Source organism: Oncorhynchus keta, chromosome 15, assembly GCF_023373465.1.
Source record: "Oncorhynchus keta strain PuntledgeMale-10-30-2019 chromosome 15, Oket_V2, whole genome shotgun sequence".
Lineage (NCBI taxonomy): Eukaryota > Metazoa > Chordata > Actinopteri > Salmoniformes > Salmonidae > Oncorhynchus > Oncorhynchus keta.
This window is the reverse complement of record NC_068435.1, coordinates 18,034,986-18,321,467: the sequence shown is the minus strand read 5'-3', so window position 1 is coordinate 18,321,467 and position 286,482 is coordinate 18,034,986. Positions and strand designations below refer to the sequence as shown.

General features: G+C 42.7%; 15 protein-coding genes, 2 long non-coding RNA genes and 4 other non-coding genes across 42 annotated transcripts; 15 read left to right on the top strand and 6 right to left on the bottom strand.

Moving 5' to 3' along the window:
* The first annotated feature begins 61,776 nt into the window (after positions 1-61,776).
* On the top strand, positions 61,777-65,560 carry cryz (crystallin, zeta (quinone reductase)). Of its 2 annotated transcripts, none has more exons than XM_035787871.2 (9): positions 61,777-61,943; positions 62,225-62,335; positions 62,530-62,682; positions 62,940-63,103; positions 63,450-63,501; positions 63,688-63,837; positions 64,114-64,215; positions 64,324-64,419; positions 65,090-65,560. In XM_035787871.2, the coding sequence occupies exons 1-9, from the start codon at positions 61,941-61,943 to the stop codon at positions 65,249-65,251; spliced, it is 993 nt and encodes a 330-aa protein (XP_035643764.1). In that variant the 5' UTR covers positions 61,777-61,940; the 3' UTR covers positions 65,252-65,560. The 2 variants fall into 2 exon arrangements, with proteins under 2 accessions (XP_035643764.1, XP_035643763.1); XM_035787870.2 differs by having other exon boundaries at positions 63,649-63,837.
* Positions 65,561-68,578: 3,018 nt separating this feature from the next.
* Positions 68,579-75,821, top strand: LOC118394567 (uncharacterized). Its single transcript, XM_035787860.2, has 6 exons — positions 68,579-68,710; positions 68,938-69,057; positions 69,273-69,901; positions 70,153-70,345; positions 70,578-71,063; positions 71,200-75,821. Exons 1-6 carry the CDS (start codon positions 68,704-68,706, stop codon positions 74,154-74,156), a joined length of 4,392 nt encoding a protein of 1,463 aa, XP_035643753.2. The 5' UTR covers positions 68,579-68,703; the 3' UTR covers positions 74,157-75,821.
* A 3,492-nt stretch (positions 75,822-79,313) lies between these two features.
* Positions 79,314-82,914, top strand: fam151a (family with sequence similarity 151 member A). Of its 3 annotated transcripts, none has more exons than XM_052463539.1 (8): positions 79,314-79,597; positions 79,881-80,030; positions 80,202-80,351; positions 80,559-80,721; positions 81,050-81,274; positions 81,402-81,541; positions 81,875-82,009; positions 82,188-82,914. In XM_052463539.1, the coding sequence occupies exons 1-8, from the start codon at positions 79,429-79,431 to the stop codon at positions 82,832-82,834; spliced, it is 1,779 nt and encodes a 592-aa protein (XP_052319499.1). In that variant the 5' UTR covers positions 79,314-79,428; the 3' UTR covers positions 82,835-82,914. The 3 variants fall into 3 exon arrangements, with proteins under 3 accessions (XP_052319499.1, XP_035643755.1, XP_052319500.1); XM_035787862.2 differs by having other exon boundaries at positions 79,448-79,594; positions 79,882-80,030; XM_052463540.1 differs by having other exon boundaries at positions 79,457-79,594; positions 79,801-80,030.
* Positions 82,915-82,917: 3 nt separating this feature from the next.
* On the bottom strand, positions 82,918-95,858 carry LOC118394569 (acyl-coenzyme A thioesterase 11-like). Of its 6 annotated transcripts, none has more exons than XM_035787863.2 (16): positions 95,710-95,858; positions 90,560-90,754; positions 89,633-89,702; positions 89,349-89,409; positions 89,114-89,215; positions 88,776-88,911; positions 86,674-86,827; positions 85,982-86,101; positions 85,602-85,740; positions 85,383-85,438; positions 85,203-85,269; positions 84,755-84,838; positions 84,431-84,564; positions 84,097-84,261; positions 83,852-83,978; positions 82,918-83,715 (listed from the first exon to the last, which is right to left on the bottom strand). In XM_035787863.2, exons 2-16 carry the CDS (start codon positions 90,723-90,725, stop codon positions 83,533-83,535), a joined length of 1,764 nt encoding a protein of 587 aa, XP_035643756.1. In that variant the 5' UTR covers positions 90,726-90,754; positions 95,710-95,858; the 3' UTR covers positions 82,918-83,532. The 6 variants fall into 6 exon arrangements, with proteins under 6 accessions (XP_035643756.1, XP_035643759.1, XP_035643758.1 ...); XM_035787866.2 differs by having other exon boundaries at positions 85,659-85,740; XM_035787865.2 differs by having other exon boundaries at positions 85,982-86,047.
* An 88-nt stretch (positions 95,859-95,946) lies between these two features.
* On the bottom strand, positions 95,947-102,072 carry mrpl37 (mitochondrial ribosomal protein L37). Its single transcript, XM_035787869.2, has 7 exons — positions 101,550-102,072; positions 101,190-101,373; positions 100,875-100,990; positions 100,381-100,566; positions 100,100-100,254; positions 96,561-96,764; positions 95,947-96,352 (listed from the first exon to the last, which is right to left on the bottom strand). Exons 1-7 carry the CDS (start codon positions 101,929-101,931, stop codon positions 96,275-96,277), a joined length of 1,305 nt encoding a protein of 434 aa, XP_035643762.1. The 5' UTR covers positions 101,932-102,072; the 3' UTR covers positions 95,947-96,274.
* A 3,101-nt stretch (positions 102,073-105,173) lies between these two features.
* LOC118394561 (piggyBac transposable element-derived protein 4-like) lies at positions 105,174-109,904 on the bottom strand. 3 transcript variants are annotated; one of them, XM_035787851.2, is made up of 5 exons: positions 109,822-109,904; positions 109,021-109,117; positions 108,748-108,882; positions 108,007-108,441; positions 105,174-107,793 (listed from the first exon to the last, which is right to left on the bottom strand). In XM_035787851.2, the coding sequence occupies exons 2-5, from the start codon at positions 109,092-109,094 to the stop codon at positions 105,741-105,743; spliced, it is 2,697 nt and encodes an 898-aa protein (XP_035643744.2). In that variant the 5' UTR covers positions 109,095-109,117; positions 109,822-109,904; the 3' UTR covers positions 105,174-105,740. The 3 variants fall into 3 exon arrangements, with proteins under 3 accessions (XP_035643744.2, XP_035643745.2, XP_035643746.2); XM_035787852.2 differs by lacking the exon at positions 109,822-109,904 and adding an exon at positions 109,533-109,791; XM_035787853.2 differs by lacking the exon at positions 109,822-109,904 and adding an exon at positions 109,636-109,791.
* A 429-nt stretch (positions 109,905-110,333) lies between these two features.
* Positions 110,334-110,413, top strand: LOC118395260 (small nucleolar RNA SNORD74). Its single transcript, XR_004827924.1, has one exon. It is a non-coding gene; the product is annotated as a small nucleolar RNA SNORD74 (small nucleolar RNA).
* Positions 110,414-110,584: 171 nt separating this feature from the next.
* LOC118395265 (small nucleolar RNA SNORD75) lies at positions 110,585-110,655 on the top strand. Its single transcript, XR_004827929.1, has one exon. It is a non-coding gene; the product is annotated as a small nucleolar RNA SNORD75 (small nucleolar RNA).
* Positions 110,656-111,045: 390 nt separating this feature from the next.
* Positions 111,046-111,129, top strand: LOC118395262 (small nucleolar RNA snR60/Z15/Z230/Z193/J17). The gene has a single exon (XR_004827926.1). It is a non-coding gene; the product is annotated as a small nucleolar RNA snR60/Z15/Z230/Z193/J17 (small nucleolar RNA).
* A 169-nt stretch (positions 111,130-111,298) lies between these two features.
* LOC118395261 (small nucleolar RNA snR60/Z15/Z230/Z193/J17) lies at positions 111,299-111,383 on the top strand. Its single transcript, XR_004827925.1, has one exon. It is a non-coding gene; the product is annotated as a small nucleolar RNA snR60/Z15/Z230/Z193/J17 (small nucleolar RNA).
* A 1,330-nt stretch (positions 111,384-112,713) lies between these two features.
* Positions 112,714-117,039, top strand: LOC118394564 (calreticulin-like). Its single transcript, XM_035787858.2, has 9 exons — positions 112,714-113,005; positions 113,362-113,463; positions 113,792-113,995; positions 114,147-114,241; positions 114,325-114,534; positions 114,783-114,896; positions 115,062-115,205; positions 115,418-115,510; positions 115,873-117,039. The coding sequence occupies exons 1-9, from the start codon at positions 112,918-112,920 to the stop codon at positions 116,083-116,085; spliced, it is 1,263 nt and encodes a 420-aa protein (XP_035643751.1). The 5' UTR covers positions 112,714-112,917; the 3' UTR covers positions 116,086-117,039.
* Positions 117,040-117,157: 118 nt separating this feature from the next.
* On the top strand, positions 117,158-133,602 carry LOC118394562 (uncharacterized). The gene is made up of 10 exons (XM_035787855.2): positions 117,158-117,535; positions 118,975-119,032; positions 126,191-126,352; positions 126,719-126,916; positions 128,289-128,480; positions 128,578-128,667; positions 129,153-129,288; positions 129,570-129,617; positions 129,725-131,340; positions 131,825-133,602. Exons 1-10 carry the CDS (start codon positions 117,474-117,476, stop codon positions 131,882-131,884), a joined length of 2,622 nt encoding a protein of 873 aa, XP_035643748.1. The 5' UTR covers positions 117,158-117,473; the 3' UTR covers positions 131,885-133,602.
* A 633-nt stretch (positions 133,603-134,235) lies between these two features.
* Positions 134,236-153,098, bottom strand: LOC118394560 (histone deacetylase complex subunit SAP130-like). Of its 2 annotated transcripts, none has more exons than XM_052463537.1 (19): positions 152,956-153,098; positions 151,628-151,755; positions 151,212-151,483; positions 150,957-151,129; positions 150,703-150,833; positions 150,280-150,523; positions 149,756-149,994; positions 149,053-149,148; positions 148,663-148,801; positions 148,252-148,370; positions 147,587-147,865; positions 142,362-142,536; positions 142,156-142,230; positions 140,870-141,189; positions 140,452-140,676; positions 140,100-140,225; positions 136,414-136,517; positions 135,962-136,075; positions 134,236-135,594 (listed from the first exon to the last, which is right to left on the bottom strand). In XM_052463537.1, the coding sequence occupies exons 2-19, from the start codon at positions 151,734-151,736 to the stop codon at positions 135,436-135,438; spliced, it is 3,099 nt and encodes a 1,032-aa protein (XP_052319497.1). In that variant the 5' UTR covers positions 151,737-151,755; positions 152,956-153,098; the 3' UTR covers positions 134,236-135,435. The 2 variants fall into 2 exon arrangements, with proteins under 2 accessions (XP_052319497.1, XP_035643743.1); XM_035787850.2 differs by having other exon boundaries at positions 150,703-150,817; positions 150,956-151,129; positions 152,956-153,097.
* LOC127907615 (uncharacterized) lies at positions 136,524-140,000 on the top strand. The gene is made up of 2 exons (XR_008065159.1): positions 136,524-138,373; positions 138,491-140,000. It is a non-coding gene; the product is annotated as an uncharacterized LOC127907615 (long non-coding RNA).
* A 248-nt stretch (positions 153,099-153,346) lies between the features above and the next one.
* LOC118394563 (ATP-binding cassette sub-family D member 3-like) lies at positions 153,347-174,415 on the top strand. 2 transcript variants are annotated; one of them, XM_035787857.2, is made up of 22 exons: positions 153,347-153,602; positions 154,217-154,253; positions 156,529-156,624; positions 156,788-156,876; positions 166,567-166,636; positions 167,077-167,174; positions 168,087-168,210; positions 168,423-168,479; positions 168,702-168,844; positions 168,969-169,038; positions 169,503-169,572; positions 169,712-169,809; positions 169,895-169,986; positions 170,758-170,852; positions 171,007-171,079; positions 171,184-171,247; positions 171,402-171,479; positions 171,577-171,732; positions 172,182-172,301; positions 172,574-172,678; positions 173,139-173,195; positions 173,360-174,415. In XM_035787857.2, exons 1-22 carry the CDS (start codon positions 153,493-153,495, stop codon positions 173,435-173,437), a joined length of 1,980 nt encoding a protein of 659 aa, XP_035643750.1. In that variant the 5' UTR covers positions 153,347-153,492; the 3' UTR covers positions 173,438-174,415. The 2 variants fall into 2 exon arrangements, with proteins under 2 accessions (XP_035643750.1, XP_035643749.1); XM_035787856.2 differs by having other exon boundaries at positions 173,295-174,415.
* A 620-nt stretch (positions 174,416-175,035) lies between these two features.
* LOC118394566 (tissue factor-like) lies at positions 175,036-177,976 on the bottom strand. Its single transcript, XM_035787859.2, has 6 exons — positions 177,708-177,976; positions 177,020-177,134; positions 176,622-176,815; positions 176,229-176,410; positions 175,921-176,089; positions 175,036-175,690 (listed from the first exon to the last, which is right to left on the bottom strand). The coding sequence occupies exons 1-6, from the start codon at positions 177,778-177,780 to the stop codon at positions 175,539-175,541; spliced, it is 885 nt and encodes a 294-aa protein (XP_035643752.1). The 5' UTR covers positions 177,781-177,976; the 3' UTR covers positions 175,036-175,538.
* A 13,919-nt stretch (positions 177,977-191,895) lies between these two features.
* On the top strand, positions 191,896-198,693 carry LOC127907707 (uncharacterized). The gene is made up of 3 exons (XR_008065461.1): positions 191,896-192,019; positions 195,786-195,919; positions 197,756-198,693. It is a non-coding gene; the product is annotated as an uncharacterized LOC127907707 (long non-coding RNA).
* Positions 198,694-206,692: 7,999 nt separating this feature from the next.
* LOC118395194 (calponin-3-like) lies at positions 206,693-238,493 on the bottom strand. The gene is made up of 7 exons (XM_052463536.1): positions 238,227-238,493; positions 218,663-218,784; positions 218,124-218,190; positions 217,851-217,988; positions 217,411-217,527; positions 212,238-212,384; positions 206,693-211,753 (listed from the first exon to the last, which is right to left on the bottom strand). The coding sequence occupies exons 1-7, from the start codon at positions 238,281-238,283 to the stop codon at positions 211,364-211,366; spliced, it is 1,038 nt and encodes a 345-aa protein (XP_052319496.1). The 5' UTR covers positions 238,284-238,493; the 3' UTR covers positions 206,693-211,363.
* A 4,476-nt stretch (positions 238,494-242,969) lies between these two features.
* LOC118394558 (TLC domain-containing protein 4-B-like) lies at positions 242,970-255,033 on the top strand. Of its 6 annotated transcripts, none has more exons than XM_035787843.2 (7): positions 242,970-243,124; positions 250,289-250,455; positions 250,706-250,795; positions 250,900-250,958; positions 251,062-251,156; positions 252,993-253,066; positions 253,983-255,033. In XM_035787843.2, exons 2-7 carry the CDS (start codon positions 250,301-250,303, stop codon positions 254,296-254,298), a joined length of 789 nt encoding a protein of 262 aa, XP_035643736.1. In that variant the 5' UTR covers positions 242,970-243,124; positions 250,289-250,300; the 3' UTR covers positions 254,299-255,033. The 6 variants fall into 6 exon arrangements, with proteins under 6 accessions (XP_035643736.1, XP_035643737.1, XP_035643739.1 ...); XM_035787844.2 differs by lacking the exon at positions 242,970-243,124 and adding an exon at positions 247,698-247,904; XM_035787846.2 differs by lacking the exon at positions 242,970-243,124 and adding an exon at positions 248,021-248,041.
* Positions 255,034-258,675: 3,642 nt separating this feature from the next.
* On the top strand, positions 258,676-264,530 carry LOC118394557 (holocytochrome c-type synthase-like). Of its 2 annotated transcripts, none has more exons than XM_035787841.2 (7): positions 258,676-258,835; positions 260,346-260,497; positions 260,665-260,864; positions 261,195-261,343; positions 261,484-261,603; positions 262,059-262,145; positions 263,698-264,530. In XM_035787841.2, the coding sequence occupies exons 2-7, from the start codon at positions 260,389-260,391 to the stop codon at positions 263,894-263,896; spliced, it is 864 nt and encodes a 287-aa protein (XP_035643734.1). In that variant the 5' UTR covers positions 258,676-258,835; positions 260,346-260,388; the 3' UTR covers positions 263,897-264,530. The 2 variants fall into 2 exon arrangements, with proteins under 2 accessions (XP_035643734.1, XP_035643733.1); XM_035787840.2 differs by lacking the exon at positions 258,676-258,835 and adding an exon at positions 259,364-259,736.
* A 621-nt stretch (positions 264,531-265,151) lies between these two features.
* rwdd3 (RWD domain containing 3) lies at positions 265,152-273,489 on the top strand. Of its 4 annotated transcripts, none has more exons than XM_035787837.2 (4): positions 265,152-266,797; positions 268,633-269,096; positions 272,284-272,396; positions 272,581-273,489. In XM_035787837.2, exons 1-4 carry the CDS (start codon positions 266,713-266,715, stop codon positions 272,690-272,692), a joined length of 774 nt encoding a protein of 257 aa, XP_035643730.1. In that variant the 5' UTR covers positions 265,152-266,712; the 3' UTR covers positions 272,693-273,489. The 4 variants fall into 4 exon arrangements, with proteins under 4 accessions (XP_035643730.1, XP_035643729.1, XP_035643732.1 ...); XM_035787836.2 differs by having other exon boundaries at positions 268,630-269,096; XM_035787839.2 differs by having other exon boundaries at positions 265,153-266,797; positions 268,630-268,925.
* Positions 273,490-286,482: the final 12,993 nt, after the last annotated feature.

Below are 286,482 nucleotides of genomic sequence, written 5' to 3'. Positions count from 1 at the left end.
TTTGTGCCGCGCAAAAAAAAACATATGAACTCGGAACTGCAAAAACTTGACTTTACTTCAGTGAGTTCAAGACAACTGGGTAGTCCGGAATAAACAAGCTCTGACTGGGAAAATACGTTTTCAACGGTCATCCAACTTGCAATTGGCCCATGTTTTGAATTCTGTCACTGTACATTTCAAAGGTGCTAAACAAATAGTTATATTGACTAACGTTATGCCCGTCCAAGCTCGCTCATTAATGTCTTAATCGAAATGACGGATTGCCTCTTATCCACTTGTCATCCCGTTATGCCATAGTTTGTACATCTCAATTGTCATTAAAAAAAACATTTGTTTTAGCAAGTCAGCCATATCAGCTATGTTTTTAAAAGGCAGCAAATTAGTCTGAATGAACTGTTTTGCTGCCAGACAAGGCTCCGCTGATAGCCAAGTGTAGCTGTGGTAAGGATTCACTCCATGGTGCTCAAAAGAAAGCTAGTTGGGACAGCTTTATGTGTAGGCACTAACAGTGGGCAGCATTTGTCACCGTTATAGTGCAATTAATGTATTGTTTAGTGTCGTGGCTTTTCTGGCATGCATCCCACTTTAGAATTTTTTTGCCCCACCAAGATTTACATGCTAACATCGCCACTGCACACACAGCATCAAATAATGTAAAAGAATAAGCATCCCATTAACTCCAGCAGGCCCCATGAAATCATATACAAAAGCACAACCATTTAATTTCCTAAATTAAATTAACAAACCAGCTATTACTTCCCATTGTAAATATATTTTCACTTTCATCACACTAACCCGTGATATAAAGTTAAATGCAAAAATGGTTCACAGTCATTATTTTCAAAGAGAAAGCTAACAGCAAGTGAGCTGCAACAAAAAAGTGCCACTCACCAGATGATGATCATTTGTAAACAAAGTTTAAAATACATTTGAAAGTTAATCTTTAAAAGTGTGATGCTAACAAATTAGCAACAACATCCACCTTGAAGTTGATAACAGCTGCTGCAGCCACTGTCACACTACTACATCACATGCTGGCTAATGTTACTAGCGTTAGCATGGGGAAACTACTGCTTGCACCACTGACTTGTTTCTCTTGCTCGCTCAGTAGTCTAGGCCGAGACATGTCACTTGGAAAAAAAAAACGGTCCCACCCATTGCAAGTCAAAATGTGATTAGTTCATTCCACTGTCCAGAATTCTGCTCTAATACAGTTGAATGTCAGAGGCCTTCTGTCCAGCTTCTGAAGGCCTAGAAAATGGCTGGCTGAGCTAGCTAGATTTTTCTACCAAGAGAGCACCAAAGAAAATCCAGATTTGATATTTTTTTCAATTCAGTATTAACCCTTCTCTTTCCAGCACAAACTGAAGAGATGAAATCAGAATATCATAAAAATTATTGTAAAAATGTCAATTAAACGTATTTTTATATATACATACACACACAGTGGGGAGAACAAGTATTTGATAACCTGCAAAATCGGCAGTGTTTTCTTACAAAGCATGTAGGTCTGTCATTTTTATCATAGGTACACTTCAACTGTGAGAGACGGAATCTAAAACAAAAATCCAGAAAATCACATTGTATGATTTTTAAGTAATTCATTTGCATTTTATTGCATGACATAAGTATTTGATACATCAGAAAAGCAGAACTTAATATCTGGTACAGAAAGCTTTGTTTGTTCCCTGTAGTTCTTGACCAGGTTTTCACACACTAGAGCAGGGATTTTGGCCCACTCCTCCATACAGACCTTCTCCAGATCCTTCAGGTTTCGGGGCTGTCGCTGGGCAATACGGACTTTCAGCTTCCTCCAAAGATTTTCTATTGGGTTCAGGTCTGGAGACTGGCTAGGCCACTCCAGGACCTTGAGATGCTTCTTACAGAGCCACTCCTTAGTTACCCTGGCTGTGTGTTTCGGGTCGTTGTCATGCTGGAAGACCCAGCCACGACCCATCTTCAATGCTCTTACTGAGGGAAGGAAATTGTTGGCCAAGATCTCGCGATACATGGCCCCATCCATCCTCCCCTCAATACGGTGCAGTCGTCATGTCCCCTTTGCAGAAAAGCATCCCCAAATAATGATGTTTCCACCTCCATGCTTCACGGTTGGGATGGTATTCTTGGGGTTGTACTCATCCTTCTTCTTCCTCCAAATACGGGGAGTGGAGTTTAGACCAAAAAGCTTTATTTTTATCTCATCAGACGACATGACCTTCTCCCATTCCTCCTCTGGATCATCCAGATGGTCATTGGCAAAGTTCAGACGGGACATGCGCTGGCTTGAGCAGGGGGACCTTGCGTGCGCTGCAGGATTTTAATCCATGATGGCGTAGTGTGTTACGAATGGTTTTCTTTGAGACTGTGGTCCCAGCTATCTTCAGGTCATTGACCAGGTCCTGCCGTGTAGTTCTGGGCTGATCCCTCACCTTGCTCATGATCATTGATGCCCCACGAGGTGAGATCTTGCTTGGAGCCCCAGACCGAGGGTGATTGACCGTCATCTTGAACTTCTTCCGTTTTCGAATAATTGCGCCAACTGTTGTTGCCTTCTCACCAAGCTGCTTGCCCATTGTCCTGTAGCCCATCCCAGCCTTGTGCAGGTCTACAATTTTATATTTTTTATTGTCCTTACAGAGCTCTCTGGTCTTGGCCATTGTGGAGAGGTTGGAGTCTGTTTGATTGAGTGTGTGGACAGGTGTCTTTTATACAGGTAACGAGTTCAAACAGGTGCAGTTAATACAGGTAATGAGTGGAGAACAGGAGGGCTTCGTAAAGAAAAACTAACAGGTCTGTGAGAGCCGGAATTCTTACTGGTTGGTAGGTGATCAAATACTTATGTCATGCAATAAAATGCAAATTAATTTCTTAAAAATCAGACAATGTGAAGTGTACCTATGATAAAAATTACAGACCTCTACATGCTTTGTAAGTAGGAAAACCTGCAAAATCGGCAGTGTATCAAATACTTGTTCTCCCCACTGTATATATATATATTTTTTTAGAAATCCATAAAGGCCCTCTCGGTTCCCCAATGCACTATGGAAAGACTGACTGACGGGTTTCTGAAGATCCATAAGTAATGGAGCCCTGATGTTGTAGAAACCAATGGCCTTGGTTTGCTCATGTTCTGTAAATATAGTTTGAAGAGTATAATCTTTTTTTATATATGTATGAACTAATCCAGCATTTTATTGTGAAATCATTTGTGTCCTCTTAGCTTAAACAAAGATTTGCTCGGCTTCACCAAGACAAAAAGCATTGAAGAGGCCTGGGGGCAAAGGAACCAGATCTTACAGATCCAGTAATAGATTCACCGTCTTCTTCTCCTATACCCCCCCAACACCCAACCTCTCCCCCTGGTCCGACTCCTGCCATGGCGTTGCCCCTGCACACTGGGCCTCTAATTATTTCATGATGTAGCAGGAAATCCTGCAGGGGCTACATAAACACCGGGCGGGGGGGGGTCGATGACTCCCGCTATGCCCTTTTCCTCTCTCCCCATCAGAGGAGGGTGACATCTTGTCCCCTCTTCCTGCCCTCAGCAACCTTCAGGACCTGGGATCTGTGTCCTCCTCAAGTCCCCATGGACCGCCTTGTCTGGAGCGTCACACTTCATACTCCAAACGGACACACACATGCATACGCGCACTTGGCACACGCACACACACACACACTTTCCTTCTGAGCCCAGGTCAGAGGCTGAACTAGATTCCGTACCCCCTCCTCTACCCCCCTTTACAAAACCAACATTCTTCGCTGCTGGTGAGCTGAAGTGGGGGATGTGGAGGGTTTGGAGGGTCGAGTTGCGTGTGTTGAACCAAAGGTGCCGTTGTGCATAAATTAAAATAAGGTGAAATTCTTGCCAGGGAGTCGTCTTGCACTTCGCCAGACAGAGGAGGCCCCATCTACTTCCCCTCACACCCCTGGACTGGTCTCGTGTGGGGCAGCGTATTTAGGTTACTGGCTCTTGATAATTATCAATTTGTTTGAACTGGGATTTTGAAGTGTCCCACACATGCCTATCTCAGGTATCCCCATTGAAAACATTATCTTGCAATTCCTGGGTCGGGGGAGGGGGAGGAGAAGAGAGGCTGTCATGCAGAATACTTTGTGAATAACAGTCCCCATGAACATTATTTAAGGATCAATTTTCTTCCAAAATGACATACCCAAATCTAACTGCTTGTAGCTGAGGACCAGAAGCAAGGATATGCATATTCTTGATACCATTTGAAAGGAAACACTTTGAAGTTTGTGTAAATGTGAAATTAATGTAGGAGAATATAAGACATTAGATCTTGTAAAATATTTTTAAAAATCATCATCTTTGAAATGCAAGAGAAAGGCCATAATGTACTGTTCCAGGTTAGGCACAATTTAGATTTTGGCCACTAGATGCCAGCAGTTTATGCACAACGTTTTAGACTGATTCAATGAACCATTGAATTTCTGTTCAAAATGTTGTATCAATACCTCCCAAATGTGCCTAATTATTTTATTAATACATGTTTAAGTTCATAACTGTGCACTCTACTCAAACAATAGCACGGTATTCGTTCACTGTAATAGCTACTGTAAATTGGACCGTGCAGGGGGACACCAATCCCATAGAGGTTTTAATGGCTATGATTGTTGAAAAATTAGGATGGATCAACAACATTTAGTTACTCCACAATTACTCACCTAAGTCAAAAGAAGAAAACCTGTACAGAATAAAAAATATTCCAATACCTGGCACTGCCTTGCTAGGACACGTGATCACCCTCCTGAAGTGTCTTTACCAGTCAGTGCCACGTGAAAACCTTGCTATAGAACACCAGCTGTCAAACAAGGAAATAGTTCCAATCGTTTTTCCAAAATTCTTTTTCCCATAGTGGAGTTTATACTGACCAAAATATGAACGCAACATGAAACAATTTAAAAGATTTTAACGAGTTACAGTTCATATAAGGAAATTAGTCAATTGAAATGAATTAATTAGGCCCTAATCTATGGATTTCACATGACTGGGAATACAGATATGCATCTGTTTGTCACAAATACCTTTTAAAAAAGGTAGGGGCATGGATCAGAAAACCAGTCAGTTTCTGGTTTGACCACCATTTGCCTCATACAGCGTGACACATCTCCTTTGCATAGAGTTGATCAGGCTGTTGATTGTGGCCTGTGGAATGTTGTCCCACTCCTCTTCAATGGTTGTGCAAAGTTGCTGGATATTGGTGGGAACTGGAACACACTGTCGTACACATCGATCCAGAGCATCCCAATCGTGCTCAATGGGGGACATGTCTGGTGAGTATGCAGGCCATGGAAGAACTTGGACATTGTTAGCTTCCAGGAATTATGTACAGATCCTTGCGACATGGGGCGGATAAATGGCACGACAATGGGCCTCAGAATCTCGTCACGGTATATCTGTGCATTCAAATTGCCATCGATAAAATGCAATTGTGTTCGTTGTCCATAGGTTATGCCTGCCCATACCATAACCCCACCGCCACCATGGGTAACTCTGTTCACAACGTTGACATCAGAAAACCGCTCAACCATATGACGCCATACACATGGTCAACGGTTGTGAGGCCAATTGGACGTACTGCCAAAACAATGTTTGAGTCTGCTTATAGTAGAGACATTTCCATTCATTAATCTGGTAACAACTCTGGTGGACTTTCCTGCATTCATTATGCCAATTGCCTGCTCCCTCAAAGCTTGAGACATCTGTGGCATTGTGTTGTGTGACAAAACTGCACATTTTAGAGTGGCCTTTTATTGTCCCCAGTAAAGGTGCCCCTGTGTAATGATCATGCTGGTGAGGGTAGGCAACAACATCTCCACCCCGCTGATCCTCAACACTGGGGCCCCACAAGGGTGCGTTCTGAGCCCTCTCCTGTACTCCCTGTTCACCCACGACTGCGTGGCCACGCACGTCTCCAACTCAATCATCAAGTTTGCGGACGACACAACAGTGGTAGGCTTGATTACCAACAACAACGAGACGGCCTACAGGGAGGAGGTGAGGGCCCTCGGAGTGTGTTGTCAGGAAAATAACCTCACACTCAACGTCAACAAAACTAAGGAGATGATTGTGGACTTCAGGATACAGCAGAGGGAACACCCCTCTATCCACATCGATGGAACAGTAGTGGAGAGGGTAGTAAGTTTTAAGTTCCTCGGCAAACACATCACAGACAAGCTGAATTGGTCCACTCACACAGACAGTATGTGCCTCTTCAACCTCAGGAGGCTGAAGAAATTCGGCTTGTCACCAAAAGCACTCACAAACTTCTACAGATGCACAATCGAGAGCATCCTGGCGGGCTGTATCATCGCCTAGTACGGCAACTGCTCCGCCCACAACAGTAAGGCTCTCCAGAGGGTAGTGAGATCTGCACATCGCATCACCGGGGGCAAACTACCTGCCCTCCAGGACACCTACACCACCCGATGTTACAGGAAGGCCATAAAGATCATCAAGGACAACAACCACCCGAGCCACTGCCTGTTCACCCCGCTATCATCCAGAAGGTCGAGGTCAGTACAGGTACATCAAAGCTGGGACCGAGAGACTGAAAAACAGCTTCTATCTCAAGGCCATCAGACTGTTAAACAGCCACCACTAACATTGAGTGGCTGCTGCCAACACACTGACACAACTCCAGCCACTTTAATAATGGGAATTGATGGGAAATGATGTAAAATATAACTAGCCACTTTAAACAATGCTACCTAATATAATGTTACATACCCTACATTATTCATCTCATATGCATACGTATATACTGTACTCTATATCATCGACTGCATCCTTATGTAATACATGTATCACTAGCCACTTTAACTATGCCACTTTGTTTACATACGCATCTCATATGTATATACTGCACTCAATACCATCTACTGTATCTTGCCTATGCTGCTCTGTACCATCACTCATTCATATATCTTTATGTACATATTCTTTATCCCCTTACACTGTGTATAAGACAGTAGTTTTGGAATTGTTAGTTAGATTACTTGTTGGTTATTACTGCATTGTCGGAACTAGAAGCACAAGCATTTCGCTACACTCGCATTAACATCTGCTAACCATGTGTATGTGACAAATAACATTTGATTTGATTTGATGCTGTTGAATCAGCTTCTAGATGTTGCACACCTGTCAGGTGGATGGATTATCTTGGCAAAGGAGAAATGCTCACTAACAGGGATGTAACCAAATTAGTGCACACAATTTGAGAGAAATACGCTTTTTAAGCATATGGAAATTTTCTGGGATCTTTTATTTCAGCTAATGAAACATGGGACCAACACTTTACACTGTGTTTATGTTTTTGCTCAGTGTAGAAAGGCTGTGTTTTGTGTAGGCTTACCCTGGTGTGACTTTTTGATAACCTTGTAAATCTCTCTAGGACAAGGTGACTTTTATTATGACTCATACTGTGGTACTCTAGTTGCTAGTGCAAGTGGGGACACTTTAAGCTGAGGAGTAAGTTTCACACATCCCCATGTGCAACAAAAGCATCATGTTTGCAATAAGGCAATATACTTGTAATAGATTGGTCTATTATCATGGTAATCTGTCTAGATACGATTATCACTTGATTGGTTAAAGTTGATACGTTGATTAATATATAGTACCAGTCAAAAGTTTGGACACACCTACTCATTCAAGGGTTTTTCCTTTATTTTTACTATTTTCCACATTGTAGAATAATAGTGAAGACATCAAAACTATGAAATAACACATATGGAATCATGTAGTATCCAAAAAAAAGTGTTAAACGAATCAAAATATATTTTAGATTCTTCAAAGTAGCCACCCTTTGCCTTGATGACAGCTTTGCACACTCTTAGTATTCTCTCAACCAGCTTCACCTGGAATGCTTTTCCAACAGTCTTGAAGGATTGCCCACATATGCTGAGCACTTGTTGGCTTTGTTTCCTTCACTCTGAGGTCCAACTCATCCCAAACCATCTCAATTGGGTTGAGGTCGGTGGATTGTGGAGGCCAGGTCGTCTGATGCAGCACTCCATCACTCTCCTTGGTCGAATACCCCTTACACAGCCCGGAGGTGTGTTGGGTCAATGTCCTGTTGAAAACAAATGATAGTCCCGCTAAGCACAAACCAGATGGGATGGCGTATCGCTGCAGAATGCTATGGTTGTCTTGTTGGTTAAGTGTGCCTTGAATTCGAAATAAATCACAGACAGTGTTACCAGCAAAGCACCCCCACACCATCACAAGTCCTCCTCCATGCTTCACGGTGGACCCACACATGCGGAGATCATCCGTTCACCTACTCTGCATTTCACAGACACGGCGGTTGGAACCAAAAATCGTCAATTTGGACTCATCAGACCAAAGGACAGTCTTCTTCTTATTGGTGTCCTTTGGAAGTGGTTTCTTTGCAGCAATTCGACCATGAAGGCCTGATTCACGCAGTCTCCTCTGAACAGTTGATGTTGAGATGTGTCTGTTACTTGAACTCTGTGAAACATTTATTTCGGCTGCAATCTGAAGTGCAGTTAACTCTTATGAACTTATCCTCTGCAGCAGAGGTAACTCTGCTTTCCTGTGGCAGTCTTCATGAGAGCCAGTTTCATCATAGCGCTTGATGGTTTTTACGACTGCACTTGAAGAAACTTTCAAAGTTCTTCAAATTTTCCAGATTGACTGACCTTCATGTCTTAAAGTAATGATGGACTGTTATTTCTCTTTGCTTATTTGAGCTGTTCTTGCCATAATATGGACCTGGTCTTTTACCAAATAGGGCTATCTTCTGTATACCACCCCTACCTTGTCACAACACAACTGAGTGGCTCAAACATATAAAGAAGGAAAGAACTTCCACAAATTAACTTTTAACAAGGCACACCTGTTAATTGAAATATATTCCAGGTCACTACCTCATGAAGATGGTTGAGAGAATGCCAAGAGTGTGCAAAGCTGTCATCAAGACAAAGGGTGGCTATTTTGAAGAATATCAAATATAAAAATATATATATTTTGATTTGTTTAACACTTTTTTGGTTACTACATGATTCCATGTGTGTTATTTCATAATAGTGAAGACATAAAACTATTCTACAATGTAGAAAATAGTAAAAATAAAGAAATACCTTTGAATGAGTAGGTGTGTCCAAGCTCTTGACTGTTACTATATATATATACAAAAGTATGTGGACACACCTTAAAATTAATGGTTCTGCTATTTCAGCCACACCTGTTTCTGACAGGTGTTTAAATGAAACACACCATGCAATCTCCATAGACAAACATTGACAGTAGAGTGGCCTTACTGAAGAACACAGACTTTCAATGTGGCACCATTATAGGATGCCATCCCACCAAGTCAGTTCGTCAAATTTCTGCCCTGCTAGAGCTGCCCCAGTTACCTGTAAGTGCTGTTATTGTGAAGTGGAAACGTCTCGGATCAAAAACGTCTCACAGAACGGAACCGCAGAGTGCTGTCTCTCCTCGGTTGAAACACTCACTACCAAGTTCCAAACTGCCTCTGGAAGCAAGGTCAGCACAAGAACTCTTCGTCAGGAGCTTCATGAAATGGGTTTCCATGGCCAAACAGCCACACACAAGCCTAAGATGATCATGCACAATGCCAAGCGTCGGCTGGAGTGGTGTAGAGCTCGCCATCATTGGAGTAGATGAAACGTGTTCTCTGACAGACGAATCTGGGTTTGGCAGATGCCAGGTGAATGCTACTTGCCCCAATGCATAGTGCCATCTGTAAAGTTTGGTGGAGGAGGAATAATGGTCTGGGGCTGTTTTCATGGTTCGGGCTAGGCCCCTTAGTTCCAGTGAATGGAAATCTTAACACTACAGCATACAAGGACATTCTAGACGATTCTGTGCTTCCAACTTTATGGCAACAGTTTGGGGAAGGCCCTTTCCTGTTTCAGCAAGCCCATGCCCCAGTTCCCAAAGCAAGGTCCATACAGAAATAGTTTGTTGAGATCGGTGTGTAATAACCTGACTGGCCTGCACAGAGCCCTGATCTCAACCCCAACAAACACCTTTGGGATGAGTTGGAACTCCAACTGCAAGCTAGGCCTAATTGCCCAACATCATCTAACATCAGTGCCCAACCTCACTAATGCTCTTGAGGCTGAATGTAAGCAAGTCCCCACAGCAACGTTCCAACATCTAGTGGAAAGCCTTTCCAGAAGAGTGGAGGAGAGTTATAAGAGCACAGGACGGATGCCCATGATTTTGCAATTAAATATTAGACAAGCTGTCCACATACTTTTGGTCATGTAGTGTGGAACCTAAAGTCAACAAACGGAGCTTCTCTCTCCTGTCCAGTTATTAGTAGTTATTCTATAAGTTATAAAACCTAAAATACGACAATGGATTCAAATGAACAAATGTGTGGATTGTAAATGGAGCAGCCGTGCAACTGATATTTCACGGCCGGAGGCAGGAGAGCTAGCTACCACTGAGGATATTAGCTCAGATAACAGTAGCGACGAAGGAATGGCTACTTTGCAAGTCGGACATGTAGAGGCTGACACGGGAACAGGACTCTCACAGGTCTTGCGGGTCCCGCAGGATTCTGACAGGAATGGGAGTGAAGTTCTAGAGTCAAATTCGGGACATGATCAACAGTCTACAGGAATAAGCATTACAGGAATAGTTATAAAAACTGGGGAGCAAATATGTCATGTGTGGAGAATTTCATTAAAACAACAACAGTGTAAGCTAGGCCTAATATAGTTCCCTTAATAAAAATAAATAAAAACTTGGGCTCACTTGCGCCTCTTTCCAGTTGTTGCCAGTCACTAGGCTACTTCAGATGCCAACCTACCTCAGTAGGCTAAATGTTGAAGCTGTCAAGGAATTGCAATGTCTTGTTGCAGCCAAGGACCCATCACTAACATTAACATTAGAGCAAAGGAAAGAGCGGTGTTTTAGCTAAAATAGATGGAGTTGTCTTTGACAAGGAAGGAACTTGTAAATAAATGCTGTGGTTTAATCAAAAAGGCTACCAACCGAAGAGCCAACCTGAAGCAGCAAAGCTGCTCTACTCCTAACAACTTTACCTTCAAGACCAATGTTTTGTGTATTTAACTAAGCCTGTGCCTGAGGTGAAGAGTGAAATAAAAATTGATTGACCTATGAAGTACTGCCACTCAGGTTTTATTTTATTTTTCATGTTCATGTTGTAAATGTTCGTATGTGCGCAGTGCTCAGATTTATGCAGGAGCTGTGCTGAGCAGACCATCCTGCTGTGGTTTCTGTCTTCATCCTCCAGCGGCAACCTCTAGTGAACTAGTACTGTAACGTGGGCGCTGGGAGTCGGGAACCAAGTTCAGGCATCATTTAATAAACAAATGAACAAAACAAGAAACACAAACAGCAAGGAAACCGACTCAGAAACAATGACGCCTGGGGAAGGAAGGGAGTGACATATATAGGGCAGGTAATCAAGGACGTGATGGAGTCCTGTTGAGTCTGATGATGCGCAGGTGTGCGCCATAACGAGCAGCCTGGTGACCTAGAAGCCGGAGAGGGAGCACAAGTGACAAGTACAAATAATTGCGGGAGGATTTTGAAAGTTATCTTGAGCGTTTGAAGCTATGGATGTTTACAAATTATATTAAAGCCAACAAAATGGTCAGTGTGTTTCTGTGATTGATGCTGAAACAGATGGATTATTAAAGAATCTGATCATACCTGATACACTAAGTACGTTGCCCTATGGGGAACTGAAACTAGTGTTGCGAGCTCACTACAAACCAAAACCACTGGTGATTTTAGGGAAAGCAAAAGTGGCTCAATCAGTAAATGCAGTGAATAAAAATGCTCAAAGATTTACCAGGAGTGTAAAAAGGACAATTCAACAGCAGCAATGACAATTGAGAGAAAAAGAATCCAAGGCAAAAAAAGGCAAAAGAATGCTGGTCAGCAACCATGCATGTAGGAACCGCAGAGCAGGACAGACACAGCATGTTGATACTGCTGAGAGCAATGACAAGAGTAATGACGATGATTCAGAGTTGTTTGGGTGTATATAATTAACACTAATTCCAATGGGAAAAAGGGCATTACAGTGAATGTCAAAGAAAACGCAGTTACAGCTGACTGCCTCCTCAGGTGAAAAAATCCCTTTGGGCATGTTAAAGTGCCAGTGCAGTACAGGAAATAAAGAGACTTTGCCGTTGATAATTATTAAAGGAGACAGACCTGCACTGATGGGCCATAACTGGCAAGAGGAAATACAGTTGAACATCTTTTAATTGGAAAGGGCTGTGACAGACACAGACTGACAGTCAAAGCTGTACTACAGCGCCATCAGGTAGTGTTTTCGGAAGGGACACATTTCATCAAAGATTTCCAAGCAAAGATCAGAACACGTGCTGACGCTCATCCCATTTTCCAGAAGGCAAGACCAGTGCCATACGCATTGAACAAGCAGTGGACAAAGAGTTGGATATGCTGGAGGAGACAAAGATCAACGCCAGAGTCGAAAGGAGTGACTGGGCGCGCCAATAGTCATCGTTCCAAGGAGTGACAAATCCATTGGGTATGTGGCACTTGTAAGGTCACCATTAACCAGAGCGTGGAAGAGGAGACTTACCCCTTACCAAACACGGGGGACCTGTTCACTACACTAGCTGGAGGAACATCATTCAGCAAATTGGATCTCTCGCACACCTACCAGCAGTTCCAGTTGGACACAGTTTCTGAGAAATATCTGACAATCAACACTCACTGTGGGTTGTACAGGTATCATCACCTCAGCTATAGTGTCTCAAGTGCTCCTTCAATCTGTCAGTCGGTCATGGACCAGATCCTACAAGGAATCGAACATGTCACCCGTTTCCTGGATGACATCCTCATCACGGCTGGTTCTAAGGAGGAACATCTGAAAAAGCTGTATGAAGTGCTCAAACGTCTGAAGAAGTACGGGGTACGAGTGAAACTCAAAGTGCACACTTTTACAAAACACCTTGGAGTACTTGGGTCATCAGATTGACAAGGAAGGACTGCATCACACAGACGGAAAAGTTGCACCCATCATAAAACACCCAAGCCAACCAACGTAACAGAACTTTAGTCGTTCCTAGGCCTGCTATTATTATTATATAAACTATTATGGCAGATTCCTATCAAACCTGTCAACCTTGCTCCAGCCGTTGCACAACCTGTTGAGTAGAAGGTTGTAGTTGTACTGCCGCATGCGACGCAGCATTTGAGAAAAGCAAACAGCTGTTTCTACAGAGTAATGTCCTGGTGCACTGCGACACCCAACGACCCGAGACTTGCCTGCAACGCATCAACATATGTTGTGGGCGGCATGGTCTCCCACATCATGGACAATGGAGAAGAAAAACCCATTGCATTTGCTTCATGGATGCTACCAGACGCAGAAAATAATTACACCCAGATTGAAGAAGACTCAAGAAGTTCAAGAAATACCTATAAGGACAAAGTTCACATTAATCACAAATCACAAGCCTTTGCTGGCTATCTTGGGACCCAATGGGTGGCCAAGTCACGTGACAGATGAAGACACGAGTTGTCTGAAGATCAAAGCTGTGCACTCTGGGGTTTGCAAGTGATCATACCCCCATCACACAGATAGAGACTGTTGCAGGACTTTTACCATGAACATCCTGGCATCTGTCGGATGAAGGCCTTAGCCCGTAGCTATATCTGGTGGCCAGGATTGGACAGTGACATAGAGAAGAAAGTGCAGAGTTGTCAAATCTGCCAAGCAGTACAGAAGATGCCAGTTGTCTCACCACCTCATGTTTGGAGATACCCCAAAAGGGTGTGGCAGAGAATTCACATCGACTTCGCTGTAAAGGACAAGAAGTACTTTTTAGTGATTGACAGTCATTCAAAGGGGTTGGAAGTTTTTCACATGACATCATCAAACGTCATTGAATAGTTACAAAGCCTGTTCACAGCCTACGGATTGTGCAAAGAAATCGTCTCTGATAATGGACTCCAGTTGGTCTATTCCGATTTCAAAATGAGTGGTCAACCCCAGAGGACATCCCCGATATCCCACGGACAGCTCTGGTCCTGACTGCTCACCAACGTTCCCAGAAAGCAACCTCAGCCCAAGTCAAGTTGCACAGCCAGCACTTGAAAGGTACCAAATCCAGCTCCAGTAAACTCAAGGAGTGCCATCACTTAGACTGCGGAGCTTACAGTGCATTCAGAAACCTTCACTTTTCCACATTTTGTTGCATTACACCTTATTTTGAAATGTATGAAAATAAATAATTGAATCAATCTACAAACAATGCTCCACAATAACAAAGCAAAAACAGTTAAAAATATATATATATTTTGGCAAAAACAGAAATACCTTATTTACAGAAGTTCAGACCCTTTGCTATTAGACTCGAAATTGAGCTCAGGTGCATCCTGTTTCCATTTATCATGCTTGAGATGTTTCTACAACTTGATTGGTGTTCCCTTGTGGTGATTGATTGGACATGACTTGGAAAGTTCCACACCTGTCTATTTAAGGTCCCACAGTTGATAGTGCATGTCAGAGTAAAAACCAAGCCATGAGGTTGAAGGAATTGTCCGCAGAGCTCCGAGACAGGATTGTGTTGAGGAACAGATCTGGGGAAGGGTACCAAAAAATTCTGCAGCATTGAAGGTCCAAGAACATAGTGGCCTCCATCATTTTTAAATGAAAGAAGTTTGGAACCTTGGAGCCTTGGTCAGGGAGGTAAACAAGAACCCGATGGTCACTCTGACAGAGCTCCAGAGTTCCTCTGTGGAGATAGGGAACCTTCCAGAAGGACAAACATCTCTGCAGCACTCCAATAATCAGGTCTTTATGGTAGAGTGGCCAGACGGAAGCCACTCCTCAGTAAAAGGCACATGACAGCCCACTTGAAGTTTGCCAAAAGGCACCTAAAGGACTCTCAGACCAACAGGAACAAGATTCTCTTGTCTGATGAAACAAGGATAGAACTATTTGGCCTGAAAGCCAAGCGTCACATCTTGAGGAAACCAGATTCCGCTCATCACCTGGCCAATACCATCCATACGGTGAAGCATGGTGGTGGCAGCATTATGCTGTGGGGATGTTTTTCAGTGGCAGGGACAGAGAGATCCTTGATAAAAACCTGCCAGAGTGCTCGGGACCTCAGACTGGGCTGAAGGCTCACCTTCCAACAGGACAACGACCCTAAGCACACAACCAAGTCAACACAGTAGTGGCTTCTGACAAGTCTCTCAATGTCCTTGAGTGGACCAGCCAGAGCCTGAACTTGAACCAGATCGAACATCTCTGGAGAGACCTGAAAATAGGTGTATAGCAACGCTCCCCATCCAACCTGACGGAGCTTGAGAGGATCTGCAGAGAAGAATGGGAGAAACTCCCCAAATACAGGTGTGCCAAGCTTGTAGTGTCATACCCAAGAAGACTCGAGGCTGTAATCGCTGCCAAAGGTGCTTCAACAAAGTACTGAATAGTTATGTAAATATGATATTTCAGTTTTTTATTTGTAATACATTTACAAGCATTTCAAAAAACCTGTTTTTGCTTTGTCATTATTGGGCTTTGTGTGTAGATTGATGAGGGGAAAAAACTATTTAATACATTTTAGAATAAGGTTTTAAAGTAACAAAATGTGGAAAAAGTGTAATAGATTTGTCTATTAACATGGTAATATGCTTAGATACAATTATCACTTACCTGATTGGTTAATCATGTGACCTACTAACTTTGATAAGTTGATAGAACGTGCTGCCTCAAACATGCCCCTGTGTTGTACTACAATGTTTTGGATTAGTAAAGTTACTACATGGAGCTCCCCTCTCCTGTCCAGTTATTAGTAGTTATTCTATAGATTATAAAACCTAAAATACTATAATAGTAAAACTGCAAAACATTTGGCAAAGAAATGTACTTTATGTCCTGAATACAAAGCGTTATGTCACTGAATACCACTCTTCATATTTTCAAGCATAGTGGTGGTTGCATCATGTTATGGCAAGGACTAGGGAGTTTTTTAGGATAAAAACAAATGGAATAGTGCTAAGCACAGGCAAAATCCGAGAGGAAAACCTGGTCCAGTCTGCATTCCAAGAGACACTGGGAAACAAATTCACCTTTCAGCAGGAAAATAACCTAAAACACAAGGCCAAATATACACTGGAGTTGCTTACCAAGATGACATTGAATGTTCCTGAGTGGCCTAGTTACAGTTTTGACTTAAATTGACTTGAAAATCTATTGCAAGACTTGAAAATGGCTGAAGAATTGTTTTAATAATGATGTGCAAATATTTTACAATCCAGGTGTGCAAAGCTCTTAGAGACTTACCCAAAAAGACTCACAGCTGTAATTTCTGCCAAAGGTGATTCTAACATGTATTGACTACTTATGTAAATGAGATATTTAATTTGCATAAACAAATGTGCATAAATAAATGAAGGGTGTTGAATAATTTCTGAAGCCACTGTAAGTCTTCACATTGCAGTGACTTTGATATAGCCAAAGTTCACAGTTCAACGCGCATGCACATGTGATTCTGTTGATTACTCCGAACTGTGAGAAATATTTATTTTAGTATGAAAAAACTTTCATCTCATTTATCATGAGCTGCCATCTGTCTAAACAGTTTTGGGGAAGGGTGGCATGTCTGGACATGAGCACAGGAGCTGGCTCCCAGCAGAATGTTGGTTGATTGTCAGAAAGGGATCGTTTCTCTCCAGGACTCTCCTCAGATTCAATGAGGCAGAGTGTTAAAATAGATTAATTTATTTTTCAAAAGTTGTGATGTCACCAGATAGTCCAAAACTCTATCCCACCAAAAACCACTTTCAAACCGCTCTAACACGAAAATGGCATTGCAATAATTTATCACAATTTCACAGTATTATTCCAACCTAGTGTGGAAATAAAATCAACAAAAAAAGAAACGTCCCTTTCTCAGGACCCTGTTTTTCAAGGATAATTTGTAAAAATCCAAATAACTTCACAGATCTTCATTGTAAAGGGTTTAAACACTATTTCCCAAGCTTGTTCAATTAAGCCTAAACTATTAATGAATATGCACCTGTGGAACGGTCGTTAAGATACTAACAGCTTACAGGCGGTAGGCAATTAAGGTCACAGTTATGAAAACTTAGGACACTAGAAGCCTTTCTACTGACTCTGAAAAACAGCTAAATAAAGATGCCCAGGGTCCCGGCTCATCTGCGTGAACGTGCCTTAGGCATGCTGCAAGGAGGCATGAGGACTGCAGATGTGGCCAGGGCAATAAATTGCAATGTCCGTACCGTGAAACGCCTAAGACAGAGCTACAGGGAGACAGGACGGACAGCTGATCGTCCTCGCAGTGGCAGACCACGTGTAACAACACCTGCACAGGATCGGTACATCTGAACATCACACCTGTGGGACAGGTACAGGATGGCAACAACAACTGCCCGAGTTACACCAGGAACGCACAATCCCTCCATCAGTGCTCAGACTGTCCGCAATAGGCTGAGAGAGGCTGGATTGAGGGTTTGTAGGCCTGTTGTAAGGCAGGTCCTCACCAGACATCACCGGCAACAACGTCGCCTATGGGCACAAACCCACCGTCACTGGACCAGACAGGACTGGCAAAAAGTGCTCTTCACTGACGAGTCGCGGTTTTGTCTCACCAGGGTGGAGGATCCGTCATGGTCTGGGGCGGTTTGTCACAGCATCATCGGACTGAGCTTGTTGTCACTGCAGGCAATCTGAACGTTGTGCATTACAGGGAAGACATCCTCCTCCCTCATGTGGTACCCTTCCTGCAGGCTCATCCTGACATGACCCTCCAGCATGACAATGCCACCAGCCACACTGCTCGTTCTGTGTGTGATTTCCTGCAAGACAGGAATGTCAGTGTTCTGCCATGTCCAGCGAAGAGTCCGGATCTCAATCTCATTGAGCACGTCTGGGATCGGAGGGTGACGGCTAGGGCCATTCCCCCCCAGAAATATCTGGGAACTTGCAGGTGCCTTGGTGGAAGAGTGGGGTAACATCTCACAGTAAGAACAGGCAAATCTGGTGCAGTCCATGAGGAGATGCACTGCAGTACTTAATGCAGCTGGTGGCCACACCAGATACTGACTGTTACTTTTGATTTTGAACCCCCTTTGTTCAGGGACACATTATTAAATTTCTGTTAGTCACATGTCTGTGGAACTGGTTCAGTTTATGTCTCAGTTGTTGAATCTTCTTATGTTCATACAAATATTTACAAATGTTAAGTTTGCTGAAAATAAACGCAGTTGACAGTGAGAGGACGTTTCTTTTCTTTCTGAGTTTATATATCAAACACAGAAATATCATGTTTTTGACCTCACTGGGCCTTGAAGTATTATTGCTGCAAATTAATTAAAGTAAACCAAACTGTTGTTCATGAATTACTTACACAGCTTTCTGCAGATGGCAGGTTCACTGAATAGAAATCAGAGAAAACAACTAATCCACAAATTGACTATGAAGTGACGAATTGTAACATTGACAGGTTTAACATGCACCAGTTTTATTTACTGTTGTCATGGTATAGCAATGCACTTCTTATTGAAAAGCAGAGAGGGGACCGAGTTACAATTTTGCAAGTCCTAAGCAAGTCTCAAGATTCGAGTCTCGAATCAAGTCCCAAGTAATAATGGGCAAGTCTCAAGTAAAGCCCACAGCTCAACTAACAAGTCCCTAATTTTGCGTTTCCAGTCCTCAAGTCAATGGTTAAATGTGTTATGCCAATTTCAGAGGTGGCACCACAGAGTTTTTCCTAATCTTGTAATCTAACTGTGATTAATTAATAGTCGTATTTACATGGGCAATGATGGGAGTGGGACCAGATTTATATTTCAGCAGACACTCTTATCCAGAGCAATTTACAGGAGCAATTAGGCTTAGCTGCCTTGCTCAATCAATCAAATGTATTTATAAAACCCTTTTTACATCAGCTGATGTCACAAAGAGCAATACAGAAACCCAGCCTAAAACAGCAAGCAATGCAGAAAGGCACAGAGAGATTTTCCACCTAGTCAGCTCAGAGAGTTGAACCATTGACCTTTCAGTTACTGGCCCAATGCTCTTAACCACTGGGCTACCAGCCCCCTAGATATACAGCTATTTTCTAAACAGGTCACATAAAGACATTCTGTAAAAACTCCTGGCCCTAGGGAGGAAACCCTGTCAAACTGCAGCAACCTTATACTTGTCAATATTAATTTAAATTTTAAGACTAGACTTTCCTTTACACAGTCACAATTGGACAATATAACTCACAAGGCTGAGCTTGCTTTGTGCAGGTTTGCATCATATAGGCCTATGCAACCCCAATTAAAAAGCAATTCACACAGTCTATTTATGTAATCCGTATCGTGTTGTCGGATTAATTTCAGTTAATAATATGATTGAAAAGGTCAAGGTAGCTCAGGTACTCAGCCAGATGCAGTTTAAATATAGCCTAAACCAAATTTGATCACGTTCATATTTTCTCCAAACACAAATAAATGGGTAATAAATAGGCTACATAACATTACCACTTCATTTACCCTGGCCAGAGGACAAGTGGGGACAGGGCGTTATCAGTTGCCTAGTTGATCAGACTGAGAAATCGTCTTGTTTTCTTCCCAAACAGTTTAGTGTATGCTGCTGCAATATTTTTGTGAAGAGTTCTTGCTTGTGTATATCGGGAGTGATGTGTTATCAAGTTTGCTAAATGAATACCGCAGGACAGTGGAGCAGTGCACACTTTGCTAGATGACGTGCTTTGCGCCCTGCCTGCTCAACCTGTGATTTCCGTGAATCTGATTGGTCAAGAAACAGAACAGAACGCAAAGAACCTGCAGCACTCCGATATGAAGCACATATAGGCTTACATAGTGTGCGAGATGAAAAACAAGTCTTTCGAGTTATACAGCACAAGTCCAAGTTAAGTCACAAGTCATAGATACTCAAGTCGAAGTCAAGTGGCAAGTACTTTTTCTTTTTGCCAAGTCAAAATTTGAGACTCGAATAGTACTCCAGTCCAAGTCACGTGACTCGATTCCACATCTCTGTTGAAAAGACTCAAACCAGGACTAGGTTTTCTTCCCTCTGAAAAGACTCTGTGCAGTGGAGTGGGTCAAAAACATATTTTCTAACCCCTCATGACAACACAGGGTAACCTCTGACCTAGCCTCCTATCCTGTTCATCCATACACCTTCAGAGTCAACAGCAGCGTAGACAAACACAAACACCCTGGATATCTGTGTGTTCGTATTAATGGGTGTATCTGTCAATGTGTGTGCCTGAGAGTTTTCAGATATAGTCAAGAGGGTCTTTAAGTTCACCATATAAAACAATTGCAGATAGACTCAAACAACTAACACGCACATACCTGAAAGTACAAGCACAAACCCTGTACTTTAATCATATTAAATAGGCTACTCCATATGCATTTGATCAGATTGGTCAATGTGAGTAATGATATGAGTTGTCTGGGCAATTGTAAAAACAGTCGACACAAAGACTTCCAAGTTGTGTTTAACTGACATTGTCCCCACTCCCGTTGATTGACGCTTTTGTTCAAGAAGCCAAACACCCAAAACATTATTTGTGAGTAACCCAGAGGTTTACCCGATTATCTCAGTTTGTTTAGACCATTTGCCAGGCCTGAAATAGCCTGTCACTTAGCACCTGCTATTTACCAATTTCCTTCAATAGCGTGCGGGCAAACATTACTCCCTAGCTGCCGGGACAGACCAACGTAAAACAGGACAAAAATACAAAAACAAGATTTTATTGGCGTTACTCCATTTCAGAAATCAGAGGAAGCAGAATGACATGTCAAAGAGAGTCAGAGAGAGATGGGGGGAGTGAGAAAGAGACAGAGAATGAATGGACAAGAAAGACAAATTGACCTCCCTTCAAAGACATTCCTCTCTCACTGTTATGAGTTTATGAGTGATGAGGACTTAAGAGGAAAGCAGTTTAAGATATGATATGATAAACAAACAGTAACAGTGCATGAGCTTAAAAGATTACCGTGGGCACAATGGAAAGCATAACAAAGTTCTTAGGATGTGCCTTTTGAGCTTTTCGTTTCTCGTAAGACAAGTGCATTAGTCAATAAAATGACAGAAAGCACTTTGAAGCTACCCCTTAAAAATCAACACTTACATTTGCTTGCAAGAGTAAATCCTGCTTTTGATGGATTATTAAGAGTGTAATTGAACACAGATTTGTAAATACATATTTTTGGTTGTGTTAGAATTCTTTACTGGATCAATGTTAGTCCTTCTTAGTGAAGCACAGTCGGCATACACAATCATGCACAATTACAGGAGCTATTGGGAAGCAGTCGCCATACACAATCATGCACAATTACAGGAGCTATTGGGAAACACAGTCGCCATACACAATCATGCACAATTACAGGAGCTATTGGGAAGCACAGTCGCCATACACAATCATGCACAATTACAGGAGCTATTGGGAAGCACAGTCGCCATACACAATCATGCACAATTACAGGAGCTATTGGGAAACACAGTCGCCATACACAATCATGCACAATTACAGGAGCTATTGGGAAACACAGTCGCCATACACAATCATGCACAATTACAGGAGCTATTGGGAAGCACAGTCGCCATACACAATCATGCACAATTACAGGAGCTATTGGGAAGCACAGTCGCCATACACAATCATGCACAATTACAGGAGCTATTGGGAAACACAGTCGCCATACACAATCATGCACAATTACAGTAGCTATTGGGAAACACAGTCGCCATACACAATCATGCACAATTACAGTAGCTATTGGGAAACACAGTCGCCATACACAATCATGCACAATTACAGTAGCTATTGGGAAACACAGTCGCCATACACAATCATGCACAATTACAGTAGCTATTGGGAAACATAGTCGCCAAACACAATCATGTACAATTACTGTAGCTATTGGGAAGCACAGTCGCCATACACAATCATGCACAATTACAGTAGCTATTGGGAAACACAGTCGCCATACACAATCATGCACAATTACAGGAGCTATTGGGAAACACAGTCGCCATACACAATCATGCACAATTACAGTAGCTATTGGGAAACACAGTCGCCATACACAATCATGCACAATTACAGTAGCTATTGGGAAACACAGTCGCCATACACAATCATGCACAATTACAGTAGCTATTGGGAAACACAGTCGCCATACACAATCATGCACAATTACAGTAGCTATTGGGAAGCACAGTCGGCATACACAATCATGCACAATTACATTAGCTATTGGGAAGCACAGTCGCCATACACAATCATGCACAATTACAGTAGCTATTGGGAAGCACAGTCGCCATACACAATCATGCACAATTACAGTAGCTATTGGGAAGCACAGTCGCCATACACAATCATGCACAATTACAGTAGCTATTGGGAAGCACAGTCGCCTTACACAATCATGCACAACTACAGTAGCTATTGGGAAGCACAGTCGCCATACACAATCATGCACAATTACAGTAGCTATTGGGAAACACAGTCGGCATACACAATCATGCACAATTACAGTAGCTATTGGGAAGCACAGTCGCCATACACAATCATGCACAACTACAGTAGCTATTGGGAAGCACAGTCGCCATACACAATCATGCACAATTACAGTAGCTATTGGGAAGCACAGTCGCCATACACAATCATGCACAACTACAGTAGCTATTGGGAAGCACAGTCGCCATACACAATCATGTACAATTACAGTAGCTATTGGGACGCACAGTCGCCATACACAATCATCTACAATTACAGTAGCTATTGGGAAGCACAGTCGCCATACACAATCATGTACAATTACAGTAGCTATTGGGAAGCACAGTCGCCATACACAATCATGTACAATTACAGTAGCTATTGGGATGCAGTCGCCATACACAATCATGCACAATTACAGTAGCTATTGGGAAGCACAGTCGGCATACACAATCATGTACAATTACAGTAGCTATTGGGAAGCACAGTCACCATACATAATCATGCACAATTACAGGAGCTATTGGGAAGCAGTCGCCATACATAATCATGCACAATTACAGGAGCTATTGGGAAGCAGTCGCCATACACAATCATCCACAATTACAGTAGCTATTGGGAAGCACAGTCGCCATACACAATCATGTACAATTACAGTAGCTATTGGGAAGCACAGTCGCCATACATAATCATGCACAATTACAGGAGCTATTGGGAAGCAGTCGCCATACACAATCATGCACAATTACAGTAGCTATTGGGAAACACAGTCGCCATACACAATCATGCACAATTACAGTAGCTATTGGGAAACACAGTCGCCATACACAATCATGCACAATTACAGTAGCTATTGGGAAACACAGTCGCCATACACAATCATGCACAATTACAGTAGCTATTGGGAAACACAGTCGCCATACACAATCATGTACAATTACAGTAGCTATTGGGAAGCACAGTCGCCATACATAATCATGCACAATTACAGGAGCTATTGGGAAGTAGTCGCCATACACAATCATGCACAATTACTGTAGCTATTGGGAAACACAGTCGCCATACACAATCATGCACAACTACAGTAGCTATTGGGAAGCACAGTCGCCATACACAATCATGTACAATTACTGTAGCTATTGGGAAGCACAGTCGCCATACACAATCATGCACAATTACAGTAGCTATTGGGAAGCACAGTCGCCATACACAATCATGCACAACTACAGTAGCTATTGGGAAGCACAGTCGCCATACACAATCATGCACAAATACAGTAGCTATTGGGAAGCACAGTCGCCATACACAATCATGCACAATTACAGTAGCTATTGGGAAGCACAGTCGCCATACACAATCATGCACAACTACAGTAGCTATTGGGAAGCACAGTCGCCATACACAATCATGTACAATTACAGTAGCTATTGGGAAGCACAGTCGCCATACACAATCATGCACAATTACAGTAGCTATTGGGAAGCACAGTCGCCATACACAATCATGCACAACTACAGTAGCTATTGGGAAGCACAGTCGCCATACACAATCATGCACAACTACAGTAGCTATTGGGAAGCACAGTCGCCATACACAATCATGTACAATTACAGGAGCTATTGGGAAGCAGTCGCCATACACAATCATGCACAATTACAGTAGCTATTGGGAAACACAGTCGCCATACACAATCATGCACAATTACAGTAGCTATTGGGAAACACAGTCGCCATACACAATCATGCACAATTACAGTAGCTATTGGGAAACACAGTCGCCATACACAATCATGCACAATTACAGTAGCTATTGGGAAGCACAGTCGGCATACACAATCATACACAACTATAGTAGCTACTGAAAGGTGATCTTTGTTGAACTTTCACTGTTAGGATTTTTTTTTAAACACAGGTCTGTCCTATGAGGTATTTTTTTTACGCATAGGAGCAGACACACACACACACACACACACACAACACCCCTCTATCACCAGCTGAGCCAAGGCAGGGATCTAAGTGTTGTCTGAGCAGTATGTCATCACACAACTCTCTGGAGAGCTCCTAAAGGTCTCCAAACAGTGGCATCTTCCTCACTGAGACTCACTTTATGTCAGTAACAGTGACTATTCCAAGACCTGTGGTAACATGAAGCCATGAAGCATTTTCCATCTGGTTTAGTCTGGGGCCTCCTGGCAGTTAGAAGATATAAAAAGCCTAGCGTGCCTGGCTCTCTTTCTGCCTCGTTCTGCCCCATGGAGATGAATGGCTGCTATCAGTGGATCCATCTGGCAACATGGCACTCCGCTCCCCATGCTTTCATCCCCACTCACAGGCCTGACAGCCACAGCCACCCAGCTTGCCAACAACAAGGACCTGCCAATCAGATCTTCCCCTGCTGCAATAACACTACTCTCTAGGCCAATCACATCGCGGGCCCTGTGGGAAACAACATGGAACTGTAGCATCCGTGCAGTTATACAGTGCTGTAGCGATGTTTGGTTGTATCAGTAATGGTGATGCTGGGTGGACTGTAGGTGGAGTAAATGGGTGGTGTGCTGTAGATGTACTGTGTGGGGCCTCATAGTTGTAGGTAGCTTACCACTGTAGCTACATAGGTATTTCAATTCCATCTTTATTTATCCATATTGTATTCTCATTGAGCTAAAAATCTATTTTGCTAAAGAGAATAGGTATGTTCCCCTTTGTTGCCTACTGTACTGTACTAGCCTATATTGTGTAACACACCCATTCACTTAGCAGAAAACAGGCATATACAGTATGACCACTTGGATCTAGAGGTCTGTAGAAACCTGCAAGGTCTGTTAATTTGGATAATCTGATTAGTCTCCTCACCACAAAACAATGGTCACATCACTCATTGAAATCAAAGCTGTTAGTTGATTGAGTACACATTAAAAGTACATGACTTACTTATGTGTGCAATAAAGTGCATCCACCACAACTCCTCCTTCCCTCGAAATAATTGGGCATGATGACTTCACAATGTTTTGCTTTCATCAATATAATAATCTACAGTGTCTACAGTGTATTATTTGGTGAATAGTCTAGTCTACATGAAAAGCAACATCAGAGACTCTGTGTCTGTAAGGTCGGAATGACGGAAGGCCTAAACAGGTTTAAATAAACATCTTCATGTTCACAGAGCTCCGGCATGCTGTTTAGCCTTGGTGAGTTGGTGTGTTGCTTTTGGAAGGATGACTGACTGACTTTCTTCAGCAATTAAGGATTTAAGCCAAGACGATTTAAACGTGTAGAAAAATGGGTGGATTTTGATAAGCCAGGTCGAAATAAAGTCAATTATTGTATTGATGTTGGTTAGTATTCTTACTTCCTTTATAAATCAGATGAGTCCGCAACTTCAAATACAGTTTGTGTTATTTATTTTCCCCCATAATTGAATTGAAAGAAAAGTAGTATTTTTAAATTAGGATATTTTTTACATTTTTGATGGAATACCTTTATTCTGAATGAATTTCTTAAGATATTCAAATTATTTCTGCCTGCTTTCACTAATTAGGGCTGTTTTTGGGTGAGCATTATGTAACAAGTTGTAAATATTCCAAACCGGGAACGCTAACCCAATCTCTGACTTCATATTGCAATGTTCTATCTACCCCCTTGATAGCTCTGATCAATTCAAGAGTTGTTGATAATGGCCAACCTGCTGTTGATTTAGTTTTCTACATCTATCTCTCTACTTCCCATGTAATTGCTTCCTTTAGGCATTTCTAAATGAAGGCAAATGGAGACGAAGTCAGCTCAGCTGCTCTACTCTCTTCACCTCTATGCATGTACCCTCACCAAACCTCCATCCCCTCATCATTCCATTCCTCCTTCTCTACCACCCCCTCTCCTCTATGTATCCCCTCAACCCTCCTCTCTTCCTTCTCCCTCTCTTTAACCACTTCAGAGGGCTCCAGGAAATGACAGGGGATCTGAATAATTACTGCTGGCCCACCGGCAAACAGGGAAAACAGCACCCTTCAAGAGAGGAGTGGGGTGCAGAGGGGTAGAGGTGAGTGGGTGAGGTCTGGAGGAGAAGGTAAATTGACTAGGGCCCTGATAGAGACAGAAGTCCAAAGCTTATAATTTGACCACACAGGAACAGGTAGGGAAGAACAACTGGAATGGTAGTCAGTAACAGGCCACTTGCAAAGATCCATGCAGGAGCCTGGCCAACATTAGAAACTTGCAGATGTCAAGATACAAAACGGCTGATATGTCTATTCTCATTTAAATATATACCATTCTAGTAAACTTTGTGTATTTCCTAATATTATTATACTTTACTGTACCACCACGCCAGAGGTCACTGTACTAAATGGGAGCAATTTAGGTAACTAATAGTCTGGAGTGGACAGCATGTCCTTATTCAGGGCACTAAGATGGGCCACCCTCAACCCAAATGAGTTCCAAAGCCCAGGAAAAGGCCAATTCATCCTGATGATGTCATTTCCACTAGTCACCAGCGACTTGCATGTGTCGGCCGGCTGAATAGAAAGTATCCGTCATTCACCGGCTGATTAATGAACTCCAGATGTGCCCGTCCTCCGATGTCAGGGCTCCCCACCCCCTCGCTTTGTTGTGATAATGATACAGTACCCAGAGCACAACTGTTCATTTTATTTTCCGTCCATTTTCTCCAGGAGTGTAGCCGTGCAAGTCAGGGAGCCTAGGTTTGGGCTGCCTCCCGACAGCTGAGATGAAAGCAATGTCGAGGTATTCTACTTTCTCTGTTCAGTTTAATTCATTCATTCATTCATACCATTAAATCTAGAATCGGCTTCCAATTTCACAACAAAGCCTCCTTCACTCATGCTGCCAAACATACCCCCGTAAAACTGACTATCCTACCGATCCTTGATTTCACAGTGCCATCCGTTTTGTCACCAAAGTCCCATATACTACCCACCACTGCGACTTGTATGCTCTCGTTGGCTGTCCCTCGCTTCATATCCGTCGCCAAACCCACTGGCTCCAGGTCATCTATAAGTTGTTGCTAGGTAAATCCCCGCCTTATCTCAGCTCACTGGTCACCATATCAGCACCCACCCGCAGCACGCTCTCCAGCAGATATATTTCACTGGTCACACCCATAGCCAATTCCTCCTTCTGCTGCCTTTCCTTCCAGTTCTCTGCTGCCAATGACTGGAAAGAACTGCAAAAATCACTGAAGCTGGAGACTCATATCTCCCTCACTAGCTTTAAGCACCAGCTGTCAGAGCAACTAACAGATCACTGCACCTGTAAATAGCCCATCCAACTACCTCATCACCATATTGTTATTTATTTTGCTCCTTTGCACCCCAGTACCACTACTTGCACACTCATCTTCTGCACATCCATCACTCCAGTGTTTAATGCTATACTGTAATAATTTTGCCAATTTTGCCACCCCCTTATCCTACCTCATTTGCACACACTGTATATAGACTTTATTGTATTATTGACTGTATGTTTGTTTATTCCATGTATAACTCTGTGTTGTTGTTGTTTGTGTCACACTGCTATGCTTTATCTTGGCCAGGTCGCAGTTGTAAATGAGAACTTGTTTTCAACTAGCCTACCTGGTTGAACTTTAGGATGTTGAAAAATATCTGACCCTGGTATCAGTGGTTAGTGGCAACTTCTTCTACCTACTCAGTCCCCTTTAGACAGAGCCACCCTCCTCGCGGCATGCCTTGAGTTGTCACCTGACCCAATCAGGAAGTGTCTCTCTCGTTTGATCCTGACAGCTATGATTTTCATGAATTGCCTACACGAGTGGCCCGTGGTGGTCCCTCCACCTCACGACTTACAGTAGAGCTACCAGAAGCCGTTTACAATTACAACCATGTCTGAGGTAGTGTGTGTGGCACAGGAGGTTGGTGGCACCTTAATTGGGGAGGACGGGCTTGTGGTAATGACTGAAGCGGAATAAGTGGAATGGTATCAAATACATAAAACACATGGTTTCCATGTTTGTTTGTTTGTTTTTTAACCTTTATTTAACTAGGATTGGAGTAGGGACATCTGATACTAGCTTTGTGGTTAAGGGCGACTACTACTGTACATCTAGCAAGTCAAACCCTGAACCTCACCCTAACCTTGACCCTCTGAAGCGCTGTAATTTACCTAGCAGACTGAAGTCCACTCCGTGGTGAAGGAAGCTTCTGATGACTCCACCAACGGAGTGGAGCAGAGACCAGGCTTTGTGGAATCTAGTTCCGACTACATCGATTCATCCAAGGTCAATACTTAAAAAAAGAAAGTATTACGAAATGCCTACCTTGTACCTATGTTTGTCCTCTGTAGTTGCATGCCTTTGTTTGCTTAAATCCATACTTTTTCTATAAATGTAAATCAAATACAACCATCAACTGTTTGCTTATTACTGTTGCTCTAAGAAGGCAGCTCAGCACAAATGTGCATGTGCCAATTGAATCTTAACAAGGAAACATGGTTGTATTTGATTAACATTTATTGAAAAAGTATGGATTTAAGCAAACAAAGAAAGGCACGCAACTACAGAGGACAAACATAGGTACAAGGTAGGCATTTCATGATATTGACCTTGGGTGAATCGGTGTCGTCGGAGCTAGATTCCACAAAGCCTGGTCTCTGCTCCACTCCATTGGTGGAGTCATCAGAAACTGGAGTTTATTCCGCTAAAATTTACCCAGAACTAAAATGTGTGCTAACATTAGTCTTTTCCTGTTTAAACATAGCATGGCAGCATCATTGAGTGCTTCCACTATGCTTCCACCATTTTAAAGTAGTCAACTGGGTGGGGATTCCTATGGGTTGTAGCCTCAATGGCGCTGCCCATGCTGTCATAGACCTTATAATGACACAGATATAATGATTTCTCTATCTCTCTCTATATGCCACTCTGATGAACCCTCATATATATGGGATATAGCAATCTCTCTTAGCCCAGATAGGCCATATATGAAGATACAGTCACTAGTTACAGCCACAGTCATAAACCCTGCCTATTTCTAAAAATGTATCTTCTTAAAATCTGATTTTAAACCTAACCTTAACCCTATAAAAAATATATGCTTTTTGATCTTAATATAAGGGTAGGGTAGGGTTAGACATAATGGGTAGGGTAGGGTTAGGCATAATGGGTAAGGTAGGGTTAGACATAATGGGTAGGGTAGAGTTAGACATAATGGGTAAGGTAGGGTTAGACATAATGGGTAAGGTAGGGTTAGACATAATGGGTAGGGTAGGGTTAGACATAATGGGTAGGGTTAGGCACAATGGGTAGGGTTAGGCATAATGGGTAGGATACGGTTAGGCATAATGGGTAGGGTAGGGTTAGACATAATGGGTAGGGTAGGTTTAGGCATAATGGGTAGGGTAGGGTTAGGCATAATGGGTAGGGTAGGGTTAGGCATAATGGGTAGGGTAGGGTTAGGCATAATGGGTAGGGTAGGGTTAGACATAATGGGTATGGTAAGACATAATGGGTAGGGTAGGGTTAGACATAATGGGTAAGGTAGGGTTAGACATAATGGGTAAGGTAGGGTTAGACATAATGGGTAGGGTTAGGCATAATGGGTAGGGTTAGGCATAATGGGCAGGGTTAGGCATAATGGGTAGGGTTAGGCATAATGGGTAGGGTAGGGTTAGGTATAATGGGTAGGGTAGGGTTAGGCATAATGGGTAGGGTAGGGTTAGACATAATGGGTAGGGTAGGGTTAGGCATAATGGGTAGGGTAGGGTTAGGCATAATGGGTAGGGTAGGGTTAGACATAATGGGTAGGGTAGGGTTAGGCATAATTGGTAGGGTAGGGTTAGGCATAATGGGTAGGATATGGTTAGGCGTAATGGGTAGGGTAGGGTTAGGCATAATGGGTAGGTTAGGGTTAGACATAATGGGTAGGGTAGGGTTAGACATAATGGGTAGGGTAGGGTTAGACATAATGGGTAAGGTAGGGTTAGACATAATGGGTAAGGTAGGGTTAGACATAATGGGTAGGGTTAGACATAATGGGTAGGGTAGGGTTAGACATAATGGGTAGGGTAGGGTTAGGCATAATGGGTAGGGTAGGGTTAGGCATAATAGGTAGGGTAGGGTTAGGCATAATAGGTAGGGTAGGGTTAGGCATAATGGGTAGGGTAGGGTTAGGCATAATAGGTAGGGTAGGGTTAGAAATAATGGGTATGGTAAGACATAATGGGTAGGGTAGGGTTAGACATAATGGGTAAGGTAGTGTTAGACATAATGGGTAAGGTAGGGTTAGACATAATGGGTAGGGTTAGGCATAATGGGCAGGGTTAGGCATAATGGGTAGGGTTAGGCATAATGGGTAGGGTAGGGTTAGGTATAATGGGTAGGGTAGGGTTAGGCATAATGGGTAGGGTAGGGTTAGACATAATGGGTAGGGTAGGGTTAGACATAATGGGTAAGGTAGGGTTAGACATAATGGGTAAGGTAGGGTTAGACATAATGGGTAAGGTAGGGTTAGACATAATGGGTAGGGTTAGGCATAATGGGTAGGGTTAGGCATAATGGGCAGGGTTAGGCATAATGGGTAGGGTTAGGCATAATGGGTAGGGTAGGGTTAGGCATAATGGGTAGGGTAGGGTTTGGCATAATGGGTAGGGTAGGGTTAGGCATAATGGGTAGGGTAGGGTTAGACATAATGGGTAGGTTAGGGTTAGACATAATGGGTAGGGTAGGGTTAGACATAATGGGTAAGGTAGGGTTAGACATAATGGGTAAGGTAGGGTTAGACATAATGGGTAGGTAGGGTTAGACATAATGGGTAGGGTAGGGTTAGACATAATGGGTAGGGTAGGGTTAGACATAATGGGTAGGGTTAGACATAATGGGTAGGGTAGGGTTAGACATAATGGGTAGGGTAGGGTTAGGCATAATGGGTAGGGTTAGACATAATGGGTAGGGTAGGGTTAGACATAATGGGTAGGGTAGGGTTAGACATAATGGGTAGGGTAGGGTTAGACATAATGGGTAGGGTAGGGTTAGACATAATGGGTAGGGTAGGGTTAGGCATAATGGGTAAGGTAGGGTTGGACATAATGGGTAAGGTAGGGTTAGACATAATGGGTAAGGTAGGGTTAGGCATAATGGGTAGCGTAGGGTTAGGCATAATGGGTAGGGTAGGGTAAGACATAATGGGTAGGGTAGGGTTAGACATAATGGGTAGCGTAGGGTTAGGCATAATGGGTAGGGTAGGGTTAGACATAATGGGTAGGGTAGGGTTAGACATAATGGGTAGGGTTAGACAGAATGGGTAGGGTTAGGCATAATGGGTAGGGTAGGGTTAGGCATAATGGGTAGGTTAGGGTTAGACATAATGGGTAGGGTAGGGTTAGACATAATGGGTAGGGTAGGGTTAGACATAATGGGTAAGGTAGGGTTAGACATAATGGGTAAGGTAGGTTAGACATAATGGGTAGGATTAGACATAGTGGGTAGGGTTAGACATAATGGGTAGGGTAGGGTTAGGCATAATGGGTAGGATTAGACATAATGGGTAGGGTAGGGTTAGACATAATGGGTAGGGTAGGGTTAGACATAATGGGTAGGGTAGGATTAGGCATAATGGGTAGGGTAGGGTTAGGCATAATGGGTAAGGTAGGGTTAGGCATAATGGGTAGGGTAGGGTTGGACATAATGGGTAAGGTAGGGTTAGACATAATGGGTAAGGTAGGGTTAGACATAATGGGTAAGGTAGGGTTAGACATAATGGGTAAGGTAGGGTTAGGCACAAAGGGTAGGATTAGGCATAATGGGTAGGATACGGTTAGGCATAATGGGTAGGGTAGGGTTAGACATAATGGGTAGGGTAGGTTTAGACATAATGGGTAGGGTAGGGTTAGGCATAATGGGTAGGGTAGGGTTAGGCATAATGGGTAGGGTAGGGTTAGACATAATGGGTATGGTAAGACATAATGGGTAGGGTAGGGTTAGACATAATGGGTAAGGTAGGGTTAGACATAATGGGTAGGTAGGGTTAGACATAATGGGTAGGGTTAGGCATAATGGGTAGGGTTAGGCATAATGGGCAGGGTTAGGCATAATGGGTAGGGTTAGGCATAATGGGTAGGGTAGGGTTAGGTATAATGGGTAGGGTAGGGTTAGGCATAATGGGTAGGGTAGGGTTAGACATAATGGGTAGGGTAGGGTTAGGCATAATGGGTAGGGTAGGGTTAGACATAATGGGTAGGGTAGGGTTAGACATAATGGGTAGGGTTAGGCATAAGGGTTAGGGTTAGGCATAATGGGTAGGATATGGTTAGGCATAATGGGTAGGGTAGGGTTAGGCATAATGGGTAGGGTAGGGTTAGACATAAAGTAGGGTAGGGTTAGACATAATGGGGCGTAGGGTTAGGCATAATTGGTAGGGTAGGGTTAGACATAATGGGTAGGGTAGGGTTAGACATAATGGGTAGGGTAGGGTTAGGCATAATGGGTAGCGTAGGGTTAGGCATAATGGGTAGGGTAGGGTAAGACATAATGGGTAGGGTTAGACATAATGGGTAGCGTAGGGTTAGGCATAATGGGTAGGGTAGGGTTAGACATAATGGGTAGGGTAGGGTTAGACATAATGGGTAGGGTTAGACATAATGGGTAGGGTTAGACATAATGGGTAGGGTTAGGCATAATGGGTAGGGTAGGGTTAGGCATAATGGGTAGGGTTAGACATAATGGGTAGGGTAGGGTTAGACATAATGGGTAGGGTAGGGTTAGGCATAATGGGTAGGGTAGGGTTAGGCATAATAGGTAGGGTAGGGTTAGGCATAATAGGTAGGGTAGGGTTAGGCATAATAGGTAGGGTAGGGTTAGGCATAATAGGTAGGGTAGGGTTAGAAATAATGGGTATGGTAAGACATAATGGGTAGGGTAGGGTTAGACATAATGGGTAAGGTAGTGTTAGACATAATGGGTAAGGTAGGGTTAGACATAATGGGTAGGGTTAGGCATAATGGGCAGGGTTAGGCATAATGGGTAGGGTTAGGCATAATGGGTAGGGTAGGGTTAGGCATAATGGGTAGGGTAGGGTTAGGCATAATGGGTAGGGTAGGGTTAGACATAATGGGTAGGGTAGGGTTAGACATAATGGGTAAGGTAGGGTTAGACATAATGGGTAAGGTAGGGTTAGACATAATGGGTAAGGTAGGGTTAGACATAATGGGTAGGGTTAGGCATAATGGGTAGGGTTAGGCATAATGGGTAGGGTTAGGCATAATGGGTAGGGTTAGGCATAATGGGTAGGGTAGGGTTAGGCATAATGGGTAGGGTAGGGTTAGGCATAATGGGTAGGGTAGGGTTAGGCATAATGGGTAGGGTTAGGGTTAGACATAATGGGTAGGGTAGGGTTAGACATAATGGGTAGGGTAGGGTTAGACATAATGGGTAAGGTAGGGTTAGACATAATGGGTAAGGTAGGGTTAGACATAATGGGTAGGGTAGGGTTAGACATAATGGATAGGGTAGGGTTAGACATAATGGGTAGGGTAGGGTTAGACATAATGGGTAGGGTTAGACATAATGGGTAGGGTAGGGTTAGACATAATGGGTAGGGTAGGGTTAGGCATAATGGGTAGGGTTAGACATAATGGGTAGGGTAGGGTTAGACATAATGGGTAGGGTAGGGTTAGACATAATGGGTAGGGTAGGGTTAGACATAATGGGTAGGGTAGGGTTAGACATAATGGGTAGGGTAGGGTTAGGCATAATGGGTAGGGTAGGGTTAGACATAATGGGTAGGGTAGGGTTAGACATAATGGGTAGGGTAGGGTTAGGCATAATGGGTAGCGTAGGGTTAGGCATAATGGGTAGGGTAGGGTAAGACATAATGGGTAGGGTAGGGTTAGACATAATGGGTAGGGTAGGGTTAGGCATAATGGGTAGGGTAGGGTTAGACATAATGGGTAGGGTAGGGTTAGACATAAAGGGTTAGACATAATGGGTAGGGTAGGGTTAGACATAATGGGTAAGGTAGGGTTAGACATAATGGGTAGGGTAGGGTTAGACATAATGGGTAGGGTAGGGTTAGACATAATGGGTAGGGTAGGGTTAGACATAATGGGTAGGGTAGGGTTAGACATAATGGGTAGGGTAGGGTTAGACATAATGGGTAGGGTAGGGTTAGGCATAATGGGTAGGGTTAGACATAATGGGTAGGGTAGGGTTAGACATAATGGGTAGGGTAGGGTTAGACATAATGGGTAGGGTAGGGTTAGACATAATGGGTAGGGTAGGGTTAGGCATAATGGGTAAGGTAGGGTTGGACATAATGGGTAAGGTAGGGTTAGACATAATGGGTAAGGTAGGGTTAGACATAATGGGTAGGGTAGGGTTAGGCATAATGGGTAGGGTAGGGTAGACATAATGAGTAGGGTAGGGTTAGACATAATGGGTAGCGTAGGGTTAGGCATAATGGGTAGGGTAGGGTTAGACATAATGGGTAGGGTAGGGTTAGACATAATGGGTAGGGTAGGGTTAGACATAATGGGTAGGGTAGGGTTAGACATAATGGGTAGGGTTAGACATAAAGGGTAGGGTTAGGCATAATGGGTAGGGTAGGGTTAGGCATAATGGGTAGGGTAGGGTTAGACATAATGGGTAGGGTAGGGTTAGACATAATGGGTAAGGTAGGGTTAGACATAATGGGTAAGGTAGGGTTAGACATAATGGGTAGGGTTAGACATAATGGGTAGGGTTAGACATAATGGGTAGGGTAGGGTTAGGCATAATGGGTAGGATTAGACATAATGGGTAGGGTAGGGTTAGACATAATGGGTAGGGTAGGGTTAGACATAATGGGTAGGGTAGGGTTAGGCATAATGGGTAGGGTAGGGTTAGGCATAATGGGTAAGGTAGGGTTGGACATAATGGGTAAGGTAGGGTTGGACATAATGGGTAAGGTAGGGTTAGACATAATGGGTAAGGTAGGGTTAGACATAATGGGTAAGGTAGGGTTAGACATAATGGGTAAGGTAGGGTTAGACATAATGGGTAGGGTTAGGCATAATGGGTAGGATAGGGTTAGGCATAATGGGTAGGGTAGGGTTAGACATAATGGGTAGGGTAGGGTTAGACATAATGGGTAGGGTAGGGTTAGGCATAATGGGTAGGGTAGGGTTAGGCATAATGGGTAGGGTAGGGTTAGACATAATGGGTATGGTAAGACATAATGGGTAGGGTAGGGTTAGACATAATGGGTAAGGTAGGGTTAGACATAATGGGTAGGGTTAGGCATAATGGGTAGGGTTAGGCATAATGGGTAGGGTAGGGTTAGGCATAATGGGTAGGGTTAGGCATAATGGGTAGGGTAGGGTTAGGACATAATGGGTAGGGTAGGGTTAGGCATAATGGGTAGGGTAGGGTTAGACATAATGGGTAGGGTAGGGTTAGGCATAATGGGTAGGGTAGGGTTAGACATAATGGGTAGGGTAGGGTTAGACATAATGGGTAGGGTTAGGCATAATGGTAGGGTAGGGTTAGGCATAATGGGTAGGATATGGTTAGGGACATAATGGGTAGGGTAGGGTTAGGCATAATGGGTAGGGTAGGGTTAGACATAATGAGTAGGGTAGGGTTAGACATAATGGGTAGCGTAGGGTTAGGCATAATTGGTAGGGTAGGGTTAGACATAATGGGTAGGGTAGGGTTAGACATAATGGGTAGGGTAGGGTTAGGCATAATGGGTAGCGTAGGGTTAGGCATAATGGGTAGGGTAGGGTAAGACATAATGAGTAGGGTAGGGTTAGACATAATGGGTAGCGTAGACATAAGGGTTAGGCATAATGGGTAGGGTAGGGTTAGACATAATGGGTAGGGTAGGGTTAGACATAATGGGTAGGGTTAGACATAATGGGTAGGGTTAGACATAATGGGGGTAGGGTTAGGCATAATGGGTAGGGTAGGGTTAGGCATAATGGGTAGGTTAGGGTTAGACATAATGGGTAGGGTAGGGTTAGACATAATGGGTAGGGTAGGGTTAGGCATAATGGGTAGGGTAGGGTTAGGCATAATAGGTAGGGTAGGGTTAGGCATAATAGGTAGGGTAGGGTTAGGCATAATAGGTAGGGTAGGGTTAGGCATAATAGGGGTAGGGTTAGAAATAATGGGTATGGTAAGACATAATGGGTAGGGTAGGGTTAGACATAATGGGTAAGGTAGTGTTAGACATAATGGGTAAGGTAGGGTTAGACATAATAGGGTTAGGCATAATGGGCAGGGTTAGGCATAATGGGTAGGGTTAGGCATAATGGGTAGGGTAGGGTTAGGTATAATGGGTAGGGTAGGGTTAGGCATAATGGGTAGGGTAGGGTTAGACATAATGGGTAGGGTAGGGTTAGACATAATGGGTAAGGTAGGGTTAGACATAATGGGTAAGGTAGGGTTAGACATAATGGGTAAGGTAGGGTTAGACATAATGGGTAGGGTTAGGCATAATGGGTAGGGTTAGGCATAATGGGCAGGGTTAGGCATAATGGGTAGGGTTAGGCATAATGGGTAGGGTAGGGTTAGGCATAATGGGTAGGGTAGGGTTTGGCATAATGGGTAGGGTAGGGTTAGGCATAATGGGTAGGTTAGGGTTAGACATAATGGGTAGGGTAGGGTTAGACATAATGGGTAGGGTAGGGTTAGACATAATGGGTAAGGTAGGGTTAGACATAATGGGTAGGGTAGGGTTAGACATAATGGGTAGGGGTAGGGTTAGACATAATGGATAGGGTAGGGTTAGACATAATGGGTAGGGTAGGGTTAGACATAATGGGTAGGGTTAGACATAATGGGTAGGGTAGGGTTAGACATAATGGGTAGGGTAGGGGTAGACATAATGGGTAGGGTAGGGTTAGACATAATGGGTAGGGTAGGGTTAGACATAATGGGTAGGGTAGGGTTAGACATAATGGGTAAGGTAGGGTTGGACATAATGGGTAAGGTAGGGTTAGACATAATGGGTAAGGTAGGGTTAGACATAATGGGTAGGGTAGGGTTAGGCATAATGGGTAGCGTAGGGTTAGGCATAATGGGTAGGGTAGGGTAAGACATAATGAGTAGGGTAGGGTTAGACATAATGGGTAGCGTAGGGTTAGGCATAATGGGTAGGGTAGGGTTAGACATAATGGGTAGGGTAGGGTTAGACATAATGGGTAGGGTTAGACATAATGGGTAGGGGACATAATGGGTAGGGTTAGGCATAATGGGTAGGGTAGGGTTAGGCATAATGGGTAGGTTAGGGTTAGACATAATGGGTAGGGTAGGGTTAGACATAATGGGTAGGGTAGGGTTAGACATAATGGGTAAGGTAGGGTTAGACATAATGGGTAAGGTAGGGTTAGACATAATGGGTAGGGTTAGACATAATGGGTAGGGTTAGACATAATGGGTAGGGTAGGGTTAGGCATAATGGGTAGGATTAGACATAATGGGTAGAGGAGGGTTAGACATAATGGGTAGGGTAGGGTTAGACATAATGGGTAGGGTAGGGTTAGACATAATGGGTAGGGTAGGGTTAGGCATAATGGGTAGGGTAGGGTTGGACATAATGGGTAAGGTAGGGTTAGACATAATGGGTAAGGTAGGGTTAGACATAATGGGTAAGGTAGGGTTAGACATAATGGGTAAGGTAGGGTTAGACATAATGGGTAAGGTAGGGTTAGGCACAAAGGGTAGGATTAGGCATAATGGGTAGGATACGGTTAGGCATAATGGGTAGGGTAGGGTTAGACATAATGGGTAGGGTAGGTTTAGACATAATGGGTAGGGTAGGGTTAGGCATAATGGGTAGGGTAGGGTTAGGCATAATGGGTAGGGTAGGGTTAGACATAATGGGTATGGTAAGACATAATGGGTAGGGTAGGGTTAGACATAATGGGTAAGGTAGGGTTAGACATAATGGGTAAGGTAGGGTTAGACATAATGGGTAGGGTTAGGCATAATGGGTAGGGTTAGGCATAATGGGCAGGGTTAGGCATAATGGGTAGGGTTAGGCATAATGGGTAGGGTTAGGTATAATGGGTAGGGTGGGGTTAGGCATAATGGGTAGGGTAGGGTTAGACATAATGGGTAGGGTTAGGCATAATTGGTAGGGTAGGGTTAGGCATAATGGGTAGGATATGGTTAGGCGTAATGGGTAGGGTAGGGTTAGGCATAATGGGTAGGGTAGGGTTAGACATAATGAGTAGGGTAGGGATAGACATAATGGGTAGAGTAGGGTTAGACATAATGGGTAGGGTAGGGTTAGACATAATGGGTAGGGTAGGGTTAGACATAATGGGTAGGGTAGGGTTAGGCATAATGGGTAGCGTAGGGTTAGGCATAATGGGTAGGGTAGGGTAAGACATAATGAGTAGGGTAGGGTTAGACATAATGGGTAGCGTAGGGTTAGGCATAATGGGTAGGGTAGGGTTAGACATAATGGGTAGGGTAGGGTTAGACATAATGGGTAGGGTAGGGTTAGACATAATGGGTAGGGTTAGACATAATGGGTAGGGTTAGGCATAATGGGTAGGGTAGGGTTAGGCATAATGGGTAGGTTAGGGTTAGACATAATGGGTAGGGTAGGGTTAGACATAATGGGTAGGGTAGGGTTAGACATAATGGGTAAGGTAGGGTTAGACATAATGGGTAGGGTTAGACATAATGGGTAGGGTTAGACATAATGGGTAGGGTAGGGTTAGGCATAATGGGTAGGATTAGACATAATGGGTAGAGGAGGGTTAGACATAATGGGTAGGGTTAGACATAATGGGTAGGGTAGGGTTAGACATAATGGGTAAGGTAGGGTTAGACATAATGGGTAGGGTAGGGTTAGGCATAATGGGTAGGATTAGACATAATGGGTAGGGTAGGGTTAGACATAATGGGTAGGGTAGGGTTAGACATAATGGGTAGGGTAGGGTTAGACATAATGGGTAGGGTAGGGTTAGGCATAATGGGTAGGGTTAGGCATAATGGGTAAGGTAGGGTTGGACATAATGGGTAAGGTAGGGTTAGACATAATGGGTAAGGTAGGGTTAGACATAATGGGTAAGGTAGGGTTAGACATAATGGGTAAGGTAGGGTTAGACATAATGGGTAAGGTAGGGTTAGGCACAATGGGTAGGGTTAGGCATAATGGGTAGGATACGGTTAGTCATAATGGGTAGGGTAGGGTTAGACATAATGGGAAGGGTAGGGTTAGGCATAATGGGTAGGTTAGGGTTAGGCATAATGGGTAGGGTAGGGTTAGACATAATAGGTAGGGTAGGGTTAGACATAATGGGTTAGACATAATGGGTAGGGTAGGGTTAGACATAAGGGTAGGGTTAGACATAATGGGTAGGGTAGGGTTAGACATAATGGGTAGGGTTAGGCATAATGGGTAGGGTTAGGCATAATGGGTTAGGCATAATGGGTAGGGTTAGGCATAATGGGTAGGGTAGGGTTAGACATAATGGGTAGGGTAGGGTTAGGCATAATGGGTAGGGTAGGGTTAGACATAATGGGTAGGGTAGGGTTAGGCATAATGGGTAGGGTAGGGTTAGACATAATGGGTAGGGTTAGGCATAATGGGTAGGTTAGGGTTAGACATAATGGGTAGGGTAGGGTTAGACATAATGGGTAGGGTAGGGTTAGACATAATGGGTAGGTAGGGTTAGACATAATGGGTGGGTAGGGTTAGACATAATGGGTAGGGTAGGGTTAGACAATGGGTAGGGTTAGACATAATATAACATAATAATATAATGGGTAGGTTTGGACATAATGGGTAGGGTAGGGTTAGGCATAATGGGTAGGAGGGTTGGACATAATGGGTAAGGTAGGGTTAGACATAATGGGTAGGGTAGGGTTAGACATAATGGGTAAGGTAGGGTTAGACATAATGGGTAAGGTAGGGTTAGACATAATGGGTAGGGTTAGACATAATGGGTAGGGTAGGGTTAGGCATAATGGGTAGGATTAGACATAATGGGTAGGGTAGGGTTAGACATAATGGGTAGGGTAGGGTTAGACATAATGGGTAGGGTAGGGTTAGACATAATGGGTAGGGTAGGGTTAGGCATAATGGGTAGGGTAGGGTTAGGCATAATGGGTAAGGTAGGGTTAGACATAATGGGTAAGGTAGGGTTGGACATAATGGGTAAGGTAGGGTTAGACATAATGGGTAAGGTAGGGTTAGACATAATGGGTAAGGTAGGGTTAGACATAATGGGTAAGGTAGGGTTAGGCACAATGGGTAGGGTTAGGCATAATGGGTAGGGTAGGGTTAGACATAATGGGTAGCGTAGGGTTAGGCATAATGGGTAGGGTAGGGTTAGACATAATGAGTAGGGTAGGGTAGGACATAATGGGTAGGGTAGGGTTAGACATAATGGGTAGCGTAGGGTTAGGCATAATGGGTAGGGTAGGGTAAGACATAATGGGTAAGGTAGGGTTGGACATAATGGGTAGGGTAGGGTTAGACATAATGGGTAGGGTTAGACATAATGGGTAGGGTTAGACATAATGGGTAGGGTAGGGTTAGAAATAATGGGTAGGATAGGGTTAGGCATAATGGGTAAGGTAGGGTTAGACATAATGGGTAAGGTAGGGTTAGACATAATGGGTAGGGTAGGGTTAGACATAATGGATAGGGTAGGGTTAGACATAATGGGTAGGGTTAGACATAATGGGTAGGGTTAGACATAATGGGTAGGGTTAGACATAATGGGTAGGGTAGGGTTAGACATAATGGGTAGGATTAGACATAATGGGTAGGGTTAGACATAATGGGTAGGGTAGGGTTAGACATAATGGGTAGGGTAGGGTTAGACATAATGGGTAGGGTAGGGTTAGGCATAATGGGTAGGGTAGGGTTAGGCATAATGGGTAGGGTAGGGTTGGACATAATGGGTAAGGTAGGGTTAGACATAATGGGTAAGGTAGGGTTAGACATAATGGGTAAGGTAGGGTTAGACATAATGGGTAAGGTAGGGTTAGGCACAAAGGGTAGGATTAGGCATAATGGGTAGGATACGGTTAGGCATAATGGGTAGGGTAGGGTTAGACATAATGGGTAGGGTAGGTTTAGACATAATGGGTAGGGTTAGGCATAATGGGTAAGGTAGGGTTAGACATAATGGGTAGGGTTAGGCATAATGGGTAGGGTAGGGTTAGACATAATGGGTATGGTAAGACATAATGGGTAGGGTAGGGTTAGACATAATGGGTAAGGTAGGGTTAGACATAATGGGTAAGGTAGGGTTAGACATAATGGGTAGGGTTAGGCATAATGGGTAGGGTTAGGCATAATGGGCAGGGTTAGGCATAATGGGTAGGGTTAGGCATAATGGGTAGGGTAGGGTTAGGTATAATGCGTAGGTTAGGGTTAGGCATAATGGGTAGGGTAGGGTTAGACATAATGGGTAGGGTAGGGTTAGGCATAATGGGTAGGGTAGGGTTAGGCATAATGGGTAGGGTAGGGTTAGACATAATGGGTAGGGTTAGGCATAATTGGTAGGGTAGGGTTAGGCATAATGGGTAGGATATGGTTAGGCGTAATGGGTAGGGTAGGGTTAGGCATAATGGGTAGGGTAGGGTTAGACATAATGAGTAGGGTAGGGTTAGACATAATGGGTAGCGTAGGGTTAGGCATAATGGGTAGGGTAGGGTTAGACATAATGGGTAGGGTAGGGTTAGACATAATGGGTAGGGTAGGGTTAGACATAATGAGTAGGGTAGGGTTAGGCATAATGGGTAGGGTAGGGTTAGACATAATGGGTAGGGTAGGGTTAGGCATAATGGGTAGGGTAGGGTTAGGCATAATGGGTAGGGTAGGGTTAGACATAATGGGTAGGGTAGGGTTAGACATAATGGGTAGGGTAGGGTTAGACATAATGGGTAGGGTAGGGTTAGACATAATGGGTAAGGTAGGGTTAGACATAATGGGTAGGGTAGGGTTAGACATAATGGGTAAGGTAGGGTTAGACATAATGGGTAGGGTAGGGTTAGACATAATGGGTGGGTAGGGTTAGGCACAATGGGTAGGGTTAGGCATAATGGGTAGGATACGGTTAGACATAATGGGTAGGGTAGGGTTAGACATAATGGGTAGGGTAGGGTTAGACATAATGGGTAGCGTAGGGTTAGGCATAATGGGTAGCGTAGGGTTAGACGTAATGGGTAGGGTAGGGTTAGGCATAATGGGTAGGGTAGGGTTAGACATAATGGGTAGGGTAGGGTTAGACATAATGGGTAGGGTTAGGCTTAATGGGTAGGGTAGGGTTAGGCATAATGGGTAGGGTAGGGTTAGGCATAATGGGTAGGGTAGGGTTAGGCATAATGGGTAGGGTAGGGTTAGGCATAATGGGTAGGGTAGGGTTAGACATAATGGGTAGCGTAGGGTTAGGCATAATGGGTAGGGTAGGGTTAGACATAATGGGTAGGGTAGGGTTAGACATAATGGGTAGGGTAGGGTTAGACATAATGAGTAGGGTAGGGTTAGGCATAATGGGTAGGGTAGGGTTAGACATAATGGGTAGGGTAGGGTTAGGCATAATGGGTAGGGTAGGGTTAGGCATAATGGGTAGGGTAGGGTTAGACATAATGGGTAGGGTAGGGTTAGACATAATGGGTAGGGTAGGGTTAGACATAATGGGTAGGGTAGGGTTAGACATAATGGGTAGGGTAGGGTTAGACATAATGGGTAAGGTAGGGTTAGACATAATGGGTAAGGTAGGGTTAGACATAATGGGTAGGGTAGGGTTAGACACATAATAAGGTAGGGTTAGGCACAATGGGTAGGGTTAGGCATAATGGGTAGGATAGGGTTAGACATAATGGGTAGGGTAGGGTTAGACATAATGGGTAGGGTAGGGTTAGACATAATGGGTAGGGTAGGGTTAGGCATAATGGGTAGGGTAGGGTTAGGCATAATGGGTAGGGTAGGGTTAGGCATAATGGGTAGGGTAGGGTTAGACATAATGGGTATGGTAAGACATAATGGGTAGGGTAGGGTTAGACATAATGGGTAAGGTAGGGTTAGACATAATGGGTAAGGTAGGGTTAGACATAATGGGTAGGGTTAGGCATAATGGGTAGGGTTAGGCATAATGGGCAGGGTTAGGCATAATGGGTAGGGTTAGGCATAATGGGTAGGGTAGGGTTAGGCATAATGGGTAGGTTAGGGTTAGGCATAATGGGTAGGTAGGGTTAGGCATAATGGGTAGGGTAGGGTTAGACATAATGGGTAGGGTAGGGTTAGGCATAATGGGTAGGGTAGGGTTAGACATAATGGGTAGGGTTAGGCATAATGGGTAGGGTAGGGTTAGGCATAATGGGTAGGGTAGGGTTAGACATAATGAGTAGGGTAGGGTTAGACATAATGGGTAGGGTAGGGTTAGGCATAATGGGTAGGGTAGGGTTAGGCATAATGGGTAGGGTAGGGTTAGACATAATGGGTAGGGTAGGGTTAGACATAATGGGTAGGGTAGGGTTAGGCATAATGGGTAGGGTAGGGTTAGACATAATGGGTAGGGTAGGGTTAGGCATAATGGGTAGCGTAGGGTTAGGCATAATGGGTAGGGTAGGGTTAGACATAATGAGTAGGGTAGGGTTAGACATAATGGGTAGGGTAGGGTTAGACATAATGGGTAGGGTAGGGTTAGACATAATGGGTAGGGTAGGGTTAGACATAATGAGTAGGGTAGGGTTAGACATAATGGGTAGGGTAGGGTTAGGCATAATGGGTAGGGTTAGGGTGGTAGGGTTAGGCATAATGGGTAGGGTAGGGTTAGGCATAATGGGCAGGGTAGGCATAATGGGTAGGGTAGGGTTATACATAATGGGTAGGGTAGGGTTAGACATAATGGGTAGGGTAGGGTTAGACATAAAGTAGGGTAGGGTTAGGCATAATGGGTAGGGTAGGGTTAGGCATAATGGGTAGGCGTATGGTTAGGCATAATGGGTAGCGTAGGGTTAGGCATAAATAGGGTTAGTAATGGGTAGGGTTAGACATAATGGGTAGGGTAGGGTTAGACATAATGGGTAGGGTAGGGTTAGGCATAATGGGTAGGGTAGGGTTAGACATAATGGGTAGGGTAGGGTTAGACATAATGGGTAGGGTAGGGTTAGGCATAATGGGTAGGGTAGGGTTAGACATAATGGGTAGGGTAGGGTTAGGCATAATGGGTAGGGTAGGGTTAGACATAATGGGTAGGGTAGGGTTAGACATAATGGGTAGGGTAGGGTTAGACATAATGGGTAGGGTAGGGTTAGACATAATGGGTAGGCATAATGGGTAGGGTTAGGCATAATGGGTAGGGTAGGGTTAGGCATAATGGGTAGGGTAGGGTTAGGCATAATGGGTAGGGTAGGGTTAGGCATAATGGGTAGGGTAGGGTTAGGCATAATGGGTAGGGTAGGGTTAGACAATGGGTAAGGTAGGGTTAGACATAATGGGTAAGGTAGGGTTAGACATAATGGGTGGGTAGGGTTAGACATAATGGGTAAGGTAGGGTTAGACATAATTGGTAGGGTTAGGCATAATGGGTAGGGTAGGGTAGGGTTAGGCATAATGGGTAGGGTAGGCATAATGGGTAGGGTAGGGTTAGACATAATGGGTAGGGTAGGGTTAGACATAATGAGTAGGGTAGGGTTAGACATAATGGTAGGGTAGGGTTAGACATAATGGGTAGCGTAGGGTTAGGCATAATGGGTAGCGTAGGGTTAGACATAATGGGTAGGGTTAGACATAATGGGTAGGGTAGGGTTAGACATAATGGGTAGGGTAGGGTTAGGCATAATGAGTAGGGTAGGGTTAGACATAATGGGTAGCGTAGGGTTAGACATAATGGGTAGGGTAGGATTAGGCATAATGGGTAGGGTTAGGCATAATGGGTAGGGTAGGGTTAGACATAATGGGTAGGGTAGGGTTAGACATAATGGGTAGGGTAGGGTTAGGCATAATGGGTAGGGTAGGGTTAGACATAATGGGTAGGGTAGGGTTAGGCATAATGGGTAGGGTAGGGTTAGACATAATGGGTAGGGTAGGGTTAGACATAATGGGTAGGGTAGGGTTAGACATAATGGGTAGGGTTAGGCTTAATGGGTAGGGTAGGGTTAGGCATAATGGGTAGGGTTAGGCATAATGAGTAGGGTAGGGTTAGGCATAATGGGTAGGGTAGGGTTAGACATAATGGGTAGGGTAGGGTTAGGCATAATGGGTAGCGTAGGGTTAGGCATAATGGGTAGGGTAGGGTTAGCATAATGGTAGGGTAGGGTTAGACATAATGGGTAGGGTAGGGTTAGACATAATGGGTAGGGTAGGGTTAGACATAATGGGTAGGGTAGGGTTAGACATAATGGGTAAGGTAGGGTTAGACATAATGGGTAAGGTAGGGTTAGACATAATGGGTAGGGTAGGGTTAGACATAATGGGTAAGGTAGGGTTAGGCACAATGGGTAGGTTTGGCATAATGGGTAGGATACGGTTAGGCATAATGGGTAGGGTAGGGTTAGACATAATGGGTAGGGTAGGTTTAGACATAATGGGTAGGGTAGGGTTAGGCATAATGGGTAGGGTAGGGTTAGGCATAATGGGTAGGGTAGGGTTAGGCATAATAGGTAGGGTAGGGTTAGACATAATGGGTGGGTAAGACATAATGGGTAGGGTAGGGTTAGACATAATGGGTAAGGTAGGGTTAGACATAATGGGTAGGTAGGGTTAGACATAATGGGTAGGGTTAGGCATAATGGGTAGGGTTAGGCATAATGGGCAGGGTTAGGCATAATGGGTAGGGTTAGGCATAATGGGTAGGGTAGGGTTAGGCATAATGGGTAGGGTAGGGTTAGACATAATGGGTAGGGTAGGGTTAGGCATAATGGGTAGGGTAGGGTTAGGCATAATGGGTAGGGTAGGGTTAGACATAATGGGTAGGGTAGGGTTAGACATAATGGGTAGGGTTAGGCATAATGGGTAGGGTAGGGTTAGGCATAATGGGTAGGGTAGGGTTAGACATAATGGGTAGGGTAGGGTTAGACATAATGGGTAGGGTAGGGTTAGGCATAATGGGTAGGGTAGGGTTAGACATAATGGGTAGGGTAGGGTTAGACATAATGGGTAGGGTAGGGTTAGACATAATGAGTAGGGTAGGGTTAGACATAATGGGTAGGGTAGGGTTAGACATAATGGGTAGCGTAGGGTTAGGCATAATGGGTAGGGTAGGGTTAGACATAATGGGTAGGGTAGGGTTAGACATAATGGGTAGGGTAGGGTTAGACATAATGGGTAAGGTAGGGTTAGACATAATGGGTAGGGTAGGGTTAGGCATAATAGACATAAAGGTAGGGTTAGGCATAATGGGTAGGGTAGGGTTAGGCATAATGGGTAGGGTAGGGTTAGGCATAATGGGTAGGGTAGGGTAGGGTTAGGCATAATGGGTAGGGTAGGGTTAGACATAATGGGTAGGGTAGGGTTAGACATAATGGGTAGGGTAGGGTTAGACATAATGGGTAGGGTAGGGTTAGACATAATGGGTAGGGTAGGGTTAGACATAATGGGTAGGGTAGGGTTAGACATAAATGGGTAGCGTAGGGTTAGGCATAATGGGTAGCGTAGGGTTAGGCGTAATGGGTAGGGTTAGACATAATGGGTAGGGTAGGGTTAGACATAATGGGTAGGGTAGGGTTAGGCATAATGAGTAGGATAGGGTTAGACATAATGGGTAGCGTAGGGTTAGACATAATGGGTAGGGTAGGATTAGGCATAATGGGTAGGGTAGGGTTAGGCATAATGGGTAGGGTAGGGTTAGACATAATGGGTAGGGTAGGGTTAGACATAATGAGTAGGGTAGGGTTAGACATAATGGGTAGCGTAGGGTTAGGCATAATGGGTAGCGTAGGGTTAGACGTAATGGGTAGGGTTAGGCATAATGGGTAGGGTAGGGTTAGACATAATGGGTAGGGTAGGGTTAGACATAATGAGTAGGGTAGGGTTAGACATAATGGGTAGGGTTAGACATAATGGGTAGGGTAGGGTTAGACATAATGGGTAGGGTTAGGCTTAATGGGTAGGGAGGGTTAGGCATAATGGGTAGGGTAGGGTTAGGCATAATGGGTAGGGTAGGGTTAGGCATAATGGGTAGGGTAGGGTTAGACATAATGGGTAAGGTAGGGTTAGACATAATGGGTAAGGTAGGGTTAGACATAATGGGTAAGGTAGGGTTAGACATAATTGGTAGGGTTAGGCATAATGGGTAGGGTTAGGCATAATGGGTAGGGTAGGGTTAGGCATAATGGGTAGGGTAGGCATAATGGGTTAGGGTTATACATAATGGGTAGGGTAGGGTTAGACATAATGGGTAGGGTAGGGTTAGACATAATGGGTAGGGTAGGGTTAGGCATAATGGGTAGGGTAGGGTTAGGCATAATGGGTAGCGTATGGTTAGGCATAATGGGTAGCGTAGGGTTAGGCATAATGGGTAGCGTAGGGTTAGACGTAATGGGTAGGGTTAGACATAATGGGTAGGGTAGGGTTAGACATAATGGGTAGGGTAGGGTTAGGCATAATGAGTAGGGTAGGGTTAGACATAATGGGTAGCGTAGGGTTAGACATAATGGGTAGGGTAGGATTAGGCATAATGGGTAGGGTAGGGTTAGGCATAATGGGTAGGGTAGGGTTAGACATAATGGGTAGGGTAGGGTTAGACATAATGAGTAGGGTAGGGTTAGACATAATGGGTAGCGTAGGGTTAGGCATAATGGGTAGCGTAGGGTTAGACGTAATGGGTAGGGTAGGGTTAGGCATAATGGGTAGGGTAGGGTTAGACATAATGGGTAGGGTAGGGTTAGACATAATGAGTAGGGTAGGGTTAGACATAATGGGTAGGGTAGGGTTAGACATAATGGGTAGGGTAGGGTTAGACATAATGGGTAGGGTTAGGCATAATGGGTAGGGTAGGGTTAGGCATAATGGGTAGGGTAGGGTTAGGCATAATGGGTAGGGTAGGGTTAGGCATAATGGGTAGGGTAGGGTTAGACATAATGGGTAAGGTAGGGTTAGACATAATGGGTAAGGTAGGGTTAGACATAATGGGTAGGGTTAGGCATAATGGGTAGGGTTAGACATAATTGGTAGGGTTAGGCATAATGGGTAGGGTAGGGTAGGGTTAGGCATAATGGGTAGGGTAGGCATAATGGGTAGGGTAGGGTTAGACATAATGGGTAGGGTAGGGTTAGACATAATGAGTAGGGTAGGGTTAGACATAATGAGTAGGGTAGGGTTAGACATAATGGGTAGCGTAGGGTTAGGCATAATGGGTAGCGTAGGGTTAGACGTAATGGGTAGGGTTAGACATAATGGGTAGGGTAGGGTTAGACATAATGGGTAGGGTAGGGTTAGGCATAATGGGTAGGGTAGGGTTAGACATAATGGGTAGGGTAGGGTTAGACATAATGGGTAGGGTAGGGTTAGGCATAATGGGTAGGGTTAGGCATAATGGGTAGGGTAGGGTTAGACATAATGGGTAGGGTAGGGTTAGGCATAATGGGTAAGGTAGGGTTAGGCATAATGGGTAAGGTAGGGTTAGACATAATGGGTAGGGTAGGGTTAGGCATAATGGGTAGGGTAGGGTTAGACATAATGGGTAGGGTAGGGTTAGACATAATGGGGGTAGGGTTAGGCATAATGGGTAGGGTTAGGCTTAATGGGTAGGATAGGGTTAGGCATAATGGGTAGGGTTAGGCATAATGGGTAGGGTAGGGTTAGGCATAATGGGTAGGGTAGGGTTAGACATAATGGGTAGGGTAGGGTTAGGCATAATGGGTAGCGTAGGGTTAGGCATAATGGGTAGGGTAGGGTTAGACATAATGGGTAGGGTAGGGTTAGACATAATGGGTAGGGTAGGGTTAGACATAATGGGTAGGGTAGGGTTAGACATAATGGGTAGGGTAGGGTTAGACATAATGGGTAAGGTAGGGTTAGACATAATGGGTAAGGTAGGGTTAGACATAATGGGTAGGGTAGGGTTAGACATAATGGGTAAGGTAGGGTTAGGCATAATGGGTAGGGTTAGGCATAATGGGTAGGGTAGGGTTAGGCATAATGGGTAGGGTAGGGTTAGACATAATGGGTAGGGTAGGGTTAGACATAATGGGTAGGGTAGGGTTAGGCATAATGGGTAGGGTAGGGTTAGGCATAATGGGTAGGGTAGGGTTAGGCATAATAGGTAGGGTAGGGTTAGACATAATGGGTATGGTAAGACATAATGGGTAGGGTAGGGTTAGACATAATGGGTAAGGTAGGGTTAGACATAATGGGTAGGGTAGGGTTAGGCATAATGGGTAGGGTTAGGCATAATGGGTAGGGTTAGGCATAATGGGCAGGGTTAGGCATAATGGGTAGGGTTAGGCATAATGGGTAGGGTTGGGTTAGGTAGAATGGGTAGGGTAGGGTTAGGCATAATGGGTAGGGTAGGGTTAGACATAATGGGTAGGGTAGGGTTAGTAGGGTAGGGTTAGGCATAATGGGTAGGGTAGGGTTAGACATAATGGGCAGGGTAGGGTTAGGCATAATGGGTAGGGTAGGGTTAGGCATAATGGGTAGGGTAGGGTTAGACATAATGAGTAGGGTAGGGTTAGACATAATGGGTAGCGTAGGGTTAGGCATAATTGGTAGGGTAGGGTTAGACATAATGGGTAGGGTAGGGTTAGACATAATGGGTAGGGTAGGGTTAGACATAATGAGTAGGGTAGGGTTAGGCATAATGGGTAGGGTAGGGTTAGGCATAATGGGTAGGGTAGGGTTAGGCATAATGGGTAGAGTAGGGTTAGACATAATGGGTAGGGTAGGGTTAGACATAATGGGTAGGGTAGGGTTAGACATAATGGGTAGGGTAGGGTTAGACATAATGGGTGGGTAGGGTTAGACATAATGGGTAAGGTAGGGTTAGACATAATGGGTAGGGTAGGGTTAGGCATAATGGGTAGGGTAGGGTTAGGCATAATGGGTAGGTTAGGCATAATGGGTAGGGTAGGGTTAGACATAATGGGTAGGGTAGGGTTAGACATAATGAGTAGGGTAGGGTTAGACATAATGAGTAGGGTAGGGTTAGGCATAATGGGTAGGGTAGGGTTAGGCATAATGGGTAGCGTAGGGTTAGGCATAATGGGTAGCGTAGGGTTAGACGTAATGGGTAGGGTTAGACATAATGGGTAGGGTAGGGTTAGACATAATGGGTAGGGTAGGGTTAGGCATAATGAGTAGGGTAGGGTTAGACATAATGGGTAGCGTAGGGTTAGACATAATGGGTAGGGTAGGATTAGGCATAATGGGTAGGGTAGGGTTAGGCATAATGGGTAGGGTAGGGTTAGACATAATGGGTAGGGTAGGGTTAGACATAATGAGTAGGGTAGGGTTAGACATAATGGGTAGCGTAGGGTTAGGCATAATGGGTAGCGTAGGGTTAGACGTAATGGGTAGGGTTAGGCATAATGGGTAGGGTAGGGTTAGACATAATGGGTAGGGTAGGGTTAGACATAATGAGTAGGGTAGGGTTAGGCATAATGGGTAGGGTAGGGTTAGACATAATGGGTAGGGTAGGGTTAGACATAATGGGTAGGGTTAGGCTTAATGGGTAGGGTAGGGTTAGGCATAATGGGTAGGGTAGGGTTAGGCATAATGGGTAGGGTAGGGTTAGGCATAATGGGTAGGGTAGGGTTAGACATAATGGGTAAGGTAGGGTTAGACATAATGGGTAAGGTAGGGTTAGACATAATGGGTAAGGTAGGGTTAGACATAATTGGTAGGGTTAGGCATAATGGGTAGGGTAGGGTTAGGCATAATGGGTAGGGTAGGCATAATGGGTAGGGTAGGGTTAGACATAATGGGTAGGGTAGGGTTAGACATAATGAGTAGGGTAGGGTTAGACATAATGAGTAGGGTAGGGTTAGACATAATGGGTAGCGTAGGGTTAGGCATAATGGGTAGCGTAGGGTTAGGCGTAATGGGTAGGGTTAGACATAATGGGTAGGGTAGGGTTAGACATAATGGGTAGGGTAGGGTTAGGCATAATGAGTAGGGTAGGGTTAGACATAATGGGTAGCGTAGGGTTAGACATAATGGGTAGGGTAGGATTAGGCACAATGGGTAGGGTTAGGCATAATGGGTAGGGTAGGGTTAGACATAATGGGTAGGGTAGGGTTAGACATAATGGGTAGCGTAGGGTTAGGCATAATGGGTAGCGTAGGGTTAGACGTAATGGGTAGGGAAGGGTTAGGCATAATGGGTAGGGTAGGGTTAGACATAATGGGTAGGGTAGGGTTAGACATAATGGGTAGGGTTAGGCATAATGGGTAGGGTAGGGTTAGGCATAATGGGTAGGGTAGGGTTAGACATAATGGGTAGCGTAGGGTTAGGCATAATGGGTAGGGTAGGGTTAGACGTAATGGGTAGGGTTAGGCATAATGGGTAGGGTAGGGTTAGGCATAATTGGTAGGGTAGGGTTAGACATAATGGGTAGGGTAGGGTTAGACATAATGGGTAGGGTAGGGTTAGACATAATGGGTAGGGTAGGGTTAGACATAATGGGTAGGGTAGGGTTAGACATAATGGGTAGGGTAGGGTTAGACATAATGGGTAGGGTAGGGTTAGGCATAATGGGTAGGGTAGGGTTAGACATAATGGGTAGGGTAGGGTTAGGCATAATGGGTAGGGTAGGGTTAGGCATAATGGGTAGGGTAGGGTTAGACATAATGGGTAGGGTAGGGTTAGGCATAATGGGTAGGGTAGGGTTAGGCATAATGGGTAGGGTAGGGTTAGACATAATGGGTAGGGTAGGGTTAGACATAATGGGTAGGGTAGGGTTAGACATAATGGGTAGGGTAGGGTTAGGCATAATGGGTAGGGTAGGGTTAGACATAATGGGTAGGGTAGGGTTAGACATAATGGGTAGGGTAGGGTTAGGCATAATGGGTAGGGTAGGGTTAGACATAATGGGTAGGTAGGGTTAGACATAATGGGTAGGGTAGGGTTAGACATAATGGGTAGGGTAGGGTTAGACATAATGGGTAGGGTTAGACATAATGGGTAGGGTAGGGTTAGACATAATGGGTAGGGGGTTAGACATAATGGGTAGGGTAGGGTTAGACATAATGGGTAGGGTTAGACATAATGGGTAGGGTAGGGTTAGACATAATGGGTAGGGTTAGACATAATGGGTAGGGTAGGGTTAGACATAATAGGGTTAGACATAATGGGTAGGGTAGGGTTAGACATAATGGGTAGGGTAGGGTTAGACATAATGGGTAGGGTAGGGTTAGGCATAATGGGTAGGGTAGGGTTAGGCATAATGGGTAGGTAGGGTTAGGCATAATGGGTAAGGTAGGGTTAGACATAATGGGGGTAGGGTTAGACATAATGGGTAGGGTAGGGTTAGACATAATGGGTAGGGTAGGGTTAGGCATAATGGGTAGCGTAGGGTTAGGCATAATGGGTAGGGTAGGGTTAGACATAATGGGTAGGGTAGGGTTAGGCATAATGGGTAGGGTAGGGTTAGACATAAGGTTATTATGTCTCACCCTACCCTTAAATTATGATCAAAAAGCACATTTTTGTTTTCATATATTTTTATGATATAGACAATTTTGACTTTATGGCTGTGGTAACTAGTGACAACCGTGTTGAGGCTGATACAAGAGATGGTGGCCAAACAATCTCCCCCAAAGAGGTTGACAACACACACACACACTCACTCACTCAAACACCACCCTCATCCTTTAGAGATAAGACTTGATGTGCCGTTCCCAAAACATAAAACGATGCAAATCCTTCACTTTTTTAGGTTGTTTGTTAAAATGGTTCTGGAGGCTGGGGAAGCAAAACACATTCACATCTCTACACAAACAGAACCAACTCATTTTTACATTACAAGCTGACCTCATAATGTTCCAGTGTTGACCTTTGATGAGATCCAGTCTTGATGCCAAGCCTAATGTAGAAGTACCACTGATGACTGACTATCAGCTGCTCGACTCTCTTGACCCTTACCTGTGTGACTAATATTTACTTATGTCAATCTGCTCCATTCAAAAATCTTATACATTTGACATAAAAACATTCACCTGTGGTATGGAAATGAGAGCAATTCGGGTGTGTGCATGGAAGGAACCAATTCTCTGCTCTACTCCACTTTAGGGGGCCCTAAGCGAGATTTGGTAGGGGGGCCCCTCTACCTCGCGGCAAAACGTTTTAGTTGACGGTGGAGAGAAATGTTTTGTTTTAAAGTTAATTTCCAGCAATTCTGCACATTTTGCCATGGGTGGAGAGATCTTTTTGCAGTTTTATAACAAATGTCATGCAATTCTACTCATTTTGCCATGGGGTGGAGCAATATTTGCAATTCTACACATTTACACATGACTTATGCCATGTTAATATGATATCTGAGTGAGAATGACGAACAAAATCAATGGGGGCCCACTGGAAGTTAGGGTCCCTGGGCATGTCCCCTACGTGTCTGGTCGGTATTCGGCCATGATTACTACAAGTTTAGATTGCTGTCTAGGCTAACTGCCAATTAAAAAAATGTTAGCTGACATGACTAATGGAGTGACTGTCTGTGACTGACATAAGAGAAAAACAAATATATATTTTAATTTTAAATTGGGTGGAGAACTCCCTACCGGCCGGGGCCCTAAGCGACCTATTATGTTGTTTATGCCTAGCGCCAGCCCTGGAAGGAACAAAGATAATTCTATATGCCCTTTGAAGTACCAGGCAATTTTCTCTCTTTTCTATGACGGCCAATTTCTGTCAGACAAAGGGGGAGGAGATTTTCCAACTAAGGTCAGATTGACAGTAAGAGCAGTAATTACTTGGTGACTGAGGAGCAGACTCCGCTATCCAATCAGCCACTGAAGGGACGTCCAGCAATCCAACCACCCAGCGTAGAGACACACTACCAATCCTAATCTCTCACAACGAGCCACCCTGGACCTACAAGGTTCTATCAGTAAAGGGTGCATGCTGAATAATGATGCATGCAGGTGTCTACAATTTCCCTCTCGGTTAAAATCAATTACAGGTTATTTGTCTTATCCACCTTGAGGTCTGTGGCCAGCCAAGTGTTTATACTGCAGCATGCAGATTAAAAGGCGCTCTAGCCTCCTCTTGAGGCCAAATCCAAACATGGAAGCTGCAGTGTGACCCATATCATACAGCTCTCTGCAGATTAGCAAAACACCCTCTAACATGTTAGTCATTTAGCAGATGCTCTTATCCAAGAGCAATTAGGGTTAAGTGCCTTGCTCAAGGGCACATCAACAGATTTTTCACCTAGTTGGCTCAGGGATTCGAACCAGGAACCTTTCGGTTATTAGCCCCACACTAGGCTATCTGCTGCCCCAAGCATGTTATCCACATTTTCTGAAACACTACCAAGGAAAATGTATTCAGACAGGTGGGCTATTAAGTTAGGCAGGGGGGAGAACACCAAAATAATAGTAGGTGAAACACTGAACCGTAACTGGCCTTTGGCATCAAAATGTTCTATTGAAATGTCTGTGTAACACTAGGGGAAACCCTGAAGTGAAGCTAGGCCTCCTGGTGGTTCAAAGCAGAGCCGGTGCTGTTCCTCCTGGTTAATGAGGCGGGTCTCCCTAATGAAGCATGCAAGAACCAAACGGGCCTGTACAGAACCTGACTGAATGGGTTCTGATCCGCAGGAAATGGGATCTTAACCGCATGCCATATCCCCATCAGAGCCACTGTCAGAGATGAAAAAAGTGCTTGGTGGTCCATTGATATATTTCCCCATAGTACTAATGAGTACTAACATCTCTCTCTTCACAGGCAAAGAGACCATCAGAGAGCAGCTGACTGTACTCAAATACAAAGCACGCATACATACACACATGGATGTACGTATGTGTGTGTGTTCTCCTGCACGCTTTGAGACAATAAGGTGGGTGGTCTAAGCTAAAACAGATGAGGGAGATGCACTGGAGGCAAAAGCAAAACACACAGGTGCCAGTTATCAAAAATGAAAGGGGTGGATTAATTAGTGAGATTAGATTTATAGTGAATTTATATCAAGGAAAAATAAGCCTTTGTCTTATGGCTGTTTGTGACTGACCTTGTCATAGACTTTCACTGTGGTTGGTAATGGACCTTTAAACTTCCTTCTGCTTTAGTCCAAGAATAACACCATAGTTGTATACACTCCACTCTTTGCTCTGTCTAGACTATAGAACAGAGGCATTCAACTCTTAAAGACAATTCATGGTTGATCCGAAAATGTGGTTGGAGGGAGTGAAGCAATTGCAGAGGCCAAATTGAGCTCCGTACTGCATAGCCGTGCACCTCCCACATTTTGTAACAATGCGGCAGGCTCCGTATATCTCCGCATTGACATGATTGGTTGACAGTAGGTGGGGGCGGGAGGTCCTGTGCAAACACAAACTCACTTGCTTGACAATAGCTCTTCTCAACAGCTCTGTGCTGCTCCACGAAGCACAACAAGTATGAATGCCCTGACTTCTGCAGAGTCCGTATCAGAGGAGAAATCTGAATACAAACGACGGAGGAAAAGACGACAGACACCTGCAAAGACAACAGAGACATTAATCCAGTTGAGCTAAAGGACATTGGACATTTGTTGGGCTTTGAGGTTCAGCTGGTTGCAAAGCAGACTGTTGGTACTCATAGAACCTGTTGATGAATGAAAAGCTTTTACTATAGAGAATTGTAGGCTTGAGTTGAGTCAAGTAAAATGTTTATGTCACATGCACAAGTACAGTGAAATGCCTTTCTTGCTAACTCAAAACCCAACAATTCAATAATCAATAACAATGTAATACTACAAAAAACACAAGAAATAAGAAATATTAAGAATACAATAAGTAAGCAAGCATACTATACAGTGCATTCGGTAAAGTATTCAGACCCCTTGACATTTTCCACATTTTGTTACGTTACAGCCTTATTCTAAAATGGATTCAATGTTTTTTCCCCCTAATCAATTGACACACAATACTCAATAAGACAAAGCAAAAACAAGTTGACATTTTTTCTAATCTATTTAAAAAAAAATATATATATATATATATCACAATTTACATAAGTATTCAGACCCTTTACTCAGTACTTTCAGCTTTGGCACCGATTATAGCCTCGAATCTTCTTTGGTATGACGCTACAAGCTTGGCATACCTGTATTTGGGGAGTTTCTCCCATTATTCTCTGTAGATCCTCTCAAGCTCTGTCAGGTTGGATGGGGCCATTCTACGCTGTACAGCTATTTTCAGGTCTCTCCAGAGATGTTCGATTGGGTTCGAGTCCGGGCTCTGGCTGGGCCACTCAAGGACATTCAGAAACTTGTCCCGATGCCACTCCTGCATTGTCTTGGCTGTGTGCTTAGGGCCGTTGTCCTGTTGCAAGGTGAACCATCACCCCAGTCTGAAGTCCTGAGTGCTCTGGAGCAGGTTTTCACCAAGGATCTCGCTGTACTTTGCTCCATTCATCTTCCCCTCGATCCTGACTAGACTCCCAGTCCCTGCTGCTGAAAACATCCCCACAGCATGATGCTGCCACCACCATGCTTCACCGTAGGGATGGTGCCAAGTTTCCTCCAGACGTAACGCTTGGCATTCAGGCAAAAGAGGTTTTCATCTTGGTTACATCAGACGAGAGAATCTTGTTACTCTAAGCGGGCTGTCATGTGCCTTTTACTGAGGAGTGGCTTGCGTCTGGCCACTCTACCATAAAGGCCTGATTGGTGGAGTGCTGCAGAGATGGTTGTCCTTCTGAAAGGTTCTCCCATTTCCACAGAGGAACTCTGGAGAAACATCTCAAGGATGATCAATAGAAACAAGATGCACATGCGCTCAATTTTGAGTCTTATACCAAAGGGTCTGAACACTTACATACATAACATGTTTCTGTATGTGCATATTATGTGTGAGTGAGCAGATGATGGAGTGAGTGCATCTGTGAGTGTGTGAGTATGCAGACAGTACAAAAATAAAAAGTCAATAAAGATACAAGGTTAACTCTGTGTAGCTATTTTGTTAGCTATTTATCAGTCTTATTGCTTGGGGATAGAAGCTGTTCAAGAGGCTGTTGCTGTCAGACATGCACCGGTACCGCTTGCCGTGCGTTAGCAGAGAGTCTGAGAACATTGAGGCCTGAGAAGATTTCAATTCCAATCAATTCAGAGCACTTTTTGTAAATCAAGTCATGAACTTAACTTTGATCACATTTTTAGACATTGATATATGGCTAGTTGCTGTAGCTGGTAATGGGCAATTGACCTCTATTCGTTTAAGATTTTCCTCCATTTTCCGATTGGCTATTTCCATCAGAAAATGCATGTAGTCCTCCACCAGCACAGAGAGAAAGAGGAAGAGAGGCCGAACGCCGCGGAAAATTTGTCTCCCTCCAACAGGTGGCGATTGTTCATTGTTTCGCCAACCAAGCAGAACTTTTGTATGGAGGTCAATGAGAGATTGTCAAATTTGGTCAACACAAAGATTAATAGCTTACTTGCTAAGTGAGGTTTGTTTGATTGAATAGAAGTTTCGTAATGCTTAAGTTGTTACTGATATAAGTACGACACGTGACATCCTGGCAAATTTGAGGAAAAAAAACAGTTGTCCCGAGGTGGCTATGCATATTCATGGTTGAGACTATTAGCATAAAATACAGGCGGTTGACGTCAATAACCCTAATCATATATTTAAAAAAGGATTACAATAATGAGATGTAATAATAATAATAATCCACCAATCCAAAGAAAGGATAAGCGGAGCTAGAGAGCACGCTGTGCCACTTTGTGGACAACAACTCCCACTGTTATGGCGGAGAGACATGTATCTTGTCAGTATATCCATAATCTTTGACCAGGACCTGACCTTTGTGGCTCAGTTGAACCTCCAGACCATGGGTACTTTGGACTGCGTAGAGAGATATCACATTGAGAATGCACTCTGAATTAAACACAGAACGTCCACGGTTACACAAGCATATCAGTAAAGCACTTCATACAGAAGAATGAATACATGAAAAACAAACTAAATTACAAACCAATATGATATGTCCCTTCTTGCTGACAGTTAATCCAGAGTTTCTAAAGCCAGAATTTATTGCCCAAGTGTACTGTAAAATAAACATCAGCAGGGTAGCCTAGTGGTTAGAGCATTGGACTATTAACCGAAAGGTTGCAAGTTCGAATCCCCGAGCTGACAAGGTACAAATCTGTCGTTCTGCCCTGAACAGGCAGTTAACCCACTGTTCCTAGGCCATCATTGAAAATAAGAATATTTTCTTAACTGACTTGCCTAGTTAAATAAAGGTTAAAAAAAAAAATATATTAACAATCACAGCAGTGTTTTTCTGGCAGCAAATGAAGGTCAATCCAAATGTCATGGTACAGTAGTTTCAATATAAGCAAGGATACAAAGGCAACTGTGACATGTTGTAAACTAGTCTGGAGAGTTTGATATGTTCAATGAGAACTAGAGCAGGAGGGTTATCTGACTTACCAGAAACTGGGCTTCATCAAGCTGTCTGCATTAGACATGAAGCTCAATAAGCTCAAACTTCAGGCTTTAGTGTCTGAAATAATGCAAAAGCTAGCAAAAAGCACACCCCATTGGGTGGGTATAATTTGTGGAAGTTTCAACGGGAATCGTTCCAACAACTTCGTAGAGGTTGTTTCGTAACAAGGTTGCCAACAAACAATGCATCCAAAGATGTATAGCGGCAGAATAAAATACCGGGTAGGGAGTGCAATATTTCATTACGTTTTTCACTCACCACGTTTATTCAAAAACATGTCTGTGCTCACTCTGGTAGCCTATGGACAAACATTAAGAATAGAGTTGATGCCTATTCAGCAGCTAGGTGAATTGATCATGCTACTTTGTATGCGTTGTTTGTTGGCAACCTTGTACTTCACTAAATTTTTGTTACAGATTCCTGTTGGAACGTTCCACAAATTATACCCACCCTGTGAGATCAAATCAAATCAAATGTTATTTGTCACATACACATGGTTAGCAGATGTTAATGCAAGTGTAGCGAAATGCTTGTGCTTCTAGTTCCGACAATGCAGTAATAACCAACAAGTAATCTAACTAACAATTCCAAAACTACTGTCTTATACACAGTGTAAGGGGATAAAGAATATGTACATAAATATATATGAATGAGTGATGGTACAGAGCAGCATAGGCAAGATACAGTAGATGGTATCGAGTACAGTATATACATATGAGATGAGTATGTAAACAAAGTGGCATAGTTGTGGCTAGTGATACATGTATTACATAAGGATGCAGTAGATGATATAGAGTACAGTATATACGTATACATGAGATGAATAATGTAGGGTATGTAAACATTATATTAGGTAGCATTGTTTAAAGTGGCTAGTGATATATTTTACATCATTTCCCATCAATTCCCATTATTAAAGTGGCTGGAGTTGAGTCAGTGTGTTGGCAGCAGCCACTCAATGTTAGTGGTGGCTGTTTAACAGTCTGATGGCCTTGAGATAGAAGCTGTTTTTCAGTCTCTCGGTCCCAGCTTTGATGCACCTGTACTGACCTCGCCTTCTGGATGATAGCGGGGTGAACAGGCAGTGGCTCGGGTGGTTGTTGTCCTTGATGATCTTTATGGCCTTCCTGTAACATCGGGTGGTGTAGGTGTCCTGGAGGGCAGGTAGTTTGCCCCCGGTGTTGCGTTGTGCAGACCTCACTATCCTCTGGAGAGCCTTACGGTTGTGGGCGGAGCAGTTGCTGTACCAGGCGGTGATACAGCCCGCCAGGATGCTCTCGATTGTGCATCTGTAGAAGTTTGTGAGTGCTTTTGGTGACAAGCCGAATTTCTTCAGCCTCCTGAGGTTGAAGAGGCGCTGCTGCGCCTTCTTCACAATGCTGTCTGTGTGAGTGGACCAATTCAGTTTGTCTGTGAGATGTCCCTTCTTGATAAAAATATATTTATTTAGACATAGTTTTTTGGATTGGATACGTGTATTTTCCATCTCAGCTAACTGATTGAGAGTATATTACTCCGTACAGTCTATAATGTACATCGTAAACTAATGCCAGCTAGCATGCTTGACTAATGTTTCTTCTGCTATACTATTTAATGTGCATCCCGCCACCTACTATGCGGGATGGAAACAAGATTCCCCAAAAACTGAACCTCAAAAAAAAATTCTCAAGAGGAATCAGGGGGTGGGTCTTCCACCTCTTGCAAGTTCTCAGATGTAAAAAAAAAAAAAATATTAACTTAAATCCCACAAACTTCTCTGCCGCAGCCACAATAATGTCCAGTTTCGTAGACTTCTTTGAAACTTGTGCAGTCCATTTTAAAACTGTGGCAATGAACAGAACAAAATCCACACAGGTTATCTTTTGTCTGGCAGCAAACATTTACTACAGGCTGTGGTGTATCCACTACCATATTTTCACTAGCTTCACTTGTTTTCTCAATTATTTTAAGGAGATTCAATTGACCAATACATTTTTCCACCTCCACTCCATGAACTCAGGATAATAATCCCCACCACAATTGGAACACTGTCCGTCCTTCTACACACCATTCTTCAGTATACGCTGTTCGTCTGCACTTCACTTGAAACATGACCAAATCCTTTACAAGTCTTACAGCGGTCTGGAAACTATAGCTCTTACAGCGTATCTTACATAACCAAGCTTCACATGCATAGGTATTTCCTCTTTATCAAAAAACAACAGGACTTCCAGACTTTCTTATTTTGCGCCATTCACCCAGCGGGTCAGGCGCTTTTTACATCATCACATCACAATCAGAACACGATCAAAACTATTGGGAACTATTTCACGCTGGGGAGTTTTACATGACACCGGGCAACAACCACACCAGGAATTTTGAACATGAACATCCATCGTCACCCCTGAGATGACTCCTTTTACGGGTGCTCTACTCCAAAATTCAAAAGTTCTGTTGTCCGGATTATTTTGAGGCCCACCGCAATCTTCCTCTGCTCATCAGAAATATAATGAATCAAGATAAAACCACTCCTGGTAACTCTCACAGACTCCACTTTCCAAGCGCATACCGTACAATTTTCGACACTTCAAATGGGTTTCCCACACATGCATCCCAAGAAGATCCGATTCCTTATAATTCACACGTAACCTTCACTGGAATCTTGGACCATTTCATGTTTGTTCCTGTTTCGATACTACTATCCGTCGCCAAATTTGCCCGACGCGCTGCTTGATTCGAACCCAACATTCACTTCCGCCATCTCCCCACTTCCTGCTTAATGTTTAGAATGAAGCGCAATACGTATCAAACGAGAAAATAGTTTTACGGTGGCGGAGAGTGTCAAATTCTGATGTTTATAATGTCATGCTGTCGCCACCGTGCGGATAGTTATTTTGAGACAGAAACCACTGACAGCTTCCTTGCATAAATGGTGAGTCCGTTTCGACTTTTATTGCCTTGATATGAAGTTTATGCTAGTTGTATTTTAGAAGCATTATAGTATTTGTACTCAAATGTCCTGCTGAAGTGATAAGTTAGCTAGGTAACCAGACAGTGCAGTGGCTCGTTTGGTAACGTTAGCTAAATTCGCTAATGCCACTGCACTGTTCAAAGTCCACAAGCCACTCGTGTGTCTACTAACGTTACTACTTGCCAGCTAATGTAAGCTGCATGTAAAGGTTTTAGTTAGTTAGCTACTCTATTTGTGTGCAGATGGCAACAACACCCAAGTTAATGAGAGCCATTCGAGTGAGTGAGTTTGGAGGACCTTCCGTTTTGAAACTCTGCCCCAACATACCTGTGCCAAATCCAGGTCAGAAACAGGTAAAAATCATAAAATTATTCAAAAACGTTAGTAACTTACTATTGCAAACTGGAAAGTGCAAAGGACAATGGATACCTTTTACATATATTGTATTGCACTTCTACCTGTAGCTGTTTTCTAAGTTGTATTATGTTACTTAATTATAGTTCTGCAGAAGGTTCTCTATGTATGAAACCGCCTGTGTGTTATCCAGGTGCTAATCCATGTGCATGCGTGTGGAGTGAACCCCGTGGAGACCTACATCCGCTCTGGGACCTACGGCAGGAAGCCCAGCCTGCCCTACACTCCAGGGACTGATGTGTCAGGGGTCGTGGAAGCTGTCGGAGACAGAGTCCAACTCTTACAGGTGCTGATCTTACTGTACCATCCATCCCTAGGCTACCAGTAACATTATGATCACTGATGGTATTTAGTAACTATTCGCATGTGGCATGTGTAGTTTGTGAGAAAGTAATTGCTTACTAACATTTTGCTTTGAACACTCCTTGATTATATAGACTGAAATACTATGAGTAGTCATTCTGTGAATGTATTCATATTGAGTTTGTGTATGACTATACCATTAGTTGCTGGAGTGGAAGTCTGGTCTATTTTACCTTTCAGGCTGGTGACCGTGTGTTCACCACCGCCACAGAGACAGGAGGGTATGCTGAATACACTGTCGTGTCTGAGGACTGTGTCCACCGCCTGCCAGACCCCTTAGACTACAAACAGGGAGCTGCCATTGGGATCCCCTACTGCACCGCATACAGAGCTCTCTTCCATAAGTAAGAGACCAGCATTTTTTTGTTTTGTTTAAGGAGAACGGAATTCTGAAAAGATTATTTTTATGACAAGATGGGCGCAGAAGCAGGGAGACAGGGTATAAGTACATAGGGCTCACCGGTCCTACACCAATGTTTTGGTTGAGTTCTTTGGATTTGACATGGTTAGACAGACTCCGCATCACAATCGATATGATGTTCAATTAAGTTGAGATTCACCGACTCTCCTGCAAAAGAAGACTTATTATAATCTGTATGTCTATTATTTACTAATAAAGTCTTTGATTGTGGGGTGTGTACAGTATAATGAGTGTTTGAGTCTTATTCTCCATTGTGTCTTCTGCTCCAGAGCACATGCTAAAGCAGGCGAGACAGTACTCATCCATGGAGCCAGCGGTGGGGTAAGATCAATGCTCTCTTCTGTTTAATGTCTGAGCTATAGTTATTTTCCCCCATTTTCATTTAATAAAGATCTAATTAATCCAAATTGTTTTTATTGCACTGCTTAATGACAAGTATTATTGGGGGGTTGATTTACTAGGGCCCAGTGTTTGTGGCCTTTTCCTTGGTGGTGTGTATCTTTTCAGGTGGGGGTGGCAGCGTGTCAGATGGCCAGAGCCTTGGGTCTGAGGGTCCTGGGGACAGCAGGAACCGCAGAAGGACTGGAGCTGGTCCTGAGGAATGGAGCTCACCAGGCCTTCAACCACAAAGAGGAAGGATACACTAGCAAAATCATGGTAGGTGGGAAGGAGTCATAGTTGCGGTCTCCATAGACCTGAATACATTTTAAGGACATTTTGTGTATGACTCTCAGTGGGTGACTGCTATTATGTTCTACTTTGACACCGATTAGCTGCTAAACCAGGGGGGGGTAAAATAAAACACTTGTTATTACAGATAAAACATATTCAAATTTCTAACATGTTAGCCTAGGATAAGTTAAGATCTGGGGTGACGCTTTTGTAAACACAGGTTGTCTTAATGAGTTATGTCTGGGCAATTGTTTTTTACAGGATGCTACCAAGGGGCAAGGGGTAAATGTGATTGTGGAGATGCTGTCTAATGTGAATCTCAGCAATGACCTGCAGATGCTGGCCTACGGGGGGAGAGTGACGGTCGGTATATGTCACGTTAGCATGTGTCATTTATTTTAGACTTTTAGAGCCACTGTTTTGAATATGTATTGGTTCATTCTTACTCAGTTTTCCTCTTTTGTTGTTTAGGTTGTTGGCAGTAGAGGCCCCATTGAAATCAACCCTCGAGACACCATGGCCAAAGAGTCCAGCATCATTGGTGTTGCCTTACCCTGCGCTACTGTTGTAAGAGTCTAGATTCCTAGTATAATATGTAGGTTCAGGCAGTGGTCGTTCTATAAATCATACATTCTGTAGTGTAAATTATACTCTACCCTTCAAAAGTTTGGGATCACTTAGAAATGTTCTTGTTTTTGAAAGAAAAGCACTTTTTTTTGTCCATTTGAAATAACATCAAATTGATCAGAAATACATTGTAGACATTAATGTTGTAAATGACTATTGTAGCTGGAAAGGGCAGATTTTTAATGGAATATCTACATAGGCGTACAGAGGCCCATTATCAGCAACCATCACTCCTGTGTTCCAATGGCACGTTGTGTTAGCTAATCCAAGTTTATCATTTTAAAAGGCTAATTGATCATCAGAAAACCCTTTTGCAATTATGTTAGCACAGCTGAAAACTGTTGTGCTGATTTAAAGAAGCAATAAAACTGGCCTTCCTTAGACTAGTTTAGTATGTGGAGCATTAGCACTTGTGGGCTCGATTACAGGCTCAAAATGGCCAGAAACAAAGGACTTTCTTCTGAAACTCGTCAGTCTATTCTTGTTCTGAGAAATGAAGGTTCTTCTTTTAATTAATGGACAAAAATTCATTTTTTTTCTTCAAAAACAAGGACATTTCTAAGTGACCCCAAATTTTTGAACGTTAGTGTATCTTCTGTTGTCTCTACAGGAAGAGAAAGCTGAGTGTGCTGCGGCCCTGTTTGCAGGGATGGATGCTGGTTGGCTGAAGCCTGCTGTTGGAAAACAGTACACCCTGGACATGGCCTCCCAGGCCCATATTGACATCATAGACTGCCCTGGGGCTTCTGGGAAGGTGGTACTGACCATGTGAATGGAACAGCTGTAAGATTACTGTGAAATGTTACTGATTTACATTGGGATGAAATTCTGATTACTTTACATGTGTTTCATGCATATGGGATTAAAATTGCTGAAAATCTTGCCACAGACAAAGATTGTGTGGCTCACTTTCGGTGATCTTCGTGATTAATCATGTGCATTTCTAAACCAAGTTGTTGTCATTTCAATGCATTGGGTCAACAATATTTTGTTGTTGTTGTGAAATAACTAATTGAATGCCATTTTTGTAAAATATTACAAAGGGAATGCCTCCTTTTCCAGATTAAATAATAGCTTTGAAGTGTGCAGTCTTTTACCTCTGTTAAGCACAAGTTAAGTCAGGAGTGAGTGTGACATCATCCCATCCGGTGCCATCTCAGGTAACAGCCCTGCGAACTGAGCATGCTCAGAGAAGCACAGGTAACCTTACCCAGCCTCTCCAATACGAACACAGACAGTTGACTGTGAAACAGTAGAAGTGACTACCGTAACCTAGGCTGGTCAACATCGAAATGTTGAAGCACAATGAGTGCTTATGATGTTATATTGGACTGGTTGTAGAGGTAATGTATTCACCTGTAATAGATTCGCAGCTGATATGTGGATGGTCATTGATGGTGTATGGTTGGATTCTCTGGTCCATTTAGGCCTGCAGGTAAGACTTTATCTGGATAATGTTTATTCTATCCACAGTTGAAGTCGGAAGTTTACATACACTTAGGTTGGAGTCATTAACTTCTTTTTCAACCACTCCACAAATTTCTTGATAACAAACTATAGTTTTGGCAAATCGGTCAGGACATCTACTTTCTGCATGACACAAGTGCATGACACTGTCTTTCTCCAACAATTGTTTACAGACAGATTATTTCACTTATAATTTACTGTATCACAATTCAAGTGGGTCAAAAGTTTACATACACTAAGTTGACTGTGCCTTAAACAGCTTGGAAAATTCCAGAAAATGTTGTCATGGCTTTAGAAGCTTCTGATAGACTGACTGACATCATTTGAGTCAATTGGAGGTGTACTTGTGCATGTATTTCAAGGCCTACCTTCAAACTCAGTGCCTCTTTGCTTGACATGGGAAAATCAAAAGAAATCAGCCAAGACCTCAGAAAAAAAATGGTTGACCTCCGCAAGTCTGGTTCATCCTTGGGAGCAATTTCCAAACGCCTGAAGGTACCACGTTCATCTGTACTAACAATAGTACGCAAGTATAAACACCATGGGACCACTCAGCCATCATACCGCTCAGGAAGGAAACGCGTTCTGCCTCCTAGAGATGAACATAATTTGGTGAGAAAAGTGCAAATCAATCCCAGGACAACAGCAAAGGACCTTGTGAAGATGCTGGAGGAAACGGGTACAAGAGTATCTATATTCACAATAAAACAAGTCCTAAATTGACATAACCTGAAAGGCCACTCAGCAAGGAAGAAGCCACTGCTCCAAAACCGGCATAAAAAAGCTAGACTACGGTTTGCAACTGCACATGGGGACAAATATCATGCTTTTTGCAGAAATGTCCTCTTGTCTGATTAAACAAAAATAGAACTGTTTGGCCATAATGACCATCATCACCATCCCAACAGTGAAGCACGGGAGTGGCAGCATCATGTTGTGGGGGTGCTTTGCTGCAGGAGGGACTGTTGCACTTCACAAAATAGATGGCATCATGAGGAGAGAAAATGATGTGGATATATTGAAGCAACATCTCAAGACATCAGTCAGGAAGTTTAAGCTTGGTCGCAAATGGGTCTTCCAAATGAACAATGACCCCAAGCATACTTCCAAAGTTGTGGCAAAATGGCTTAAGGACAACAAAGTCAAGGTATTGGAGTGGCCATCACAAAGCTCTGACCTCAACCCTAAAGAAAATTTGTGGGCAGAACTGAAAAAGCGTGTGTGAGCAAGGAGGCCTACAAACCTGACTCAGTTACACCAGTTCTGTCAGGAGGAATGGGCCAAAGTTCACTCAACCGTATTGTGGGAAGCTTGTGGATGAGTACCCAAAACATTTGACCCATGTTAAACAATTTAAAGGCAATGCCACCAAATACTAATTGAGGGTATGTAAACTTCTGACCCACTGGGAATATGATGAAATAAATAAAAGCTTAAATAAATCATTCTCTCTACTGTTATTCTGACATTTCACATTCTTAAAATTAAGTGGTGATCCTAACTGACCTAAGACACATTTTTATTAGGATTAATTAGGATTAAATGTCAGGAATTGTGAAAACCTGAGCTTAAATGTATTTGGCTAAGGTGTATGTAAACTTCTGACTTCAACTGTATGACTCAGATAAAAACTCATAGGTAACATGGGTGAACTGAAAAGACTCCAGGGGGTCATCATGCATGTTTCATTGATCTCCAATTGTTACCATTACTTTCCACCCAGTTTGTTTGGTCTCCTAGCAACACAAGCTAAATGAGCAAAATACTAAGGCGATGTCCTTTACAAAATAGCCTCCAACACTCTACTCAGCAAATTGGATGCAGTCTATTACAGTGCCATCTGTTTTGTCACCAAAGCCCCATATACTACCCACCACTGCGAACTGTATGCTCTCGTTGGCTGGCCCTCGCTTCATATTTGTCGTCAAACCCACTGGCTTCAGGTCATCTATAAGTCTTTACTAGGTAAAGCCCCGTCTTATCTCAGCTCACTGGTCACCATAGCAGCACCCACCCGTAGCATGCGCTCCAGCAGGTATATCTCACTGGTCACCCCCAAAGCCAATTCGTACTTTGGCTGCCTTTCCTTCCAGTTCTCTGCTGCCAATGACTGGAACGAACTGCAAAAATCACTGAAGCTGGAGACCCATCTCTCCCTCACTATATTTAAGCACCAGCTGTCAGAGCAGCTCACTGATCACCGCACCTGCACATAGCCCATCTGTAAATAGCCCATCCAACTACCTCATCTCACATACTGTTATTTATTTAATTTATTTTGCTCCTTTGCACCCCAGTATCTCTACTTGCACATTCATCTTCTGCACATCTATCACTACAGTGTTTAATTGCTATATTGAAATTAATTTGCCACTATGGCCTATTTATTGCCTTACCTCCCTTATCCTACCTCATTTGCACACAATGTATATAGACTTTTTATATTGTATTATTGACTGTATGTTTGTTTATTCCATGTGTAACTGTGTTGTTGTATGTGTCGCACTGCTTTGCTTTATCTTGGCCAGGTCGCATTTGTTCTCAACTAGCCTACCTGGTTAAATAAAGGTGAAAATAAAAAAAAATGTTACTGAGCTGAATGTGTTTTTATTTATTTTTTAAGTAAAAAAATGAGACTATGGTTTTTATATCTGTAGGAGCAGTATGACCAGACATGAGTTGAGACAAGATGATGAAGCCCTGAGACCACTTACATGGGAGAGGCAACACACCATGCAGCCTGGCCAGTAACAAACCATGAGAAGTATGTCTACCGTAACATTTCAACACCGATTTGTCAATATTCAACACATGAAAGGTATATTCTCTCTACACATGCTTTTCAGGTATTGGATTAATGCTTCACAATATAGGTCTATTGAATGTGTGAACAGCTAAGATATTAAATATACTGACACGAAATGTTGATATACTGTACCATTCCCCTCCCAAGCTAACCAGCTGTGTGTGTGTCCCCTTGGTGAAACCCAGGTGTTCTCCTGATGCTGATGCTGTCAATCACACATACCCAGGTCCTCTCCTCATGTCCTGCCTCCTGTGTGGTGTGTTCTAAAGATACTGTCATCTGTTACAAGCTCTCCAACATCCTAGGTAAGAAGGAGCATTGACTGCCGAGTTGAGATTAAGAAATATCATCCTCTACTAATGATCTATGATAGCATTAATTTGAACAAGATTTGTTGGAATGTCTTGTTCCACACTAGCCTATGGCTATCATAAAGACACTGACTCTTTGTGCCAACACCCATCGGTGTATTAAAGCAGTAATGATTGACAACCAGATTTGTGTTTTCTTCCACCTCTAGAGGCCCCTGAGACCACCAAGGCCCTGATGCTGACCGACGGCACCATCGTGTCCGTGGACCGCCACTTCCTGTCTGACATGTCCAGCATGACCGTGCTGTCCCTCAGCCACAACGCCATCACCACCATCACCCACGACGCCTTCCAGAACCTCACCGTCCTCCACACCCTCCTCCTGGACCACAACCACCTCTCCAGCCAGGCCCTGGGGAAGGACACTTTTTCCTGGCTGCCCAGGTTGGAGATCCTCAAGCTTGGGAACAACGCCCTCGGGGATGTCAACGGCTCCTGGTTCCATGCCACCGGGGCCCTGCGGACGCTGCAGCTGGAAGGGAACCGCCTCTCCAGGCTGGACGCCACCACCTTTGCCTTGGCAGACCTCCAGGGGCTGGAGACCTTGGATCTGTCCGATAATCTGATCACCTATCTGGGGAAGGATAGCTTCCAGGGCCTGCTGGGGCTGCGTAGTCTGGATCTGTCCAGGAATCAGCTCCGGAGCGCCCCGCCAGAGGTGTTTTCGTACCTATCGTGGATGTCTAGTCTGAACCTGGAACTAAACTGGTGGAATTGTACATGTGAGCTGAGGAAGCTGGCGTCTTTCCTCACCAGCTATATGGAGGCTCCGGATAAGGTTATCTTCTGTTGCTCGTTTGAGCTTTTTTTCTTGTTTTCTTTTTATACTTTTATTTATTGTATTCCTTTTTTTACCAATATGTTTTATTATTTTGAATTCGGGCTAACACATTTTGGCTGCCTGCAAGTATTATAAGAAAGGTGCTTTATGGTATATGGTATATAAACTATATAGTATAAAATGTGCTATGTAGATGTGTGTTGTTATCATTGTAACAATATGATTACTATAATAACATTCTTGTTCAGGTACTGTTCAACGGGCGTAGGATGGTGTGTGTGAGTGCTGACAACCCGGCAGTGAAGACGGTGCTGGAGCTGACAGAGGCCATCTGTGTTCCAACAAATCAGAACATCACAGTGCAGGTTGAGGCTAAGAACGCCATCTCCTCTCAGCGTTATACCAGAGACCTGGCTCTGGCTGCAGCCTTCTGCTTTGCTGGTCAGTACCTCAGAAACTAGATCCTCCATGGCCACTTTCTAGCCACACGTAACTTTTCTCTACTCAAATAGTGGTAAATATATGACATTGTACAGGACAATGTGACTTCTGTATCATGGAACTCCGTAAAGTGTATCAACAATTAAAGTAAAGAGTGTTTTTATAATTTTATCCCCATACATAAAGCTTAGGTCAGTCGGCTGTAACACATAACTATGCTAATAACGTACAGGTGGCGTTGGACTCACCCTAGCTGTGGTGTACATTGTTTACTGCAAACTGGGGATGAACAAGAGCCTGAAGGTCTGGAGAGACAGGACTGGAGCTGAGGAGGATGAGAATGGGAGGACAGCTCCCACCCAAACAGTCACCCAGTGGGATCTGAGCAGGGAGAATGAGGCCCTACGTATGGCTCAAATGGGACTGGAAACCAAGCTGATCATTCCCAATAGCCACCTTCAGCCTTGGGACAGGGAGAGAGCCATGTTTGACCTGAGAATAGGCAAAGATGGTGGCCATTTTACATGCCCCCATTGTGGCCCTGCAGTCAGTGGGTCTGCAATGGAACAGGGGGTAGGAGAAGGACACTTGGGGGCAGCCCTGCACATGGTCAAACAAGGAGGCCAGCCCAACAAGATGGAGAGTCTGGCCATAACAGAGGAGAGCGATGAGAGGAAGAGACATGTGCCCCAACAAGCACTGATATCAAAGACAGAAGGTGAGCATGTTTTGAATCAATATTTCACTGCATAGACTGATTAGGATTATATCAGTGATGAGACTATAGGCAGACACACACACACACACACACACACTGCAGATGTCTAACTCTCTTTCCCTGTTGTCATTCACAGATCTAAGCGGTCAAAGGTCATTGGTCGGGCCACCACAGGGTCAGAGCAACCATATTCTTAGTCAGGAGGAGTTACTCTATCACCAGCAGAGTTTAAATATAAAAAGCCATGATGGTTCTAATGGCAACAACCAGCTATTGGGTGGCAGGAGTTACTATTCACCTGCACATGGAAACATGCCTACACATAAAAGTCTAAAAGATGAGATGGTAAGACCTGGAAATCACATAGGCCTTGACAACAGACTGTCAAAAATGGACTTCCAATCAGAGCATGGTAGAACTGTACCTGACTGTCAATACCAAACCGTCAGCTGTGTGAACTGTTACAGAACCTATGAGTATGGACAGCCAGGGGAGAAAGTCAGAGATGTATTGTATGACATCAGTGCAAGAGAATCTGCTGGTTATGATGGTTCTCCCAACCACAACCCACTTACAAGGCTAAACACCCGAAGGAGCATGAACTGCAACCAGTCTAATATGGATATCTATGCAAAGCATGCAAGCAAGCAGAGGAGTGTGACTTTTGACTTGGAAAGATCTGGAGTGCATGTCGTTGATGTACAAAGGATGAACCATGACAGGGAAGATAAACATGACAGGATTAAAAGTTCTAGGAAAGTGGAAAATGGTGATAAACAGATCCTGAGCTATGAAAGCATTGGACGATCTGTGAGGAGTAATGGTCTTAAAAGAGAGGATCTCTCCAAAAGGCATAAACGTAAAGCCCAGTCAGATGGTTTACTAAAAGTGAAGCTCAACCTTAACCCTCTTAAGAAAAGCAAGGTCCATCCAAGGAAAAACAGCCGCAAGAGACTAGAACAGGGCGATAGAGAAAGAACTGACTCCAAGAACCGAAAACAACTGCAAATGACGGGTAAAGATGCCAAAGGCAAAAGGCACAACCAGGAAGAGTCTAAAGAAAAAACAGACAAATCCAATAAAGTAAACTCTTTACACAAAAACAAAGACAATCAGTCATCCAAAAATAAATCTACCACCAGCAAGTCTAAAGAAACTGATGATAATGAAGATCAAGAGGAAGAAGATCCAGTGCCACAGGAAAACAATGCATCCTCCAAGCAAAAAAAGACAAACTCAAAATCAAAACATCAGGAGGACTCGAATAGTGACCATTCCAAGAAGAGTAGAGCTGATCCAGATCAGAAAACCGACGTCACACAAAATAAAACTGGAGGAGAAACAGAGGTCTCTGGTGGAGCACCTATACCAAGTAATGTGAGTTCTTACCAGTCATACATCAACGGAGCGGGTGGGAGTTCAGTCAATGGGCAACAGGTGGAAGAATACCGAAATGGACAGGACCAAGCATCGATCCCTGAGGTGCCCCAACACCCCGGTTACCTAGGCGATGGAGTGAGTCTTCAGAGGACATTGAGTAGCCCACAACTGTCAGCAGCAAAGCCACTCAAAGGAATGGAAAGGACTTCCAGTGACAGTAACCTTGCTGTCCAGGGAGGAAACTCTATACTATTACAAAACACTGTTGCACCAAACACCATTTATGGTGGCAACTCACAGGCTCAAAGTCTGAGTAGACAAGGCAGTTTAGGTCCGCCATCTTTACTGACTAACATCCCACCCACATCCCCACTATATACAGACAATGCAAGGAGCTCACCCGTAAATCCACTGATTCAGCTGTTGTCACAGTCAGTTCGAGGCAACTCCAACCAAGGGGCCATGATTGGCTCTCAGCCAGCCCAGTTTCCAGTACCCCAAAGAGTGAGAGATCTCACTCTGCTTGACCAGGGTCCTGGATCACTAAATGGACAGAATATCTCTCAGCTTGCCCAGGATCCTGGATCCCTAAATGGGCAGAATATCTCTCAGCTTGCCCAGGATCCTGGATCCCTAAATGGGCAGAATATCTCTCAGCTTGCCCAGGATCCTGGATCACTAAATGGGCAGAATATGTCTCAGCTTGCTCAGGGTCCTGGATCACTAAACGGGCAAAATATCGCTCAGCTTGCCCAGGATCCTGGATCACTAAATGGGCAGAATATCTCTCAGCTTGCCCAGGATCCTGGATCACTAAATGGGCAGAATATGTCTCAGCTTGCTCAGGGTCCTGGATCACTAAATGGGCAGAATATCTCTCAGCTTGCCCAGGATCCTGGATCACTAAATGGGCAGAATATGTCTCAGCTTGCTCAGGATCCTGGATCACTAAATGGGCAAAATATCTCTCAGCTTGCCCAGGATCCTGGATCACTAAATTGGCAGAATATGTCTCAGCTTGCCCAGGATCCTGGATCACTAAATGGGCAGAATATCTCTCAGCTTGCCCAGGATCCTGGATCACTAAATGGGCAGAATATGTCTCAGCTTGCCCAGGATCCTGGATCACTAAATGGGCAGAATATCTCTCAGCTTGCCCAGGATCCTGGATCACTAAATGGGCAGAATATGTCTCAGCTTGCTCAGGATCCTGGATCACTAAATGGGCAAAATATCTCTCTGCTTGCCCAGGATCCTGGATCACTAAATTGGCAGAATATGTCTCAGCTTGCTCAGGATCCTGGATCACTAAATGGGCAGAATATGTCCCAGCTTGCTCAGGGTCCTGGATCACTAAACGGGCAAAATATCGCTCAGCTTGCCCAGGATCCTGGATCACTAAATGGGCAGAATATCTCTCAGCTTGCCCAGGATCCTGGATCACTAAATGGGCAGAATATCTCTCAGCTTGCCCAGGGTCCTGGATCACTAAATGGGCAAAATATCTCTCAGCTTGATCAGGGTTCTAGTTCAGGTCCAGGCTCACTAAATGTAGAGAGTCTCTCCAACAACAACAGTATGAACCCCGCAGTTGCCCCTGTTCTACAGGAGTACCTGTCCTCAGCAGAAGGCTCACCCAGAAGGATTAGACTGGTGCTGCCTGAGAGAACCACTAACAGATCGCCAACTGCTCTGGAGAGGAAAATCCGTTAATAAGTGGATTTGAATTGTCCAATTGGGTTTTCTTATGGACTCAAAAAAGGATGACTCAAAAATAACACTTAATCTTAATGCTCAAGTGAACTTAAAATGATCCTGTCTATGTCAGTCCTAAGCATCTCTCTTCATAACGTACATGGAACTCAACCTGTCTTCCTATTGTTAATACCTGACTCAAAGCGTTCTCAACTATTTCATGTTTGTCAAGTGTGTGGCTTGGTAGGTGACTTACTTGTATTTTTATAAAGTCAATTTAGCACAGGTTTGGGTTACAGTTGGCGCAGGGTAGACACGTGGCAGTATGGGTTTAGTTTGAAACCCCGACTGACCCCTAATTGCACTCCATTGGGTTTAGGCTTACACAAGTTGACACTTCATTACAAGGCTCTGCATTAGAGCAATGGGCTCTAATTTCAGGTAAACTATGAATGAGTAGAACAATGTGGTGAAGTTTATGGAATACACATTCTAAATGTTGACCTAGTAACCTCTCAGCCTTGGTTGTGTGTAAATAATGAAAAAAGCAGTCTGCTGTTTTTACCAGCTTGCACCTGAGCCTAAAACTGTAACGAGAAGAGTCACTTACACCATTGTTTACTTGGCCCACTAATAAGGCCTAGATTCAATCAGATCAACCGTTAACCGGCGATATACAACACCCGAAGCCCGCATAACTGATGTCGTGGGGGAAACGCTCTTTTCACTGCACTTCGATACCGAAGTGAGTTTTTCGTAGCAGTTTAGGAAGATTAATGTAGGAGGTTAAGATATATTTTGTCGGAGGAGTAACTGTGTTGGAGCTGTCAAATCGGTGAGCAGCTGCACTTGATCATTGTCACGAAGCTACACCCATTCCACTCGCGTTAGAAGTTCAGAACGAGAACGTGTATTTATGGTTGATTTTGCAAATACAGGCACTTTTGGATGTTAAATGTTTTTGAAAATGAAACCAATTGAAACGGATTTGTATCTATCTGAATATTTTCTTCACTCTGTCTGGAAACTAGATCAAATAGTGTCTGAGACCACACTATTCAATGTCATTACCAACATGCCATAAAATGTGCTATTTTAGTTGAAAAGGAAATTGCAGTAATTGTTCCTAAGGTATTTCTATAACATTTTTTAAAAAGTGTCAGTTTTTAAACTATTTTTGAAGTTTTCTTAATTATATACATTCGTCATTGTCATGTCTAAATGTCCATAAATGCCTTAATGATACTCACATGTATTCACTACATCAAAATCAGAATGTTTGACATAATTTCTAAAATAATCTTAAGAACAAGCATATAAGGTTCACTTTTGGGAAAAATCATCAATATCAATTGTAATTTAATACACCTTTTCCTCAAAAATATGTACCGTGATGGTAATGACTTAGTATTGTGGTAATGACAGAGTGTGATGGAAATGACATTTCATATAAAACAACTGATTTTAAAAAATTACCATTAAACATTTTAATATCACAGTTGTACATGTTTAATTTGATTGAAGACATAGAACACACCATTCAAAACCTCAAAACACAAAGGTTACTTACCTCAAGAAGTTAAAGCATCTTTTAGAAAACAAATTGTCATTCAATGCAATACGCAGAAATACATGTACAAGGTTGGAAACACTGGTTGACATTAAACAAATGATTGTTCACTGGCTGCAGCCTATTAATTCAGACTCATGAGACAGGTGTATGCTCACTCAAGATTAGGTTTAGCCCTCAATGCTCTCTATTGCTTAACGAGATAGCAAATTTCCTCCCAGACTGCGCCATCAAGCATCATATGCCATTTTGTCACTGGATGAGGCTGAGGGACAAGCCCAAGAACATTCTCTGGTTGGTACCATACAATGTCCTCTCGCATTGGCCAAAAGATTTGGTTGTTTCCCACACAACTCATCGTCTTGACTAGAGCACAGCTCTCTGCATCAACATCTTGTATAATACCAGGATAAGGGTCTTCATCATATTTCACAACATACCACATTCCAATCAGTCCCTCATGTACAGTTGAACTCGGAAGTTTACATACACCTTAGCCAAATACATTTAAACTCAGTTTTTCACAATTCCTGACATTTAATCCTAGTAAAAATTCACTGTCTTAGGTCAGTTGGGATCACCACTTTATTTTAAGAATGTGAAATGTTAGAATAATAGTAGAGATAATGATTTATTCCCAGTGGGTCAGAAGTGTACATATACACTCAATTAGTATTTGGTAGCATTGCCTTTATTTTTTATCTTGAGTCAAACGTTTAGGGTAGCCTTCCACAAGCTTCCCACGATAAATTGGGTGAATTTTGGCCCATTCCTCCTGACACAGTGGTGTAACTGAGTCAGGTTTGTAGGCCTCCTTGCTCTCGAACACGCTTTTTCAGTTCTGACCACAACATTTCTATGGGATTGAGGTCAGGGCTTTGTGATGGCCACTCCAATACCTTGACTTTGTCCTTAAGCTATTTTGCCACAACTTTGGAAGTATGCTTGGGGTCATTGTTCATTTGGAAGACCCATTTGCGACCAAGCTTTAACTTCCTGACTGATGTCTTGAGATGTTGCTTCAATATATCCACATCATTTTCCCACCTCATGATGCCATCTATTTTGTGAAGTGCGCCAGTTCCTCCTGCAGCAAAGCATCCCCACAACATGATGCTGCCACCCCCGTGCTTCACGGTTGGGATGGTGTTCTTTGGCTTGCAAGGAGCCCCCTTTTTCCTCCAAACATAACGATGGTCATTATGGCCAAAAAGTTCTATTTTTTATAATACTTATTTTCCGCCATAATTTGCAAATAAATTCAGTAAAAATCCTATAATGTGATTTTCTGTATTTTGTTTTCCTTCTCATTTTGTCTGTCATAGTTGAAGTGTACCTATGATGAAAATTACAGGCCTCTCTCATCTTTTTAAGTGGGAGAACTTGCACAATTGGTGGCTGACTAAATACTTTTTTGCCCCACTGTACATCAATGTTGTTGTCTATCCGGAACATAGCCCAGTCCATGTGATTGCTTCAATCTTGAAGCGTGGAATCCGATTGGTCAGACCAGCGTTGAACAGACCCGAGCTTGGGCATTTCCTGTTTTAGTTTCTGTCTATAGGCTGGGAGCAACAAAATGGAGTCGTGGTCAGATTTGCCAAAAGGAGGGCGGGGGAGGGCTTTGTATGCATTGCGGAAGTTAGAGTACCAATGATCTAGAGTGCTGCCAGCTCGAGTCGCGCATTCGATATGCTGATAAAATTTAGGGAGCCTTGTTTTCAGATTAGCTTTGTTAAAATCCCCAGCTACGATAAATGCAGCCTCAGGATATATGCTTTCTAGTTTACATAGAGTCCAGTGAAGTTCTTTCAGGGCCGTCGAGGTATCTGCTTGGGGGAGGGGATATACACGGCTGTGATTACAATCAAAGAGAATTCTCTTGGTAGATAATGTGGTTGGCATTTGATTGTAAGGAATTCTAGGTCAGGTGAACAAAAGGACTTGAGTTCCTGTATGTTGTTATGATCACACACGTCTCGTTAATCATAAGGTATACACCCCCACCCTTCTTCTTACCAGAGAGATGTTTGTTTCTGTCGGCACGATGCGTGAAGAAAGTCGGTGGCTGTACCGACTCTGACAACATATCCCGAGTGAGCCATTTTTCTGTGAAACAGAGAATGTTACAATCTCTGATGTCTCTCTGGAAGGCAACCCGTACTCGAATTTCATCTACCTTTTTGTCAAGAGACTGGACATTGGCGAGTAGTATACTCGGGAGCGGTGAGCAATGTGTCCATCTACGGAGCCTGACCAGAAGACCGCTCCGTCTGCCCCTTCTGTGGTGCTGTTGTTTTGGGTCACCTACTGGGATCAGATCCATTGTCCTGGGTGATGGTCCGAACAGATGATCCGCTTCGGGAAAGTCATATTCCTGGTTGTAATGTTGGTAAGTTGACCTTGCTCTTATATCCAATTGTTCTTCCCAGCTGTATGTAATAATACTTCAGATTTCCTGAGGTAACAAGGTAAGAAATAATACATAAAAAAACAAAATACTGCATAGTTTCCTAAGAATGTGAAGCAAGGCGACCATCTCTGTCGGCAACATCTTGCACCAATTATCAAGACTTTTTAAAGTTTAATACGTACCAGAATGTCAAAAGTGTGGGTGTAAGAAAGGACGAAAACTGCTCAAAACAGTGAAATCCAGACATCAAATGCTTTATGAAATAAATGTAAAAAAAGTTTAAGGTTATTTTAGTCTCTACTATGTGGATGTTTGCTAAAGCGGATCTGATTGAATAGAGGCATAACTCTGTAAACTTCTGTGTTATTTAACCATACCAAACTTAACATATCATTCTAATTTAAGATTTGCGTTTAATATGATAATCTAGTCTATGAGACCATGCTGGTTTAGCATGGTCAAAATACCCACTGGGCACAGACGTCTATTCCACGTCTATTCCACTTTGGTTCAACGTAATTTTGTTTGAATTACATGGATACAACGTTGATTCAACCAGTGTGTGCCCAGTGGGTATGCTGTTGGTGCAGTATGGAACTGTCTGTCCTTCACAGGATTCAGCAGTGAAGCACTGGGTCATGTTCATTAGGCACCAAATGGAAGAAAATTGATTAAAACAGAGAGGGATTACCTTGACTAGTCCAGTTAGAAACGTACATTTTTGTCTTACGTTGCAAAATATTTTAAAGTTTTCTGTTGCATGCCATAATAAACACAACCCTGTTGTCTGGACAATAACAATGTTGTTCTGATTAACTGATAATGTGACATTAGAATACGATGTGCTGGACAATCAACTCCATATCACACCTGTAGTTATCAATAAATACCTTCAGATAAAAGTCTATAAATAATTAATCCATCAGTTTGAGAATGTATTTGGTTATAAATCATTAGGCCACCACACGTTTATCTTCTAAGTTCATCCTTGACCCTTGAAAAAACAATAGGCTAGTTATCTCGGAATCCAAGGGTAGAGCGTCATAAGAATGAGATGAGAGAGGTGAGATAATGCCCTGTATTCTCTTTATCTGCTCTGTGAAATCACTGTGATCTCTGGTCCATAGATAACACTCATTGGCTGGACTGTGTAGGAAAGTAGATAACACACACGTTCACTCATTATAAAACACTACACTTTCTCTCACTCAACAACAGTCCAACAGTCCTTGTCTGCCTGTCTGCACTGAATCTGACTGCACTTGTCACAGCTTTGAGATCTCATTGAGGAGGAAAAGACAGAGAAAATGTATGAAGAAGGAAAGAAGAAAGAGGAAGAAGAGAATGAAGACCTGAGGAGATATTGTCGATACTTTACTAAAGAACAGTTGATCATGCTGTGTGTCTGTATTGCTCTGCTTGTGCTACTTCTGGTCATCGTCATCACCTCTGTTCTCCTGACTAAAAATGGAGGTAAATAAATAAAATAAAAAATATAAATCAACAGTTATTTACTTACTGATCCCAGAATACAAATGAATCAGCATAATAATCCATTTAAATATATAATCTGTTGATCTTAACACTTTCAATATTTTTAAAAATAATGTTGAAATGGCGTTTTTATCTACTGTAACCCATGTTACGCCTTGCTTGTATCTTGATCACTATAACTGCAGTTTCCATATCGATAAGGGCTACAGGTTACGATAGCTAATCATCTGTGACGAGAAGATAACTGTTCCTGTGCCTACTGGTAGGGCATCTGAAACGATCCTGCCGTTCCCTACTGATGGAGACATGCTGGACTTCCTCATCCAAACTGGAGACATCAGGGAGAGAGACGCGCTGTACGCCACCTGGTATCACCGTGCCAACAACAAGTCAGAGATGAACATAGCACTGCAAAGTAATTTTAAAAGGATTTGCAGTAGCATTCACTTAGGACACACCGTAGCAAAACATTTCCCAATGGAAAATGAAAAAGAGTGTTTCTTATTGGACACATTCAGGCTGTTTCAGTCCGTTTGAATCCGTTTGGTGGCTCGTGAACACAACCCTGTTCTGTCCCCCTCTCTAGGTTCTATCATGGTTTTGGAGGCTGATGTGACTGTGCAGGGATACGCTACGGTCAACGTGACCACCATCCCCATCATGGCTCATCCTCCTGCTGTCTACAGTGACAACACTCTGGACCAGTGGCTGGATGCCGTGCTCCAGTCAAAGAAAGGTATCAAGCCTAGCAATACGACTTCAGATATCAATTCAACTCTAAATATCAGTCAGAGCCTCGTGAAACAGTTTCTTCTGGTCCTTTAGTACCAATCTATAAAGTCAATAAATTATCCAAAAGGATCTAAGCTATGCATAATCACATGAAACCTGATGTACTTTCATATTACGTACAAAATGTCTGTAATACAACTGACTCCTTCAGGCATAAAGCTGGACTTCAAATGCATCCAGGCGGTGACTCCCTCTCTGGGCATCCTGAGCATGAAGAACCAGACTAAAGGCATCAACCGGCCGGTGTGGCTGAACGCTGACATCCTCCCTGGGCCAAACGTCCCAGCCTTCTGGCCTGTCATCGACGGACCTGAGTGAGTAGCAAGGAAAGAGCAAATCGTATTAGCCAAATCTCAGACCTGCATGTTTTGATTTATGCTTCAGCAAACTCATTTTACAATACAGATCTCGTACCAGCAGGATGGATTGCCAAGTGCAATTTAGTTTCAACCTTTTCTTTCACAATAATCATGAGCAGATAGATTTTTCTTATTCAATTTAAGATACCAGTAGATTTTTCTTATTCAAGTTAAGATACCAGTGCTTTATTGCATGTCACTGTCTGATTTGGAGATCTAACAGGATCTCAGAGTTTGAATCAGTCTCATACTAATTATACCCAACTTTCCTGTCTCCATGCAGGTTCTTGGCAATGATCCAGCAGAGTTTTCCAGACGTGACCATCTCTCCTGGATGGGCAGTTCTGTATCTGCCCATGTTCCCAAACGTCACCTACACACAGGCCATGGTGGAGGACATGTACGCCATCATCAAAAATGTTCCTCAGACAGTCACCTTCCCCGTCCACGCGCTCATGGCCAAGAACGGATGGCCTCACATCAGCTGGTTACTCAGCCAGTCACCAAAGTAAGTAGAACAGCTCCTATACAGTAATTGATCTAGTCATGACTTTTATATCTTCCTATCACACTGATGAAGGTTACACTTGTCTGAATGGTGGACAATGAGATAAGCTGTCTGTCCCTGTGTACAGGTCCAGTCTGACTCTGTGGCAGAGCCAGGAAAAGAACCCCAGTGTGAATGACCTGCTGTTCGTCAGAGACAACACCAACCCTAAGCGAGTCTACTATGACATCTATGAACCTGTCCTGTCCCAGTTTAAAGAAGCTGCCAGTAAGTTAAACCCTGTGAAACTCTCCTCTGGGACCCCCAGATGTTTCAGAATTTTGTTGTAGCTCTAAACTAGTTAACCCGATTCAGGATTAGTTGACATGTTGTGCTAGCTCTGGAATAGATCAAACACATGGAGCAGCTGGGGGTCCCTGAGGAGAGTCATACGAATCATTATCATTAGCTTATTCATTATTAGTATTACCATTCTACATTCGTCTTGAAAATGTATTTCAAAATCATTTTCAACAACAACTAGTAAAAAACAAATGGTATTTCCAACCAGTCCATCCTGATATTAATGTAAACAGGACTGAGTTGTTTGTGTGATTGTAGAGCAAAGAGATCGGCAGAGGAGGTTCTACCCTGGAGGAGACCTGATTGACTATTTCCAGCCAAAATATAGAGATGGCTTGTACATCCAGTGGAACACAGTCACAGACAGAGCCTCACTGCTTTCTCTGCTGTCAGGTAGGAGTGATGATGATGATGAAGGGTGCGGGTGTAACCAAAATGGCAACCTTAGAGAATTGCAATTATAGGTTTTATACAGATATTTTTGTTTTTTGTTCAGTGACATTCATACTGTCTAGAGTTGAATATTGAATAAAGCGGTCAAATCTCCTGATGGATTCATAATCTGTTGCAGACAATGCCAGTGGCATGCTCATCATTCCAGTAGGATCTGGTTCCGCCCAGCCTGGGGTCCCAGTGGTGGAGGGCTCCCGTCCAGAGTTCCTTCTCCAGGACTCCCTGAACCTGGTTCTGGCCTCTCCAAAACCCTTTGGTATCTATTTAAGGATCCAGTCCCAGAGCCAGCTGGAACCCTCTCTCCACCTGCTCAGCTCAGCCTACCACAGCGACCTCCTGTACCGCCCCGTCTGGGTCAACATGGCTCTGTCCCATGGAGCCTTCCAGACCCAGGGCTACATCTCTGGGAGGGAGTTCCTCCACACAGTCAACCAGGTGTTCCCCTATGTGACCCTGGCCCCCAGCTGGCCTCTTGAAGTCCTGAGGGAGGGGTATAACAGGGCCATGGTGGATGACATGGAGGTTTTACTGAAGGAGGCGTGGCAGGCTGTGTCCCTGCAGGTGAGGGCAGAGCCACTGGGGAGATCTGTGGAGGGACAGAGAAGGATTCGGGAGGTGCAGTCAAGGTACTCACTTACGGTGGAGACCGGGATAGAAAGTGGGATTGATGAGGAGGCAGGACCACAGGCAATCATGGCCAACCTCTCTGGGAGCAAAGACAGAAGCTTGTTTTTTATAACTGAGAACTACTGGTCTAAGATGTGAAGACCTCTTAAATGACAGTTTGCTACATTTTCATATAATCTTTTGTTGTATTATAGTAAATAAAAACCAATGAAAAACAACCATTCAATTGAATTGTAATATTTATTGTAAAATTGTTAGCAATAATTTTGTACAATCATCTTTGTAGTTTCAATTGTTTTTTTTTATATATAAATAACTTTAATGCCTGTAGTTTAAAGATATGATATTCTTATCTTATGTGTAACTTGGCTGAAACATTTGAATGCCTCATCATAAAAAACATCATAAAACACATCTGACATCAAATGCAGTGTTACTTTCTGTATTCTGAAAATACAGAGCTCTTCTCAATAAAAAAAACATCTCGTTAGTATTCATTCTCTGGAAAACTTAAAATACAATTTACATCTCATATCATTTTCACATGTTATAATTGGAGATGCAAAACATTGTTTAAAAACCATCAGCGCCCCAAAAATGTTTGCTGTAGATGCTCCTCTTTCATTAGCCTGGTCCCAGATATATTTTACGGTCATTGTCAATGGCCATAGGAGTTGGCAAGACAGCACAAACAGATTTATGAACAGGCTCCTTACATTATTCAGTCTAATAAAAGAAGACTTGAACTTCATCAGATCATCTAATGGCAGTCTGTTAAATCCATCAGCACAATACTCATTGAAGGTGAGGGGGTCAGGTGTGGTGAGGATAGGGGGTTACAGTAGTGTACTATTCAGTATGGGGGAGGGTGGTTGGTCTTTGGGGTTAGGGTTGTCCCTGTTGTCCTGGAGGAAGGTACTACAGGTGCAGAAGGTGCCGTAGAAGCTGGAGGAGAGCCCGGCGATGTCTGTGGAGATGTAGGGCAGGACCTCGGGAGACGCCTGGTTGAAGTAGGAGATCTAGGAGTGCCAAACAGGATAGGAGTTGTCCTCATCATTAAAGTTGCCATCGGTCATGGTCATTTTACCAGTGGTAATTCAAGAGACTGCAAACACATTGGGCAAACAATTTGTTACTGGTTTCACACTTTCTTACCTTGGATACAGTGTTGGAGACCTCCATGATGCTGAAGCCGGCACACAGCACCTCCCCTCTGTTGTAGCCCTCTGTAGGAGGGTGTGTGGGTAGAGTGACCGAACGCAGAGCAATAACATAAGGGTCCCTTGAAGATAAAAAAATATCTTTCTATCACATTGTCTCTCTATTTGTCTGGTCTGGTCTGGTCTGGCCTGCCTGCCTGCCCGTCAGTCAGTCTGCCCGCCTGTCAGTCTGCCACTCACCCGCTGTCACACGGTGGTCTCCTGGAGGCAAGGAGAATGAAGTCCTGGACCATCCCTCCCTGATTGGCTGAAGAGCTGCAACTGACCCCACCCCGGCATATGGAGGGAGTCACCACGCGGTACAGAAAGTCATCATCGTCCACCCTACGAATCAGCTCACACCTCCTACACAGGGAAAGTCATGAAATCAGGAGAAGCCAGTGACACAGACTATGCAGTGCGGGAGGCTGCTCTGTATACTCTTGAGGCATTATACGCCATTTAGAGGGTCCTGTGTTTGTGTGTGTGTCTGTCTGTCTGTCTGTCTGTGCATACAGATTCCCAAGATACCCACTCGTAGTTTGGATCCCACTCCACTCTCTTGCTGAGGTCAGAGAGCACCATGAAGGACCTCTCAGCCGGGACCTCTGCCTCAAACTCAATCTTAAAACTCAACACCTGCTTCTGCTCCAGGGTGTACAGGCTCACCTGTGGGCCAGAGGGGGATTACATAAGCCATGATTAGTCATGAATTTAACATGAGCCCAGAGTATTTCCTAGTTTGGCACTGTGATCGAGAAAAACTCTGGTCCCTCGAGGCCATAGCATGTGTCCCACAGTGGCTCCCTATCCATTATGCCTTGTGGATGGCCTAAATAAAAGTCTCAACCCAGCTCACCTTGTTTTTCTCAGAGTTTAACACCCAGTTGTTTCTGGTAGCCAGCATCTTCAAAGCAGACACGTTGTTGTAGCTCAGGTACACCTGCAGCCATTCAAAATGCATTCAAAGTTATTGTTCCCATTTGACACTTGTTCAGCTTCAAACACAGTAAGCACAATGTGTTCATTGGGAGAGTTACATGACATAGCGTGAGTGCTAAAGTGCTATGTGCTATCACCTGGCGATACATTTTATAATTGATTTCAAGGCCCAAGTGATTGGACAGTCCATAAAATGTATGACCTTTGGTCTTACTCGTGACTAAGATGTGCTAATCATTCTAGATCAATCTTGGATCTTAATCAACATTTCAACTCTAACCTATGTACTATTCTAAACTGTTTCAACTGCTATGTAGAGTGAGAACCAGAGGGTGTATTCAGTACTGTCTCTCTGCGTCCTTTACCTGGTTGCTGAGGTCCCACGGTACAGATAAGGGCACCTCGGTCTGCTTGCAGGATATTATGTACTTCCTGAATTGACACACAGAAATCTGTTACAATATTCTATTGTGTGCACCACACACTTTGCTGGCTACATTGCAGTCACAATTAAAGTTACTCAGAGGAAGTATCCTTCTCTTCACCTGTCAAGTCGTATTTTCTTTCTTGCAATGGCTTCCTGATACCGTCTCCTTCCCTCCTGTCAGTGAAAGAGGTTTAATAAGACAGGAGGACCATACTGTGAAATAGGCTCCTTAGGTAGTTACAGTTCATTAACTGCTAATAAAAATCCAAATAGGAATGTATATAATTTTAAAAATCTAATTTCACTCAAATTTGAATGAGAACTGGTTGACTCTGACCAGGGGTTCAGGTTGTATTTTTGGCAACGTGCAGGGCTTGCCATCCCTGTCGCAGACCTCAAAGATCATGAAGGCGCTGTTGATGTGCCTCAGAGGCTCCTCCCCCTGATAGGCCTCTGCACACACGCCCACCTCCATGCTGCGACATCACAGGGACACATGACCATCTCAGGTCAACTCAACATTCCAATGTAAGTTAATGACTGAAATTTGAATTATCCAAGATGAATCAAACAATTACTCAAAAAATCAATCAATAATGTGAGCACAAGTTCTCCCGATCCTTATCACCATTGATTTGAAAGACTCAAATACAGAAAACTGTCACAGTGAAACCAATTTATAGCCTTGCTTTATAAAGTATATGATTTAAAGCTCACCTGTTCTTGAATGCGTTGTTTACGATGGCTTTGAGGACCAGCCGGTCGCCCACTTGTGAGGGACCCCTGAAATGGAACATGTCAATGCTCCGCAAGGTGGGGTGGGCATTACACAGACGACTGGAGAGGAGGAGGAGGGAGGGGGAGGAAGAGGAGGAGTGAGAAGAGGGAGCAGAGGAATGAGAGGAGGAGGAAGATGAGGTGAAGGATGAAGACGAAGATGTTACAATACGGTGTAATTACATTCTTATCACACTCTGCTTGTGTGGTGTTTTCTGTTCTTGTTTAACAGTGCGTGTGTGTCAAATCTAATTTTATTTGTCACATGCGCCGAATACAACAAGTGTAGACCTTAGCGTGAAATGCTTACTTACAAGCTTTATTTTTTTAAAAATATTTACTAAATAAACTAAAGTTAAAGAAGTAACATGAAAATGACATAACAATAACAAGGCTATATACAGCGGGTACTGGTACAGAGTCAATATGCGGGGGTACAGGTTAGTCAAGGTCATTTGTAAAGTGACTAAGCATAGATAATAAACGGAGTAGCAGCAGTGTAAAAACAGAGGGGGGCGGGGGGATTTTGGGTCAATGTAAATAGTCCGTTTGGGGTGGCCCGGTAGTCCGGGTGGCCATTTGATTTATTGTTCAGCAGTGTGTGTGTGTGTGTGTGTGTGTGTGGGAGGTACCTAGCAGCGATAGTAGCCACGTTCTCCATCCAGGCCATGATCTGTCCTCCGAACGTGTTGACCTGGTGGTTGGCATGAGGAGGGAGAACCAACTCTACACTCTCTACCTGCGTCCTCTCGGCTGGCACTGCCTTCTCAGCCTCCTGGACCTCCACTAACACACACACATAAACACACAGGTTAATACAGCACCTGTCAGCACACAAACTCAACATTACTTACAGTGCATTTGGAAATTATTCAGACCCCTTGACCTTTTCCACATTTTGTTACGTTACAGCCTTATTCTAAACTGTGTATTTTCCTCTCATCAATCTACACACAATACCCCATAATGACAAAGCAAAACAGGTTTTTAGAAATGTTTGCAAATGTATAAAAAATGGATAACTGAAATATCAGACTTACATAAGTACTCAGACCCTTTACTCAGTACTTTGTTGAAGTACCTTTGGCAGTGATTACAGCCTCAAGTCTTCTTGGGTATGACGCTACAAGCTTGGCACACCTGTATTTGCAGAACCTCTCAAGCTTTGTCAGGTTGGAGAGTGTCGCTGCACAGATATTTTCAGGTCTCTCCAGAGATGTTCGATTGGGTTCAAGTCCAGGCTCTAGCTGGGCCACACACCAAGGACATTCAGAAACTTGTCCCGAAACCACTTCTACATTGTCTTGGCTGTGTGCTTAGGGTCGTTGTCCTGTTGGAAGGTGAACCTTGGCCCCAGTCTGAGGTCCTGAGCGCTCTGGAGCAGGTTTTCATCAAGGATCTCTCTGTACTTGCTCTGTTCATCTTTGTCTTAATCCTGACGAGTCTCCCAGTCCCTGCCGCTGAAAAACATCCCCCCAGCATGATTCTGCCACCACCATGCTTCACTGTAGGGATGGTGCCAGGTTTCCTCGAGATGTGACACTTGGCATTTAGGCCAAAGAGTTCAATCTGGGTTTCATCAGACCAGAGAATCTTGTTTTTCATGGTCTAAGAGGCTTTAGGTGCCTTTTAGAAAACTCCAAGCAGGCGGTCATGCGCTGTTTACTGAGGAGTGTCTTCCGTCTGGCCACTCTACCATAAAGACCTGATTGCTGGTGTGGTGCATAGATGGTTGTCCTTCTGGAAGGTTCAACTATCTCCTCAGAGGAACTTTGGAACTCTGTCAGAGTGACCATTGGATTCTTGGTCACCTCCTTGACCATGGTCCTTCTCCCCCGATTGCTCAGTTTGGCCGGGCAGCCAGCTCTAGGAAGTGTATTGGTGGTTCCAAACTTCTTCCATTTAAGAATGATGAAGGCCACTGTGTTCTTGGGGACCTTCAATGCTGCAGAAATGTTTTGGTACCCTTCCACAGATCTGTGCCTCGACACAATCTTGTCTCGGAGCTCTACTGACAATTCCTTCAACCTCATTGCTTGTTTTTTGCTCTGACATGCACTGTCAACTGTGGGACCTTATATTGACAGGTGTGTGCCTTTCCAAATCATGTCCAATCAATTTAATTTACCACAGGTCAACTCCAATCAAGTTGTAGAAACATCAAGGATGATCAATGGAAACAAGATGCACCTGAGCTCCATTTCGAGTCTTATAGCAAAGGGTCTGAATACTTATGTACATTTTATCTTTATTTAACGAGGCAAGTCAGTTAAGAACATATTCTTATTTACAATGATGGCCTACCCCGGCCAACCCTAACCTGGACGACGCTGGGCCAATTGTATGCCGCTCTATGGGACTCCCAATCACGGCCGGTTGTGATACAGTCTGGAATCGAACTAGGGTCTGTAGTGACACCTCTAACACTGATATATAGTGCCTAAGACCGCTGCGCCACTCAGGAGCAAATAAGCTACTTCTGTTTTTTTTGTTTTATAAAATTGCAAAAAATTCTAAAAACCTGTTTTCGCTTTGTCATTATGGGGTATAGTGTATAGATAAAAACACATTAATTTTGTCATCTTTAGAACAAGGCTGTAACCTAACAAATTGTGGAAAAAGTCAAAGGGTCTGATTACTTTCCGAATTCACTGTGGCATAAAGTGTCATACACCATTACAGTTCCAATAGTGATAATAGTCCTCTTGCAGAGGTCATTGCCACGGCGACTGACCTTGTTGAAAGGCCCTGTTGGTGAGCAGGTCCTTCATGATGTCAGCGTGGACCAGCCTCATCCTCCTCCTCTCAGCTGCTAGGCTGTGCTCAACCTGCTCCGCCTGAGTACGGGGGACCAACGGACGCAGCTGTACCTGTGGAGTGAACACACGCGCACACACGCGCACACACACAAATGCACGCACGCACACAAATGCATGCACACACACACACCAGGTTATTATAGAGAGCATTCGCACACAGTCAACTCAACATTACTCATCATCAACTCTTACACACCATCTGTATCCTTTCATCAACGTTCTTCCACACACTATGTCCCCAATCAAATCTCACCTTTCCTCCCGTAGTGCGCTGGGTGACAAACGTGGCAAATGCCTGACACACCCTCCAGTGGCTATCGCTGAACAGGTCCTCACAGTTCACCACGATGCCAACCTTGAGACACACACAAAGCATCATAAAGGATAAAAATCACAGGAATTCAACTATTTGTCCAGACGGAAATCCATCCGTTAGGATAAAACTCTAGGTTTTATTAAGGTGTTATAGGGTTTGAACATGGCCTGACCTCCATGCTGGTGTTGAAAGCTCGGTTGACTTTGGCCTTGATGTTGACCACCTGTCCAACCCTGAAAAACACACACACCCATTTCCACTAGTGTATTATGTCAACCACACTAGGCATGGTAAAAACAACAAATCCAGAATCTAAGCTGTGGCTCCAGTTCTTTACTGTATGTCTAATGTGTAACGGTATACCACACGGACCAAGGCTTCTTGTCAAAGAACAAAGTCCAGAACGACTTTGATGACTTATAATAAGGAAGGTGAATCAACAACACAGACACTTACCCAATAGTGTGTTCAAAGTGGATGTCATCGACCGAGGCGGTGACACAAGGACACCCAGCATGCCTTTCAGCTGTTGTGAGTAAGAACACAGTGACTTGTCACTTTCTGTCGTCTAGAGGGTGTATGTACATAGCTACTTCAATTAGCTCGTACCCCTGCATACCAACTTGGTACTGGTATTCCCTCTATATAGCCATGTTATTTTTACTCGTTATTGTTATTTTTTACTCACTGTGTATTGATTCCTCGTGTTACTATTTTATTTTTTTAAAATAATAGTTTTACCCCCTTTTTCTCCCCGTGATATTACGATCTTGTCTCATTGCTGCATCTCCCCAATGGGCTCGGGAGAGGTGAAGGTTGAGCCATGAGTCCAACAAAACATGACCCGCAAACCGCGCTTCTTAACACCCGCTCACTTAACCCGGAAGCCAGCCGCACCAATGTGTCGGAGAAAATTCTGCCTGACCTGACACTGAGTCTGCCTGCAGCTTACGGACTCGGCCCTGTATTACCAACCTCTGCCTGCCCTTGACCTGTCATTTGCCTGTCCCCGGTTTTGTAAATAAACTTCTGTGGTTTGAACTGTCTGCATCTGGGTCTTATCCTTAGCTCTGATAGAAACACTGTTCAATTGACAACCAAAGTCAGCCTTCAGGTACCCGGCTCGCTACTGCTCAACATTACAACACACTTAGCCTTGTGTGTGAAGTGTGTTGGTTCTAGTGAGTGTAAGAGTCAGTGTCGCAAAATATTAGTGTTACATTGTGTTTATGTTTCATAGTGAAAAACTATGCCATCTCCGTTCTTACTGAACATGATGCGGGTGTGTATGAGATATTGTTCAATCCAAAACTGGATCAATAGGCCATTCCCACAGGCCCATTGTGAGTGAGAACACAGAAACAGACAGACAGACACACACACCTGAAAGACAGGCTGTAGAGTCCATCCATTTGAGCAGCTGACCCACACTGAGCTCCTGCCGGTGGTTGGCATGGCAGGGCATCACTATCTGGCTCTTCTTTACCTCTGTAAGGTTCCTGAACACCTCCTCCCCCTCCTCTGCCAACTCATCCTGGGGTCTGCTCATCTTAGGGTCTCAGATCTTATGTCTCCTCTCTAGGAAAGGTAATATAACGTTGGTCAATGAAAATGCATTTCATTTGAGTGACCAACATGTTATCCATGCAAAATTCGGCTATAGAATAATAATGTTTTAGGAAGAATACAGAGCAATAGCAAAGAAAACTCTGTGGCAGTAGTCCTTGCCTGCCCCATGACATACCCAACCTCAAATCTACACAGGAGATGTGACAGATTATTGCACAGTGATTGCAGTGATAGGAGCTTCCCCTAACAGCCGACTAAATAGCAATGCTAGTTCATTCCATTTTACAGCTTAAAGTACCGTCGTATAACGTTAAGCAGCATATTTTCATATCAAGACTAAGTGTATAGCTAAACTATCTGAGCTACCAGCATAAATGGGCATAGCTAAGTACCTCACCTCTACGATGATTCCACGTACGGAGTCCGAGGCACCATGCAGTCAATACCGAAAACATTTCCATTCTAAAACCCTTACTGTGTACCTATGTTTGTCCTCTGTAGATGCGTGCCTTTCTTTGTTTGCTAAAATACCTACTTTTTAATAAAATGTTAATCAAATACAACCGCCGACTGTTTCACCTTGTTAAGATTCAATTGGCACATTCGCGATGAGTTGCCATCTTAGAGTAACAGTAATGAGGAAACAATCGGTGGTTTTATTTGATTCATGTTTTATTAAAATGTATGGATTTCAGTAATCCAAGAAAGGCAAACAACAGAGGACAAACATAGGCTTAAGAATTGACAGATTCTTGTCTGCGCTCAAATAATTATTGTGGATTTGAGGTACTTGGCTAGAATGGAAGTTCACTCGGGGTGCCAGTTTGCTACCTACAGAGAATAGTTCACTCCAAAGTACCAGTCTGGTCAAATAGGCTAGATGTAACATAGTAAAGTAAACTAAAATCTGGGACACTCAAATTAGTATGGTATACTATTATTACAAAAGTATGTGGACACCTTCAAATTAGTGGATTTGGCTATTTCAGCCAGACCCGTTGCTGACAGATATAAGATCGAGCACACAGTAATGCAATCTCCATAGACAAACAATGGCAGTAGAATGGCCTTACTGAAGAGCTCCGTAAGTTTCAACGTGGCATTATTGCCACCTTTCCAACAAGTCGGTCTGTCAAATTTCTGCCCTGCTAGAGCTGCCCCGGTCAACTGTAAGTGCTGTTATTGTGAAGTAGAAAAGTCCAGGTGCAAAAGCAGCTCAGCCGCAAAGTGGTGGGCCACACAAGCTCACAAAACGGGACCGCCGAGTGCTGAAGCATGTAGTGCGCAAAAATTGTCTGTCCTCGGTTGCAACACTCACTACTGAGTTCCAAACTGCCTGTGGAAGCAAAGTCAGCACAAGAACTGTTCTTCGGGAGCTTCATGAAATGGGTCTCCATGGCCGAGCACCCGCACACAAGCCTAAGATCACAAGGCACAATACCAAGCGTCGGCTGAAGTGGTGTAAAGCTTGCCATTATTGGACTCTGGAGCAGTGGAAATACGTTCTCTGGAGTGAAGAATCACGCTTCACCATCTGGAGACGAATCTGGGTTTTGAGGATGCCAGAAGAATGCTACCAGCCCCAATACATAGTACAAACTGCAAAGTTTGGTGGAGGAAGATAAATGGTCTGGGGCTGTTTTTCATGGTTCGGGCTAGGCCCTTTGTTTCCAGTGAAGAGAAATCTTAAGGAAACAGCATACAATGTCATTCTAGATGATTTTGTGCTTCCAAATTTGTGGCAACCGTTTGGGGAAGGCCCTTTCCTGTTCAGCATGAGAATGCCCCTGTGCACAAAGCGAGGTCCATGCAGAAATGATTTGTCGAGATTGGTGAGGAAGAACTTGACTGGCCTGCACAGAGCCCTGACCTCAACCCCATCAAACAACTTTGGGATGAATTGGAACACCAACTGCGAGCCAGGCCTAATCGGCCCAACCTCACTGATGCGCTTGTGGCTGAATGAAAGCGAGTCCCCGCAGCAATGTTCCAACTTCCAACATCTAGTGGAAAGCCTGGAGGCTGTTATAGCAACAAAGGGGGGAACCAACTCCATATTAATGCCCATGATTTTGGAATGAGATGTTCGACGAGCAGGTGTCCACATACTTTTGGTAGTGTATGTTGCATTCGCTATGGTGACAGAAGACATAGGTTTACTTGAAAGGAGAAAGTGAAAGTAGGGTGGATGGGTTTTGTGTACAATTCGAACATCTAGCAACCCAAAGGTTGTGTGTTTGAATCTCATCACTGAAATCTTTCGCTAATTATAAACGTTGCAACTCCTTACTACGTTTTAGCTACTTGCAACTACTTAGTCTTAGGATGTTAGCTAACCCTTCCCTTTACTCTCTACTGCCCATCTTTTCCCTCAGGCAGCAAATACACTTTTTGGCCCTCACATCCCCCCATATTACTATTTTCAAATTCCTACACATGAAAATATATGATGACATGTCTGTAAACAATCCAATGAGGTGCAGAAGTTGGTATGATGCTTCAATTGGGGCAGTAGCCTTCGCAGAGCGATGTAAGCACATGGTCTGAGCAAAAGGTCAGATACATTTCATTATTTTGCATATTTAAATAGAGATAACGTGGCAATAAAAAAATATGTACTTGTGTAGGAACCTCTAAAGAACCATATTTGATGGGTTTTTTTGTTTCCTCAGTGCAACGTTGTGCAGTTTGGATAACTTTTAGGACAAAATCATGCTCAATGAAAGATGTAAAATTATGTAAAATAATGGCCGTAGTCAATGTTTTTGCCAAAATATCCACTGACATTCACAGGCAATAGACACAGGGACTTTCTATAGGTGAAAGTAGTCTAATGGAGCATACTCTCTGATAGCGAGGACAATGACCCCTTTAGGACACTGACAGCGACGAAGAATGGACCCCAGAATCAGGTGTGGCGTACAGCAGGTCAGCCACCAGGGGGAGACTCGTCAAGGCCTGGTGACAGACGGAGTGTACATCAGGAGGCGATGGCTCCATCTGCTGGACCTGCCAGGTCTCGACGGTCTCTCCGGTCAGGACTAATTGGGGCTGATTGGGAGCTGGTGAGTAACCAAGGGCTGATTGCTCACCAGCTGTGCAAGGCCCATAAAGCTACCAGAAGGGCAGCACATAAGGGGGAAGAAAAATCTGTCATTCTACCCCTGAACAAGGCTGTTAACCCCCTGGTCCTAGGGTGTCATTGTAAATAAGAATTTGTTCTTAACTGACTTGCCTAGAAAAATAAATAAAAAAAACTTAACCCCTAACCTAGCTAACATTAGCGTTTCCCTGGTCATTCCTACCATGCCGTGTCTTTTGGTCCTCAAGTTTTTCAGGAAAAGTATATATGTACCAGTCAGTAGTTTGGACACACCTACTCATTCAAGGGTTTTTCTTTATTGTTACTATTTTCTACATTGTAATTTAAATGCATTCCAGGTGACTACCTCATTAAGCTGGTTGAGAGAATTCCAAGAGTGTGCAAAGCTTTCAAGGTAAAGGGTGGCTACTTAGAATCTCAAATACAATATATATTTTTATTTGTTGAACATGATTTTGGTTACTACATGATTCAATATGTGTTATTTCATAGCTTTGATGTCTTCACTATTCTACAATGTAGAATAATCTATGGATTTCATGTGACTGGGAATACAGATGTGCATCTGTTTGTCACAGATACTTTCAAAAATAGGTTGGGATGTGGATCAGAAAACCAGTCAGTATCTGGTGTAACCACCATTTGTCTCATGCAGCACAACCCATCTCCTTCGCATTGAGTTGATCAGGTTGTTGATTCGTTGTCCGTAGTTTATGCCTGCTCATGCCATAACCCCACCCCCACCACCACCACGGGGCATTCTGTTCACAACGCTGACATCAACAAACCGCTCGCACACACAACATTATACACGCTGTCTATCGTCTGCCCGATACAGTTAAAACCGTGATTAATCCGCGAAGAGCACACTTCTCCAGCGTGCCAGTGGCAAGCGATGGTGAGCATTTGTCCACTGAAGTCGGTTACGACGCCTAACTGCAGTCAGGTCAAGACCCTGGTGCGGACGACGAGCATGCAGATGAGCTTTCCTGAGACCGTTTATGCAGAAATTATTCAATTGTGCAAACCCAGTTTCATCAGTTGTCCGGGTGGCTGGTCTCAGTCAATCCCACAGGTGAAGAAGCCAGATGTGGAGGTTATGGGCTGGCGTAGTTACAAGTGGTCTGCAGTTGCGAGGACAAACTGATAAAACTTTTTTTTTTAAAACAACATTCAAGGCTTATGGTAGGAAATTAACATTCAATTATCTGGCAACAGCTCTTGTGGACATTCCTGCAGACAGCTGTGGTATTGTGTTGTGTATCATAACGGCACATTAAAGAGTGGCCTTTTATTGTCCCCAGCACAAGGTGCACCTGTGAAATGTTTACAAACAAATTTGTGCAGAACATTTTAGAGTAATACGCCTTGTGTGTGTATGGAAAGTTTCTGGGATCTTTTATTTCAGCCCATGAAACATGCGACCAACACTTTGCATGTTGCGTTGCCATTTTTGTTCAGTATATTTAATAGCTAATATTTTTCATAAGTTGATGAATAGCAGCCGGGGAAATGGTAAAAACGCCGACACACACTAAAAACAAAATTCATAAAATTCACTTCGACATCCATATATTTGCGTTTTTATAGTAAAGGACACCTAACTTGATATGTAAAGCCTTTTGGCATCCTCATTTTACACTAAATAAGGTGATATTTCCTGGGGGCACCGGGCGATAGGAATGACCCAGGCATCTAGCTAATGTTAGCCACAACAAATTGGAAATCGTAACATATCATACGAAATGCCTGGACATCCACAAATTCATATCATACCAGACCAAACGTAACAAATCAACAAAATGGCAACAAAGCAGCGAGGACACAAAGAACGGTCTGGTGCTTTTGTCGATGAACTTACCTCAAAGTTATAACACGCACAGGAATATCGCATTGGGCTTTTTAGATTGTGCACTCTACCTATGTACAGTGTAGACTATCTCGGGCGCGTTTCAGCTTGTTATGACAGCGTGGTAGGACAAGGTGCAGCATGAAATGGCTACTGCTGCCAACACCACCTCCCACCCAAACCACATTTTAAGGTGGAAGGGATAATTTCAACAGCACATTTCATTGTATGACATGCAATCCACCTTAATTGTGTGACACCTGTATCCATTTAATCAATTCTGGAAACAAATTAAGCATCTCAAAATTATGAGTTTGTCATAATGACATACATAGCTACATTTCCACATAGCTATTTTGGTCATTTTCTTAAGCAATAAGAGATATGGATCACAATCCTCTTCTACAGAGGATTGTGATCCAAAACTGAGCCGAGGGTAGAGAAACGCAATGAAACTTGACTCTGATGAGCTAGAGTATCTAGGGTCACTTTTCAGATATTACAGTAATGCCAGTAGAAAAGGGAAGGTTATGAATAGTGGAACATTGTTGTTTTTGTGCCGTTTAATGTAGCTAGTTCACACAGCTCCATGCAGATAGAGGGACAGGAACTTCTGGAAGGTTTCAGGCTTGTACCCAGATAGACCTGGTGGAATCTGCAGGGGGAAAACAGAAAGAACAAAACCTGGTCATATTGATGTTTGAAATACCATTTGTATAGAATCTAAGCTACTAAGTCAAATGGATTCCCTGTTACTATCCATTTCAGATGTGGGACCCAATAAGGGTGTACAGTGTATTTTTTAACTGTTTGATTATATAACTTTTGAAAAGAGACAAAGAAAGAAACAAAGTATTTCTTACCTGCACCACCCTCTTCTTGATGAGGGGGCGGACCTTGGCGAAGTCGTACAGCAGCTGGTCATTCTCCACCCACACCTGGTTCTTGACCCCCTCGTCAGCCTGCAGGTCTGTGGTGTTGAGCTGGAACACCACATACTGGAACATCCGGCCGTTGGTGGCCACCGACTGGACCACTATGGGCTGCTCCAGCACCCCAGGCTTAGTCTGAAGGGAGGGGGAAGAGAGGTTGAACAACAGTGCTGAGCATTTGGTTTTGGTTCAATTATATTTTCATATTTATTTTATGCACTATGCATTATGTGGGATGAATGCTGTAACACAGAATAAAACAATTAATACAATTTTCACGATGGTAGTGACTGCCCATTACTGCTTTGAATTGTATTGGTCACATACACATGGTTAGCAGATCTTAATGCAAGTGTATCAAAATACTTGTGCTTCTAGTTCCAACAGTGCAGTAATATCTAACAAGTAATCTAACAATTCCCCAACAACTACCTAATACACACAAATCTAAAGGAGTGAATGAGAATATGTACATATAAATATATGGATGAGCGATGGCCGAGCGGCATAGGCAAGGTGCAATAGATGGTATAAAATACAGTATATTCATATGATATGAGTAACGGAAGATATGTAAGCATTATTAAAGTGGCATTGTTTAAAGTGAATAGTGATCCATTTATTAAAGTGGCCAGTGATTGGGTCGAAATGTAGGCAGCAGCCTCTCTGAATTAGTGATTGCTGTTTAACAGTCTGATGGCATTGAGATAGAAGCTGTTTTCAATCTCTTCGGTCCCAGCTTTGATGCACCTGTACTGACCCTGCCTTCTGGATGGTAGCGGTGTGAACAGGCAGTGGTTGGGTGGTTGTTGTCCTTGATGATCTTTTTGGCCTTCCTGGTGCTGTAGGTGTCATGGAGGGCAGGTAGTTTGTCCCCGGTGATGCATTGTTCAGACTGCACCACCCTCTGGAGAGCTTTGCGGTTGAGGGCGCTGCAGTTGCCGTACCAGGCTGTGATACAGCCCGACAGGATGCTCTTGATTGTGCATATGTAAAAGTTTGTTGGGGTTTTGGGTGACAAGCTAAATTTATTCAGCCTCCTGAGGTTGAAGGGGTGCTGTTGCATCTTCTTCACCACACTGTCTGTGTGGGTGGACCATTTCAGTTAGTCTGTGATGTGTATGCCGAGGAACTTAACTTTCCACCTCCTCCACTGCTGTCCCTTCGATGTGGATAGGGGGGTGCTCCCTCTGCTGTTTCCTGAAGTCCACGATCATCTCCTTTGTTATGTTGATGTTGAGTGAGAGGTTGTTTTCCTGACACCTCACCTCCTCCCTCTAGGTTTTCTCATCGTTGTTGGTAATCCCACTACTGTTGTGTCGTCTGCAAACTTGATGATTGAGTTGGAGGTGTGCATGGGCACGCAGTCGTGGGTGAACAGGGAGTACAGGAGGGGGCTTAGCACGCACCCTTGTGGGGCCCCAGTGTTAAGGATCAGCGAAGTGGAGATGTTGCTTCCTACCTTCACCACCTGGGGGCAACCCTTCAGAAAGTCCAGGACCCAATATTGCACAGGGCGGGGTTGAGACCCAGGGCCTCCAGCTTGATGATGAGCTTGGAGGGTAGTATGGTGTTGAATGCTGAGCTGTAGTCAATTAACAGCATTCTTACATAGGTCTTGTCCAGATGGGATAGGGCAGTGTGCTGGCGATTGCATTGTCTGTGGACCTGTTGGGGCGGTATGCAAACTGAAGTTGGTCTAGGTGATATGATCCTTGACTAGTCTCTCAAATCACTTCATGATGACAGAAGTGAGTGCTACAGGGCGGTAGTCATTCAGTTCAGTTATCTTGCCTTCTTGGGTACAGGAACAATGGTGGCCATCTTGAAGCATGTGGGGACAACAGACTGGGATAGGGAGAGATTGAATATGTCCGTAAACACACCAGCCAGCTGGTCTGCGCTTGCTCTGAGGACGCGGCTAGGGATGCCGTCTGGGCCAGCAGCCTTGCGAGGGTTAACAACTTTAAATGTTTTACTCACGTCGGCCACTGAGGAGAGGGCGCAGTCTTTGTTAGCGAGCTGCGGCGGTGGCACTGTATTATCCTCAATGTAGGCAAATAAAGTGTATAGTTTGTCTGGAAAAGTGACGTCGGTATCTGTGATGTGGCTGGTTTACTTTTTGTAGTTGTGATTTCCATAATTTATTCACATTACTTTAATAACATATTTCAGTTCTGTATATTTGTTTTATTTGATGATTTTATTATTTCATTCCAAGTCATCATCTCTATAGAACTGCTGCCTACTGTGTCCTCTTTGACATATGACTATTTTGTAGTTGTTCATAGTAAATAAGGCATACTTATATGACTCCTGAATACCAAATATCAATCATTTCGATAATATATTTTCAGGTAGAGATGCCTCACGAAGCAACAGCTGCTCTCTAGATCACCTTACGATCATGCATTCTTCGGTCTCTTCTGTAGTAAGTGTAAAAGAAACAGACCGGACAAGAAGATGTGCAATGAATTATGGTCATTGTCGCTAAACTGTGAAAAATACTGGCCTGTTGGAAAACCCCTACTACATTGCACAGTTAATCTCTAGAGAAACTGTGCAATGTGCGCATTGAGCTAACAGAAAAAAACAGAATGAAATGGATTTCAAATAACTGAACAGACATCAGTCAACTGGTTGTTAAAACGGAGAAGAAAAAAATGACAGAAATGTAGGTTAATCGCTCCAGACTAGACACGTGACCCACATACACAATCAGTGGCGGGAGAAATCGGTGGAGGGTGTGTTCATTGTTGCAGCTTAATTTCAATGAAAGTCACGTTTGCAATCATATTGTGTGGAACAATGCATGGGAACTCTGTCAGGGTGGAATAGTCCATTATTATGAACCAGTCCGTGGGTGATTAATGGCACTTGTTTCTACTAGTATAAGAAAAACTAGAATTGTATTAATATTGATATGAAATATATGCATGGAAATAAATTATTGATCTTTTATGAATAATTTTTCATCTGTATGGATTCATAAACTTTTTTGGGGGCCTTTTTTGTCAAAAATGTGGCTGGCCTCATTAACCTGGGCACAGTACCCAGGCAAAAACCTCATCCCTCCCCATTTCCTTCGCAACTTTAAAGATTCGCGCAGATTTTGCTGCTGCTGAACCAACCTGCTAAAGCAAGAGACAATGAGAGCGATGAGCTGAGCAGCCCACGACAGCGGGTTGTTTGTCTCGGGTTGGGGGGCCTCGAGCAGAGCATGGGGGGGAGGGGGCTTGCTGATGTGAGGCCTGTTGCAATTGCCTCTTTTGCCAAATTGTAAGTCCGCCACTGTAAGCAACCATCAGTTCATTATGCCAAGCAGAAATCCTGATCAAATCTCTTTCCGATTCAATCACTTTTTATCATTTCTGTTACAAATGTGTAACTACTACCCCTGTGTAATAAAGTATTGGACATTATACCATTATGTAATTAATTTACGTGTAAGGTTTACAAACAGCCTTTACCCCGTGGAGTGTGTGAGCACGAGCCAGGGCGTTCCCGAAGGCAAACATGATCATCTTAGCACGGAGCTGCTCAGGAAGGAGAGTGACAGGGGTGTCTCCTGCCTCCAGGAGGAAGAGGGTGTGGGCATGAGGGTAAGGGTAGTCCTCCTTGAAGCCTGAAGGAACAGAGGTTTTATTGTGAGTTCATTCCTGACCTGAATTCAACATTTCCATTGTTCTACATACAAATTGTATGGATCTGTAGCTGTAATGACTGGTTGATTGACAAACAGTAGTATTGCCTGTATGGTTCTGCTCCTCGTAGACCTGGACACTCTGCAGGTCGATGGTGGGAGAGATTGGGTAGAACGTCTCCAGGACATGGTCGGCCGTGCTCTGGACCTCCTCTTTCCCAGCAAGCACTGGGAGAGGGGCCATGCTGTTGAGCAGCAACCCATTCTGCCCTCGCACCTGGAACAAGTCTTCACCTGGAGGACAGGTGGCCAGGAAGAGTTGAGATAAAACAGCTAAGCTTTTAGTCAATGGTGTGTAGTAGTAGCCTATGTACTGTGGCTATCCTGTCTATCTCACAGATATTAAATAATGGGCCCTGGACACGTTACCTACTAGTGGGGCTTAGAGGTCGATTTTGGACTGGGTACAACTTGATGAGGAGATGGGCAATAGTGTTATTTCAGTAACACTAAAACAACAAATACATTCAAAGTCCAGTATAATACTGTATTTACCACTATTGCATAATGCTAATGAATGACGTCAGGGGTCACGGGCCTACCTCTGCTCCATGTGGCAGCCAGACTGTATTTCTCCGCCAGGATCCTCCTGCCAAGCCCAGGATGACTGACCTGCAGGCTCCCACACAGGTGGATCAGGCTCCTCAGCAAAGCCACGCTAGAGAGACAAAGGACAGAAGAGAGATGCCACATGTCAGCACAGAGACAGTGGATTTAATGTTCAGAGACCCAAGCTGGCCCAGCCATGTACTTTATGATTCTGATGGGAATGAAAACCTGTGACACCAGACAAAGACAATTATGGATCATGGACTAGTTTGTTTGCGTTCATCTGAGTAGTGGTAGACTAGACTCACCAGAAATGGTCTCTGGACGGTCGTTCCTCTGTGGTGTCCCAGAAGCGAGCATGCCTGATGGCATTCTGAACTCGATCATCCTGGTTTTCAATCTGATTGGCTTCATTCTCAGCCAATGACAGAACCTGGTCCGGAAGTCCATTTGTCAGCTTGGATTTAGTGAGCCACAGTGCTTGCCTGACCCCTGTAATACATATAAAAGAGAATACACACAATTGATTCATTAGATTTATTGATTTCTATATTTTGGCCTCCAATTGACATTTAGTGGCATCTCTTTTGTTGACTGATATCTTCCATTTGTCTAACACAGGATCAGTAATAGGAGCCAACAGTTTATAGAACTTTAATATAAAATACCTTCAAGTGCGTTTGTCCTTTGGTTAAATATGAAGCAAGACTTCTCTTTATGGAGTGGCATTTCTTCCTCTTTCGGCGCATAATAATGAGAGGGGTCGTTCCAGTCTCGCACCCAGGTAGGGAAAGAGGGCTTTGCCAACCCAGGGACATAGTGCATTCTATCGCCATAGGTAATGCGCTCGAGTCCGGGTATGTCCACCTTGACTCGCGGCTTTTTTCTCGGCGGTACCTTCGCACATAAACTGCAGGTGACATTGAAATATCGATGCCCGTGGACACTGCTCCCTCCATGTGTCGAGCTGATTCTTACTTCTTTCCAAAGCGTCGTTTTTGCAAGCAAAGGAGCTGCGGCCTTTAAAAGTTGTGCAGTTTCTTTAAACATGTTGCTAAGTATTATTTATCTTTATAAAGTAATAATTATCTACAGCATCTTCTCGTTACACGTATCACCGTAGGGCGCCGCCATCTTTTTCACCAGCACTGAGGTTCAAAGCAATTGGTAAACGAGCAGTGTGGTATACTACCGCCTCCAGCAGGATGGGAGTGGAACCCACATGCAAAATAGGCCTTGTCCAATTCTACTTTAACAATACTTGGTGGAAGAAAAATGCATTTTGACAGGTGAGAAATAGTGTATTCGTTTATCTGTCAATCATATAAAATATGTGAATACTTTGATGAGAAGTATGGCCTTTTCATATTTTGGGATGGAAATAGAGAACTTCATTTGATCTAAGTCTGGTGACATTGTACTGTCGGAAGTTTCACATTTGATAAATGTAATTCCAGTCATGATGTCAAACACAATCAGAGTCATGTATGTTCATGTTCTTTAATTGAGATAACAAAAATTAAGATTATTTTTTATTTAACCTTTAGGTTAAGTTTGTATTATTTAAATAGATGGGCAAGGCTCAACCTAGTTTTTATGCTTTTTACAGACACACAATATCAGGAAATCAGGAAAAAATTGCTGCTTCAGAACCATCTGTAACTTTTCAGACAAAAGTAACACTGACATCACAAAAAGATAAACACAACATGCCACAAATTCAATGATGTTACTGAGTTACAGTTCATATAAGGAAATAAGTACATTTAAATAAATGAATTAGGCCCTAATCTATGGATTTCACGACTGAGCAGGCCGACCCACTTGGAAGCAGGGCCTACCCACTGGGGAGCCAGGCCTACCCACTGGGGAGCCAGGCCCACCCACTGGGGAGCCAGGCCCACCCACTGGGGAGCCAGGCCTAGCCAATCAGAATGAATTTTTCCCTACAAAAGGGCTTTATTGCAGACAGAAATACTCCTCAGTTTCATCAGCTGTCCAGGTAGCTGGTCTCTGACGATCCCGCAGTTGAAGAAGCTGAATGTGGAGGTCCTGGGCTGGTGTGGTTACACGTGGTCTGTGGTTGTGAGGCCGGTTGGACGTACTGCCAATTCTCTAAAATGACGTTGGAGGTGGCTTATGGTAGAGAAATGAGAGTTCAATTATCTGGCAACAGCTCGTGGACATTCCTGCAGTCAGCATGTCAATTGCACACTACCTCAAAACTTGAGACATCTCTGGCATTGTGTTGTGTGACAAAACTGCAGACTTTAGAGTGGCCTTTTATTGTCCCCTTACAAGGTGCACCTGTGTAATGATCATGCTGTTTAATCAGCTACTTGATATGCCACAGCTGTCAGGTGGATGGATTATCTTGGCATGGGAAAAATGCTCACTAACATGGATGTAAACAAATTTGTGCACACAATTTGAGAGAAATACGTTTTTTGTGTATATGGAACATGTATGTGATCTTTTATTTCAGGTAATAAAACACGGGACCAACACTTTACATGTTGTGTTTATATTTTTGTTCAGTATAGTTCCGATTATGACAATGGAATGAATGATGGAATGACATAAATAAGGAGAACCCAATAAGAGTCTTCTTCAGATTGTTCACCTCCATACTGTACATCCCTGTTTTGTGCCAACAAGAGGTGGGAGGCAGAGATGACCAGGAGGGAACAGAAGGCGATGAAGGAGAGACAGTGATATAGAGAATTTTAGTGTACAAGGTAAGAACACAAAGGCAGACAATAATGAAAGAAAAAGAGGACAAAAAACATGGGGGAACACAAATATGGAGTGTGCAGCGGGACAAAAAAAGGGTCCAGAGAAAGTGGGTGCCTGCTGTCCCTGTTCCTGTGCCAAATGGTGGGGCCATCGAGTGCAAGTCCAGGCCAAAACCAGACCTGACACCTGAATATGGACTCGAGCCTAAGGCTGACCCAGCACCAAGGCACAGGGCTGACAAGGAAAACATAGAGCTGCTTGACATTGAGAATGAAGAGTGTGAGGATGAACAGTTGCCTCACAGGGGCAACAATAAGATTATGTCTTCCTCAAATTTGGAGGAAGCTCAGCATACGTTTCAGAAGAAGGCTGAGGAGGCCAGGCATAGGGTCCAGACCAGGGCCAGGGAAAGTGATTGGCTGGGGGAACGAAAAAGTAAAAGTGAGAAATGAGAGAAAGATCGCAAGAACATACTGGAGGGAGGAGACTCAAAGTGATCAGTTCTACATTAACGGTGGAGTGATTTGCAGCCTTGCCCAGCGAGAGAAACAGAACTGGGCAAAACTGCTGAAAGGTGAGAAAGCAAGATGTAGGCCGGAAAGACGCTGGCAAGAGTGGGAGGAGATAGCCAGGAAGAAGAATACGCTGAAGAGAACCGAGAGAAATGGGCTGTGGTACAAGTTGGAGAACAAACACAGCAGCCAGGGGAGTAATGAGGACAACTCGCTGCCTGAAGAAGCATCTGAGGCTGAAGCTGATGAAAGCTGCAATATGTAACTTTTTGGGCGACCTGTCCAAATTCACATAGAAATGTGAGTTATAAATCTGTCATTCTCATTTAAAGCAAGTCTAAAAAGCAGTAGATCTGTTCTGTGTTATTTCTATGCTTCCATTTAAGTTTTGTTTTTGTGTCTTTTTCTTTCGGTTTTGTACACCAGCTTCAAACAGCTGAACATAATTATTGGTTATGGAAAATATATTTCATTGTGGTTTAGATTGTACAATGATTCTCTACACTATACTTGTTTTTTTTTGTCAATTAAACTTAAATTAGGTGAACTATTACAATTTTAGCAACCAGGAAATGCCAGAACAATTTCTGAATAGTACAACTTTAACATACTGGCCCTGCTGCTGCCGAACTCAGCAGGAGGGACAGATACAAATGTCTCTGGTACAGTTATGAAAACAGGAAACAGACTCCAAGGAGGCGAGGAGCAAGAGAGCGATAATCATTTGGATCAATACAAGAGTCAAAGAAAATTATCCCAGGAGAACTGTGAGAAGTCCAGCTCCAGAATGGTCATGTGAAAGTTCTCTCTAAATAAATATTTGGAAGCCAATCATAATATTTGTGTCCCAATTGAATCAATTATATACTGTTCCTATATCAGATTCTGTTAATCGATCAGATACTATTCCCCCCTAATATGGTACATTATTGGAGACATAAGATAATATGTCAAAACAAGACACCTAAAAAAAGAAACATAGTTGCGTACATTTCAAAATGTAATTTAATGAAACAATTATATCAAATGGAAAGAATACAGAGGGAATGTTATAGATGTTTTTATTTATTAACCCAAACAGTGGTACCCAAAGCAGGCAAGCTGAGATGTTCCCAAAGTGGCAATTCCAAAGCATAAAGATGAACAACAAATCCAGAATGATCTGAAACAATTTCCAAAATGATCAATAAAAAAAAGTTGATAATTCTCTAATGGACAGCAAAATGTCTTCCAATGTTTTTTTGTTCAGCAATTCCTGATATGTGATATAGAAATCATTGTTGAGCTTTTGGCAGTTATAGCAAGCCATGTGTTTACCGCACAAATCTATTGGCAACCATAAGCAAACATTTGTGGTGAACACATACATTTGAATAAAAAAAATAGTTTTGTCATCACATACACCGGATAGGTGCAGTGGGGCAAATTAGGGTACAGTGTCTTGCTCAAAGGCACGTCGACAGATTTTTCACCTTGTCGGATCAGGTATTCAAACCAGCGACCTTTCGGTTACTGGCCCAATGTGTGACAATATATAGGCGCAACAATTCCCTATACATCCCACAAATTCAGAAATCCTGTAGGCCTAACCCCTGGAACGAAAATAAACTGTTAACTTGAATCTTGCTTGTCATTGTCTTTTTTCACATGCCATATTCTGAAGCAGTTCCTATCTGGTATTATGCAGAGTGCCACCTTGCAGGACTCGCACTGCCAAATGGTCTTGTGCTTACACAAATGGCACTGCCTCCTTCCCTCAGAAGCTTTATTACACAATGCAACAGTGATGGGATCTTTTGTGGGCACAGGACAGCACAATAAACCAACTTCTACCTCTTCCTCTTCTTCACCCTGCTTTTCATCCTGTTTTTCACCCTGCTTTTCATCCTGTTTTTCACCCTGCTTTTCATCCTGTTTTTCACCATGCTTTTCAACCTGCATTTCCACTCGCTGTTCGCTCGGTTGTTCCTTCTGCTCCTCATCCCTCTCCTCCTGAACATCCCCTTTCAGTGCAATGTCAGCAAGCTGCGAACACAGCTTCTCCCTGAACTGTTTTTGGGCCATGGGCTTTGTGTTCTTAGTCACAGCCATGTCCTTGTGCATGAGCCAGCTGTTCACCACAGCAACATCTACAAAGTGATAGAAGAAGGTCTTGTACCACTTCATTGTTTTCTGGGCCACACTGTAGCATTTGATAAGGGAATCAGACAGGTCCACACCCCCCATATACTTGTTGTAGGACTTGATCGGCGCTGGGGCGGGTACAGGCTCTGTTGTCCAGGTGCCATCCTCTAACCTCTTGCGTCGTTGCACCTGCTCCTTTGCAAAGGCTTTATGGATGGTGGTACACATGATGACTGGTCGTGCGTCCATCCACTTGGTAAAGAGCAGCTCCCCGTCACGAAGCCAGCGGATGGTCCCTCTCTTTGCTCTGGGTGGCATACTGTTCTCTTGAACACCAGCGAGGCCCACACGGTTTTCAAGTATGGTTCCACAAGCTCCTAATTTGTTCGTGTACAGGTCACGGAAGAGAGTTGTGCTGGTGAAATAATTATCAACGTAAATGTGGTACCCAGTGCCCAAGTGAGGGATATTCAACAGGTCAATGACAGCGTCATAGCTCTCCCCTTTGCCTGAAGCAGATGGGTTTTTGCTCATAAAGACTTTGAAGTCGCACGTGTAGCCATTTCTTGAATCTGCTAAAACATACAGCTTGAATCCATACCTGTAGGACTTGGATTTAATGTATTGTCTGAGGCTGTGGCGGGCCTTGGAGTGCACCATGCGCTCATCAATGGAAAGGTTCTGGAATGGGTGGTAGAAGGCTCTGCATGCATCCAAAATCTGAACTTTTAGAGGTTTGATTCTCATGAGCCGATCATAGTCCGCAGTCCCCTTCTTCTTGTCGTTTTCCTCATCCTCTGCTGGGTCACTCATGTGCAGTGAATAGGTGATTGCCCGAAATCTTGTCATAGTCATGACTGTACGGCAAAAAGGAATACCATACAACCTGTTCGGGACCCAGTAGTCTGATACAGTGTGCACATTCAGCAGACCCATATAGATTACAATGCTGAGGTATTTGTACATTTCCTCCACAGATACAGGTTTCCATGGTTCTTTGATTCCATGTTCTTGTCTTCTCTTGGCATTCTTGTTGGTGTTTGAGCAGAGAGTATCAACAACGTCATTACTGAAGAAGAGCTGGAAGAGCTCTAGAACAGTGTAGTTCTTTGAAGTGTCTAGCTGGGGTCCAGGAGTCCTAGCTGGTTCGAAGGGGAACAGTTTAGGCTCTTGGTCTGGTTCATCCTCAGTCTTCCACCTCCTTTCTGACCCAATGATAAGAGGTGTGGCTGCATGAGTGTTCCTTCTGGATTTGGCAGGGCTGGATAACCAGAGGGTAGAGGATGGAGGCCCGGCCTTCTTTTGCCCCTTTTTCTGTGTTCCTTTAGGGCTGGAGATGGTTTTTCTCTTTTTTGAAGCTCTGGTCTCTATGGCTTCTGTCTCAAAGGAAAAGGTGTCTTCATCCTCCTCACTGGACTCTGAAGCCTCAGTGGAGAGAGGGGAGGACCCCCTTACTCTGGGCTGTGAAGAGTCTGTCCCATTGGACGGGGAATCATTCCCGTCTACCGTCTCTGAATGTTCTGTCCAACCGTCTTCATCTCTGGAACGTATCAAAGACAAAAAAGGATAAGAGAGAGCAAAATCTGTTAATTGTGACATCCCTAGTACATGAAAATATATAATAGTCAAGGAACAAATTTATGTGTGAGAAAATAATAATGATACCATCATTTGAAGGCATAATATCACATGTAGTGGTCAAGAGATGGCATTTTATGAGACAAGTTATAATACTGGAACTGATTCAACTCACTGGTCCAAAAGTTGATCCAACTCTTCTTTGAAATCGGAATCTATTAAAGAGGAAGACGAGGGAAACCTTACTCTGGACTGTAAAGAGACTGTCGCTTTGGGAGGAGAGTCATCCCTCCCTCTAGTCTCTATAACTGCTGTTCCATTGGACAGGGAGTCATCCCTCCCTCTAGTCTCTATAACTGCTGTCCTACAGGGAGGAGAATCACTGCCCACTCTAAGCTCTATAACTTCTGTTCCATTGGCCAGGGAGTCTTCCCTCCCTCTAGTCTCTGTAACTGCTGTCCTACAGGGAGGAGAATCACTGCCCACTCTAAGCTCTATAACTTCTGTTCCATTGGCCAGGGAGTCTTCCCTCCCTCTAGTCTCTGTAACTGCTGTTCCATTGCAGTCTACTGTCTCTGAAGGTTCTGTCCAACAGTCTTTATTTTCCTCTCTGAAAACAAATCAATGAAAAAATGTAGTCAGGGTGAAGCTAAATCAGTTTATTGTGACATCTCGAGCACAAGTGAATAGCCCTTCATCTTCAATAGTCAAGAAATACAATTCTGTGATTTAAAAAAAAATCATATATAATATCACATGCTTACTGTGGATGAGTGGGCCAACACAAACACATAATTCAAGGTGTATGCTGCATTCCATAAGATTTTACAGCTCGCTATATGATATGTATCAGTACTGTAGTTGTCAAGGAATGACTTTTGAGAGAAGTCGAAATAGTGAAACTTATTGTACTTACGGGTCTAAAAGTCTATCCATCTCATCTTCGAAATATGATATGTTGCTGTCACATTCATAGTTTTCATCCCAGTCATTCTCTTGTACTTCCCCTCCATCCTCGTCAGTGCTGTTTTCTCGTTGCCTTTTATCCCCCCTGTATGGCATTTTAATCAAATATTCAATCAAGGGTGAGAAGATCATGCCCAATTTGTTGAACAGTGATGAGTGACATGGTAATGATTTTGAAGAGCACTAGACAATATCTATAACGCATTCATTAGCACACACTAACCTCTTGTTGTTGCATCCAAAGAGAGAGTGTCTGGCCTGACTAATTGTGTCCGGCACTTCCTCCTGCTCCATCATTACCCACTGGCTATCTCCACAGCCTGAAACCACATACACACCAGGGGGTAAGTTCAGATCATTGAGTTATCCAGCTAACAATACCATTTCGGTTGGTACTGAAATCGGTTGGCACTGAAACTTTCTCCAACATATATAGATTTGTTATAACTTTAGCTATATTTCTGAGTTCATAAATACACATGATTTGAAATGGTTGTCTGACAATAGACTACACACTCCTAATATTAGGCTTTTTAGGGATTTAGGAAACAGCTATTCAAAACAAGCTATTGTTTATCTGTGAGCTAGCTGGCTTGGCTATGATTTTCATTTGTGGCCGTGGTTAGGGTTATCAGGTCTGTCAAGCTATGCCCCCACAGTGGGACCCCATGCAGATTTCTAACCAGCTACCCCACCTAGCTAGCTAACACATTTACTGTCTGTTTACTTAGCTACCTGGTTAGTGCTGAGGGCTTGCAACCATGTATTTCGTTTCTCCACGTTTAGGTGGCTAGCTGTGTTTAAGTATAATTATTGCATTACATGGTAGACGCCATACCAGAAGCACCATAAAGGTTATCTGATGGAACGAAACACTAGCGAGTGGAATGGCGGGTGACAAGCTTTTAAAAAATGGTTTAAGTCCATCCTGGGATCTTTGGAACGTCCCTACTCTAACCTTAACTCCTGCCCTTACCCTAACCATAACCATAACCCTTGCCTAAACCCTAACGTTAACCCGTACCTTAATGTCAGAGTTGGTACGTCCCAAGGACCCAGAATAGCATTCAACAAAGCATAAACAACAAAGCGCACGACGTCATGTAAATGTGACGCCAATTTTACCCACAAGCCAGCGGGGCCACAGTACAAATACCAACGTCACCCCTTCTGAAATTCTTTTCCGCGCTGAACTCAGCAGTCGAAATGTTGAGGTCCTATTTGTGTGCCTCAAAAAAGGGTAACTATTCGATAATGTTTTTACAATATAGTTTAACTTGAAGTCAGTAACTATATACAGGTATCAAATATAAACGTTAACATTTTACTTGGTGGCCAGCTTTGGTATTAATATTTGACTTTCGTGTAATGCTAAGTCAAGGTGCATGCCTGGCCTGCCATGTGTGCAAGAACTTGATAACACTAACTACTATAGCTTGGCTACATCTTTCACACAACAGCCGACTTTAATTTTTACTTTACTTCAGAATCAACACATTTTAAATATATAGTAAGTAAATTGTCTGGAATTTAATCCGTGTCTGATGTGATGAAGAACATGTTGGTAGGGACATCTGAGACCTCTGAGGAAACGCCAACTTTACTGACAAGACATGGATTGGATTTGAATTCTTCATTCCACTAAGACTTTGCCTGTGATATCTAACCGTCCCTCAATTTTCAGGTTATGAAGTACAACACGCGTGATCCTGGATGACTAATGTATCTGCCTAAAGGTTTACAATCAGGTATGGCACACTGATGATACCTCATTGTAATTCATATTTAGCCTGTGATGAATATTTGAATAAGAGTAGTGGACAGAAGTGATTTCTGACACATTTTCAAACTGATGGCTATCTATTAAGCTGTGATTGACATTTTATGACCTGACAAATTTAATAGTGAATGTTTTTCTTTTAGCTAACTTCTTGCTGACCCTGAGAAACCATGAGATTGCTCAATCCTGGTATGTTTTCATGGAAACCCTTAGCTAGTAAATATCCATAACAGCTATGCTGTTGATTAAAGTATCATTGGGAATCTGAGACTGGAGGATCTTCGATCATGAAATGGTCTGCTGATATAATTTTCTAAAATGCCACCACTCTGAAACAATCTTGATCAAATTGTTTCAGGTTTGCCTCCAGTGGGAATGCCATGGTCTGAACTTCCAGCCATAATGATCAAGGAACCATTGATGGTGAGTCCTGTTTACTTTGGCTGCAAGCATCATTTTCAACCATTGCTGATACAATGATGACTGCATAGTTCAGCAGATTAACCATGACGAACTATCAGCATTGTCTTTCGCTCCTATCTGATGTATCCACTGTTAAATAAGATTAGGGTTAGTTTTGCTCTGATTCCATTTTATGAATCAATTTTATTTGTTCCTCAGGTGGTATGCCTGAAGTTGGGGTCACATGGGTGGAACCTTTAGTGACTCCTAACAGTTGCTGGTAAGTAGTGTTTACTGCAGCTGGAACACTCAACTGTTGCTGATACAAATGATGACAGCATAGTTCAGCAGATTAACCATGAAGAACTATCAGCATTGTCTTTCGCTCCTATCTGATGTATTGGCTATTAGATTAGCTTTTAAATGTGGCTTCCTGCCCATCCTGACAAATTCTCTATTTCAGGCATGGGGAGATGGGAATGTGACTGATCCTGGTTCTCGATGTAAAAATCGTGACGAGATGAACTAAAAGTAAGCACTTGCACAACCTTGTCTTTAAATTTCATCAGCCAGTGATGAAAAGATTCTGCCATGATTACACTTATACTCCAACCGGTCCATTTATTTCTGAGGGTTTAATGGTGTGAATATATCTGTTTTTGGTGTGCTGCTCCTGAACCCTTTGCTTATTCCCATTCCAGGTTCTAAGTGGGTGTTGGAAGACTAGGTGAATATGCAGTAAATTCCCTCGCCATGTGAGAATCAACTGAATGGGTATGTTATTTTACACGTGCAGAAAGTATTTTTCATTATCTGCCACTGGCTTACTGATTCAGTTTCTTAACCTTTGCACAAGGGGTATATTTCAGTGGGCTCAATGTGTTGGTTTGCAATCTTTCCTAAAATATTCATAACTTTACTGTGCTCATTTCAAGATCAGCTTGAAATGGACACAGTAATTGACTGCAACCAAAAACCCATGTTAGGTTTAGCTTGCTTGATGGACCTGTCAATATAGGTGTATCAATGTTAGCTGGCTAATGTTAACTTGCTGATCCTGCTTTGTAGTATGCCCCTCTGGTCTGTATGAGTCATAGTTATATTGTGGGGTTAACAAATGATGATTCAATTCTTGAACTCTCTCCCTGAGATCTTGATGACAAGAAAGAATACTGATCTCCCCAATGATTCCTAGTGTTTTAGCCTACCAGTGATTATTTGGTTCACTTGTGTTTTTTTTTTTCCCTCCAGTGTTTGGTCAGGGGGGTGTGCAGTGCAGGAACTGTCATTTACCACTGACCTACAGTTGTCCTGAAGAAAGCAGTGCATCACCTACTTGAATTTATAATTTAAACATTTGTTTGGAGACGTGTTTAAAAAAAATATAAATTAAAAAAAGCTTCATTAAACTGTACATGTGTTCTAATTTTAGCTTGGTAAATAAAACCAGTAAGTGTAACTTCATTGTCCTGAAACAATAAAGGGATTTGTACATGATCTGTGCCATTTTTGTATATTTGCTACATTAACGATTAGCTGTGGGTTTTCTTTTTCACCTTTATTTAACCAGGTAGGCAAGTTGAGAACAAGTTCTCATTTACAATTGCGACCTGGCCAAGATAAAGCAAAGCAGTTCGACACAATGCCAGAGTTACACATGGAGTAAAACAAACACTGTATAAACAAGTCTGACTCGAAGATGGTTCCTCTATATTAATGGTGGGTGCGGTTTGATGCTACCAATTTGAGGTTCTGGCAAATTTGTGTTGCTGGTTTCTTGAATACAATATGGTACATTAGCTGTACCTCAGCTTCCCTGTCAACCAATGAAAATCGGACATTTGTTCAGTGTGGACTGATTGGTCAGGCGGACAGGGAGTGGGGAAACTGCGTTTAGCAGGGTGGTCAACTATCATTTCAAATTTAGAAAGCCACGTCATGCGAGGGTCGATGCTATTCAGTGCACTGATTGCACTAGCCACTGCCGAACCATCGCTGTATTTTAAAGAGCAGTTTGAAGATGGGGGTGAGTTCCATTAATTTCGGCTAGGCTGCCGTTATTGCCAGATTCAACTGGAAATGTCCAACTAGCCTAGCTAGTTTACAGCTAACTATTAGTGAGCTAATCTAACCATGATGGAACGACAATAGCTAGCCATGCTTCGTTAGATGCAATAATGAATGTTTAGTTTGCTTTTTAGCCACACCGAGTCGCTTACAACAATGATGGCTGGCACGTTTGCCATCTAATTAAATGTATCTACCTAGCCAACGGGTGACGCTAGCCTAGTGCTTGAATAAACCTTTAACGTTAGCTAAATTAGTATTCACCTATGCCAATGTTGTGGCCCTTCTAGTATTTGATTCTGTTTTTGCTGTCAGATTCTTGGACTACCCGGTGGGTTGAATCCAGCCATAGGTCTGACTACGGGGAATTTGTCCTGACACCTGGGAAATTCTACGGAGATCCAGAGAAAGACAAAGGTAGCTATCGTGTCATGAACCTGAGGCTTCATGCAGTTTTAAAGTCTGCACGCTAAAGATAAGCTTGTCCAATATGATTCCTCTGACGGTAAGACCATGTGATAAAATATTTGTATTCAACTTTTAATCCAGAGAAAGTCAGTTAAGAACAAATTCTTATTTTACAATGACTGCCTACACCTCATTTGGTCAGTCAGTTTCGTGACCCCACCATTGTTCTGAGAATTTCTTAATCTGTCTCTTACACAGTTCTGCTTTTCCTCTCGACTGTGGAGCAGGAGGCAACTCCGAATTTGAAACAGTCTAAAACATATCTTATTCCCCTCAGGTCTCCAGACCAGCCAGGATGCCCGCTTCTACTCTTCTTCTGCTCGATTTGAGCCCTTCAGCAACCAGGGCAAGACCCTGGTGATCCAGTTCACTGTGAAGCACGAGCAGAACATCGACTGTGGGGGAGGCTACATCAAACTATTCCCCGCTGACCTTGACCAGGCAGACATGCATGGAGACTCCAAATACAACATCATGTTTGGTAAAGTCCATTACCAATGAGATAATGATGGTACTAGCAAAATGATTGATAACCACTTAGTTTCACCGTACCCTCATTCAACATTTAGATAAATTGTTTAGGTTGTATATTTAATTTGTACAGCTAACCATAATGGTTTTCCCATATCCAGGTCCAGACATCTGTGGCCCAGGAACCAAGAAAGTTCATGTCATTATCAACTACAAGGGCAAGAATCATCTCATCAACAAGGACGTCAGGTGCAAGGTAAAGCATATGTCACAAATTCGCTTTTTTGGACATGACGTCCAGATTGGGTGGATCAAATCAATCTTTTTTTTGTTTTCCAGGATGATGAGTACACTCATCTGTACACTCTGATCCTGAACCCTGACAACACGTACGAGGTGAAGATTGACAACAAGAAAGTGGAGTCTGGAAGTCTGGAGGAGGACTGGGATATTCTGCCTCCTAAGAAGGTCAAGGACCCAGAGGCTGTGAAGCCAGACGACTGGGATGAGAGGGAGAGGGTGGAGGACCCCGAGGATAAGAAACCAGAGGTGGGTAGATAACTTTAGACACCTTTTCTGTCTCGAGACCCATGGCTGTTTCTGCATTCAACAATGCTAACAAGCCACATTATTGTATTGGCAGGACAATGGCAGAAACTGACTGGCCGACCAGGAATCTAACCAGCTACTCTTGATGCAAAAGCAATCCCTTCTGTCAATCTTTTATGAGTAGAATGTCTTTCATGATTTTCACTTTGTTAATGTGGGGTTAATGATTCAATGTTGTCATTTGTCAGGACTGGGATAGGCCAGAGAACATTGCTGACCCTGACGCTAAGAAGCCTGAGGATTGGGACAATGAGATGGACGGTGAATGGGAGCCACCCATGGTCTCCAACCCTGACTATAAGGCAAGCAGTCAGACACATAACTGGGGCTAAGGTATTTCCTGGCCCTATACACATGACAGAACCACATTTTGTTTTTTGATTGAGACATCGATTATGACCGTAGTTTTCTCTATTGCCACTTCAGTCATATGAACAGCTGTTTAATTGATTTGTTTGCCTTCTCAGGGCGAATGGAAACCCCGCAAGATCGACAACCCTGACTACAAGGGCAAATGGGTGCATCCTGAGATTGACAATCCAGAATACAGCGCAGACTCTGAAATATACAGATTCGACAGCATCGGCGTCATTGGCCTGGACCTGTGGCAGGTACTGTGGAGGACCTTATTCAGTTGTTTCAATACCTTAATTATTGACACATAATGCTAAAGAGTGGAATCTAATTGAAAGGTATTCTGTTTGTGATTATTTAAAAAGGCTATATTTTTCCTTGTTAATTGAAAAGAGAAAATGCATCCCTGAAATAATATTTTTGCCCAGAAGTATTTGGAGTAATTCAGACATGTTCATTGCTGTCACAGGTAAAATCTGGGACCATCTTCGATAACTTCCTGATCACAGACGACGCTACGCTGGCAGAAGAGGTTGGCAATGAGACCTGGGGTCAGACTAAGGTCAGTGGTACTCACCTCTCAGGTTCAAACTTTAATACATACCCACTGGGCACAGACGTCAATTCAACGTCTATTCCACATTGGTTCAACATTATTTCATTAAAATTACGTGGAAACAAAGTTGATTCATGCAGTGTGCCCAGTGGGTATTCACACTGGTGTCTCTTGAGTCGCATTCCCCTAACCCCAATTTGTTATCTGACAATTTGTTACAGGATTATTTGTCTGAATAAATTCACTAGTTTGGTTTCAGATCCTTATGAAGACATATTTGCAACGTTGCCTAACAGCACACTACAAACTGTAAAAATGCTAATTCCTGTGGTTTGTTAAAATGGCTGTCTCTGTTTCATGTTTTGTAGGATCCAGAGAAAAAGATGAAGGTGTCCCAGGAGGAACAGGAGAGGAATAAACTAGAGGCGGAAGAGATGGGGAGGAAAGAGCAGACAAAAGACGAGCCTGAAGACGAGGAGGAAGAAGAGAAGGAGGAAGAGTTAGAGGACCATGAAGAAGAAGAAGAGACTGGAGCAGAGGAAGAAGAGGAGGAAACAGACTCTATAAAGGATGAACTTTAGAGGACTGACTTTCTCATTGGGGTGAATCTTCCGTTGAGCCTGGGGAGGGATTATGCATCATTTCGCTTTACCATCCAGTCAGTCAGGCCTCAAAGTAATGTTGAGAGAAGGGGCGGTGAAGAAGTCATTTAGATTTTACTGCAAAATCTGTGACATTTTTTATTTTATGTTTTTTATTTAACTTATTAGATTTTGACTCACTGGTTTACCGCCTTATTAATTAAGGCAGTAAACCAGTGTGTCAAAACTAACCTATTTCTTGTAAGTATGCATTTAATTGTCTGTTGCTTCACAGATGAAGTCTAATTAATTGAAGCTTGTGTGTTTTTGTTTTCTTAATTCACATTGAGTGAATATGTACTCCATGTAAATCCTACTCAACCTTGACATGCATAGCGATAGTTTCCCATTCATTCAATGTCCATTTGCTAACTAAATGCAGTCACATACTGACATACTATTAGGTAGAAGTAGCATCTATAACCTCACCAAGGCCAAATTCATTCACCAACCTCTAATTCCATTGACATTCAGCCATGAACTACTGTAGCCAAGTCAGACGTTTACTCCATTGTGAGTTTTCACTGTTGTATTTTGTCTTGCACAGTAGCCTCATACTTCCTAATGTAGCCTATTGCATTTGTTCCCCCTTATTGTTTTTGTAGATATTTGTAACCTTATTTGGGAAATTATGACGATTACAGATATTGTTGTGCAAAAATACTGTACACTAGTAAAAAAAAAAAAAAAAAAAGAGGGTTGTTTGGATTTTACATGTGTAAAGTGTTCCCTTTGTTACAAATCATCATCATAGCCTATATAATACACTATTTAGGCTACAGGCAATTAGAAGCCAAGCAAATTAAGTAGCACCATATGCTTCCAGACATTTTTCTACAGACCAGAATTAATGACAAACATTGACAGCCTTTCATAAAATCTCCTAAGAAAGTTTTTTTTCCTGTGTTGGGAGTTATTGCCTTGCTATTTATAGGATAATGAGAAAGGCACACAGTTTAATTTATTCTATTGCATCCACTGTCACTACAAAGTGCATATTTGTATCACCAACATTCAGCGAAAATCAATTATGTTTGTACGGCGCCTCTGAACTCATCCAGTCTCAAGGGTTGACTCCCCCACGTGATGAAACAGCAGCTACTGTACCTCTCAATGATGGAGTCTGAAGAGGCAAGGATAAATGGTCAAATGTAGGAGCAGCGCCAGTTTACTTGAAAACAGAGTCGACCACGGTTATTTCAAGGTAGATAACCGAACTAGCCAAACCTAATCGGATAATCGCTTTAGGATCCCACCTTGTGCACTGGACCGCAGCCTAGATCTAGTCGGGTACCTGGGGATGCGATGGGAGAGCGAGTACCGCAGAGATGATGCGTTTTGTACTGGATTGCTTGCGGACGCCAAGGCAACGGGCACCCTGCAGTGAGAGGTTGGTAACGATAATGGATTAGGAAATGCTTAGTTAACGAAAATGTCCTTGTAGGCCTACATACATTGACCCATCATCCACAATAGAGTGAGTTCGTGTTCATTTCTGACCCATCTATGCAATTTCAGTAATATAATTTTTGAAGGGATGCTTTTTTATGAATGGCCAGTAAGAGGCAATAAAGCAGCGAGTGTTTCACCTCTTCTCAATGTACAGTAGCTGGTCAATGCATGCAATTCACGGACGTACACCAGCAATAACATGTATTTTAGACAGACAGACAGCAATTGGTTAATTTAAAATTGACTGGAATTAAGGAAATTCTAAAATGGAATTCTTGACCATCACAAAAATATTAATAGGATGCACATTTATAGTAGGCTAATGGATAGCCTTTTAACTGCACATTGTATTCTTTTTTGGAAACCTGCCATTTATGATGATCTTTTATATAAGCCTACTGTATACTATATTAAAGAAAAGTTGCAGTGTAGAATTTGCATTGGGCCAAATGTTTAAACTCTTTCAAAGAACTGTATTGTATTGAACTGAAAAATTGTTGAGAGTCATCAGGTGAGCCAATAGTGTTGCATTAACACTGCAGTCCTATTTATATTACAGTCATTCTCAAACAAGGCTATTTTACTACAGCCCTCTGAGCCCTGAGATGTTCACCTGGTAGTTAGGCTTCAAATTCAAAAGTCACAGCACATAGGCATGGCCCATACTGCAGCTTGGAGAAAACAGTCATTGGCATAGAGAGACAGCGGGGTTAAGTGTAACACAGCACTGTGATATGAACTCTGCAATGACAGATACATTCGGTGTCATGGAAATGGTTAAGGAACAGCATGTCCTTGAGGAATGGCACATTCCCATTATTTCTTATGATTGTTAACCTTTCACGGTGCTAAATCAGGTATGGTAGGAGGAGAATTACGGTGTGAGAAGAGGAGGAAGAGGTAGTTCATTCTCCTGTCAAGGATGGGCAAGCTTTTTATGTCTTCCCTGGAAATACGACTGCACCTCTCTTTCATGTCCTCTCCTTCTTCTCTCATCCTTCTCATCCCTCCCTCCCTCTCTGACTTTACACGCAACCCCTTTGCACATGCTCAGTTGGTATATTCTCACTCTCTCTCCCCTTCTCCCTCCCTCTTTTGCTTCTTGGTGACACACACACACGCATGCACGCATGCACGCACGCACGCACGCACGCACGTACGCACGCACGCACGCACGCACACACACACACACGTGTTCACGGACAGCCTGCCTCTGGTTCCATATGCTATGTCTGTTTGACTGACATACTAAAGAGAATGGATGGAGTGGCGATGGAGGATGGGGAAGAGGGAAGGGGGAGGTGGAGATGGAGGAAAGGGAGGATGGTTAGGTGCAGCCCCCGTCAAACATTCCTGTCTTCTCTGCCGGTCCCCCAGGGACCAGGACTTTGTGGAACAGGACCAGGGTGTCATTCAGAAGACTGGAGAAATCAAAGTAAGGCTGCACGTTTCTTATATTGTCATCTGTGTGTGTGTGTGTGTGTGTGTGTGTGTGTGTGTGTGTGTGTGTGTGTGTGTGTGTGTGTGTGTGTGTGTGTGTGTGTGTGTGTGTGTGTGTGTGTGTGTGTGTGTGTGTGTGTGTGTGTGTGTTTGAATGTGTATGTGTGTGTGTGTGTGAAAGTGCATGTGCATTTGAATGTGTGTGTGTTCGTGTGCGTTTGAATGTGTGTCTGTGTGTGATGCGTGCGTGTGAAGGTGTGTGCATGAGTCTGTGCATGTGCTCTCATGTTTCACTGCATAAGTTGTATGTGATATGTGCGAGCCTGATTATATTCTCCTGGAATGATCAAGACACCTCCCACTGGACACAGATATCAGTTCAACGTCTAATTTTGATTTACATTTGATTGAGTTGTCAACTAACGTGAATTCAATGTGAAATGAACAACAAATGTCACCATGTCATTGGATTTAGGTTAAAATAACAAAATGCCCTTATGTTGATGACACTGTAAATTCAGTTAGTTTCCCATGTTGATTCAACGTCATCACTTAGATTGTTTGGGTTGAAATGACGTGGAAACAACGTTGATTCAACACGTTTTTGCCCAAGGGGATGGCTTTACAAATGGCACCACACATTTTATTAGTAATTTTTTATTTAACTTGCCAAGTCATTTAAGAACAAATTCTTATTTACAATGACGCCCTACCAAATCAAATTAAATCAAATATTATTGGTCACATACACATGGTTAGCAGATGTTAATGCGAATTTAGCGTAATGCTTGTGCTTCTAGTTCCGACAGTGCAGTAATGTCTCACAAGTAATCAAACAATTTCCTAACAACTACCTAGTACACACAAATCTAAAGGGGTGAATGGGAATATGTACATATAAATATATGGATGAGTGATGTCCGAACGACATAGGCAAGGTGCAAAAGATCTGAGCATTCCGGCGATGAACCATGGTCCGGTTCCTCCGACAACGATCCATGGTCCGGTTCCTCCGACAACGATCCATGGTCCGGTTCCTCCGACAACGATCCATGGTCCGGTTCCAAAGAAGCGGAGGGATCAGTGTAGGGAGCGGGGACTGTGTCCAGAACCGGAGCCGCCACCGAGGGTAGATGCCCACCCGGACCCTCCTCTATAGGTTCAAGTTTGCGGCCGGGAGTCCGCACCTGTGTGTGTGGGGGGGGTGCTGTCACTTAGATATCTCTGTTTTTCTATATATTTTGGTTAGGTCAGGGTGTGACTAGGGTGGGTACCCTGGGTTTTTGTATGTCTAGGGTTTTTTGTATGTCTAGGGGTTTTGTATGTCTATGTTGGCCTGATATTGTATGGCCCTTTTTGCCACTTTCCGGTGTGGGATCTTGTCTACAAGTAGGAACAGGGCTCCGGGCAGCCGAGCGGAAATGGAGGAAAACTCGCCTCCCTGCGGACCTGGCATCCTTTCACTCCCTCCTCTCTACATTTTCCTCCTCTGTCTCTGCTGCTAAAGCCACTTTCTACCATTCTAAATTCCAAGCATCTGCCTCTAACCCTAGGAAGCTCTTTGCCACCTTCTCCTCCCTCCTGAATCCTCCCCCCTCCTCCCTCTCTGCAGATGACTTCGTCAACCATTTTGAAAAGAAGGTCGATGACATCCGATCCTCGTTTGCTAAGTCAAACGACACCGCTGGTTCTGCTCACACTGCCCTACCCTATGCTCTGACCTCTTTCTCCCCTCTCTCTCCAGATGAAATCTCGCGTCTTGTGACGGCCGGCCGCCCAACAACCTGTCCGCTTGACCCTATCCCCTCCTCTCTTCTCCAGACCATTTCCGGAGACCTTCTCCCTTACCTCACCTCGCTCATCAACTCATCCCTGACCGCTGGCTACGTCCCTCCCGTCTTCAAGAGAGCGAGAGTTGCACCCCTTCTGAAAAAACCTACACTCGATCCCTCCGATGTCAACAACTACAGACCAGTATCCCTTCTCTCTTTTCTCTCCAAAACTCTTGAGCGTGCCGTCCTTGGCCAGCTCTACCGCTATCTCTCTCAGAATGACCTTCTTGATCCAAATCAGTCAGGTTTCAAGACTAGTCATTCAACTGAGACTGCTCTTCTCTGTATCACGGAGGCGCTCCGCACTGCTAAAGCTAACTCTCTCTCCTCTGCTCTCATCCTTCTAGACCTATCGGCTGCCTTCGATACTGTGAACCATCAGATCCTCCTCTCCACCCTCTCCGAGTTGGGCATCTCCGGCGCAGCCCACGCTTGGATTGCGTCCTACCTGACAGGTCGCTCCTACCAGGTGGCGTGGCGAGAATCTGTCTCCTCACCACGCGCTCTCACCACTGGTGTCCCCAGGGCTCTGTTCTAGGCCCTCTCTTATTCTCGCTATACACCAAGTCACTTGGCTCTGTCATAACCTCACATGGTCTCTCCTATCATTGCTATGCAGACGACACACAATTAATCTTCTCCTTTCCCCCTTCTGATGACCAGGTGGCGAATCGCATCTCTGCATGTCTGGCAGACATATCAGTGTGGATGACGGATCACCACCTCAAGCTGAACCTCAGCAAGACGGAGCTCCTCTTCCTCCCGGGGAAGGACTGCCCGTTCCATGATCTCGCCATCACGGTTGACAACTCCATTGTGTCCTCCTCCCAGAGCGCTAAGAACCTTGGCGTGATCCTGGACAACACCCTGACGTTCTCAACTAACATCAAGGCGGTGTCCCGTTCCTGTAGGTTCATGCTCTACAACATCCGCAGAGTACGACCCTGCCTCACACAGGAAGCGGCGCAGGTCCTAATCCAGGCACTTGTCATCTCCCGTCTTGACTACTGCAACTCGCTGTTGGCTGGGCTCCCTGCCTGTGCCATTAAACCCCTACAACTCATCCAGAACGCCGCAGCCCGTCTGGTGTTCAACCTTCCCAAGTTCTCTCACGTCACCCCGCTCCTCCGCTCTCTCCACTGGCTTCCAGTTGAAGCTCGCATCCGCTACAAGACCATGGTGCTCGCCTACGGAGCTGTGAGGGGAACGGCACCTCAGTACCTCCAGGCCCTGATCAGGCCCTACACCCAAACAAGGGCACTGCGTTCATCCACCTCTGGCCTGCTCGCCTCCCTACCACTGAGGAAGTACAGTTCCCGCTCAGCCCAGTCAAAACTGTTCGCTGCTCTGGCCCCCCAATGGTGGAACAAACTCCCTCACGACGCCAGGACAGCGGAGTCAATCACCACCTTCCGGAGACACCTGAAACCCCACCTCTTCAAGGAATACCTAGGATAGGGTAAGTAAGGGTAAGTAATCCTTCTCACTCCCCCCCAACAAGATTTAGATGCAAGTGGCTGTTCCACTGGTTGTCATAGGTGTTTGCACCAATTTGTAAGTCGCTCTGGATAAGAGCGTCTGCTAAATGACTTAAATGTAAATGTAAATGTAGGTGCCTGTGTGCACACTTGTAGCTTCAAGGTTTGTTTGGTTGTTGTTTTGTTGAGTTTCAGTTCCTTAAAAATATGTGGAACTCTTCACGCTGCGCCTTGGTCTCACTCATACAACAATCGTGACAGTGCAGAGATTAAAGTGCAGGTATTTGTATTCCTTCGGGAAATCAGTAGCCTTTAATGAGCAGATTCCATTTTCCTTTACGCATTTCTTATTGCCAGTTTTTAGAGAAGGCTATCTCTGTATTTCAGAGCCAAATGCATACACAGTACTATCAGGCCATTAGAACAGAGATCATATCTACTGGTGTTCTTCAGCATCATAGGAAAGACCATTATGTTAACCACTATACACTTTGAACGCTTTCAGTGCACCGCTGCCTGCTGGGATGACATTGTGATGTATGATATTTTATTTTTGTAACCCAGCAATAACCTGGTATGGAGCTCTATATCCCCCAGCAACAGCATATCTCTAATTTCCGAGAGGTGGCCCAGATATGATCTCACCAAAAACTGATTTCCTATCTCTCTAGTGGTATTATTAAAAAAGATTATTGTTGCAGATGTCTATGCTACTGTGCCCGTATTAAAAAAGGAGTGCTTAACTAGGATTAGGTCATTTCTGAATATAGTCCCTGATCCACTGGGTTTTCTCCTGTCAAATAGCTGCAATCTATTTGGTGTTTTTGGTATTTATTAGGATCCCCATTAGCTGTTGCAAAGCATCAGCTATTCTTCCTGGCGTCCATATGAAACATGACATAATAAATATTACAGAACATTATTCGTCAAGGACTGAAATACATACACTTAAAACGTCACACATAGTCTACATATCAGTACATGCACACAATATCTAGGTATAATACATAGTGCAATGAAAATTACAATATATATAAATGACTACAGACCCGTAGCACTCACGTCTGTAGACATGAAATGATTTGAAAGGCTGGTCATGGCTCACATCAACACCATTATCCCAGAAACCCTAGACCCACTACAACTTGCATACCGCACCAACAGATCCACAGATGATGTAATCTCTATTGCAGTCCACACTGCCCTTTCACACCTGGACAAAAGGACCACCTATGTGAGAATGCTATTCATTGACTACAGCTCAGCGTTCAACACCATAGTCCTGCCATCCAGGCGGTGCCAGAGGAAGGCCCTAAAAATGGTCAAAGACTCCAGCCACCCTAGTCATAGACTGTTCTTTCTGCTATCACATGGCAAGCGGTACCGGAGCACCAAGTCTAGGTCCAAGAGGCTCCTATATAGTTTCTACCCCCAAGCCATAAGACTCCTTAACAGCTAATCAAATGTCTATAGCCAGATTATTTGCATTGCCTCCCCCTCCCCTGATGCGCCGCTGCTACTCTCTGCTATTATCATCTATGCATAGTCACTTTAATAACTCTACCTACATATACATATTACCTCGACACCGGCGCCCCCACACATTGACGTTGACTCTGTACCGGTACCCCCTGTATATAGCCCCGCTATTGTTATTTACTGCTGCTCTTTAATTATTTGTTATTCTTATCTCTTACTTTTTTTTTGATTTTCTTAAAACTGCATTGTTGGATATGGGCTTGTAAAGTAACTATTTCACTGTTGTATTGGCGCATGTGATAAATAAAATTGGATTCGATTTGAAAATAGCTCTGTCTCTTCACAGTTCTCTTTGTGCAGTAAGGTGTTGTTTTATCTGTTTTTTTAAACTGGTTTTATTGCTGCCTTGAGTTACCTGGGGTGGCAGAGTGAGCAGTAGTCCAGGTGCGACAAAACTAGTGCCTGTAGGACCTGTCTGGTCAACTGAGATGTCAAGAAGGCAGAGCAATGCCCTATAATGGACAGACCTCTTCCCATTTTAGCAACCATTGAGTCTTTATGTTTTGACCATGAAAGCTTGCTAACTAAGCTTACACCCAGCAGTTTAGTCTCTTCAACTTGCTCAATAGCTACATTATTCAATAATAGATCTAAATGTTTAGCATTGAGCGAGTGATTTGTCCCCAAAATAATGCTTTTAGTTTCTGAAATATTTAGCACCAGCCTATTGCTAGTTACCCATTCTAAAACTGACTGGAGCTCTATGTTAAGTGAATCCGTTTTTTTTTTAACTGTTGCAGCCGACATGTATACTGTTGAGTCATCAGTGTACATAGACACAGGCTTTATTCAAGGTCAGTGGAAGGTCATTTGTAAAACAGAAAACAATAACGGCCCTAGCCGGCTGCCCTGTGGTACACCACACACAACTGAATTAGCATGAGAGAGACTTCCATTAACAAAAACACTGTTCTATTAGATAGGTAACTCTCAATCCATAATAAGGCAGAGGATGCAAATCCATAACACCTACGTTTTTTCAGAAATAGGTTATGATCAATGACATCAAAAGCTGCACTGAAGTCTAACAAAACAGCTCACACAATCTTCTTACTATCAATTTCTTTCAGCCAATCATCAGTCAGCTGTGTCAGTGTTGAGTGCCCTTCCCTATAAGCATGCTGAAAGTCTGTTGTTAATTTGTTGTTTGTAAAATAACTTTGTATTTGTTCAAACACCATTTTTTTCCAAACGTCACAGTGCAGAATTAACTGCTTCTACATGCATACATGGTAGTAAATGCATGATAGATGCATCGTAGCATTGTGAAGGTTACTCAAGTTAATTAACTTCCCCTCAACTCTTAGGGCCTTGAGCAGAAGGGCTGAAATCCTTTCCAGACATTAGCCAACTGTCAGGATGAGCTGTGCATATTGTGCCTGAGTGAAGCAGCTCTCTAGTGGCATATACAGTACAGGTCTAAGTCACTACAGTGAGATTTTCTCTCAGCTCTACTTCTTTCAGTAGTTATAAATATACTACATAGCTCTTTAGTCTTTAGTCTGAAAATAGAACCCTCAAAGTGTGACACGCCAGAGGTTGAAGTGTTGATAGTGCCTGTGAATATAAAGTGATTTATCTGTGTTAGTACAGCACATTGTCATTCATAACACCTCTTATTCTAGTGTATTGAGAAGCTCATTATCAGAATACTCATGCGTGTAGAGCCCTTGATAATTTTTAGTAAAGTCTGAAGTGCCTCTCTCTCTCTCTTTCTCGCACTACCCTCCTCTCCTTCCGACTGCCCTTGCCCTTTCTATTTCTGCTCACCTCCCTTTTCTTGGCAGTTTTCCCTCCCGCCGGTTTATTTTCTAGTCATTCCTCTTTTTAGAATGGAGATCACGTTTGATACTGCTTTGTAAAATTAATGGAAAAGGATCGCCTCAAGTAAGCTTTATTTCTGCAGTGAAAGGGACTTTGCATAGTTATCTGTCTCTAGCCTCTATTTCCTCAGCTTTTCAGTAACTACTGATATCTTCTCTCTCTCTCTCTCTCTCTCTCTCTCTCTCTCTCTCTCTCTCTCTCTCTCTCTATCTCTCTCCCTGTCTCTCTTTCTCCCCTCCCTCCTTTCTCTGTCTTTGCTGCCTACTCCATCTATCCCTTTTTTTTAACTCTCCTTCTCTCTTTTTCTCTCTCTCCATTCCCTCTCTACATGTCATTCCGTTCTTTCCATCCCTCCATTCTCTCACTACTTCAACTCTCCCTGCTGTCCCTCCATCACTCTCTCCTACTCTTCATCCCTCCACTCCATCCATACTTCCATCCATCCCTCCCTACACCTGCCTGTGTGTTCCACCCCACCAGGACCTGCAGGATGCAGTGCAGCAGGAAGTCATTGAGCTGCAGGAGCAGCGGGGCGACCGCCAGGAGCTGGAGGAAACCCTGGAGAAGCTGGAGCAGCACAGGGTGGAACTGGAGGAGCAACTCAAACTGACCAGGCTGGAGTGCGTCCAGGAGAGCCAGCAGGTCAGACACACACAGAGATGACAGCTGCTATGACTACTGTTACTGAATAAAACATAAGAAATAACTATTTTTATGCATGATGATCATTTCTATCAGTGAATGTTTTTTGCATGTTTTGTCATTTGTATGCAGTCATCTATGCTGTGATGGTGAGTCACTGAACAATAAAGACATTTACCAACTATAGACAGACTTGGTTGGTTTATGGTCAGTTCAGACCTCTTCTCCAATCTTCAAATGAATAAAGATTTGATTCATGCAAATGATTCTTGCTACCCTTCACGGCTCCGAAGTTAGGTCCCTCTGACTCTGCTGTCTACTCCTGCTCTCCTCCTTTGTCCCCTGTCCCTACTCTTCCCAATACAGATCCTGTCCTTGCAGGCGGAGGAGGTGGCCAGGGAGACAAAGGTGGAGGAGTATGAGCGGGAGCTGGCCAGGGCCAGGAGGAAACTCAAACAGCTGAAGATGGAGGTCAGAAAGGCCCAGGGGAAGGTGGAGGAGGCGGGTGAGCGCACCATTCCTCTGGAGGAGTCCATCAGCCAATCATACGAGGAGATTTTACAGGTGGGTATGTCTTTATATGTCCCACTCTGGTTATGAACTCAATGAATTGTTCTTCAAAATGATTGCTATAGAAGCACTTGATTGATGACAGCCTTCCGACAGGCTGGTCTTTCATGTATCCAGTCAATAATCCAGTCTTGCAGTTTTGAAAAGGGACAGTGGTCACATAAGACAGCATACATGCCCTGGGCTATGGTCACAAGGGAGAGAATTCAAGAGAGCATTCAAGGTTGAAAAGCCCATTAAGCGAATTGGACCAAAGCCTCAGATTTTTCCTGCCACTGTGTCTCCTGCTGTACTCCACACATGGCAGCTGGAAGCCTGATAGCAGTAGCTAATAAGATAGTCTCGCTTGCCAGGCTTCTAGGGTTCTCCTAGAATGCCAAGATGCAGAGCGAATATGAGACTATGGTATCACAGGAGGCTGGTGAGGGGAGGATGGCCCATAATAAATAATGGAATGGAATGAATGGAATGGTTTCAAACACATGGAAGCTATGTGTTTGATGTCTTTGATACAATTCCATTTATTCCGTTCCAGCCATTACTATGAGCCCGTCCTCCCAACCGCCTGTGTAATCAGGCTATATGCGTGTGATAGACTGGGGTTCAAGGTCTCCTGCGACTGTGTTACCCAGGTCTCCTGCGACTGTGTTAGCGCGCTGAGCAAAGCTTCAGGTCTCAGGCAAAGGTTCTCATTACAGGAGCAAGGTTCCAAACCACCCCAGTTACATGACACTACTAATATAAAATGGTTCAGTCAGACCAGCAGGTGGTCGTGGTGATTCTGTGTCATTTCAGTCCCCTGCTGACAGGTGATTCATGTGTAGCCTTCATCATGCCTCCAGTGTATTGATCTATGTTGTCTTGGCAGCTGCACCATGCAGACAAGCTCAAAACCCCCTGTGGAACTGGAAGGTGAAGAGGCTGGTCACATTGATCCATTATGTGTGCCATTAATCCTCCATGTTGATATTTGCTCCTTTTAATCATACTGCGACTTTAGAGAAAAGCCTTCAAGTTGTAAAAGCCTTCAAATTGTAGTAGACCAATATTTAATATCAGCTGGATTTATTTTGTTTGCTGATGATGTACCAGAGATCATCTTTAAACAGATAACTGTCTGGTTGGTTCAGAGATTTAAAAAGGTCTGTGTTACTGGATAGACAAGCATAGTGTCTTTCAACAGCTGTGTGTCTGGCACTTAGGGCCAACCACTTACTTACTTGGCCTTCCCCAAGCCAAGTGGAGCATAAAGCTTCCCTCCATCTCTTCCCGTTCCGGGCAAAGCTAACACATATATAGACTTCTCTGAGATGTATCATATGTATTCGACGAATAGTGGCTTTCGTTGATGTCTGCTGTGGATTAGGAGGAGCAGACGTTCAGTACACTGAGGAGTGAGCGGACGGGAGATGCAACACTGCCAGACCACCAGCAAGTGGAGTCAAACGACACATCTCCCAGCAGCCTCAGGACAGAGGACGGAACTCTGGATGTACCCGATGTACCAGCCAGGTCATGGGGCAGGAGCCAATCACTGCCTGTCTACGCTGAAATCCTGGTATGTGTCATACAATTGGGTTTAAATCCCACATGATGTCCATCATAACCATACAATTTGGGATAGCCTGAATTTTGGCTATTCTCTCTTCTCACAGGCAAACCTTGGGTGCGCAGCTCGCGCTAAGGACGGATTGTCTTATACACAAGAAGAGGAGGAGGAGACACCTGTACCAAGCACACCAAAGGTATGGCTACCAACTCAGTAAAGTTTTGTAAACCAATAATCTATTGGAGAGACTGGCAAATTACTAAATTAATCTTTCACTGCACTGGGCTGTATCAGGGTCACACAGAGTGTTTCTTGGTAGTCTTAAACAAATCTACTTTGAAACGAAAGTCTACACCTCACATACATGTTATGGGCTTAAAAGAGAAGACACCTGTACTATGTCAGATATAGAGTTGAAATGTATTACATTTTGAGTTTGCATCACAACAGTACACTTTATATACATCACAGAGGACTGAACTACAACAACACTGTTTGACATAAAAACACCAGATTTTTTAAAATAATGTTTATTAATTACGAAATTATGAAAAATATGAATAACATTCCACCCATGAGGCCACTAGGTCATTTAACTGCAGGAAAGCACTATAGTGTATGCTGGATGTATGAAGAAAACTTCCTTCATCTGTGAGAAAGGTTTATCCTATACCTCTTTAGCAGATAGATTTTAAGGGAGAAGAGGAAGAGAAAGTGGAGGAAGAGAAAATTTCCCAGACACGATCCACCAGTAGCATAGCAGTCGAAGATCTAGACTTCTACCACCCCGACCCCTTCATTCACTGTGAATCTGAACGTGAGCATCTGTTCTCTCTTCCATATGCTTTGACAATGATCATGGTACAGCTAAAGATGATGTTGATGATGATGATGATGATGATGATGATGATGATGATGATGATGATGATGATGATGATGATGATGATATTGGGGGTGGTGGTAGTGATTATGACAACAGTGATTATGATAATGAAGCTGATGGTGGTGGTGATGATGATGGTTGTTGTAGTGATACTGAAGATGATGATGCTTGTGATGATAATGATGACGATGATGGTGATAATTTTTTATTTGCAGATGACCTTTTCAAAGATGACGACTTCTTTGCCAATACAGATAAATCTGGTGAGTGACATTCATATATAAAACTTTGACAATATGATTGATTGATGATGATATGCTACAGCATTATCCAGACCTCTAATTCTGTTGTGACTGATCCTTTCTCCTAGATGATGACCCGTTCAAAGGCACGGACCCCTTTGCTGCAGACATCCTCTTTCCAGAGGGGACAGAGGAGCCATATCCATCCACTGACCCTTTCCCAGACACCCCTGCCTGCCTGGAACCTGGATTTAACGAGGACACAGACAACAGCCTCTCCTGCCCTGAAAACAAAGCCTCTACCGGCACCCAGTGCTTTGAGTCCGAGTTCCCCGACGAGGATGAATCTAGTGACATAGAAATAAGTTACAGCAGGGAGGATCTGGACACTGTTCACACGGACACTGTTGAACTCTCCTTCGTTGAGCCCAAAACCTTGATCATGACCGAACGCTTGGGTTTCAAGCCCATCTACACAGCTCAAACCTGTTCTTTGGACACTGAATTAGATGACGCAGATGAACCCGGCTTAGCTTTGGGACGCCAACCCTTCAGTGAATCATCCCGGGCCAACACCTGGGCTGCCGGGCCCAATTTATCCACCGAATCGGACCCTAATGGATACGAGTTTAATATCAACGCAGTATCCCCACCTTCCGACATAGAAGAGATTGACATCACTCTTGGATCTATACAGGTTGGCTTTGACGTTGTGTGTGACTCTTTGGAACTCAGCTACCCTGTTGGGATTCAGGCCTGTGACTCAGAACCTGCCGGAACAGGTGGATGCGACCTTCCTGAACCCAGCCCTCCTGTGCCCATCCGCCCGGTCCGTCCACCTAGACGCCTCAAAGGGTCAGCTGTCCTTGTAGAAGAGCCATACACTCCCAAAGCTGAACGCTGTGATCCAGGTCCTTCCAACCGCTCAGCTGATTCAGAGCTGGACAGTGCTATCGGGATGGACCCTCTTATCAGCTCAGCTGAACACAACAGTAAATTCAGCTTCAGCAACAGTCTCGAGCTGAACTATGAACCCAGTAGTCAAACTTCGTACAACTATGGATTCAAACTCAGCCCTGAACACCACAGTGAAGAGATTCTGGATCCTTTTGGCACTGAACTCAGCGATGAAGAGGCCGACAACCAAGCCTCATTTGATCTGTATGAATTTGAGCCTACCGTTCAACCTGAGACCCAAGACAAGTTCGACCCTTACGAGTTTGGACAAAAGCCTCATGCCACCAACCAAGACACATTTGACCCCTATGGTTTCAAACTCGTAAGTTTTGAGACTGACAACCAAGCTATTGTCGACTTACACAGCGGTGATGGTAACAACCTTAAAGACAACAATAACAGAACCAAACGGGACCCCTTTAGCTTTGATTTCAGTAACGCAGCATCAATGGACCATTATAGTTCAGACCCCAGTAATACTGCAACAATGGACCTCCTAGGTCTGGAACTCAGCAGAGCCAACAGTGTTGCTGAGTCAGACTGTAACAATCCTACAGTGTCTGACCCATTAGGAACAGTACAAACCATGGCAACTGAAAGCAACCTGTTAGACCTGGACCTTGTGTTTGGAAGCAGTAGTTATGGAAACCCTGAGGTCGCCCCTGAGCTCGACCCCTGTGAGCCTAGACAGGGAAACCCTGCTGGTCCAGACAACTTTGCGTTCAGAGCGAGAGACACCGCCCACTCCGAGTCTGTAGACATCATTTCTGACTGGATGACTGTTAAGGTCAGTGTCTCTGTTATTTGATACTCTGGGGACGTGTACTGGATGTGTGAGTGTGTTTGCTGTATGGTTGTGCATGTGGTGTACTGTAAGCAGGTGTGTGTAGCTGTGCGTTCGTGTAGAAGAAAGGCATGTGTGTGTGTGTGTGTGTGTGTGTGTGTGTGTGTGTGTGTGTGTGTGTGTGTGTGTGTGTGTGTGTGTGTGTGTGTGTGTGTGTGTGTGTGTGTGTGTGTGTGTGTTTCTTTGTGCATGTCAAATCAAATCAAATTACATTTGTTACATGCGCCGAATACAACAGTCGACCTCATAGTGAAATGTTTACTTACAAGCCCTTAACCAACAACACAGATTTTTAAAAAAATGTTAAAAAATAAAAAAAAATAATAATAAAGGTAACAAATAATTTAAGAATCGGAACTTGCATGTGTGCATATTTGACTGTTTACGATCCAGAGACAGTAACTTCATTTGTATTCTTGCCTCACAGACCAACTCCAGGGAGTCTTTCGGCCCAGTCAACTCCCGCACACACAGCCTGGACAAATGAACCATTCCCTGGGAAGAAGTCACCAGTCTGGCCATGAGTCTACTGCAGTACAGCCCAACAATGAGGAAGTAGATGGAAAGATAGCAGGTGAAGGAAGGAATGAGAGAAAGGAGTCGCTTTTCTCCAACCTGGCATGATTCACCTTGACTCCTAGTCAAGGGTTGCAACATTGCATTGATTTAAAAGGGATTGATATGTTCATTGAAAATCATAATTTGATCATTCTAATTTATGAGTTATTAATTGGTGATGGTTGTTTTGCAGCTGTAAGGCGTTGGTTCATTCTATACCCTGTTATAGGTGCAATATAGTATTTCATCTTGGTCAAGATATAGGTAGAGGTGAGAACATACATTTCCATATCCCGAAGAACCTCAAGTTTTAATAGCATGAAAACGAAAGGATTTATTATCCTGTTTATCTTGAAACTCTTTAACCATCCATCCTTTATCAGAAATATATGAGATGCCAAGGGATAGGGTAAAGGGTGGAGTGAATCATTTGGAATTGAGCTTTCTGGAAATACAACCAATCATTTTTGATGGAGGTGAGCAAACCAGGTTGGTAGAATGCAGGGTATGAGCTTCTTTATGTTCATGCTTTATGAGTCAACTGTAAATAAATCATTGAATAGGTTTTAAGTAAAGCCAACTGTGGCCAATACAAATGGTTAAAATCAAATCAAATGTTATTTGTCACACACATATTTAGCAGATGTTATTGCCGGTGTAGCGAAATGCTTGTGTTCCTAGCTCCAACAGTACAGTAGTATGTAACATAAATATATGAAACATAAATATTTAAAACCCCTTGGACCTTGCACGCCCGATTTTCCCTCCTGGTTAGCTATTTAATATTCTACCTACCAATGTGACATGGCGTGAGCCATACCTTAAACAAATGTGTGTCTATGTATATACATGTAAATCCGTATGTACTTTCTCAGACGCCCTTGGGCCAGTAATACATAGATAAATGTAGGGAACTAAAAAGTGAGTGAGTATCTGATCTTACAACCATACTTATAATAAAGGGGCTCTACTCATTCAGATCCGCTTTAGCCAACATCCACATAGTGGTTGTTTTGGCGGTGTCTGAGGTAGAACTGTGTTAGAGCTGTGAGATCCACAAGCAGCTCCTGGCATTATACCTAAAGCGGACATTGCCATTGGCTGCACAGAGTCGCATTAAGATTAATTCCATGCAGCCTTGTTTACAAGTAACAAACACTAGAACGTGAGATGTAATCTACACCTCGATTAGGCTGGTAGAAATCCTAATTTTGTTTAATGATTTTGAGCATCATTATTTATAGATATACACTTCCTTGTTCTGAACGTCTAACTCGAGTGGGACAATGATCAAGAGCAGCTGCTCACCGATTTGACAGCAGTTACTCCTTCGACACCGCCAAAACATCAACTGTGTGGGTGTCGGCTATCGCCGATTAACGCTTGATCTGATTGAATCTTGGCCTTAACCTTTCGTCCAGTTTGCAAATATCTATCGTTACAAAATGGATTCCCATTTTTGCATACTGGTACTGCCAATATAACACGCCATATTATTTGTACAAACTGTCTTTATTGCAGTGATGGGGAATTGCAAAAGAAACCCAAACAGAAAGAATCTAGGCCCAACTGCATGTAACACATTCATTATCAGCTACAATGCACAGTAAAACAAATTAAAAATACACAAGCAATCCTGCCTGGTCAAATAAAAATGAAGTGCATATAATCAACGAAAAACAAAATCGACTTTTTTTTTACCCATAAAACATTAAAAGATTGTAGATACGTTGTGTGCGTATGCACAATATAGGCCTATGTAGATAATTTCACCTCGTTTCACACCATTTTTAATCCAGATTTTATACTCGAAACATGATTTAGTTGATACTACACAGCATCAACAAGATGGCGTTTAAAAAAAAGCACACAGAAGAACCTTCCTGCCACTGATAATTGTGTTCAGAAGCTAGATGACCTTGATGTAATCAACTACCATACCCCCCAATTGTGTCGGCAGTGCAGATAATGGCATCGCTTTTGATGAGTGGGTTTAATAATATATTCACAGTTCATATTGCCCTTACGAAAAAAGATAGCAATTTTGAAACTGGAGTCTGTTATTTTGGAGCAATAATTGCAGCATACTGCAGCTATACTGCACTCTATACGCAATCTCTTTTCTTAACCGTGGTTTGAAAAACATATCCATTCCCCGTTTATTTGTGTTCTTCAGCAAATAACTCTATAACGAGACACTCATTGACTGTCCAGCAATATATTTTTTGCATGCTTAGATACTTAGAATTAGAACAGCAATAGACACGTAGTGACCATGAGGACAACAGATCGACTTGACTTTAATGTAGACTCATGGAGTCAACCACCAGAGGCAACATACTGCATGATTGAGACTTAAAATGTGCCATGCTATATAAAAACGGCAGCGCTTTCAAAATGGGGACCTAAAACTAAGAAGCTTTAACTCTGACAAATGAGGCACCTAAAAATAAAAAAGCACAAGTCTTATATTGTTCCACATAATGTGATGGAAATGTACTCTGCCATTTCTTCATTTGAATGTCAGACTGCCAAGAATAATACTGTTGCAGTTTTAATATCTTTCCGTTTACCCACAAACCAAAATAAGACTCGTTCAACATTCCAAGAATTAAGCCCCAGAAAGTGATTTTGTCCCGAAAAGAGTTTGATTGGGTTTACAGTGTCGTCAGCTACTGATAGCACAAGACAAAAAAGGCATCCCTTCAACATTTTACTCCCAAATAGAGTAACATTCAGTGAAAGTTCTAAAAGACATTACAGTTGCACGTTCTTTTACATTCTGTATTTACTAGAGAATTCATTTAGCCTGGGTCAAATACTTAAGATGTGCTCGATTTAGTTAACCAGACAGCTAACTCCAAGCACACAAGTATTTGACACATATTTGTCCCAAGATCTGTTGAATACTGTGATACACAACACTTTACTTGGACCGTAGAGTGACATTTCCAATGACTGAACTTGGTAGCATACTTGTGATTTTTCAGGAGTGAAGGATAAATACACTGTACTGTTTTACACATTTATTACGCAATAAGTACTCGATGATAGTTTAATAAACTCATATTGATCACACAATGTTCCAAGGTATCAATTGAACAGACACTGCATCCCCTCTTGACCATCATTCAACCATCAAAATCATAATTCTGCCAGCCATCCAATCAACAACTGAGAACATACCAACTTCCTGATATGGGCTTAATACTTGTACATTCCTGTCCATTGACAAGCTCCTCCCTTGGACGTAGCGGAACCGTGTTTGTTCCTAATATGTTCCTTCTGCCGACCACTTGGTTCTCAGTTCTAGGTGAAACGTGGTCGGACGGTTGCACACAGCTAACGAGTAACCCCAGACGCCATACTGACTCAAATCTACCAGTGGTCTATGGTCATATCAGTGAGGGGTGTAGACTAGAGCCGTCTTTAGATAGAAAAGGGTACAGGGGTCAGCCTAGGCTTGGTCCCCCTTCTGTTCTAGGCCTTGTCCTTGCGCTTCAGCTTGTTGACTTTCTTCACTCCGCCGTTCTTGTTGATTAACTTCATGACTTTCTCCTTGTGGTCCAGCACCTTCATCATGGCATCTCTAGCTTCAGTGATCTGGTCCATCACCAGCTTACAGCGCTGCATGTTACCCTGGGGGGAGAGACAATTCAAGATGGCTGACTGACATTCATAACAAAGGCCCAGGTAGATTTTCCCTTGAGCCCTCAGAAATTATATACACCTGCCTGTGGAATTTATTAAACAACAGACCAAATACTGCTATAGAGCAGCATGCCTCACTTTAATATGAGTGTAGTAGCAGTGTTTACGGGAATAGTAAGTTCTTAGATATTGTGATTAAACGTGTGCTCAGGAAAACCTGTTTGGTTTGTAGGCTATAACTAAGGGCTAGAGTTTTTCCTGGTCAAGTCGCCAGGTCTGGGAAAACTCTGGGCCTCCCCATGAGCAGCAGACGTGCATGGATTTCCTTTGTGTTGTTGCGTGTATGACCTCTGACCTGTATGAGCTCGTTGATACGGTGCATGTCATCATCCGACCCGGCCTTCTTCTTTGGGATCAGGCCCTCTTGGAGGGTAGTGAGGCGGCTGTACACGTCATGCTCCAGATTAGTCTGGGGATAGAGAGGGGATACAATAGAGAGACCAATACAACATGATTGACGTCACAAATGACTGCTATTCAGGAGGACAATTACTGTATCTTGTTCTAAGAAAATATGGGTATAGAACCACTTCATTGTCTTCCGACAGCTACGTCAAGCAATGTGAAGTGTTGCCATGAAGCACCATCAGCGCAGATGGCCATGGTGCTAAATGACGTGAGACAGTGAGATCCACTTGGATAACTTTAAGAGTCACCCCTTTTCACACCAACTTCATAACTCTAAGGATCTCTTTTTGTTGTGCTTAAAATCCAGCTAACTGCACATAAAAGGGAAGTGTTTCTCACCAGCTGCATGAGCTGTGCAGCACACAGGTGCATCTTCCAGCCCTGTGCTCTGCACACCACCCCCTTCTGATTGGCTACATCCTGCAGGGTGCCCTTCTTCTCCTCTGAAACCATGACAACACACCATTAAGCCATGTTATAATATAATACTACCTTCAACAACACACCATTAACCCAATGAGCTACATACGTCCGTGGTGTACCATTGCATTTATCCATTTCTTCTGCATCCGTAGATACCAACCATTAGTATGTGAGATTAATTGAGGCTGAGCTAGTGGTGTTTGAGACACCCCCGAATAGTTTGTAGCTCAAACTATTAAAAGCGGTTTATGAAAAGACTCATGAACATGTGACATGTTTTGCTCTATGATGCCCACAAGCCACAGAAGAGTCAGTCATTAGAAGGTAAGGTGTAGGAAATCACAGAAAATGTGTCAATAATACTGTAATAAGCTCACAGTTGCTGTCACAAACTCCAAACAGTTGTCACTGACTAGTGGACATTCATTTCCCAATGAGGAAACTATTTATGTACTTACAGCATTCGTATAAATACATTTTTGAAACAGGTTTTTACTTTGGCAGACCTTATTTTTGTTATTGACATTTGTGAATAAAATTCATGAATGCAACTATTTGTCAAATTGTTTTGTGTTCTACTTACAGCCCTGGTTACCCTGAAAATAGTAAAAACACTTCATTGTGAGGCTATATATAAAAGGGCTGGACAGCCACATAAATGAAGGTCAGATAAGTCTGACAGGGTTATAATAATACAGTAACACCTTCAACACAAGAGGTCGACCGATTATGATTTTTCAACGCCGATAACGATTATTGGAGGACCAAAAAAAGCTGATGGCGATTAAATGGGCTTTTTATTTATTTTTGATATATATGAAATAATGACAACTACAACAATACTGAATGAACAATTAACACTTCTTTTAACTTAATATAATACATAAATGAAATCTATTTAGTCTCAAGTAAATAATGAAACATGCCTAATTTGGTTTAAATAAGGCAAAAACACAGTGTTGAAGAAAGCAAAAAATATTCCCAGTAAAGAAATATTAGGTTGCAGTTATTATAGGAATTATGACGCGTTGACTATTTCTCTCTATACCATTTGTATTTCATATACCTGACTATTGGATGTTCTAATAGGCACTTTTGTATTGCCAGCCTAATCTCAGGAGTTGATAGGCTTGAAGTCATAAACAGAGCTGTGCTTCAAGCATTGCTAAGAGCTGCTGGCAAACGCAGGAAAGTGCTGTTTGAATGAATGCTTACGAGCCTGCTGCTGCCTACCACCGCTCAGTCAGACTGCTCTATCAAATCATAGACATAATTATAATAAACACAGAAATTACGAGCCTTTGGTCATTAATGTGGTCAAATCCGGAAACTATCATTTCAAACATTTTATCGAACGGGTAGCAACCCTAATTCTAAATATTGCTGTTACATTGCACAACCTTCAATGTTATGTACAATTCTGGCAAATTAGTTTGCAACGAGCCAGGCGGCCCAAACTGTTGAATATACCCGAACTCTGCGTGCAATGAACGCAAGAGAAGTGACACAATTTCCCTAGTTAATATTGCCTGCTAACATTAATTTCTTTTAACTAAATATGCAGGTTTAAAAATATATATACTTCTGTGTATTGATTTTAAGAAAGGCATTGATGTTTATGGTTAGGTACATTCGTGCAATGATTTTGCTTTTGTTAAATCATTACCCGCTTGGCGAAGTAGGCTGTGATTCGATGATGAATTAACAGGCACTGCATTGATTATATGCAACGCATGACAAGCTAGTTAAACTAGTAATATCATCAACTATGTGTAGTTAACTAGTGATTATGCGAAGATTGTTTTTTTTTTTTTACAAGATAAGTTTAATGCTAGCTAGCAACTTACCGTGGCTCCTTGCTGCACTTGCGTAACAGGTGGTCAGCCTGCCACACAGTCTCCTCGTGGAGTAACGGGTGGTCAGCCTGCCACACAGTCTCCTCGTGGAGTAACAGGTGGTCAGCCTGCCACCCAGTCTCCTCGTGGAGTAACAGGTGGTCAGCCTGCCACCCAGTCTCCTCGTGGAATGCCATAATGTAATCAGCCATAATTGGTGTCCAAAAATGCAGATTTAACGATTGTTATGAAAACTTCAAATCGGCCATGTAGATTAAATCGGTCGACCTCTAGTGAACACACCATTAAGCCATTTTACAATATGATACAGGGTTTTTCCTGTATCAGAAGGGGCTTAGGTGGCGGGCGTTAGCGCGGCAACATTGCTTAGAACATTTTAGAGGTCCCCATCTTGGCGGTGTAGAGAAACTGTTGCATTTAAGCCAATTTCCTGCAATTCTACAAATTATTGCTGTTTTAAAGCTAGTTTGTTGTAATTCTATATTATAAACAGAAAAATAATACAGTAATACACACCATTAAGATATTTAATTATAATTAGGGTCAGGAGTTTTTCCTGGGTAGGAAAATCTCTAGACATAAAATATTTGTGCTTTGAAAGTCACTGGTCAATTGCTAGCAAGCCATGCTGGAGACTACTAAAACAGAACAGTGGAATTAACTGGTGTTTTCCCCCAACTAGCGTTACTAATGAAAAGGTCTAACAATGTGACGACAACAAATGACATTAGCTTTCATAGCATACTAATAAATCCTTTCCGTTTTGCTTCACAGTGCACATAGCACAATAGAAAGAAGTCCTCTTGGTGTGTGTGTGTGTTCTAAATGTTTTCATATGTGTGCACTCTGGAGAGAATAATAACCTTGTGTGTGATGTTGTAATAATTGTTGTGTCATTTAGATTGTCAAAACAAAACAATGAATAAACAATTCAAAGTCAAAAAGCCTCCAGAGCATTACTGGCATTTTTGTCCACGAGAAGCGCATTTCAGTCAGTCCCACGAGAAGCGCATTTCAGTCAGTCCCACGAGAAGCGCATTTCAGTCAGTCCCACGAGAAACGCATTTCAGTCAGTCCCACGAGAATACGCATTTCAGTCAGTCCCACGAGAATACGCATTTCAGTCAGTCCCACGAGAATACGCATTTCAGTCAGTCCCACGAGAATACGCATTTCAGTCAGTCCCACGAGAAACGCATTTCAGTCAGTCCCACGAGAAACGCATTTCAGTCAGTCCCACGAGAAACGCATTTCAGTCAGTCCCACGAGAAACGCATTTCAGTCAGTCCCACGAGAATACGCATTTCAGTCAGTCCCACGAGAATACGCATTTCAGTCAGTCCCACGAGAAACGCATTTCAGTCAGTCCCACGAGAATACGCATTTCAGTCAGTCCCACGAGAATACGCATTTCAGTCAGTCCCACGAGAATACGCATTTCAGTCAGTCCCACGAGAATACGAATTTCAGTCAGTCCCACGAGAAACGCATTTCAGTCAGTCCCACGAGAATACGCATTTCAGTCAGTCCCACGAGAATACGCATTTCAGTCAGTCCCACGAGAATACGCATTTCAGTCAGTCCCACGAGAAACGCATTTCAGTCAGTCCCACGAGAAACGCATTTCAGTCAGTCCCACGAGAAACGCATTACCACAACAAGCTCTTAGAACCCAGAATGTATGAACATTCTTTAGAAATACAGTTATCATTGAACGTTATCAACAATAAAAGACGTTGGTCTAACCTTTGACCCGAATGTCACTGTATCTCTGGAAGTGGTGGTAGGCAGCCTTCCAGGGGTTCCTGTAGTGGCGGAGGAGGGTGACCGGGGGGCGAGCACGGGTGGGGACATAACGAACACCCTCCTCATCTGCAGGGCAGAGAAACACAGTGGTCACTCACAGGGTTAATATGGCTGTTCTTTTACAAATCTTGTCCTTATAGACTAGTGAATCTTCAGAAAAAATGCACAACAGGAATAGACTATAAGGAGAATGCAATAAACATCATGTAAGACTGCAGTTAACTTGAGCCCGTTTCCAAGTTACTGAGGCTAGACACACACACACACACACACAAAAGGGATGTTCCCTTACCTATGTACTCCTTGGGGGGCGACTTGCGTTTCTCGGGCCTCATGCTGTGTGGTCTGGCCAGGACCTTCTCCTCGTCTGTGCTGTTGGTCTCCATCATCTCGCTCTCCTCCGTGGAGATGACATGCTGCTGCTTCCGGGGCTTCTTCCTGGGTGAGGCCCCGAGGATCACGTCCCCACCAGGCATCATGGACAACATGGGGGCACCGCAATGGGGCATAGGGGGACCTGGAGGGAGATGAGGGGCAAGGACCGTATTCACAAAGTGTCTGAGACTAGGAATAATGATCCAGGATCAGCCCCCCCTCTTATTCATTCTGATTTAAAAAGGTAAAAGCATCGTACACCATATGAGCAATAGAAGGACATCAATAAAACAAAAAGTGTTAAAAGATAAATGAATATTTCAATTCAAATGTACCTGCTTTGGAGGTATCCATAGGATCCACTTCCTGCTTTATCTTGAGCTCAGGGAGGGTGGAGCTTATTCCACATGCCGCTGTGCTATTGGCCGCTGCCTGTGTAGGCGGAACCACCACGTTGGCCATAGACGAGATTGGTGGAGTAATGGCGGACATGGCGGGGCCAGGCTGGGAGTGAGGGGGTGCAGACACTGAAAGGAGGGTCTGGATTGGCTGAGAGGGCTGCTGCTCATTGATCTGATGGATGGGCAGCGCTTCCATGGAGGACGACGTCAACGGGGAAGCCAGGGACACGTGGAGATCAGCCTTGTGCTTCATACTGGGTGAACAGGGAAGATATCAACAACAAAATAATTTTAAATGTCATTTTTAACTACAAGATGGAGTTGAAGGATACTAGCATGTGTAATCAGCATCTACTGAGGATACTGGTGCGTGTAATCAGCATCTACAGAGGATACCGGTGCGTGTAATCAGCATCTACTGAGGATACCAGCGCGTGTAATCAGCATCTACTGAGGATACCAGTGTGTGTAATCAGCATCTACTGAGGATACCAGCGCGTGTAATCAGCATCCAGAGGATACCGGTGTGTGTAATCAGCATCTACTGAGGATACCAGCGCATGTAATCAGCATCCAGAGGATACCAGCGCGTGTAATCAGCATCTACTGAGGATACCAGTGCGTGTAATCAGCATCTACTGAGGATACCAGCGCGTGTAATCAGCATCTACTGAGGATACCAGCGCGTGTAATCAGCATCTACTGAGGATACCAGCGCATGTAATCAGCATCTACTGAGGATACCAGCGCGTGTAATCAGCATCTACTGAGGATACCAGTGCGTGTAATCAGCATCTACTGAGGATACCAGCGCATGTAATCAGCATCTACTGAGGATACCAGTGCGTGTAATCAGCATCTACTGAGGATACCAGCGCGTGTAATCAGCATCCAGAGGATACCGGTGCGTGTAATCAGCATCCAGAGGATACCAGCGCGTGTAATCAGCATCTACTGAGGATACCAGCGCGTGTAATCAGCATCTACTGAGGATACCAGCGCGTGTAATCAGCATCTACTGAGGATACCAGCGCATGTAATCAGCATCTACTGAGGATACCAGCGCGTGTAATCAGCATTACTGAGGATACCAGTGCGTGTAATCAGCATCTACTGAGGATACCAGCGCGTGTAATCAGCATCTACTGAGGATACCAGCATGTGTAATCAGCATCTACTGTGATCAGGGCCTACTAACAAGGTGCTGTGCTAAGTCCTACCCTGATGCAGGCCTGATGCCTCCATCTATCCTGGGGCTGGTGGCCTCTGGGATCAGGTTCTTCCTCACAGCAGACCTTTATAGGGCAAACAGAAATGGGTTAGTGCTGGGCTGGAACAAAAACATGCACACCCCGTAGCTCGCCAGGACCACTGCTCTAGTAAGTTGTAGCATCCAGAGGAAAACAGAGGGGTGTTCTAAACTCACCCTTCATTGGCAGGCTTCTTGCGCAGGATGCTAGGCCGGGGGGAGGACAGCAGGGTGGGGGCACCAGGCCCAGTGTTCTGGGGGTGTGTCTGCCCAACGCAGGTGGGAGGCTGGCTGCTGCCGAACGTCTGGCCAATGGGGTTGGCTACCAGAGTGGAGCCGTCTGCTAACACAACTAAGAATAAAGAACAATGTTACTGTATTTTTTCCAACTAAATTAATTTGAACTAATAAATTAATATAATGAGAACTTAAGAGAGTGGAGGAAATCTGTAGAATGATATATGTATTATATTCATAATATGTAAATCTCAGACCCGACAATTCTGGACTTGTCTCTATGCTGTTGTGAGTTTGTTGCTACTTGGCTATCTGTCAACTTTTTGGTTTTTACTTTTAATACATTTACCAATGTTACGTTCCCCAGTTTCTGTGTTGTGGGTTTGTGTGTGTGTGTGTATTTCAAGAAATGGCTTCCTGTATTCCAAAAGCAGCTGATTGGTTGGCCCAATTGCAGATTGGAGCTCTGACCCCTCCCTCTCGTCATCAAGGCATACAGCTGTCTGCAATTACAACTCCTTCTCCAGCTGGATAAAAGCCTGTGTTCTTTTGTCAGGTGGAGAAACCTTCTTTGTATGTCCTGTGTTGGTCTGTATAAGTTGTTGAATGTATTTTGTAGCCTCTCCTGCAGCTGTATGTGTATGCCATAGGACTTAGTACTTTGGTTTATTTGTTCAAAGTATTGGTGAATTATTCTGTTTCATTTGTTCTCGGGGGGAGCGAAGCACACATCGGGAGGGAGTGTTTAGGCAAGAGGCCTGCGGGCATACATAACCTGTAGTATTGAATCTGTCTATGCACACCAGGTAAGACCTGGGAGGACCACCACCTGTATTTTGGTGCTAAAGGTTAGGTAAGCTGTGGGAAGGCAGCTAAGGTAGGAGAGAGGACTAACTTTTACTTTCTTTGCTTCCGTCCAGACCCTTTTCCCCACCTTACCGTGTATAAGGAAGAATAAATTCCCTGCAAACTGTATTTCTCTGCCTCTGTCGTCCTTCCCCGCACCTACAATCACAAACCTTTTTCACTTCACGGGAGGTTGAGTTGTGGCAGGATGTTGTGTTCCCTCCGCCAAGAGATATGTGTAATAACCAACATCTTCATTTTATCACTCCAGATACTTTTTATCTGGACATGGTTCTACAGAACCTCCACCAGCCGAAAAAGCAACGTTAACACTATGCCATCTAATTGCAGTCGCTGTACTCATCATACAGGAGAACTATCAAAACTTACTGGTGAAGATAGCTGGGTTGCAAGCGCAACTTCAGATGCAATCGTTAGGCAAGGATGAAACAGCGTCTGTGCCACCAGTAAGTACAGCTAGTACTGTAGTATAAATTCCCCGCAGCCGGACAATTCTCTCAAGGCTTCTGGAAAGAAATGCTGTCGGCATGCTCAACCAGTGGCGCTCATTCAGCCGTTTGAACATTTCTAACGTGTTCTCCCCATTAAGCAACGAGTCGAAGTCAGAGGCCGAGCCTTCTCAGGCCTCTCCTTCACCCGTTACGGGGTATGGCCTGCCGAAGTCTCCCACCATTAGCTCATTGAAAACCCCAGTCATTGGCGACTCAATTAACCTCAATATTAGACTTAACGAATCAACCAGTGATCTTACTGTTTACCAGGGTGCAGGGCTACTGACGTAAAGGTTGATCTGAAGATGGTGCTGGCTAAGGCTAAAACTGGCGAGTGTAGAGAGCATAGGTATATTGTTATCCATGTCGGCACCAACGATGTTAGGATGAAACAGTCAGAGGTCACCAAGCACAACATAGCTTCAGGGTGTAAATCAGCTAGAAAGATGTAAATCAGCTAGAAAGATGTGTCGGCATTGAGTAATTGTCTCTGGCCCCCACCCAGTTAGGGGGAGTGATAAGCTCTACAGCAGCATCTATCTGATTTACATTCAACTCAATCACTGGTTGAAAACTGTTTTCTGCCCCTCCCAAAAGATAGAAAGAGGGCCAATCTACACATTCTGGGACTCACCGACAAACAGTACCAAGCCTGGCCTGCTGAGGAGTGAGCTCATCTTATCTATGAACATAGACAGAGCTCTAACTCCTCCAGCTCCACAATGAGATAGCCAGCCTGCCAGCTTAGTGGAGTCTGCCACTAACGCAGTCAAATCAGCTTTCCCCATTGAGACCGCGTTTGTGCCTCAATCTAGGTGGTACTCGCATTAGCAGTCTCACTGGAATAAAGACCTCCTCCATTCCTGTCATTATTGAAAGAGACTGTGATATCTCAAAATAGGGTTACATAATGTAAGATCCCTCACTTCCAAGGCAGTCATAGTCAATGAACTAATCACTGATCATAATCTTGATGTGATTGGCCTGACTGAAACATGGCTCAAGCCTGATGAATTGACTGTGTTAAATTAGGCCTTTCCCCCTGGTTACACTAGTAACCATATCTCCCGCGCATCCCGCAAAGGCTTAGGTGTTGCTAACATTTATGACAGCAAATTTCAATTTACACAAAAAATTGACTGTGTTTTTTCTTTTGAGCATCTAGTCACGTAATCTATGCAGCCTACACAATCACCTTTTATAGCTACTGTTTACAGGCTTAATGGACTGTATACAGTGTTCCTCACACTGTTCTTATCAGTAGTCATGGCAGATAATATTCACATTTTTGTTGACTTCAATATCCACATGGAAAAGTCCACAGATCCACTCCAAAAGGCTTTCGGGGTTTGTCCAACATGTTTCCGGACATACACATTGCCACAGTCATACCCTGGGTCTAGTTTTGTCATGTGGAAAAAATATTGTGGATCTCAATGTTTTTCCTCATATTCCTGGACTATCGAACCACCAATTATTACGTTCGCAATCAAAACAAATAATCTGCTCAGACCCTAAACAAGGATCACCAAAAGCCGTGCTATAAATTCTCAGAAACCCAAAGATTCCTAGATGCCCTTTCCAGACTCCCTTCACCTACTGGACGTCAAAGTACAAAAATCGGTTAACCACTTAACTGAGGATCTAAATTTAACCTTGGATAATACCCTAGATGGAGTCGCATCCCTAAAAAAACAAAAACATTTGTCACAAGAAGTTTGCTCCCTGGTATACAGAAAATACCCAAACCTTGAAGCAAGCTTCCAGAAAATTGGAATGGAAATGGAGCTCCACCAAACTGGAAGTCTTCCGACTAGCTTGGAAAGACAGTACTATGCAATAAAGAGCCCTCACTGCTGCTTGATCATCTTATTTTTCCAGCCTAATTGAGGAGAATAAGAACAATCCAACATTTCTTATTGATACTGTTGCAAAGCTAAATAAAAAGCTGCATTCCCCAAGAGAGGATGGCTTTCACTTCAGCAGTGATAAATTCACGAACTTTGATGAAAAGATCTTTAGAAAGCAAATTACAGACTCATTTTTGAATCTGCGTATTTCGTCAAAGCGCAGTTGTCCTGAATCTGCACAGAACTGCCATGACCTAGGATCAATGGAGACACTAATTTTTTAATCCTACATCTCTTGACACATTCATGAAAACAGTCATGGCCTCTAAACCGTCAAGCTGCATACTGGACCTTATTCCAACTATAAGCAACTCAAAGAGCTACTTCCTGTGCTTGGTCCACCAGTGTTCAGCATAATAAAAATGGCTCCCCTATCCAATCAAATGTATTCATAAAGCCCTTTTTACATCCACCGATATCACAAAGTGCTATATAGGAACCCAGCCTAAAACTCCAAACAATGCAGATGTAGAAGCATGGTGGCTAGGAAAACCCCCCTAGAAAGGCAGGAACCTAGAGAGGAACCAGGCTCTGAGGGGTGGCCAGTCCTCTCCTGGCTGTGCCGGGTGGAGATTATAACAGTACATGGCCAAGATGTTCAAACATTCATAGATGATCAGCAGGGTCAAATAATAATAATCACAGTGGTTGTAGAGGGTGCAACAGGTCAGCACATCGGGAGTAAATGTCAGTTGACTTTTCATAGCCAATCACATCCACCGGATGTGTACCAAACTCACTAAAGTGGCAGTAATAAAGCCCCTCTTCAAAAAGCCAAACCTCGACCCAGATGTTTTTTTATTTTTAACTATCGGCCTATTTCGAATATCTCATTCCTCTCAAACATTTTAGAAAACGCTGTTGTGCAGCAACTCACTGCCTTCCTGAAGACAAATGTATATGAAATGTTTCGGTCAGGTTTTAGACCCCATCATAGCAGACGGCACTCGTGAAGGTGGCAAATTACCTTTTAATGGCGTCAGACCAAGGCTCCGCATCTGTCCTTGTGCTTCTAGACCTTAGTGCTGCTTTTGAAACCATCGATCAACACATTCTTTTGGAGAGATTATAAACTCTAATTGGTCTACGTGGACAAGTTCTTGCCTGGTTCAGATCCCATCTGTCGGAGAGATATCAGTTTGTCTCTGTGGATGGCTTCTCCGCTGACAAATCAATTGTAAGTGTCGGCGTTCCTCAAGGTTCCGTTTTAGGACCACTGTTGTTTCCACTATACACTACCGGTCAAAATGTTTATAACACCTCATTCAAGAGTTTTATTTTATTTTACTTTACAATGTAGAAAAATAGTAAAAACATAGTGAAAACATCGAACTATGAAAAAAACATATTGAATAATGTAGTGACCAAAAATTAAGTCAAAATATATTTTCTATTTGAGATTCTACAAAGTAGCCACCCTTTTCCTTGATGACAGCTTTGCACACTCTTGGAATTCTCTCAACCAGCTTCACCTGGAATGATTTTCCAACAGTCTTGAAGGAGTTCCCACATAGGCTGAGCACTTGTTGCACCCTCTACAACCACTGATTATTATTTGACCCTGCTGGTCCTCTACGAACGTTTGAACATCTTGAAGAACAATCTGGCCTTAAATGGCCATTTACTCTGATAATCTCCACCTGGCACAGCCAGAAGAGGACTGGTCACCCCTCAGAGCCTGGTTCCTCTCTAGGTTTCTTCCTAGATTCCTGCCTTTCCATGGAGTTTTTCCTAGCCACCATGCTTCTACATCTGCATTGCTTGCCATTTTAGGCTGGTCTTCTGAATAGCACTTTGACATCTGCTGATGTAAAAAGGGTTTTATAAATACAATTTGATTGATTCAAGCCTCTTCAAACTTCCAACTTAACTTAAACGTCTTTGTTCACCAACTTACCTGAGGTCTTGTTCTCAATGGCTGGCTGCTGTTGGTTGATGGGAACAGGTAGAATGTTTTGCGCAGTGATCTGACCGGTGGCAGTGTGCAGGCCCTGGGTGCTGATGTTGGTTGACTTGATGCCCTGCGTGGCCATGGCGGCGGGCTGGATGTTCTGCGTGTTGATCTGAGCGATGCGGTCCACCGTCATCAGCTGCATGGGGTTGAGGTGCACCGCCGACGCTACGCCCACACTGGCCTGAGTCTGCATGGCCGTGCCGCTGGGGGCCTGAGGGGTTACTGTAGGGGTAACAGGAAACAGAGATGAGGGGTTGGGGTTGACACACACAGGGTTAGAGACTTGTTTAGAGACAGATTACACTAGCCCACAATTGGGTCGGACCCTGGCCTGGGAAGACAAAACTAGAAACTAGTGATGTAATGATACAAAATTATCATTCATCTTGATTGAAGTGAGAGTTGGTTCAGTACTTTCATTATCTAGCATTTTTATTATTGGCCATCATCAGCATCATTGTCTAGCATCATTGTCTAGCATCATCAACAGCATCATCATTATAAACATAATTATATAGCATTATACCCCGAGAATTCTAAATATCTGATTGGTTACAGAGTCATATGGAAGCAGTGATTTAAATAGTAAGAGAAGAGGTGAGTGGTACCTGGGTACTGTCGGATGGTTGAAACAGAGCTGGTGATGGGGGTGTAGGTGTGTGTCAGAGGGTACGACGAAGAAGGGTAGGTAGGCAGGAAGTACTGAAACTGCACTGGCACCGGTTGCCTGTGTGTGTGTGGCGGGGGAGAATGCATGCCAACTGAATAAGATAAAAAAACACAACTTTTGCCTTGTCATAACAGTTTCAGCTTTCAACTATCAACCAGAAATGTGCTCCAAGTACAGCAGAAATAAGGAGAAGACATTTTAGACTATTGATATGTAGCCCAGGACAATAACATTAAGAAACATTAAGTGTTTTCACATGCTATCTATCCTCTGGGATCAGATACTCATCTTGTTGATGTATGTATTATCGTCAACCCAAAATAAAAATCTATCAGTGACCATCTCTGACCTGTCACTGCGGGCCTCCATGGTGATGGGGTTGGGGGAGGAGCGGGGGCCTGAGATGGGGATCAGGTTGCCCCTCTCTCCAGGGTACTCCGGTTGGATCCTGGGCGAGGTGTGGGCTATTGGCTGGGGAACCACTTTAGCTGAAGAGGGCGGAGGTGGAATGGGGGTGCCAATTTCATTTCACAACATAAAATCACTCCGTAGGGACTGGTGCTATAAATTAAATTTGTTGCTATCAGTTCGGCAGTTGATAATTCAATGTGTCACTGTTTTTAATAGTCTCTACTCATACCAATTACTTATTAGATAAGTAAACATGACATGTGGAGTATGTTACTCCAGAGAGAAGCCTGGTGCCTTTGACTCCAACATTAACGATTGAGATACTTACCCACGGGGATGTTGGACGTGGTGACTGCTGTGGCGTGGGAGGAATGAGAGGGCATCGCCATGGTGACGATGTTACTGTTGGGGTGGGGTCCTGAGCCTGGGTGAGGTACGATGTGGTTATAACACAATTAAAACAGAATAAAGGAGACATTTAGTATTGCTAACTGTTCCCTCTGCTTCCGCACAACAAGCTGTACCGGTACATCACGTCTGACATCAACAGGCTCCTGAACAGCTTCTATCCCAACCCATAGGACTGTTGAATAGCTAACAGAATGGCTACACGGACTGAGTTGACCCTTGTATTTGATTTTTGCAATGATCTATGCACACTCACGGGACTCTACACATACAATCATAATTTATGCTGCTGCTGCTACTCTTCATCATATATCTGATGCCTAGTCACCTCACCCCTATACATACCTACCTCAATCTCTCCAGTATCCCTGCACATACGGCATTGGAACTGATCCTGTATTATAGCTTCTTACTTTCTCGTGTCATTTTTATTTATATTTCTTGTGTGTTTTTGTTCTAACTTATGTTATTTTTGGTGCGATATTGATTAGTGCATTGTTGGGTTTGGAGCTTACAAGAAAGGCATTTTACTGTACTTGTGCATGTGACTTAAAACTTGAATATGATGCTGAAATGAAAATAGATGAGTTAGACCCCTCTCAATCAGAACAATAGCATCATACCTGTTGTACTAGGCGATGGAGCAGTATTGGTGGCTAATATGGGGGCAACAGTTGCTGCAGCAACAGGAGTAACATTGCTGAATATGGGCTTCTGTGCCATGGTGTTGTACAACTGGGGTTTCTGACCCCCAATGGCAGGGTGAGAGGGCAGGGTGATGCGTGTGGGGGTCTCCCGAGATTGGGGAGGACGCTGGATGCTCAGAGTGGCTGGAGGGGGGTGAACGGTCAGCCCTGGACGCCTGATGGAAGAGAACAAGAGGAGAGTTAACACTGGTTTTACGTACCAATAGCTGGAATAGTATTGGGCACTATCTAGACACATTTACACAATGTGGAGCTTAGTTGGTAGAGCATGGCGCTTGCAATGCTAGGATAGTTGGTTTGATTACCGGGACATAAAAAAAACTGATGTATGACCAAGTCGGTTTGAACAAAGCATCTGCTAAATGGCACCCACACACACACATAAAACAAAATAAAACAGTACAAAATGGTTCAAAGTTAATGCTTTGAGCATGTCGTACCCATGAACCATCTCGGCGGAGTGCGTGGCTGAGCTAACCACTGGGGACTGAGGCCTGGTGGCCGTTACCGGGGCAACCACCGTGGGCAACACAGCCGTGGACGTTGTTACTATTGGCCGGGACTGGATAGGCTGGTGGATGATGTGCTGGACAGTAGGTGGGCCAGTACCACTACCAGGGCCTGTAGCAGGTCTCAGTACGGTTGGTCCTTTGGAACTGGACATCACAGCAGCTGCAGCAGCTCCTGGAAACACCCATGAAAAACAGTTAGACATGTCTGTGCTAAGGATGGTTTTGCTGAGGACCTAGAGTGGGTAAAAATATGAACCAACCACTATGGTGTACTTTGTTTGGTCACGGTAAGCACAGTGACTATTTTCCGAATGATAAAAATGTCTATCTGCTCTGGGCTATGCGACTGACCTCGGGGTAGATGGGAGGTAAAGGTGTGCTGGGGAATGCCAGTGGAGCCGAGCTGCAGGGGCGGGCCGTTGCTGCGAATGATCTGCACGTGATGGTGCAGGTTACTGGGGTTGCCCTGGAAACGCCACGCCCATGGACACAAAGCATTATAGATTTGGAACCACATTTTTCATCATGTCATCACTTTGGGTAACCTTAAAAGGGTATATTATTGCTGGGGTACATTACAACGGTAAACAACACCAGTCCTTACCTGTTGGCCACTGATAGTTGCTACAGGGATGCCGGGGGTCGGAGGCACAGTGCTCTCCATGGTTACAGTGAGGTGGCTTGGCACCTTGGGTGGCAGGGAGATGTGGCCCTGGATGTTGGCTGGTGCTGGGGCAATCACTCGACTGGGCATGGGCGACTTCAGAGATGACTGCACCTATGAAAAGGCATGGAGAGAATAGATAAAGTAGGCAGTAGGCAAATGCAGCATACAGAACTCTGAGCTGCCTCATCCATACCTTTATAGGTCCTTCAGTGAAGGCCAGAGGCAGGCCCTGGGGAATGTGCGGTGGAGGAGCTGACACTGTGACGGGCATGCCCTGCTGGAGGGGCAGGTGCTGAGGTAGTGTTGGGTGGTGACCCTGGGAGGGGCCGTGGACCTGGGCGTAAGGCCGGACCACCACTGTCTCCTGCTTGTCATCTCTGAACCCCGGTGCTCCACCACCACCACTGGGGCGGTCATAAGGACTGTGGTCTGGGTGAGGGTCACGGCTGCTATCGTCTGTCCCACCTGTGGTACAAAGAGTTGGAGTACTAACCCTTGTTATGCAGCAGACTTGACTGACCAATGATTTCTCACACTTACTAACCATTGCAAATAGTTGTAAAAGCTGTGATACAAAGCGAGTTAGTTCAGCAGGTTGCATGATATTACCTGTCGTGTTTGGTTGACTACTAGCCACCATTGCAGTGTTTCCTCCGGGAATCTGTTTTTTTCCCATACCAGGGGGTATTCCCGGTCGTGAATATTGTTGCGAACTCATCTTCTGACACAATTGACTTCTACGTAATGAAGAGAATAATATTAAACTTGAAAGGTACAGGTAACTGCCAAAATAAAGGAAACACCAACAAAGTGTTTTAATATGGCGTTGCACCACAACAGCTTCTATGTGCCTTGGCATAGATTCTACAAATGTCTTGGATCTCTAGTCGAGGGATGCAACACCATTCTTCCACAAGAAATTCCATAACTTGGTGTTTTGTTGGTGGTGGAAAATGCGGTTTCTGGCACCGCTCCAGAATCTCCCATTAGTGTTCATTTGGGTTGAGATCTGGTGACTGAGACACACACACCCTTTAAACCCCCTATGCTCGTGAGTCTCCTCTTTCAAAATCACTGAGATGTCTTCTTCTAGCCATGGTGGACAAAATATTGAGCAACTGAGCATTTTTATACATGACCCTAAACATTATGCAATGCTAACTGCTTACATTTCTTCAGGAACCACACCTGTGTGGAAGCACCTGATTTCAATATACTTTGTATCCCTCATTTACTCAAGTGTTTCCTTTATTTTGGCAGTTACCTGTATGTAGCTAGCAAATATAAGTTCACAACTGAATTTTGCCGACATCTAACGTTAAGCAGACATTTTCTCAAAATCGTCCATTATGAGGTCCATCGCACACAGTCAAATGCTGTAATGCTTAGTTAAGTAGCTAACGTTAAGTGAGTGCATTGACATCTGCAAGGATTTCTCTGCAAGTTGTAACCATATAACGTTAGACATCAATAACTAGCTAACTTGATGGCCAACATTTTGACTATGAACACTCTGTTTGCAGTGGACTGGATTCAAGCCAAGGATAACATTAGCTTGCTACAACTTCAAAGCAGTCACTCGCTAACTGTACGGTTAAGTTAGCTTACTAGTCACTGACTTGCTAGTTTGTTGCTACTTCGATGAAGCCAGTGTGGGCTAGCCGCTAACTAAGCAAGTTGAACAGACAGCTCTTTTAGTCGATTTAAACCGTAGTAACGTTAGATACAGTACACAACTAGTTACATATTAACTGAAATCGCGCCTTAGCTAACAATGCTAGAAGCTAGCTAAATGCTGCATTATGTCACTGAACTAACAATAATCAATACATTTGTTGATTAGCCCATTCATCAGAAAGACGTACATTCATCTGCAATTATTATTGGTGGTTACTAAGAAACAGTACGATTATATAGAACCAGCAACAAGAACATACCTTGTTTTTGATCAGGAATCTCCATCCGTGTCTTTCTACTACGCGCGTGTTCCACAAGCATCACTATTTCAGAGCTTCCGGTGTTCAGTGAGTTTGTTTAGCCATATTGCAAAATAAAAGCCATATGGAAAAATAACGCTACAATAAGGAGGTTGCTGTAGCATTCTACAGTTGCTCGTGTTCATACGAAATTGGAATTGTCTTCATTAGTGTGTAGTATTTTCTCTAAGAGTCCTTACTACTTTTAATTTGAAGGATTTGCTTCCGGTTTTCTCCTGCCAAATGTTGTTGAGTTTGAAATGAAAACAGAAGTGAAAATGCAATGTTGATACACGTAGCTAGCATGATTTCCTGAAGATAAAGGACATGCTGACTTTTTTGTCCTTGGCTAAAACAGTTTATTCATACAATGTGTGCATTGCATTTGTCTGATATACTGAAATGTTGCACCATATAGCTCATTATGCTAGCACGCCAGCCAGGTAGCTACCCCAGCATGCATCTCGTTACTTCTTTGGTCGGTCGACAGATGAAAACATGGCGGCGATCAGTAAATACTTTACAGCTAAGAACTGCACTGTAGCAGGCGCCACAATCGTTGCCTTGTATCTTCTCAAGAGGAAAAGACATGCTGACAAGATAAATGGGTAACTAAGTTAAACTTGACAACTATTTCGTAGCTAAAGTAAGATTAGCTAGATGACTGCCCACCATAATGCTAAACTGATTTAGCCAACAACATTGGCTAGCTAGTAATGTCGCGTTGAAAACAACTGGGAACTAGGGGAAAGTAAGAGGTCATATCATGACGTCAGTGATCTTCAGGTCGGAAAGTTGGAGCTCTAGAAAGAGTCGCGAGTTCCCGAGTTGGATGACCGTTCTAAACGATTTTCCCAGCTGGAGATCGTTTTTTGTGGCGAATTCACAGTTGTTTCTAACGCACTTAATTCGGAGATTTCCGAGTTTCCAGTATTTCTGAACGCGGCATTTGTCAGACAAAATGTAACTGAGACAAGTTGCAGTATAATGACATTGAATCGGAGATTTCTGTTATGTTGTTTTTAACACTTTTAGGTAGCTAGTAGTTTATGGAATACATTTTCTTTTCTCTACTGACACTCAGAGTTCCTGGGGGACTATGATTGAATTGCCTTTTAAAGCTGGGTGGTCAGGATTCCAAGGTCTAGCGAACAAAGTAATATGTGTGTGTTGTGTGTCTTTAGGTAGCATTGATTGACTTCATTCACTGTTTTATGTTTAGGGTGAAAAGATCATCAAAACTACAGTTGAGCAAAGATGTAAGTGTTTGTATTCAGGAAATATTACCAACTACTGAGTTGTAACACTCAATGTTGAAATCTCTCTTACCATAGTATTTTCTTTATTTATTTTTACAATTTTCTACATTGTAGAATAATAGTGAAGACATCAAATATGAAATAACATATGGACTCATGTAGTAACCAAAAAGTTGTTAAATAAATCAAAATATATTTTATATCTGGGATTCTTCAAAGTAGCCATCCTTTGCCTTGATGACAGCTTTGCACACTCTTGGCATTCTCTCAACCAGCTTCACCGGGAATGCTTTTCCAACAGTCTTGAAGGAGTTCCCACATATGCTGAGCACTTATTGGCTGCTTTTCCTTCACTCTGTGGTCAAACTCATCCCAAACCGTCTCAATTGGGGTGATAGTGGAGGCGAGGTCATCTGATGCAGCACTCCATCATTCTCCTTGTTCAAATAGCCCTTACACAGCCTGGAGGTGTGTTGGGTCATCGTCCTGTTGAAAAACAAATGATAATCCCAATAAGCGCAAACCAGTTTGGATGGCGTATTGCTGCAGAATGCTGTGGTAGCAATGCTGGTTAAGTGTGCCTTGAGTTCTAAATCACTGACAGTGTCACCAGCAAAGCACCATCACACCACCTCCTCCATGCTTCACGGTGGGAACCACACATGTGGAGATCATCCGTTCACCTACTCTGCGTCTTACAAAGACACAGCGGTTGGAACCAAAACTCAAATTTGGACTCATCAGACCAAAGGACAGGTGTACACCAGTCTAACATCCATTGCTTGTGTTTCTTGGCCCAAGCAAGTCTCTTCTTCTTATTGGTGTCCTTTAGTAGTGGTTTCTTTGTAGCAGTTCGACCATGAAGGACTGATTCACGCAGTCTCCTCTAATCAGTTGATGTTGAGATTCGTCTGTTACTTGAACTCTGTGAAGCATTTATTTGGGCTGCAATTTCTGAGGCAGGTAACTCTAATGAACTTATCCTCTGCAGCAGAGGTAACTGTGGGTCATCCTTTCCTGTGGTGGTCCTCATGAGAGCCCGTTTCATCATTGCGCTTGATGGTTTTTGCAACTGCCCTTGAAGAAACTTTCAAAGTTCTTCAAATGTTCCGGATTGACTAACCTTCATGTCTTTAAGTCATGATGGACTGTCGTTTCTCTTTGCTTATTTTAGCTGTTCCTGCCATAATATGGACTTGATCTTTTACCAAATAGGGCTATCTTCTGTATACCACCTCTTCCTTGTCACAACACAACTGATTGGCTCTAATGCATTAAAAAGGAAAGAAATTCCACAAATTAACTTTTAACAAGGCAAACCTGCTCATTGAAATGCATTCTGGGTGACCACCTCATGAATCTGGTTCAGAGAATGCCAAGAGTGTGCAAAGCTGTCATCAAGGCAAAGGGTGGCTGCTTTGAAGAATCTCAAATATAAAATATATTTTGATTTGTATAACACTTTTTTTGGTTACTACATGATTCCATATATGTTATTTCATAGTTTTGATGTCTTTACTATTATTCTACAATGTAGAAAATCGTAAAAATAAAGAAGAACCCTGCAATGAGTATGTGTCCAAACTTTTGACGGGTACTTGTATAACATTTATTTATTTATTTTAAAACTTAGTCCGGCTTTAAACTTACTCTTGAAAGTTGTAATAGTAGAATGCACAAGGTGCAATTTCGACATTGGGTAGTGCATCATCAGTTCCTATTGTCATGTTAGTCATTGTGTACCTTAGAGAGCTATTTATAACTTGTCAGAAATGTCCAGATCAACTAGACCATGTCAGCTAACATAAAAAATAAAAAACCCATAGATAGTGTTGTAATTTTTTAGTCACTCAAATATCACATGAATACATATAACATATGCCAAAATGTATAGAATTGCAAGAAAATGTGCTTTAAAACTGCTGAAGGTGCCTCTTTGTGCCCCTTGTAAAATTGCATAGAATTGCAGGAAATAAGCTTGAAACCTGTGAAATTCTTTCCACCTACAAGAGGGATGTGAACAGTTTGTGTTATGAGCAGTGCATGTGTCCATAGAAAGGGACATGGCACTTGCGCGGGATCTTCCCCAATGCTGGAAGGGGGGCCAGAGTGAAAAAGTTTGGGACCCCTGTCTTACCACACCCAGGGACAACATTTTGGCAATGTCAATATCCACATGCCGTTACCAGATTAACCATGTAGGACTGAGCTGGTGAGATTTGAAGGGGTTTATTTTTCTGATTAATCTGTAAATGTTTGGTATGATGTGTGTCAGGAGGCCAAGAAGGAAAGGACGGTGGTGGACAAAGTGTTCTTTGCACGTATCCTGAAGATAGTGAAGATCATGGTTCCTGGAGTGTTCTGCAAAGAGGTAAAAGCTCTTCTACAAACTTGATGACTTTGAATGCACTCCAACATTTTCATCTTGATTGGAATTACATTTCACTTAATGTAAGGAAGTGTATTGTGTAACATCTTAACACATCTCCCGATCACTTGTGTTGACCTATTTCTGGTAATCTACCTCTCCACAGTCAGGATACTGTCTCCTCATCGCTGCCATGCTGGTGGCCAGAACCTACTGTGATGTGTGGATGATCCAGAATGGCACCATGATCGAGAGGTAGGTAGGGCTGGGCGATATATCTAATTCATGTTTCAGGTCGATGTTACAAATGCCTGTATCACAAAAACTCGGTATTTGAGGTTTGGTCCAACATAATCAGTCTTATGGACACTGAAACGCTTAGAGACATTATTTTACTGTTTTAGAGAATAAATTATATTTTCTAACGATACCCTTTTTGTCTCAACTGCCAAAATGTAGAACAGAGGAGACCCTACTAAAACGAGAGTATCAATGAACATGTGGAAAATAAATGCTCAATTTCTGTCGCACGCGGCATTGCAGTACCACCTACCGCCTCTGCAGCATTTTAGCCACATACTGCTGTCTAGTCTGTGTTTTATGAATGTGCAATGAGCATAAAAATACACATTTATAAGCAAATAGATCCAAGTTGGCTAGACTTTAAAAATAAAGATTAGCTGGCTACTCACTAGCACATGGACTTGTGCTTCAGAGAGTATTTATGAGACCTGTGTTCATTTTCTATAATGCCTGCTACAAGAAGTTAACCATTATTAGTGAATGTGCATTATGCATGGTTCCTGTTCAATTTGTAACAAAAATGTAATTTTCATAGACGGACTTGAAAGCCAGATCAGTGGTTATTGCAACAAAATCAGGCTAAAATAATACAATTATTCGTGGGTCTTATTGTTGCAGAAGGCTTATATTTAGCCTAGGTATAATTTTCCAAGCCCTGAATTCATTAGATTATTCCTGACTGTTTGAAATGCAGTGTATTGACCTTTTAATTGTTCAACAAAGTTTAAGAGAAAACGTAAAAAATAAAGATGTGAATCGCTCATGACTTTGAATAAATCAAGATGTGATTTTTCAGGCCATATCGCCCAGCCCTAGAGGTAGGACTCCATAGAAAACCCTAGCACACCAGCATTGACAGTAGCAATTTCAACATAGCTTTGCAAAATGGTTATTTATCATATTTGACAGGTTATAATCATCTCTTAATTCCTCCACTGTGGAATAATTAGCAGAGATGTCAATCTTTTCAAGAAGCGCTTTTATTACTATATTGCTGCCATACCAGTGTCCATTTGCATGGAATACTTTACTGCTTGGGGTGCCTGAAAGCAGAATATGATTAAGTGCTTATGAATTCACTTGTGTATTGTTGTTGTGGTTTAATTGCTTTTGTGGGCATCACTGGTCATGAAGGGTTGCAGGCTTGAAAATATTTGAAATGGTGTATTTACCTTCTAGTCAGTTATTAACATAATCCTGGTTATTTTCTAGAGCGGGTTTCATTTTGTGTTTGGGGTGGAAATATGGACAGACATTTGATCCTGGCAGCCCTACAGGACTAGACTGGCCCAACTTATTAATGAGACTTTATTTGCACTCCTCATCCTGCTGTGTTCACCTTTTACCAGTGGCTTTTTCCAATGTTCAGTAATTGATCAGGGTGATAGCCTTTTTCAAGATCCAGTGACTCACTCTCGCCCAACTAGCTGGGTCAGTTTAAAGAGCGACTGCCTTTGAAAGCAACTAATCCCTTTGATAACGGCCTATGTGGCATCGATATGAGTCAGAAGCAGGTATTCTAGTGTCAAAATCTACTACAAAGTGTAAATAGAGTAATTTGGATAATAAAGTCAATCTCATCTAAAACAGAATTTGTAACATTTCTGCGTCACAGCGGGTTAATTAAGTTTGGGATTTAAATTGGCGATGTCCATTTGCCCACTAACATGGGGTGAACAGCTGCAGTGATTGCTCTCTATACAATAGCATAGAGTGTGAGGCAGACTTGCTCAGCAGCGCCAACTGTTTAGATAAGACAAAACGTCATGCAATTTCTTTACTTGAGAACTACTGCACCAAACACCATAGGAAGATGTAAAATTGCTACCATTCTGTATACTTCTGGCCCTTCTTTGAACACTGTGTTAACTAACCCCCAGAAGAGCTTCAATGCCATATAATTCTCCTTCCGTGGTCTCCAACTGCTCTTAAATGAAAGTACAACTAAATGCATGCTCTTCAACCGATCGCTACCAGCACCTGCCCGCCCGTCCAGCATCACTACTCTGGATGGTTCTGACTTAGAATATGTGGACAACTAAAAATACCTGGGTGTCTGGTTAGACTGTAAACTCTCCTTCCTCAGACTCACATTAACCATCTCCATTACAAAATGAAATCTAGAATCTGCTTCCTATTTTGCAAATAAGCATCCTTCACTCATGCTGCCAAACATACCCTCGTAAAACTGACTATCCTACCGAGCCTCGACTTCGGCGATGTCATTTACAAAATAGCCGTCAACACTCTACTCAGCAAATTGGATGCAGTCTATCACAGTGCCATCCGTTTTGTCACCAAAGCCCCATATACTACTCACCACTGCGACCTGTATGCTCTCGTTGGCTGGCCCTCGCTTCATGTTCGTCGCCAAACCCACTGGCTCCAGGTCATCTATAAGTCTTTGCTAGGTAAAGCCCCACCTTATCTCAGCTCACTGGTCACCATAGCAGCACCCAACCGTACATAGCCCATCTGTAAATAGCCCATCCAACTACCTCATCCCCATACAGTATTTATTTATTTATCTTGCTCCTTTGCACCCCAGTATCTCCTGCACATCTACCATTCCAGTGTTTTAATTGCTACAGTGCCTTGCGAAAGTATTCGGCCCCCTTGAACTTTGCGACCTTTTGCCACATTTCAGGCTTCAAACATAAAGATATAAAACTGTATTTTTTTGTGAAGAATCAACAACAAGTGGGACACAATCATGAAGTGGAATGACATTTATTGGATATTTCAAACTTTTTTAACAAATCAAAAACTGAAATTGGGCGTGCAAAATTATTCAGCCCCTTTACTTTCAGTGCAGCAAACTCTCTCCAGAAGTTCAGTGAGGATCTCTGAATGATCCAATGTTGACCTAAATGACTAATGATGATAAATACAATCCACCTGTGTGTAATCAAGTCTCCGTATAAATGCACCTGCACTGTGATAGTCTAAGAGGTCCGTTAAAAGCGCAGAGAGCATCATGAAGAACAAGGAACACACCAGGCAGGTCCGAGATACTGTTGTGAAGAAGTTTAAAGCCGGATTTGAATACAAAAAGATTTTCCCAAGCTTTAAACATCCCAAGGAGCACTGTGCAAGCGATAATATTGAAATGGAAGGAGTATCATGACCACTACAAATCTACCAAGACCTGGCCGTCCCTCTAAACTTTCAGCTCATACAAGGAGAAGACTGATCAGAGATGCAGCCAAGAGGCCCATGATCACTCTGGATGAACTGCAAAGATCTACAGCTGAGGTGGGAGACTCTGTCCATAGGACAACAATCAGTCGTATATTGCACAAAATTGGCCTTTATGGAAGAGTGGCAAGAAGAAAGCCTTTTCTTAAAGATATCCATAAAAAGTGTTTAAAGTTTGCCACAAGCCACCTGGGAGACACACCAAACATGTGGAAGAAGGTGCACTGGTCAGATGAAACCAAAATTGAACCAAAATTGAACTTTTTGGCAACAATGCAAAATGTTATGTTTGGCGTAAAAGCAACACAGCTCATCACCCTGAACGCACCATCCCCACTGTCAAACATGGTGGTGGCAGCATCATGGTTTGGGCCTGCTTTTCTTCAGCAGGGACAGGGAAGATGGTTAAAATTGATGGGAAGATGGATGGAGCCAAATACAGGACCATTCTGGAAGAAAACCTGATGGAGTGCAAAAGACCTGAGACTGGGATGGAGATTTGTCTTCCAACAAGACAATGATCCAAAACATAAAGCAAAATCTACAATGGAATGGTTCAAAAATAAACATATCTTTTGAAAGACAATCCTGGCCAATGAGAAACAGACCAAATACTAAATGTGATTAATGCCATTACTAAAGGAGGTAAGACGACATATAGCGGATATCCAGAGACCCACCCCCTAAATGTCATTATAGCCGTCCAATTTATATTTATTTTCCTTTAACTGAGAGGGATGGGCTGTATAGCCTAACCTAGGCCTACTAATGTTTCAGCCTACTTTTATTTCCCTGTTATTTTGTTGCTATTATTACCTGGGGTTCCCTATGTCCCTTGGGGGAGGAATATGTAGGCTGGGCTATTGATTTTATTTTTCTCCCCTCTTTTACTGTGGTCTGGACGAGGGCAACTGTGTTATTTACTCAATGCGGGGTGGAGAGGATGAGGCATTTCTTTGGTGGGGAGAGGGAGACGTTGTGCGTTGCTAACTGTTCCCGGTTTTTGTTTTATTCGGAACACAGAATTGAGACTGAGCGGGGGGTTAATAGATCCAACGGGATGTGTCGAGTTGTTTGGGAACTCGGCTGGGGTGTTCAGAGATTATTATTTTATGTACACCCATTTATGTGAACGCAGCTGTAATTACTATCCACTTTTACCCAGCGATGACTTGCACTAAAGTTCGATTACTGCTCGATGACGATGACTAGTACCTTAAATCTATTGACATGGAACTGCCATGGTCTAGGGCATGCAATAAAACAAAAAAAGATACTATGTGCTCTAAAAAAGGAAAAAGCAGACATTGCGCTATTACAAGAGACACACGTCTGTGATGCTGAACATGCCAAACTCTGCAGAGCTTGGGTGGGACAGGTGTATTTCTCATCTTTCAAATCAAACAGTAGAGGCACAGCCATACTTATCCATAAAAATGTTCCATTCATAATAGACAAAAACATATCTGATCCGGAGGGGAGATTTATTTTGATAACTGGGTCACTATATGGTCAACCAATTACTATATTAAACATATACGCCCCTAACACAGATACTCCTGCCTTCATGTCAAAAATTAGAACCCTGTTCAATGAGCATTGTGTCTCCTTTGGTGTGGTGGCCGGAGATTTTAATTGTACCCTTAACCCAACCCTAGACAAATCATCTCAAGTCCCCACCACAAATCCTAGATCTGCAAAGATGTTGAACTCTCTTATTAAAGATGGGACTGATAGATATCTGGAGAGAGAATAATAGCTCATCTATGGACTATACATACTACTCTAATGTCCATAACACCTACTCCCGTATAGATTACATTTTTATCCCAAAGAGTTTCATAAATTCAGCCACTTGTACAATCGGACCCATAGCACTTTCAGATCACGCCTTTGTCCACCTCCGCTTTGACCTCTGCAAAAACATCCCGAGGTCAAAGAGCTGGAAATTCAACACCTCCATGCTATCAAATGATGAGTTCCATACATTGGTAACTACATGGATAGACAACTACACACAAGACAATAAAGATTCTCCTGTTTCTCCGGCCACAATGTGGGACGCTGCTAAAGCCACACTAAGAGGACATCTAATTGCATATGCTTCTTCTAAGAAAAAAGCAATGGAAGCACACAGGCTAGATCTTGAGAGGGAGCTGGAATGCTGTGAAAAAATACATAAACAATCTCTAGACAGCACCTCCTGGAGTCATCTTAAAGCAGCCAAAGCCAAACTGAATTTGGACTACACTCGGGAGATAAAAAAAAAGTTTTCTTTACTAAACAGAAATACCATGAGTATAGCAATAGGCCCAGTAGATTGCTTGCTTACCAATTAAAAAAGGAGCAGTCAGAGCGTACAATCATGGCTATCCGAACAGCAGAGGACGAGATCACATATGACCCAAAAAATATAAATTTAACTTTTCATGATTTTTACTGCAAACTATATACCTCTGAGAGAAAACACACGGAGAACTCCACTCTTTCCTAGAGGGAATCTCGCTACCTAAACTATCAGAGACCGACCAGGAAGATCTCAACTCCCCCTTCACTCCTGAGGAGATCCTGGAGGCAATTACCTCCATGCCACCTAATAAGTCCCCAGGCCCAGATGGATTCCCCAGAGAGTTCTACAAAGCTTTTTGGCCCCAGCTCAGCCCTATCTTCTTGCCAATGCTGGAGGATTTTTGCAAAAACGGAGTTCTCCCAGACTCAATGCACACAGCTCGCATTACAGTGTTGCTAAAAAAGGACAAGGACCCCCTATCCTGCTCGTCCTTCCGGCCCATAAGCTTGTTGGATTTCGACTATAAAATAATTACCAAATTGCTCGCCAAAAGACTAAACACTCTTCTTCCCAAAATAATAAAAGCGGACCAAACTGGATTTATTAGAGACAGATACTCTTCTGATAACATTCGCCGTCTTTTTGATATTATTGATCAAGTAAACGCACAAAAGACCCCTGTCCTGCTGGCTTCACTGGATGCTGAGAAGGCATTTGACAGGATGGAGTGGAGCTTTCTGTTTTCAGTCTTAGAAAAGTTCAATATGAGCCCAAATTTTATTAAATGGATAAAATCACTATACTCTCATCCAAATGCCATGGTGACTACTAATGGATTGAACTCTGACAGATTCCCTCTGGAACGGGGCACAAGACAAGGGTGCTCGCTGTCCCCGCTGCTCTACTTGTTGGGGGCGGAGCCTCTGGCAGAGCTGATAAGGAGCAATCCAAGTATTATGGGTGTTTCTGCAGGTGGCCTGCAGCACAAGATTTCGCTTTACGCAGATGATGTCTTGCTCTACATATCCAACCCTGAGAAATCCCTCCCTCTCATTTTAGACACAATTACTCAGTATGGCAAGTTTTCAGGTTATAAGATCAATTTTAACAAATCCACTGTCTGCCCTCTCAATATTACACTCACCAGCTCTATGAAGACACTTTGTCCTTTCCAATGGAAAACACAGGGGTTTCAATACCTCGGGATCTTCATAACACCAGATCTGAATAGCCTTTTTAAGGAAAATTATCTTCCACTCCTGGATCGAATCAAGAACGATCTCCAAACCTGGATCTCCCTCCCAATTAGCTTAGTAGGAAGAATTAATGTAATCCGTATGAACGTCCTCCCTAGACTGAACTACTTATTTCAGATGCTCCCATGCTATCTCCCAGTTTCCTTCTTCAAAACAACTAACCAAAGCATCACCAAATTTATATGGGGCAATAAAAAACCTAGGATCAAGTTTTCCACTTTATCAAAACCTGAATCTAAAGGTGGTCTTGCCCTTCCCTCCCTTCAATTGTACTACTGGTCTGCCCAAATCTGCAACATGCTAACATGGATCACAAACAGACAAGAGTCAACGTGGATTCAGATAGAAGCCCAATCCTGTGGTTCATTGCCCTTAAGCTCAATTATATTCATTAATAATTTTAGTGAAGTGGGCAACATAGCCAAAACCTTTGCGATTTACAGCACCCTACTAGCGTGGAGGGACTGTAAGAAATACCTGGGCATTTCCTCCCAAATATGTTCTCACTCGCCTATAGTAGGCAACCCAGACTTGCCAAAAGCCCTGAGGGATGCCAACTTTAATCTTTGGCATATTCTAGGAATCAGGACCTTTTCAGACCTATTTCATCAGAAAACCACTACACTGAAATCCTTTCAAGAGCTCTGCAGTGAATTCGATGTGCCAAGATCCCATTTTTTAAAAATATCTTCAAATTAGACATGTAATTTCCTCATTTACCTCCAAGAGGAGGTTTAGAACTCAGTGGAATGAAGTTGAAACCCTTCTTGTCACAGCACAATTCATTAAAGGCAAAATATCTTACATCTATAGACTCCTTTCTGAGAAAGGAAGCTCCTCCTTTACTCCTTTGAAAATAATCTGGGAAAAGGACCTTGGTCTGACTATCAGTGATGAGTTATGGGCGGAGGTTTGCGACAGGGTATACTGCTCCTCTACCAGTGTAAAAATGAAAGAATCTAATTACAAATTTTTGTACAAATTTTATTATACTCCTTTGAGACTCCATAGAATGAAAACAGATATGTCTCCTAACTGTAAAAGATGTACCTCTGAAAGTGGAACCTATATGCATGTATTTTGGAGCTGTAGGGAGATTGCCAGATTCTGGCAATCTGTAGTATTTTCTGTGCAGCAGTATGTAGAGGTACAGTTTGATATGACCCCGTGTATCTATCTTCTTAATGCCCAGCAGGACTTTGTTCTTGATCCTGACAGAGAAAATTTGCTTATGACTATTACATACTTTGCTAAGAAATGTATTCTTCTATTGTGGGCCTCTAATACCCCCCCTACATTTAAAATGTGGATTGACCAGATTGTTGACTTTCTTCCTCTTGAAAAGCTCACTTATGACCTCCACAAGAGACAGCCCAAGTTTGATAGACTCTGGTCTCCACTATTCAACTATATTTCAAACTGGACAGAGGGAACGGGGTGACTAGGGAAATGCGCAGATACATGTTGTGTAAGGTACTGTAAAACCTAAAAACGAATTATTGGCCCGTCGTCTCAGCGAATGCTTGAAATAGCTGATAAGAACCTTGATAGTGCTGCTGCAAGTGTTATATGTTTTTTTTTTTTGTGTGTTTTTATTTTAATTTAGTTTTTGAGTACGTATGTATGTATGTATGTATGTATGTATGTATGTATGTATGTATGTATATGTGTGTGTGTGTACCAAGGAAAATATATAGATTAAGAAAAATAAATGCTTTTATTTGACTTTATCATTCATTTTAATTGTATTTTTATTTTTTTCAAATGTATTATTATTTTTTGACTTTATTTTTTTAAAGCCTGTCACATCTGTGAATGTGGAATGTGTTTTGTTGGTTGATTGAAAAACAAGAAAACTTAATAAAACTTTAAATTGAAAAAAATAAATAAACATATCCAGGTGTTAGAATGGCCAAGTCAAAGTCCAGACCTGAATCCAATCGAGAATCTGTGGAAAGAACTGAAAACTGCTGTTCACAAATGCTCTCCATCCAACCTCACTGAGCTCGAGCTGTTTTGCAAGGAGGAATGGGAAAAAATGTCTGTCTCTCGATGTGCAAAACTGATAGAGACATACCCCAAGCGACTTACAGCTGTAATCGCAGCAAAAGGTGGCGCTACAAATGATTAACTTAAGGGGGCTGAATAATTTTGCACGCCCAATTTTTCAGTTTTTGATTTGTTAAAAAAGTTTGAAATATTCAATAAATGTCGTTCCACATATATATATATATATATGCCATTTAGCAGACGCTTTTATCCAAAGCGACTTACAGTCATGTGTGCATACATTCTACGTATGGGTGGTCCCGGGAATCGAACCCACTACCCTGGCGTTACAAGCGCCATGCTCTACCAACTGAGCTACAGAATCACTTCATGATTGTGTCCCACTTGTTGTTGATTCTTCACTAAAAAAATACAGTTTTATATCTTTGTTTGAAGCCTGAAATGTGGCAAAAGGTTGCAAAGTTCAAGGGGGCCGAATACTTTCGCAAGGCACTGTATATTGTAATTACTTCGCCACCATGGCCTATTTAAATAAAGGTGAAATAAAAACAATTCATGCTGGGTATTTTGAGGAAGAGAAATAGGCTTCTCGGTCTACAGTGTCTCATGAGGGACAAACATCATAAACCAAACGCGGAATCGGTTAGGAAATCCACCTCCAAGACTGAAAACAAGTTTTTCTAATGACAGAAAAACACACGCGCCAATTGGCGTGTTCAGTGGCTCTTTAAGGTGCGCACAATCTAGCTCTTCCAGTGTTGGGTTTTTCTGTGCGCTAAGAAATACTGAAAAAACACAGACACCTTTGGTTTACAATGTAGAATGACCCCACTTTTGCCCTGTATGTGACATTGTGAGTGTATTCACTTTGTGGATGTTGGTTTGCAGTGCAATTATTGGTCGTTCAACAAAAGATTTCAAGAGACTCTTGTTCAACTTTATAAAAGTCATGCCATTTGTAAGTGCAACTTTCATACTTCTATTTTTGTGGTTAATTTGTTGTCTTAATTGTCTCTACTACCCGTAGATTAAAACAAAATATATGATTATATAACTAACATTATAATGTGTAATTCTACACATGACACTTTCTCAATACAATATATTTGATAATAAACTAATGAACTTACAGTTAACCTCATGATTTGGGAATGGTGGTTTACATTTGTATTAGTATTGTGCCCAATGGGGAGAGCGTTTGTGTGTATTTTTGGTCAATACTAAAACTGCCTGTTAACAGACTTGTGATCCCTGGCCTATATTTATTAGAGGTTTTATGAGGTGTTTATGATTATTTACTCAGTGCACACATTCCAAATGAGTGGTATACTCGCACTATAAAATGTAATGCACTGCTTTTAAATGAGACTGCTATTATGGCCCGTTTGCCTGTTTCAGATCTCGCTGGTTAACAACTTCCTCAAGCTGGGTTTGAATGAACTGAAGCTCTGTTGCCGGGTTCGACTCACCAAGCACCTCTATGATGAGTACCTACAGTAAGTCCCGTTGATCACATTCCCAGGCCTACTTCTTGCAGAATATTACTTCTGAGAGAACATCTGTTTGTCTGCCCTTAGCTTGTCTCTTGTGAAAGACATTAACATTTGCATCCAACCCAAATCACGTATCGGGAGATTTGTTTCTGGGTGACTAGATTAGCTCAGGTCCCCAGGTTCTGGACTGGACGCACACATTCGGCTGTGCCCAGATGACAGCTACGTTATTGCAGTTTAACTGAAGTCCGGCCCAGAAAGCAATTCCCATAGATGGACCCATAGAGAAGTCACATTTGAAAATCCTTAATAAGACACTTATGTCATCACCTTTGTGCACAAAACTACCATTGAATTATTCACTTAATTGTCACTGAAGACTATTTTTCTTTTTCAACACTCACAGCCGAAGATATGGAAACATTTTATTCATGCTGAGCCCAGTTGGCCAGGGGATGTGCCGGTTGGTTTGTGTAGCTGTCCACGTTCTTGGCACACTCTGGCAGAGTTCCCGGAGCATGTTCGTGTGGTACTGCTTGCTGTCTGTCCAGTGTGCACTGAGCGCTAGTGCGCAGGTATAGTTGTCCCAGTAAAAACGAATATAGAAAAATGGCAGCAACCAGAAACAGCGTATGCAAACTTAAGTTGATTACGCTGAATACGCCATTCTGGACGCTGTCTCTAGTTCGTATATAACCCAGTGGATTAGCCCTTAGAAATAGAGCTAGTTTGGAAGGATTTTGCCTTGATCCTCTTTCATCTTACAAATTTCATAGCCACAATGCAATAGGTACTTACAGTGTAGTGACCCTGTTACAATGGTGTAATGAACAATGACTTCATAAACTCAGTGATAGAAAATACATAACCCACCTGCCAAATCCTGTTTCATGTTTTCACCACACCATCCTCCAGAGGTTACACGTACTATAAGATTGGTAACCTGGACAACCGCATCGGTAACCCCGACCAGCTGTTGACCCAGGACGTTGAGAGGTTCTGTAACAGTGTAGTGGACCTCTACTCCAACATCAGCAAGGTAACCTGCACTTAAATAGCCTGGATAAACTAGACCGAATTCTGCACTCAAATGAAACAATGGTTAGTGCAGAATTCAGTCGGGTTCAACCAGGCTATTAAAAGATCCCTCTGTTGTAGAGACAACTAATGCTGCTCAAAGCCTGATACAATCTACCGCTATTGACAGTACACTGAACCTATGATAATCAGACAGATTTTCTGTCCCTTCAGCCTCTATTGGACATTGGTCTGTACATCTTCAAGTTGACCTCGGCCATCGGGCCACAGGTGAGTCTTGCTTTGTCTAATGTAGCCTTCTATGGATCTCTGGAATTGTCCTACAGTTAGTCTTATGTAGTTTAAATGGAAAGAATGATCATGATAATCTCCAATGCATCCTTACAGCAGAATAAGTCGCTCTGGATAAGAGCGTCTGCTAAATGACTTAAATGTAAATGTAAATGTAATAGAGTTTCTAACGTCTCTATTCTACTTTCCTCTCCCCCTCAGGGTCCTGCCTGTATGATAGGCTACCTTGTGTTCTCTGGGCTCATCCTGACACGTCTGCGGCGGCCCATCGGCAAGATGACGGTGATGGAGCAGAGATACGAGGGAGAGTACCGATTCGTCAACTCACGCCTAATCACCAATAGGTCAGTCGGGACACACACCTCTCCTTACCACTGTTCCTCTCTTCTTTTTTTAGATAAAGAATTTCTGTTTCATGTTCTTTTTCCACTGTGAAAAATTAAAGGTTTAATGTTTTGTTTCCCACAGTGAAGAAATTGCCTTCTACAATGGAAACCTGAGGGAGAAACAGACCATTCACTCTACCTTCCAGAAACTGGTGAGAGGGCAGGGGCTTTAAATGTATCAGTGGCAGTAGTTGACTTACTATGGCAGGGATCACCAACTAGATTCAGCCTGAGGATGATTTTTTTTCTTGGGTGGATGGTCAGGGGGACAGAATATAATTTCAAATCATTTGTAGACTGCAAACTGACCGCAAGAAGCCCAAACAGATATAACATTTGACTAAAACATAATCATTTCAAACCGTGTTCACATTTGTATACGATCACACATATCTCTCTATTATGCGTGGGAATACTTTGGAACAGATTCCCAGAATTAAAATCACTTGGAGCTGATTTGCTGGGGGGTTTTTACAGTCTTTTATGTACCCAACATAAAAATGTAAAAAAAAGTTGGGCGGCCAAATAAAATGACCTGCGGGCCCTGTGGTATCACAGAATATCTATACTGCAGTGCATATACAATGTCTCACGTTGCATTCCCTTTTACCGCTAGGTGGATCATTTGCACAATTTCATTGTCTTCCGTTTTTCAACTGGTTTCGTGGACAGCATCATTGCAAAGTGTGAGAACTTGTCATGTCTTTGATTTGAAGTTTGTTATCAATTGCTTTATTTATCTTCTCTCATCCGAATTAAGATAATATAGCTGAATTAACTGACAATAGCTGAATGAACTACTTGTGGTTTTCCCCATCTCTGTAGATATTGCCACTGTTGTGGGGTACCTGGTGGTGAGCAGGCCGTTCCTGAACCACACCCACCCACGCCACCTACGCAGTACCCACGCTGAGCTGCTAGAGGTGAAGAGAGACAGAGTGTGTGTCTGTGTTCTGGATGGTTGAGATCCTAACTTCCCTGTGTCTCCTCTCCCTCGTTCTCATTCAGGACTATTACCAGAGTGGGCGTATGTTGCTGAGCATGTCTCAGGCCCTGGGCAGAATCGTCCTGGCTGGCAGAGAGATGAGCAGGCTCTCTGGGTCAGTCATACACAATGCTCTTATCTCACAATTGGTTCAACTGGTGCAATGGTTCATTGGTTCGGTGGTTCACTGGTAGTCAGTTATTGCGATAGAGTTCCAATATTTGTATAGTTGTGGGGGTTATCAAATTAGGATCCAATCCTCTGTTCTCCTCAAACTCATTAATGTTCATATTTGAAGATTGCTGTTAGGCTAGACTGTTTGGCCTGATAATGACAGCAATGGAGACGGTAAGAATACAAACAGATCTGGGACCAGTTATATTGTTCACTGTTTTAATGTTCTGAGATTGCTCCACTTGTTCTTCTTTCCCTCCATCTGCTGTCCCCTCCTCAATGACCCCTGCTGACCCCTCCTCACTGACCCCTGCTGCCTCCTCCTCACTGACCCCTGCTGCCTCCTCCTCACTGACCCCTGCTGCCTCCTCCTCACTGACCCCTGCTGCCTCCTCCTCACTGACCCCTGCTGCCTCCTCCTCACTGACCCCTGCTGCCTCCTCCTCACTGACCCCTGCTGCCTCCTCCTCACTGACCCCTGCTGCCTCCTCCTCACTGACCCCTGCTGCCTCCTCCTCACTGACCCCTGCTGCCTCCTCCTCACTGACCCCTGCTGCCTCCTCCTCACTGACCCCTGCTGCCTCCTCCTCACTGACCCCTGCTGCCTCCTCCTCACTGACCCCTGCTGCCTCCTCCTCAATGACCCCTGCTGTCTCCTCCTCACTGACCCCTGCTGTCTCCTCCTCACTGACCCCTGCTTGTCCCCCTACAGGTTCACAGCTCGCATCACCGAGATCATGAAAGTCCTGAAAGAGCTGAACTCTGGGAAATACGAGAGGACCATGGTCTCTCAACAGGGAGGAAGAGGTGCCCGCTGCATGTTCCCTGATGATGTATTGATGATATTATTGTTGTAGGATAGCAGTCTCATGTTGTAGTTCTCTTATGCAGGAACATGACAACATTTTACTAGTTGGATGTGAGAGATGATTGCTTTCGATTTCTTTTGTCACATTTTCAGATGGTGAATTACAAGATAGAATCACCTTGGTCCCAGGAAGTGGTGAAATCATCCACAAAGACAAGATTATTAAGTATGTGTCTGACAGTCACATGTATTATAGCAATAGAATAAACATGATTAACATGCTTAATGAAAGTAGGTACTACCTGGTTTGACGTTGTACTTGTGTCTCAGGTTTGAGCATACACCCCTTGCAACGCCCAATGGGGACATTCTTATCAAAGACCTCAGCTTTGAGGTGAGTATCTCAATCCTACCTAGGAGCAACTCCGTACTGAACCAATTTATACAATTCATGAAATCGATAGACTAGACTTTAGACGGTTGAGGGACTGTTTAATCTGTAAGTGCAGACGGCTGTACTGTGCCTTCCCATCCCCTGCTAACCTAAGGTGACGTCAGGGACAAACGTCTTGGTGTGTGGCCCCAACGGCTGTGGGAAGAGCTCACTCTTCAGAGTCCTGGGAGAGGTATGAGGAATCAACAATTGCTGAAAAAGCCTATTATGTTGCTGTAGTGTTGACTGTTTTACATTCATGAGTAGTAATGGATGTGTCTGTTTCTCAGCTCTGGCCTCTGTTTGGTGGCCGTCTCACCAAACCTGAGCGAGGGAAACTCTTCTATGTTCCCCAGAGGCCATACATGACCCTGGGCTCTCTGAGAGATCAGGTGATCTACCCAGATACAGTGGAGGACCAGAGGAGGAAGGGGACCTCTGATAAGGTAGACTAACTCTCTAATCACATCAGCTCATTACTGGATCATATATCCAATCACAGCAGCCATTTTCTGGACCAATGATTGTAATGCTTCTCATGAAACCCCCGAGCTGACAAGGTACAAATCTGTCGTTCTGCCCCTGAACAGGCAGTTAACCCACTGTTCCAAGGCCGTCATTGAAAATAAGAATTTGTTCTTAACTGACTTGCCTAGTTAAATTAAGGTACAATTTAAAAAATGAAGAAAGAACAGTGTGCTGTACGTGGCCTCTGTCAGTAGGGTGTGGTATGTCTGAGTATAACACAAAGCTATGCATGCTGTTTGCTGACAGTGTGGTACACTGGCGTGTTTGTACGTGTGTGTGTGTGTGTGTGTGTGTGTGTGTGTGTGTGTGTGTGTGTGTGTGTGTGTGTGTGTGTGTGTGTGTGTGTGTGTGTTGTGCTGGGGAACAGGTGCTGAAGGAGTACCTGGACAACGTCCAGCTTGGTCACATCCTGGAGCGGGAGGGCAGCTGGGACACGGTCCAGGACTGGATGGACGTCCTCAGTGGAGGAGAGAAACAGAGGATGGCTGTAAGTCACTGCTCATTTCCTAAAAAAAACAACAGAGAATAGTGTAGACACGTGTAGTTGTTTTGTCTCTTTCTATGCCAGACTAATTCTGCTCGCTGCATAGCACTTCACTCCATTTATGTTGCCATGACATTTAAGACCATTTTACAAGCACATATGGCTGTAAAATGGGTAAATGTAGCTTTTCATTGATTGGACACTCTTTCTCACTCACTCACTCACTCACTCACTCACTCACTCACTCACTCACTCACTCTCTCTCTGGTATCTAGATGGCCCGTCTGTTCTACCACAAGCCCCAGTTTGCCATTCTGGATGAGTGCACCAGTGCTGTGAGTGTAGATGTGGAGGACTTCATCTACAGCCACTGTAGGACGGTAAGATACAACACCGTGGACTATTAATGAAGATTATACATTAAATAGGCCATTTTGTCAATATAATGATGATTATTTAAAAATATATTATTTATGTGCACATTGTGAAAGAGGAATGAAAACGATCCAAGGAAACTGATGCGATGTGTTATTGTTTCTACCTTCTTGCCCTTTGTGCTGTTGTCTGTGCCCAATAATGTCTGTACCATGTTGTGCTGCTGACATGCTGTTGTTGTCGTCTTAGGTCTCTTTATGTAGTGTTGTGGTGTCTCTCTTGTCGTGATGTGTGTTTTGTCCTATTTTTAATCCCAGCCCCCTTCCCCTCAGGAGGCCTTTTGGTAGGCCGTCATTGTAAAAATAATTTGTAAACTGGTTTGCCTAGTTAAATAAAAAATGTACTTACAGGAGACTGAGAAAGTGTTTTCCGAGCTTATGGGATGTCATATTTACCTTTCCCCAGGTGGGCATCACGTTGTTCACAGTTTCTCACAGGAAGTCTTTGTGGAAGCACCATGAGGTAAGTCCTTTCACACCGAACGATGAAACATAAAATGACTGTGCATATAATAGTAAAATGCAGGTGAATACTTCTGAGAGAGTTTACTTGTTTATATAGGTTAAAATACGTTCCAAATATCTAAAAGGACACCTTCGAACCAGTGATTTCTGTCTCTTCTCCAGTACTACCTGCACATGGACGGAAGGGGAAACTACGAGTTTAAAGCCATCACCCAGGAAACAATTGCGTTTGGGTCATAACGACCTCACCACAGCTAATTATTGCTCACATAGATGGTCCTAAGTAATTCTGCACTACATGAAGCATAGGGAACAGAGAAGTCAAGTCCTAACATATTAAAATGTTATGCAATGGTATGAAGACTGGGAGCTCAATGTCAAGAGAGAAATAGCTAAACCTTTATTAGATTAAAGGTAGAGTCCACAATATGACATCATACAGAGCAGGGTACACTTCCTGCTTGCAGAAATAAACAAAACAATTGAATTCTGCCAAGACTGACCGTTTTGGCTCTTCCTGAGGGCAGATTGAATTCTGCCAAGACTGACCGTTTTGGGCCTTCCTGAAGGCAGATTGAATTCTGCCAAGACTGACCGTTTTGGGCCTTCCTGAAGGCAGATTGAATTCTGCCAAGACTGACCGTTTTGGCTCTTCCTGAAGGCAGATTGAATTCTGTTTAGAACTGGAAGCCGCCCCGCTGTGTATGATGATGTCATATTGCAGAGTCTACCTTTAAGGATGTGCGTGTAGTGAGTTTGAATTGTATATGAAGCAAATAATGTACTAAGAAAACTAGCCTTACCGATTGTGTTTAAATTTGATTTCTGTTAATATTGCATTGTTTTTCATTATTTAAAATGGTCAGTTTTAATGTCAAGTTTTGAATTAAATGTTTGTTTAGTGCAGTTTGTTGAAACACTGAAGTGCATTCTTCTTTCATGAAGCCAGTAACTGTAAATGACATTAAGCATAGCTAGTCCAAATATGTCAATTGTAGTACATGTACGCAAAAAAAAATGTTTTGTCTCTTATAGTATAAACGCTCAGCGGCTGCCTCAATTTGGAAGGTACTGCACTGTAGTTACTTTACACTGTACTTAATTTAGATTTGATTATTTTGTAAAAGGGGATTGAGGACCTGTTACTTTTTGTTAACATAGGATATTTAAAATGCCATTGCTATGAGCTTAACTAGAAATAAATATTTCATTAATATATGTTTCAAGACCCTGGGTCTTCTGTTCTGCAGACTACCCATTGTGTTATTCTCTCTGTTAGATATAAGAGTATAGTTTGTGCATCCCAATACCTATTAAGTGGCTTCCTATCTCCTTTCATCCATCCACTGATTCCACACTGATCTTGAAACATTTGGACAGATGAAAGCAAATGCCCCAGAAAGTTTCTGCCATGTCCCTTTTCAGATGCATGTTAGCCCAACACGGTGCAAGAAAAATATAGGGGAACTAGGAATATGTTAGTGGCATTTAAGTCCATTCAGATGAAGAAGAGGCAGTCATTTTGTTTAATTGAGCTGCACCCGTTACTTGGAACTGCTCCAAGGCATGTCTCGGAGGTCTCTGGCACAATGTTGCCAATGTGACTGGTGTCACCCCTCTGCCAGGGTGTTCCCATGCTTTCCTGGGTCATAAACTGATAAGCAGGCATTAAGCTACAATCAATCACTATGAAAAGGCTTTCCCCTTGTCTCATCAGTTTCAAACATGATTTAAGATAATTTTAAGGCAGATGTAATACAAAGGTGACATTAGATGGCGCTGTAAGTCAAATTTCCTTCACAGGGATAGTGTTAGATAAAAGACAAATGATAATTGACTCATATCAATCCATTTACTTGTAAAACAACATTAAAAGTACCACAATGCACCACAGTGATCACATCCAAAAGTACCAAATCCATGTTCCAACAGCACACAATATTGACAAATCCCATTCAACATGAACTATACATCAACATATTAGACATACAAAAATAAATATTTAACAGAATAAAATTGATTGAAATAAATAAGTGGCGAAGTAATTAAATGATTTTTTTCTACATAGTGGCAAAAAATATGTATTTCTCAAGGATTCATCTAATTTACTTGTTCAACATTATTAAACAAATAAGACATGTAAAAAATTATCTACCCATTTAAAAGAACCAGCTAATAATGAGACTTACAAAGGCAATGTGAACACAGACCTCATGCATTTCCAGTGTTAAGACACTTTTGTGCTAAATTATTGGAAGCACAGCTCCCTCCCTCTGAAAGGGTTGATTTAGTGAAGCACCATTATTTATAAGACACACGTACTCTATACACACACAAACCTTTACACTGGACTCAACTGCAGGTTCTCCTTGTCCACAGTTTCTTTTTTGTTGCAGCAGAAGCGTTTGCAGCACACCACGGTTAGAGTGGTGAGGATGATGAGCATTGCCAGCATGATGGCGATGGCACCTGCGATCACGCCAAAGGGGAATTCTGAGAGAAGTGAGAAAGAATACTTCATTTATTTGAAGTTCTTGAAGTTGCTACACACTGTAGTCTATAGTAAAAAGGACTATTGCCCAAATTACAGTTTATCTTTATAGACTAGATTTGTTGTAGTTACTCCATCCACTACATATTTGAGTTCACTGAATTTCACCTTAAATTCCTTCCACCATCTCAACTCCAACATACCAGGTGCTTTGCATTGTGGGGTCCCTTACCCTCAAAGATGGTCTTGCTCCCTCTGGGTGAGCACTGCGGCTTGCTCCAATCTCCATGTCTCTTCTTCACAGAGCGGGAAGGGATATAGGCTGCCACCATGAAGCAGTAGCTCTCTCCTTTCTCCAGGTTGTTCAGCTCGACATCTCTCACGTCTGACATTGTCTCTTTCTGTGGACAGAGGTTTACAGTTAGATACAATATTATCTCAAGTCGCACACTGTTTGTTTTGTGTCATTGGTGGGAATCAACAGGTATAGAATCATAAGCAATGCATTTACAATCTATTGACTGTGACTGTTCAACTCACCTTTCCTGTGCTCCCGGCTTTGTTGTATACGACGTTGTACTTCAGGTCATTCTTAAAGATGTCTCTGATAGTCACCAGCTGGTCATCTTTGTAGATGGGAGTGAGAGGGTCCTGTATGTGGAGTGTCATCTTGGTCTTGTCTTCGCTCTGCTTGATGTTGAAACTCGGTGCTCCTATTTGAGCTAAAAGGAGAACCAGACGAGTTAGGCACCACAGACATAATTTATTTGGGGAATTTCCAGTGAAATCAACATTTTATAAATTAATGCTATAACGGCATTATTTTACAATGCAATAACAAGGTGCTTAATGACTCAAGTTGTTACTGTGTGAGCGTAAATAAAATAATAATGTATTTATTACTGTAATAATAATGTAGCTAATAGCACTCACTGTCTTTGTAGGGGCAGAACCTCTCGGCCTGGGTGTAGGGGAACTCTACAAGGTCAGAGTTCACGCCAGGCAGGGGTTCTGATAGGACGTCGGCAGAGTAGGTCTCCTCCAGGTTCCGCAGCTCGTTGGTGAGGTCACACTCTGTCCCCGAGCTCCGAATGCAGTAGGGTTTTCTCTGTCTATCCTTGCCGACCCTGAACACACACACACAGTCTTTGAACTGTGATAGGTACAGTTTGTACACTCAGTTTTAAGTTAATTCTGCTGACATGAAGGAAGGTATTCATCAATAAAAGTGGTCAATTTGTTCTTGTACAGACAGGGCGTTTTTTTTCAACGATGACGTAATGAACAGAACAGTGCAGACACTCTGCTGAGACATGATGTAGGCTACTTACTCAGAAAATTCAACGGTGTATGTGTAGTTGGTAGGTTCAGGGCCCCATGTTAGAATAGTCTTGAAGTTATTGGACACCCATTTAACATTCTGCGCCTCTGGGAAATAATCCCCCCCTGTTAACCCAGGAAAAACAAGGCATGATTCGTTATTTAGTTTAGGCAAATGGATTTGCGCCAAAGAAAACAATTGATAGACAACAAAACAGATAAATACAACCCCCCCCCTAGAAAACAGTGTGCAGGTGTGGTTAGAAGACCAAGGGCTTATATGAAAACCACACCACAACAAAACATAAATACAACATTTTAAAAAGTTTGTTAAAACATTAAAAAAACAACTAATTATAAATTAATTGATCAGTAATCACACAAAAAAAAGTGTTTTGTTGAACTGTGTGTGTGCATGTCAGTGTGTGAGAGTTAGGTTATATGGAGGAGATTACTGAGTAGTTTGGTTCACCAGTCTTCCCTTTAAGTTATTTAGGGATGTTGGCTACGTAATTGTGCATATTACAATGCGGAGTGCAAAAACGGTGCCAATGGAATAAACAGAAATGTTTATGTAGAATCAGCTGAACATTTTAATCTCTGGCTATTTAGGTAGCCTTGGGTTAAAAAAAAATCCAAAAAATAAAATAGGCTAAATGTTTGAGATGAAACTCATAATAAGCCATAAGTAAAACGTACCAGATGCTCCAATCGTGAATAGTACCGATAAGAGTGAAACACCAAAGTGAACAGAAGACCTTACATCCATCATAATCCAAAATGTTACGGACAGTAGCAGTAGCCTCTTACTATCGAAAACGAATAATGAATGCTGATTGTCCTCCCTTGAGTCAGTGTTGCTAGTGTTCGTCTAAAAATAACACTTCAAAGTTTGTTAGATAACTGCTCTCACAGTGTTGCTGGTGACTCGTTTTTATAGCCTACCAGATTTAAATTGCGAGCAGTCGGAATTTTAGTTACGACTCATTCAACAATAGCTCCACCTCCCTTACAACTGTCATCGATCATTGGGTTTTGTCCAATGGTTCATATACATCATTGGTTTGTCACTGGCTGAGCATGCTGCCCATACAACCTGTCAAGGCATTTACTGTCCGTACATGGTCATCCGGATAGGAAAACTTTACCTGTAGCTTGCCATATATCGTAGCAGCGGCATGAATGGAGAGACATTGACTGAAATTTTAAAAATGTCCATGTAAGATTTTTGATAGTCCTCTTTTGAAACTGTGTTCTTTAAATAACTAGAATGATGAGTTTCAATGTAATAGTACATTTTGTTTGAACTATAAATACCTATTATACAAATACTGTTTTTTTAAGTACTTGCAAAATGGTTTGTGACAAATTGTGATAAGAAACATTATGATGAAGGGGATAGAATCTATTTCTGACCATACTGTGAACCGAAAGCAATTAGTTGGTTCTGAAATGTTTTGGGAAACCAGATTTGCTTGTAAACAGATTAGCATACAGCAGTCTAAACCCTGAAATCCCAAAGCAGTGACTGAAACACAGAGTTCTCTGATGACTGAATCTGTATCCATCAGGAGAACAAGCTGTGAGTCAGCGAGGCCTTTCTGAAGTGTAGGATTGTTGTGATATTGTGGATATACAGTGGCAAAAAAAAGTATGTGAACCCTTTGGAATGACCTGGAATCACAAAGTTATTTAAAGACCACTGTTTCAAAAGAGGAATATCGAAAATCTTACATTGACTCAAATTTCTAAAATGTCAATGTTATTGTATGGGCAGTAATTGCCTTGACAGGTTGTACGGACAGTAAATGCCTTGACAGATTGTACAGACAGTAAATGCCTTGACAGATTGTACAGACAGTAAATGCCTTGACAGATTGTACAGACAGTAAATGCCTTGACAGATTGTACAGACAGTAAATGCCTTGACAGATTGTACAGACAGTAAATGCCTTGACTGGTTGTACGGACAGTAAATGCCTTGACAAATTGTACAGACAGTAAATGCCCTGACAGATTGTATGGGCAATAATTGCCTTGACAGGTTGTACGGACAGTAAATGCCTTGACAGATTGTACAGACAGTAAATGCCTTGACAGATTGTACAGACAGTAAATGCCTTGACAGATTGTACAGACAGTAAATGCCTTGACAGATTGTACAGACAGTAAATGCCTTGACAGATTGTACAGACAGTAAATGCCTTGACTGGTTGTACGGACAGTAAATGCCTTGACAAATTGTACAGACAGTAAATGCCTTGACAGATTGTATGGGCAGTAATTGCCTTGACAGGTTGTACGGACAGTAAATGCCTTGACAGATTGTATGGGCAGTAATTGCCTTGACAGGTTGTACGGACAGTAAATGCCTTGACAGATTGTATGGGCAGTAATTGCCTTGACAGGTTGTACGGACAGTAAATGCCTTGACAGGTTGTATGGGCAGTAATTGCCTTGACAGGTTGTACGGACAGTAAATGCCTTGACAGGTTGTATGGGCAGTAATTGCCTTGACAGGTTGTACGGACAGTAAATGCCTTGACAGGTTGTACGGACAGTAAATGCCTTGACAGGTTGTACGGACAGTAAATGCCTTGACAGGTTGTACGGACAGTAAATGCCTTGACAGATTGTATGGGCAGTAATTGCCTTGACAGATTGTACGGGCAGTAAATGCCTTGACAGATTGTATGGGCAGTAATTGCCTTGACAGGTTGTATGGGCAGGATGCTCAGCCAGCCATCCGCAACTACAGAAAATGTTTTGTTGAGTTTATTGCTGCCAAAGAAGGGTCAACCAGTTATTCTATCCAAGGGTTTACATACTTTTCCCATCATCCACTGTGATTGTTTACACGGTGTGTTCAATAAAGACATGAAAATGTAGAATTGTTTGTGTGCTATTAGTTTTTTTTTAAAGCAGACTGTGTTTGTCTATTGTTGTGACTTAGACGAAGATCAGATCAAATTTTATGACCAATTTATACAGAACCAGTACTTCAAAAATATTGCCGAAATAGGTCTGGACTGGAGTCCTTTTCTTGCCTTCGTAGACAGTTCTTAGAAATGCTCATTATGTTACTGTTTCATGTAACTAATTACAGTGGCAAGAAAAGGTATGTGAACCCTTTGGAATTACCTGTAGACCGATATGAATTCAGAATGTTACAAATAAATTAAATCTACAAGTTACCCAACCTGTGATATATTTAGTTGTACATTGCCGAATGCGGGTGATTTAGTGCATGAGAGAGTGATTCAGCAGATAGATTCAGCATGGTATTAAGTGAATAGATTCAGCAGATAGATTCAGCATGGTATTAAGTGAATAGATTCAGCAGATAAATTCAGCATGGTATTAAGTGAATCGATTCAGCAGATAGATTCAGCATGGTATTAAGTGAATCGATTCAGCAGATAGATTCAGCATGGTATTAAGTGAATAGATTCAGCAGATAGATTCAGCATGGTATTAAGTGAATAGATTCAGCAGATAGATTCAGCATGGTATTAAGTGAATCGATTCAGCAGATAGATTCAGCATGGTATTAAGTGAATCGATTCAGCAGATAGATTCAGCATGGTATTAAGTGAATCGATTCAGCATGGTATTAAGTGAATCGATTCAGCATGGTGAATTAGTATTAAGTGAAAAGACAGCGTGAGATACGGGTGTACATGCATCGCCACACAACTTACAGACCATTAATATATTCTAGCATTGATTTTTTATTTATTTAAAAAAAAAGTTTTACCTTTATTTAACCAGGCAAGTCAGTTAAGAACATATTCTTATTTTCAATGACGGCTTGGGAACAGTGGGTTAACTGCCTGTTCAGGGGCAGAACGACAGATTTGTACCTTGTCAGCTCGGGGGTTTGAACTCGCAACTTTCCAGTTGCTAGTCCAACGCTCTAACCACTAGGCTACGCTGCCGCCCCAATTTAATTGATAGGGCTATTCTTTCCAAATATATGCCAAACCACAGCAATACATTTTTATATATTTTGATGTATGTTTGAATTTGCGATTTGGAAAATATCCAATCGGATCAATCTCTCAAGTCATATTCAGAGAATGAATGGTGGTTGTCTTTACACATAGCCTACTGTACTTCTGGTTAAAATGTATAACTATCCTTCAACACACGCTCAGAGTGTTGCATTAATGAAAAGTATTGTCTCCTCTGCCATCACTGTTATTTCATGAATATGCTGAATATGACATCACATCATATATTATAATTTGTGGTATAATTGATAATACAGTATCATCCTACACCAGGGATGGGCAACTTTGATGGGGGTGGGGTCCACAAAAAAACGGAACTCATGAGGGGCTGTCGTGGCAAAAAAAAAGTAGTCCATCAGAAGTTTCCATTTCTTTTTCCCACACATAATTCATTTCCCAGGTGGCCCCTCTCTCCCAAATGAAATATGACTTCATAATCTGTTGTAGGAAAACAGGGGTTGAAAAAGGATTAGCAAGACTGATAAAGACATTTCTCTTTACTCTAATCAGCCCAGTCTTGATGAGGACCCATTTGGATGATTCTGTTTACTCCACTCCAATCAACCATTTTATTGAATTGTTCATGTGGTCTGAGATACCATTGATCTTTAACCTTTGACTAATGACTGGGGCGTAAGGTAGCCTAGTGGTTAGAGTTTTGGACTAGTAATTGGAAGGTTGCAAGTTCAAACCCCCGACCTGACAAGGTACAAATCTGTCGTTCTGCCCCTGAACAGGCAGTTAACCCACTGTTTCTAGGCCATCATTGAAAATAAGATTTTTTTCTTTACTTACTTGCCTAGTTAAATTAAGGTAAAATAAATAAATATATATGTAGGTATTGTAATGGTTACATTCAGTCCTTGACTTCCATTACTGATCTAACTGTGTAATGTGTCACAATGTGCTTTGCAATGCCACCTTTCTTCACAGAGGTAATCCAAATTAATTTCAAGAAAACACTCATAGACATCTTATTTACAATCCTTTTCAATGAAAACACTTCTTGTGTTAGTCAAGGTGTCATAGCACCATAAACAATGATAATTGGCTACAACACATCAGTACTCTAAAATCAACTTACATGATTTCCCATTCTCATCTCCAAGAGCATGTTACTCATGGAGGAATGTCCGGTAGTCTGGTGGGCAGGGAACAAACATGTGACTCCAGCTGGAGACCTCTGGACTTTCAGGATTAGCTGTCCTCCGGACAACCTTTACCAGCCCTCCGCCATTCGCTGAAAGCGGTTTCCGGTTGAATATGTATATGGACATAAAAGAGCACTGTTGAATTTTACTGTTGAATTTGATTGGATAGCCCCAGTGTGGGCCCATGTGATAGTTCACAGGGGAATTAAAGGAAAATAAATAAAGGATTTGATTTAGGCTTAGCTTAAATAAGAATTTCTTCTTAACTGACTAACTGATCTAGTTAGATAAAGGTTAAATAAAAAAAAACATTTAAAGAGCAGTTTTAAGACCGTTTGCAAGGACCGCCGCTGGAGATGAGAAGCAGGTAAGGAGAGTCAACATTTATTCAGGAACAGACAGGTAACAAAACAGGTACAGCGTCAGCACACGGGTAAACAACGACAAACGACAATTAATGCTGAAGCCAGGAACAGAGCGGGGAACCAGACAGATATAGGGGAGGTAATGACAGAGGTGATAGAGTCCAGGTGAGTCCAATAATCGCTGATGCGCGTGAGGGGGGGCAGGTGTGTGTACTAATGTGGCAGGGGTGCGTAATGCTGGGGAGCCTGTCGCCTTCGGGCGCCAGAGAGGGCGAGTGGGAACGGGCATGACACTGTTCTTAGCAGGCACGCTACCCAGTATTACCCTGTTTGAGAAAACAACTTGATCATTACTAAGCAGTAGAAATTGTGCCAAATGACCACCACACCCCCTCTCCTCCTTCTGGCTGGCCTGGACTGCTGAGTAACACATCTCATTATGGGAATGAATTAGTGGTCATGTGGGGCTAAAACATGCATCACTCCCAAATGTGTTGAAGACGGAGTGTACGAAAATATGCAAAAATGAGCATTGCCCATTATAAGCCATGAGAATTAATAGTTATAATCAGAATTTGCAGAACAGTGGTCAGTGAATAAACTCTTAAAGTTAAGAACTGCAATGCAATGCAACTATAATACAACCATGGTCAATGATAAAATACAAGTTTTCTATTCTAGATCTCTGGTGTATGGCTGTCAATCTCTTCCATCTTGAAAGGGTTTGCGTCTGGTAGCCTGAGACTTCCTAAAAAGCAACCTGTGTGGAGTAGCCCTTTCCTGCAGTCAAATGACCTAGTGGCCTCGTGAGTGGGATGTTATAAATATTTTTCATAATTTCACAATTCATAAACTTAAAAAAAAGGTTATCTGGTTTCTATGTCAAACAGTTTTGTTGTATTTCAATCTTTTGTGTATATAAAGTGTAATATTGGGATGCAAACTCATATTTGAGTTTATATCTGACATGGCAATGGTGTCTTCTCTTTTTAAAGCCCATAACCATGTATTTGAGGTGTATACTTTTGTTTAAAAGTAGATTTGTTTAAGACTACCAAGAAACACTGTGTGACCCCGATTTAACACACTGCAATAAAACGTTAGACATTAGTGCCTGGCGTCTATCCGATGTGGATAATTCATTACTGGTGTAATGTGTCATCTAGGCAGTTCCTCATCTATCAGTCCTGGGTGTTGAAGTGAGGAGAGGACTATGGGAACGTGGCGGTTAGTGGTTAGTCATAAGACTATTAAATAGTTAATTACATAATTACCCAGACTATCTGCATTGACCCTATCTTGCAATGATGCTACGGACACTGACAAGACTATATATACACTATATATACACTGACACACACACACACACACACACACACACACACACACACACACACACACACACACACACACACACACACACACACACACACACACACACACACACACACACACACACACACACACACACACACACACACACACACACACACACACACACACACACACAGTTTGGATCCACCAAGACTCTTCCAAGAGCTGGCCGCCTGGACAAACTGAACAATCGGGGAAATAGGGCCTTTGTCAGGGATGTGACCAAGAACACGATGGTTATTCTGACAGAGCTCTAGAGTTGCTCTGTGGAGATGGGAGTACCTTCCAGAAAGACAGCCATCTCTGCAGCACTCCACCAATCAGGCCTTTATGTTAGAGGCTAGACGGAAGCCACTCCTCAGTAAAAGGCACATGACAGCCTGCTTGGAGTTTGACAAAAGGCATCTAAAGAATCTCAGACCATGATAAACAATTTTCTCTTACTAATGAAACCAACATTGAACTCTTTGGCCTGAATGCCAAGCATCACGTCTGGAGGAAATCTGTCACAATCCCTACGGTGAAGCATGGTGTTGGCAGCAACATGTCGTGTGGAGGTTTTTCAGCGGCAGGGACTAGGAGACTTGTCAGGATTGAGGCAAAGATGAACGGAGCAAAGTACAGAGAGATCCTTGATGTGCTTGACCTGCTCCAGAGTGTCCAGGAACTCAGACTGGGGGCAAAGGTTCAGCTTCCAACAGGACAAAGAACCTAAGCACACAGCCAAGACAATGCAGGATTGGCTTTGGGACAAGTCTCTGAATGTCCTTTAGTGGCCAAGCCAGAGCCTGTACTTGAAGCCAATCGAACATCTCTGGAGAGACCTATAAATAGCTGTGCAGCAACGCTCCCAATCCAACCTGACAGAGTTTGAGAGGATCTGCAGAGAAGAATGGGAGAAACTCCCCAATTACAGGTGTGCAAAGCTTGTAGCGTCATACCCAAGAAGAGTTGATACTGCGAAAGGTGCTTCAACAAAAGTACTGAGTAAAGAGTCAGAATACTTATGTACAGTTGAAGTCGGAAGTTTACATACACCTGAGCCAACTACATTTAAACTCAGTTTTTCACAATTCCTGACATTTACTCAGAGTAAAAAGTCCCTATCTTAGGTCAGTTAGGATCACCACTTTATTTTAAGAATGTGAAATGTCAGAATAATAGTATATTCTAATAGTAGAACAATAGTAGATAGTAGAATAATAGTAGAATAATAGTAGAACAAAAATGTTATTTTTGTTTCATCAGACCAGAGGACATTTCTCCAAAAAGTACGATCTTTGTCCACATGTGCAGTTGCAAACCGTAGTCTGCCTTTTTAATGGCGGTTTTGGAGCAGTGGCTTCTTCCTTGCTGAGCGGCCTTTCAGGTTATGTCGATATAGGACTCGTATTACTTTGGATATAGATGCTTTTGTACATGTTTCCTCCAGCATCTTCACAAGGTCCTTTGCTGTTCTGGAATTGATTTGCACTTTTCGCACGAAAGTACGTTCATCTCTAAGGACACAGAACGCGTCTCCTTCCTGAGCGGTATGATGGCTGCGTGGTCCCCTGGAGTTTATACTTGCGTACTATTGTTTGTACAGATGAACGTGGTACCTTCATCCGTTTGGAAATTGCTCCCAAGGATGAACCAGACTTGTGGAGGTCTACAATTTTTTGGGATGATTTCTTTTGATTTTCCCATGATGTGAAGCAAAGAAGCACTGCATAAAGTAGATGTCCTAACCGACCTGCCAAAACTATAGTTTGCTAACAAGACATTTGTGGAGTGGTTGAAAAACAAGTTTTAATGACTCCAACCTAAGTGTATGTAAACTTCCGACTTCAACTTTAAACGTCATATTTCCTTTTTGTTTTTTTATTAATTAACCAACATTTCAAAAAAACTGTTTTTGCTTTGTCGTTATGGGATATTGTGTGTAGATTGATGAGGGAAAACAATTTTTGAAATCAATTCTAGAATAAGGCTGTAACGTAACAAAATGTGGGAAAGGTCAATGGGTCTGAATACTTTCCGAGGGGAGCTGTACATATCTACCTCAAATATCTCTTACCCCTGCACATGGATGGTACTGGTACTCCCTGTGTATAGCTTCATTCTTGTATATTTTATTCATTTTGTGTTCCTATTTTTATTTTTCATATTTTTTTCAACTCTGCATTTTGATTTGATGTTAAAATTTGGTCCAGCTAAAACTTTGTCATTTTAATGCCCGTTTGGATAATGTAATCTTTTGTGTGTCTAGGGCTAAGTTCTTGTCATTAAATACGTTACATTTTCTCAATATCCTGTGTGTTGACTAGAATCCACCCAGGAAGTGATTTACCCTAGAAAGCAGTGACTTAGAAGTCATGGGATGTAAATTACAAAGCATGCGGCTGAGGTACATTTCTAAGATGCTGCAATCTAAGGTTTGTCACGGGCACAATCTTATGCCTTTTAGTGCAATTCTCATGTCATGACTGTCCTTTCTTTAAGCAATCAGGTAGATTTCCATTGTAATGTTACATGAAAAGTAGCATACTTAGTCACAGCTGGAACAAAAAAATACCTAAATTAAGAGCAAAGTTACACAAACAAGCCTCAGAAGGCATGACACATTGACAAATGTTTCATGACTAATATCAGTTGATATTGATGTTTTCTATGTGTGTATTCATTTCTTTCCATACACTGTGACAATGACCATAAAACACATTCAAGATTTCCCTTTTGTATCCCTTTTAATGGGCGGGCGGACAGGCGGGCGGGCGGGCGGGTGGGCAGGCGGGCAGGCGGGCGGGCAGGCAGGCAGGCAGGCAGGCAGGCAGGCAGGGAAGGTGGGAACACCTGCCAAAACCACAACAGTACCTACATGCTATATAGAAACTAAACTAAAACCACATGAAAGATAAACTCTGGACAGTACATACATTAAACAAATGTTTTCTCAGTGTCATTAAATGATTCATTAATAATAAATATGTAAGTTCATACTAATGTAACAAATGATAATTGTACACAATCAGTGATCACTTGATTATAGCATTATTATTTTAAACACAGAATTTACTCGATCTTTCCAAAAGCCACAGTCTTCAAGTTTTCACACCATTTACCTAACTTGTCTCTGTAGTCGATATACAAATATCTGATAACAATTCTCCCTCAAATCCCATGATTTATTTTCACAGCTGTCCTATGAGCCTCTGGGGTTTAGAATTCCTTGGGTGGCATGAGTCCAACCGCCTGTCGCCTGCTTTGTTAAACTCTCCATCCTTCTCACATTTCACAATAACTACAGTCTTTGTTTGTATAGGCCCAGCCGTTCCCTTTAAGTCTCACCGCTTCTCATCCTTTTGTGTTCAATGTACTTAAGTTGTTGCTGACTGTTGAGTCTACACACACTAAACACACAGATCTTTTGAACATTGACCAGCTCCTTTTCTTAAAGAGCCATTGAACACGTTGACTGTTTTTCTGTTGGCTCACTTGAAAAATTAGATTTCAGTCTCGGAGGCGGGTTTCCTGACCATCGGTTAATGATATTTGTCCCCCATGAGATACTGTAGACGCGCAGAGGCCTATTTCACTTCCTCAAAATCTCCAGAATGAATATAAGATAACTCCAGAAAACTGTAGTTAAATGTTAAGGACTTTTTAGTTATACAATTTAACATCTAACTAAGGTGTTTGGTCCTGTATTTCTCAAGTTTAAAAATGTGCGACATTTTGTTTTTTATTAACCAAAATAATCCTATTTACACTTTGTAGTCAATTTTGACACTAAAATGACTGTTTCTGACTCATATCGATGCCACATAGGCCGTTTTCAAAGAGATTAGTTGCTTTTCAAAGGCAGTCGCTCTTTAAGAATATTGTTGGTTATTCTGGTTGGCTGAGTAACACATCTAACTCACCAGGTGTGGCCTACTCCCCAGGTGTGGCCTACTCCCCAGGTGTGGCCTACTCCCCAGGTGTGGCCTACTACTATGAGAAACCTAACCCCAACCCTAACTTGCTCTCTACTGTACTACAGTAGTTTCATGGCACCTAGCCGTGGTGCACAGTTATTCCTCAGACTCACAGACAGACGTGAGGGTCCATGGCACCTCCACACATGGGTTCAGTCAAGCTGGATGACAGATGAACAATATAATTGCAAAAGTGAGATGACAGATGAACAATGGAGCTGTCCTTGTCCACTGTGATCACTATATCTGAGCTGTATCGTAAAGGTGGTGGACGTCTAAAGGATGTCAAGCTACTTGCTTAGCGTGTACCACTTCTTCCCCATTCGGCCCATATTTGGTGATTTTGCCAACGGACTGGTGATGGAGACCTTCTGCCGTGAAATGTATATGGTCATTTGTTTGTCCATATGCTGCAGAATTGTAATATAAACTCTAAACTGGTAAAACACACAGTACATATAAGGTAAACAAGCTCTTGGGCTAAATTCAAGCAGTGGAAAAGTGTGCCTCAAAGAATCTAAATATTTGACCATTTGACCATCTGTGGTCTATGTAACAGACAAAAATGTTGTGTTTGTTTGACTTTTAAGTAAACAACAGAGGGGGATGTTTGATTTGTCCTGAGTGCTGCTGTGGTGAAGTGGATGTTCCATCTATAAATCACTGGAAGTCTGCCATTAATTACCACACCATAGAGCCTTGCCTAGTCATCCTACAGATGTAGGATCTTAATTTGATCACCTTGTTGCAAGAGAACTTTCCTGCAATGCAGGAAATGTAAAACTTGTAGTTTCGGACTATTTGAGGTTTAAAAAGGCTTCTGAAGTTTATAATTTCCACTTTGACATTTCAGACTTGATTTTCTCTTGCTAAATGTGTTTCAACCCCTACACAAATGTCCATGAATTATAATCCACATAATAATTCACATTTCCTGTTGCTGCAGGATTATTTCTCCTGCTGTAGCAAACTAGCTCAAGTTAAGATCCTACATCTGTATCAAGTACATTCAAAATGGGTAAATCTTTCCCTTAAGACCTGGAGCTCCTTTTATGGACATAGACCTTTTATGGAATTCCCCATTTGCAATTTTCAACATTCTCAACATGCAAAGGAGGGCAATGCATGCTGGCTTTCTTTCATTCAGACTAATGACCAACCAGGCTTATAATAAAGTTCTGTGTCCATATTCACAAAGAATAGGATCAGTAGGGTTGGCTCTAGCCTTTTAGAGGTCCTAAACAAGCACTTTTAGGGTAATCTGCTGACCGAAATTGGGATCAGGATAGGTTTTGTCAGCATTTGTATACATCACTAAAAACAACAGCAAACTTGATTCAGTTTTTTCAAACTATAAGATACTTTGTAATCTATAAGGACACATGGTTGCTGTATATCCTCCATTGTTTGCATGTTCTTGTTGAGCCATATGTAAAGCTTCAGTGAAATCTAGGAAATGTACTTTCACATAACTTGTTGAAGTCTGTTGAAATCAAACAGGAAGTGACTAGTGTAATTTGGGTGTAATAGGCTGTGAAACTGAGCAGAGTACTCTGTGCTATCTTTACCAGAGGACACTCATAACTACACCTGTCAACAGGACCCTCTAGTCTAGCCTAACTCTTGGGGATACAGTATATGGAGGTTTTAGCTGGATGGGATAAAGCCCCAGACTGTTTGGGATAATTCTCAACAGATTGGTTCATTTAGCTGCTTGCCAGATACATGGGACACAAACACAGTATCCTTTTCCCTGAAATACTCCACTACTCCACAGTGCAGCAATGCAGCTGTTTAATGAATGGTTCTGGCCCCCACTATCCGATAAAGTTACCACAAATCCTAGTCAGACTATGACTCTTCCATTTCACACTTGTCTAATGCAAAATGTATTTTTTTAATCTACAGTTCTTGACAGAATGCACTACACATTCCTGTTCACTCCCTCTGTCCTGGTGCAAACAGAGTTTATTTTCAACAGAGCTGACCTCTTGCCAAGAGGACTAGACACCTTATTCACACACATGTTATTGGTTAAGTGTACATTTTTCTATGGTTTTTGTACCTTCTTTATTGTAGTGTAATATAGAGTGCAGGTTCATGTTTAGAGAGCCCATTCCAACATTTTTTATTCACTTCTAATTTACACTAAGAAGTAGGCTTCATGTGTTTGATCATTCAAACACACGGTATAAGATTGAAGTAGAACATTCAATAGACGTACCATGCCCTTGACATAAACAAGAACAAACAATATGTCCCTTGCTGTGTCCCCCAGATGTCCTTTACGTAATAATACCCGCTCCCTATCATCCCATTCCAAAACAAATGTTACAAGCTGAGATCCGGAACTCTCCAGCCTAATTGACACCAGGCTTTGGGTTGGTTCAGTCCAACACAGATCCTGTAACAAAAAAAACAAGAAAAACCTAAATGGTCTAAAAATCTACTTTCAAATGCCTCCAGGTTCCCTTACTATAGATCAGGAGTAGACATATTAACAAAATTCCTGCCAGACACTTTTGATTACCCAACCTGGAGTTCGGTGTGTTTGAGAACAGCGTCACCTAGGTCTATTATCTTATTTTATTCGTATTTATTGTTGTTGTTTATACACCTTGTGGGTGGGGGCAATATTTAAACAAATGGGAGAAGACTAGTATCTTGTATTTGAATTCCTCATTGTACAGTATATAAGAATATATCACTATGTTGCCAAAAAGTTCAAAACTTATTGTTTCCCTTCAATAAAATGCATTCAAAACAACTTTCTGCCCATTTCTGCTACTTTCTTAGGCTATACAAGTGCTAAAATGTATGTTTACACCTATGCAGTACCTTTAGCAATAATAATAATAGTAATAAACCTATATGACAGGTGTGTTGTAATGAAAATGAGTGGTGTCCACAGATTAAATGCAGTCTTCCTGCATCGTGAAGAGGGAAAACACAGATATTCACAACGTTTGTGATGAATGACAGGTTGTTTCTCATGCAAAATATATTTGGGGTTTAAAATTAAATTAAGATGCTTTATCTTAGGGGTTTAGTGAAGGCGGGTCATTTTTTACCCTCAGGACAAGGGGAGTATACAGAATGTTAAGACTACACAAGGGTTAAACAGCATGATCATATCACAGGTGCATCTTGTCCTGGGGACAATACAAGGCCATTCTAAAATGTGCAGTTTTGTCACACAACACAATCCCACAGATGTCTCAAGTATTGAGGGAGCGTGCAGTTGGCATGCTGACTGCAGGAATGTCCACCAGAGCTGTTGCCACAGAATTTAATGTTAATTTCATAAGCCGTCTCCAACATTGTTTTAGAGAATTTGGCAGTATGTCCAACAGGTCTCACAACTGTAGACCGACCTTATGTAACCACACCAGCCCAGGACCTTTGACATCGTCTTCTTCACCTGTGGGGTCGTCTGAGACCAGCCATCCGGACAGCTGATGAAACTAGGACTATTTCTGTTTGTAATGAAGCCCTTTTTTGGGGAAAAACTCATTCTGATTGGCTGGACCTGGCTCCCCAGTGGGTGGGCCTATGCTCGCACAGGCCCACCCTTGGCTGCGCCCCTGCCCAGTCATGTGAAATCCATAGATTAGGGCCTAATTTATTTATTTAAATGTACTGATTTCCTTATATGAACTGTAACTCAATAAAATCATTGAAATTGTTGCATTTTGCGTTTATATTTTTGTTCAGTATTGAAATAATATAGGCCAAATAATTCATTTTCCTTACTTCTTAGCCTACCTGTCTGGCTTCTGACCTATTTAGAGTCTTTATATGCTGTTTAATGCGACATGTAGCCTATTTGAAACGATGAGCGCTTCTTAAACCTTTTCCTGTTGTTTATTAAAATACTTTTCATTCAAATCATATGGTTTGGTTTCAATACTTCAAAACAAAAATGGTAGGTCCAGGTAGTCACACAAATAGATGGGGTTAAATTGTGATTTTTAATGAATGGAGCGAATTTGGAGCGGCGTTTTTTTTTTCTTTGAGCAATGAGCAATATTTAAGCAGGATTTTCGACAGCTCAACTCCGCTCACATACTCTAGTGCGCGTGCAAAATTGGGCTGTATAAACCGAATGCTACACGGATATAGACAGCACATGAATCGACGTATGCCAGCGTGAGTAGATTACATTGAAAACAACAGTCATTTTGGACACAGTCTCCAGTTCTTTTATACCTCAGTGAGCATGTTAGGATAATTAGGTTATGGTTAGGAAAAGGGTTACGTTTAGGGTTAGCAAAAAACAAAAGAACAAAAAACAAAAAAACTTTTGACATCAACTTAAAATTAGCTGTATCCCTTCTAGCCATGACTTGAGTTCACATGCTTATCTACCTTCTAATTGGCTAAAACTGTCCCCTGATCTCGTCTCCTCCCGTCTGCCTTCCATCTTTGAGGACCTGTATTTCCATTGTTAGAGCGGTCACTTGACTATCTTGTCAATATAAGAGATAATTAATGACCAAATAAGCACGTCCTAGAGATATCCCTTATTTGGACAGCGGTGGGGACGCTCCTTGGTGGTCTGGGTTCGAGATCGCTAGAGGAATCATCTTACTCTGACAATCTTAGCAAAATATTATAATGTCATTATTTGTCAATAGATACAACACACCTATCTGATCTAATTCAAATATGTTTCTCATTGAAAGATGGGAATCTGTAGGATTTGTCCTTGAGTGAATATGTCCACTATCTCATAAATTATCAGTATTTATCAATTCTATATATCTGAACATCTCAAAGAGAATTCTATCGTATTTTTAAAAACGACACCACAGATGAACTCAGCAAAAAAATAAACATCCTCTCACTGTCAACTGCGTTTATTCTCAGCAAACTTAACATGAGTAAGTATTTGTATAAACATAACAAGATTCAACAACTGAGACATAAACTGAACAAGTTCCACAGACATGTGACTAACAGAAATGGAATAATGTGTCCCTGAACAAGGGGGGTCACCAAAAAGTAACAGTCAGTATCTGGTGTGGCCACCAGCTGCATTAAGTCTCCTCCTCATGGACTACACCAGATTTGCCAGTTCTTGCTGTGAGATGTTACCCCACTCTTCCACCAAGGCACCTGCAAGTTCCTGGACATTTCTGGGGGGAATGGCCCTAGTCCTCACCCTCCGATCTAACAGGTCCCAGATGTGCTCAATGGGATTGAGATCCAGGCCTTTCGCTGGCCATGGCAGAACACTGACATTCCTGTCATACAGGAAATCACGCACAGAACGAGCAGTATGGCTGGTGGCATTGTCATGCTGGAGGGTCATTTCAGGATGAGCCTGCAGGAAGGGTACCGCAAGGGAGGAGGATGTCTTCCCTGTAACGCACTGCGTTGAGATATCCCGCAATGACAACAAGCTCAGTCCAATGATGCTGTGACACACCGCCCCAGACCATGACGGACCCTCCAACTCCAAATCGCTCCCGCTCCAGAGTACAGGCCTCGGTGTAACGCTCATTCCTTCGACAATAAACGCGATACCGACCATCACCTCTGGTGAGACAAAACCGTGACTCGTCAGTGAAGAGCACTTTTTACCAGTCCTGTCTGGTCCAGCGACGATGGGTTTGTGCCCATATGCGACGTTGTTGCCGGTGATGTCTGATATGGATCTGCCTTACAACAGGCCTACAAGTCCTCAGTCCAGCCTCTCTCAGCCTATTGCGGACAGTCTGAGCACTGATGGAGGGATTGTGCGTTCCTGGTGTAACTCTGGCAGTTGTTGTTGCCATCCTGTACCTGTCCCACAGGTGTGCTGTTTGGATGTACCGATCCTGTGCAGGTGTTGTTACACATGGTATGCCACTGCGAGGATGATCAGCAGTCCGTCCTGTTGCTGTCTTAGGCGCCTCACAGTACGGACATTGCAATTTATTGTGCTGGCCACATCTGCAGACCTCATGCCTCCTTGCAAATAAAATCAAAGTTTATTTGTCATGTGCACCGAATACAACAGGTGTAGTAGACCTTACACTGAAATGCTTACAGTTACAAATAACACGAAAACCTCCCACATAATAGCACAGTTGGTTGGGCGCCCGTAAAACTGCTGCCATTTCTTCCAGCGCCATTTTTAATCAGCATGCAAATGAGCAGGGACCCTGAGTTATCTTTCTTTTGGTGATTTTCAGAGTCAGTAGAAAGGCCTCGTTATAGTGTCCTAAGTTTTCATAACTGTGACCTTAATTGCCTACTGTCGGTAAATTGTTATAAGGACCATTCCACGGGTGCATGTTCATGAATTGTTTATGGTTAATTGAAAAAGAATGGGAAACAGTGTTTAAACCCTTTACAATGAAGATATGTGAAGTTATTTTGATTTTTACGAATTATCTTTGAAAGACTCTGAAAAGGGGAGTTTAGAAAGCAGAACAAAAGTGTCATTGACAAACTCATTTTAATTCGATCAGATAGGTGTGTTTTAACTGTTGCCAAATAATGACATGAACGTATATTGTCAAACCCAGGCCACCTGCACCAATGCCCATGTCACGTATAATGATAGACAGGCACAGGAATACGAAATAGTTTGTTTATTTCTCTACCCACAATAGAGTGTGTCATGAACATGATGGGGACAAACCCCAAAATAAACACTTTTATTTATATATATATATAAATAAATATAAATATATATATAAATATATATATAAATAAAATATAAATATATATATAAATAACACAGGGCTATAGCCCAAACAACACAAAAGCCGATACAACAGATCACAGGTCCTCACAAGACCAACGGACATGGAACAATAATCAACAATGACAATGGGGAACAGAGGGCACACATACACATACTAATCAGGTGCAATGGGAACCAGGTGTGCATAATGAGACAAGACAGTCCGGGGTTGGTGGTAATGATCCAGTTCAGTGACGCCTAGAAGGCCGTGACGTAGACCTCTGGAGCTGGTGAACGGAATGAGCAGCAGTACCGGGGGAATCCGTGACAGCCCAATGCCCTAACCACTTCCCAATAAGGGACATCTTTAAGGGATATGCTTATTGGGCCAGTACTTTCACACCCAGTCAGAAGAAACCCTAACTCCTCCTCCCTAGGCACTTATGTAAATTATCATTAAAACAGGTTAGCATGCCCCATCAACAATAGACAACCATGTTCTATGTATGTTTGGTAGAACGTTGATGGAATATTCTCCTAATCCACAGAAAACTGGACGCATTAATGTTCTTGCAACGTTCCCATGAAATGTGTCTCGAACATTAATATCTTAAATTCAGAGAACATGGTAACTACGTTCTGGGTAAATTCTATTTGACATTAAGGGAAGGGTCCCTTGGAAACATTCCTTGCACATAACAGGAGCATTCCTATGGAAATGTTATATGACCTAAAGTTGTGGGAACGTTTGTTGTTAGCTGGGTACAAGTTATTCTGAGGTTGAGGGGGGAACTATTCACTATTCAAAATCTGTGTGAATTTCTATGATACAACTGTGGCTTGGAGGTTTTGGCTAGTTCATGTTACAGATGCTTCCCTAGGCTTCTGCTCTTTGAAGCCTGATGAGCTCATTTTTACAGCCTGATGCTATTTACCTCAGTAAAACATTTGATTTCCAAATGTTATGTTATGACTTGATTACGGCCTGGGGCATAGAGTGGACAGCAATCATCCATGACCACATGATGATATGGTTTATCCTAATAATACACTACATTAATGACAGTGTCTCCTTACATTCCTCACACTTTGGTCAATTTTTCCTACAGTACAGAACATGTTGTCAAAGTAAAGTTACTTTAAGATTGAATTATCCCACAGGATTATAGAGACTGCAAACATCTGGTCACAAGAAGTGACATTTTCCCTCCCTCTCTGTCATCCTTCCCTGCCATAAAGGTCAAAGTTCAACAAAAGTCAGCCAGGACTAACTGAAGGGTTAAAGTGGAGGTGTGGACTTTGACTGACCGCTGAGGAAAAGCAAAGAGTCGGGGAGCTACAGTAACTCCTATCGATGACAGAGTGGGAAGGTGGTAATTACCAGTTGTGAAGTTGTAAATACTGTTTGGATGCATTCAAGTGCTCTGAACTCGTTGAGAAATGCTGGTTGGCTAATGGTCAACAAGCTGCGTCAACCATTAACTTAAAGTACAGCTATCATGCTTGTAAACAAATTATAGTGTTCAAAAACAATATTAAGAGACTGCTTTTTATAATAAATATTGTCACATTTAACTGCCGAAAATGCTGTTATGGAAGTAATTGCCTTAGTAGGTGACATCAGAGGTCAGCATGTGGGAAAAGTTGGAACTCAGGGATGATAGACGAGTTCCTCACTCGTAATTACCAGTTGGGGCGGCATTCAAGTGGATTTTCCCCAGTTGTATATGTGGTAAATACCACCATTCCACTTCCTCTCCACTTTGAAAACAAGACATGACTGAGAAACAGTGCAATGAGGGTTTTGTGATGTGTTGTAACAAATCTGCCTTTGGTAGGCTGGCTAGGATGACTTCTTTGATCGTTTAGACTGCGGTGCATTGTCGCCTTGGTGGCTAGAGGGTTCAGAGTGATTCTTCATGTTCTTGCAAACAATACCCCCAAATTTGCAGCAATATATACCTCACACAGGCAACTCAGACACATTTTTTCACCAACTCTTACTTTTAAAACGTTACTTTCCTTATAACTGTGTCCCAAAATTCAACCCCAAGCACCAGTGTGAGAACTTGACCTTGTGGAACGATTTGGGAAACATTTCCGTAATATTGCAAAAATCAGAAACTTTCTGTCCAAAAATGATGCAGAAAAATTAATCCATGCTTTTGTCACTTCTAGGTTAGACTACTGCAATGCTCTACTTTCCGGCTACCCGGATAAAGCACGAAATAAACTTCAGTTAGTGCTAAATACGGCTGCTAGAGTCCTGACTAGAACCAAAAAATTTGATCATATTACTCCAGTGCTAGCCTCTCTACACTGGCTTCCTGTCAAAGCAAGGGCTGATTTCAAGGTTTTACTGCTAACCTACAAAGCATTACATGGGCTTGCTCCTACCTATCTCTCTGATTTGGTCCTGCCGTACATACCTACACGTACGCTACGGTCACAAGACGCAGGCCTCCTAATTGTCCCTAGAATTTCTAAGCAAACAGCTGGAGGCAGGGCTTTCTCCTATAGAGCTCCATTTTTATGGAACGGTCTGCCTACCCATGTCAGAGACGCAAACTCGGTCTCAACCTTTTGGTCTTTACTGAAGACTCATCTCTTCAGTGGGTCATATGATTGAGTGTAGTCTGGCCCAGGAGTGGGAAGGTGAACGGAAAGGCTCTGGAGCAACGAACCGCCCTTGCTGTCTCTGCCTGGCCAGTTCCCCTCTTTCCACTGGGATTCTCTGCCTCTAACCCTATTACAGGGGCTGAGTCACTGGCTTACTGGGGCTCTCTCATGCCGTCCCTGCAGGGGGTGCGTCACCTGAGTGGGTTGATTCACTGTTGTGGTCATCCTGTCTGGGTTGCCCCCCTTGGGTTGTGCCGTGGCGGAGATCTTTGTGGGCTATACTCAGCCTTGTCTCAGTATGGTTGGTGGTTGAAGATATCCCTCTAGTGGTGTGGGGGCTGTGCTTTGGCAAAGTGGGTGGGGTTATATCCTTCCTGTTTGGCCCTGTCCGGGGGTGTCCTCGGATGGGGCCACAGTGTCTCCTGAACCCTCCTGTCTCAGCCTCCAGTATTTATGCTGCAGTAGTTTGTGTCGGGGGGCTAGGGTCAGTTTGTTATATCTGGAGTACTTCTCCTGTCCTATTCGGTGTCCTGTGTGAATCTAAGTGTGCGTTCTCTAATTCTCTCCTTCTTTCTTTCTCTCTCTCGGAGGACCTGAGCCCTAGGACCATGCCCCAGGACTACCTGACATGATGGCTCCTCGCTGTCCCCAGTCCACCTGGCCATGCTGCTGCTCCAGTTTCAACTGACCTGAGCCCTAGGACCATGCCCCAGGACTACCTGACATGATGACTCCTTGCTGTCCCCAGTCCACCTGGCCATGCTGCTGCTCCAGTTTCAACTGTTCTGCCTTACTATTATTTGACCATGCTGGTCATTTATGAACATTTGAACATCTTGGCCATGTTCTGTTATAATCTCCACCCGGCACAGCCAGAAGAGGACTGGCCACCCCACATATGCTCTCTCTAATTCTCTCTTTCTTTCTCTCTCTCTCTCGGAGGACCTGAGCCCAAGGACCGTGCCCCAGGACGACCTGACATGATGACTCCTTGCTGTCCCCAGTCCACCTGACTGTGCTGCTGCTCCAGTTTAAACTTTTCTGCCTTGTTATTATTCGACCATGCTGGTCATTTATGAACATTTGAACATCTTGGCCATGTTCTGTTATAATCTCCACCCGGCACAGCCAGAAGAGGACTGGCCACCCCACATAGCCTGGTTCCTCTCTAGGTTTCTTCCTAGGTTTTGGCCTTTCTAGGGAGTTTTTCCTAGCCACCGTGCTTCTACACCTGCATTGCTTGCTGTTTGGGGTTTTAGGCTGGGTTTCTGTACAGCACTTTGAGATATCAGCTGATGTACGAAGGGCTATATAAATAACATTTGATTGATTGATTGATTTCCAGGCCTTGTCCTTCCACAACTGGTTCCTCCGACAGGGAAGAGGAATGTGTTCAGCTGGAGATAGAGGCCTGCAGGAAAATACTCCTCAGGATTAAAACTCAATCCAAGTTTATACATCTACACTAGTCTGTTTTAAATAACACTGTATTGGTTCTAATCACACAATTTCTGAGTCTTGACTTGTAAGAGCCTATGTAAAATAAATTATTGCTATATGAATTAAATTAATGATGAATCATCAATGAATGACGTGTGTGTGTGTGTGTGCGTGCTTGCGTGAGTGTAGAGTGATACATACAGTATACATACTGACATTGAGATTAGAGGTCGACCGACAATGATTTTTCAACACCGATACCGATTACTCGGCCAATTTGTATTTATTTATTTGTAATAATGACAATTACAACAATACTGAATGAACACTTATTTTAACTTAATATCAATAAACATCAATTTAGCCTCAAATAAATAATGCAATATGTTCAATTTGGTTTAAATAATGCAAAAACAAAGTGTTAGAGAAGAAAGTAAAAGTGCAATATGTTCCATGTAAAAACAAAAAGCTAATGTTTGAGTTCCTTGCTCAGAACATGAGAACATATGAAAGTTGGTTGTTCCTTTTAACATGAGACTTCAACATTCCAAGGTAAGAGGTTTTAGGTTGTAGTTAATATAGTACTTATAGGACTATTTCTCTCTATACCATTTGTATTTCATATGTGTAACAGTGTAACAGTATAGCTTCCGTACCTCTCCTCGCTCCTACCTGGGCTCGAACCAGTAACACAACAACAACAGCCACCCTCGAAGCAGCATTACCCATGCAGAGCAAGGGAAACAACCACTCCAAGGCTCAGAGCGAATGACGTTTGAAACGCTATTAGCGTGCACTAACTAGCTAGCTAGCCATTTCACATCGGTTACACAAGCCATTAGGATGATTGAAGTCATAAATAGTGCTGTGTTTGTGAAGAGCTGCTGGCAAAACGCACGAAAGTGCTGTTTGAATGAATTCTTACGAGCCTGCTGCTGCTGCTGCCTACCACCGCTCAGTCAGACTGCTCTATCAAATCATAGACATAGTTATAACATAATGACACACAGAAATATGAGCCTTTGGTCATTAATATGGTCGAATCCGGAAACTATCATTTCGAAAACAAAACGTTTATTATTTCAGTGAAATACGGGGTGGCATCTATTAGTCTAAATATTCCTATTACATTGCACAACCTTCAATGTTATGACATAATTACGTAAAATTCTGTCAAATTAGTTCGCAATGAGCCAGGTGGCCCAAACTGTTGCATATACCTGTAACGGCGTTCTTCGTTTGAAAGAGAGTCGGACCGAAATGCAGCGTGGTGGTTACTCATGTCTTTAATGAAACAAGCGATACATGAAATAACTGAATAAATACAAAAAAACAACAAACGGAACGAAAACCTATACAGCCTGTCTGGTGAACACTAACACAGAGACAGGAACAATCACCCACGAAATACACAGTGAAACCCTGGCTACCTAAATATGGTTCCCAATCAGAGACAACAAGAATCACCTGACTCTGATTGAGAACCGCCTCAGGCAGCCAACCTAAGCTACACCCCTACACAGCCGCAATCCCAATGCCTACAAAACCCCAATACGAAATACAACATATAAACCCATGTCACACCCTGGCCTAACCAAATATATAACGAAACACAAAAACACTATGACCAAGGCGTGACAGAACCCCCCCCCCCCTAAGGTACGCACCTCACAACCATAGGGAGGGTCCTGGTGGGCGTCTGTCCATGGTGGCGGTTCCGGCTCGGGACGTGGACCCCACTCCATTAATGTCATAGTTCCTCCCCTTCGCGTCCTGGGATAATCCACCCTCGCCGCCGACCAAGGCCTAATAGTCCTCACCCAGAACCCCACTGAACTGAGGGGCAGCTCGGGACTGAAGGGCAGCTCGGGACTGAGGGGCAGCTCGGGACTGAGGCAGCTCGGGACTGAGGCAGCTCGGGACTGAGGGGAAGCTCGGGACTGAGGGGCAGCTCGGGACTGAGGGGCAGCTCGGAACTGAGGGCCAGCCCGGGACTGAGGGGCAGCCCGGGACTGAGAGAAAGCCCAGTACTGAGAGGAAGCCCAGTACTGCGAGGAAGCCCTGTACTGAGATGAAGCTCAGGCAGGTAGTAGGCTCCGGTAGATCCTGGCTGGCTGGCGGATCTGGAAAATTCTGGTTGACTGGCAGATCTGGAAGAGACTGGTTGACTGGCAGATCTGGAAGAATCTGGTTGACTTGCAGATCTAGAAGATCATGGCTGACTGGCAGATCTAGAAGATCATGGCTGACTGGCGGATCAAGCTGCTCTATGCAGACTGACATCTCTGGCTGCTCCATGCAGACTGACAGCTCTGGCTGTTCCATGCAGACTGGCAGCTTTGTGCAGACTGACAGCTCTGGCTGCCCCATGCAGACTGACAGCTCAGGCTGCTCCATGCAGACTGGCAGCTCTGTGCAGACTGGCAGCTCTGTGCAGACTGACAGCTCTGGCTGCTCCATGCAGGCTGGCAGCACCTTGCAGACTGGCAGCCCCTTGCAGACTGGCAGCCCCTTGCAGACTGGCAGCTCCTTGCAGACTGACAGCTCTTTGCCGACTGGCAGCTCTGGCTGCTTCATGCAGACTGACAGCTCTGGCTGCTTCATACAGACTGACAGCTCTGGCTGCTTCATGCAGACTGACAGCTCTGGCTGCTTCATGCAGACTGACAGCTCTGGCTGCTTCATACAGACTGACAGCTCTGACTGCTCCATGCAGGCTGACAGCTCTTGACTGCTCCATGCAGGCTGGCAGCACCTTGCAGACTGGCAGCTCCTTGCAGACTGGCAGCTCCTTGCAGACTGACAGCTCTGGCTGCTTCATGCAGACTGGCAGCTTAGGCTGCTCCGAACAGGCAGGAGGCTCCGGCAGCGCTGTAGAGGAGGAAGGCTCTAGAAGCGCTGAACAGGCAGGAGAGGCAGGAGAGGAGAAAGGCTCTGATAGCGCTGAACAGACAGGAGACTCCAGCAGCGCTGTAGAGGAGAAAGCTCTGATAGCGCTGAACGGGAGAGCGCAGGAGAGGAGAAAGGCTCTGATAGCGCTGAACAGACAGGAGACTCCAGCAGCGCTGTAGAGGAGGAAGGCTCTGATAGCGCTGAACAGGCGGGAGGGTCCAGCAGCGCAGGAGAGGAGAAAGGCTCTGATAGCGCTCAACAGACAGGAGACTCCAGCAGCGCTGTAGAGGAGGAAGGCTCTGATAGCGCTGAACAGGCGGGAGGCTCCAGCAGCGCAGGAGAGGAGAAAGGCTCTGATAGCGCTGAACAGACAGGAGACTCCAGCAGCGCTGTAGAGGAGGAAGGCTCTGATAGTGCTGAACAGGCGGGAGGCTCCGGCAGCGCAGGAGAGGAGAAAGGCTCTGATAGCGCTGAACAGACAGGAGACTCCAGCAGCGCTGTAGAGGAGGAAGGCTCTGATAGCGCTGAACAGGCGGGAGGCGCCGGCAGCGCAGGAGAGGAGAAAGGCTCTGATAGCGCTGAACAGACAGGAGACTCCAGCAGCGCTGTAGAGGAGGAAGGCTCTGATAGCGCTGAACAGGCGGGAGGCTCCGGCAGCGCAGGGGAGGAGAAAGGCTCTGATAGCGCTGAACAGACAGGAGACTCCAGCAGCGCTGTAGAGGAGGAAGGCTCTGATAGCGCTGAACAGGCGGGAGGCTCCGGCAGCGCAGGAGAGGAGAAAGGCTCTGATAGCGCTGAACAGGCGGGAGACTCCGGTAGCGCAGGAGAGGCGAGGCGTACTGTAGGCCTGATGCGTGGTGCTGGCACTGGTGGTACTGGGTCGAGGACACACACAGGAAGCCTGGTGCGGGGAGCTGCTACCGGAGGACTGGTATGTGAAGGTGGCACAGGATGGACTGGACCGTGAAGGTGTACTGGAGAGCCTGAGAGCAGGACTGGCGCAGGACGTGCAAGGCTAGGTAGGTACACAGGAGGCCTAGTGCGTGAGGCTGGCACATTTTTCACCAGCCGACTAACACGCACCTCAGGACGAGTATGGAGCGCTGACCCAGGTGCCATCAAATCCCCGACACGCTCCGTCGGACGAATCTTGTACCTAAAGCACCAAGCGAGCAACTCCCTCATTACTCTCCACTCCACTTTCCCCATTAACTCCTTCACAGTCTCTGCTTCGCTCACCTCTAACACCAGCTCTGGTTCTGGTCTCCTCCTTGGCTCCTCACGATTAACAAGGAGAGTTGGCTCAGGTCTGTCTCCAGACTCAGCCACTCTCTCTCTGAGCCCCCCAATACATTTTTGGGGTTAACTCACGGGCTTTCCTCAGCGCCGTCGTGATTGCCTCTCCAACTCCATTCTCCTATAGCCCTCTTCGCACTGCTCCAGCGAATCCCAGGCGGGCTCCGGCACTCTCTCTGGGTCGACCGCCCACCTGTCTATTTCTTCCCACGTCGTATACTCCATACTCCTGCTATCCATAACGTCCTCCCTTCGCTGCTCCTGCTGCCTGTAACCACGCCACTCGGTCCGTGTTGTGGGTGATTCTGTAACGGCGTTCTTCGTTTGAAAGAAAGTCGGACCGAAATGCAGCGTGGTGGTTACTCATGTCTTTAATGAAACAAGCGATACATGAAATAACTGAATAAATACAAAAAAACAACAAACGGAACGAAAACCTATACAGCCTGTCTGGTGAACACTAACACAGAGACAGGAACAATCACCCACGAAATACACAGTGAAACCCCGGCTACCTAAATATGGTTCCCAGAGACAACGAGAATCACCTGACTCTGATTGAGAACCGCCTCAGGCAGCCAACCTAAGCTACACCCCTACACAGCCGCAATCCCAATGCCTACAAAACCCCAATACGAAACACAACATATAAACCCATGTCACACCCTGGCCTAACCAAATATATAACGAAACACAAAAACACTATGACCAATGCGTGACAATACCCTGACTCTGCGTGCAATGAACGCAAGAGAAGTGACACAATTTCACCTGGTTAATATTGCCTGCTAACCTGGATTTATTTTAGCTAAATATGCAGGTTTAAAAATATATACTTCTGTGTATTGATTTCAAGAAAGGCATTGGTGTTTATGGTTAGGGACAGTCGTCCAACGATTGTGCTTTTATCCGCAAATGCGCTTTTGTTAAATCATCTCCCTGCGTTACATCGATTAATGTAAACTCACTTAAACTCGTACATCGCCTTGGTCCATACAATTGCCCTTATTTTAGTGCCCCAAAAACGTAATACTTCCAGATCAACTGTAATGTCATTACCATTGTAAAGCACAATTTCTCCCCTTTCCAACAGAATCAATTACATGACCAAAATGCTGCCCGTTTCAGCATATTTCAAACAGGCAATGAGCCCCGTCGGGTCTTTTTAAAAATGGTGGGTGGGGAAGCTAAACTAATGCGTGATAGCGAGAAGGAGAGATGTTGTGTGGGAAAACTGCTTATTTTCACTCGATCTGTCCAACTTATCACCTTATCGCCTCTAAAATGTAAATAAAACACTATAAAGAGTTTATATAATGTGTCATTACATATCTATTTGAAGGTTTGTGTCGAATTTGAATCGGGTTTTTAGGGCGGTGCTAAAGTGATCTTAGAAGTAAACAGTGGCTTTGAGAATGATGATCGCATGCAATGATGACGCAAAAAAATGACTAGGTATCCCCCCTTACCCTCGTCACTGTCCATTTCTTGTTTTTAAATGATGAGAGAAGTGCTACACCTGGTGGAGAGAGATTGTAAGACAGAAATAGTTGCTTTATGCGTGCTGTACCTTACGACATGACACATCAAGATGTAACAGAGGATCAGTTTTTTCAACTTTTCTCCAATACTATAGAGCCATTACCATGTCGATCAACACTTGAATAGAAACCTAGTTCACACCCTCGATTTTGAAGTCAACACAGTCGTTACAGTCCCATTAGTTTTCTTTGTGGCCTCGTTTGAATGTTGCGGTTGCGCACATTTGTACGGAATGGGGTGAGTTTACGTTATATGCAACGCAGGACACACTAGATAAACTAGTAATATCATCAACCATGTGTAGTTAACTAGTGATTATGATTGATTGATTGTTTTTTATAAGATAAGTTTAATGCTAGCTAGCAACTTACCTTGACGTACTGCATTTGCGTAACAGGCAGTCTCCTCGTGGATTGCAATGAAAGGCCGGTGGTTAGAGCGTTGGACTAGTTAACTGTAAGGTTGCAAGATTGAATCCCCCGAGCTGACAAGGTAAAAATCTGTCATTCTGTCCCTGAACAAGGCAGTTAACCCACCGTTCCTAGGCCGTCATTGAAAATAAGAGTGTTCTTAACTGACTTTCCTTGGTGTAAAAAGGTGTAAAAATTTAAAAAAATTAAAATTAAATCGGCAAAATCGGTGTCCAAAAATACCGATTTCCGATTGTTATGAAAACTTGAAATCGGCCCTAATTAATTGGCCATTCCGATTAATCGGTCAACCTCTAATTGAGATCGCAAGGCACTAAGATCCACATGGTGCAGACGGTGAACTTAAACCGATGCTGCAACCATATGAACAGTGTATGTCCAGGGTCAGACCATTTCTGTAACCACAAACTGGAGAAAACATTTTGAAATAAAAAACAAACACATGCTTTTTCATTAGATAAAGTATCAAAATGTTTTCTCATGTTCTCATGTACTGAACAGTACCAAGACCGGCCCCTCTAGACCCAGACAGGTCAAAAGATCATATGCATAATTCTCTATAAAGGCAGGGAGAGGGTGTGTTGGTGAAATGGTGAGTCCATCGTTCCAGTGTGTGGGAAGACCACCCAGTTCTACCCCAGCTCCACTCTGGGAGATTTAAATAAAGTTTCATTGTGGGACTTAATTCCAACTAGGAAACCTGGCACAGCTGCCAAAACTAGCCCTGTTATTTACTACTATGCTGTAGAAAGTATGGCTGCTGTGCTCTGAGGCTTATTTGTCTTTCATACCAAACATGTTTACAACTGAGCTTTAAAGACATGCTCCGGAACTTTGGAGACTACTAATCTGGATGTGTCAATGTGTAGTTCATACATGCATAATCTATGAGGTAAAACAGAATTACTGTTTTACCTCAATTCGCCACTTAATCCCTAGTTTGAAAGCAACTGTTTTTCTGGAAGCTGGCCTGTGCCATTTTCCCCCACGTGGGCCAGCCCAATAGGAATTAGAGTTGAACCAATGAACTTCAGCCCCTCGACACTAGCAAGATGCACATCATGCACCCACAGCAGAGAGAGAGAAATGATGAGGGAGAGCAATAAAGTTATGTAAGTCTACCAATGGAAACTGAATGGGAACTCAAAGTCTGAGAAAACAGGAAAAAAAATTCTACCCAAGGAGCCCGTATGGGGTTAAGAACCATTACACATGATGACGTACATCTATCTATTAGGCTGAAGTGCCCAAAGTTTCTGAGTGTTGTGCCACAAGGTTGGACATTCAGCTTGGTTTGAACGGAGGCTTTGCCAAGGTAACCAAGTTTCTCCCTTTCCCTTGTACTCTCCCTAATTGAGTCTTGTATTATGGAGGGTGAATTCCACAAGCATACAAAGAGGGGATTATTCCTCCTGGCCATAGACTCACTAGACTAGAGGTTGTTGACGTGAAGAGAGCGAGAGCGGTTGACTATAGAGGTTGTTGACAGGAATAAAGAGAAGGGGGGAGATCTCAAGAACCCCGTTGGTTGCTAAGAAGTCTGTTCTGTTGCTCCCCAGTCAGTTGGGGTCTAAGCCAGTCTTTCTGCCACAGTGGCTTTTCAAAACACACATCATTCCTGGTTGTGCTCGTTTACTACACGTTCAGCCTAGTGGTTAGGACACGGTGTACTGTAGAGGGTATCCCAAGGTTGCTGGCAATCTCAGATATACTAAATAATCTCTGAAGGCCAAACCATACTGACTCTAGACTGAGTCCCAGATAAATTATTAGTGTGCTCTTGCCAACTTCTATGTATTTCTCCTGCCAAAACAGCACAGACAGACTCAGGTGGCAGTATGACTAGACCTTCAGATGTTATTAGTAGGTAAAACACCAGTGGGTTCTCAGAGTGACTTCTGTTTAGATATAACTGTAGACTGCATGTAAGACTTTATGAAACAAACATTTATTGATACAAAAGAATCAAAACAATAGAAGAAATATCTATATAGGGACAAATGGCAATAAATACCACATCAGTGGATGGGGCTCTACACACAGGGAGGGGGGCATTATGGCACAAGGAATCAACGGCATATAAAACAACATTTAAAAATCCATACGTTTGGTCATGTGACAGAAACTAACATTTGAGATTCTCTTCTTAGAGTATTAAAAAGCCTTTCCTGCAGTCGAATGGCCAAAGCACCTCTAGTGGCCTTATGGGTCCAATGTTATTCATATTTTTCATCATTAATAAGCATGACTATTCAAACGCTGAAATGGTTCTGTTATAGTTCAGTCTTCTGTGATGTACATAAAGTGTAATTTTGGGATTCAAACTCATAATGGAATACATTTCAACTCTATATCTGACATGGTACAGGTGTCTTCTTTTTTTAAGCCCAGGACCATGTGTGTGAGGTGTATACTTTTGCTTCAAAGTAATTTGTTTAAGACTACCAAGAAACACTGTGACTCTGATTTAGCCCACTGCAGTAAAAGGTTAAAGAGGCAGAGAAACTACAAACAGAACTACAAAAATATTCCAGTGCTTTCAAGTCAAACTGGGATCAGACAGTCATAAACATCTTAACTTGAACCATTTATCTTTTCTCCTGCCAACCTTCTCTAAAATATGATTGCTTGATTAATCGGAATGGACATAGAAAATGTACACTGAGTGTACAAAACATTAGGAACATCTTCCTAATACTGAGTTTCACCCCCTTTGCCCTCAGAACAGCCTCAATTCGTTGAGGCATTGACTCTACAAGGTGTCGAAAGCGTTCCACAGGGATGCTGGCCCATGTTGACACCAATGCTTCCCACGGTAGTGTCAAGTTGAATGGATGTCCTTTGGGTGGTGGATACACACGGGAAACATTCTTGATACACACGGGAAACTGTTGAGTGAGACAGTTCTTGACACAAGCGGTGCGCTTGGCACCTATCACACTTAAATCTTTTGTCTGCCCATTCACCCTCTGAATGACACACAACCCATGTCTCAATTGTCTCCAGGCTTAAAAATCTTTCTTTAACCGATATCCTCCCCTTCATCTACACTGATTGAAGTGGATTTAACAAGTGACATCAATAAGGGATCATAGCTTCACCTGGATTCACCTGGTCAGTCTGTCATGGAAAGAGCAGGTGTTCTTAATGTTTTGTACACTCAGTGTAAGTCTCTTACCAAAAATCACCACTGAGCAGTAGACTTGTGGTTCTGATTTGAAGGAGAGGAAATAGAGGACAAACAGTAGAGTATATTGAAAACAAGGAGCAAGGAAGTAGGTAAACATGATGTGACGAATGCTTCTTTCACAGAACTTCCTAGTTGAGTTTCTGAGCAATCAGAACTTCAAAACCCATAAAACAGAAAAGGACATGGCACATTCTTTACATTATTCTGATTGGTTGAAAAATATGGACTTAAAAGGAATGCAAGAAAGATAAGGCAACATTTCACTTACAGTTGAAGTCGGAAGTTTACGTACACCTTAGCCAAATACATTTAAACTCAGTTTTCACAATTCCTGACATTTAATCCTAGGAAAAATTCCCTGTCTTAGGTCAGTTAGGATCACCACTTTATTTTAAGAATGTGAAATGTCAGAATAAAAGCAGAGAATGATTTATTTAAGCTTTTCTTTCTTTCATCACATTCCCAGTGGCTCAGAAGTTTACATATACTCAATTCGTATTTGGTAGCATTGCCTTTAATTGTTTAACTTGGGTCAAACATTTTGGGTAGCCTTCCACAAGCTTCCCACAATAATCATGGTCCATTCCTCCTGACAGAGCTGGTGTAACCGAGTCAGGATTGTAGGCCTCCTTGCTCGCACACGCCTTTTCAGTTCTGCCCACAAATTGTCTATAGGATTGTGGTCAAGCTTTGTGATGGCCACTCCAATATTTTGACTTTGTTGTCCTTAACCTGTTACTCCTACCCCCTACTTTTTCGAACATTCTGTTAAAAATCGCGCAACATTTCAGCGCCCTGCTACTCATGCCAGGAATATAGTATATGCATATGATTAGTATGTGTGGATAGAAAACACTCAGATGTTTATAAAACTGGTTAAATCACGGCTGTGACTATAACAGAACGTGCGTTTCATCGAAAAGTGCAGGAAAATCTGATCACTGAAAATGGGAAAATATATCCATGCGCCAATTCAACCCATTGTTAAACGTGATCCACATTAAATGGGGCCGAGGTTGCAATACCTACAGCTTCCACACGATGTCAACAGTCTTGTCATTTGCCTACGATTTGTTTCTTGGTCAAACAGACACAAGGCAGCGCAGTTCTTCCGGTCTCCGACCGGATATTTTGGTTGCGATTTACCCAAAATTATTTCCAGACGTACAGCTATAGAATATACATCGCCTCATGATCAATTTGATCGCTTATTAACGTTTACTAATACCTAAAGTTGCATTACAAAAGTATTTCGAAAGTGTTTTGTGAAAGTTTATCGTCAACTTTTTTAATTTAAAAAAATGACATTACGTTATAAAACGCTATTTTTTTCGTTGATCACACAGTCTTCATAGATCGATATCTAGGCTATATATGGACCGATTTAATCGGAAAAAAAAGACCCAATAGTGATGTTTATGGGACATCTAGGAGTGCCAACAAAGAAGATGGTCAAAGGTAATGAATGTTTTATATTTTATTTGTGCGTTTTGTGTAGCGCCGACTATGCTAATTATTTTGTTTACGTCCCCTGCGGGTCTTTTGGGGTGTTACATGCTATCAGATAATAGCTTCTCATGCTTTCGCCGAAAAGCATTTTAAAAATCTGACTCGTTGCCTGGATTCACAACAAGTGTAGCTTTAATTCAGTACCCTGCATGTGTATTTTAATGAACGTTTGAGTTTTAACGAGTGCTATTAGCATTTAGCGTAGCGCATTTGCATTTCCAGATGTCTAGATAGGACGCCTGCATGTCAGGTAGGAGCAAGAGGTTAAGCCATTTTGCCACAACTTTGGAAGTATACTTCGGGTCATTGTCCATTTGGAAGACCCATTTGCGACCAAGCTTCAACTTCTGATGTCTTGAGATGTTGCTTCAATATATCCACATCATTTTCCTTCCACATGATGCCATCTATTTTCTGAAGTGCACCAGTCCCTCCTACAGCAAAGCACCCCCACAACATGATGCTGCCACCCCCATGCTTCACGGTTGGAATGGTGTTTTTCGGCATGCAAGCCTCCCCTTTATCCTCCAAACATAATGATGGTCATTATGGCCAAACAGTCCTATTTATGTTTCATCAGACCAGAGGACATTTCTCCAAAAAGTATGATCTTTGTCCCCATGTGCAGTTGCAAACTGTAGTCTGTCTTTTTTTATGGCGGTTTTGGAGCAGTGGCATCTTCCTTGCTGAGCGGCCTTTCAGGTTATGTCGATATAGAACTTGTTTTACTTTGGATACAGATACTTTTGTACCTGTTTCCTCCAGCATCTTTACAAGGTCCTTTGCTGTTGTTCTGGAATTGATTTGCACTTTTCGCACCAAAGTACGTTCATCTCTAGGAGATAGAACACGTCTCCTTCCTGAGCGGTATGACAGCTGTATGGTCACATGGTGTTTATATTTGCATACTATTGTTTGTACAGATGAACGTGGTAACTTCAGGCATTTGGAAATTGCTCCCAAGGATGAACCAGACTTGTGGAGGTCTACAGTATTTTTCTGAGATCTTGGCTGATTTATTTTGATTTTCCCATGATGTCAAGTAAAGAGCCACTGAGTTTGAAGGTAGGCCTTGAAATACATCCACAAGTACACCTCCAATTGACTCAAATGATGTCAATTAGCCTATCAGAAGCTTCTAAAGCCATGACATAATTATCTGGAATTATTCCAAGCTGTTTAAAGGCACAGTCAACTTAGTGTATGTAAACTTCTGACCCACTGGAATTTTGATACAGTGAATTCTAAGTAAAATAATCTGTCTGTAAACAATTGTTGGAAAAATGACTTGCGTCATGCACAAAGTAGATGTCCTAAACGACTTGCCAAAACTATAGTTTGTTAATAAGAAATTTGTGGAGTGGTTGAAAAACAAGTTTTAATGACTCCAACCAAAGTGTATGTAAACTTCTGATTTCAACTGTATAGGGCAAAAAGCATGTTTTTAAAAAAGCTAGCAAGGATAGTAAAATTATTGCTCTGTTGATAACAAAATCACTCTCTCTCAACACTCTTTATATTACAGTAATACCAGAGTAACACAATTTGCATCAGTTTAAAAAATGTCATCATAAGTGGTCCCACAAAACTGTATCAAACTAAATATATAGGCGTATGGTTCATATGATCCATAAAGGTACTTGGACATGTTTCTCCACTCCAATTCCGGTAGAAGGCCACTATAACGTCACATATTCCCAGACACACTGTGTTACACTTATGCCAACTGGGACTACTACTACACAGGGTGACTTTTTGACAACGCAAAAAAAAAGCGCTGTTGTCAAAACAAGCGCACATTTTTTTAGCTGCCAAAATGGGGCCCACAGAGTCTAACGGGAAAATATAAAATGACACCCTGTAGAGGGGAATAGGGTGCCATTTGACACACAGTCAGTCTAATAGTCGATGCCCTGGTCCTCGTCATAGTGCCCGCTGTACTGCTGTTGGTACCCACCCCGGTACTCCTCTTCGTCGTCATGGTGATACTGGTACTCCGCCTGGTAGTCGCTGTCACTAATCTCCGAGCCATTGGTACCCGTTCCTAGGCTCCCGTTGCCATGGCAACCGGCATTGTTGCCGAGGGTAACGGGAGAGGTGGGCTCCGTGGGGGAGGTGCAGTACTTGGGGTCGTAGATCTGCCTGCCCAGGCCGTAGCTGCTCATTCCCTTCTGGGATGCCACCTTGTTGGTGCCCATCTGCAGGGAGATGGTGGAGCTGTCTGCTGTCTGTCCTGCCGACTTCTGGTCGTAGATGTCACGGCGGGTACCCGGCGCCGACATGCCAGCCTGAGGGAGATGAGGGAGGGAGAGAGAGAATGGGAGTGGAGGGAGGGAAGGAGAGAGGACAGGGGGAACGGAGGGGGGGAAGGTTAGGTTGGTGGTTAAGTGGGAGTGTGTGTGAGAGAGAGAGAGAGAGAGAGAGAGAGAGAGAGAGAGAGAGAGAGAGAGAGAGAGAGAGAGTGAGGGTTTCTAAAAGGGTTTGTGTTTGTGAGGGTGTGTGTTTGTGAGAGAAAGCAAGAATGTGTGTGTGTGTGTGTGTGTGTGTGTGTGTGTGTGTGTGTGTGTGTGTGTGTGTGTGTGTGTGTGTGTGTGTGTGTGTGTGTGTGTGTGTGCGTGCACCTGGCCACAGTAACCTTTAGTTGGTAGATGTCTCACTCTGATACAAGATTACTGCTAATTGCTTCCAGGGATTATAGTGGCTAGGAATCCACTGCAGCAGAACCATAAGAACCACAGTACTTTATACACCACAGACGAACAGTACTCTTACCTGGCTGGCTCCTTTGTTGGTTCCCATCTGCAGACTGATGGTAGTCTGGTCATAGGGCTTGTCCGTCTGTGACTTTGGGTCATATAAGTGTCTCCGGGTCCCGTACGCTGTCATACCAGACTGGCTGGCACATTTATTTGTCCCCATCTACCCAGGACAAAAACAGCTTTCAGACATGGCTCCATCCATAGGTCACAATGTCCTCTAATCAAATCTATTCTATGTCTGGCAATGGTATTGACCACAAATGTAATTTGTTGTTCAGAGTACGACTGGTATCCATTGTTTTGGTACAGACAGGATAAAAAACACACACACACACACACACACACACACACACACACACACACACACACACACACACACACACACACACACACACACACACACACACACACACACACACACACACACACACACACACACACACACACACACACACACACACACACACACACACACACACACACAGAGTATACCAAACATTAGAAACATCTTGAGTTGCAATCCCTCCTTTTGCCCTCAGTACAGCCTCAATTCATTGCGGCATTGACTCTACAAGGTGTCGAAAGCGTTCCACAGGGATGCTGGCCCATGTTGACACCAATGCTTCCCGGAGTAGTGTCAAGATTGTGGGGACTGTCTTGTTAGACTTTAGTGCAGCTTTTGACATTATTGATCGAAGTCTGCTGCTGGAAAAATGCATGTGTTATGGCTTTACACCCCCTGCTATAATGGATAAAGAGTTAGTTGTCTAACAGAACACAGAGGGTGTTTTTTAATGGAAGCCTCTCAAATATAATCCGGTTAGAATCAGTAATTCCCCAGGGTAGCCGTTTAGGCCCTTTGCTTTTATTTTTTTTTACTAACGACATGCCACTGACTTTGAGTAAAGCCAGAGTTTCTATGTATGCGCATGACTCAACACTATACAGGTCAGCTACTACAGCGAGTGAAATGACTGCAACACTCAACAAAGAGCTGCAGTTAGTTTCAGAATGGATGGAAAGGAATAAGTTATCCCTAAATATTTCTAAGACTAAAAGCATTGAATTTGTAACAAAACTCTCACGAAACCCTAAACCTCAACTTCATCTTGTAATAAATACTGTGGAAATTGAGCAAGTTGAGATGACTAAACTGCTTGGAGTAACACTAGATTATAAACTGTCATGGTCAAAACATATTTATGCAGTAGTAGCTAAGATGGGGAGAAGTATGTCTATAATAAAGCGATGCTCTGCCTTCTTAACAACACTATCAACAAGGCAGGTCCTACAGGTCCTAGTTTTGTCGCACCTGGACTATTGTTCAGTCGTGTGGTCAGGTGCCACAAAGAAGGGCTTAGGAAAATTGCAATTGGCTCAGAACAGGGCAACACGGCTGACCCTTGGATGTACACAGAGAGCTAATATTAATAATATGCATGTCAGTCTCTCCTGGCTGAAAGTGGAGGAGAGATTGACTTCAATCACTACTTTTATTTATGAGAGGTAATGACATGTGGCACACAGCTCAGACACCCATGCATACCCCACAAGACATGCCACCAGAGGTCTCTTCACAGTCCCCAAGTCCAAAATGATGAAGTAAACATACAGGAACTCAAATCCTTCTGTTCACCTGATTTAGAATTCCTCACAATCAAATGTAGACCGCATTATCTTCCAAGAGAATTCTCTTCGATTATAATCACAGCCGTATATACCCCCCCAAGCAGACACATCGATGGCTCTGAACAAACTTTATTTAACTCTTTGCAAACTGGAAACCATTTATCCGGAGGCTGCATTCATTGTAGCTGGGGATTTTAACAAAGCTAATCTGAAAACAAGACTCCCTAAATTTTATCAGCATGTCGATTGCGCAACCAGGGGTGGTAAAACCTTGGATCATTGTTACTCTAATTTCCGCGACTCATATAAGGCCCTGCCCCGCCCCCCTTTCGGAAAAGCTGACCACGACTCCATTTTGCTGATCCCTGCCTACAGGCAGAAACTAAAACAAGAGGCTCCCACGCTGAGGTCTGTCCAACGCTGGTCCGACCAAGCTGACTCCACACTCCAAGACTGCTTCCATCACGTGGACTGGGACATGTTTCGTATTGCGTCAGATAAAAATATTGACGAATACGCTGATTCGGTGTGCGAGTTCATTAGAACGTGCGTCGAAGATGTCGTTCCCATAGCAACGATAAAAACATTCCCTAACCAGAAACCGTGGATTGATGGCAGCATTCGCGTGAAACTGAAAGCGCGAACCACTGCTTTTAATCAGGGCAAGGTGTCTGGTAACATGTCCGAATATAAACAATGCAGCTATTCCCTCCGCAAGGCTATTAAACAAGCTAAGCGTCAGTACAGAGACAAAGTGGAATCTCAATTCAATGGCTCAGACACAAGAGGCATGTGGCAGGGTCTACAGTCAATCACGGACTACAAGAAGAAACCCAGCCCAGTCACGGACCAGGATGTCTTGCTCCCAGGCAGACTAAATAACTTTTTGCCCGCTTTGAGGACAATACAGTGCCACTGACACGGCCTGCAACGAAAACATGCGGTCTCTCCTTCACTGCAGCCGAGGTGAGTAAGACATTTAAACGTGTTAACCCTCGCAGGGCTGCAGGCCCAGACGGCATCCCCAGCCGCGCCCTCAGAGCATGCGCAGACCAGCTGGCCGGTGTGTTTACGGACATATTCAATCAATCCCTATACCAGTCTGCTGTTCCCACATGCTTCAAGAGGGCCACCATTGTTCCTGTTCCCAAGAAAGCTAAGGTAACTGAGCTAAACGACTACCGCCCCGTAGCACTCACTTCCGTCATCATGAAGTGCTTTGCGAGACTAGTCAAGGACCATATCACCTCCACCCTACCTGACACCCTAGACCCACTCCAATTTGCTTACCGCCCAAATAGGTCCACAGACGATGCAATCTCAACCACACTGCGCACTGCCCTAACCCACCTGGACAAGAGGAATACCTATGTGAGAATGCTGTTCATCGACTACAGCTCGGCATTCAACACCATAGTACCCTCCAAGCTCGTCATCAAGCTCGAGACCCTGGGTCTCGACCCCGCCCTGTGCAACTGGGTACTGGACTTCCTGACGGGCCGCCCCAGGTGGTGAGGGTAGGCAACAACATCTCCTCCCCGCTGATCCTCAACACGGGGCCCCACAAGGGTGCGTTCTGAGCCCTCTCCTGTACTCCCTGTTCACCCACGACTGCGTGGCCACGCACGCTCCAACTCAATCATCAAGTTTGCGGACGACACAACAGTGGTAGGCTTGATTACCAACAACGACGAGACGGCCTACAGGGAGGAGGTGAGGGCCCTCGGAGTGTGGTGTCAGGAAAATAACCTCACACTCAACGTCAACAAAACTAAGGAGATGATTGTGGACTTCAAGAAACAGCAGAGGGAACACCCCCTATCCACATCGATGGAACAGTAGTGGAGAGGGTAGCAAGTTTTAAGTTCCTCGGCATACACATCACAGACAAACTGAATTGGTCCACTCACACTGACAGCGTCGTGAAGAAGGCGCAGCAGCGCCTCTTCAACCTCAGGAGGCTGAAGAAATTCGGCTTGTCACCAAAAGCACTCACAAACTTCTACAGATGCACAATCGAGAGCATCCTGGCGGGCTGTATCACCGCCTGGTACGGCAACTGCTCCGCCCTCAACCGTAAGGCTCTCCAGAGGGTAGTGAGGTCTGCACAACGCATCACCGGGGCAAACTACCTGCCCTCCAGGACACCTACACCACCCGATGTTACAGGAAGGCCATAAAGATCATCAAGGACATCAACCACCCGAACCACTGCCTGTTCACCCCGCTATCATCCAGAAGGCGAGGTCAGTACAGGTGCATCAAAGCTGGGACCGAGAGACTGAAAAATAGCTTCTATCTCAAGGACATCAGACTGTTAAACAGCCACCACTAACATTGAGTGGCTGCTGCCAACACACTGTCATTGACACTGACCCAACTCCAGCCACTTTAATAATGGGATTGATGGGAAATGATGTAAATATATCACTAGCCACTTTAAACAATGCTACCTTATATAATGTTACTTACCCTACATTATTCATCTCATATGCATACGTATATACTGTACTCTACATCATCGACTGCATCCTTATGTAATACATGTATCACTAGCCACTTTAACTATGCCACTTTGTTTACTTTGTCTACATACTCATCTCATATGTATATACTGTACTCGATACCATCTACTGTATGCTGCTCTGTACCATCACTCATTCATATATCCTTATGTACATATTCTTTATCCCCTTACACTGTGTATAAGACAGTAGTTTTGGAATTGTTAGTTAGATTACTTGTTGGTTATCACTGCATTGTCGGAACTAGAAGCACAAGCATTTCGCTACACTCGCATTAACATCTGCTAACCATGTGTATGTGACAAATACAATTTGATTTGATTTGATTTGAGACTATGAGAGGCACACAGTACTACATAGAGCCATGACTACATGGAACTCTATTCCACATCAAGTAACTGATTCAAGCAGTAAAATTTGATTTAGAAAACAGATAAAAAAACACCTTATGGAACAACGGGGACTGTGAAGCAACACAAACATTAGCACACACACACACACACACACACACACACACACACACACACACACACACACACACACACACACACACACACACACACACACACACACACACACACACACACACACACACACACACACACACACACACACACACACACACACACACACACACACACACACACACACACACACACACACACACACACACATTAAAATGGTATAAACTGCTGGACCCCAGGAAGAGTAGCTGCTGCTTTGGAAGCAGCTAATTGGGATCCATAATAAATAAAAATACAAATGTCCTTTGGGTGTTGGACCATTCTTGATACATACGGGAAACAGTAGAGCGTGAAAAAATAAAAAAACAGCAGCATTGCAGTTTTTGACACAAACCAGAGCACCTGGCACCTGCTACCATACCCTGTTCAAAGGCACTTACATATTTTGTCTTGCCCAATCATCCTCTGAATGGCACACGTACAATCCATGTCTCACGGCCTAAAAATCCTTCTTTAACCCGCCCCACATTATCTCTGTGGTAATTGCAATTGTGTTAGCATGACTCACCTGCAGTCCAATGACACATTGTCCAGCCTTCATTTTCTCCTCGTCGAAATGGCGCGTCCTCTTGTCCGCATACTTCACACCGAGGTCACAGTTGGAGTTTGAACCTTTGGTTTTCGCCTGTTGCATGGTAAGAGACAAAGTAACAAAGTCAGTGTTGCTTGCAGTTTTACATAAATGTTTTTACTCACTAATTATAACTGTACTGTTAGTCTACAAAGTGTTGCATGGACATCTCAATCACCAGCAATTCAATAAAAAACAGTGTTTGTTCGACCACGGATTTCAGCACCAACAACAAAAACAAACCAAAAACCAATGTTTGCCTCCTTTTCATGTCATGCTCTCCCATGGCACTGTGTGTGGTGTTATGGCACATGGTTATAACGAGGTCATGAACAACTCAGGGTTCCACATTCTCCCCAGTCTAACCGAGAACCTACCACACCAGCCAGGGACAGCAGTGTGCTCTGGACCTGGGTCATGTTCCCATTCTCAAACAGGTCATTGGCCTCAAAGATGTCGTTGGGACAAAGGCCAAACTTCAGAATGGCTCGGATGAAATTCCCCAGATTTTCCAGCTAGAAGTGAACAACAAAGGAAATCAGACTCCGCTTCAGTCTCGTTATTCAGTCTTGTCGAATGAAAAGCATTTTCCCTCTGTGAAATGGCAGCGTTACAGTATATCTCAACATCTTTTATTTTGTTTCACGTACCTTGTGCCAGTTGAGTTTGGAGTGGTTGATTTTCTTGATGGAACCAGGCTGCAGTTTGTTTATCAGCCTAAGGTAGAAGAAAATAGTAAGCAATTACAGTTTGATATGAACATAAAACAGATTCTCAACTAGAGCAATGACAAATAACACACTGTTCCTAGTGGTAATGAAAATAATGACAGAGAGATTAAGACCACAGAGACCTCTGTAGGCCTTTTCAACACCTGATCACTGTTATGGCAACAATATAACATCCTGTATGAAGTCTACTTGAGTGATCATCTATCGAGGAATGTGACTAAGTATTCCTCTACATCCTCATAGCGGACTGAGCTGAAGACAGGCGAAGTCTAGGACTTGTAAACCAGTAAATTGAACAGGGCAAAACATCCTTCACATGTTGGGGATGATAATACAACTTAACAATATGGATTGGACAAATGGTATAATATGTATAATTACCTAAAACATTAGAATACATATAATAGTAAATCCCACACAGATACACTTTGTGTAGACAGAAAAAAAATAAAACTAACTCGCAGAGGATGACTCCGTCCTTAAGGCCCTTCTGGAAGTTCTCTCCAATGGGCATGCCCGTCACCTCCTCAATCCAAAACCGGAGCTCCTCCTCCTTCTGCAGGTCATACTTCCCTGCGATCTGAAAATATCAAATCATTATGTAACTCCACCCACTCTTCATTTAACAATAGTTCAAAATCAAACACTGACCCCCCTAGACACTTGTGAGGATATGACAGGTTCGGATAGGTAGGCTATACGACATCAATACCACTTATCCTACAAGTAGGCAAGGTCGAGCAATTACCATAGACTTCCGATCCTGCACGCAAACCCAATCCTAACACAAACCAAACAAGCTACATACTTAAGGTATCTTGTAATTTGATCCAATTTGAACCACAATGTAAGCCTAAACCTAGACTACTTTATGAACTTCATAATATTTTAGTATGATTGTTCTTTCTACTTGAATGTTGTATTTATATTGATGTGTGTATTTTGATTGATGTAATTCAGGGCTCATGTGTAAAAGAGACCTTTGTCTCAGTATGACTGCCTGATAAAATAAAGGTTAAATAAATCAATATTATGCCTGTGTGTGACACAGGGAGTGAGTCTGTGAGTTCTAATAGCCTTTAGGCAGAGAAGAAGTGTTTATGTTAAGTGTGATGCATTACTCTGACCTCAACAGATTGCTTTGTAAGCAGTGAGCAGCACACCATTTCAATAGTTATAACTCATGTTCTTTGGGCTTAGCCGGCCTACTCCTTGGGAAAGTTAGATTAGGTCTGTTTAATGGATAGACTTGCACAATCATTTATGGGGCTTTTAGCCCAATCTAAATACAGAACATTTGAAAAAGCATTATACAATTAAAACCAAATGGGAAAACAATCCATTCTATCCATTCATGTATTTTCTTAAAGAGAAAGTCACTTGAGGTTACGCTTCATTCCTCACAACAGAAGGCCAAAGCTTTTAAACTGAAGCCAAAGCCGATCTATCACATATCGTTCTAAAGGTCTGTTTTTTGGGAAAACACTCGTCTCTCCTCTCCCTCACATCACTGCTGTGTGGCCTGTTGCCAGGAGTGGTAAGACACACAGGAAATTACATGGACCGCTGCCCCATGACTGAACCCTGGCTTTAGGGGACGGCTCCACAGATTCCCCAGTCCAGACTAACACTGTTGCTTTACCCAATGACTTGAAGGAGAGAGAGAAAGACAGACAGACAGACAGAAACACAGAAACACAGAACGCAAGATAGAAAGACTCCTGAGATGTCCTGAGCAATGAAGTGTCTTAAAATTCCATGAAAACATATCAGAGACAACGTTACATGAGATAGCAGAGGGAGACATTAGAGGGATATTGCCCTCAGCCGTCTTAATGAGCATTCATAGGCTGCTTGGTGAAAGCCCTGGGCTGTGGATAGGGCCATGCTCCCTCTACTGTTTTCTGAAGTTCACAATCAGCTCCTTCGTTTTGTTGATGTTGAGAGACTTTATTTTCCTGGCCCCACTCCGCCAGGGCCCTCACCTCCTCCCTGTAGGCTGTCTCGTCATTGTTGGTAATCAGGCCTACTACCGTTGTGTCGTCTGCAAATTTGATGATTGGGTTGGAGGCACGAGTGGCCACGCACTCATGGGTGAATCGGCTTCCTATTTCGCAACAAAGCATCCTTCACTCATGCTGCCAACATACCCTCGTAAAATTGACCATCCTACCAATCCTCGACTTCGGCGATGTAATTTACAAAATAGCCTCCAACATTCTACTCAACAAATCGGATGCAGTCTATCACAGTGCCATCCGTTTTGTCACCAAAGCCCCATATACTACCCACCACTGCAACCTGTATGCGCTCGTTGGCTGGCCCTCACTTCATACTCAACGCCAAACCCACTGGCTCCAGGTCATCTACAAGTCTCTGCTAGGTAAAGCCCCACCTTATCTCAGCTCACTGGTCACCATAGCAGCACCCACCTGTAGCACGCGCTAAAGCAGGTATATCTCACTGGTCACCCCCTAAGCCAATTATTCCTTTAGCCGCCTCTCCTTCCAGTTCTCTGCAGCCAATGACTGGAACAAACTGCAAAAATCACTAAAGCTGGAGACTTACCTCTCTCACTAGCTTTAAGCACCAGCTGTCAGAGCAGCTCACAGATCACTGCACCTGTACATAGCTGATCTGTAAATAGCCCATCCAATCTACCTCATCCCCATACTGTATTTATTTATTTATCTTGCTCCTTTGCACCCCAGGATCTCTACTTGCACATTCAACCATTCCAGTGTTTAATTGCTATATTGTAATTACTTCGCCACCATGGCCTTACCTCCCTTATCCTACCTAATTTTCACATATTGTAAAGAGACTTTTCTACTGTATTATTATTATGTTTGTTTATTCCATGTGTGACTCTGTGTTGTTGTATGTATCGAACTGCTTTGTTTTATCTTGGCCAGGTCGCAGTTGCAAATGAAAACTTGTTCTCAACAAGCCTACCTGGTTAAATAAAAATAAATAAATAAATAAATTGGGGCGGTAAGCAAATTGAAGTGGGTCTAGGGTGTCAGGGAAGGTAGAGGTGATATGATCCTTAACTAGTCTCTCAAAACACTTCATGATGACAGAAGTGATTGCTACGGGGTGATGGCCATTTAGTTCAGTTACCTTTGCTTTCTTGGGTAAAGGAACAATGGTGGACATCTTGAAGCAAGTGAGGATAGCAGACTGCGATAGACTGCCGGTTCCCCTCTCTCCACTGGGATTCTCTGCCTCTAACCCTGTTACGGGGCCTGAGTCACTGGCTTGCTGATTCTCTTCCATGCCGTCCCCAGGAGGGGTGCGTCACTTGAGTGGGTTGAGTCACTGGCATGGTCTTCCTGTCTGGGTTTGCACCCCCCTTGGGTTGTGCCGTGGCGGGGATCTTTGTGGGCTATACTCGGCCTTGTCTCAGGATGATAAGTTGGTGGTTGAAGATATCCTTCTAGTGGTGTGGGGGCTGTGCTTTGGCAAAGTGGGTGTGGTTATATCCTGCCTGTTTGGCTCTGTCCGGGGGTATCATCAGATGGGGCCACAGTGTCTCCTGACCCCTCCTGTCTCAGCCTCCAGTATTTATGCTGCAGTAGTTTATGTGTCCAGGGGCTAGGGTCAGTCTGTTATATCTGGAGTATTTCTCCTGTCTTATCTGGTGTCCTGTGTGAATTTAAGTATGCTCTCTCTAATTCTCTCTTTTTCGCGTTCTTTCTTTCTCTCTCTCAGGGGACCTGAGCCCTAGGACCATGCCACAGGACTACCTGGTATGATGACTCCTTGCTGTCCCCAAAGTGGGCAAAGAATGTGTTTAGCTTGTCTGGGAGCAAGACGTCGGTGACCGCGCCGTGGCTGGTTTTCCCTTTGTAATCCGTGATTGTCTGTACACCCTGCCACATACAGTGCAAGTTAAACGTGTGGACACACCTACTCATTCAAGGGTTTTTCTTTACTGTTTACTATTTTCTACATTGTAGAATAAGTGAAGACATCAACTATGAAATAACACATGGAATCATGTAGTAACCAAAAAAAGTGTTAAACAAATCAAAATACATTTTATATTTGAGACTCTTCAAAGTAGCCACCCTTCGCCTTGATGACAGCTTTGCACACTCTTGGCATTCTCTCAACCAGCTTCATGTCATCAAGGCAAAGGGTGGCTACTTTTAAGAATCTCAAATATATATTTATTTGTTGAACACTTTTTAGGTTACTACATGATTCCACATGTTTTATTTTATATTTTTGATGTCTTCACTATTAGGTGTGTCCAAACTTTTGACTGGTACTGTACATCTCGTCTGAGCCGTTGAATTGCGACTCTATACTGACGTTTTGCCTGTTTGATTGCCTTACGCAGGGAATAACTACACTATTTGTATTCAACCATATTTCCAGTCACCCAGTCATGGTTAAAAGCGGTGGTTCACACTTTCAGTTTTGCGCGAATGCCTTCCACGGATTCTGGTTTGGGTAGGTTTTAATAGTCACTGTGGGAACAACATCCCCTACACTTCCTGATGAACTCAGTCACCGTGTCCATGTAAGCGTCAATGTTATTTTCAGAGGCTACCCGGAACATATCCCAGTCTGCGTGATCAAAACAATCTTGATGCATGGATTCTGATTGGTCAGACCAGCATTGAATAGACCGTAGAACGGGTACTTCCTGTTTGAGTTTCTGCCTATAGGGAGGGAGGACCAAAATGGAGTCGCGATCTGAGGGCCTTGTAGGCACCTCGAAAAGGTGAGTGGCAGTGATCTAGTGTTTTTCCTAAGCGAGTACTACAGTCAAGGAGTTGATAGAACTTCGGCATCGTTTTACTCAAATATGCTTTGATAAAAATTCCAGCTACAATAAATGCAGCCTCAAGATATGTGATTTCCAGTTTTCATAAAGTCCAGTGTAGTTCCTTGAGGGCCGTCATGGTATCGGCTTGAGGGGGAATTTCCACGGCTGTGACTATAACCGAAAATAATTATCTTGGGAGGTAATATGGTCGGCATTTGATTGTGAGGTATTTTAGGTCAGGTGAACAAAAGGTTCTGTATGTTATCACAATCGCACCATGAGTAGTTAATCATGAACTATACACCCCGCCTTTCTTCTTCCCGGAGATTTCTTTATTCCGGTCTGTGGGATGAACTGAGAACACAGCTGGCTGTATGGAAGGGGAGAGTATATCCCGAGAGAGCCATGATTCCCGTGAAACAGAGTATGTTACAGTCCCTGACATCTCTCTGGAAGGAGATCCTCACCCTGAGCTCATCTACTTTATTGTCCAGAGACAGTAAGTGAGTAATATACTTGGAAGCGGTGGATGGTGTGCCCGCATCCTGAGTCAGACTAGAAGTCCACTCTGAATACCTCTTCTACGTCCACAGCGACATGGAGCAGCCTCTGGGATAAGTCCAATTGCCCTTGGGGGTACGAACAAAGGGTTGAATTCAGGAAAGTCCTATTCCTGGTCGTTACCGCCACTCTGATTTCCAGAAGTTATTTCCAGATGTATGTAATAACACAAAAACCGTTCTGGGCTAATAATGTCAGAAATAACACACAAAAAAACCAAAATACTCCAAAGTTGCTTAGGAGCAAGAAGCAGAGCGGCCATGTCTGTCAGCACCATCTTGCTGCTTTCGCTAATTAATCAAGAGAAAGCACTCAGGATGCCGCATGCACACCTCAGAGTGCTGATCTAGGATCACGACTCCCCTGTCCATGTAATCTTATTCATTATGTTCTAAAATGCTAAACTGATCCTAGATCAGCACTGAGACAATACATACGGCTCTAGGGCTAATTATCGACTAAGGAGGTATTGTTTTTCCTCGCTGCGCCACAGGAGCAGCCCAAGCAAGTTATGGTACAGTAACAACGCTGGAGTCAGTAGTTTCCCCATACAGAAGGAATGTGGAATAGCGATCGACCAGGTTTCTTCCTCGCAGCTCAAATTACTGTAGTGCATCCTCAGTCTGGCACGCAAGCACAGATCTGACTGCCTCATGGGGAAACCAGAAGGGTTCAGACACTACATACAGTGTACCTGGATATCAAGGAGACAGTCTGACTCTTACAAGGTCTTTGGACAGGAAAATGCAAACCCTATTGATGGCTGTGTAACAAAAATGCAACTGTTCACAATACAACCTCAGTGTATCAAACATATACTTTTTTTAAATGAATTATTATTTCACTAAATATTTCAATAACAGAGATTGTGAGCCATGGGCAATTGACTTCCATGCAAATGTATGGAATAAAATGTTAGGTACCGAACCTGAACAATACAAAGATATCTCAAAGTAACAAAACCTCCAAGTTTCTATCAACCTCAAAAACAAAAAGCCATTGGCAATACCACCTCTTCAAGGTGTGTGTGTGTGTGTGTGTGTGTGTGTGTGTGTGTGTGTGTGTGTGTGTGTGTGTGTGTGTGTGTGTGTGTGTGTGTGTGTGTGTGTGTGTGTGTGTGTGTGTGTGTGGTGTGTGTTTGAGAATGTGGGCAGTGTGTGTTTAGCTAGGAGGAGCCGAGGTAGATCCAAGAGATCCCTCATCTGCAATTTATTAAAACACACACGCTGCACTTGAGTGACACACACACACACACACAAAACCAGCACCTCTTGCTGACTATGGTGAAAACAAGCAAGTAGAGGTATTCCAAAGGTTCAGAGCCATCTGTGATAGGCCTAATCCTCCACATTCAGAGTCTAACCTCTGCTGAAAGAAGTCTTCAGTGTGAGGGGGCTGAAATCGCATCAACCTCACACATAAAAACTCCCACTTTAACTGTTTCTAACAGTTCATCACCCTTCACACACATAACAAACCAAACGTTTGTGCCTAATAGTTCATCACCCGCCAACATGAGAGCCTTGACAGAGTCAAATCTGAAATCTGTCATCAAGATGAAAAGGGAAAACAATTATTTCAGTATTGCTCAAAGGCTGTGTGTAAGAAAGATGGCCGCCGTTCCTACAAAGACCAGCAGTCTTCAAAAAGGGCAAAGAGTCTTCAATGTGGTTAAAAGGAGGGGAAAGTTGATGTGATGTCCCTGAAATAATTCATCCGACTTCGATAACAAGCTGGAAGGGTCAGAGTTCAATGTGAAAGGTAGATAAAGGAAAAAGTGCCCCTCGCAACCTTGTGTCGTGCCAAACAAGCTACGCTATGCTAGCCGTTACTATGAGACTCATGTCCTACACAGGGAGTCCTTTAAAAAAATGTCCAATGCAGCCATTTTTTCTCAATATCAAATCATTTCTGGGTAACAATTAAGTACCTTACTGTGACTGTTTTCATTTAAATGGCCAAAAAGGTGTAAAAATAGCTTCTTAACAAAGTGCAATTTCTCAAGCAAGAATTTTGCTAGAACTGTCTGAGAGAGGTCTAAGTGGGCAATGGAAAACAGAAAATGTGCCATTATTGGGAGAGAGGCTTGGAACTGTTACTTATTGGTCGAACTAATTTACGCATGGTGATGTCACTGTGGATAGCCAAAACTCCATCCCATGGAACTCTGTTTGGGTCTTTGCCGGTCAAAAAAGATACACGTCAAATAACATAATTTGACACATTAAATAAGCTTTTAATTAAAAAAAATTCTTTATTTAACTAGGCAAGTCAGATAAGAACAAATTCTTATTTTCAATGATAACCTAGGAACAGTGGGCTTGTTCAGGGGCAGAACGTTGTACCTTGTCAGCTCGGGGATTCCATCTTGCAACCTTTTGGTTACTAGTCCAACATTCTAACCACTAGGCTATGCTGCCGCCCCAATGACATGTCAAATAACACAATTCTATTATAGAATGTTGTGTGTGCTGAATTTGCAGTCATTTTCATTATTCTTAGCAATGATTTAGGAATCCTTGCGAATAAGTATTACCTCGGTAGCCACGTGTTGTTCACCTATTGAAATTTAACTTCAGTTCATGAAAATAAATAGCTAGCCAACTACGTAACCCCGTTGCGCAAAGCTAACGTTATAAACAGCCAGGTTGCTTCATCTGGCTAGTGAGGCTCGACCGGACCGGGTTATGTGTTGTGAAGCTAGCCACAATTACGATTAGGCACAATAGTGGAATTTGCGGTTTGCCTTCAAAATAAAAGTACCTATTTGGAAGTGATGCAGAAGGTTACAATTGGTGGATTCATGCCATATTTAGACTAGATAATGTTAAACAAGGTTGGAATGTGAAGCAATGAAATGGGGTATCAGTCTACTCAGTGACACCCACAGAACACAACTGTGAAGAGTTTAGCGTTATCGTGGGACTGTAGCTCTTATCGCGGGATTGTGACTGTCTGAAATCACCTCCCCAGTCAGCCTATTGTGTGTATTCACATTCATATCGCACTGTACAGCTTTACCTAAGGACTGGGGATCAACAAAATGGAGTATCAGTCTACTCAATACCCAAGATATTTTTTATTTAAAAAAAAAAAATTACAAAAAAAACACAAGGAAGGGGTAACATTAAATTATTAGAACATGAAGGACAAACAATACAGCAACAAGACACTATCAATCATGTATCAGTCTTTCCTCAACAGAGCCATCCTTATGTGTGAGGGTGCGTGTGCATGATAATGATATAAAATATATGTCATAGTTTCCTTTTTCATGATCAAAATCTTGTGAAACCCGAACCCTCCAAGATCCCCCCCACAGTTCCCCAATAGCTGTCCCTCAACCATACGAGACCACTCCCACAGCCCCCCCCGGAAGAAGACAAAGAAAAAATACAATTAATTCCATTCCCCACCCCCAAGAACCCCCCCACTGCACCAACAACCAAGAGAATGAGAGAATACTCTTCCCAACATCCTCCTCAGAGTTATCAGACTCCAAAACATCCACGCAGTATCGTTTTTCCTCTGGAGTAACGCTCAATACACATAGTAGATTGACAATAAATATGGCTCAATTCAGTTGTTTCAGAGTCCCGCAATAAGAGCTACAATGCTAATGTTCTCTGGGTGTCACTGAATAGACTGATACGCCACATCATTGATCCACAATCCATAGGAAAGGCTGTACAGTGAAACAAGTATGCCCCCAATGCAATTCTAAAGTCTAATACATCCAGTGTGATTTCAACAGATTTGTCAAATTAACCATTAGTCTTTTGTTGATTTTATATAACCTTGTTTATTATGATCTATTCAATTATAGCATAATTCTACTTTTTATATTCATTTGCATCACTGTCAATGATATACTTTTAATTTGAAGGCTAACCACAACGTCTACTATTGTGGCTAATCCTTATTTGGGCTAGCTTCACATAGATGGTCTGACCTCCATTAATCAAATAAGAACAGTTTCATTAATTAGGGTTATTTTTGATGATGACACTTAGCTATATAGTTAGCTAGCTAACTGTTTTGCTTTGTTTTTGGGGAAGAACAGTGTTTTGCATCCATCAGCTAGCTAGCTTTGTTTATGACCAGCATTGTAGGTGCGTGAGACAACTTTACCAGCATCATAGCATACGTATCGATGAATCGTTGTGACATATGAAATACGAGTGATAGTGTAATCAATGTGTAACAACTACGTAAAAAAGTCATGAACGCGTTAAATTATTATGTGACGTGCAGTCATATTCAGGTCCTGATTGGTCAACAAGCTTATTTGACACGTCAAATAACACTATTTGATGTGTATATTTTTTTTACACGCAAAGACCCAAGCGATGTTCCATAATATCCCACCAAAACAACCTGAAATTCCAGGCAGTCTTTTCAACCAGCTCTTTCACTAAAAAGTCCATTATCATAATTTTCACAAGTTCACAGTATTATTCCAATCTCGGTGTGGAAATATATACAAAGCACAGGGAAATCAAGTTTTTGACTGCACTGGGCCTTTAAAACGTCCCGTGGATGGCTGACAGAAGGGAGTGTGAACAGTTCCTGTTCGGATCTAGCAATCTCTCCTCTATAGCCCAACAATAGCTCCAGTGTTCTTGGGACTTGATAGAGCAGAGCTAGCTAGGCATTCAGAGAGGAAAGAGGGGGAGTAAAGCAGAAATGGGTTCATCTTTCTCTTTTCTCAGGCATGCAGAGAAAGAAACCCCCTTGTCTTATGCTACCACTCCTGCCCACGCAACTGGAAGCATTTCCTGATGGGTCTGGGGAATGGAGACAACATCTGGACTGAAAAAGAACGAGATTGCCTTATTGTAAACGGGCCGCTCCTTATGGATATGACTTTACTGTACTGCATGTTGCAAAAATCACAGGCTTTGTCCTCCAAAAACCTCTTACTGTTTGTTACCACAAAACCCACAATCTGTCCAAATATTGGTTATCCATTTATTGGAGAGGAAATAGCATTGAATGGAGCCTTGACAATAGAGACAGCTGGTGAGGCGTTAATAAATGATTAACCTTCCGTGGCTCTGGAGTGGAATGATGGAGTGGAATGGAGTGGAATGATGCAATGATGATGCAATGATGATGAGCGTGTGGTGAGGTAGAAACAATTCACCATGTCTGTTTATGTCGCCCTAGGCCCATTGTCATATTGCTGTTTGTTGTAGTGCTAAGCGATTCACCCATTTTTAAACACCTACTTGACCAACTCTGTTAAATTATTTGAATTCCATTTTGAGTTTTTTTTCTGTGAGCTCAATGCTCACAGAAAAATTTCTAGTTTCTCTAGAAATAAATCAGATCCAGCCTGAACTGTGCCATGTAGTAGGGAGTTGTAGTTTCCAACAGGCCAATTTTCTGCATATATAGTTTAGTGCATAAAACATGGTAATTAACTTCAATGAACAGAATCCATTGTGCAGAATCCATCCACCTGTCCAGTCTGTATTTCTTTTACGTCTGCTACAGAAGAGAGAAGAATGTGCGATCGTAAGGCGATATAGAGAGCAGCTTTTGCTTCGCAAGGTATCTCTGGAAATACATATTCCAAGTGATTGATAGTTGGTATTTATTCAGCAGTCATACAAGTATGCATTACTTACTTTGAAGAACTACAAAATAGTGATTTTGTCAGACAGCAGCTCTATAGAGATGAGATGATGACTTGGCATGAAATAATAAAGTCATCAAATAAAACAAATGTAATATACACCGTTACTAAATTATTGTATTAAAGTAACGTGAATAAATGGTTAATAAGTGATAAGCAGTAATGAGAAGTCACTACCATTATGGGACTTATGAATTGTTTTATTCTGTGTTGTTACAGCACTCAACCCAAATAATCTAAACCAAAATCGAAAATTGTAATATTTTTTTTCAGAATCGAACCGACTTTAAAAGCACTAATTGTTCAGCACTAGTTTGTTGACATACAGTAAGAACGTGTTAACAGAGTCTCAAGTAAAGCTGGAAGGCGGCCATTTTCCACATTGTGTGAACAATAAAGTTTTTCCTTTTCCAATTCGATTCTATCCATCCTCAAAAGTGAGCCATGACTCAAAATGTTACTGTTATCCTTAGAACACATCCTCCTGACCTAAAAATAACCAGAAAGGAGAAAAAAAAGACTCCCAATATGTCACAAACAAAAAGTGCTGCTGCTCCATCCTGTGTTTTTCTTGAAGGGCAATTATAGCCCGTGTTTATTAACAGCACTCAAGGAAGACTCCTTCCTGTTCTCCTTGAGGTGTCAGCGTGGGGTTTAAAGGGCCACTCTGGGACTTCCTCAACAGAGGGAGGATGGCCACATCAGCACTTTAGAGGAGTTTCAACAAAAACATGACATTCCCTCCCAACAGCCATGCGTGTTGTGATGGTAGAGCTAATTAAAAAGGGAAGGCACACACGAGCCCCCAGTTTGATTAAATATATGAATATTTAATTATTTTTGCATTTACATTCAATTATGTGAAACAGAACAAGTGTCGGGTCTTTCCTGGCAGTTACATGCAAATATTTCCCGACTGAAACACTTCAGCATAATCTCTTCAGACCTCTCTCAAACAACTATCTGCCAAGCCAACACCACAAAACATGTCTTCTGTGCTCTGTGTGGCTGGACATGGGCTACCCTTACATACTGTTTTCAGGGGATATATTTTAAGTCCTATGTATGAGACGCACCGTGCACATGATGTTCACCGCAGCCTCATCTGTTGTGAGCAGGAGAGAAAAGTAGCTGCAGACACATAATGCTGCAGATACGATACAAGGACGGTGTGATGAGAGGAGCTTGGCCAAAGTCATTTGAAGTGCGAAAAGGTGTAGGGAAGGTGGCTTGAATTCATCCTTATTGAAAATGACGCAAGTTGCGTCTTCGTAGAGAGATTCACGGGTAGGTGTTGAATGTTAAATGTTCACATAAAAGAAAGCACATTCTTGAATACCCTTCTCTTTTCTATGGCCTTCACTTCTTTCTATTTGTTTCCTCATTCGGGTATTCATGATGTGGACACGTTTGTAGCGGTATAGCCCACTATGTACTGTAACTCTGTACTGCATCTCTCACTAGGGGTGTAGGTTACAGAAGGGGTATAGGTAGGGCAGCAGGTAGCCTAGAGGTTAAAAGTGTTGGCCCAGTAACCAAAAGGTTAGCTCTACTGTAGCACTAAAGACAAAGGTATAACCGCAACAGTTTCAGCCCTGTATCAGATACATAATTCCAGGTATTGGCATAGTTGAAACGTTTTGGACGGTATCAGATAACACAATGCAGGAAGCCACAACTTGCGATATGGCTGAAAGCCAGGGAGAGGGGAATTTACAAAGCAGGCTAATTCACTTTCATCATTGCTTCAATTACTGGACAAAGCAACATCGTTTGTAGTGTAGAGCTCTATTGTTCTCATGCATGTTAAGTATTCATAAACAGCACATGAAAGCATTTCCTGAGAAATTCCAAAATAATCAAACTGTTAAAGTGCATCACACTAATAAAAGCTAAAAAAAAGGGTACAGTAAACATGACCTTTTAAAATGGAGAACTCACTTAACATGCAAAACCAATTGACAGAGGATGTGTGTTGAGCTGCTAACAAAAACATAGGACGATGTCAATGCCATTTCAAATCAATAATCAATATCCTGAATCCACTGAGTTGAAATGGGATAGACTCCAATCACCCATGCCTGCTACACCAGTACAATGTCCCATGTTGTTGCTGTTTGACACAGCCATAGTTGTGAAGATGTTGTGCAGTGCTTTTTAACCATCAATGTAATAAAGGCTGTGTAAGGTAATGCTGACGACAGCCAGTGACACACACACCAAAGCTCCTACTGTGGTCTTGACGTCCAAGTGATGGGAGCCTCCCATTGTGATCAGCTATTTACTTCCTGGAACACATCTGGGTGCCAGCCTGCCAGGAGTTACCATAAGAACCATGACCAGAAACCCGTGTGGAGGGCTCTACTGGGGCTTTAACTATACTATTACAGACAGTTTCCCAGACTCAGTTTAAGCATATTCCTGGCCTAAAAAGCCATTTCAATGGAGATTCTACCTCCAGGAGTAGGCTTAAGCTGGGTCTGGGAAACCGCCCCAAAGGCTTTTCCTGAACTGCATAACGTAGATCTTCACTAGAAAGAAATACTAAAAAGTTATAAGGGAGGTTGGCTTTGAGGTTTTTGTGCGCCGCTTGACAGTTCAGAGACATTTATGGCACTTCCTATGAAACATAATTATTTTCCACAAGCAGACCACTGAAGGGCTGGCATATCTCCGTCAGACTTCTAATAAAGCGTATCTTCTGGCAGACAACGTGGAAAATGTATCCGCTCACACTGGCAGACAGCGGGGAAAGGGAAGGAAGTTCATGGAACCACTGCTTTGCATGGATGGAATGACACAATTCGAGAGCCAATTTAAATGGGGGTGAAATTACAAAAAAGTGTCACGTTGTATAAATGATTGGAGACAAGGGCAGGAATACGTAATAGGGGTTTTTAATACTCCACCAAAAAATACAACATGCCATGAAAAGGCACGGGACGAAGCCCAAAACAAACACTTATACAAAAACACAGGGATGTAACCCAAACAAAAGAGTGAGGTTAAAACTCTAATAAATACAGGGGACAAGACCCGTAACAACAATACACTGGAAAACACCTCTAATAACAAGTGCACAACAATTCACGGGATGAGACCCGTAATAACGAGTACACAATACACGCAGCACGAAAGCCAAAACAACAAAGCACAGGTACTCACAAGACCAACAGACATGGGAGCAATAACCGACAAAACAATGGTGAACAGAGGGCACATGTATACAATTACTAATCAGGGGGAATGGGAACCAGTTGTGCGTAATGAAACAGTTCAATGATGCCTAGAGGCTGGTGACGTAGACCTCCAGAGCTGGTTCACGGAATGAGTAGCAGTACCAGGGGAATCTGTGACAGTACCCCCCCTGGCCTAGGAACAGTGGGTTAACTGCCTGTTCAGGGGCAGAACGACAGATTTGTACCTTGTCAGCTCAGGGATTTGAACTTGCAACCTTTCGGTTTCTAGTCCAACACTCTACCCACTAGGCTACCTGTCGGCTACCTTGCGTCGGATGGGCCAGTTGCAGATGCCGAAGTTGCGTCGGACAGGCCAGTTGCAGATGCCGAAGTTGCGTTGGACAGGCCAGTTGCAGATGCCGAAGTTGCGTCGGACAAGCCAGTTGCAGCTGCCGAAGTTGCGTCGGACAGGCCAGTTGCAGATGCCGAAGTTGCGTGGGACAGGCCAGTTGCAGACGCCGAAGTTGCGTCGGACAGGCTAGTTGCAGATGCCGAAGTTGCGTCGGACAAGCCAGTTGCAGCTGCCGAAGTTGCGTCGGACAGGCCAGTTGCAGATGCCGAAGTTGCGTCGGACAGGCCAGTTGCAGATGCCGAAGTTGCATCGGACAGGCCAGTTGCAGATGCCGAAGTTGCGTCGGACAGGCCAGTTGCAGATGCCGAAGTTGCATCAGATGGGCCAGTTGCAGATGTCGAAGTTGCGACAGCGTCGGATGGAACAGTTGCAGCAACGTCGGACAGGCCAGTTGCAGCTACCAAAGTTGAGTCGGCGTTGGACAGGCCAGTTTCCCGAAATTGCGGCGGATTCGGAAGGGCCAGTTGCAGCTGCAGAAGTTGCGGGTGCGTCGGACAGGCAATTCCCGCTGTCTCCATTTAGGGTTGGTTATTCTTTCACGTTGTATAAATTATTGGAGACAGGCGCAGGAATACGTAATAGGGGGTTTTAATACTCTACCCAAAAATACAACATTCCATGAAAACATGCCACCCAAACAAAAAAACGAGGTTAAACCTGTAATAAATACGCGGGACGAGACCCGTAATAACAATACATGGGACGAGACCAGTAATAACAATACATGGGACGAGACCTGTAATAACAATACATAGGACGAGACCTGTAATAACAATACATGGGACGAGACCAGTAATAACAATACATGGGACGAGACCAGTAATAACAATACATAGGACGAGACCTGTAATAACAATACATGGGACGAGACCTGTAATAACAATACATAGGACGAGACCTGTAATAACAATACATGGGACGAGACCAGTAATAACAATACATGGGACGAGACCTGTAATAACAATACATGGGACGAGACCTGTAATAACAATACATGGGACGAGACCTGTAATATCATACATGGGACGAGACCTGTAATAACAATACACGGGACGAGACCTGTAATAACAATACATGGGACGAGACCTGTAATAACAATACATGGGACGAGACCTGTAATAACAATACATGGGACGAGACCTGTAATAACAATACATGGGACGAGACCAGTAATAACAATACATGGGACGAGACCTGTAATAACAATACACGGGGACGAGACCTGTAATAACAATACATGGGACGAGACCAGTAATAACAATACATGGGACGAGACCAGTAATAACAATACATGGGACGAGACCTGTAATAACAATACATGGGACGAGACCTGTAATAACAATACATGGGACGAGACCTGTAATAACAATACATGGGACGAGACCTGTAATAACAATACATGGGACGAGACCAGTAATAACAATACATGGGACGAGACCTGTAATAACAATACATGGGAAGAGACCTGTAATAACAATACATGGGACGAGACCAGTAATAACAATACATGGGACGAGACCTGTAATAACAATACATGGGACGAGAGCTGTAATAACAATACATGGGACGAGACCTGTAATAACAATACATGGGACGAGACCTGTAATAACAATACATGGGACGAGACCTGTAATAACAATACATGGGACGAGACCTGTAATAACAACACATGGGACGAGACCTGTAATAACAATACATGGACGAGACCCGTAATAACAATACATGGGACGAGACCTGTAATAACAATACATGGGATACGAGACCTGTAATAACAATACATAGACCAGTAATAACAATACATGGACGGACGAGACCTGTAATAACAATACATGGGACGAGACCAGTAATAACAATACATGGGACGAGACCTGTAATAACAATACATGGGACGAGACCTGTAATAACAATACATGGGACGAGACCTGTAATAACAATACATGGGACGAGACCTGTAATAACAATACATGGGACGAGACCTGTAATAACAATACATGGGACGAGACCTGTAATAACAATACATGGGACGAGACCAGTAATAACAATACATGGGACGAGACCTGTAATAACAATACATGGGACGAGACCAGTAATAACAATACATGGGACGAGACCTGTAATAACAATACATGGGACGAGACCTGTAATAACAATACATGGGACGGGACCTGTAATAACAATACATGGGACGAGACCTGTAATAACAATACATGGGACGAGACCTGTAATAACAATACATGGGACGAGACCAGTAATAACAATACAGATAATAACAATACATGGGGACGAGACCTGTAATAACAATACATGGGACGAGACCTGTAATAACAATACATGGGACGAGACCTGTAATAACAATACATGGGACGAGACCTGTAATAACAATACATGGGACGAGACCTGTAATAACAATACATGGGACGAGACCTGTAATAACAATACATGGGACGAGACCTGTAATAACAATACATGGGACGAGACCTGTAATAACAATACATGGGACGAGACCTGTAATAACAATACATGGGACGAGACCTGTAATAACGAGTACACAATGCACGCAGCACGAAAGCCAAAACAACAAAGCACAGGTACTCACAAGACCAATGAACATGGGAACAATAACTGACAAAACAATGGTGAACAGCGGGCACATGTATACAATTACTAATCAGGGGGAATGGGAACCAGGTGTGCATAATGAAACAGTTCAGTGACACCTCCAGAGCGGGTGCACGGAATGAGCAGCAGTACCGGGGGAATCCACCGGAGAGGAGCTGTGGATATCGGTATAAAAAGATAAAAACAACTGGGGAAAGTTTTTCCAGACTATGTGGCTTGACCTGGGAAAACTCTGGGCTCTAGATATTCAGTAGCTATAAGTGGGTCAAGCTAGGTGGTCAGGAAAAACTCCTGGTGTACTGATGATTTCTAGTAGATTTGTACCCAGACAAAGGGAGGTGATCCACCTCTTTAGTTAATGTGTGGGACAGACTGAACATGTGGTTGATAGACCTCTGGGCCATCTGGGGTTCTCCCCAGGAACAATGTGCTCAATTGAACAGAAGTAGGGTTGGGCGATATATCAAATTCATTAGATTAATTTGAATTTATGTTTTTGTGCGATGTTCCAAATGCCTGCATCGCAAGAATCTATATGGGAGTTTACGTCTGTTTGTTCTCATGCTGTCTTTTTTGTCTCGTCTCCTTCTCTCCTTGTGCTGTGTTCACCTTCCCATTTACACCAGAGATCTGCATATAATGACGAGATGCTCATATCTCCGCTCTAACAACGGGAGTCGTTGTCCCAAAGGCAGGAAGGCAGACGACAAGCTTAGATCCAAAATAAGCCCATAGAAATGCATTGGGATTATTTGAGACAGATTTTAGCGAGAGTGAAACCTCTCACTTCTCCTCTTCCTGTGTGTTTACAGTTTACACATATCAAGCCACTCCTCCTGCCACTCACACAAACAAAGATGGGAGATCACTTCTTCCTCTCTGACAAGCGGTTTCATCTCACTATTTGCATTTGGTCCAACAGAACCGTTCATATGGACACCAAAACACATTGAGACATTATTGTGCCGTAATAGTGGAGAAGTTAACCTATTTAACAATACCCTTTTTATGTCTCAACTACTGGAATTGCGCGCAGAGCAGACAGTATTCAAACGAGAGTATCTATGAACCTTGATTCTGGAAAATGAATGCTTAGTTTGTCGCGCATGTCGCGCATCCAGTAGCTAGTATGGCCTACCGCTAGCAGCATTTTTGCCAAAGACTTTTATACTAGCTGTCTAGTCTGTGTTTTATAAATGTACAATAAGCATAAAACGCTATTATATAAAGAATCAGCAACTTGTTCACATTCTGAGAAATAAGGGCACTTGATTTCAACATCTGAACAAAGTGGACAGGCATGCTATGCTGTTCAAACAGTTGGAGGCAGACAGAAGGGTGTGTTCATAACAATTCAACTGTTTTGCCTTGTTAGCTAGCAAATAGATCCAAGTTGGCTAAAACTTGAAATATAAAGATTAGCTGGTTACTCACTAGCATGTGGGCTTATGCTTGAGAGATTGTTTATGAGACCTGAGTTAATTTTCTATAGCTTTAAAAAAAATTTTTACCTTTATTTAACTCGGCAAATTCTTATTTTCAATGACAGCCTAGGAACAGGGGCAGAACGACAGATTTGTACCTAATCAGCTCGGGGATTTGAACTTGCAACCTTCTGGTTACTAGTCCAACACTCTAACCACTAGGCTACCCTGCCACCCCAAGCTTAATGCCTGCTACAATAAGTTAGTCATTATTAGTGAATGTACATTATGCATGGTTACTGTTAAATTTGTAACAAAAAAGGGCATTTTCATAGACGGACTTGAAAACAAGATAAGTGATTATCACAAAAAATCTGCTCTTATTCAGAGATATATATTGTGAATAGTCCATAAGTTTGAGGAAAAAATGTTGTATATAATTTTTTAGGTCATATCACCCAGCCCTAAGCAGAAGCCAAGAAAACATGGAGAGGACTTGGCAAGGGGCATAGCCCATCATTCATCTATTCAAAGCTGAGCTGCATGGTACATCTAACGGCACCCTTTAAAAGAATAGTAGCAAACTGATTCCATGTGAGATAAGGTCTGACAAGGAAGGCAATGCTACAGCTTTAGATGGTATATAAAGTACAATAAACTACCGAGGGGTCAGACGAGGAGAATGCATTATCGAGGATGTTGTCTAGTACTGCAGACTTCACTCAGCAGTATAGGGGCCCCTACACCGCCCATACAGGCTCCACCCACTATGGTGGAGCAACAATGAGTTGTTGGCCTTGCCATTCATTCATGAAGCTTTCATCATTTCTTTGACATGAACCCGAAGCATCAAATAAGATCATAAAGGAGTATTGTACATTTGTAAATCCCGCATCACTATGTAGCCGAATTAAAGGTTGCATTTGTGAAAGGTCTGGGAAAAGGGGCCCGAAAATGGACATATTTTTATTACAGCCTAGTTGGTGATGTGTGTTGATCACTAGTTTCCAAGGTAGTGTTCCAAAACAGACATATTCTCTGTGGAGATTCATTATGTTGAAGACATTAAATTACAACCTATTTGCAATTTGTTGTGCGGGGTATTCTGCACTATGTAACCTGGTAGACTATCCTTTTCAGGACAACATTTACAAGACAAAGGGCACATTGACTGATCATCATTCATATGCTTCTGAAGTACGTGGCCATTTGCCATCACACACTTTCCATAAAAGGAAATCAATTTCCAGGTCGTATCGAGGGAAATGAATGCACCGACTGATGCGAAGCAGTTTCACGTGGGCCACTTGATGAATGCAAATAATTCGTTTCCTAAATAAAAACGTACAAAAATCTAAATGCATCAATTTGATATGTAAAATTGTAGTCCTAATAGTCACGCTTACCTTGCTTCTCAATTCTGCAGTCAACCCGTACACTGGTCCCTTGTTGAATTGAGTCATGGTCCTTTGTTTTGCAAATGTAAAACTGTGTCAATAATTTGCAACAAAAGTTGCTGCTTCTTCCAAGGTTCCTCTGTTACAAAGTAACAAGTTCCGTACAACAGTGTGAAACCGTCAATCTTCTAAACCGAGATAATTTGCTTCTTCAGCGAGCAGATGGATAGAGAAAAAGGATCTGCGTTCGTACAGAAAGTTTGAGTTGCAGTAGCTCCTCCAGACCAAAAAAAAGTGTGCAGCGCGAGAGATACCTGCGGTAAGCCAATCAGGAGCCTTGAATTTCTCTGCGCTCGCTTACTGTTAAATTGAGAATAGATCTATGGATAGCGCTGAATATAATGGTGTAAGAAAGAAAGCCTTCGGACAAACAAAATGTTATTCACAATAACAGATTCAGAATGTATTTAGTCAAGTTTCCCCTGATTAGGCTATATTATACTTATACCTTTCGATAATGTTGCATATATATCACAATGTCATCAAAAATAGAATTAAACGAGAATTACAAACAATCAAACGTATTTATGAAGATATATAATTTGATTTTAGTAGGCTACAAGTCATGAAACATCTGCCTATTTTCCCCCAAAACATGGATTAGAATACTAAAGCAAAGCATGGGGGTGACAGTAATATTGCATCCTTCCACAATGCATTGGGAAATGAGAAGAAGTAAGTTTCCATTTACAATGAGATCAGCTCTAAATATAGTAAAGAATACCTGAGTCTCCGTGTATACTATATCTACATTTGCTGTCAGAATGCAAACAAATCCTTTCCTCCATTCTTCCCTCCCTCTTTCCATGTGTTTCCTGTCCATTGAGCAGTGCTGTCAAGGGACACCAAACCTCCATAAACAGGAAGACTGTCCACAATAGAAACGTTCTGCTAGAACTGCTCATCCTGAAATAAACACAAACAGAGCTAGCCCCTGAAGAACTCCTCATGCTATTCCCACTATGAGAGCTAGCTCGGTCCCATTTTTGGCCTTTCCTCTGAATAACCTAGGGTAGTCTAGGCCTAGTCTACTAGTCTGTTTATACTCACAAAATAGTTATGGGTTAAATTTCTGAGGAAAAGTCATTTGAAAGGTTGAGGAAATATACAACACAATTTTGGGGAGGATGACAGTCACATACTAATACTGTACATTTGCCTCATTGAAAGATTCAAGTGTTTATTATTATTAATGGTGTATTGAGTGTTGGGTACACACCGAAAAAGGTTACATTGCTTGCTTCATACATGGCACCCCTAAAGGTTATATATAAAACCCTTTCTACACTGAACCAAATTCGATTCCATATAGAACCCTTGGGTTCCATATAGAGTTCTATATAGAGCCAATTTAAGTACTATATAGAACCTTAAGCTCTGACATATACTGTATGAAGCAAGCATAGAACCCTTTTTGGTTCTATCCAGAACCTTTTTTTTCTAAGAGTGTACTGTATGTCAAACATTTTAATTCTGTATATGAAACATGCTGAAACATGAAACATAATCATGCATATGATTCCATTGTTTTGGTTGTAACTTAGGTGATGAAGAGAAAAAAAGTAAGGGAGAGAATTGATATTCGCCAAGGTAGGTTACAGTTTCCACAAAAGAGAAAAACAAACTGTGAATGGAAATTCAATTGCCTGTTTCCAGTCATTTATCCTGCGTGTTTGCACAAGCAGTACAACTGTAAAGACTCCACTGATCTTACTCAGCTCTTGTTCCTGTTTAACCTGTTGCATAATTATTACTGGGCATCATTTTCTGTTCACCAACAACTACTGCCAACGGCACACTTACTGCAGGTAGTGTACTACTAAATGCTGAAGCAATGACTGTTAACCGTTGTGTTTTTCCTTAGGAAGGAAGTGAGACAGTTAATACTTTCAGTTTAATGAAAAATGAAAGTGTTTTCCCAAATGACACACATCCAGTGGTGACCTGTCATTTAGGGCTGCCCCACCTTTTTATTATTATGATAAAAATAAAAAAATACAACCATTTTGGGGGTTGCCTGTTTTGCACGTTATTTTGACATTTATACATGTCACATATCAGTCTGCAAACAATGTAAAAAAAATACAAATAATCTTTCAGTTAATAAAGTTGCATACAAACCTGGTCTCTTTTTCTGCTTTCTTGAGTAAGGCAGCTTCAAAATGCAAGTGTTTCAGCCTAGCTCAGTGCTTTCTGTTGTGGTGGGGCAGCCAGTGGAAAATATGGGCAGTAGGGGTTGGTATTGTTCTCTAGTTGCGCCGTGATTGGCTCAGCATTCTGTCGTTCATGGGGACACTGCGTCACTGCAAAATCTAAGGGTAGAAAAAAAAATAATAATTCAAGCCACTCGGGTGCTGCCACAGAGTTACATTAAAAGTTAAACTCGGGGTCATTGGCCACAGATAAAATGACGTCAAATCACATTATATCTACAGTAACTTTGATTGTACTGATCAACATCATACTTTCAAAATCTTAGCTGGCAAGCTAGCAGTCATCATCATGAATCAAGTCAACTATTATTTTTTAATCCTTGTCATATGAAGAGAAATAATGAAGAGAAATTATAGTTAAAACTTTTCGGTGCTCATCAGCCATTGGACATAAACATTACACAAGTTGGAAATTGCAAATTCAATAATGAGTGGTTTGGAAGGAATCAGTGGCTAACTGCAAGCATTGCCAAGCAATCACAAGCCTCCTTTTCAGTGGAGTGGGTGTGTGGTCCCTAGTTTGGGTTTAAGGCATCTCTTTTCCAAACTTAAAAGGATACATTTTCAACATTGGCCATGCTGTCAATCCAGCTTGACTTCTGCTGCGCTCAAAACAACTGGAAACTTGAAACTGGGAAATCTGACTTCAGTGGGTTCAAGATAACTTTTGAACCGTGTTCCAACTCTAAATTGTATGCCGGGAACTCGGGCCATGCTCTAGAGCTCTGACCTGAAGATTACTGACGTCATCATGATTCGATCTTGAAAGCACCATAAATCAGACAATGCCAGACTTTGATGACAAAATTTGCCCACGAAGGACCGTCGCGCCACCTTCCTGTTCAATTGAACACAGTATAACAAGGTGAGTCCAAAAATGTCTTGTATGCTGCTGCATAAATTATTTAATATGCTAGGGAGATATGTATACTGTAGCTAAGAAAGTAATACTAAGTGTGTGTTGTGTAGTAAGCTGTTAATAGCCTATGTGCCTCACCCTAATAATTTGGTCCCTTTTCCACTCTTAATTTCACCTACTGTTCTGATTTGGTGGTGCACATGTAGCCTATAGCCTGTTTTAGAGAAATGTCATCATCAAATATTGTAAGAGCTTTCATTGTCTGCTTATATGCCCCCTTTATGTATCCTACGGTTCTGACTTGGTGTACAGGGAGAATATTGTAAGAACGGCCCATGTTCTGAATCTTGCCGCTGTACATTTCAAAAGTGCTGAACAAATAGTTATATTGACTACATCCGTTCTAGATCGCTCATTAATGTCTTAATCGAAATTACGGATTGCCTTTTATCCGCTCGTCATCCCTTTATGCCATAGTTTGTACATCTCAATTGTCAGTCGAAACCACATTTGTGACCACAAGTGAGCCATAACAGCTTTGTTTTTTTAAGGCAGTAAATGAGGCTGAATTAACTGTTTCGCTGCCAGACAAGGCTCCGCTGATAGCCAGGTCTAGCAGTGGTAATGTTTTGGGACTGCTGTTGGGACTCTGCTGTTGGGACAGCTTTATGTAGGCCCTAACAGTTTGTGGGTACCGTTTGTCACCGTTATAGTGCAATTCATGTGTTGTTTAGTGTTGTGTTGTGTAGTGGCTTTGCTGGCATGCATGTAAAAACAAATGTTGCCCCACCAAGATTTACATGCTAAAATCGCCACTGCAAACATTTGTCGAAGACATTTCTCATGAAAACTGTCAGTGGGCTTATTTCAGCAGGGCAGAAACCCATATTGCAATGCCAAGACATTTACTGTGAAGTCCATCAGTCATTTCTGTCTCTCTCTACATCAGGTCCTGCCGGCAAATACATGGCAAGGATCTTTATGGTTGAGTGTTAAAAATGGGGAGAAAGATATATGTTTTTCATGTGTGTGTATGTGTGTGTGTGCATATAGTGCTCAAACTCAAATCCAAAATGAGGAGAGCAGAGTACTGGCAACTAGCCATAATCCGTCAAATACTACCCAATATAATAAAACACAATTTCCCATCTTTCCCATGATGAGAATAGCTCCCATTGACAAAGATAGTACTGACCATGTCTGGGCTTCTTAGGATTAAAGTACAGGTACTTTAAGTACTTATCTCATGATTTATTTAACATGTCCTTGTATGGTCATCACATATCTGGGAATTCCATGTTTCCCTCTCCTATGCAGTGAGGCCCCCATCCCAACTCGGAATTCTCCCCAGCTGTGGTCATTGGGCATACTGTCATTTATGATTTAGTAGAAACCAAACAAGAGATCCTCCCAGATTCAGGACTAGATGTATTCAAAAGCAATTTTGACACATTGAGCATCATAGAGTATATTTTAGTTATTCAGCACTTATCCAGAGCAGTTAAGGTTGTGCCTTGATCAAGGGCACATCGACAGATTTTTCACCTAGTTGGCTTAGCGACTCAAACCAGTGACCAGAGTCGAGCGGCCCTATACGCTCACTTCAATAGGTGCGTAGGGCTCCGCAAATTACGCAAGGGCCCCGCCTCCCCCTAGTGTTAAAGCGGGTGTCAATGTTTATAACTTCGATGAGAGGATGAAGCGGAACTATCCTTCTGGTCACGAAAAGAGAGAGAAGAAACACCATGAGAGTGAATTGCGGGAACAGAAATCAGGTAAAATTGTATTCTCTCCTCTCCAAGTTTGATTTCAGCAAATAACAGTAACGTTAAATTGATCTGCTGGTTTGCGGGTGCATCTCTCTCTAGTCTGTCTGTTTTGCTAACCTAGCTTGGCAGTGCATCTCTTGGTCTTTCGGTGTCTTGCTTGTTTTCCAGCCACTTCTAGGGCTGTGTTCTGTGACTTTGTGTCTGACAAAAGTGAGAGTGAAATACAACTATTTATTACGTTTGATAAACGCCAACGGTGTTTATAAACTGCAGCTCGGAAAAGATAATCGCGTTGTGCGTGAACATGCATTTATATGCGCGTGCACGAAATTAAACTCGCGCTTTCCAGCAGCAACCTCTGGGGACCAGTCCAGACAATATATGGGCGTGATTGCACCCCTCATAGGCGCACATAATTTTAAAACAAGACAATGATTATCTAGTCTCTCAGTCAAGGTTTAGTTACAACTCTGGACTAATGCAAGACGAAAATTTTATATTTTATATTTCAAAATGTATAAAAGGAAATCTGGGGGAGCCAGTTTGAATGGGTCTGATGCAGCTGGTAAAATGTATAATATTATTGTCTATAATTTACAGGTGCTATGCTTAAGTCAGTAGAGTAGATGCTGGATCATCAGCCAGTACAAGCACAGACTCGCTGATCCACATCCAACCTCAGCCAGTATTAACACAGACCCAGTACAGGCAGCCTCAGCCAGTACTAACACAGACCCAGTACAGGCAGCCTCAGCCAGTACTAACACAGACCCAGTACAGGCAGCCTCAGCCAGTACTAACACAGACCCAGTACAGGCAGCCTCAGCCAGTACTAACACAGACCCAGTACAGCCGTCTTCAGCCAGTACTAACACAGACCCAGTACAGCCGTCTTCAGCCAGTACTAACACAGACCCAGTACAGCCGTCTTCAGCCAGTACTAACACAGACCCAGTACAGCCGTCTTCAGCCAGTACTAACACAGACCCAGTACAGCCGTCTTCAGCCAGTACTAACACAGACCCAGTACAGCCGTCTTCAGCCAGTACTAACACAGACCCAGTACAGCCGACTTCAGCCAGTACTAACACAGACCCAGTACAGGCAGCCTCAGCCAGTACTAACACAGTCCCAGGTGAAGTACAGGCAGCTTCAAACAGTACTAGCACAAATAGAGGTGTCCAGCCAGCATCAGATACAAGCAGCTCAGACCCTAATAGAACAGTTGCTGCTCCACCAAATGACCCAGATTGGCCCCCAGTCTTAACAGACTGTATGAGGACTGAGTTAGTGCGCAGAGGTCCATTCAAACCAGGACTGGGTTTTTCTTACCCTAAAGACAATTCTAGAAAAGGTTTCCATTCAGGCTAATTACAGAGACAGCTGTCAAACGGGGAAAAGATTACCAGGACCTGGCTTTCATATTCAATCAAAAACAACGCTGTGTATTGTTTTCGCTGTAAGCTCTTTTCTACAAAAGACTACAAAATAATAAAGGAAGGTATGAATGACTGGTCAAATATCAACAGCATTCTGAAACACTGTGAGAATAGTCCTGAACACACAAACAATATGATTAAGTGGAGAGAACTTGATCTGTGCGTAAGTCGGGGACATACTCTTGACCAGATACAAATTACAATTTTGGAGGCTGAAAGAAAGAGATGGTGGGATGTCCTTACACGTTTAATAAGTATCACCCAGTCTCTGGCTGACAGAAACATAACATTAAGGGATTCATCAGATAAACTCTTCCAACCAGGTAATGGAAACCTCCTAAAAGAGGTTGAATTAGTGGCAAAATTTGACCCTGTTACGGAAAATCATCTCAGCAAAATTAAAGATAGAGAGACACATGCTCATTGCCTTGGTAAGCGCGCACAGAATGAACTGATACAGATTGTGAGCAATAGTGACTCAAGGAAGAGACTCAACGTACTTCTCAATTATCTTGGACTGTACACCTGACTTGAGTCACCAGGAGCAAATGTCCATTATTCTGAGAAGCGTGGCTTGAAAGGGAAAGTCAGAGATCAAGAAGCCCTTCCTCTGCTTTGTGAATGTTGAGGTTACAACAGGCTTGAATCTGTCATCTTAGATAAGCTGAACGAGCTGAAGATTCCATTTGAAGATTGCAGAGGGCAAGTTTATGATAATGGGGCCAACATGAAGGGCACGCACCAAGGAGTAAAGCCAGACTGCTCAAAAAAAATCCCAGTCATGTTCGTCCCATGTGGAGCAGATATTCTAAATCTTGTCATTGCAGATGCTGCCAAATCTTCAAAAGATGCAGTTGGGTTTTTTGGGGATGTGCAAAAGCTCTTCACCTTCTTTTCAGTTGGCACACAAAGATGGAGTGTTTTGACGAAACACGTGAACATAACTATGAAGTCATGGAGTGACACTGGGAGAGTAGGCTCCGGAGTGACACTGGGAGAGTAGGCTCCAAAGTGTTCATGCAATCAGGTATCAGATTTCTGAGGTTCGGGAGGCATTACTGGAAGCCAGACAGACGATCAACGATCCTGTGGCCAAAGTGGAGGCACAAGCACTTGCAGAGGAAGTTGGGTCCTACCGCTTCTTGATTTGCTGTGTCGTATGGTGTGAGATACTGACAATGACAAACAAGGTGAACAAGCTCCTCCAATCCGCCTCAATGCAGTTTGATATCGTAGTGAATTGAATCTCAAATGCAAAGGCCTCCCTCACTACATACTGGGAAACTGGATTCTCTGAGGCCCAAACAACAGCCAAAAGCTGGAGACTTTATATCTCCCTATCTAACTTTAACCATCAGCTGTCAGAGCAGCTTACCGATCACTGTACCTGTATACAGCCAATCTGTAAATAGCACACCCAACTACCTCATCTCCATATTGTTATTTATCTTCTTGCTCTTTTGCACCTCAGTATCTCTACTTGCGCATCATCATCTGCACATCTATCACTCCAGTGTTAATGCTAAATTGTAATTATTTTGCCTCTGTGGCCTATTTATTGCCTTCATACTCTTCTACATTTGCACACTGTACATAGATTTTTTTTCTATTGTGTTATTGACTGTACGTTTGTTTGTGTAACTCTGTGTCTTTGTTGCTCTGCTTTGCTTTATCTTGGTCAAGTCGCAGTTGTAAATGAGAACTTGTTCTCAACTGGCCTACCTGGTTAAATAAAGGTGAAATAAAACAAAATAATTAAAAAAGGAAGGGGGTTAGGGTTATGCTTAGCTACAATGCTACAGTTGTCAACAACTGGTGTCCCCGACGCGACCACTAGATGTTGCTGTATGCCTATTCCATCTAGCCACAATGGTAGAAACGTAAACAAACCTGTTTTGTTTTTTCTCCAGTAAGTGGTCTTTTGACCAATCACATCAGATCGTTTTACAACAGCTCTTTTTCAGAGCTGATCTGATTGGTCAAAAGAACAATTAGTGAAAAAAAGATCTGGTTTCGGCTGCCTGTCTAAACGCAGCAATATGGGCCCAGAACTTGATAGAGCATCTGACGAATTACACAATACTTTCCTTCTGTGTTAACCGAGATTACCTCATTGGTCAAGGAAATAATGCAGAAAGTAGCCTATTAATCATACATGATGTGACACAGAAAGGGAATCCTACCATCTAGTGGTGATTTATAAACAGCTGTACAGGAGAACCACTGAATCGATGTTGGTCATAATGGGGGCACTAGAGTTCACACAGCACTGTCTCCTTATATGGCTGGTTCAATGACATGCTATGGGTGAATGACAGTAGGCTTGTTCGACATAGCCGGCGACAGTGCAGGCGACTGACTGATCTTCAAATAACCCTGCATCACATATAACTTACTCATTATTATTTGTAGATCACCCATGATACATTACGGGTTTGATGCTCTCGAACACCGCCATACAGTAATAGCACGACACTCCGCCCTGCTCTATTGCCACGTTCATGACAACTCGGAAATGCAACTCAAAGCAAAGACTGACACAATTTATTTTGGGGGGAGGTAATTCAGTTGTAGATGCCGTAAACTCGGGACCTCTGAGTTTAAATGCACGTTATTGGCATAGAGCTTCCTATTGGTTGATTCTGACCCTTCCCAAGTGGGGAAATCGGGGAAAATTTTCTACAACGCGTAAGCAAGTCGGAAGGTCTGAGTTTCCGACATGACCTGAACGCGCCACAAAGATGAGCCCAGAGTTTCCCACTTGGAACGTATCGGAGGCAACAAATAGGAAGCTCTACGCAAATGTTTAACTTGGAGGTCCTGAGTTTCCGAGTTGCCTTGAAAGCACAATAAATCCTGGCCCTTGTTCAGTTGCCAAACATTGCAGATAGATAGATTCCACAAAAAGAGCCAAAGTGATTAATATTCTACATGTCAGAGAGGCAAGTTTATTCTACATAGCCTATTTCTATCTGAACGTTCCAAAACGTTGCGTCCTGCTGAATGCTACCCAGCTACAGCAATCTTGTTTCGTCACATCATACACACACGCACGGACGTACACACACCGGACACAAAGATGGAGGGGGGGGGGGGATATGACGTTAAAAGACGAGAAGAGACTATAAAAAAAAGATCAGGTTACAATTATCAAACTTCAGATGAATTAATCCTCCATAGCTGATTTCAAAACAGGCATTTCGGGGAAACAAAGACACAAATGAATAGTCATTACAAATATAGCTTGTATTTTAGGTACCATATTCTTTTAAAATATGTAAAGGCAGCTTTATGATTAGGCAATTTAAAATCCATTCCGTTCACATCATTGGCTATGTGAAAACAATGTAAGTTATCAGCTTCACTATTGTAAGCAAACTAGTGTTGTTTACATTTCCTCGTGCATGTAGATATGCGGATATCCTTATAGTAATTTTGCCTAAATCTATCGTGCAACCAGTTTTACGCTTTTTCCCAAATGCAGGTAGGTTCCTCCACGTTTCGTTCCGTTTGCTTGCGTTTAAGAAACAATCTGGGTTTCGATGTGGAGTCATTTTGGGTAAATATGTCGGCCAACCAGTTTTACGCGTATTTTTCCAATTCAGTTTCTCAGCCAAGGTGTAGCATAGCTTGTAATATATGTCCTTAAAACGACCAACGCCTCTTGCACACATGCTGGGTTTCGACATCACGGGGGATATTTATATCTCGGGATATGCTGCTCCCCTTGAAATGCACTTGTCGTTATTGCACTCTCTGCTTCGGTATCGCACGATGACGTCAAGGTTAGTATAGGGCGTCATTGCCTGTGCAATGGTGTGCTATATCGACTGAGCAGGCGTCAGTCGCCAATTACTCCAACATTTTGTATCTGTACGCGGTGGAATATATCATTTCTTATAAACTAGTGCGGGGACTTGCGTGTAAGTACAGAATGCTTCTGTCAGTAATGTACAATTTGCTTGCATTGTATCACAATTCTCTGCCTGTCTATTGACCTATCACACTTTAATGGTGTAGTACTATCTTATGCTGCCAATACAGCATCTACCATCATAACCTACTAATACAGTATACCGTAGTCAATGTTTCTGTAGAGAGCTTGTTTTAGTGTACAGTAGTTATTCACGTTTTAGTTAGAAAAAGTAGGTTGTGTCTACTTAAAGCAGATTAGCTGTTCAGATTTCCTGTCTGGCAACAATCTACAATATGCTATAGTTTCTCACGGTTATTGGCTATTTCAGACAGGGTCACTTGTGATCAACAACTACCTGACCAGATACTTGATGAAAGCATGGAGGTCCCCACCGGGTTGACGTTTAGGCTGTGGGGACATGTATGAGGATCAATTTATGCCACTGTATTTAGTTACAAACCGTCAGCGATTTTGACACAGAGCCAGGCAAGGGTTGTCATTAGTTACCACAGCCACAAAGTCTAAATGGTTTCTATCGTGAAAAAATCATAAAAACAAACAAACAAATTTGCTTTTTGGTCTTAATTTGAGGTTAGGGTTACGCATACGGTTAACAGTAGGGTTAGGTATAAAATCAGATTTGAAGAAGAGACATTGTAGAAATAGGCGAGGTTTAGCCGGATTTATGACTTTATGACTGTGGCAGCTAGTGGCGACGCAAACGTGATCTTAAGAGTTGAGTATACTTTCCAGAAGTAGCCTATGAATGATTGGTCCACACTTGTTTGCTGAAGGTGAGGTTCGTTTTATTCAACCGTTTCGTTTCTTTCAACCGTTTTCTCAAGGGCACGAGGAGGAATGCTTCACAATTTCGAAGAAACAACACAGTATTTCGAAACGGACACGTTATTCTTAGTAGGGCAGGGGTCAGTTTATTTTTGGCAGCAGAATGTATGAGAGTTGTTCTATGAAGAAGAACTAGAAATACTGCAACATTTCAAGTAACAGTGAAGAACGCATTTTGCCATACAGTTTCGCTTCCCTCCAAAATAAATCCTTGCATGAAATATGGTCGCTCCAGTTTTAAGTAATGTCACGTGAACAGAATGTCAGTCTGGCCCTTACAAAAAATATTTCCGTTTTGAAACTGCAGTAAACGTGCAGTAACTGCAGTCAACTGTGGTATTTTGGACACAGTCATTGCAGAATAACCAGTGTACAGCAGGGGTCCACTACACAAAGGTAGGACCTGGTGACCACATAAATTAGTGTGACTGATCTATTTGTAGGGGGGGCATTAGTAGATTGTTATATGAGCTGACCCATGACCTCAATGTGATAATGCAACTAAATCAACAAATATTCCAAACTGTTGCAAGGCAGCCGGTGGTAAATACATGGGTCCTGACCTGAGATAAGATAATACAGAAGCAGGTGTTGACATATTTGGGTATACAGTACAGTAAAAAAAGACACCATAAATGCTTTAACAGCTCTGTTCTAAACATGCCAAAAACCAAGTCAAATACAAAGTTCAGGTTACGGTCTGTTGCTGCGGGCTCTAGAAGTGAACTACTTTATAGCCAAAACGGTGCCAATCATACACTGGTATTGTAGATTTCAAGTCAGGATTTCTCCCTTTTTGCTCACTGCTCACAGGCCTACAGGTACAGGAACAGAATATCAGTCGAACTCCTATTGACATGATTCAGTGCATGATGTAGGCAAAAGTCTGACTTCGTCTACTGTATGGGTGTATATTTCACATTCCTATTTGCTTCTCTACTATGAACTGTGTGTTTTTCTCTCTCTCAGTAACGAGTGGTAATGGCGAGCTTCTCTCCGCTGGTCCTGTCCATCGCTGCCACCAGCTTTGTGACGTTCCAGTGTCTGTTCCATTTTGTCAGTCCCTGTATCTCTGCTCGGTTCTGTCCTGGGTACCGCCGCCTCAGCCCTAAACAAACCGTAGAGTGGAACTCCAGGTACATCATCAGGAGACGGAGAAGTGATATTTTGGTGTTATTCAATCATGTAATTCAAAGCTCCTATCAGAACACATATTGGATGATCATTTTCCCAGTCAAAGTACATTTCTGAGCATAGACCCTTTCAAATATCCTTGTTTAGCATTTTTCCATGGCATGGAATCTCACAGCTGCCACCAAATGTCAACTTTACGTTAGTATGCTTTTATGAGTATGTGTGTCTGTTTTTTTTGTGATATTTTTCTAGAACTGTGTCTACATTTCACGCCTTGATAGTGGGCCTTTTTTGTCTCTACATATTACTATTTGATGATGCCGTCAATGAAGACCCAGTCTGGTAAGATTCTCCCTGACTGCAAAGTGTGTAATTCTTGATATAGTCTTATATTTGGAACATTTATCTATATTTTAAACATGTGCTTTGTGCTTTCTTACCAATAGGGGAGATCCGTCACTGGTGAAAATAAATGTGGCCATAACCTGTGGCTACCTCCTATCAGGTGGGTCTCCACTTCAAACATGTCTAACCCTTGTATTACTTTGCATATTTCCATGGATTATGTTGACCCATACAGTGAGCTATCTCCCTTGTCTGTCTTGCAGATATGCTGCTCATATGTTACTATTGGCGGGCGATAGGGGACAAGTTTTTTGTAATCCACCACCTGGCAGCACTGTATGCTTACTACTATGTACTGGTGAGTTCCTTACTGACCCAGAGCAGAATGTGCAGGCAAGATGGGGAAGGGACAAGGGCCAAGGGTGAACAGCCATGTAGTTTGATGGGATTGGTTAGAATAGATAACAAAGTGTTTGTCAGGGATGAAATAGTTTGGTTCCACTTTACATTCAGTATCCCTAATATGTGTAGACCTATAAATACACTGCTATAAGTGTTATTACTCAGTTGTTTTTCTGTACTTACTAGGGTTATTACGCAGTAATAGAACACTGTAAACCAGGGGTAGGCAAGTAGATTCAGCCGCGGGCCTATTTTTGTCGGAGCGAATGGTCGACAAAATTTGTACACTGCAAATTGACCACAACTAAGCCCAAAGAGATTGTATTTAAGAAATAACAATGATTTCATACCTTGATTACATTGAGACACGATTACACATCTCTTTTTTATTTATGGGAATACTTGAACAGATTTCCTAAAATAACACATTTTTAACTGAACTCCTGGTGATTTTACAGTCTTTTTGAGCTAAAATAACCCCCCCCAGGTTTAGGCCTGTTTCCAACCCCTGCTGTTGCCGACCCCTGCTGTACACTAAAGCGTTACCCTCCCTTCTTCGGGAAGGTGCAGTGTAAGCAAGTGCATATTGTTCGAAAGTAGTTACAGTTGTAAAACAGTTTTGATATATGGCTTGCAGTTGACGCACCACCAAAAGCTAGACAACCATGTGATGTAGATGTTCACTCTTGGTCCTGTCCTGTGAATCTATTCTGGGTAGCAAGGCTCAGTAGCTGCTAAAACTAACGATGACAATGATCAGGATGGGGACCATTTTTTGCATGGAATACGATGATGAGTTGTTGTGCCCGTTTCAAAGCCACAGATTCAGACCAGTCCCGGACTAGAATATATGCTCAATGGAGAATATCCATTGAATATACATGTTTTTTGTCCCAGACTAGGATTAATCTGTGTCCAGGAAACCAGACTGTAGAGTTTCTGTGCATAATGTATTCTCTTACTTCTCTCAGTCTGTGATGGTGATTGGTGCATGCTGCCTTTTGGTTGTTTTGACCTTTTGAGCCTATACCCTAGACCCTATATATCACTACAAAGACAGGGTCTTCCTCTTATTTCATTTTTTAAAATCACCACTGACTTTTCTCAGTAAAATGTACTGGATAATTTCCGGTTGCTTTTCTGGGTAATGTTAGACTGGATTGTAGAGTAAATGTTTAGAAATTTATATTTAGATAATAACCTAATAACAGCATCCACATAGTTAGTCCATATCTTTTTTATTTTCTCTAGAATGTTTTTAAAAATATGTTGGGATGGGGGCTTTTAATGGTGCCAGTTATCACTAGTTGCATATTTCTTCTGTTTAGGTATTTATGTCCATGTCTTTCCTCCACTTACATGTGTGATCAATGAACACAGTCTTGTGTCTCTAACCTGCTAACAATACAGAACATGCAAAAAATGTCCGAAACAAAGAACAGGCCTGTGTCAAATGGCTATAGTAGGGGTCCCTTCCTATCTTGTCTGTAGTGGATTCTGTTGTGGTACATAGAGCACATGTTGCCTAGTAACAGTATGGATTTACCAGTACATAGCGGTACGAGCATGCACTGCTGGATTGTCACCACCAATTTTTGAACACATTTTGAACATTTCTATGTGACCCAAGTTTATTAACCGTGTCATAACCCCAGTAAGTACACCTAGATGTTTTATTTTTTTGGATCGTACGGTAGGTTTACGATCATGATGTATCATGAATTCACATATTATTGAAAGTACTTCTCTTGCCATTATTCTCTTTGCACTTTGTTCTGTCTCTCTCTTTTAGAGCATAGGAATGTTGCCTTATTTTGCTAACTTCCGTCTGGTCGCAGAGCTTTCCACTCCTTGTGTGAACCAGCGGTAGGTAACCTCTGTGCCAAATAGACTCACGCACACACAAACAGAATGTTTACTGGGAAGTAGAGGGAACCTCATTAAATACCCATTTATTTTTCCTTACAGTATTTGCCAAGTGGCTTTTGTCATTGGTAGTAGTCCATTCAACCGTTTCAGAAACACTATTGACCATTAATGTTTAACTACTTATAGTGAGTCAGACCTGTTACACCCAGCTGAAAGCTCGTACAGTATCTGACATACATCATTAGAGACATGTTTCATACTTAATAATGCATTTTCAGTCACATACATTTCCAATTGTATACTATTATCCTGATTTAATCCAACAAATACAAAATACAGATTCAATGTTAAACATTTACATTTATATTTGAATCATTTAGCTTACGCTCTTATCCAGAGTGAATTACAGTTAGTGCATTCATTTTCATATAGCTGGGTGGGACAACCACATATCACAGTCAAAGTAAGTATATTTTTCCTCTTAGTAGCTATCAGCAAAGTCAGTGATTAGTAGAAAAAGAGTCAAGTGTGAGTGTTAGTTTAACAGGTAGGATTTCAGACATTTTCAGAAGATGGGCAGGGACTCTGCTGACCTAGCGTCAGGGGGAAGCTTGTTCCACCATTTGGGTGCCAGGAAAGAATCCTCCCGTAGGGTTGGGAGAGCCAAGAGGCCAGAGGTGGCAGAACGAATTGCTCGGGTTAGGGTGTAGGGTTTGAGCATAGGCTTGAAGGTAGGGAGGGGCAGTTCCCTAAGGAATTGTACTTAAAACCTTTAAGTTCTTGGTATACTGTAGATATGTCTTAAGAGCCACCTTTCTGGAACAATGCCAGTTGATATCCATGACTCCATTACAATTGAGTCCAAAAACTGCTATCTCACTTTGTAACTATACTAACTGTATCTATCTTTCAGCTGGTTCTTTGAAGTGCTTGGTTACCCAAAGAAATCATTACCAAATATGGTCAACGGAATTGCCATGACGCTATCCTTCTTCCTGGTGAGGATAGCGGTCATGCCAATGTATTACAGCCGGATGTACGCCGTGTACGGGACAGAACCTTTCTACCGGGTGACTTTTGGTGGCCGTTGTGCATGGATGGGCCCCAGTTTCTGTCTAGACATTATGAACGTCATGTGGATGCATAAAATGGCCCGCGGCTGCATTAGCGTCCTGCGCTCTCCCGGAAGGGTAAAAGTGGAAAAGCTACAGAATGGGAAAGTGCACTGAGAGGTTGCACAAGGCTATGGTGGAGTTATTTTACTGTATGTCTGGTTCAAATGGTTCATGGACATTTTTGGATCAAATGGTTCATGGACTGGAAATGTCTTGAGACTCCCTAGGATCCCATGACCAGCCCGAGGTAAATTGTGTACCACTATATTTATTTGCCCAGAACACTGCCAATTGAACAAGCTCTACAGTCCTCCAAAATGATGGGAGGGGACATGGTAAAGGCCATTGGATTGCGTCTCCTCTTGGTCCTTACAGATGGAGGAAGTGGATGGAAACAAACAGACAATACTCTAAAGCACAGGTCCTCTTTTCTGTTGGACCCTTTGATTGTAAATTGTATGTATGTCCACCCAAAGGTGTCTTGTGTGTATTGCCACAATTACATGAACTGACATGGAGGAGAATGTTAAAGGAACTCGCATAGTTTTGTAATGTTTATGAAGCCATATAGATGGCTCTTGTACAAATATCATGAGATATTGTACAAAAATAAAATCCTTACTTGAAATCTGTGTTTTCACCAGCATTAGGATGTAAAATAAGTATATTGTCAGGCTACTGAAGTCTATGCTCAGGAGCCTGCTCATGCAGTAGGCCTAGGAAATACTAGTCATGCACATAAAGTATCAGGGTAGATTTAGACAAACCATGTATTGTAATTTTATCTCTAGAAGTGACCTTACTGAGTGTGATTCATGATAACAGCAATAAAAGTGCACTTATGTCTAACCGACACACCCACACTAACTTCACACAGTTCACAAATTACAAATCAAACTTCAGAAGTCAAGCTTCATAATGTAATGTGAAAATTTTAATTAATGGGATACTGCAAGATTCTGGCATGTAATCCCTTTTTCTGGTTACCCAGAGTCTGAACTTGTATGTCTGCATGCAGTATGAAGTTAGAATAGCAATGCAACTGTACCTTTAGGCTTCCAGTCCTTGTGCTATCGCTAGTTAACGTTAGCTAGCTAAACTACCGTTATTTTCATCATGCTGTGTGCAGAGACATACAAATGGTATCCGCAAGTTCATCTGACTCCGGGTAAACAGAACATGGCCTTAAATGCAAGAATCTCGCATTATGCCTTTCAGGTTTCCCTGTTGGATCTCTGGGTGAGAATATGCAAGCTATTGTGACATTTACAGCTATGTTAGTTATAATATTTAATTTAAAAATATATATTTTAATAATGAACTCTTTGAGTTAGTTGAAGTGAATGATTTATTAACTCTATTTTCATACTTGCTTTGATTGTCTTCAGACAGTTGTCAGCAGACAACACGACGACACTTGTCTGCTGCTGCTCTCTTGTGGAGACAATGCAGGACTGCAAACATCCCCTCAAAAGGAGGATACAGTGGTCAATGAGTTTTGAGGAATATTAATAAAAAAAATGATTGATGTTAAAACCTTGGTTTGGCATCATTTGGTCATCACATTGTTTTCTAAAAGTCCCATACCTCTGGCTACTTTGACACCATTATTACCTCTGGCTCTTAAAGTATAGATAAAAATATACAACTATGGATGTAAAAATGTACAATTATGCTTGTTTTTTATTTTATTTCACCTTTATTTAACCAGGATGAGAACAAGTTCTCATTTACAACTGCGACCTGGCCAAGATAAAGCAAAGCAGTGCGACACAAACAACAACACAGAGTTACACATGGAATAAACAAACAGAGTTAATAACTCAATAGAGAAGTCTATATACAGTGTGTGAAAATTAAGTAAGATTAGGGAGGTAAGGCAATAAATAGTCCGTAGTGGCAAAACAATTACAATTTAGCAAATAAACACGAGTGATAGATGTGCAGAAGATGAATGTGCAAGTAGAGATACTGGGATGCAAGGGAGAAAATAATTTAAAGAATAACAATATGGGGATGAGGTAATTGGATAGGCTATTTACAGATGGGCTATGTACAGGTGCAATGATATGTAAGCTGCTCTGATAGCTGATGCTTAAAGTTAGTAAGAGAGATATGAGTCTCCAGCGTCAGTGATTTTTGCAATTCGTTCCAGTCATTGGCAGCAGAGAACTGGAAGGAAAGACGGCCAAAGGAGTAATTGGCTTTGGGGGTGATGTTTGGCAGCATGAGTGAAGGATGCTTTGTTGAGAAATAGGAAGCCGGTTCTTGATTTCATTTTGGATTGGAGATGCTTAATATGAGTCTGGAAGGAGTTTACAGTCTAACCAGACACCAAGGTATTTGTAGTTGTCCACATATTCTAAGTCATAACCGTCCAGAGTAGTGATGTTATGTGGGCGGGCAGGTGTGGGCAGCGATCGGTTGAAAAGCATGCATTTAGTTTTATTTGCATTTAAGAGCAGTTGGAGACCACGGAAGGAGAGTGGTACGACATTGAAGCTCGTCTGGAGGTTAGTTAACACAGTGTCCAAAGAAAGGCCAGAAGTATACAGAATGGTGTCGTCTGCGTAGAGGTGGATCAGAGAATCGCCAGCCGCAAGAGTGACGTCATTGATTTATACAGAGAAAAGAGTCGGCCAGAAAATTGAACCCTGTGGCACCCCCAAAGAGACTGCCAGAGGTCTGGAAAACAGGCCCGCCGATTTGACACACTGAACTCTGTCTGAGAAGTTGTTGGTGAACCAGGCGAGGCAGTCATTTGAGAAACCAAGGCTGTCGAGTCTGCGGATAAGAATGCGGTGGTTGACAGTCGAAAGCCTTGGCCAGGTCGATGAATACGGCTGCACAGTATTGTCTTTTGTCGATGGCGGTTATGATATCATTTAGGATCTTGAGCGTGGCTGAGGTGCACCCATGACCAGCTCGGACACCAGATGCATAGCAGAGAAGGTACGTGGTATTCGAAATGGTTGGTGATCTGTTTGTTAACTTGGCATTCCAATACATTAGAAAGGCAGGGTAGGATAGATATAGGTCTGTAGCAGTTTGGGTCTAGAGTGTCTCCCCCTTTGAAAAGGGGGATGACCGCGGCAGCTTTCTAATCTTTGGGGATCTCAGACAATACGAAAGAGAGATTGAACAGGCTAGTAATATGGGTTGCAACAATTGCAATGGATAATTTTAGAAACAGATTGTCTTGCCCAGCTGATTTGTAGGTGTCCTGATTTTGCAGCTCTTTCAGAACATCAGCTATCTGGACTTGGGTGATGGAGAAATGGGGGTGATTCGGGTAAGTAGCTGTGGGGGGTGCAGAGCTGCTGTCCGGGATAGGGGTAGCCAGGTGGAAAGCATGGCCAGACGTAGAAAAATGCTTATTGAAATTCTCGATTATTGTAGATTTATCAGCGGTGACAGTGTTTCCTAGCCTCAGTGCAGCAGGCAGCTGGGAGGAGGTGCTCTTATTCTCCATGGACTTTAGTGTCCCAGAACTTTTTGGAGTTTGTGCTACAGGATGCATATTTCTGTTTGAAAAAGCTAGCCTTTGTTTTCCTAAATCCCTGTGTATATTGGTTCCTAACTTCCCTGAAAAGTTGCATATCGTGGGGCTATTCGATGCTAATGCAGTATGCCACAGGATGTTTTTGTGCTGGTCAAGGGCAGTCAGGTCTGGAGTGAACCAAGGGTTATATCTGTTCTACATTTTTTGAACGGGACATGCTTATTTAAGATGTTGAGGAAAGTACTTTTGAAGACTAACCAGGCATCCTCTACTGACGGAATGAGGTCAATATCGTTCCAGGATACCCGGGCCAGGTCGATTAGAAAGGCCTGCTCGCTGAAGTGTTTTAGGGAGCGTTTGACTGTGATGAGGGGTGGTCATTTGACCGCGGACCCATTATGGACGCAGGCAATGAGGCAGTGATCGCTGAGATCCTGGTTGAAGACAGCAGAGGTTTATTTAGAGGGCAGGTTGGTCAGGATGATATCTATGAGGGTGCCCTAGTTTACAGATTTGGGTTGTACCTGGTAGGTTCCATGATAATTTGGGTGAAATTGAGGGCATCTAGTTTAGAGTGTAGGACGGCCGGGGTGTTAAGCATATCCCAGTTTAGGTCACCTAACAGTACAAACTCGGAAGATAAATGGGGGGGCAGTTAATTAACATATGGTGCCCAGGGCGCAGCTGGGGGGTGTCTGTAACGGCAACGGTGAGAGACTTATTTCTGGAAAGGTGGAATTTTAAAAGTAGTACTTAAACTCTTTGGGCACAGACGTTGATAGCAGGACAGAACTCCACCCCCTTTGGCAGTTAAAAATTGCACAATTTTTGGTGGTCTTCCTAAGCCAAGTTTCAGACACAGCTAGGACATGAGGGTTGGTGAAGTGTGCTAAAAATAAAACTTAAGGAGGAGGCTTCTGATGTTAACATGCATGAAACCAAGGCTTTTACGGTTACAGAAGTCAACAAATGATAGAGCCTGGGGGATAGGAGTGGAACTGGGGGCTACAGGGCCTGGGTTAACCTCTACATCACCAGAGGAGTAGGATAAAGGCTATAAGAACTGGTCATTTTGTGCGTTGGTGACAGAGAATAAAAGGAGCAGATTTCTGGGCGTAATGAAAAATGATTGGATTAAATGGGATAAAGGTGAGTTGAGACTGATTGATCTACAAATCACCTTGCATCCTAAATGACTACTCAATATTATTTCTAGATCATTCACGTCTGTCATAATTTATCAAGTATACATCACGGTTTTGATGCTATCGAACAAAGACAGTACATGAAGATAGTATGAAGATAGTCAGAAACTGCTTCTCCAATAGACATTCCCATTGTGTGCGGTCATGGCGACGTTGGATAGTGAAACTCGGTCGTACTAACGTGTCTCTCGCGCCGAACTGCGCGTGTGCACGCTGTCAAATCAAATACTTGTTTTTTTAACGAAAATGAAAACGAGTCAGTTTGTCACTTTCAAGAGGTTGGAGTAATAACATTTTTAACTTCTTAAGACATTGGCTCGAATTTAGGTGGTGCCTTTCGAGAAAATGAACAACTATGGGGAAAAAAATAACTTCTCCAATTGACTTCTCAACCCCCGGCCTGGTCTGCTTGGTCTGTTTCGTAAGCGTGTCCGGAAATTGGTTTAAAAACTCTTTGGTTTTGATGCTCTCGAACACGAACATCAAAACCGTGATGTATCATGGGTAAATTGTGACAAGGCTGTCTAGGTCTCTCCTTCTGACCTTCTGCAAACGGTTTTGAAGAGAGTCGAGTGGACCGTTCTTTGTTCGTTATACCCATAGAGATAGATACAGGACTCATCTTTATATCTGTGCCATTGTAGCGTTTGTAGTTTAGGAATGGGAATCGCCATTGCGGCTACAACTCCTAGGAATCCCGGTTTATACCTCATTGGAGAGGACGCGAAGTGGAAGCAATTGAGATTGCCCCAAAAGTAACCAGAACATTCCCCCAATGCATTGTGGGTGTGTAGTGTTTGCTAACTTTCACGACATTGCAGCATAGACGGGCCACCTTCATCAAGGTAACACGCTTATATTTACTAGATTAATCCATAGTAGCCTAGTGGTTAGAGCGTTGGACTAGTAACCGGAAGGTTGCAAGTTCAAACCCCCGAGCTGACAAGGTACAAATCTGTCGTTCTGCCCCTGAACAGGCAGTTAACCCCAATGTTCCCAGTCCGTCCTTGAAAATAAGAATGTGTTCTTAACTGACTTGCCTGGTAAAATTAAAAATTAAAAAGAAATAGGCAACGAGTTTAGTCATGAAATTAGTCTGTCATTTCTAAACGAATTTCAAACCAGCATGGGATGGGAGTCTTACGGCTACGGTATCCGGCAGCTGATATGGTCCAGAGTGCATGCAAGGTCGTGATATTTACATAATCGCTGCTGTTGCAATGCTAATTTCAACAGTTACTGTAATATCCTATTTAGGACAACTGTCATGAGTTACAGACATATGGAAATAACAAGCTAGGGGTGCTGTTGTTTAAATCTTTGACCATTAGCTGTATGACTGGTTAATTAACAGGCTAGACGTGGGATGAGCTAGCTATGAGGCATAGCAGGAATTAATGACCCTTTACACATTTATTCTTTCTTAACGTTAATATATGTTATATCACTGACAGGTCTGGGGTGTAGACCTATCCAGTGACTAACTTGTCAGGCAGAATGGATCCCATGTCTGGTTCAACAGTTAAAGCAGAGGGCTTTGTGGTCGCTCACCCCTATGCTGGCTCACCACCCCAGGGATGCCCCATGCAAAAGGAGACAAAACCAAGTAAGTCTCTTCAGCTGTGTCAGGTTCATACTGTTTGTGTTTGTCTATTGGTTCTCTGTTGTCTGCAATGTATACCCATAACCCCATCAGCTATCACACCTTGCATAGCAATAACAAAGCAGATATTGGTTTTCCTTGTACTAATGTATTTTGATCCATCCTCTCAGGTGCACCATTACCACCACCAGAGTGTCCCATGAACAAGGCATCTACCTCGGACCAGGTTGAGTGCACGGCCCCCCCAACAGCCCCAGCTTCAGACCAGGCAGGGCCAACACATCAGGATCGGGCATACGAGTTTGTGGAGTGCCCCATGAAAGCAGCCAACAGAGAGAAATTTGTGTCTGACATCGATATAGCAAACATGGTACGCAAAGCAGCTAAAATACTTTTACATGCACTGTGTATAATTCTTACTACTATGTAATTACAATACTTGTTACTCCTACAACTATAATTACGCTGTGATAAGAACACTAAAGTCAAATGTTACAGAGTTTTTATATAAACTGATGTACTAAATGTTGTTTAGTGTACCTCTCTTTTTTCATAACCCAGGAACTGGTTGACTAATAGGCTAAAATCGAATCAAACCAAGTCAATTAGGATATAGATGACACTACAGCATATATTGATGAGACTTAAAACCCTGAAGACTACATCTCATCGTTATGTTTTGTTATTTCTCTTTATCCAGATGCCGCCACCCAATCAGCAGCCTGCCCCAGGTCAGCCCTTTAATCTGTCAGTGAACAGAGAGGAGTCCCAGATCCCCCGGGGTGGTACAGATCAGAACTGGGTCTACCCCTCGGAACAGATGTTCTGGAATGCCATGCTGAGGAAAGGGTCAGTCGACCAATCAGAACACTGAAGAGATATGGCTTGGGCATTGAGATAGGTTCTATCAATTCAATACATTCTATCTCTATGGGCTTGGGTTTAGGGTTTCTACTGTTGTGTACTGACTCATTAAAATTGTTTCACAGATGGCACTGGAAGGATGAAGATCTTGGTCAAAAAGACATGACAAACATCATCAAGATTCACAACCAGAACAATGACCAGGCATGGCAGGAGATCCTCAAATGGGAACAATTCCATAAGAAGTGAGTAACCAATCAACATCTCAAACTCTGGTACAATACCATGTAAGGTTGAGCGCACTTTAATCAATCAATCAAATGTATTTGTAAAGCCCTTCTTACATCAGCTGATATCTCAATGTGCTGTACAGAAACCCAGCCTAAAACCCCAAACAGCAATCAAGCACGGTGACTAGGAAAAACTCCCTAGAAAGGCAGGAACCGAGTAAGAAACCTAGAGAGGAACCAGGCTATGAGGGGTGGCCAGTCCTCTTCTGGCTGTGCCGGTTGAAGATTATAACAGAACCTGGCCAAGATGTTAAAATGTTCATAGATGACCAGCAGCGTCAATTATAATGATTACAGCACTTTAATAAGCACTTTACTGACGCTTCAAATTACTCCTGAACGACCAGTGCATGTCATGATATGTGTGCCATACCAGATATGTGAATTGTATTTAATTTCTTTCTTTCTAGGGAATGTCCATGCGGACCCTCCCTGTTACGGTTTGGAGGCAAAGCAAAAGAATTCACTCCTAGAGCCAGATTTCGCCACTGGATGGGGTGAGTTTTTGGTGTAAACAGTTCTGCATGGAAGTTACATAAATTCAGCAAAAAAAGAATCCTCCCCTTTTTAGGACCCTGTCTTTCAAAGATAATTCGTAAAAAATCAAAATAACTTCACATATCTTAATTTTAAAGGGTTTAAACACTGTTTCCCACGCTTGTTCAATGAACCATAAACAATTAATGAACATGCACCTGTGGAATGGTCGTTAAGACACTAACAGCTTACAGACGGTAGGCAATTAAGGTCACAGTTATGAAAACTTAGGACACTAAAGAGACCTTTCTACTGACTGAAAAACACCAAAAGAAAGATGCCCAGCGTCCCTGCTCATCTGCGTGAACGTGCCTTAGGCACATGAGGACTGCAGATGTGGCCAATGCAATACATTGCAGTGCCTGTACTGTGAGCGCTACAGGGAGACAGGACGGACAGCTGATCGTCCTCGCAGTGGCAGATCATGTGTACATCCGAGCATCACACCTGCAGGACAGGTGGCCACAACAACTGCCCGAGTTACACCAGGAACGCACAATCCCTCCATCACTGCTCAGACTGTCCACAATAGGCTGAAAGAAGCTGGACTGAGGGCTTGTAGGCCTGTTGTAAGGCAGGTCCTCACCAGACATCACCGGAAACAACGTTGCCTATGGGCAAAACCCACCGTCGCTGGACCAGACAGGACTGGCAAAAAGTGCTCTTCACTGACGAGTCGCGGTTTTGTCTCACCAGGGGTGATGGTCGGATTTGCGTTTATCGTTGAAGGAATGAGCGTTACACCGAGGCCTGTACTCTGGGGCGGGATCGATTTGGAGGTGGAGGGTCTGTCATGGTCTGGGGCAGTGTGTCACAGCATCATCGGACTGAGCTTGTTGTCATTGCAGGCAATATCAGTGCAGGGAAGACATCCTCCTCCCTCATGTGGTACCCTTCCTGCAGGCTCATCCTGAGATGACCCTCCAGCATGACAATGCCATCAGCCATACTGCTCGTTCTGTGCGTGATTTCCTGCAAGAAAGGAATGTCAGTGTTCTGCCATGGCCAGCGAAGAGCCCGAATCTCAATCCCATTGAGTACATCTGGGACCTGTTGGTTCGGAGGGTGAGGGCTAGGGCCATTCCCCCCAGAAATGTCTGGGAACTTGCAGGTGCTTTGGTTGAAGAGTGGGGTAACATCTCATAGCAAGAACAGGCAAATCTGGTGCAGTCCATGAGGAGGAAATGCACTGCAGTACTTAATGCAGCTGGTGGCCACATCAGATACTGACTGTTACCTTTTGATTTTGACCCCCCTTTGTTCAGGGACACATTATTCAATTTCTGTTAGTCACATGTCTGTGAAACTTGTTCAGTTTATGTCTCAGTTGGTGAATCTCCTTATGTTCATAAAAATATATACACATGTTAGGTTTGCTGAAAATAAACGCAGTTGACAGTGAGAGGACTTTTTGTTTTTTGCTGAGTTTGCATGCAAAAATATATACATTTTCTTGACACAGACCTAGCCCAAGAAATACCGCTAGCACTCTTTTTCTGGTTGTGTTTGCAGGTATGGCTTACCGTTTGACAGGCACGACTGGATCGTAGACCGCTGTGGAAAGGAGGTGCGCTATGTGATTGACTATTACGATGGCGGTGAGATCAATAAGCAGAACCTTACCATCCTGGACGTGCGTCCTGCCTTTGACTCCCTCAGCGCCGTGTGGGACCGTATGAGAGTGGCCTGGTGGCGCTGGACCTCCTCTTAAACCCCAACACTCCCCACACTAATAGCCTGATCCCAGATCTGTATGATGTCATGCCATTCAATGATAGTCAGAGAAGTTGGCTAAATCACATACAGATCTGGGACAAGGCTATCTACTACCACTTAAGATTCACAGGGTTGAATACCGTCTCTATGTTCTCATTCATTGATTTGAGGGAGTACTAATGTATTTATTGACCAGACTCTGGCACTCTGCTAATAACTAAACTTTTAATTGACAGCTAGATTGGTTTCATTGCTTGAAGTGAACTGTTTTGATAGACTTTGAGTCCACACGCAATCACATGTATATTTACTCACTGTAAAAATGGTTTGTTTGGGAGGACACACTAATTGGTGGCTTTTCTTTAGTGAATCTTTTCTCCTAAGTTGATAAAATGGAACTGTTTGCTATTTGTATCCCGTATTATGTTTCAAGTAAAGGCATGTTTGTATGGTGTTGTTTTAAGTTAAATGGAGGGCTACGGGTATTTGTGGGTTTGTAGCATGTATTTAAAGTGTCCCAATGACTAAATGCATCAACTCCCAGGTCAATGGAAGCAACCATTTGGAATGGATTCTCAATGAAGACAAATTGATAATGTATTGTCCCAGATAAAACAGGTTAATGTGTATTCTTTGGCTTGATTTTCAATGCATCACACAGTTGCCCTTTTTAAATCATAATTTAGTTCAATTCAGGGCAAATGGTTTGTTTTATTTAGTATAGTATAAGCTTCTATCTTAAGCATCTTAAATAAAATATTCAGTTTTTGAAATAGTAAACTTGAAGGCAAAAAGGCAAGCATGATATGTGGACTTGGTATTCCAACTGACTATAGGCTACTGAAGCCAACGACTGAAAATGTGAGCGAGGCTTTACCAGTGCGCCACAGTGTATAGATGAAAGACAGCTTATCTCCAGTTATCTGAAAATCACACGCTGCTATTTATTGTTGACCATCAGATGTGATTAATGTGTATTGTGAACAGATAATGACGCTCTGAGTAATTAACCGTTTTTCGGTACAATTGAGAAGGGTGCAACTGCAGCCTCGAAATTCCGGGCATTCCTGCATGTGCGCATTCTTGCATCTGCAGGTACCCCTCTATACTTGTATTGGTCCGTTTTTGAACTATCACTCCAGTACGATAGATTGCGGTAATGCACCATGACGTTGGATGCCAACTGTCGATAATCCCCACAGAAGAAGAAGATTCTGGGCGTGACAAAGGTATCTAGCTAAAGCTCGTACACACCGATAAGTGTCATTCGCCCACTATTTCCCGCAGTTCTGTTAACAATGGCATGTGTTCGGCAGGCGGGGGCGAAGGACACTGTTTACCGATGTTGCGAGCAAAGAGGACTCTGGTACACAGCGGGAAAAACTCAGATAACTTTTATTTCCCTTTTGACCCAATAGGGGGATTTCAGCCACACCCGTTTCTGACAGGTGTATAAAATCGAGCACACATGCAATCTCCCCAGCCAAACATTGGCCTTACTGAAGAGCTCAGTGACTTTCAATGTGGCACCGTCATAGGATACCACCTTTCCAACAAGTCAGTTTGTAAAATTTCTGCCCTGCTAGAGCTGCCCCGGTCAACTGTAAGTGCAGTTGTGGTGAAGTGGAAAAATATAGGAGCAACAACGGTAGGCCACAAGCTCACAACAGGACCAGTATGCTACACAATCTCACGGAACAGGCCCGCTTAGTGCAGGACGCACGTAGTGTGTAAAAATAGTCTACCCTCGGTTGCAACACTCACTACCGAGTTCCAAACTGCCTCTAGAAGCAACGTCAGCACAATAACTGTTAGTTGGGAGTTTAATGAAATGGGTTTATATGTCAGATTAACCGCACATGAGCCTAAAATCACCATGCGCACTGCCAAGCGTTGTCTGGAGTGGTGTAAAGCGCGCCGCCATTGGACTGGAGCAGTGAAAACGCGTTCTCTGGAGTGATGAATAATGCTTCACCATCTGGCAGTCCGATGGACAAATCTTGGTTTGGTGGATGCCAGGAAAACGCTACCTGCCCGGATGGACAGTGCCAACTTTAACATTTGGTGAAAGAGGAATAATGGTCTCGGGCTGTTTTTCATGGTTCGGGCTAGGCCTCTTTGTTCCAGTGAAGGGAAATCTTAACATTAAATCATACTTTCTAGACGATTCTGTGCTTCCAACTTTGTGGCAATAGTTTGGGGAAGGCCATTCCCCAAGCTCAGCATGACAATGCCCCTGTGTAGAAAGCGAGGGCCATACTGAAATGGTTTGTTGAGAACGGTGTGGAAGAACTTGACTGCCCTGCACAGAGCCCTGACCTCAACCCCATCTAACACCTTCGGGATAAATTGGAACACAGACTGCGAGCCAGGCCTAATCGCCCAACATCCGTGCCCAACCTCACTAATGCTCTTGTGGCTGAATGGAAGCAAGTCCCCGCAGAAATGTTCCAACAGCTTCGAGTGGAAAGTCTTCCCAGAAGAGTGGAGGCTGTTATAACAGAAAAGGGGGGACCAACTCCATATTAATGCCCATGATTTTGGAATGAGATGTTTGACGAGCAGGTATCCACATAATTTTGGTCATGTAGTGTAGTTTTATTTACAAATTGAACTAGCTAGCTACACTACAAGTAAATCCGCTCTCTTGACCATAGTTTCTTGTCTGGATACGGGTGGAACTAAAAATAGGGCCTTGAAGTACATCGGACATAAACAACAAGCACACATTTAACGCGTACATTTTTTTTAAATGAGTGAAAGAAGCACCTATTTCTTTTGAGATATTTTGAATGACAGTTGTTATTTGAAATGTCTGAGCTGGCATTGGATGAAATGTCCGTTTTATCAGCAATATACTGTGAAAAGGACGAATTTGAGCTACTTGAGAAATCAGGTAAATTGTTGAGCTAGCTAGCTGTGTTTCTCTACACCATGATTTGCCTAGTAACTCAACTCCACGACGATTTCATCCACGGAGTTGGGCGCAAATTATACTTTAAAAAAATAAACACCGACTCCTTAGAATCGCTATGCCAGGGATCATCGACTAGATTCAGACGTCGAGCCCAGAACATCATTACAAATAATTTGTAGGCTACAAATTGACCGTAAGAAGCCGAAACAGGTATACTATTTGACTGGTTCCACTTGTATATAGGCAAGTTTATTGTTACTTAATGTGTATTTATTATTACATGTTTTACCTTTCTATTATTTATCTATTTTGTTTCTCAGCATTGTTGGGAATGTTCCCTAAGTAAGTGTTTCACAATTAGACTGCACATGTTGTATACTTTATTTGATTTAAAACATCATTTCTAACCCTGCTTACATTTTGTATATGATCGCATACACTCATTGGCCAGTTTATTAGGTACACACATCTAGAACTGGATAGGACACTGCTTTGGCTCCAGAACAGCCTGAATTATTTGTGGCATGGATATGTTGCTCAATTGGTATCAAGGGATCTAACGTATGCCCGGAAAACATTTCCCACACCATTACACCACCACTGCCACCATCCTGTACCGTTGACAGCAGGCAAGATAGAGCCATGGACTCATGCTTCTTACTCCAAATCCTGACTGCCATAAGCATGATGCAACAGGAACCAGGATTTGTCGGACCAGGCAGGTTCCCCTCCTCAATTGTCCAGTATTGGTGGTTGCATGCGCACTGTATCCACTTCTTGTTTTTAGCAGATAGGAATGGAGCCCAGTGTCTCATTCTCTTTCGACCAATCACCAACAAGCTGTTTTTTGCAAACAAGACTGCCGCTGACTGGATGTTTTTAGTTTGTTGCACCATTCTCTGTAAACCCTAGACACTTATCATGCCTGAAAAGGCCAGGAGGATGGCTGTTTCTCAGATACTGGAACCTGCGCGCCTGGCACCAATAATAGTAAAACACTCAAATGTGCTTGTTTTGCACATTCTAACGTGCTGCGATCCCAGTCTGCCTGCTTAATACAGCAAGCCATGGCCACATGACTCACTCTCTGTAGAAGCAAAAACATTTTTGTGAATGGGGTGGTGTACCTAATAAACTGGCCACTGAACATATATCTGAGATCTCTTACGCGTGGGAATACTATGGAACAGATTTCCAAAATTAAAATCACTTGTCCAACAATTAAAATAATATTTATTTGCTAAATTCTTTTGAGGCCAAATAAAATCACCCTGCAAACCATCAGTTGGGGAACCCTTCAAAAATGTATTTTCTTAAACCCTTACCTTGTCCCTATGTTTGTCTTCTGTTGCATGCTTTTTTTTGTTTGCTGAAATCTATACTTTTAAATAAAACGCTAGTCAAATACAATCACCGATGGCAGCTCGGTGCAAATCTCAACAAGGAAACGGTCGGTGGTTGTTTTTGATTGTTTGCCGAAATCCATACTTTTTTTAATAAAACAAAGGCATGTAAAAACAAGAATAGGTACACTGTAAGGGTTTAAGAATTTGTATTTTGAGGTATCGACTGCAAGCGTGTCGGCAGCTAATTTCCCAAACTAGTCTGCGCTCAACCCTGTGGATGAAATCATTGTGGAGTTAAGGTACTTGGAGTTGGAAATTCCACAATACATTATGTACACTGTAGCTAGAGTTTTTACTTTATGTTAGCTAGCAGCCTAGCCTAGATGCTAGCTATGTATAGCTAGTAGTATTTTATATGTGGTGTGACGTTTTATGAGTTACTTGAACATGTTAGTGTTTTCACAGCAGAAAAGGGACTTGTATTCCGCATCCAGATGGAGGTGGAAGCAGCCACCAGTGAGAGAACTCTTTTGAGTCTCCTCTTCCAGCTGCCAACAGAGTACCCCCACTGTGTCCCAAAAATAAGTGTCAGCTCTAAACAGCTCTCCAGGAAACAATGCCAACACATCAAGCAGAGTCTGCTGGAAAAGGCCTCCGCACTGGAGCCAGACCCCATGGTTCATGAACTACTGCTGTGGCTCCAACAGAACTTCACTGAACTTACTTTAAATGACCAGTCCCTGGTGGAGGTGCAAGAGGAGGTTGGTGAGGAGGAGACGTGGATAGCTCTTTTTCTAATAGACCATATGAGGTCCAAAACAAAATATATAAAGGCAATTGAAAAGTGGAGCTCGGATTTGGGGCTCACCGGAAGGCTGTTCTTGGGGAAGTTGATACTGGTCCTTCTGCAAGGCGCAAGGAGGAGTATCAAGGTAGTGTAGAGTTTAGATAGAGTTTAGACTTTAACTGATGCAATGACATCTCTTCAGAGCAGCTATAACACATGATAAATAATTAATATGATGTACAGGTGAAGTCGGAAGTTTACATACACTTAGGTTGGAGTCATTAAAACTTGTTTTTCAACCACTCCACCAATTTCTTGTTAACAAACTATAGTCGATTAGGACATCTACTTTGTGCATGACACAAGTAATTTTTCCAACAATTGTTTACAGACAGATTATTTCAGTTATAATTCACTGTATCACAATTCCAGTGGGTCAGAAGTTTACATACAGCAAGTTGACTGTGCCTTTAAACAGCTTGGAAAATTCCAGAAAGTTATGTCATAGCTTTCGAAGCTTTTGATAGGCTAATTGACATTATTTTAGTAAATTGGAGGTGTACCTGTGGATGTATTTCAAGGCCAACCTTCAAACTCGGTGCCTCTTTGCTTGACATCATGGGAAAATCAAAAGAAATCAGCAAACAAAATTGTAGACCTCCACAAGTCTGTTTCATCCTTGGGAGCAATTTACAAATGCCTGAAGGTACCACGTTCATCTGTACAAACAGTAGTACGCAAGTATAAACACTATGCCACCACGCAGCCGTCCTAGAGATGAACGTACTTTGGTGCGAAAAATGTAAATCAATTCCAGAAGAACAGCAAAGGACCTTGTGAAGATGCTGGAGGAAACGGGTACAAAAGTATCTATATCTAAAGTAAAATTAGTCTTATATCGACATAACCTGAAAGGCCTTTCAGCAAGGAAGAAGCCACTGCTTCAATACCGCCATAATGACCATCGTTATGTTTGGAGGAAAAAGGGGGAGGCTTGCAAGCCGAAGAACACCATCCCAACATTGAAGCACGTGGGTGGCAACATCATGTTGTGGGGGTGCTTTGCTGCAGGAGGAACTGGTGGACTTCGCAAAATATATGGCGTCATGAGGAAGGAAAATTATGTGGATGCATTGAAGCAACATCTCAAGACATTAGTCAAGAAGTTAAAGCTTGGTCGCAAATGGGTCTTCCAAATGGACAATGATATCAAGCATATTTCCAAAGTTGTGGCAAAATGGCTTAAGGACAACAAAATCAAGGTATTGGAGTGGCCATCACAAAGCCCTGACCTCAATCCTATGGAAAATGTGTAGGCAGAACTGAAAAAGCGTGTGCGAGCAAGGAGGCCTACAAACCTGACTCAGTTACACCAGCTCTGTCAGGAGGACTGGGCCAAAATTCACCCAACTTATTGTGGGAAGCTTGTGGAAGACTACCCGACACGTTTGACCCAAGTTAAACAATTTAAAGGCAATGCTAACAAATACTAATTGAGTGTTCTGACCGGCTGGGAATGTGATGAAAGAAATAAAAGCTGAAATAAATCATTCTCTCTACTATTATTCTGACATTTCACATTCTTAAAATAAAGTGGTGATCATAACTGACCTAAGGCATGGAATTTTTCTGAGGAATAAATGTCAGGAATTGTGAAAAACGTGAGTTTAAATGTATTTGGCTCAGGTGTATGTAAACCTATGTAAACCCTCACGATATGTTGGATATAATGATGTCATGTACACTCCCTTCCATATGTTACATTTAGTTCTATACTTCAGCATTTTGGATTTGAGATTAAATGTTTCATGTGAGGCGACAGTACAGAATGTCACCTTTATTTAAGGGTATTTTCATACATATCTGTTTTACCATTTAGAAATGAATGCACTTTATGTATCTAGCCCCCCTTCTGAAGAAGTCATAAGTATTTGAACAAATTTGTTTATAGTTTATCAAAGTAGTCAAAGGTTTAGTATTTGGTCCCATATTCCTAGCATGCCATGACTACATCAAGCTTGTGACTCTACAAACTTGTTGGATGCATTTGCAGTTTGTTTTAGTTGTGTTTCTGATTATGTTGTTCCCAATAGAAATGAATGGTAAATCATGAATTGTGTCATTTTGGAGTCACTTTTATTGTTAATAAGATTAGAATATGTTTCTGAGCATTTCAACATCTAATGTGAATGCTACCATGATTACGGATAATCCTGAATTAATCGTGAATAATGAAAGTTAGAGGCATAAATATCTTACCCCCAAAAAAAAAATGCTAGGTTATCGTGTTTTGGGGGCATAATCTCTAACCCTAACCTATTATTCACGATTCATTCAGGATTATCCGTGATCATGGTAGCATCCACATCCATGTAGAAGTGTTCAGAAACAAATTATATTCTTATTAACAATAAAAGTGACTCCAAAATAACACAACATTATTTACCATTAATTTCTATTGGGCACAACATAATCAGAAACACAACTAAAACAAACTGCAAATGCATCCAACAAGTTTGTAGAGTCACAAGCTTGATGTAGTCATTGCTAGGAATATGGGACTAAATGCTAAACATTGAGTAAAATGAATTCTTATGACACCTTCAAATGGCTGGACTAGATACATAAAGTGCTTTAATTTCCAAACGGTAAAACGTATGTATTAAAATACCCTCAAATAGATGGTAACATTGTATACTGCCACCTCATATAAAACGTTTGATCTCAAATTTAAAGTTTTAGTATTACTGTCCAAATAAATACATAGGGGAGTGTATGTATGAAAATACCCCAAAAAAGGTGACATTCTATACTGTCACCTAATGTAAAACATCTTATCTCAAATCTAAAATGCTGGACTATAGAGACAAATAACAAATGGTAGCTTCACTGTCCAAATTCACTCCCCTCCATAAATATGTTATGTTTTAGGCCTAATCCACTTCTTTAAAGATGTGGTGTTCATACTTCATCTGAACCTAAGTTAATGACTGAAAAAGCATAGTATATATGTCATTCCACAAAATGTCTGTGTTGTTTTTCACTTTTCCTTTGTTCAGTAATTAACTGCATGTACAGAAAGTTGTACTGAATATGAAAGTTGGAAAATATAATTCAGACAAACAGTGTTGGGACATGTTGACTTGGCACCTTAATTATTGCAACATCATACAATACATGTATTGATCATTATTACCCTGCCTCCTTCATCATTTGCCAACCAGGAATCACTACTACCCATGCTAAACTTGTACTTGAACAGTATTCAATAACTGCTGGTTTCACAGGTCATTATATTTACAAGCCAAATCCACTGCTTGTTTTCCCTCTAGGAATACATCCATCTCCAGAGAACTGTGAAAGTAGATGTGGATTCATCAGGAAAGAGATGCAAAGAGAAGATGATGAGAGTTCTTTGCGAAACCCAAGTCTCAGACCTCAAACGGTTAAGGATTTCCTCAGCTTTTCTATATGAATTTGTGTCATAACGTGGGCATTTTGCAATTGTACATTTGGGCATTATAAAGGTCTCTGGCAATGTGTTCAAGAACTCACTGTAATCAGTCCTTGATTTCATTTACTGCTCCTCACTCTATCATCCCTCAATGTGTTTCTTCTCTCATTCACAGGATCTCATCTTTTGAAATCAAAGAGTTTTTGTCCCTTGAGGAGCTACAAAGGGAGTTTGAGCAAGTTGGACTATTGAAACTGTACCAAGAGTTTGTGGCCACATTGCCGTAGCCATCATGGCTTTTGTCAAGTCATGCTTTTCCAAACTGGTGCAGATTATGTGAACTTTATACTTTCCATATGACAGTTAACGGAAGGACTAATCTAAACATCTGATTAACATTCAGTTATGGGTTACATTTGTGCATTGAACATGTAAACGGTATTCAAAAGGTTTTTCTACCATCCACATGATGGCAGCAAAGTCTACCATTTGAATCAAAGATTTGTAAAGTTAGTTTATTCAAATCTTTTTTTTTTTATTGTCACACACTGGATAGGTGCTTTGAAATGTGTTGTTATACAGGGTCAGCCATAGTTGCATGGCACCACTGGAGCAAATTACTGTGAAGTGCTTTGCTCAACAGCACATCGATAGGTTTTTCACCTTGCCAACTCAGGTATCCACTTAAGCTCTTCCCTAGTTGAAAAGTTGTGCCTTGCTTTCTACTCCTGAAAGATTTGTTCCTCCTTGTACCTCTTCATCAGATGAAATACATGAAGGTTAAGGTCATATAGAAAAACTTCTATAAAGTGGTCCACAAATCTCTGATGTTACATGAAAGTTGCATCATAGGACTTAGCTTCGGATGGCGTATAGGATGTTGTATACAGATGCGTATCGTTCCGATACCTAGCGTCTGAAATTAATAACAGCCATACAGTTTTAGCCTCGCGAGCCACCCTAATTTCGCAAGCTTACATACAGTGCATTCGGAAAGTATTCAGATCCCTTGACTTTTTCCACAATTTTGTTACGTTACAGATTTGTTCTAAAATGTATTAAAAATAAAAATTTCTACATAGAATACCCTAAAATGATGATACCTTATTTACATAAGTGTTCAGACCATTTGCTATGTGCCTCGAATTTGAGCTCAGGTGCATCCTGTTTCCACTGATCATTCTTGAGATGTTGCTACAACTTGATTGGAGTCCAGCTGAGGTAAATTGAATTGATTGGTCATGATTTGGTAAGGCACACACCTGTCTATATAAGGTCCTACAGTTGACAGTGCATGCCAGAGCGCAAATCAAGCCATGAGGTTGAAGGAATTGTCAGAACAGCTCAGAGACAGGATTGTGTCGAGGTACAGATCTGGGGAAAGGTGCCAAAAATGTTTGCAGCATTGAAGGTCCCCAAGAACACTGGCCTCTATCATTCTTAAATGGAAGAAGTTTTGAACCAACAAGACTATTCCTAGAGCTGGCCGCCCGGCCGAAATGACCAATAGGGGGAAAAGTGCTTTGTTCAGAGAGATGGCCAAGAACCCGATGGTCACTCTGACAGAGCTCTAGAGTTCCTCTGTGGAAATGGGAGACCCTTCCAGAAGGACAACCATCTCTGCAGCACTCCACCAATCAGGTCTTTATGGTAGAGTGGCCAGACTGAAGCCACTCCTTAGTAAAAGGCACATGATAGCACGCTTGAAGTTTGCCAAAAGGCATCTAAACGATTCTCAGACCAGCGTCACTGACTTGCCTAGTTAAATAAAGGTGAAATTGTAAAAAATAAAAGTCACGGCTGGAAGAAACCTGGCATCATCCCTACTGTGAAGCATGGTGGTGGCAGCATCATGCTGTGTTGATGTTATTCAGCGGCAGGGACTGTGAGACTAGTCAGGATCGAGGGAAAGATGAACGGCGCAAAGTACAGAGAGTTCCTTAATGAAAACCTGCTCCAGAGCACTCAGGACCTCAGACTGGGGCGAAGGTTCATCTTCCAACAGGACATCGACCCTAAGCACACAGCCAAGACAATGTAGGAGTGGCTTCGGGACAAGTCTCTAAATTTCCATGAATAGCCCAGCCAGAGCCTGGACTTGAACCAGATCAAACATCTCTGGAGAGACCTGAAAATAGTTGTGCAGCGACGCTCTCCATCCTGACAGCTTGAGAGGATCTGCAGAGAAAAATGTGAGAAACTCCCTAAATACAGGTGTGCCAAGCTTGTAGCGTCATACCCAGTAAGACTCAAGGCTGTAATCGCTGCCAAAGGTGCTTCAACAAAGTACAGAGTAAAGAGTAAGAATACTTATGTAAATGTGCTATTTTAGTTTTTTATTTTTAATACATAAAAAAAAATACCTAAACCTGTTTTTGCTTTGTCATTATGGGGTATTGTGTGTTGATTGATTAGGGGTTGGGGGGGACAATTTAATCAATTTTAGAATTAGCCTGTAACGTAACAAAATGTGGAAAAAGTCGAGGGGTCTGAATAGTTTCTGAATTCACTGTAAATGGTTAGCTGTATCCGTGTCACGAAACCGAATGTAATCTCGCAAAACTTCCGGGTGTTTGTACAAGGTTAATAAAAGTGTACAGTTGAACAAAAAATTAAGATTCCTGTCGACAAAGGCATATCTATAATCTCAAAAACATTTAAAAATAGATTTTATCCAGGGTCTTCCATTCTAACAGTTAGCCTAGTATTGTAATTTTTTAACTGTAAAACACTCGCTTCTTCGACATATGTCCACACACATAAGGCTGTCATTAATTTCGGATGGCAGGTACAGCATCCTAGTTGCGATTTGAAACTGCTTCGGACTATGTAACATGTCCCATAACCCTGTTCATGTATTTGTAACTGTCTATGTATATGTAGCTGTCTATGTAACTGCCTATGTTTATGTAACTGTCTATGTCTATGTAACTGTCTATGTCTATGTAACTGTCTATGTAACTGCCTATGTTTATGTAACTGTCTATGTCTATGTAACTGTCTATGTAACTGTCTATGTAACTGCCTATGTTTATGTAACTGTCTATGTAACTGCCTATGTTTATGTAACTGTCTATGTAACTGCCTATGTTTATGTAACTGTCTATGTAACTGTCTATGTAACTGCCATTTAAATACATGGGTTTTATTTAGCGCCACTAAAAAATACTGAACTGAAAAGTTGTTGCAAAGTTTATCTGAAACTGTGGGACGCATACAGAACCACTCATCATATATTCCTGCCTCCATCAGTCCATAAATAAAATAGAACCCTCAACATAACCATTACTCATAGTTTCCTGTATGTCAATATCAGTTGTTTTCTCCCTTACAGAAGGCCTGCAAATGAGGCCATTTAAATGTTAGGCAGTGTTTTATAGTTTTATTGATCTCATCTTAAAAAAGCTGCGTATTGGAAGATGGATGTCTTTTACCTTTCTGAGGCACATTCAATCATATTTGCTTATTCCTGTCCTGCCCAGCCATCAAGTTGTTCTAATTAGAAATCACAAGCAGAGAAGTAGTCGTAACTGTTGTCTGTCCTACCTATTAACTAGCTGTCATGGGTATCTGCACTGAATTCCTACAGTTGATGATAGGAAAGACTTTGAGAGATTCATATGGTCACTGTCAATGGTACAGGTACAGAATGTTACATGATACATGTTATTAAACAATATATAAGCACAGAAAGGTATAATAGTCTTTATGAATGGTATACTATACAGGTATAGAATTGAACCGGAGAGTGTCCGTATGAATGGTAGATAGGTCAATAACGGTACAGTCCGTATGAATGGTATCCAGGTAGAATGGTATACAAGTCTCTTTATGAATGGTATCCAGGTAGAATGGTATACAAGTCTCCTTATGAATGGTATACAGGTAGAATGGTATACAAGTCTCCTTATGAATGGTATCCAGGTAGAATGGTATACAAGTCTCCTTATGAATGGTATCCAGGTAGAATGGTATACAAGTCTCCTTATGAATGGTATACAGGTAGAATGGTATACAAGTCTCCTTATGAATGGTATCCAGGTAGAATGGTATACAAGTCTCCTTATGAATGGTATCCAGGTAGAATGGTATACAAGTCTCCTTATGAATGGTATCCAGGTAGAATGGTATACAAGTCTCCTTATGAATGGTATCCAGGTAGAATGGTATACAAGTCTCCTTATGAATGGTATCCAGGTAGAATGGTATACAAGTCTCCTTATGAATGGTATCCAGGTAGAATGGTATACAGGTAGAATGGTATACAAGTCTCCTTGTGAATGGTATCCAGGTAGAATGGTATACAAGTCTCCTTATGAATGGTATCCAGGTAAAATGGTATACAAGTCTCCTTATGAATGGTATCCAGGTAGAATGGTATACAAGTCTCCTTATGAATGGTATACAGGTAGAATGGTATACAAGTCTCCTTATGAATGGTATACAGGTAGAATGGTATTACAAGTCTCCTTATGAATGGTATACAGGTAGAATGGTATACAAGTCTCATGAATGGTATACAGGTAGAATGGTATACAAGTCTCCTTATGAATGGTATACACGTAGAATGGTATACAAGTCTCCTTATGAATGGTATACAGGTAGAATGGTATACAAGTCTCCTTATGAATGGTATACAGGTAGAATGGTATACAAGTCTCCTTATGAATGGTATACAGGTAGAATGGTATACAAGTCTCCTTATGAATGGTATCCAGGTAGAATGGTATACAAGTCTCCTTATGAATGGTATCCAGGTAGAATGGTATACAAGTCTCCTTATGAATGGTATCCAGGTAGAATGGTATACAAGTCTCCTTATGAATGGTATACAGGTAGAATGGTATACAAGTCTCCTTATGAATGGTATCCAGGTAGAATGGTATACAAGTCTCCTTATGAATGGTATCCAGGTAGAATGGTATACAAGTCTCCTTATGAATGGTATCCAGGTAGAATGGTATTACAAGTCTCCTTATGAATGGTATACAGGTAGAATGGTATACAAGTCTCTTTATGAATGGTATACAGGTAGAATGGTATACAAGTCTCCTTATGAATGGTATACAGGTAGAATGGTATACAAGTCTCCTTATGAATGGTATCCAGGTAGAATGGTATACAAATCTCCTTATGAATGGTATACAGGTAGAATGGTATACAAGTCTCCTTATGAATGGTATCCAGGTAGAATGGTATACAAGTCTCCTTATGAATGGTATCCAGGTAGAATGGTATACAAGTCTCCTTATGAATGGTATCCAGGTAGAATGGTATACAAGTCTCCTTATGAATGGTATCCAGGTAGAATGGTATACAAGTCTCCTTATGAATGGTATCCAGGTAGAATGGTATTACAAGTCTCCTTATGAATGGTATACAGGTAGAATGGTATACAAGTCTCTTTATGAATGGTATACAGGTAGAATGGTATACAAGTCTCCTTATGAATGGTATACAGGTAGAATGGTATACAAGTCTCCTTATGAATGGTATCCAGGTAGAATGGTATACAAGTCTCCTTATGAATGGTATCCAGGTAGAATGGTATACAAGTCTCCTTATGAATGGTATCCAGGTAGAATGGTATACAAGTCTCCTTATGAATGGTATCCAGGTAGAATGGTATACAAGTCTCCTTATGAATGGTATCCAGGTAGAATGGTATACAAGTCTCCTTATGAATGGTATACAGGTAGAATGGTATACAAGTCTCCTTATGAATGGTATACAGGTAGAATGGTATACAAGTCTCCTTATGAATGGTATCCAGGTAGAATGGTATACAAGTCTCCTTATGAATGGTATCCAGGTAGAATGGTATACAAGTCTCCTTATGAATGGTATACAGGTAGAATGGTATACAAGTCTCCTTATGAATGGTATCCAGGTAGAATGGTATACAAGTCTCCTTATGAATGGTATACAGGTAGAATGGTATACAAGTCTCCTTATGAATGGTATACACGTAGAATGGTATACAAGTCTCCTTATGAATGGTATACAGGTAGAATGGTATACAAGTCTCCTTATGAATGGTATCCAGGTAGAATGGTATACAAGTCTCCTTATGAATGGTATCCAGGTAGAATGGTATACAAGTCTCCTTATGAATGGTATCCAGGTAGAATGGTATACAAGTCTCCTTATGAATGGTATCCAGGTAGAATGGTATACAAGTCTCCTTATGAATGGTATCCAGGTAGAATGGTATACAAGTCTCCTTATGAATGGTATACAGGTATAATGGTATCCAGGTAGAATGGTATACAAGTCTCCTTATGAATGGTATCCAGGTAGAATGGTATTACAAGTCTCCTTATGAATGGTATACAGGTAGAATGGTATACAAGTCTCCTTATGAATGGTATACAGGTAGAATGGTATACAAGTCTCCTTATGAATGGTATACAGGTAGAATGGTATACAAGTCTCCTTATGAATGGTATCCAGGTAGAATGGTATACAAGTCTCCTTATGAATGGTATCCAGGTAGAATGGTATACAAGTCTCCTTATGAATGGTATCCAGGTAGAATGGTATACAAGTCTCCTTATGAATGGTATCCAGGTAGAATGGTATACAAGTCTCCTTATGAATGGTATACACATAGAATGGTATACAAGTCTCTTATGAATGGTATACAGGTAGAATGGTATACAAGTCTCCTTATGAATGGTATCCAGGTAGAATGGTATACAAGTCTCCTTATGAATGGTATCCAGGTAGAATGGTATACAAGTCTCCTTATGAATGGTATCCAGGTAGAATGGTATACAAGTCTCCTTATGAATGGTATCCAGGTAGAATGGTATACAAGTCTCCTTATGAATGGTATCCAGGTAGAATGGTATACAAGTCTCCTTATGAATGGTATCCAGGTAGAATGGTATACAAGTCTCCTTATGAATGGTATACAGGTATAATGGTATCCAGGTAGAATGGTATACAAGTCTCCTTATGAATGGTATCCAGGTAGAATGGTATTACAAGTCTCCTTATGAATGGTATACAGGTAGAATGGTATACAAGTCTCCTTATGAATGGTATACAGGTAGAATGGTATACAAGTATGAATGGTATACAGGTAGAATGGTATACAAGTCTCCTTATGAATGGTATCCAGGTAGAATGGTATACAAGTCTCCTTATGAATGGTATCCAGGTAGAATGGTATACAAGTCTCCTTATGAATGGTATCCAGGTAGAATGGTATACAAGTCTCCTTATGAATGGTATCCAGGTAGAATGGTATACAAGTCTCCTTATGAATGGTATACACGTAGAATGGTATACATGTCTCCTTATGAATGGTATACAGGTAGAATGGTATACATGTCTCCTTATGAATGGTATCCAGGTAGAATGGTATACAAGTCTCCTTATGAATGGTATCCAGGTAGAATGGTATACAAGTCTCCTTATGAATGGTATACAGGTAGAATGGTATACAAGTCTCCTTATGAATGGTATCCAGGTAGAATGGTATACAAGTCTCCTTATGAATGGTATCCAGGTAGAATGGTATACAAGTATGAATGGTATCCAGGTAGAATGGTATACAAGTCTCCTTATGAATGGTATCCAGGTAGAATGGTATACAAGTCTCCTTATGAATGGTATCCAGGTAGAATGGTATTACAAGTCTCCTTATGAATGGTATACAGGTAGAATGGTATACAAGTCTCTTTATGAATGGTATACAGGTAGAATGGTATACAAGTCTCCTTATGAATGGTATACAGGTAGAATGGTATACAAGTCTCCTTATGAATGGTATCCAGGTAGAATGGTATACAAGTCTCCTTATGAATGGTATCCAGGTAGAATGGTATACAAGTCTCCTTATGAATGGTATCCAGGTAGAATGGTATACAAGTCTCCTTATGAATGGTATCCAGGTAGAATGGTATACAAGTCTCCTTATGAATGGTATACACGTAGAATGGTATACAAGTCTCCTTATGAATGGTATACAGGTAGAATGGTATACAAGTCTCCTTATGAATGGTATCCAGGTAGAATGGTATACAAGTCTCCTTATGAATGGTATCCAGGTAGAATGGTATACAAGTCTCCTTATGAATGGTATCCAGGTAGAATGGTATACAAGTCTCCTTATGAATGGTATCCAGGTAGAATGGTATACAAGTCTCCTTATGAATGGTATCCAGGTAGAATGGTATACAAGTCTCCTTATGAATGGTATCCAGGTAGAATGGTATACAAGTCTCCTTATGAATGGTATCCAGGTAGAATGGTATTACAAGTCTCCTTATGAATGGTATACAGGTAGAATGGTATACAAGTCTCTTTATGAATGGTATACAGGTAGAATGGTATACAAGTCTCCTTATGAATGGTATCCAGGTAGAATGGTATACAAGTCTCCTTATGAATGGTATCCAGGTAGAATGGTATACAAATCTCCTTATGAATGGTATACAGGTAGAATGGTATACAAGTCTCCTTATGAATGGTATCCAGGTAGAATGGTATACAAGTCTCCTTATGAATGGTATCCAGGTAGAATGGTATACAAGTCTCCTTATGAATGGTATCCAGGTAGAATGGTATACAAGTCTCCTTATGAATGGTATCCAGGTAGAATGGTATACAAGTCTCCTTATGAATGGTATCCAGGTAGAATGGTATACAAGTCTCCTTATGAATGGTATCCAGGTAGAATGGTATTACAAGTCTCCTTATGAATGGTATACAGGTAGAATGGTATACAAGTCTCTTTATGAATCGTATACAGGTAGAATGGTATACAAGTCTCCTTATGAATGGTATACAGGTAGAATGGTATACAAGTCTCCTTATGAATGGTATCCAGGTAGAATGGTATACAAGTCTCCTTATGAATGGTATCCAGGTAGAATGGTATACAAGTCTCCTTATGAATGGTATCCAGGTAGAATGGTATACAAGTCTCCTTATGAATGGTATCCAGGTAGAATGGTATACAAGTCTCCTTATGAATGGTATACACGTAGAATGGTATACAAGTCTCCTTATGAATGGTATACAGGTAGAATGGTATACAAGTCTCCTTATGAATGGTATCCAGGTAGAATGGTATACAAGTCTCCTTATGAATGGTATCCAGGTAGAATGGTATACAAGTCTCCTTATGAATGGTATCCAGGTAGAATGGTATACAAGTCTCCTTATGAATGGTATCCAGGTAGAATGGTATACAAGTCTCCTTATGAATGGTATCCAGGTAGAATGGTATACAAGTCTCCTTATGAATGGTATCCAGGTAGAATGGTATACAAGTCTCCTTATGAATGGTATCCAGGTAGAATGGTATTACAAGTCTCCTTATGAATGGTATACAGGTAGAATGGTATACAAGTCTCTTTATGAATGGTATACAGGTAGAATGGTATACAAGTCTCCTTATGAATGGTATCCAGGTAGAATGGTATACAAGTCTCCTTATGAATGGTATCCAGGTAGAATGGTATACAAATCTCCTTATGAATGGTATACAGGTAGAATGGTATACAAGTCTCCTTATGAATGGTATCCAGGTAGAATGGTATACAAGTCTCCTTATGAATGGTATCCAGGTAGAATGGTATACAAGTCTCCTTATGAATGGTATCCAGGTAGAATGGTATACAAGTCTCCTTATGAATGGTATCCAGGTAGAATGGTATACAAGTCTCCTTATGAATGGTATCCAGGTAGAATGGTATTACAAGTCTCCTTATGAATGGTATACAGGTAGAATGGTATACAAGTCTCTTTATGAATGGTATACAGGTAGAATGGTATACAAGTCTCCTTATGAATGGTATACAGGTAGAATGGTATACAAGTCTCCTTATGAATGGTATCCAGGTAGAATGGTATACAAGTCTCCTTATGAATGGTATCCAGGTAGAATGGTATACAAGTCTCCTTATGAATGGTATCCAGGTAGAATGGTATACAAGTCTCCTTATGAATGGTATCCAGGTAGAATGGTATACAAGTCTCCTTATGAATGGTATCCAGGTAGAATGGTATACAAGTCTCCTTATGAATGGTATACACGTAGAATGGTATACAAGTCTCCTTATGAATGGTATACAGGTAGAATGGTATACAAGTCTCCTTATGAATGGTATCCAGGTAGAATGGTATACAAGTCTCCTTATGAATGGTATCCAGGTAGAATGGTATACAAGTCTCCTTATGAATGGTATACAGGTAGAATGGTATACAAGTCTCCTTATGAATGGTATCCAGGTAGAATGGTATACAAGTCTCCTTATGAATGGTATACAGGTAGAATGGTATACAAGTCTCCTTATGAATGGTATACACGTAGAATGGTATACAAGTCTCCTTATGAATGGTATACAGGTAGAATGGTATACAAGTCTCCTTATGAATGGTATCCAGGTAGAATGGTATACAAGTCTCCTTATGAATGGTATCCAGGTAGAATGGTATACAAGTCTCCTTATGAATGGTATCCAGGTAGAATGGTATACAAGTCTCCTTATGAATGGTATCCAGGTAGAATGGTATACAAGTCTCCTTATGAATGGTATCCAGGTAGAATGGTATACAAGTCTCCTTATGAATGGTATACAGGTATAATGGTATCCAGGTAGAATGGTATACAAGTCTCCTTATGAATGGTATCCAGGTAGAATGGTATTACAAGTCTCCTTATGAATGGTATACAGGTAGAATGGTATACAAGTCTCCTTATGAATGGTATACAGGTAGAATGGTATACAAGTCTCCTTATGAATGGTATACAGGTAGAATGGTATACAAGTCTCCTTATGAATGGTATCCAGGTAGAATGGTATACAAGTCTCCTTATGAATGGTATCCAGGTAGAATGGTATACAAGTCTCCTTATGAATGGTATCCAGGTAGAATGGTATACAAGTCTCCTTATGAATGGTATACAGGTAGAATGGTATACAAGTCTCCTTATGAATGGTATCCAGGTAGAATGGTATACAAGTCTCCTTATGAATGGTATACAGGTAGAATGGTATGTTGTGTGTATGAACTTTATACAGGTATTGAATGGTGAAGGGCAGCCATACGCAACTGGCAAACAGTGATCTGGACCCAGGACAGGGTCAATACAGACCGCGGGTCCAGACTCTTTAAAATTGTATTTATTATTATTTATTATTTTGCTCGTGCATGGGCAGTTTTCCTCTTGTTATGTCATTCACTGACCTTGGAGAGCTATTTATAACCTGTCAGACATGTCCAGTTGATCAAATAGCCCATATTAGCTAGGTAGGTAAGTTAGGCTAACCATATATCTAAATCTTGAAGTTATCATGGCCACATTACGTGGGCAGGGGCCTCGACCCCCAGGGGGCCCCCATTGAGTTTATTGAGTTACTCAGGTATATGAACTCAAATAAGACATGGCAACATTTGTAGAATTGCAAGAAATTACATTTTGAAAAGGCAACATTTTCTGTCCACTCCATTGCAAATTGTGTAGAATTGCAGGAAATATGCTTTAAATCTGCAAAATGTTTTCACCGCCAACAAGAGGGTTGTAAAAAGTTGAAACAGTTTGGGGTTGCAGGGTGATAGTTTGTTTCTTCGCCGATAAATGACAATATCCATCCGGACCTCCTAGGAAATTTGCGTGAACAGACCTTCTCAAATAGTAGTTGAGTACCCCTGGTATAGGAGATAGTCCTTGTGAATGGCATAGGGATACAATGTCTTTGTTTTTCTCCGAGATTTACCAGACCTTAATGAAACCCACTCACTCCAACACCTTTACCACCCCCTGCCCTGGACAATCAATCCACCTGGCCTGCCCTTTTCCCTGACACACAGTCCCCAAATAACACTGCTTAAATGTCACTCACCTACTGGCATTTCATTGGATAAAACAGGGCTTGGAGCAGAGGCAGCAAGTCAGTCAGGAAATAGAAATTATGACACAACTATTTTGTCTGTTCAACCTCAAATCAGTATAATGATTGATTTTTAAGCTAAGTGGTGGTTTCATAAATGTGTTGTATGAACATCTCTCAGGTAAGACTTCAGCCCTGAGGTAAGACACCAGGAGAGGACTATGGCACCTTTTATTCGAGATATATCCATGTTAGTAGAGACTTATCCATCCATCATGTGGTATGTTGTTCTCTACTAACATGGATATATCTCTGTTCCATGAGATATTCCTCAGGTGGGTTGTCTCTTGTACTGTGGGCCTTTGGTGAGAGGCCTTCGAGAGAGACCTTCAATGTGAGTACTTCGATCGTAGCTTCATGCATACATATAGAACACTTTACTCATAAACTGCTGTGTATCAGAAGAACAGTTCAACATGGCCTCACGTTTCCTTCTTTGTCCCATAGATCGTCCTAAATGTCATAACCTTTATCAGCATGGCTGGGCTAGACTGGGTGGCTGGACTGTTGCTGGGAACAAGGTATAACCTCTGACCTATAGTTGTCTTGGACTCAATAACCTTGAAGAGTAGTAACAACATACACTAATGCTGTTTTTATTAATATTGTCTATTGTTTCTCCTGACACAGGATAGGAAGGACTCTTTCTCTGTATACGAATCGTGTCACGATTGAAGATGGGTTGGATCAACACGGCGTAAGGTCTCCATTTCTTTTACACCTCTTTTTGGCTTGAAATAGTGTGTACATATGAATACCTTCCACAATGGGTACCTTACACAATAACATGAATGTCTCATAACAGCCCTCCTTTTCTATCACCCTCAGACACCTTCTCTCACCCTTCATTTTTCGCCTTTACCTTACAAATAGATACGTATTCATTCATATACTTGGGACTGTCTGTGTCTGCATTCATTCAATTCCTATACATTTTCAAATATACATTTTATTGCACATACACTAAACCGCACACAACGTTCTGCAATCTTTATCAGCATAATGACTTAGTGAACGACAGTCATCGAATGTGGCATTTCACCCTGAACTGACTGTGGTGATGCCGCTCTTATCTTTCTCATGAGCTGCCCCTCACAGCAATGGTAACAACACACACACACACACACACACACACACACACACACACACACACACACACACACACACACACACACACACACACACACACACACACACACACACACACACACACACACACACACACACACACACACACACACACACACACACACACACACACACACACACACACACACACACATGCCTCAATTACCCTGGCATTACTGCTCCTCTCCCCATTATTGAGCTTGGCTTCTTAATTATCCCTAACTCGTTAGCTCCTGAGTAATGCAGCTAGAGGACACTGGCCTTTTTAATGAAAGTAGAGTAGAAGGTTTTTAGGTGAGAGATAAACGTGTTATTGTCAGGGAAAAAAAGAAAAATGTGGGACGGAGCATAATGATTCTGATTGGTGGAAAGGGGATGGGTGAGGGAAAGGGCCTGAAAATATGTTCTTGTATGTCTGTCATACAGTACAATAGGCCAGTGTTTCCAAACTCCAGTTCTCCCAGCAGCACACATTTGTGTTGTAGCCCTGGACAAGCACACCTCGTTCAACTTGTCGACTAATCATCAAGCCCTCAATGAGTTGAATGAGGCATGTTTGTCCCAACCTTCAAGAAAAATGCAGGCTGTTGGGGGAACTGGAGGAGTTGGGGGAACACGGCAGAATGTGGCTTTACAATGTGATTCAAGGCATAGTTGTTGTTAGTTGGTGACTCCTGTGACTTCAACCATGAGAGAAATTGTTTACTTTCAATGTTTATAGGGGAGAGTGGGGTAAGTTGAGCCACACTTGTTTTTTAGGCAGCATAGCAAGTTAATCAGTTGACCAAATATTTAAGAAGAGGTAATCATTTCATGGAGTCTGTGAAGTAAGAAACCACATGAAAAAAGGGGTAAGCAAATTAGGTCCAGTCAAATTAATTTATTGTGTTAGAGGTTTCATGATGCTTGTGTCTAACTAAACCAAAGTAGATTATTTTAAGATTATTCTATACACCAGGTGGTGTCTGTATAAACTTCAATATGAGCTGTGTGGGCTAATATAGTCAAAATGTTTGTCTTGGGGTAAGTTGAGCCAATGG

Bases quoted from the DNA above. Each gene is read 5' to 3' on its own strand.
- cryz (XM_035787870.2), top strand. The intron at 63,502-63,648 runs GTAAGATCAATG...ACTAGGGCCCAG, and splicing joins TCCATGGAGCCAGCGGTGGG to TGTTTGTGGCCTTTTCCTTG. The intron at 64,216-64,323 runs GTCGGTATATGT...TTTGTTGTTTAG, and splicing joins CCTACGGGGGGAGAGTGACG to GTTGTTGGCAGTAGAGGCCC.
- LOC118394567 (XM_035787860.2), top strand. The intron at 69,902-70,152 runs GTTATCTTCTGT...ATTCTTGTTCAG, and splicing joins ATATGGAGGCTCCGGATAAG to GTACTGTTCAACGGGCGTAG. The intron at 70,346-70,577 runs GTCAGTACCTCA...AATAACGTACAG, and splicing joins TGCAGCCTTCTGCTTTGCTG to GTGGCGTTGGACTCACCCTA.
- fam151a (XM_052463539.1), top strand. From the start codon at position 79,429: ATGTATGAAGAAGGAAAGAAGAAAGAGGAAGAAGAGAATGAAGACCTG. The intron at 80,031-80,201 runs GTAATTTTAAAA...CCCCCTCTCTAG, and splicing joins GATGAACATAGCACTGCAAA to GTTCTATCATGGTTTTGGAG. The intron at 81,542-81,874 runs GTAAGTTAAACC...GTGTGATTGTAG, and splicing joins CCAGTTTAAAGAAGCTGCCA to AGCAAAGAGATCGGCAGAGG.
- LOC118394569 (XM_035787863.2), bottom strand. From the start codon at position 90,725: ATGAGCAGACCCCAGGATGAGTTGGCAGAGGAGGGGGAGGAGGTGTTC. The intron at 89,410-89,632 runs GTAAGTGTCTGT...TGTGTTTTTCAG, and splicing joins CACTTTGAACACACTATTGG to GGTTGGACAGGTGGTCAACA. The intron at 86,102-86,673 runs GTACCTCCCACA...CCTCCTCTCCAG, and splicing joins GTGGCTACTATCGCTGCTAG to TCGTCTGTGTAATGCCCACC.
- mrpl37 (XM_035787869.2), bottom strand. From the start codon at position 101,931: ATGTTTAAAGAAACTGCACAACTTTTAAAGGCCGCAGCTCCTTTGCTT. The intron at 100,991-101,189 runs GTGAGTCTAGTC...TTGTCTCTCTAG, and splicing joins CCGTCCAGAGACCATTTCTG to CGTGGCTTTGCTGAGGAGCC. The intron at 100,567-100,874 runs GTAGGCCCGTGA...CCTGTCCTCCAG, and splicing joins GGCTGCCACATGGAGCAGAG to GTGAAGACTTGTTCCAGGTG.
- LOC118394561 (XM_035787851.2), bottom strand. From the start codon at position 109,094: ATGATGGAGCAGGAGGAAGTGCCGGACACAATTAGTCAGGCCAGACAC. The intron at 108,883-109,020 runs GTTAGTGTGTGC...AATGCCATACAG, and splicing joins TTTGGATGCAACAACAAGAG to GGGGGATAAAAGGCAACGAG. The intron at 108,442-108,747 runs GTAAGTACAATA...ATTTGTTTTCAG, and splicing joins ATGGATAGACTTTTAGACCC to AGAGGAAAATAAAGACTGTT.
- LOC118394564 (XM_035787858.2), top strand. From the start codon at position 112,918: ATGCGAGGGTCGATGCTATTCAGTGCACTGATTGCACTAGCCACTGCC. The intron at 114,897-115,061 runs GCAAGCAGTCAG...TTGCCTTCTCAG, and splicing joins TCTCCAACCCTGACTATAAG to GGCGAATGGAAACCCCGCAA. The intron at 115,511-115,872 runs GTCAGTGGTACT...CATGTTTTGTAG, and splicing joins AGACCTGGGGTCAGACTAAG to GATCCAGAGAAAAAGATGAA.
- LOC118394562 (XM_035787855.2), top strand. From the start codon at position 117,474: ATGATGCGTTTTGTACTGGATTGCTTGCGGACGCCAAGGCAACGGGCA. The intron at 119,033-126,190 runs GTAAGGCTGCAC...CCACCCCACCAG, and splicing joins AGAAGACTGGAGAAATCAAA to GACCTGCAGGATGCAGTGCA. The intron at 126,917-128,288 runs GTGGGTATGTCT...GCTGTGGATTAG, and splicing joins CATACGAGGAGATTTTACAG to GAGGAGCAGACGTTCAGTAC.
- LOC118394560 (XM_052463537.1), bottom strand. From the start codon at position 151,736: ATGAGTTCGCAACAATATTCACGACCGGGAATACCCCCTGGTATGGGA. The intron at 150,834-150,956 runs GGTAAGGACTGG...TTTGTGTCCATG, and splicing joins GCAACTATCAGTGGCCAACA to GGCGTGGCGTTTCCAGGGCA. The intron at 142,231-142,361 runs GTGAGTTTAGAA...TGCCCTATAAAG, and splicing joins AAGAAGCCTGCCAATGAAGG to GTCTGCTGTGAGGAAGAACC.
- LOC118394563 (XM_035787856.2), top strand. From the start codon at position 153,493: ATGGCGGCGATCAGTAAATACTTTACAGCTAAGAACTGCACTGTAGCA. The intron at 167,175-168,086 runs GTAAGTCCCGTT...ACCATCCTCCAG, and splicing joins CTCTATGATGAGTACCTACA to AGGTTACACGTACTATAAGA. The intron at 169,039-169,502 runs GTGAGAGGGCAG...TTTTACCGCTAG, and splicing joins ACTCTACCTTCCAGAAACTG to GTGGATCATTTGCACAATTT.
- LOC118394566 (XM_035787859.2), bottom strand. From the start codon at position 177,780: ATGATGGATGTAAGGTCTTCTGTTCACTTTGGTGTTTCACTCTTATCG. The intron at 176,090-176,228 runs GTGAGTTGAACA...CTCTGTCCACAG, and splicing joins AAGCCGGGAGCACAGGAAAG to AAAGAGACAATGTCAGACGT. The intron at 175,691-175,920 runs GTAAGGGACCCC...CACTTCTCTCAG, and splicing joins GAGCAAGACCATCTTTGAGG to AATTCCCCTTTGGCGTGATC.
- LOC118395194 (XM_052463536.1), bottom strand. From the start codon at position 238,283: ATGACTCAATTCAACAAGGGACCAGTGTACGGGTTGACTGCAGAATTG. The intron at 218,785-238,226 runs GTAAGCGTGACT...TGATATTTTCAG, and splicing joins CTGCAGAATTGAGAAGCAAG to ATCGCAGGGAAGTATGACCT. The intron at 211,754-212,237 runs GTAAGAGTACTG...CATCTCCCTCAG, and splicing joins CCAACAAAGGAGCCAGCCAG to GCTGGCATGTCGGCGCCGGG.
- LOC118394558 (XM_035787843.2), top strand. From the start codon at position 250,301: ATGGCGAGCTTCTCTCCGCTGGTCCTGTCCATCGCTGCCACCAGCTTT. The intron at 250,456-250,705 runs GTACATCATCAG...ATATTTTTCTAG, and splicing joins ACCGTAGAGTGGAACTCCAG to AACTGTGTCTACATTTCACG. The intron at 250,796-250,899 runs GTAAGATTCTCC...TCTTACCAATAG, and splicing joins GTCAATGAAGACCCAGTCTG to GGGAGATCCGTCACTGGTGA.
- LOC118394557 (XM_035787841.2), top strand. From the start codon at position 260,389: ATGGATCCCATGTCTGGTTCAACAGTTAAAGCAGAGGGCTTTGTGGTC. The intron at 261,344-261,483 runs GTCAGTCGACCA...ATTGTTTCACAG, and splicing joins AATGCCATGCTGAGGAAAGG to ATGGCACTGGAAGGATGAAG. The intron at 261,604-262,058 runs GTGAGTAACCAA...CTTTCTTTCTAG, and splicing joins TGGGAACAATTCCATAAGAA to GGAATGTCCATGCGGACCCT.
- rwdd3 (XM_035787836.2), top strand. From the start codon at position 266,713: ATGTCTGAGCTGGCATTGGATGAAATGTCCGTTTTATCAGCAATATAC. The intron at 266,798-268,629 runs GTAAATTGTTGA...GTGTTTTCACAG, and splicing joins TGAGCTACTTGAGAAATCAG to CAGAAAAGGGACTTGTATTC. The intron at 269,097-272,283 runs GTAGTGTAGAGT...TTTTCCCTCTAG, and splicing joins GCGCAAGGAGGAGTATCAAG to GAATACATCCATCTCCAGAG.